General features: G+C 47.7%; 7 protein-coding genes, 50 non-coding genes and 3 pseudogenes across 59 annotated transcripts in view; 58 read left to right on the top strand and 2 right to left on the bottom strand.

The window, feature by feature from the left end:
* Positions 1-25,851, bottom strand: part of LOC146204163 ((Lyso)-N-acylphosphatidylethanolamine lipase-like) — a 42,254-nt gene extending 16,403 nt beyond the window's left edge. Inside the window, exons 1-2 of one of the 2 annotated variants that reach the window (XM_084589103.1) lie at positions 25,687-25,851; positions 70-221 (exon numbers count right to left, since the gene is read on the bottom strand). In XM_084589103.1, coding sequence (XP_084445229.1) covers positions 70-221; positions 25,687-25,706 — 172 coding nt within the window. In that variant the 5' untranslated portion in view covers positions 25,707-25,851. Of the gene's footprint in view, positions 1-69; positions 222-6,395; positions 6,473-25,686 lie in introns of those variants that run through there. The other variant, XM_084589102.1, reaches the window with a different exon arrangement.
* A 26,650-nt stretch (positions 25,852-52,501) lies between these two features.
* TRNAL-UAG (transfer RNA leucine (anticodon UAG)) lies at positions 52,502-52,583 on the top strand. Its single transcript has one exon. It is a non-coding gene; the product is annotated as a tRNA-Leu (tRNA).
* Positions 52,584-64,376: 11,793 nt separating this feature from the next.
* On the top strand, positions 64,377-64,457 carry TRNAL-UAG (transfer RNA leucine (anticodon UAG)). Its single transcript has one exon. It is a non-coding gene; the product is annotated as a tRNA-Leu (tRNA).
* A 204-nt stretch (positions 64,458-64,661) lies between these two features.
* Positions 64,662-64,742, top strand: TRNAL-UAG (transfer RNA leucine (anticodon UAG)). Its single transcript has one exon. It is a non-coding gene; the product is annotated as a tRNA-Leu (tRNA).
* A 204-nt stretch (positions 64,743-64,946) lies between these two features.
* On the top strand, positions 64,947-65,027 carry TRNAL-UAG (transfer RNA leucine (anticodon UAG)). The gene has a single exon. It is a non-coding gene; the product is annotated as a tRNA-Leu (tRNA).
* A 204-nt stretch (positions 65,028-65,231) lies between these two features.
* TRNAL-UAG (transfer RNA leucine (anticodon UAG)) lies at positions 65,232-65,312 on the top strand. Its single transcript has one exon. It is a non-coding gene; the product is annotated as a tRNA-Leu (tRNA).
* Positions 65,313-65,516: 204 nt separating this feature from the next.
* Positions 65,517-65,597, top strand: TRNAL-UAG (transfer RNA leucine (anticodon UAG)). The gene has a single exon. It is a non-coding gene; the product is annotated as a tRNA-Leu (tRNA).
* Positions 65,598-70,995: 5,398 nt separating this feature from the next.
* Positions 70,996-71,076, top strand: TRNAL-UAG (transfer RNA leucine (anticodon UAG)). The gene has a single exon. It is a non-coding gene; the product is annotated as a tRNA-Leu (tRNA).
* A 204-nt stretch (positions 71,077-71,280) lies between these two features.
* Positions 71,281-71,361, top strand: TRNAL-UAG (transfer RNA leucine (anticodon UAG)). Its single transcript has one exon. It is a non-coding gene; the product is annotated as a tRNA-Leu (tRNA).
* Positions 71,362-71,565: 204 nt separating this feature from the next.
* Positions 71,566-71,646, top strand: TRNAL-UAG (transfer RNA leucine (anticodon UAG)). Its single transcript has one exon. It is a non-coding gene; the product is annotated as a tRNA-Leu (tRNA).
* Positions 71,647-76,851: 5,205 nt separating this feature from the next.
* Positions 76,852-76,932, top strand: TRNAL-UAG (transfer RNA leucine (anticodon UAG)). Its single transcript has one exon. It is a non-coding gene; the product is annotated as a tRNA-Leu (tRNA).
* Positions 76,933-77,136: 204 nt separating this feature from the next.
* On the top strand, positions 77,137-77,217 carry TRNAL-UAG (transfer RNA leucine (anticodon UAG)). The gene has a single exon. It is a non-coding gene; the product is annotated as a tRNA-Leu (tRNA).
* Positions 77,218-77,421: 204 nt separating this feature from the next.
* On the top strand, positions 77,422-77,502 carry TRNAL-UAG (transfer RNA leucine (anticodon UAG)). The gene has a single exon. It is a non-coding gene; the product is annotated as a tRNA-Leu (tRNA).
* Positions 77,503-77,706: 204 nt separating this feature from the next.
* TRNAL-UAG (transfer RNA leucine (anticodon UAG)) lies at positions 77,707-77,787 on the top strand. The gene has a single exon. It is a non-coding gene; the product is annotated as a tRNA-Leu (tRNA).
* A 204-nt stretch (positions 77,788-77,991) lies between these two features.
* On the top strand, positions 77,992-78,072 carry TRNAL-UAG (transfer RNA leucine (anticodon UAG)). The gene has a single exon. It is a non-coding gene; the product is annotated as a tRNA-Leu (tRNA).
* Positions 78,073-83,501: 5,429 nt separating this feature from the next.
* On the top strand, positions 83,502-83,583 carry TRNAI-UAU (transfer RNA isoleucine (anticodon UAU)). The gene has a single exon. It is a non-coding gene; the product is annotated as a tRNA-Ile (tRNA).
* Positions 83,584-83,787: 204 nt separating this feature from the next.
* TRNAL-UAG (transfer RNA leucine (anticodon UAG)) lies at positions 83,788-83,868 on the top strand. The gene has a single exon. It is a non-coding gene; the product is annotated as a tRNA-Leu (tRNA).
* A 204-nt stretch (positions 83,869-84,072) lies between these two features.
* Positions 84,073-84,154, top strand: TRNAI-UAU (transfer RNA isoleucine (anticodon UAU)). Its single transcript has one exon. It is a non-coding gene; the product is annotated as a tRNA-Ile (tRNA).
* A 489-nt stretch (positions 84,155-84,643) lies between these two features.
* Positions 84,644-84,725, top strand: TRNAI-UAU (transfer RNA isoleucine (anticodon UAU)). The gene has a single exon. It is a non-coding gene; the product is annotated as a tRNA-Ile (tRNA).
* A 204-nt stretch (positions 84,726-84,929) lies between these two features.
* On the top strand, positions 84,930-85,011 carry TRNAI-UAU (transfer RNA isoleucine (anticodon UAU)). Its single transcript has one exon. It is a non-coding gene; the product is annotated as a tRNA-Ile (tRNA).
* A 204-nt stretch (positions 85,012-85,215) lies between these two features.
* TRNAI-UAU (transfer RNA isoleucine (anticodon UAU)) lies at positions 85,216-85,297 on the top strand. Its single transcript has one exon. It is a non-coding gene; the product is annotated as a tRNA-Ile (tRNA).
* Positions 85,298-85,539: 242 nt separating this feature from the next.
* LOC146204142 (uncharacterized) lies at positions 85,540-87,025 on the top strand. Its single transcript, XM_084586160.1, has one exon. It carries the CDS (start codon positions 85,558-85,560, stop codon positions 86,746-86,748), a length of 1,191 nt encoding a protein of 396 aa, XP_084442286.1. The 5' UTR covers positions 85,540-85,557; the 3' UTR covers positions 86,749-87,025.
* A 3,416-nt stretch (positions 87,026-90,441) lies between these two features.
* On the top strand, positions 90,442-90,523 carry TRNAI-UAU (transfer RNA isoleucine (anticodon UAU)). Its single transcript has one exon. It is a non-coding gene; the product is annotated as a tRNA-Ile (tRNA).
* A 204-nt stretch (positions 90,524-90,727) lies between these two features.
* On the top strand, positions 90,728-90,809 carry TRNAI-UAU (transfer RNA isoleucine (anticodon UAU)). The gene has a single exon. It is a non-coding gene; the product is annotated as a tRNA-Ile (tRNA).
* A 204-nt stretch (positions 90,810-91,013) lies between these two features.
* TRNAI-UAU (transfer RNA isoleucine (anticodon UAU)) lies at positions 91,014-91,095 on the top strand. Its single transcript has one exon. It is a non-coding gene; the product is annotated as a tRNA-Ile (tRNA).
* A 204-nt stretch (positions 91,096-91,299) lies between these two features.
* On the top strand, positions 91,300-91,381 carry TRNAI-UAU (transfer RNA isoleucine (anticodon UAU)). Its single transcript has one exon. It is a non-coding gene; the product is annotated as a tRNA-Ile (tRNA).
* Positions 91,382-96,868: 5,487 nt separating this feature from the next.
* On the top strand, positions 96,869-96,949 carry TRNAL-UAG (transfer RNA leucine (anticodon UAG)). The gene has a single exon. It is a non-coding gene; the product is annotated as a tRNA-Leu (tRNA).
* Positions 96,950-97,153: 204 nt separating this feature from the next.
* TRNAI-UAU (transfer RNA isoleucine (anticodon UAU)) lies at positions 97,154-97,235 on the top strand. The gene has a single exon. It is a non-coding gene; the product is annotated as a tRNA-Ile (tRNA).
* Positions 97,236-97,439: 204 nt separating this feature from the next.
* TRNAI-UAU (transfer RNA isoleucine (anticodon UAU)) lies at positions 97,440-97,521 on the top strand. Its single transcript has one exon. It is a non-coding gene; the product is annotated as a tRNA-Ile (tRNA).
* Positions 97,522-102,732: 5,211 nt separating this feature from the next.
* On the top strand, positions 102,733-102,814 carry TRNAI-UAU (transfer RNA isoleucine (anticodon UAU)). Its single transcript has one exon. It is a non-coding gene; the product is annotated as a tRNA-Ile (tRNA).
* Positions 102,815-107,557: 4,743 nt separating this feature from the next.
* On the top strand, positions 107,558-107,639 carry TRNAL-UAG (transfer RNA leucine (anticodon UAG)). Its single transcript has one exon. It is a non-coding gene; the product is annotated as a tRNA-Leu (tRNA).
* A 204-nt stretch (positions 107,640-107,843) lies between these two features.
* Positions 107,844-107,925, top strand: TRNAL-UAG (transfer RNA leucine (anticodon UAG)). The gene has a single exon. It is a non-coding gene; the product is annotated as a tRNA-Leu (tRNA).
* A 2,037-nt stretch (positions 107,926-109,962) lies between these two features.
* Positions 109,963-111,168, top strand: LOC146204131 (uncharacterized; annotated as a pseudogene).
* Positions 111,169-115,044: 3,876 nt separating this feature from the next.
* On the top strand, positions 115,045-115,125 carry TRNAL-UAG (transfer RNA leucine (anticodon UAG)). Its single transcript has one exon. It is a non-coding gene; the product is annotated as a tRNA-Leu (tRNA).
* A 4,964-nt stretch (positions 115,126-120,089) lies between these two features.
* Positions 120,090-121,245, top strand: LOC146204129 (uncharacterized). The gene has a single exon (XM_084604336.1). The coding sequence runs from the start codon at positions 120,169-120,171 to the stop codon at positions 121,243-121,245; it is 1,077 nt and encodes a 358-aa protein (XP_084460462.1). The 5' UTR covers positions 120,090-120,168.
* A 7-nt stretch (positions 121,246-121,252) lies between these two features.
* On the top strand, positions 121,253-150,383 carry LOC146204124 (uncharacterized). Its single transcript, XM_084604326.1, has 3 exons — positions 121,253-122,031; positions 122,752-123,146; positions 150,310-150,383. Exons 1-3 carry the CDS (start codon positions 121,253-121,255, stop codon positions 150,381-150,383), a joined length of 1,248 nt encoding a protein of 415 aa, XP_084460452.1.
* On the top strand, positions 126,621-126,701 carry TRNAL-UAG (transfer RNA leucine (anticodon UAG)). The gene has a single exon. It is a non-coding gene; the product is annotated as a tRNA-Leu (tRNA).
* TRNAL-UAG (transfer RNA leucine (anticodon UAG)) lies at positions 126,905-126,986 on the top strand. Its single transcript has one exon. It is a non-coding gene; the product is annotated as a tRNA-Leu (tRNA).
* On the top strand, positions 135,721-135,802 carry TRNAL-UAG (transfer RNA leucine (anticodon UAG)). Its single transcript has one exon. It is a non-coding gene; the product is annotated as a tRNA-Leu (tRNA).
* Positions 150,037-150,117, top strand: TRNAL-UAG (transfer RNA leucine (anticodon UAG)). The gene has a single exon. It is a non-coding gene; the product is annotated as a tRNA-Leu (tRNA).
* Positions 150,384-155,210: 4,827 nt separating the features above from the next.
* Positions 155,211-155,292, top strand: TRNAL-UAG (transfer RNA leucine (anticodon UAG)). The gene has a single exon. It is a non-coding gene; the product is annotated as a tRNA-Leu (tRNA).
* A 910-nt stretch (positions 155,293-156,202) lies between these two features.
* Positions 156,203-156,283, top strand: TRNAL-UAG (transfer RNA leucine (anticodon UAG)). The gene has a single exon. It is a non-coding gene; the product is annotated as a tRNA-Leu (tRNA).
* A 257-nt stretch (positions 156,284-156,540) lies between these two features.
* On the top strand, positions 156,541-157,894 carry LOC146204121 (uncharacterized; annotated as a pseudogene).
* Positions 157,895-167,459: 9,565 nt separating this feature from the next.
* TRNAL-UAG (transfer RNA leucine (anticodon UAG)) lies at positions 167,460-167,540 on the top strand. Its single transcript has one exon. It is a non-coding gene; the product is annotated as a tRNA-Leu (tRNA).
* A 204-nt stretch (positions 167,541-167,744) lies between these two features.
* On the top strand, positions 167,745-167,826 carry TRNAL-UAG (transfer RNA leucine (anticodon UAG)). Its single transcript has one exon. It is a non-coding gene; the product is annotated as a tRNA-Leu (tRNA).
* Positions 167,827-168,067: 241 nt separating this feature from the next.
* Positions 168,068-173,201, top strand: LOC146204117 (uncharacterized). The gene is made up of 2 exons (XM_084604291.1): positions 168,068-169,186; positions 173,155-173,201. Exons 1-2 carry the CDS (start codon positions 168,082-168,084, stop codon positions 173,199-173,201), a joined length of 1,152 nt encoding a protein of 383 aa, XP_084460417.1. The 5' UTR covers positions 168,068-168,081.
* Positions 173,032-173,119, top strand: TRNAL-UAG (transfer RNA leucine (anticodon UAG)). Its single transcript has one exon. It is a non-coding gene; the product is annotated as a tRNA-Leu (tRNA).
* Positions 173,202-173,317: 116 nt separating the features above from the next.
* TRNAL-UAG (transfer RNA leucine (anticodon UAG)) lies at positions 173,318-173,399 on the top strand. Its single transcript has one exon. It is a non-coding gene; the product is annotated as a tRNA-Leu (tRNA).
* Positions 173,400-173,603: 204 nt separating this feature from the next.
* TRNAL-UAG (transfer RNA leucine (anticodon UAG)) lies at positions 173,604-173,691 on the top strand. The gene has a single exon. It is a non-coding gene; the product is annotated as a tRNA-Leu (tRNA).
* Positions 173,692-173,889: 198 nt separating this feature from the next.
* Positions 173,890-173,971, top strand: TRNAL-UAG (transfer RNA leucine (anticodon UAG)). The gene has a single exon. It is a non-coding gene; the product is annotated as a tRNA-Leu (tRNA).
* Positions 173,972-174,175: 204 nt separating this feature from the next.
* On the top strand, positions 174,176-174,257 carry TRNAL-UAG (transfer RNA leucine (anticodon UAG)). The gene has a single exon. It is a non-coding gene; the product is annotated as a tRNA-Leu (tRNA).
* Positions 174,258-174,509: 252 nt separating this feature from the next.
* On the top strand, positions 174,510-175,725 carry LOC146204112 (uncharacterized). Its single transcript, XM_084589101.1, has one exon. The coding sequence runs from the start codon at positions 174,532-174,534 to the stop codon at positions 175,723-175,725; it is 1,194 nt and encodes a 397-aa protein (XP_084445227.1). The 5' UTR covers positions 174,510-174,531.
* A 4,019-nt stretch (positions 175,726-179,744) lies between these two features.
* Positions 179,745-179,826, top strand: TRNAL-UAG (transfer RNA leucine (anticodon UAG)). The gene has a single exon. It is a non-coding gene; the product is annotated as a tRNA-Leu (tRNA).
* A 204-nt stretch (positions 179,827-180,030) lies between these two features.
* Positions 180,031-180,112, top strand: TRNAL-UAG (transfer RNA leucine (anticodon UAG)). The gene has a single exon. It is a non-coding gene; the product is annotated as a tRNA-Leu (tRNA).
* Positions 180,113-180,316: 204 nt separating this feature from the next.
* TRNAL-UAG (transfer RNA leucine (anticodon UAG)) lies at positions 180,317-180,398 on the top strand. The gene has a single exon. It is a non-coding gene; the product is annotated as a tRNA-Leu (tRNA).
* A 24,794-nt stretch (positions 180,399-205,192) lies between these two features.
* Positions 205,193-205,274, top strand: TRNAL-UAG (transfer RNA leucine (anticodon UAG)). The gene has a single exon. It is a non-coding gene; the product is annotated as a tRNA-Leu (tRNA).
* Positions 205,275-209,957: 4,683 nt separating this feature from the next.
* LOC146204106 (uncharacterized) lies at positions 209,958-214,322 on the top strand (annotated as a pseudogene).
* On the top strand, positions 210,811-210,892 carry TRNAL-UAG (transfer RNA leucine (anticodon UAG)). The gene has a single exon. It is a non-coding gene; the product is annotated as a tRNA-Leu (tRNA).
* A 448-nt stretch (positions 214,323-214,770) lies between the features above and the next one.
* Positions 214,771-214,852, top strand: TRNAL-UAG (transfer RNA leucine (anticodon UAG)). The gene has a single exon. It is a non-coding gene; the product is annotated as a tRNA-Leu (tRNA).
* Positions 214,853-236,781: 21,929 nt separating this feature from the next.
* LOC146204104 ((Lyso)-N-acylphosphatidylethanolamine lipase-like) overlaps positions 236,782-282,929 on the bottom strand; it is a 73,808-nt gene continuing 27,660 nt past the window's right edge. The window contains exons 1-8 of one of the 2 annotated variants that reach the window (XM_084589100.1): positions 281,728-281,903; positions 271,717-271,887; positions 268,346-268,464; positions 250,175-250,349; positions 247,719-247,979; positions 245,876-245,990; positions 244,694-244,880; positions 236,782-239,164 (exon numbers count right to left, since the gene is read on the bottom strand). In XM_084589100.1, the coding sequence (XP_084445226.1) occupies positions 239,021-239,164; positions 244,694-244,880; positions 245,876-245,990; positions 247,719-247,979; positions 250,175-250,349; positions 268,346-268,464; positions 271,717-271,887; positions 281,728-281,743 (1,188 nt within the window). In that variant the 5' untranslated portion in view covers positions 281,744-281,903 and the 3' untranslated portion in view covers positions 236,782-239,020. Of the gene's footprint in view, positions 239,165-244,693; positions 244,881-245,875; positions 245,991-247,718; positions 247,980-250,174; positions 250,350-268,345; positions 268,465-271,716; positions 271,888-281,727; positions 281,904-282,929 lie in introns of those variants that run through there. The other variant, XM_084589099.1, reaches the window with a different exon arrangement.

Genomic DNA, 282,929 nt, shown 5'->3' with positions numbered 1-282,929 from the left:
GGGAAGCTATATACCGCAGTGCTTCTAACATGCGCTTTTTGCCAGAGTCGACCAAAGGCGTGTACTCACAGCCAAGGACCCGGCGCTCTGCATCATCCAGGCTCTGCCTCGACGAGGGACACCAGCAGAATAAAGAGCGCAGTCGCACAGTGAGCACAGTGAGGAAGTAGGTGAGGATGCGCAGCACCATGTCTAGCAGGGTCTCCTTGTAGTAGCGCAACCTACAACAGAAAGGAAGAAGAGCTTCGCGTCGCTGGTCGGGCCTCACCACCTTTTTCGATTTAACGAGTCATCTTGAGAAAACAGCCGCCCATGGAAAGGCTGCGCTCCCCGTTTGCTGAAAGGCGATGGGCCACAAAGGGGTGGAAGTACGTGCATCCGGCACCCGTAACATCTCGGGTAACTTTAAACGATCCCGAGGCGCCCTTCCGTCAGCTTCCGTCAAAATTTGGCGAACGCTTGAGCTCCGCCTAAAAGGGCGTGATGGTATAGCGTTAATGGTTCCCGCCTGCGGCTCTCTTTGCGGATCCTCGTTCCTGTGCATGCAGTTTATTGCTCGATTAATTACTAATTTTTCAATTTGTACCTCTAATACTGCACGAAAACTAGTCAGCATACAGTTTTAAGGTACCAGTTTATGATGAAGGCCACCACCCGACGTAGATATAAAGCTCCGCCTTGAACAATCCATCCGAAGAGTGGCCTAGGGGCAACGTGCCTTACTCGGAATTCAAGGGTCCCGATGGTTTAGTTACCTCCCATCTATCTCTCCCATCTCAAAGGAGAAGCCCTGTTTGACAACTCGTGCCATGCCGTGTGGATCTCCTGAAGGAACGCAGCCCGTCCAGCAATCAGTGGCCACCACCTGCCAGAGCCGTGCCCGTGAACTCGCAACGCTGACAATGCCGGATTTTCTCCAGAACAGGGCCTGTCGCGTTAAAAGGCACGCCCCTTGCGCCCACCTATGGAACCCTGAAGAAGGTGCCGAGTAAGCCCCGAAACTTCGGTCTTTCTCATTAAATTTTGGCCGGAGTGTTGGAATCTTTTCTCTCTAGCCTCTAATGTGCCCAGTTCTCCCTACTCCTCGGGGCCCACAGGTCCCTCTTCCACGAACTTGAATGGCTAGCGAACACGCCAGCGCTCTTCAGCCTGCTCCCGAGTCCCGTTCCTCGCCAGGAAAAGCGCAAAGCGGATAGCGGAACAGGAGTCAGCGCAGCGGGCATGGAGCTAGCTGTAATACACTGACAGTCGTTCGTCTCGGCCTCCTATTTCTCACTAGGGAGCTTAATGGCGTAGCAATTTCCCAAAGCCTCGTGCCTGCACTGACGAAACTCAGTTTCCACGTAGTTTAGAAACAGTGTGCGAACCAGTGGCTTGTCGCAGTAAACAAGTAAGGAAAAGAAGTATGGGGGAGAAGCGTAGGTGAGCGATATCAAAAGCTATAGGTAGAGGTTCGCCTTGAATCCTAGGCCATGAAGACTAAATGTAACATACTTGCGCTTAACTGCGAAAAAACAAAAAGGCGATACCTGCAGCAGTGAACATACGCGGAAGATTATACCCCTCGCAAAAGTGCAGACTCCTCTTATGCGGTGGGGCTTACCCTCCATATTGAAATTAGGCGTAACTAGTAGATAGATTAAAATGCATGCTTTCGATAGTGCGCCTGTAGTGAGGCGTTGCAATGCTCTTGTACAGAAACGATACAAGAGGGCATTCGCTGCCCTAGAGTGCACTGAATCGCAGAATACTAAGAGGAAGTGCTCGAATCAAATAATATTTTCGGTGCTTTTTTTTTTTTTCCTTTGACGAAATAACTTCGTTAATAACCAAGGACGGCTTTCGTGCAAGATGTCTGTCGCTCTCAATACGTAGGCTCAAAATTGATGCAACGTTGGGTTTAATCGCAAGCACAGTGTAGCAAAGAACATGGACACACGTACGCGAGCCCGACGCACAACGCTCGCTCCTGTCTACTTTTTACTCCGTGTTATACTGCTAGTATCCACAATTTGCGCCTTGATAAGCCCTGTGCTAACGTTTACGAGCCTGAAGGCATGCGTGTAGCGTAATGTAACGTGCTAGTATAGATTATTTCTCCTGAGTTGTGCCGGCAAACTCTTATTACCGTTCCGGAAGATATGCATAATGGCTTCTTGCTACATGGTAATTGACGCTGGCACATGAAAGCCGGCTTATGCATCACTTTCTCATGCACAATCCGAATGATCGTGCGTGACATGAAATGGTCGAAATGAAAACATCATTTTGTGTTTTTCAGCACAACACCTAAACAGGGTGCTAAGTGGGCCTTGCGGGAGTTATCAGCCTACAATAGGCTCAGTGAGCGATATCGCTGGGGTTGGAGTGAAGGGCTAGGCTCGGAAAGGGATGCTTCAATGAAACAAATTGGGATTAGAGCAAATAATTCGCCCATGTCATCTGTGTGTTTAAGAAAGAAGTGCTCGGCCATACGCGTCTGCCAAGGTATCGACAAAGCTTACTGCTATTATAATTACCAATGAAATGTGTAGAAGGGTTGTGCAGCGCAGCGTGCAGTCTTACACCGTAAAGTTGCAGAAGTGGTCCCGTAATAGCGATATCACACAGACTGCGGCAGGCTGTTGCACTCATTTTAAGTTGTTTTAAGGAAGGCCAGTAATTATAAGCGCCGCCCGCCGAATTAGAAAGTGATTAGTGTAAGCAATTATGCGGGAAGGCTAGAGTTAGATAAATAAACGGCTCCCCGTGATCCGCTACAATACTAGGAACGAGCTGCGAGTGGCTCTTCCAGCCTGTACTCACCTTCCATGTCACCTTTGAACCGAGTGACGGCGTCTAGCAGGCTCCCCGCTTCACACAGGTTCAGATACAAACGCATCGAAATAGCTGACTTCTTTCTTTGTTTTTGGATTGGAATGGATTGGTTGTGAGCTTTTCCTTTCTTAACGGGGGGAGAATAAAGTATTACCAAGTCCTGACTATGGCGGAGGTTTTCCAGCCGTGGAGTAAATACCGTCAACACTATCTATGGATAGCCTTTTCCAGTTCTCAAGGGGACGTTCTGATGTCTCTACAGCGTTTTCAAACCACTGTGACACCTCACTGTCGACCGCATCGCCCCCTTGCGACTGTCTGAAAGCGAAATCAGCTGATGTGTTCAGTGATAGCAATGACGACAGACATCACAAAATAATTAAAGACGAAGAGCCGTCATCTTCTTTGCCGAGGCACAATTATGCGCGCCAGTAGTGGATGTTGAAGATCAGGTTCGCGGTGCTAAGCTGATCGAATAGAATTAACAGAACTCTTTCTTTGCTATAGGCTAGCCTGTACACAGCAATATGCATATCAAAAAGTTCACTCAGATTTCCTTTCACACCAATCATCCCGGATTGTTTTTTTTATTGCGAAAGCAATACTACGCCAAGTCTAACCGCTCGTCGCTGTGTGCCGTGTCCGTGCTCCACCATAAAAAAATCAGCCTCTCATGACGTTTGAATCTACGTTACCCCTGTGCCACGGGCAGGGGCTGCCAACTCAGGTCACTCCTTTCATATGGGATAATGATATCAGAATCAGCCTGCCAGAACCGTTTGCATTCTCGTTACCCCTACGACACGCAGGCACGTATAGGGGAATAATGTAGCGGGCAAGAGAAGCTCCCGCCGTTGATTTTGCAATTCAACTAGGGTTAACCAGAGCTAAACCACTACGAATGTTTCGTTTCAGTTGATACCAATGAATGGTGGTCACAGATGTCATAATTTACTCATTCTTCCGTGCTGTGCTTGCAGGGTGTCTCACATAAGACCTGCAGTATCTTTTAGGATGATTTATATTTAGTTGAGAAACGGCTTTCTTCGGTGCAATAGTGGCATTGGTTGAACAATTTTCGAAGATTACCTTTTTTACACAAATAAATACAAAGAGATGACAGTTTATAAGGAGGTCCCAAAGTGGAACTGTCTGGGAGACCCCTCTTAACAAATGCACAAAGCAGTGTCAGCAGGGCAAATTAAAATTTCAAATGATTTCTACCCCGCAAAGCTATACGAACTATGATCGTCAACATTAATTATGGCATTTGGTAATGCAGCAATCCCGAAAGAGGCATATATCGTTGTATAATGCACAGAAAACCAAAAATGCATTTTTAATATACAGTAGTGAAGTGGGTAAGCAAGAATTGTTTATGAAGAAAAGTAAGGAACCTAGAATGCTGACTTTTGTTGCTCTTTCACTGACAGTAATTGGGTAGGATAACGAATGTTCAGTATTAACAAAACGCGTCCCATTTGTCAAGTAATTCCTGTTGACGGTCCGTGCTGGTTTGCAAAGTAGTAATAGTTAGCATTTTAAAAACAGTATCTTATGGACAATCCTGTAAAATGGTTCTGTGCAATCGATGTCGGCGAGTGTACGCCACTACGCCTGTGCACGTATGTTTACGCGCTCTCAGATGGCAGCACTGGCTGGATTGAACTCCTGTTAGGGTCCAAATTCTTTGCGCTGCGGCGGTGAAAAGAGGCACATTTTAGAAAATCTAAACATGGGCACGAATATATTGTCATCAACAAGGAAGCCCTTAGCAAGAGAGCCGTCTTTTGGGCGGGGCTCGTCGAACAGCAGCGTGCATGAGAGAGGAACGCGTTAGGCCACGCCATGAAGAATGGGCACGCGCGAAGTCGATTAGTTCGGTCGAAGGGTGGCGCCGCAGAACGTTAAAAGTTTGGGAACATTAACCAGTGGTAAGCTATATAACTGTAGAAATGCGCTTAACTGCTGGATATAAAACGGTAACAATTCGGTAATAATCAGCTAGCCTGCTAGTTAACACACTTAGCTGCATATACGAAGGAAACTGACAGTGCAGAGAAACCAATAAAACCATAGGTGGAAGCATCAGCTTGTTTTCATTTTGTGGCGCTGATAAAAAGTTATTACCTTGATCTTTTTATTGTTGAAGGATAATTAACCAGAAAGTAGGATAGTATCTAGAAAAGTTACAATAGATAACAATCTTAAGGATAGGTTTCATACCACACAAATACACAATAAATTTGGAGATTAAGTATCCGTCACAGTATAGCTCAGTCGGCAGAACAACGTATTCAGAACTCCGAGTTTTTCGGTTCGAATTGACCAAGCGACATGTGCTTTCCTTCTACTTTCACTTTTAGCTCAAGAAGCAATGATATGCACAGAATGAGAAATCAAAAATATTAGGCACGCATATCTGTGGTGTCACTCTTTCTCCCTCTTTCGTGCGCTGTGTTTTCAAGGTGCAGCATCAGTTATTGTCTGTCCATGTCAAGCAGCTGCACAGCACTTGAAAAAAAAAAAATAAAGTGACAGATGACATGAAATGAAAAAATAATTACAGGGAGCTGTTGCTTAGGTTTGGACAGGGACAATTATCGAATAAAGTTTTGAGCTGAAACCGCTTTTCCAGAAACCCAATGCTCACCATAAAAACCACCAAGGAACTACAAGGACCGCGAAGGCTTTTAAATGCCGCCATTTTGGGAGATAGAAGCTTTCGAATAGACAGCCGACCGCAGGGAAGCGAATAATGTCAACGTACTTAAATCGATGCGCAGAAAGCAGGAACGCAAAGAGGCGCGACTTGAGCAGGCATATACAAGTTCGCGCTCAACAGGAGAAACCGACTTTGTACGGGAGCGAGTCCGAAAACCTAGAATCTCGCCAACGTACGTGTGATATTTGTTGGCCACTGCAGGAAGTGAAGCACGAGTGGCTTTGAATGCCCCACAATTTTGAAGGACGACTAATGTACAAAGCGGCCACTGCAGTTGGACAAATAAACTTCAAATTTGTAGCATACTAGGCTAATTGCGTTTAATAGATTTGCATACGCAGACTGCAGTGCGATTTAGTGTTTTTTCCTGCTGGGGAGACGGAACATAACAATAAAACAGCAGGCCCACCTTGGTTTGCGATCGTCCATTTGCTGAGAATCTTGACGCGTAGTACAAGGTAATTAAAAATAAAAAGAAACAAAATATCACTGCAGGCAATTTGAGCACCTCTGCTCGAACAAGTAGTTGCGGTCAACATAGAGTCACAGCTACTTGCTGTCTCCCTGTGAAGGTAGTCATCACATAAGAGTAGTGCGAAGGATTGCCAAATACGAGTCAGGCTTGCAACATCGTAGAAATCGCACAAGGTATAATGGTTTATTGAGATGTGTTCTGGTTGCCGCCCTCGGCGACCCAATTTATGCAAGGTGCACTTGAGCCTACAGGAGTATCGAGCTACACTGCGTTCATCTTCCAATGGTCTTATTAGGACAAAGGAGAAAAAAAAATAAACAGCGTTGTGCGACTCCAGAACAGTACGGAACTGGAGGTAACGTCGAGACAGGAGCTCACCTGCTTGGTGCTTTTTTTCTGGACGTCTTTTTTTCTCTCCGCGGAATCGCGGCAGTCAAGCCGATGCCTTCGCACATTCTCGCCTCAACAGTGTCACTGGGTTCCCCTGACAGGCGCAGGCTTTTAAAGCGCAGATAAGGCGTCGCAGTTTATCAGCAGAGAGTGAATCACATCGTCAGCGGCGCGGTGCCGTCATCGTACGATGAAATTCCTCTTGAGAAGAGAGAACGAGGAACGCCCCTTCGGGCAGTCACCCCGGCGTACGTGCGAAAACATGGACGAACGAGGTGAGGGGTTCGCGAAGAATGACAAAACATGTTTGTGTACCCGTATGGGGAGCACCTCCACCTGCGCTACACCGCAGTGAACCCGCCTTTCTCTGCTATAGGATTCTAATTTCTTGAGCCTCCCGAAAGCAGTTTGGTATACCTTTCGGCCTTCAACTTCCCGACAGCGCCTGCCGAGTAGTTATAAAACGAAAATGCGCGTAAGAACCTATATGCATATGTGCAGTTGCTAGCAAAAGTTAACGGCATGCTAGAGCTTTGGAGCAAATGTAGTGTAACACTGCGTTCCGGCTCAGTTTCCTGGTATAGTTGCCAGCGGAGAAGTGATGAACGTCTCCTCCTATTCTCAGGCATTTCATGCGTGACTGCGAAAAAAGACGAAACTTTCTATGAATATTTCCCTGCTGTCAAATACAGAAATCTTCAGGGTGAGCGAGAAGCGATCAGGGCTCAAATGTCTGCCAACTATTATCTCATTTCGTTAACATTTGAGTCCGGCTTTCACCTGCCGAGGTGCAGTGTCGAGCCATAGACTACTAACGTAGCTATCAGCTTCGTTTGCCGTTTAAGACTCCTCAGTGCATATTTGCAAACCCGGATGAAGAGAGGCATTGTGAATCTCCATTTATACTATCATCGTGGCATATACCTGACTCTGAAATGCAAACTAGAAGAATGAAACCTCTTGCTTACTTTTTATTTTTTTATTTTACGGGTAGGCGCAGGCAAGCTCTGCCTGGGCAAAATGAGACACAGGGAAGCGCTAATTAGGTTTAGAAGCACCCATATATCGCTAAAAGGAAACGCGTACATTAGTGCGTCTTTACAATGAAGTAACCAGCATTAGCACACCTGATGCCTTTGTCATATTGATACCCGAGAAACGTTTCAAAACTTGGTCCTTTAATATGAAAGGTCTGTGACAGATGCTGTACTAAAGAACTGAAGCTCTCAATTCATCAGTACACCATCTCGTAACGGGCTTGCCAAACGATATAGCAAACCTTTCTTTTTCTAAGGAGCTTGGTGATGAACGCGGTCGTCCAAGGTCAGTTAATCTTCAGAGGGCAGATTTCTATGTGCCTAGAAAGGTTAAACAACTCGTGGCGCTGAAAAAATGTTCCGCATGTTTAGAAACAAAATTGCTTATTTTTACTAATTGGACAACTATAAGCTTACTGTTATTCCCTTGATATTTAACTTGCAAACATGAGCTTCGTGAGTAGCAGAGAAAACGACAAAAATGATACGCTGGAACTTACTGTAAGCGCTTCCTTGAAAAAAAAAAAAAAAAAAAGACGGATGAAAAGAAAGGCTTCCCGCATAAAAAATCAAAACAAAGAAACATAGAAAGATCACTTCATAAGCTAGGAGTTCTGACTATTTGATAAATATGCCCTGTCGCTCAGAGGCACCGCAGTTCCTTTCGGATTTAGCTCTATGCCTAAATGCCTTCTTTCGAATGATCTATGAAAGTTCCGTGCGATTGCGGAGTTGGTCAGTTAGCTGAAAGCGGCGCTCCTGCTTGCTACTCGCGACGCCGAGAAACCGCGGACCTTCGAAACTTGGTACCGAACAACACTGCTGAGTAGTCGGCGCATAATATAACACTTGTTGACCAGGTGATGTGAGCAGAAGGCGCTGGGAAGCGGCGAATACTGGCTCATTGCTGCAGGCCGCTAGCAAGGAAACAATGCGGCAACCGATGCAGTCGGGCGCAACCCAAAACAGACAGCAGTGACCTCCGTTCTCGAGTCTGTTTACTTCTCCTACGCCGCTTTTTGCGGCACATTTCCCCGGAGTCCGCGTTGCGCGGGTTGCAAAGGCTTCCGTGACAACAGTCACGATAAGATTTAAGGGCGCGAGGGCGGTGTGCACGAGAGCAGAGCTCCCCAATCTGGAAGGGCACGCGTACGCACTCGTGATTGCTCGGACGCCCCTCGAGAGATAACGATTTGCACGCTACGCTCGGACGGGCTTTCCCTTGTCAAACAGTGCGCTGCCAGTGCGCTGCCTTCAGATTGTTACAGGGCCGATGACGTCGTCTCCGTGGCGTGACCGGTTGATAGCAGCCAGGTCGATGGTCGTGCGGTGTTACTCGCAGTGTTGACAAGCCCTATCGCGATGGGTGCACTAAGCGTTTTCTTCCCATTTTGGTTACATGTCAACGCTGTGGCAAGCAGTGGCTATTACCGCATGGTGCGCAATGCGGTGCAGAAAATAAAAAAAAAACAAAGCAACGTCACATTCCTAAATTATTAACCTCTGCTAAAAGCTTCCTAATTACGTATCCGCATAGGATATCTAGGGAAACTTCCTTGCTCTGCGAAACCGAAGAGAGTGTTTAAACGGGCAGTTTGGATTCAAATAGTGAGTTCTGATCGAACCGGGACGGTAGGGTAATTAGCTTACGAATCAACTGAATCAGCTCGTCTTTTCGAAAGAGAGAAATGAATTGGCACGTCTGCATGAACAAAATTATCAGATTAAGAAAATCAAACAGATGTGTCGTAGAAAAAAAATTATAAATGATTAATGTCACGTGCTGAAACACAATTATCATGTTCCTTTTTTTTTTTTTCAATATTGTAAGCCTTGCCACTCGACATTAGTTCTTTTTATCGAAAGTACGCATATGTCAGCTTAAATAGTTTAGCTTATGGGGCTTAACGTCCCATAGGAACTCAGGCTATCAGGGTCTCCAGAAATTTCGACCAGCTGGGGTTCTTCAACATGCACTGACATCGCACAGTAGACGAGCACCTTGCTTGTTGGCTTCATCAAAATTCCGCTGTCCCGGCAGGAATTTAATCTGGCGTCCTTCGATTCAGCAGTCAAGCGCCCAAACCACTGGGCCACCGCGAGTTGTCAGACTAAATTTTATATTCAGACCTGAAGCAAGGCAGTTTATTACTTTTGCTGAGCAGAATATGGAGAATAATGCTCTGCATGAATGAACAAACATTTAGACAAAGTATCATAAAACTTCAACATCGAAATGCCTCGATTTATGAGGTAAAAACGCAAAGGATCGCGGAAATAATTTCTGCATGTAAGGAGAACATTTCGCTTAAAATTTTGAAAAAAAAAAAAAAAAAGATTGACCCTACGACTGGTGGCGAAATGTGTCAGTGCAAAAACACCTGGCCACGTGCTACCTCACACACTGTTTCGCGAATATTGTTTACTGCGTTGGCTGTACACCACGTAGCTCATTTGCGACATGGACGGTGCGAAATTCACCTGAAATAAAAGAATCACTGCTAGGTGCAACAGGCTTTTAAAGAAAGCGGCGACTTCGCTCCATAAGAAAATGTGCACTTTGCGTGCCGGAGTTAACCAGCAATAGGAATAGACGTTCTCAGCCCCCATTTTATCATCAAGGATGCCCAAGATTTCCCGTTTTTCGATGGAGGCGAAAAGCAAGGCGCCCCTGTGCTGTGCAATGTCAGTGCACGTTAAAGAACCCCAGGTGGTCGAAATTTCCGGAACCCTCCACTGCGGCATCTCTCATAGCCTGAGTCGCTTTAGGACGTTAACCACTGATAACCAAGCCAAACAAGGATTTCCAGCAAATGTTGTGAAGCGTTCCGCCAGACAGAAAATAGAGAAACTTCCGGATTGGTTTTGCTGTAGAAAACGAAATTTCTCTAATCGGCACAAAATCCACTAAAAGACAAACATCACACTGTAAGGTGTCTGTGGCTACTGCTTCGTGAAGTTTGGTGCATGCCATAATGGGCAGTTGCACACGTCAAGAATTCACATTCGCCTCAACACGTATGCTTGCTGGTTTTTATTTTATAAGGAGGCGGGGGGGGGGGGGGGGGGGGGGGGGGGGGGGGGGTGCTGGAAAAATAAAGTTGTAAGTAGCAAGATCTGCATAGAAATCCCTAAATCATCGGTCTGGCTCTGATACTTTGCCAATTCAACTTTTCCTAACTTTTCTAATTAAAATCCAGCTTGAAATAGTAAGCTGGGTTTTTTTAATAATGCGATAGCGTTATAGTTATTCTCGTCCTACCTGCAGCCCACAGTCGCCCCAGACGAAATACTTTGATTGTTCGAGAGAAGAAAGACGTCAGAGAGGTCAGTGACCCCCTAAGGACACAGCACGGAGGGTTCCTGACGTAGCAATAGCGTCAGCGCTCCCACAGGTTTCGTCTGGTTTAAAGGCGACCCCGTAGTTTTTTATATTAAAGGCAATATACGTTATTGGCCGATTATTTAAACTTAAAAAATATTAATACCTATGCGACGATTTTAGAATAACACGCACAGTGACAAAGAGAAAATTTTTAACAGCACACTGTATTGGGCGAGCTGGTTGACGTTCATCATGAGGACTAGCGCAAGTCTGTTTTGCCCTAGTCCTCAAGATTAGAGAGAAAAAAAAATATTGCTAGTTAAAATTTTGAAATCAGCAAGTGCCCACGAAGGTCAGGGACGGCAGTTTCTTCGCGGCACAGACATAAAGCCTGTTTCACGAGCAAGCGAAAACGCTATAGCGATTTCTGCTACGGCGACGTCAAAACATGTTCTCAGCTGTCGCGGCGGCTCGAGCTGCGACAACGATGCAGTTCCAACGCGTTGGAAAATCTTCGCTCTGTCTCTGTCGCTCGCCGCTGAGTTCGCTCAATGCGCTCAATCGCTTTCATGTGAAGCGGCCTCAAGGACAGATTACTTTTGAACAGCCCAACAAAAATAACGATACGAAAGAAAGCAGGAAAGGGCATCGCTCGCTTTCAACCGAATGTAGCTGGAATGCAGTTGGAAGTGCGCGTACTACGTAATCTGAAAACGAATGTAATAAATTGCACTCAAGCAAAGGTGGGCATTTGACTTCAAAAACTTCGACCTCACCTCGAACTCAAAAAAAATATTTGGCGATCTCATATAACCTTAACCTCAGCAATTGAGGTTGAGGTCCCCCAGGTGACCTCACCTCACTTTTCAGGTGACCATTGGCGACCTCACTCAACCTCACCTCAAACTCAAAACGTGAGGTTGAGATCCGGAGTTCGACCTCAAAAAAAAAAAAAAAAAAGGAATAATTAAATTAAACCACAACTTAAAGCAAATCTACATTTCTCGATAATCCTGGGATATCAGGCAAGCCAGAAATTTGTCGTATGAAGACTGCATTTAAGCAGAATGGAAAATTGGGCTAGTTGAAAGCTGCTCATGATGAATAACAGGGCGCAGACGGAACGTGGACACAGAGAAGAATACAACGGCGCTTGTCTTGTATTCTTCTCTGTGTCCACGTTCTGTCTGCGCCCTCTTATCCATCATGCACTGTATTTACATCTTAATTTGATACAATAAATAATATCCCGGATAAAAGCAGAAAAACTCCAGAGATTACATGTCCAACTTAGCACTAAAATGGCAATCTTTTGCCCCTCCTCGCCTATCCTTTTTTTGGTCGGTTTCATTCTAAGGCTACATGGGTACCACATTACTATGCATAGGCCCATAATTCAATACAAAGAGTTTATCCCATCCCACCTACGTGAATAAGATTCGTATTAGAAATAAAACAAGCCACTTCTATATACTGAAAAGACATATGCTGTTGGCCCTAGTGCTGATGACGACAATGAGGATATGCTCTTTTTCTTAATTAAAAAAAAATCATGATTGCCAAGCATTTTTTTAATTAACTGTACATTATCTTGCGACTGAATACAATAAATTAGGGAAAGATTGGAATATCTTTAGAAAATTTTGAAGAGGAATGTTGTTGAATATTCTGAGGTCCCAACCACCAATCCCTTCCCCCTTATACGCGGCTGCCTTTCAAGCGGTGGTGAAGATGACTTCAGTGTCCTATGTGTTTGTCGATAACTCTATGATCCCGTGACGTATTGCAATAATTGGCGAAATTACGTCTTCGAACACCACGCCTTTATTAAAAGCATACAGGGGTCGGAACAGCTAGGAAAGAGGCTTAAATGTGAACCACTTTGCTCCCTCGAACATCGACTTGCCTGACAAATTTCACCACAGCAAAATGTCCAACTCCTACCCGCGTCCAAAACAAAAACAAAACGATTTAAATACTTTTACGTCCGAACCGAATACTGGATACTATTTCACCAACAAGTCTGAGACGAGCTTCTTTGTGGTATTCACTTGTTTTCCTTTAAAGACTTAACTATACGAATTGCACAGTGGTGTCTCCGAAGCTGCTTCCCCTCATGCACCGCACGTGCATCCAGAGAAGCCGTTTCCTCGTTAGGGTCGTGTAGTTACCGCACATAAACGTACAATAAAGACAAGAACAACAGAAAGCAGGCAAGCACGCAGCCCGAAGGGACCGCGCTCCCTGTTGTGCACGCGCTCCTCCCTTCGCTGTCCGTCTCTAGGCATCTGGTTTTGCTCATGCGGTGAATGCCGAACTGTCAGCAATACACACCAATGGCAGATGCGTATGTGTGTGAACTCTACTTTCTGAGACTGCATCACGCTTTGCAATACTTGCAAAAAAAAAAAAAAAAAAAAAAAAAAAGCGAGAAACACTCAATGTCCGTGCCGGTAAGTGGAAAAAAGTGTTGTGCTATGAGCATCTGGAAAGATGCCAAAGAAAGAGCCAACTGCGAGGGGAGAAGTATTTCCTCGGTTGTCCAGCGCGCGAACGTAACTGATGACATACAAGAAGACATATAAAAAGAAATACCCTACTGACGAAAGTACTAACAAATGTCGCACATTACAAGCAGAAGAGACCATATATGGCAAAATTACTTTTGAAAAGGAAATAAATTACATTACTAAATACTTTGTTGAAAATTGCAGAAAAATGATTAAATTACATTGCTCATTACTGCTCCTAAAAAGTAATGAAATTACATTACAATTACTTCTACTCAGTAATTCAGTTACTCTTAATTTAATTTCTAGTTTTCATTCGTGCAAAAACTAAGTAAAGCTAGAAAACAAAACAACTACTTGTTCTCGATTCAGACGCGAAACACACACATTCTTTCGTCATGCTGCCAAATTCCGTCCCGGAAAGCTATTCCTTCCCTTTTTCCAACAGCACTTGCCATTGCAAAAATAATACAACCGCAACAAAACAACAAAAGCAGACTCATGATCCAACAATCGTAAAATAAGTTGCGAACTCAGCGTCGTGCTGGCCCGGAGCTGTCTCCGCCACTTGAAGGGCCCCGAAGAAGCTGGGTTATTTTTTGCTTCAGAAGTCCTAAGAATCGACTTCGGCACCTTGTGCTCAGTAATGTTCAAGCCACGGTCGGTCACGCCATAGACCCTGCCGCCTATCTCCCCCCCCCCCCCCCCCCCCTCCAGCCCTCCCTCGCCCCGTGGTGACGAGCGTAACCAGGCACCACTGTGCCCTAGCCGACGCAACAGGGAGTGCCACTGGCGCCGCGCTCCCAACTAGTTTTAAACTCCGGCCTTCTAGCACCATCTTCCCTTCGGCATTCCCTTGACGCCTTGTATCCTGCTGCTTGGAAAATGGTTGCCCATGGGATAGCCGCACTGAGTCACCCTGCTACGCACGAAGTCTCAGACGCACTGTTCTGCTCAATTGTCTCCTCTGGCTGGACCGTTACGCTGGCTTCGGCTTGTCGCACGTCGGTCCTGCTTTCGCGGCACTCTACTTTGTTGTATTTTGAAGGAGTAGTAGCGCACTTTAATAAAAGTAATTTCGAAAGGAATTAATTACTTTTGCTGTGAAATTACTACCAAAAAATTAATTCCTTACGCTACAAATTACCGAAAAAAGTAATTAAATTACAGTAATTTCATTACTGTGATTCAATTACTGTCATGGTCTTGAAGAGAAATTGAGACATCGTCTTAGTACCTCTGCATTCCTCAGTGCTAGCCATGTAATAGGTTTTATTCACGTATATCTCAATTGATTTTAAAAAAAAATACGCATGTCTGAATATGTTGCTCCGACGTCTGACAACAAAAATTTTCATCCCATTGATTTGTCCATCTCGAATAGATGGCAGCACAAAGGGGGACACGCTCAGTTTGCCACCCCAATTCGTTCGTCTATACCAAAATGTCGAGCCAAAAAACCATCTCAATACCTTTTAGCCCGTAAAAAACATGTACAAGACACATTTCTTTCTTTTTTTTTTTCGCCTAATTAAGAGATTTCAAGACAGATTTGATATTATGATGTTAGAATCCCTTACTCTCATCCGTCCTCCTGCATTTTTTGGGTTCACTCGAATTCGAGCGATGAACAAAGGGCCTTAGCGGAGCAAAAACTGTTTCATTTTTTTCATTGGGTTTTACTGTATTCTCTGTCTCTTCCATCTTGCATATTTTACCGCTAAATTGGCTTTGTAAGGAACGCTAGTACGTTCATCCCATGCTGCAATGATTCGGCGTTGCAGTTGTCCGGGGCCCCTTGCGAATCTATGAGAAGGAAGAAGGAGCAGAAGGCCAAAAAGAGGTTGTTCTGGAGAATATAAGAATATAAATTTACAGGACCGGAATATAGAAAGTTAGCTTACAATTCGAACGGACGGTCTTGTGCCGGTTTTCCTGGTGTGTTCGTGTTTTCCTTTTTTTTTTTTATCTGTCAGTATGACGTTCTCTAACAAATTCGCTGCAGCAGATTCTGTTAAGTTTCCGTGTAATGTACAGCCGGATCCTTCATCGAATGCAAGACAGCAGCCATGGCGTCAGCACCTGGAAACGGTCATGCACACGACAAACAGTACTGCACCGCGCCGTCAGCGTAAATACAATTTTATTCGCTGTTTTGTTTGCTTGTTTGTTTGCGGCATCCGACAAAGGCACCGCGTTCGTTCCGTAAAAAAAAAAAAAAAATAACTCTTTCCAAGAAGGCCAGAGTTGAGCGTACTCGAGCTTTGGACACTACGGTGGAATGCTGAAAGCTTTGAAGGGGCTCCGGTATCCGGTCTTCCGAACGGCCTTTCGAGGAGGACCGCGCGCGTGCGCCATAGTCCACGAGTACGGCCGCGGTCGGGGCGCCGGGGCATGCTGCGCACAATTCAGGGCTTTCCGCGGCGAAGCCCCTTCGAGTAGCCGAACACCAAGAGTCTCCGCGGGAACACCTCGGCGGTACGCTCGAACTCCGCGTCAGAAGGGGCGCTCTTCGGAGTAAGCCGCGGCAACAGCAAAAAGCCCGGACGTCATGATTTCGACCTCACACAATTACGACCTCACTCAACCTCAAACTAACGCGTCAGGTTGAGGTCCAAATCCGTGACCACACTAAAAAAATTGCGAGCTGTCGCCGACCTCACCTCAACCTCACCTCACTCCGCGAGGTTGAGGCCTTTTTGAAGATGAGGTCGACCTCATGAGGTCGAAACCTCATGAGGTTGCCCACGTCTCTGCAGTGCAGTGAGTTTGTACGCTGAAGTCCATAGTTGTACAACACCTACATAATTCGTACTCCATAGTGGATATTATGGGCCACACAGCTGTACCTCACTCACTTTGCCTGTTTTTTTTTTTCTATTATCGGTTTTATTTACTTTTTTATGATAATGATCGGATATTTCAAGCAAGTACAATCTTGAATACACTTGATAAAAATATTATAATATATTCATGAATATAGAAATACTCTACACACCCCCGCCGGGTAGGCATAAGCTCTTAAAGACCGCGCTCGTCGATGTGTATTTGGGGTCGAGAGCTGGTCACGCTTCTTGTGGCTTTTTCTGTCGACTTCTTTTCGTAACTGATATATGTGAAATAATAGAGCCTCTTTTTGAACATAGTCCTTATTATTAAAGTCAGAGCTGTCCATCCAGTCGTTCTTTCTTTCTTGTCGTCGTTGTAGGGCTGTTAGAAAGCAATCAAAACACACGCTCTCAAATGGCAGTTTTTATTCCTTGAACTTGGCAACACCAACTCTATAATGTTTTCGTTGTTTTAATTTGACGTAACGTTCGCTTGAACTTACACGCATCCGTCTCACACGTTTGTAGTGAGTACATTTTAACAAGATTTTCTTTTGAGTTAAGTGTTGCAAAATAATCAATGCAAAAGAAAAACAAACATTTGAGAATGCGTTGATAAATCCCAATAAAATGTACACGATAGAGTTCGGGGATCTATCTTTCGTCGTGAAACCCTTACTTGAGACTCCTTCACCGCACGTCCTTTTCCACGTTAACTCACCACTGGGAGCGGACGTGCGATTCATGGGCTCCGCTGACAATCTTCGATTGCGGCGGATTAGAATACTGGATCACCATATATTTAGCATCCACGGGTTGCCTTCAACACCTGACATCGCCTGATACCACCAGTGAGCCTGTGAGTGCCACATTTTCGGCTGTCTGACTTCTCGCTACCCCGTGAAGAGCGCTAACCCTAACGGCCAAGGGGTTGGGGTGCCTTACCGCCGCGGAGACGCCGGTGCGCCCGCGGATGCGCGGCATAGCGTTCGCGCAACGCGGGTCTAACGACGCTCGCCAGTGAGTGCTCCCGCTTCATTGATGACTACCACGACCACGATGAATTCTCTAAGAGGCTACGACCCGACGGAGATGGACTTCACTCTTGTACCAACATCCCAGCAGCAGCTGATGCCCCCGCAGGATCTCCCGAAGGAAGACAACAGCCATGGCTGGAACATATGGTCCCGGCGCAACAACGACAGAGCGGCGCAAGCTAAATCCACGCCTCCCAAGAAAGAGCAGGGGAACAAAGAACACCGAGAGCCTCCTGCACCGAGACCTCCGCGTCTACCGAGTCTCAGGAATTTTCCATACAAAGTCATCATCCGACCTAAAACCACGGTGGATCTGCAATCTGTGGCTCCACGCTCCTACGATCTCGAATTAGGGATCCAAGCTGCCCTCAACACCCCTCTACAAGAAAAGCCAACGCTGCGCGTTGTTAGCCAGCAGAACATTATAATGGTGTACACTCACTGTGAGGAAGACGCGTTCCGCCTCGCCAAGCTTAATTGTCTGCACCTCGACGGCAAGAGTATAACGGTCACCGCTTATGTTGCCTTGCCAGATGATGTCTGCAGGGGTGTCATACATAATATCAAGCCTGAAGTGAGTGATGACTCTATCTTCCAAGACGTGTCCTCACCCAGCCATTCCATCCTGGGAGCGCGCCGACTGGGCAAGACTACGTCGGCAGTCATCGTCTTCGCCGGGCAGAAGGTTCCCTTCACGGTCAACTACGGGTGGTCAGAGCGCCGCTGCTACATCTACCGGAAAACAAGGGCGGCTTGTATCAACTGTGGAACGCCAGGTCACCGAGCAGATGTCTGCCCGAAACCCAAGGGGGCTGCTTGCCAAACCTGTGGAACGCAGAGTCCAGATGAGACGCACGAGTGCACACCCGTTTGCGCGCTGTGCAAGGGCCCGCACAAGACTTATGCAAGAGACTGCAAGGAGAAATTCCAGAGACCGCTGAACAAGAACGCTAGTGCCGCGTCATCAAACGCGGCATCAACAACGAAACTTGAAGATGAAGAAGATAGGAGCAGGCCAAGGCAGAAGAAGCAGCCTGCACAGCGACACAGAGGAGCGTCGTCATCAGTCTCCCGCTCTCGTTCCGCCTCCCGCGGCCGTTCCAGCTCAAGACGCCGGGCAACAGGCTCCATCCAGAACGCTAGTCACGTGGAGGCGGGTAAAGAACAAGGGAAAGAGAACCTCATCAAGACCACCGGGGCGCCGAAGAAGACGTCCTCGGGTCAGCTTTCAGATTCGAAGGTGAGCTTTGCAGAGTGGCCTCCCCTCCCCTCGTCCTCCCCTCAGAATAACACGGAGTTGGCAGCACTCAAAAAAGAGATAGAAAGTCTGAAAAAACAAGTCAGTGCTTTAACAATCCAAAACCAAGAGCTTAATCGAGCTACTACTAGCGCAATAACCCCGGTAACTCAGCCGACTCCTCAAAACCAAAAACAGCAGGTAGTACCTAGCTCCCAGCCCGCCTTAGGCGAGGTCTATCAACAAATTATCCAAGAACTGAGGTCCTTCAAGGAGGAGTTTCAAGCTTTTCCAATTTACGTGAACGCCCAATTCCAAGAAATTCGAGAGCAGATTGCAAACAACCGACGATACACGGAGACGGCAATTTCTGCACTTCGAAAGGAACATGCGTATAAAAGACATAAGTCGAAATTCGCTCGTACAATGCAAGTGGACGAGCCATCCGATACGGATTCAACATGCCAGCCAAACCTAGAGTAAAGAAATGGCAGTGGAACTGCCGGGGATACAGGAGAAAGCAGGCTGCTCTAAATCTACTTATATCTCAGGAGTCTGACCCACCGGCAGCTATCCTAATTCAAGAACCCCACCTAATGCCTATTAAACTCCAAGACTATGTCACTTACCAGCACGACCAGTTAACTGCCACGTTAGTGCACAAATTATACACTGCCATATTGCACGACCCTTTCGAGCCGGATATTGCGCACTGCTATATAACTATTCTTCCTCTCCAAAGAGGAGCGGCAAGCACGCACGTATTGAATGTATACAGCCCTCCTAAAGACAGGCACGCAAAATTGGGTTCCCTCATAAAGAAATTTCTGACCTCAGTGGGCCATTCCCCCTGCGTGATTGGGGGCGACTTCAACGCACCACACCCTTCATGGGGCTACCCGGCAGCGACACCAAAAGGCAGAAAACTGGAAGAAGTAGTGACGCAAGAAGGGTTATCGACCCTCACCGATCCCACTTACCCTACGAGGCTGGGAAACAGTGTCAGTAGAGATACGTGTCCTGACCTGACGTTCACCAAAACATACAAAGCGCCATTTGGAAGAATACCGAACAGCACCTGGGAAGCGATCACTTCATACTCTCTCTGGAGATAAGCACAAATGCGTGCAAGCGCAAAATAGGTATCGCAAGAGTTACGAACTGGGACAGGTGGAGAAAGGCCCAGACATCTCCTGCAAACCCTATTACCGACCTAGAGGAATGGGTTAAAGATGAGGTGCACACTTTGAAAGCCTTTACAAAAGAGGTCTGCACGACAGAGGACTGCCCAGCGGTCGATACGCACCTTCTACATTTATGGGAAGCGAGGCACTCATTGACAAAAAGATGGCGCAGACAGCGGCTTAACTGCAAACTCAAGAAAAAAATAGAGGAGATAAACAAAAAGGCAGAATCCTATGCCATATCCTTAGCCAGACAGAACTGGAATTCGCTCTGTGATGGTATTCAGGGGAAGCTAGGGGTGTCAAAGACTTGGAAGCTCCTACGTGTCCTAATCGACCCCAGCAGCAGCAAGTCGGCCACTAAAGACAGGCTCACGAAGATCGTACACGCCACCCCGGGTACGGACACAGAGTTGATGGAAAAGCTCAAGACCAGGTATCTGTGCACTGACCAAGTCGTGGAACAGCCGGAGTATTCTGGGCTGCCGAATCCCGAGCTGGACATCCCACTCACGAAAGAAGAAATAAAAGCAGAAATCGCGGCCATGAGAAAAAATGCAGCTCCAGGTCCAGATCAGATAACAGCGAAGCTCTTATTTAACCTCAGCGATGACACCATCACCTCGCTGGTGGAATGCTTCAACGAGCAGCATTGGGCTACAGGAACGTTACCAATATCCTGGAAGACAGCCGAGGTTCGGTTCATTCCGAAGCCGAACAAACCCCTTAAACTGGATAATCTAAGACCGATATCGCTGACCTCGTGTTTGGGGAAACTCATAGAGAGGGTCATCAACACGAGACTGAGTAGATACTTAGAAGATAACAACCTCCTACCTAACACTCAATTCGGCTTTCGCCCACACCGATCAACACAGGACGCCCTGTTGTACTTGTACAAAGACCTCCTTGAGACACCTCCCAAGTCACAGACAAGGGCCATCCTGGCACTTGATTTGAAAGGAGCGTTCGATAACGTTCTACATAAAAATATCCTGCAAAGCCTCGCCGATACCAACTGTGGCGCAAGAACCTACAACTATATCAAAAACTTCTTATCAGCCAGGCAAGCCACTATAAACTTCGGTGGAATAAAATCAGATCTCATCACTCTAGGCCCGAGGGGAACTCCGCAAGGGGCGGTACTGTCACCCCTCTTGTTCAACTTAGCTATGAAAGATCTACCAGGCCTTCTTTCCGAAATTCCCGGCATCAAACACACATTGTATGCGGATGATATCACTGTCTGGTGCAACTCGGGGAGTGACGCCGAGATCGAGGAGCGTCTTCAAGCAGCAGCGGACACGGTGGCCCGGTACGCCAGGGAGAGAGGCCTCCAGTGTGCGCCGGAAAAGTCCGAGTTGCTAATTCTGAAGAACCCGAGGACACCCCTAGCACAGAACATCTCGGTGTATATAGAGAGCCACCCAGTACAGAAACCCACGGAGATCAAGATCCTAGGGCAGTATATCCCGCAGGGGCGACAGAACACCACCACAATGAAGAAGCTTACAACATCCACCGACCAAATCCTCCGGATGATACATCGTATCCGAAATAAACACCATGCCATGAAGGAAAGAGACACCATCCGCTTGGTGCAAGCTTTCGTGATCTCGCGGATAATGTACGGGACGGCATTCCTTAACCTCTCCAGGTCGGAAATTGAAAAGTTGGAGACACTCATCAGGAAAGCCTACAAGACGGCCCTGGGGCTACCGAACTCCACGCCAACGGCCAAGCTCATGGCTCTAGGAGTACATAATACCCTCGAAGAGATGTGGGAAGCACAATGGCTCTCACAACTCAATAGGCTCGCACTTACAACACCCGGCAGAGAACTGCTCGAGAAGATCCATGTTAATCAGCCCTATACAATTGACCAAAGGGAAGAGGTCCCACGCGATGTGAGAAGACGCATCAACGTGTACCCCATTCCGCGGAATATGCATCCCGCATATAACATCGAGAGGAGGATAGCAAGAGGGGAAGCCCTGCAGAAGAAATGGAACAAGCAGACTAACACCCTTTACGTGGACGCAGCAGGACCACACAATGGAGTCATGACTATCGTAGTCTCAACGCCTGCGGGGTCGATGGTGAACTGCGCCTCGGTGAAAACATCTAACCCCACTCACGCAGAGGAGGCAGCTATTGCATTAGCTGTAGCATCTAACCCCAACGCCGTTGTGCTCACTGATTCTCAAAACGCCTGTCGCAACTTCAATTACGGATTAATTCATAAGTCAGGGTTGTCATTGCTAACTAAGCACCCACCCAACCAAGCATCAATCATCTGGTTTCCCGGTCACCTGGAACTACCAGGAGGAAACGAAGCCGCTCACAGGCATGCCCGAGCTCTTCTATACCGGGCGTCTCCCCCTGATGACCATAAAGGGTGCCGTGACCTGATAGGTTTAGCAGTGTATGCTGACAATCTCGCGCCATACAGAACAGCCAGAAAGGAGTACCCAACACTACACAAATCCCTCAATAAGTTAGAAGAGAACATCCTTAGGAGACTACAAACCAACACATACCCAACACCAGCTAAATTACACCTGTGGTACCCTACACTATACTCTCCGCAGTGCCCACACTGTGGAGAGGTAGCTAACCTCTACCATATGGTGTGGGCATGCCAATTTAATCCCTTAGTTGACCCCATTCCCAACCCCTCGGAGGAGCAGTGGGAGGCTATTCTGCTCAGCGATGATCCTGACCGTCAGCACTGGCTGGTGGGGAGGGCCAGCGCAGCAGCAGCAGCCAATGGACTACCGGACTAGGCGGCCCACCCACATGTTCTGAGAATACTGAATAAATAAAGATGTTTTCAATCAATCAATCAATAGACGTCACTCATCCGCTCCTCTCGTATCGCGCAGCTGGCGCTGTGTAAAGCGCCAACCTGCTTCGCGTTCTCCGAGCGTATAATCTCTGCTACTTGGGGTGCAATTTCGGATTTCGCCTGTATGGGACCGAATGACCTTAACCTAATTAAGTGTAGGCGTGCACCGAAAAGTGAGGCAAATACTGCGCATTGCCTCCCCCTCCCCCCCCCCCCCCCCCTTCTAAAAAGCCACTTATACAAAATTATATGAGTAAAAGAAACATGGAATGAAGAGGTGTTAAAGGCGCTATCGCCTCTATTCTCAAGGCGAATCCTTGAAGGTCCCCCTAATTCAAACCGTCAAACCACCTAGAACCTTGCTAAATTATGCAAAACCAGGCTTAGCAGACCTTTCGCTCGTTTCACTAGGCTCAAGGCTTGCTTAAACCTCTCCCATTTTTTTCTTTCTTTTTCAAATTGGCAAAGCGCTGTTTTAGCTTTACTTATTAGACGTCCAAGTGTTCCCTTCTCCCACCTATATCCATCCGCTAGGCTGGGGCTGGTTGTTGAGAGGTTTCAATGGAAATTTCTTAAGAAGTTGCTGACATCTTGAAATATCTTACTGAGCGCTTTTCCTTAGCCTTACCAATGTAGCCTGTTCAGAAGGCAGGTGACTGAGGTTGTGCCGAGTCTTTGTTTGTCATTTTATGAGCATTCATGCTGCCGCAAACGTTCTTTTAAATCAAACTGTACAATATTGTATTTTTGCCTGATAAGCGAAACTGCGCGGTGACATGGAACATCTTCGTGTTGATAGGGTTACTAAATCCGTGTATGATCCATACGATCGACCTCAATGTTGAATTACCCCGATTATCGAAGTCAGTGTTCCGAGAGGAGTGCGCTTTAGTGCGCGGAATGTATGTTGCTCTGGAAGAGCTTTCTGACTGACTGCCCTATCTCGATGCAGGGTTGTGCTTCCCATAGTTACTAACTATATTTGTGATAATGGTGCCGTGTGGATGTACGGTTGAATTGCGCTGTGCAGCCCAGTGATTTTTTGAGATTTTCATTTCTAGGTCTATTCCCAAACACTAAAGGCGAAAACAAAAATGTGCCTCAGTTGTGCAGACGCTCGCTTCCATACGCAGGGGACCAAAGTTCGATCCCCACATTTCAATAATCAACCAATTTTCTTTATTGCATAATAAGTCTAATTCTTCACAAGTCCCTCGAACCTCTGGAGTGAATTCAGACCACATGAGCGACCACATGTGCCAGTGACTTGTAGGTGAATTCCAATTTGCTTTGATCAGCAAATCAGCATTCTTAGTGACATCGACAGTTTTTTTCGTGGAACAGAATATCTAACGCAATCTGCGAAACACAACACCCCTAAATGATGGCGACAAAGCTGTGCCTCTCCCTGTGTGAATGTCTTGTCAGCCTTGCCTTAGGCATTTAACCTTAAGATGAGAGACGAAACAACGGATTAAAGTCACAGGCCTTAAAGCATTTAAACAGAAATTTTTCGGCTCGACAATTAACGCCGAATGCTGCCGTAGTTTTTGTCATCATGTTTGGCTGCAAGCGTTGCAACAGCAATGAAAAAACGTAACAGCTGCGGGATGCCACGATGCGGCGAACTGACCATCAACGGCTCTACTTTACAAGTATTACGCTGCAGGCGGTAGACACTAGCGATAAATGCGCCAAAGAATGATTTGGGCAATAAATAAAAACGCTGTGGCAGCAGTGTTCACTCTGTTGGGGTCCATCATGTTTATAAGTGATTAAGGGAAAGAGCGCTCAATAATACTGAATTAGTAAAGCGTGCATCCACTGATATTTGAAAATCGTAAACTGCCTTTAACACTGATCTATCGCAACGTGATGAGCCAAAAAAAAAACAAAAAAAAAAAAAATAGCAAGGTGGGTTGCTGCATAACTCGATCGTTTCGCCGTTTGTTTCGACCAGTACTTTTTGTAGTCTCCCCAAGCGGTATTCACAAGCTGATTCCGCATGATGCTGGTTGTACAAACGTGCGCTTAAACTTAAACACGTATTAATCCATCGTTTATTTTTACTCTACAAATCAATGTGGCTAATGCGGCAGGAAGAGGACGCTCACTTAGCCATAAACGCAGGCCAGATGGTTGGCTGGGAGGAATAATTATGAGCACATCTCTAACAATAATTATGCACTTTCTTGGCATTGCCGTCCATTGTCACGTAATAAGTGGTAGTGTCGCTACCTGGGCCCCGCATTTTGTTATTTGAGGGAGGTTATATTGTTACAACATTCTGCGACAAATAGAGCTACGCTGTTGACGATGGGAGGGTTGGCGATGAAGCTACAGCCACGACAGAGAGAGAAAAAACAACAACAAAAAACACTGCTCTACTGGATAAACAATGTTCTACTGGATAAGGTGACCATGCATCCACAGCTGTCTTTCCTTGGTTATAGTATGAGTGGTGGTGTAGCTTCCTAGTCATCCTTGTTTACTACTGCCATTCCAATAAACTACAAAACAATCTTCACATGCGTCGATACATATTTCTTTTCCTACTTCTCGCAAAGTAAAGCTCTTAAGTGATCCCTGCGATGCAACGAGTTACCAATTGTCAATATTGTTACCGATGCGGATAGAATACACTCACTAATTTTCTAGCAAATTATTACTTTCAGATAAAAACAATAGTAATACGCGCTGGCATAATCTAAATTCAGGTGCAGCTGGCCCTGGTGACAACAACGCAGAGCACGCCTCTGCGATAAAATATTTTGTCACGCGCAACCAAGGAATATTATGAAGTACTACCTTGCACATACGTAAGCACATGTCACTAGTGCGCTCGCGTACGGATCAGAATAGCCTTCGTATCTTCTCTACGCAAGACATGAGAAAATTTCAAATACCGGAAGCGTTCTTCGTATTATTGTGGCTGCACCGGTACTATGAGAAACCACGCACATAAGATCACGAAGCATACAGAAGAAATCTGCTCGACATATGCTGATTTAGAATCGTTTTGTTGATACTGCGGTATGGTTACTCCCTACAGTCGTAGGCCGTAATGGTAAAAGATGCCATTGGTCCGTTCGAACCCCAAGCACTTTGTGCGCGCATAGTTTTCGAACGCAGCCAACGCTCGCCACGTTAAAGTGCATCGTAATTTCATTCATCTGTGCCCAGGAGCCGCAACCAGAATACAGGTTTAGTTCGCAAGTTGCAAGCACTAAAGCAAGGTGGGTAACCTGCAATTAAAGGAGTGAGCAAGGATACCTGAAAATGCTGGTCAGCATTGTGATTGAGACCTGCGGACTGGAGCTGGGGCCAGTTGCTACGGCTTTGTCCTTCCTGCCAGTGCCTCTGTCGGCGTTCACGCTTTTGAAACGGGACTCCGAAGTCGGACCATGCTCGTGTTTGCTCTTTTCTTCCAACGAAAGGCGGCACAGTTATGAGGCGACCTAGGGAAGAAAGCTCGTGCAGGCGCCAGATGCGTCGTCACGCGAACGATAAATAGAGTGGAGTACTCGGTGAGATAACAGAGGCAAACCCCATCTGCGGCGTGCCTTGAGATAGCCGCTAAACCCTTGGCTATCTGAAACCACTCGAGCGCGAAATGATGTGTCGTATGTCAGCGACACGTACGATCTGGCATGTTTTGGCGCGTTCCCATTTTGCTGGAGCGGGAACCTGCGCGGCACCCTTATACCGCCACAGGCGGCGTGTCATGTTCGCGAGAAACTCCAGTTATGCGAGCGACCATGCTTATGAGCTTAGGCGAGCCTCCTCGGCGCACTTTGTCCTTTCTCTCTAGGCGTCTTCTGCATACACAATGCCGCGCTTGTCAGCAGACACGCGCGAGCGACTCTTCCGCAGCCACGGCCGGTCTAGCACGCACTCCCCTCATACCAACGTGGCTGCTGACTCAGATGACTTTGTTTACGCAGAACGGTCTGCTGACCACATACACATAAAAGTCCACATAAGAGACTGCTTGAGGTACTGATTTAATGCAACAATGCATGTGCCGTAATTTAAATGAAGGCTTAGACGCGAATTTTCTAATTAGGTATTCGCGCGCAGTGTAGCAAGACAAACCCTGAACTTTCCACCTTCTCCGAGGTGAGGGTGAGGAAGTGGCAGGCATAGTTGTCTGCTCTCATTTTTAAACCTACCTGAACCACTTGACCACAGCAGCCTCTTGTGGCTGAGAACCACCTGGGCAACATTTTTTTTTTCTTTTTTTTTTTTTGGGGGGGGGGGGGGTGGAGGGGGGGAAACAATGAGAACGAACTAGGACGCCGTTTTGAGGAAGCGAGACATGCATACAATTGCTGGCGAACCTAAAGTGACGAGGGCTTTGACCGGCAGATACCGCGCAGGTAGAGCTTTCTCGACCTTGAAAAGCATTGCAGGTAAGCTCTCAGGTCATCATACTTTTGTTACTGCTGAAGCCTGGTGCTGAGTATGGGATAGTGCACAGCTATTTGCAGTGGCCTTTCCACCGCCAGCTGTACTAAATGCGTTACTTCAGTGCAAACGAAAGGGGCGCAGTAGTATATATCGTAAGTCACGCGTGCACCACCATGAAAATTTCGTCCAGGCGGAGGTGGGCTGTGTGAGGTAAGAGTATGGACTGTGCGTGATCACGTCATGCGGTTGGGGCTAGTCCACAAGACGAAAAGATATATTTCAGTTTTTCGACTTCAGTTCCTTTGCTGCACTAAAGATTGGGCATCAGCTCTATGAGAAGAGAATGTAAAAAAAAAGAAAAAATTCTAAGCATGATAAGCCGAAAACTTTCTCCACCGAATATTCATTCAAGAACTGCTTTCCGCGCTGCTTGATGGTAGCGGCGATATATTGGTTTATATTGCGGAATAGGGCACTGATTTGAAAAATAACATTTGAGAACAACGTAACGCCCTCAGTAACTTGCTCGCCAGCCTTTAGAACGACAACTCTGCTATTTCTGGTATAAACCGAGGACCACTTCGATATATCTCCGGGAGACCTTCAAGTTCTGCCAAGGACAAACTGGGACCTGGCCTGCCCCAGTATAGCGTGCTACGGTGAACCGGTGCATTACACACGACTTTGTGACAGTTTCTTTCCACATGACTACCCGAGCGCTTTTCTGATTACTCATCGTAATTATTTAAAATTAATAAATTGTGATTAAAATTTAACCTCACGCTGCAGCAACAAATACACATCGTTGGATAGCTTACGACTAGTATGATTTCACTGGGCTATTTGCAGATTTAATTAGTTATCCTTAATTAGATCATTGTGATTAAAAATTGTACTTTACGCTTCAGCATCGTCAATACCATTGTATAGCTTATCTCAAATATAACTGTACTGGATAACTGAGGTCCTAATTAATCACAGTTAATTAGGTAATAATGATTTAACTTCGAACTTTTCGCTATATCATCAAGTCATATATCGGCGGAAAACTTACGACAAGTAAAATGGTATTTGACTAATGTTAGGTAAAAATTAGTTACGATTAGTTAATTGTGATCAAAAATTGAACTTATGCTACCTCTAATTGAAAAGGATTCGACGAGTATAGAATCCGATAATATGTATAATTATATAGCTATCGCTCGATATTGAGCGCAACAAAAATCTACGATTTTTTCTTCTATCATTGTTTGATGACGCCGAGGCATGGCGTCCAAGATGCTGTCATTACATGTCTACTCTGTTTCCCCATCTTGTAGAAGCTGCATGGTGAACATTTCCCCGCACCGCTGCTGTTTTTTTGTCGCTCAGACGATGCGCGAAGCCTGCTGTGCAAAATTGTCCATTTAAAGAATCTCGTCATTAGGTGAACCCTGCTCCTCTTCTACTACTATCTCGTAAGCATACAAGACTGCTTTGTGTCATCGTTCTGCTTAAACTCACATCCAAAGCTAGGTACTTGCGTGCCTATATAACCATAATCTTTCCAACGACTTCTTTATAAACTTCTTTACTCAACATACATTTGGGGAAGGAGACCAACTATATGAAAGGGGAATCCAGCCGTAACGATCCCGTCTGTATAGTCTAACGTGGAAAGTTGGTAACGAGGTTCAATAAAATGTGCTTGAGGCAAAGTGTTCAACGAATCCTATCATTACCACGCGCGTCAAAAATTGAATTCCTGTAATGTAGCCAGTATTCCTATCCATAACAGGTGTTGATTTGTATATCATTCTGCAAGCCGGATTCTTTTCGCAAGTGTGCAGGTATTGAGCGGCACACCAGTCATTTAGCTAAGCACATGACACACGACGTTTCATTGGGCCACTTTTATTTTGATACCAGGATAATGTATCGTAAAAGTCTGTAACGAAGCGTTGAGGGTTTCTCGGCTTGCGCAATGTCTTTTTCGGCAACTTAAATTATAGATCTGGCTCGTTCCGGCGAAATTTCAGGCACTAAGCTTCTTCTGAATATATGTTTGTTCAAAACGTTATTCGTCGTTATTCTGAAAAAGCATTGAATGCTGATGAAGTTTAATCCGAGGGTTGTGGCCGCAGAGGATTTCCATTTGAGCAGTCGCGGTGACTCTTGTTCAGACCATGCTTATAAATATGCGCCATGATCCGTTATCTCATAGGACATGTTACTTGACAGTCAACAATAATTTATAACAAACAGAAGGTGAGCTCAACTTTCGGCCATTTGCCAGAAACCAGCACATGGCAGAAAGCAGTTTCCATGTACCTGCAAAACAACCTTACCCTTTTAGAGATTAACGACTCTTTTATCGTTAAGAAATCTGAAGAAATTTAGAGTTTGTACGAAAATGCTTTGGTGACAGTTGTGTTTTCTCAGCAGATATTGGGAATTTCTATTACTCATTGTCGAATGGCAAAGCATTTTGCTTTACAAAGCAGTGCATTGATGGGCTCGGATTGTGTTACTTTCCAGAACGCGGCTGGCGTTTCAGCGAGAAGTTTGTTATCACATTTAGCTGTGTACTTATGTTCAATTCCCGTTAACTGGAATGGACGACCCTACCTTCAAAGTTGTCTCTGCTCTGCAAAGTTGTCTCTCCTCGCATGTCCGACGAGGACAAGGTGGGCCACCTACTGAAAGGTTTTGCCGAAGATGTCTATACCTGCCTTATCAGCAAGGAAAACCTGGCATCGGTCTCGAACGTGATTGAACATTACCGCACGTTTGAGAACCTTAGGATGCGGCAAATTACGCCAAAATTTGGTCGCTTGCCTACTGTTCCAACAGTGCCAGCCATTGATTCCACTTCTGCCAGCGATCTTGGGACTACTGTTCGTCAGATTGTACGTGACCAGTTAACCCGATCGCATGATCTAACTTGCCGTCCCAGCCAGCAGCCATGCGCGTATCCGATAGCTTCACCTCAACCCTTGTCTGTCAACGCAGCACACTACGAGGGGTACTCGGTGCCGCAGCTGTCTCGACAGTCCCGACCGCACCACACCCTGTTGTGACCGCAGTTCCGGCCGAGGTATGCGCAGACTCCCGCCGCTGACAATGGAGGCGTACTTAGCGGACGCCGGCGAGCGACCGCCGCCAAAAGCAGCGAAGCGGCGGCGACGGCCGGTGTTTCCGGCTGCGACGACCAAACCTCCCCGCCCCCCCCCCCCCCCCCCCCCTTCCTTCTTCAGGATAGAGACCAGCTGCCCTTCGAGCCTTAATCCCCGTGGCGCCACTACGGCGACAACAGGGCACCTATTCTTGTGCTTAATGGGCACGAGGCGCGTCGTTGAGCAGCATTCACCCCGCTCGCCGAATTCTCGAGGCAAGCAGGTGACCCCCTTGGAATTTCACGGGGTGAATGACCACCGTCAAACGGCGACTTCTAGGACCATTTTGTCCTGGTACCGAAACTCCATCGCCCGCACAAAATCCTCATCGACATCAGAAGATTTGCCCTCGCCACCGGAAGATGTGCAAGGAGGTTCACCCTCGGCAGTGGGCGGCACCTCGAGTGATCCCTTGCCCCCACTGATTGGATAGTATCGTCGAACTTTGTTTCCCCAGCTAGGGAACTGGGGATAACAAACCATATTTAACTGACGGATTTTGTTTGGACAGATAGCTCCATTTTCCTTTCATGACTTGTACCTTCTTCAGTATGTAGAAAGTGTATATAAACGTTACTTTTTGCCTCTCCTCCCTGGCTGTCTTCCGCCTCGATGCATCGTCGCTTCCTGAGCCCCCTGCGGTGAAGCTCGCCCCCTGAATCCGACTCACTTCAACTGGTTGGCTGCGGTGGAATCGTGCACGCTTGGTCCTGGCATCGGAAATGGTGAGCGCTTGACTTTCTCTGAGAATTTGCCAGGTTTGATAACTCAGCGACTTTATCAAAACTAGTAGATTTCATTTTGTGCTTTTGAAGCAGCAGTGTTTTACGAAAGTCATCGTTCAGACGTGGCCATGGACATCAGCAAGTTAAAGAAACAGGAGTTGATTGGCAGCAGCGGCGGCTACTGGGACGTCCGCTGAAAAGTATTGCTGTTTTACGCAGGACCATGCTACTATCTGCTGACAAGCGAACTGCATATCAGCAACGACAATCACCGCTTCGTGCCGCACGGAACCACGGCTGCGACACCTGACGGCCAGCCTGCCCTACATAAGCCCTGAAGAGCAACCCTGCCTTCTTTGGCAGCAGCGGCGGCTACTGGGACGTCCGCTGAAAAGTATTGCTGTTTTACGCAGGTTAGATGTAATGCACTGTTAATACTGCGTGTAGAACTTTTACCTTCCGCTGCTGCTGCCGCCGAACTGCATTTGGAGTTTTGCTCTTATTTCTGCCTACCGTGATGATGGCGGACCTTGTTTGTCCTACCTGCCTTGAAACCTGCGTTTTAAATGACTTGTCAGTTGCGTGTAGCGCATGTGCTAGCGTCTTTCATTCTGGAACGTGTTGCGACGTAACTGACAGAACGCTACGATCTAAAACTGAGTCTGTTCGCAAAACCTGGAAGTGCGCATCATGCCGGGAAAAAGCAACAGCCAGCAATAAGGCTGAAAACCCGAAGCAAAACTTTTCGCCAGGCGATGTAGCACTCCAGCTTGCTCTGATAAATGAAAAACTAGAACTTCTGCCATTGAAAGATACGGTTCTTGATATAGAAACATCTGTGGAACACATGTCGCAAAAGTTCGATAATATCATCTGTCTGGACCAACAGGACAGGGAAATACATTCACTCAAAAAAAGACTAGATAAGGTTGATAACGGGCGGGTCTTGGAAACCCAGAGACAGCTCCTGGAAGATGTAAATGATCTAGAGTGGCGCAGTAGGCGTCTTAATCTAGAATTCCATGCTCTTCCTGTAACACCAGGTGAAGATCTGCTCCAAAAAGTTAACGACCTTGCACCAGTACTTGAGTTGCCTCCATTGCAACTTGGTGACGTCACTGCCATCCACCGTCTACCTGCTAAAAGAGGGAAAATCCCTGGAATCATTGTGAGGTATGCCCATCAGATGCAACGGGATATATGGCTTGAGAAACGAAAAAAACTGGCGGAAGCGAAAAAGGATGCATTTGTCATGGAAAATCTGACAAAACACAACCGAGAGCTACTGCGGAAAGCCAAAGATTGGGCCACAATAAACAGGTTTCGCTTTGCGTGGCATACAAATGGCAAAGTTCTCTTCAGGAAAGACGTTGGGGATACAGCGATCGTCGTAAGGTCAGAAATGACTCTTCAGGAACTCGAGGTGTAGACTAGATTATACAATTTAATCCAACGTGGTTGTTGTACCCTCGCTTTTTTCTCAGAGAAATAGAAAACATACACAACACCTTTCCTTTCTGAATGTTAACTGTCGCTCAGCGAAAAACAAAACTGAGAGTTTAGAAATATTTTTTGACACCCTCAATTTCACTTTTTCAGTTATCATATTGACTGAAACCTGGTACAATGATGGTTCAGAAATGTATACACCACAAGGCTACTCCCATTTTTTTGTGACTCGAAACAGGAAGCGAGGGGGTGGTGTGTCCGTACTCGTCAGAAAATCATTTCAGTGTTATGTTGAAAAGAACTTGACCACTGTAACCGATGACTACGAAACAGTAGCAGTTTACTGCAAGGATCAATTGTTCGTTGGTATATATAGACCACCTAAGGGAAGTTTTGACCAATTTTGTACCTTTTTTGAAACAATTTTGTGTTTTGCATCAGAAAAAAATCTGAAGCTTGTCGTTGGTGGTGATTTTAACGTTAATTTACTTGAATGTGCTTCAAGGCAGGCATTATTAAGTTGTGTCATTAGCATGTATGGCAGTGATGTTATTTACACAACTGCAACAAGAGTCACTGGTACGTCTTCGGCTCTGCTGGATTTCTTTGTAACTAACCACTTATCTTCACTGGTAATTGCAGATACCATAGCTGCTGATATAAGTGATCACTTGCCTGTTTATATGATTGTGAAAACAACTCCGTCGAAGAAGAAGAAAGATAAACGAACAATTCAAGACCTTTCGGAGAACAATTTAGAGCGCTTTAAAACATCCTTGCAGAACATTACATGGAAACATTTATACACAAAAACAGACGCTGAGGAAGCCTACGAAACATTTCTGGCAACAGTGAAGACTGCTTATACTGAAAGTTTTCCTCGTAAAACTGTCAAGCAGGCAAATCGAATCCGAAAGCCTTGGATAACGAGGGATATCCTAGAAAAGATTGATCGAAAAAATCGTCTTTTTCAACAGTTTCTTGAAACAAAAGATCAGAATATCCTTATTGAATTTAAATCTCTTCTAAATAAGCTTGTCAGTATTATCCGAAAATCTAAATCAGCCTACTACTCTAACTTATTTTTACATGATGCTCAGCGCTCCGATTTAACCTGGAAGAAATTAGATGCTGTGTTGTGTCGTACCCATGGCTCTAATGAAATCGAAGCGATCTCCCATGAGGGTAAAAATGTCTCAGAGTCTAGTCTAGCAAACCTTTTTAATGACTTCTTCATAAGCCAGTTTTCAACTTCAAGTATTTCTTTAGCAGAAACAGATCCTGCACTACCAGATATTTCACCAAGCAAAAGTACCATGTTTTTGTGTCCTACAGATGAAGACGAAGTCGCTTCCACAATGATGAATTTAAATAACAGCAACGTGTGCGACGCTGACAATTTAGAAGTAAAGCCCTTTAAGTACGTGGTTGGAATTATAAAAGCTCCCTTAACGCATGTTTTCAATTTAGTCCTGTCTACCGGTGTTTTTCCTAAGGCAATGCAAACTGCTAAAGTGACTCTGGTCTTTAAAGGTGGGGATAGAAACATAATGAAAAACTACAGGCCTATCTCTATTTTGCCTATCTTTTCCAAGGCATTGGAGAAGCTTATACACTCAAGATTATCTAGCTACTTCACTAAACATTCAGTGCTTCACGATTTCCAGCACGGTTTTCGCAAGTATCGCTCTACCGAGACAGCGCTACTGAAGCAAAAGGAAATAATATTAAACAGCTTTTTGGAAAATAATTTAACACTTGGAATATACATAGACCTCTCTAAAGCTTTCGATTCCTTGCGACATGAAAACCTCCTTCTTAAGCTAAGATCATACGGTGTTCGTGGTGTTTCGCATCAGTTACTATCATCTTACTTAAGTCAGCGTAAGCAGTTTGTATCAATTGGCAATTTTGCTTCAGACGTTAAAGACATAAAAACAGGAGTTCCTCAGGGAAGTATTCTAGGGCCACTTTTATTCTGCTTGTATGTCAATGATTTCTATTGCTTGTTTCCAAACTCACGGGTTTCTTTGATCTGTTATGCTGATGATACAAGTTTATTAATTACAGGAAAAACAACCCAGGACATAGAAACAGTCAGTAATGAGTCACTACGGCTGTTTGCAGCATGGACGAAGCATAATTCACTGTATGTAAATACAGAAAAAACTAAGGCAGTCCTATTCCGACCCAAAAACAAATGTGTTTCCACACCTAAAATAGCGCTTGATAACACTCCGATTGAAATTGTAGAGAGTATGAAGGTTCTGGGTGCTCATTTTTCCAGTAACCTAACTTGGGATCAACATGTTGATGGCACCCGCAAGAAAGTTTGCAGAGCTATTGGTACAATAAACAAATGTAGGCATGTGTTACCTCAGAAGATTAAGCTGTTGCTTTATAATTCTCTAATTCTGCTGCAAATGACGTATGCCCATTTGGTATGGGGAACGACTACCAAAACGAACTTAAACAAATTATTGTTGTTACAAAAGAAAGTAATAAGAATTATAGCTGACATAAAGTATGATTCCCACACAGAAGAACTTTTTAAACGATTTGCAGTTATTAAGGTTTGTGAATATTATAGCTACCGTCTTACCGTATCGTACACCACAGCTGTAAAAAAGAATAACCTTTTTTACAACAACATCGTCACACTGAAGCCAACTGTCCAGAAATACAACACACGTCGCCCAGATGTGTACTATATACCAACCCCGCCAAACAACTATGCCCAACAGTCATTAACCTTTACTCTGCCAGTTCTCCTCAACAGTTATGCTCATCAGTCCATCGATATAACTACAATGTCTAAAAGACGTTTGAAACATTTGTTCTTGGGGTATGATAATCCAACAATGTGAAATATGAACTCAGCGTGATTTTCCTCTTGATCCGTCATTCCCATGTTCCCTTCTTGTGAAACACTATATGTTGGCTTGTATGACAGTATATTTGTAACTTGTAACGCTCCGTTATTCTGATAGTGAGATTTTTTTCCTTATTATTTTTCCTTTTTTTGTGACACTGTATATATTGTCTCGTAATACAGTACATTTGTAACTCTGATTTTGTTATTTTGATAGTGGATTGTTCCATATTATGCCTCTGCTGCTGTCATGAGTGGGGGCAGTCGCCTCGTCAAGTAGCTTTTTGCGGCTGCTCCATCCTTGTACTTTGTGCAAAGGAAAATAAAATTTGATTTGATTTGATTTGATTTTGCTTTGCGAAGAGCTTGGTATTGAGGTGGGGAAAAGCCAGAGAAGGCCACAGCTTATCGAGGCCATTCAGGAGTGGGGCGGATGACAATGAAATTTCGGAGACTTGGGATTTCATTCAGAAGTCCAGGGAGGCTAAAGAAGAGGCCATCAGACTTGAGAAAGCAGAGGAGAGGAAAATTGCACTAAGGCAGTTAGATCTTCAATTTGCTGAGACAACGCGCGCCGGAAATAATTCTAACAATCAGGCTATTCCGACGGGCGGAACAATAAAAATGAAAGAGCTCCTGCAGCCCTACAAGACAAGCGAGGACATTGGGCTGTTCCTAGTAAATTTTGAAAGGATCTGTGAAAAGGAGGGAATTCAGCGGGACATCTGGCCCCAGAAAATATTAAACGTACTTTCTTGTGAAGCGGCTGAAGCATTTGCCAGATTGTCGAAAGAGGATGCCGAAAGGTACGATAAAGTTAAGGCAGCTCTCCTTAAAAAGTACCGGTTATCAGCTGATGCATTCCGGCGCCGCTTTCAAAAGGCAGCACGAAACCAAGGCGAGACGTTTCAGGACTTTTTGTACAAATTGAAAGCAGATCTGATCGAATGGCTGAAAGGTGAAGAGGCTTATGAGAGCCGCGATAGAGTCATTGAGGTAATCTGCCTTGAACAGTTTTACGGTAGCCTGGGAGATGAAATGCGTCAATGGATGCAGGACAGGCCCTGCAAAAAGACCTTGGAACGCGCGGCAGAATTAGCTGACGAGTTCGCGACCCGTCGAGAATCGGAGAAAGCACGCATCAAATCCAGTGCGAAAGTCGGTGAGGATAATCGGGCGCACTCTAACACACAGGGAAAAGTGGGAATTGCGTCGTCAAATATCCCTGTTGTGCAACAAAAAGGTGCAGTAAGCAGCTCGAAGGAAGACGCGAGGAAAGAAAAGGTTTTCGAATCTAAGAAGCCGGTCGTCTGCTTCCGTTGCCAGCAGCCTGGGCACGTAGCGGCCGGCTGCCGTAATCCAAAAGTGGTGTTTTCGTTTGTGGATAACGAGGACGACAACTTGCGATTGTTGCAGCCTTATCTTAGGAATCTGACTGTAAATGGCAAACCATGCAAAGTTCTCCGCGACTCCGCTGCTACAATGGACGTCATCCACCCTGAATATGTTAGGGCTGGAGAATTCACGGGTGAATGCGCCTGGATACGACAGGTGGTTGAGGAGAATAGCGTATGTCTGCCGATTGCCCGTGTCGAGATCGAGGGACCGTTCGGGGTGCTTCACACTGAGGCAGCTGTCTCTGAAAACCTACCCAAGCAGTATCCCTACATATTTTCCAATCGCTCGGACATGCTGCTCAGGGAAAAGGGGCTGAGTTTTGGAGACCATGCTGTCCAGGCTCTCACACGTGTGAAGGCGCGAGAAATCGCAGCGCTGACCAAGCTAGAGGAAAAGGGTAAGCATGAAATTATAAGCCAAGTGCAGGATCACGGTGGCGAGTAGCAACAGGATTTACTCACTAAGAGCGCTGATCTAGAAAGCACCGATAGCGGTGCTGGCTGCACTGACTGTCCCGAATTATGTGCAACTGCTCAATCTGAGGCAGGAGAGGAAGTCAGTGCGAAACTGGTGCTGCCGCATTCAGAGGGTTTTCTCGAGCTCCTTCGTGTGGACCGAGAAATGTTTGCCGCTGAGCAAGAGAGAGATCAGCCTCTGCAAAACTTGAGCAACCAAAGAGAAACGGGTGTGTCACGCAAAAACATCGCTTTCCAGCGCCGGTCTGGTCTATGGTATCGCCAGTATAAGGACAGGAAAGGAGTAGAACACGACCAGCTTGTTGTCTTGTCTAAGTATAGGGCTCAAGTTCTCGCCCTCTCGCATGGAAAAGGTTGGACCTGTCACTTGGGTATAAAAAAAAAAAAAAACTAAAGACAGGCTGCTGCGAGAATTCTACTGGCCCGGATGTTTTAAAGACGTCGAAAAATTTGTTCAGACATGCGACACTTGCCAGAGAATTGGCAAACAACACGAGACCAGAAAGGCACCTATGAAATTAGTGCCCATAATCACAGAGCCCTTTCGGCGTGTTGTTGTAGATGTAGCGGGACTGTTGCCTATAACTACGTCAGGCTACAGATATATTTTGACTATAATATGTCCGCCCACCAAATTCCCGGAAGCTGTCCCACTTAAGAAAGTAAGCTCGGTAGAGGTGGTCGAAGCGCTGCTTTCTGTGTTTTCTCGAGTGGGTTTTCCGGCCGAAGTGCAGAGTGATCAGGGCAGCGTCTTTACCAGCGCTCTGACAACTACCTTCCTTGAGAGATGCGGTATTCGCATTATACAGAGTGCCGTGCGGCACCCACACAGCAACAGTAGAGGCCTGACACTCCGTGTTGAAAAGAGTGCTAAGGGCTGTGTGCCATGAAAACAAAACAGATTGGGAGGCTTCCTTGCCAGCTACCATGTTTGCATTGAGGTCCGTGCATCATGAGGCCACCGGCTTCAGCCCAGCAAAACTAGTGTACGGCCGTTCTATGAGGTCCCCGCTTCAGATGCTCCGCGAAGCATGGGAAGGGCGCGGAGAGGACCCCACAGTGGTTGAGTATGTGTTGCAGCTACTAGAACGTCTTCAGTCATGTCGCGAGCTAGTGGAGGCTAACATGAAATCAGCTCAGGGCAAGGCGAAACTATATTACGACCGGAACGCTCGAAAACGAACTTTTGCTGTTGGAGACAAAGTGCTCTTACTGACTGCGTCGAGGAAGAACAAAGTAGATGTTTTATGAGAGGGTCCTGCAGAGGTTGTACAGCAGATTTCGGACACAAGTTATTAGAATGCCGGGAAGACGTAAAGAGGTGAGAATCTACCACACCAATTTAACGAAACCGTACAGACAGAGGGAAGCCGTTATGCAGCTCGCTCTAAATGTTCCTGAAGAGATGGAAAATGATTTTTTTCTCTCCAGAAGTACAACTAGGTTCCGCACTCGAAAAAATTTGCCAGAAAACTGAATGCGACGCCAAACAGAAAGATAAACAGAAAGAAGAGCTATAAACGCTTCTGCGAGAGTTCAGAGATTGCTTCGTTGACTGGCCTGGCAGGACTAACTTGATCGAACATGATATAGAGCTAATTTGCGACAAGCCCATCCGGTGCAGGCCTTACCGGGTTTCACCCCGGCAGAAGAAAATATTGGCAACTGAGATTCAGCGGATGTTAGACATGGGGCTGATTGTACCATCCGAGAGTGAATACACGTCCCCCATCATATTAGTTGAGGCGCCAGGTAAAGACCCTCGTCCATGTATCGACTACCGCCGTCTGAATGAGATCACACGTGATCAGAGCTACCCGATTCCGAACCTTGAGGAAAGGATTGAGGCCATAAGGTGCTCATTATATATCCACGCTGAACCTCACTAGGGGGTATTGGCAGGCGCCTCCGACCGAGAAAGCGAGCCGAATCGCCACTTTTATTTCCCCTCTAGGAACGTTTCGTCCTCTCGTCCTTACTTTTGGCCTCAAAAACGCGCCCTTTTGTTTTTCCCGTCTCATGGACCGTGTGCTGCAGGGTCTGGGGGACTATGCTCTTCCATATTTAGATGACATAGCTGTCTTTTCTAAGAGCGGGGAGGAACACCTCTGTCATTTGAGGGATGTACTGACACGGTTACGGGAGGCAGGCTTGACTGTGAGAGCGGAGTCATGTCAGTTGGTAAAAGCTCAAGTGACTTACTTGGGTCACATTGTCGGACGCGGTTATCGGCACCCGCTAGAACTAAAAGTAGCAGCAATATCAGAATTCCCCAGGTCAGTCACCAAGACATATATTCGGTCATTCCTCGGACTAACCGGATACTATCAACATTATATCCGCAATTTTTCCGAAATCGCCAGCCCCCTTACCGACAGTTTGCGAAAGAATGAACCTGTCAAAGTATATGGAATTCGGACAAAGAACGCTATTTTCTGGCCCTGAAAGCGGCCCTGGCCAGTCAGCCTGTTTTGAGAACTCCAGACTACACGCGTCTGTTTGTGCTACAATGCGACGCGAGTGACCGTGGTATGGGGGCCGTCCTCAGCCAGCAAGATGACAATGGGGAGGAGCTCCCTGTTGTATTTGTAAGTAGGAAGCTCACCCTACGCGAGCAGGCCTATAGTGCATCAGAAAAGAAATGCGCTTGTCTCGTGTGGGCGATTCAGACGCTGAAGTGTTATTTGGCAGGGTCTCCGTTTCTTGTAGAGACTGACCATTGTCCTTTGACTTAGCTTCGTAATATGTCGGCCAAAAATGGCAGGCTGCTTCGTTGGAGTCTAGTCTTGCAGGGGCACGCCTTTGACGTGCGTTATAGAAAGGGGCGCGATAATGCTAACGCTGATGGCCTCAGCCGAAGTTTCCCTGGGTAATGATTTCTGGTTGTGCTCCCAGACGTTAACTGGCTACGCATATCATATATTTTTCTTTTTTTTTGTTCGCGTAGTTGTTGTTTGTTGTTGTTGTTGTTGTTGTTGCTGCTGCTGCTGCTGCTGTTCTTACTATCATTTACCTACCGCTCCACCTTGGGATATGTTCTCACAGGAAGTGGCCTTCTATGGCATCTTTCATGTTACATGGATCAAAATTTTAGCTAGCATATTTGCTAAAAAAATCTTGTTTTTTTCCTTGTTTCTCAGACATGGTCTCTTTTGGAAGAGAACTTAAAATTCTCTGGACGAATTTTATTTTGTTTTCTTTACTTTGAAATGGCAATCGTTGTTATGAAGGCAGCCTGGCACTTCTCAGAGTTTGTTTTGCGCTCGCTGCTTGCTGTGTTTTGGGCTTTGAGTGGCTGAGTCTGCTAGCGCTGTTAAACAAGGAAGCAGGAACCAGATGGCCAGGTTTGACGTAGCCAGACCGACCAGGCTGAACCGACTCCAGGTCTCTACGGGGTGCAGCGTTGGCTGCTAACGCTACGAGACCTCTTCGGGCGGCGGATGGGCTGTTGTGACTGGAGTTCCGGCCGAGGTATGCGCAGACTCCAGCAGCTGACAATGGAAGCGTACTGTTGTGACCGGCGTTCCGGCCGAGGTATGCGCAGACTCCCGCAGCTGACAATGGAGGCGTGTTTCCGGCTGCGACGACCAACCCTTCCCGCCCCCCCCCCCCCCCCCTCGTTCAGGATAGAGACTAGCTGCCCTTCGAGCCTTAATCCCCGTGGCGCCACGACGGCAAGCAGGTGACCCCCTTGGAATTTCGCGGGGTGAATGACCACCGTCAAACGGAGACTTCTCGGACCATTTTGCCCTGGTACCGAAACTCCATCGACCGCACAAAATCGTCATCGACATCAGAAGATTTGCCCTCGCCACCGGAAGATGTGCAAGGAGGTTCACCCTCGGCGGTGGGTGGCACCTCGAGTGATCCCTTTCCCCCACTGATTCGATAGTATCGACGAACTTTGTTTCCCCAGCTAGGGAACTGGGGATAACAAACCATATTTAACTGACGGATTTTGTTTGGAAAGATAGCTCCGTTTTCCTCTCATGACTTGTACCTTCTTCAGTATGAAGAAAGTGTATATAAACGTTACTCTTTGCCTCACCTCCCTGGCTGTCTTCCGCCTTGATGCATCGTCGCCTCCTGAGCCCGCTGCGGTGAAGCTCGCCCCCTGAACCCGACTCGCTTCAACCCGTAAATAGCGGTGCGAACCACCTGTGCGCTCTAGTGAGCCGTCTCTGGTCATCTACGAGGCAGAAGTACGACGTGATGCCTTCCCTACAGGCCCCAACATCACCGATGTCTCCCCGGGGCCGCCTTCTGTTCGTCCGCCTTTGGTGTGCTACCGTTGTGTTAATTCAGGCCACATCGTGCGGTTTTGCCATCGCCGCCGCTCGCCTCGCTATGGCTCCTCGAAATACACTGCACGGCCCGTCCATCAGCCTCTTCCCAACGGGCAGCTTTTCAACCAAATCTCTGCACCGGTCCACTGGCACGCCAACTTGAGGAAGCCTTCTGCCTCAAATCGCAGCATGATCCCTCCTCCGCTATCCCGGACACGTCGATCGCCGTCCCTACACAGGCGCTCGTTATCACATCATAGAGGTGAGGTCGCTGGACGTCTACTGAGCACCGATCTACGTCCCTCTGTTTTAATGCTTAAGAACGAAGTTAACGTGTCCGACGATGGTGTTTCTACATCGGCTCTTGTCGATACTGGGACAACTGTTTAAGTTATGAGTTTAGGATTTAAATGGTTGCTAGGGCGCAAAGTGATGTTTTAGTGCGCCCCTAAATCGACGTTCTGTGGAGTGAGTAGTGAATCGTTACCGCCTTTGAGAGTCTGCAGTGTGGAAGTCAAAGTGGGTGAATCAGTGTTCCAAATGGAATCTATCTTTATTGTCTGCTCTACTCATGACATAATTTTAAGGTTGGATGTTTTGAAAATGTGTGACGGTACAGTTGACTGTTGTAGTGGGGTGGTTTAATAAGAGCACACCCCTATGCCTAGTCTCGTGGAAAGTTCGCGCGATGCGGAAATTGTGTTTAGCTTGTCCCAGGACACAGTCGTGCCATCCTGGACTGCACCAGCGACACGTTTGAGGCTGTAGTACAACCTATTCATTCAGCGTGTGTGTAGAAGAATGTCCTTGTACCTCATTGTTTGGTCTTTGTGCTGAACGGCCATGCCTGGTTGTGAACAATTAATTCTTCCCCGAACCCACCGTTCTGCCAGTTGGCTTGAAACTTGCCTCCTGTGGCCACGATATGCCGTCCGCGTTGGCATCGGTTGGAGCCGCTCCAACCGACCCTATTGGCTATGTCAGCAACATTCACAATTACTCGCATGGTCAACACCAGCCTCACCACTCAGCGCCAGGCCCTGGTGGACATTCTGCTACAATACGCATCTGTGTTCAACTTCGCCCATCCCACTCGAACGCCTTCTATCCCTGCAGCTCGCACTCGCCACGCCATAGACACCTGTTATTACTGCCCGATCCACCAGAAGCCCTATCGAGTGTCAGCATCCGAGTGCAAGGTGATCAATGAGCAAGTCCAAGAAATGCTTCACAAAGGAGTAATTCAGGAGTCTTCGAGTCCTTGGGCGGCCCCTATAATCATGGTGCGCAAGAAGGATGGTACCTGGAGGTTCTGTGTCGATTAGCGCCGTCTGAACGCCATCACTAAAAAGAACGTACACCCACTACCTCTTGTAGATGACGCCATTGACTGCCTTTTTGCTGCCTCTTAATTCTCGTGTGTCGATCTCAGATCAGGTTACTGGCAGATCCCTGTGCACCCTAATGACAAGGAAAAAACTTCATTTGCCACGCCGGATGGATCTTTTGAATTGAATGTTATGCAGTTCGGACTTAGCAACGCACCCGCAACCTTGGAAATATTTATGGACACGGTGTTCCGTGGTTTGAAGTGGGACCTCTGCATGTGTTACCTGGACGATGTTGTCTTATTTGGAAGGACCTTAAATGAACATAACGAGCGATTAGCTATAGTCGTGGACTGTTTGCATAACGCTGGCCTCGTCCTCAACTCAAAGAATTGCCGGTTTGGCAAGCGCCAGGCATTGGTGCTGGGACACCGTTTACAAACACGAGGTACGACCTGATCTTCAGACTACAGCGGCGGTCGAGACTTTAAAACCATCCAAGACTGTCAAAGAGCTCCGTAGGTTCCTTCGGTTATGTTCTTATTTCCGTCGTTTTACATACCGGTTTGCTGATATCGCCGCCCCGCTGGCTAGTCTGCTACACAAGGACGCTGCTTTCAAATGGACCACCGAGTGTGAAGCGTCTTTACGTCAGCTGAAGATTCTGTTACCATCGCATCCTATTCTACGCCACTTCGACCCTGCGGAACCCACAGAAGTCCACACGGACACAAGTGGTGTTGGCATTGAGGCTATTTTGGTTTAGCACTGCAACGGACGAGAACATGTTATCGCATATGCAAGCCCTTCTCTCAGCAAGCCTGAGCGGAACTAAACGGTCGCGGAGCAAGAGTGCCTTACAGTGGTCTTCGGCATCCAACGGTTCCGGTCATATTTACACGGACGGCCATTCATCATTGTCACTGACCACCACTATGTCTGCTGGCCTAAAAACCTTTCGGGATCCTTGTGGTCGTCTTGCGCGCTGTGCCCTTCGTCTCTAAGAGTATATGCTTTCGACGTTGTCCGCAAAAGCGGCCGGCGACACGCCGACGTAGACTGCCTTTCGCAGCTTCCCTTACCACCACCAAGTGCGATGCCAACAACTTCGAAAATTACATTTCTATCATGGTTGCAGAGTTTCCAGACCTTCGAGGTTTTAAATCGGAACAGGAAAAAGATCTTAGTCTCCAACCTCTCTTCAACTCCCCGCAGATCCGTCGGGTTACAGACCGTTTTTGTGTACGCGACGGTCTCCTGCGGAAGAATTATTCTCCAGTGGGCCCACGACTACTACTCGTAGTTCCTAAAAGCCTTCATCTGTTTTGCGCTTGTTGCATGACGACCCCAGGTCTGGTCATCTTGGATCGGCTCGCACGCTCCGCCGTGCTCAAGAACGATTTTATTGGCCCAAGATGCGATTGACCATTCAACGCTACTTGGTCATTTGCACGCAGTGCCAGCGTCACAGTAGTCCTACAGTTGCTCCTGCTGGTCTACTGCACCCTGTATCGCCTCCGAGCGCACCCTTCGAGCAAGTCGGCGTCGACCTGCTGAGGCCGTTTCCAAAGTCTTGCTTTGGTAATCTCAGGATTGTCGTTTGCGCCGATTATCTGACTCGGTACTACGAAACATCCACTATTCCATCAGCTACAGCATATCAGGTGTCTATGCTTCTGGCGCGGTCGGCCTTCTTACGCCACGGGCCATTACGGATTATTACAAGTGACCGCGGCCGTCAGTTCACTGCGGATGGCAACGAAGAACTCCTGCGTCTCTGCACAACAACTTTTCGCCATTCGACGCCCTATCACCCGCAAACAAACGGCTTGACTGAGCGCATAAACCGAACATTTACCAATATGCTGTCGATGTACGTCGCCGCGGATCACAAAAACTGGGACATCCTGCATTTTGTAACCTACGCTTTTAACACTGCGACCCATGAAACGACGGGTTTACAGCCCTTTCTTTCTTCTGTACGCCCGTTCATCGCGCTATAACCTGGATACAATCTTGCCATTCTCAGTCAGCGACGATCCCTGCATTGCAGAGACCCTGTGCCAGGCCGAAGAATCTCGGCAAATTGCCCGCTTGCGGACTGTAGCTTCTCAAGAACGCTTCCAGGCACGCTGCGATGAGCACCGTCGACATACCTACGCTCCGGGTGATGTGGTTTGGCTTTGGCGACCGCTTCACCGGCGTGGCCTTCACCAGAAACTGTTGGCGCAATACGATGGACCTAACGTCGTTGTTACCCCCATCAGTGACGTCACCTACGTGACGCGTCTCTGACACCCCGACAACCCGAGAGACGCCTTGTCAGCTACTCGTCTCTCAGGCTCTGCACGTGCGTCCTACCACCAAACATCGTTCTGCGCAACCGAAGCCCGCTGGACGAGTTACGCAGTCTCACGAGGGTTCTAGGGCTTCAAGCGCGCAACATGAGAAGTTCTGTGTTCTACGAATAGCGACCTGTCGCACTTACACGCGCAATCACGTAGGTGATGTCACCGATGGGGGTAACAACGACGTAATATATATATCTTTAGAGGTAATCGCATTAGTTGGGCCTACTAGCCGCGAAGGAATAACGAAGTAATAAGCTTTGCTGCCCTATCACTCCTCACACTCTGAACTTGTAAATAGATTCATCGTCGACCTTTGTTTCCAAAACACTCTCCAAAAATCATCCAAGCAAACCGAAAGTTTTCAAGAGCTGTCCAACGTGTTGATTAAAGCTGGTTATATCGCGCATGTACAAGTATCTGTTGCGGAAAAGCTTCCCAAGAAGCGGAAACGCGATCAATGTCACATTCGTCCAGGTATCGGTGAAAGGAGGCATCTTGCACTGTTCTATCTGCACAGGATTTCACACAACCTGAAAAGAATTGGTAAAAGGGCGAATACAATCGTAGTGTTCTCGGCTCCTAAAAGCCTTGTGCAAGCTGGGAAAAACTAACAGCAAGCTATGCGGATGCACAGCTAAGCACCAGAAACCGTACGGAGCGTACGATGAAAGAGTCGTGTATCTGAGTCCCTGATCATGCGGCAGCAATTGTATAGGGCAGAAAGGAAGACGCCTCAATGAGCGCCTAATGGATGATGCTCGCAACATCAAGAACAGAAAAGGAGGGAACCTCGTTGACCATATTCTTTCGTATAAGACAAAAAAAAAAAAAATCAAAGCTTTTTTGAATAAACGTGTTGTGATAGGAAAATAGGTTAACCCGTAAAATCATTAAAGCTGAGGAGATACATAGGTCGCACGTGTGTTAGCACGCCTCCCATCTTCCTCACTGATAAGGAGCTCGCATTTTTGCGAATGGGATAATGTTGTGCAAAACTAATCACTGTTTTGTTGTTGTTGGTTTTGCTGTGTATAAATGTGCTTCTTGATACGAATAAAGTTTATTGGACGCTAGCGGCTCGTGGTGTTTCTTTCTGTTTTTGTGTCCTCGCCTTTTGTTGCGCTATAGTGTCTTGAGGCCATAGCCCAACAAGCCCAAAAAGCCACCCTACTCAAGAGGAAGAGCTCATGAAAAGGCAAAGGTAATAAACTGAAACAATCCAGACAATTAAGCCATGACCAACTCGAAAATATATTCGGAGTTAGCATACTTACAGCCATTATTCGGAATCTTTTTACTTTTTACGAAATTAACGATATCACATCTTTTGTTCTCTACTGTGCGAGACCTTCAAGGGGGCAATGTGATGGAGTAGAAGGTGGAAACCTAGAAAGTTATCCTCGTTCGTGGGATGTCTATGTAGGTTAGAGAGAATGTTTATTTCGGGTGGGAAATAAATTAAGGAAAAGACGCACGGAATTTGCGCCCTGGCCGGAAGAACGAATGAAAGCGACTTTCGAAGTTTGCTCAAAGAAACATTTTCAGTCGACGTTTAGCGATTAACTCTTCGGCTTTGTGCCTTGCGTACCTGTGTACTTTTTTGCGCCGTTTGTTTCAACGTATGCGACCCGTGAGGCATCTATTGTTTCTCTCGTGCTCTCCGAAAAGCGGTAATTTTAGTAGCACATTAATCATTTGATCCTATGCGGCGAATGGCCGAGAGCGCTCACTGCGAGGCCATTTCCCTTATGACTTGCAATTGGGCTCATTCGGTCTTTCAGCCGGCAAGCGAACGCGGGGGTTTTCGGTTAGGGAAAGTTATGTGTACGTTCGTTTATTCCGCAGAAAGTTCCTCATGCAGTTGTCTCTGTGAGAAGATTGCAGCCTTTTCACCCTCTTCCGGAGCGAAGAAGTGGGAGCTATGGCTACGAAGCACCCTAACTGCCCGTGAAAGCCCGAATTTGCACGCACATGTGGATATATTCTTTTTGCTTACCAGGTGGAAGCAAAGGCTTTGGGTAACTAGATACTGTGACGACGCCAATACTGATGCGATGGTTTACTCGAGAGAGAAATTTATCCATACGAATATGCCAGCACAAGGTCGCGACGTTACTCACGAAGCTCACAAAGCTGACCAGGTAGTAACAGTAGAGCAGTAGAAGTGGCACTGGTAGTGGCAATGCTAGTGCCGAGTAGTAGCTGTAGTGGTAGTAGCAGTATAATGCTGCTTGTGATAGCATCAGTAGTAGGTTAGTTTTTGAGAATTCTGCAGCAACAGGTCGGTGCCCCCTTTACAGAAGCCTCAGCATTGCTAACGATAGTAGAGGTGTATCTATGGCCGCCAAGGATTGTCCGGCCATCCAGATGCATTTTCAGTATAGTAATTGGGACATATTTTTCAAACCCTGTCATTCGTGGCGCCTGTTCGAGATTTGATTTGTTTTCTGTTAGCGTTAGCTCTTTGTTAGCCCCATCTGCAGAGGAATGCGCGGTTGCTAAGCGTAATTGGACAAGACCTTTTTTTTTTCTCTCTCTCTCTCTGGCGAAATCTTTGCTCTTCGCATTAAGCATTGGAAGGTATGATGTTCGTCCAAAACTGCAGATGAGAAGATTCGCTTTTTTGTTAATGCGTAAGCATTGTATGGCTATGTAGGCGGGTTTCGAAAGAGGAACTAGTTGGTATATCGAAAAAAAAATGGTACCGTCAGATAGAGCGTCGAGCAAAGGTATGCAAATGACAAAAATGGCTGATGTCGGTTAATTAGTTAAATAATTAGAGCCAGTTAGGTCAATCAGACGTCGAAATAGCCGGGAAGGGCAATGTCGACGTCCAAAGGTGGCACGTCGCACTCGACTTCCGGTGACGTACGCCTAACTTCCAGTGGCGAGAAATTTGAAATGTTTGAACGCGAACGAACGGGAAAGGTCGTGATTTGCGTGCACAAATGGGGGGGAATGTTTAGAAAGTGTGTAAAGAGAGGCAATCTACAAACTTCAGTCTGAAAAAATTCGGGCAGCACTGTAGAATCTGTAGAACAGAAATGCGAAAACCTGAGCTTTGCTGCTGCACACTGTACAACGCTCGCCCCTTGTCGAACACAAGCAGCGTTCCGTTGAACGCATCAAAGTTCACCGGCGCTCTATAATTGGTGTACAGGCAGTATCTCTCACTCTCAGAATCCCGCTGACACATCTCGCGGACAAGACAGCAACGCTCAGGTTTACCCATTCCTCCAGTTGATCTGGAAAAATTTTTTCCAATGCGTAAAACTAACCAACAAACGCAGCGTTGTCAGCAGCATTGGCCTATCCAAAGAAAGGAATAAAAATATAACACAAGAAATACATTTGAAGGACGTGTTACCGAACCATGCACTGCAGAGCGCTGAAGTAAGTTAATCAGCAATCTCTGCAAACCCAGCCTTTCAAACCAACACCCATTTCTACAGTCGCGGAGTTGCTCGCATGGAATCATCACATCTAGCTGAATTCCGCGCATACGCATTGTTCGCCAGCGTCGCTTCCGTGCCAGGGTGTTCGCCACACGTCACCGTGTTTGGCTCCAAGCTTGTCGCGATTACTAGAAGGGGCAGCTTGAGCTTCAACCACGGGGAATAGTTTTTTTTTTTCATTTCATCATCATCATCAGCCTGACTATACCCACTGCATGGCGAAGGTCTCTCCCATATTTCTCCACTTAACCCGGTTCTGTGCTAGCTGCATCCACTTGACCCCTGCAAACTTCTTCACCTCATCCGCCCACCCAACTTTCTGCCGCCCCCTGCTACGCTTTCCTTCCCTTAGAATGCAGTTTGTTACCCTAAGCGACCATCGGTTATCCTCTCTTCGCACTACATGTTCTGCCCATGCCCATATCTTCTTCTTAATATCCACTAGAATATCGGTAACTTGAGTTATTTCTCTGACCCACTCTGCACGCTTTCTATCTCTTAATGTTACCCCTACCATTTTTCGTTCCATAGCCCTTTGGGTTGTCCTCAACTGAAGTAGAACTCTCTTGGTTAGCCTCCACGTTTCAGCCCCATAGGTGAGTACAGGTAAGATGCAACTGTTGTATACTTTCCTCTTGAGCGATACCGGTAAGCTGCTAGACATAATCTGCGAGTGCTTGCCAAATGCGCTCCATCCCAATCTCATTCTTCTTGTTATTTCCTTTTCATGGTCCTGGTCTGCGGTTTCTACCTGTCCTAAGTAGACATATTCGCCTACTACTTCCAGTACTTCGCTAACTAAAGTAAACTGCTGTTCCTTCTCGAGGTGTTGAACATTACCTTAGTCTTCTGGATATTGATTTTCAAGCCTACCTTTCTACTTTTCCTGTCGAGGTCATCAATCATTATTTGCAGTTCATCCCCCGAGTTGCTTAGCAAGACAATGTCATCACAAAATCGCAGATTACTGAGCTATACTCCATCTACCCTTATCCCTAACTGCTCCCATTCCAAGTTTCTGAATACTTCCTCTAAGCAAGCTGTGAACAGTACTGGGGAGATTGTGTCTCCTTGCCTAACACCTTTCTTTATGGGAATTTTGTTACTTTCTTTATGCAGAACTATGGTTGCTGTGCAGCCACTATATATATCTTTCAGCACTTTCACGAACAGCTCGTCCACCCCCTGATTTCGCAATGCCTGCATCACGGCAGAGGTTTCAACTGAGTCAAATGCTTTTCATTTACAGCTTCATATAACTTTTGAACCTAATTTTTTTATTTATGTTGACCTCATTTAAAAACTTATTCACTCCTGCGAAATTTCCTTTTCGTAAGTCTTCCATCCTTTCCTCTAGGCGGTGGCCAAAGGCACGTTAAGAACCCCAGGTCGTCAAAATTTCCGGACTCCTCCACTACGGCGTCTCTCATAGCCTGAGTTCCTTTGGGACGTTAAACCCCACAAACCAAACCAAACCAAGACTGAGGCTGGCTGTATATTGTAAATAAATAAAAAAAAGAAAAAAGAAAGAAAGAGAAGAGCGTTCAGCTGCACTGTATATCTGCTATCGTGAACAGAAACACGAGACTGTACATTCGAGAAAGTCTACGCATTTCATTGGCATTCGAATCCAGCAAGAGCGACTGCGTATACCTTCAGGCGATGACTCGCCACACGCAGCAACAGTCTTCGGTCCGGTCAGCAGGTACTCAGACCGCTTCTCACCAATACAAAGGGAGCCAACAGTTTAAGGAAAATGAGGCACTCGCTTTCCCTACGCTTGTCGCTGGGTCGTCTCTCATCAAACCAGTCTTCAATATCAACAGGGAACTCAGCATCTGTGCCCTCTGTGCATCTGCCTTTTATGTGACCTTCACTGAGCTCCCGACGACATCTTCCAGTAAATTATCGCTTTGCGCCACCCCACTTCTCTTCAAAACAGACGAGACATTTCGTCACACTGTCTAGTCACCAAGCATAAATTATCGCAAGAAGCGCCTGACATGGAAATCTAATCTGCCCTGAGGGCAACGGATCCTGCGTGCCAGGGGGAGCTGACGGCTTTGGTTGACGGCATAGCGTTTTCCGTTAGCGTGCATTCTTCATTGAAGACAGCTGACTCAACGTGGAGGTGAGAAGCGATCCCGCAATTAGCCCTCTCTAATAACCAGGGGCCGCATTCCATAAGCTGAAATTTTCCATTTCAGGTCCAGCTGGTGCTCTGGTATTGCTCAGTATTTATTGTTGGGCACCGAAGTCGTGCCTTTCAAGCGTCCGTGGGAAGTGACCAGACAACATGGTTCACATAATGACCATACTTCAGGATTGGCTGCATAACACTGCCAGGGGATGGGTGTCAGCGTGTGCCGCTCGCTGCTTCCTTTGATTCCACCGTCATGCTGACGTCCGACCAAACAAAATGTAAAATGGAAACTAATCGAATAGGATCGCATGATTCTGTCCTGCAGACAAATGGCTACACAAGAAGGCCCGAAGACAAAAGAGCCGTGGGGCTCCTGTTAGCTAGCGGTCGTCTGTTGCTGACACATTGTAAATGAACCACACAGGTTCCGACCCCCGATGAGAACAATCCTCCAACGCGCCTGATGTCCTTAGCCCACAGCCATCTCCGAAGATACTCGGCGCTCACGACAGTGCGCATAGCATACCAGATCTGTAAGGGAAGCTCACCGCTAATTTTCGAAAATCGGCTTTTTTTTTTAGCTGAGCACGGCTTCTGGGGCACAATATTACAAGTGTCGGCGGACATTAGAAAATGCATAAATTCAACGAGTGAGTTGGTTAAGTAATTTCCGATAATGAAGAATTCAACTACTAGTTGCGTGTCTGTCTGTCTCAAAGCTAAAAGCCGCCGTTAGTAATTACAATGTCAGTTTTAGAATTTCGAAAGCCTGATTTTCCTTGGTGCTGTGGCTCAAATAATTTTGCATATCTCGTGCTAAAAGACGCGGCCTTTCGAAAAGTCCGCGTTTTACATAGCGCCTTCAGCGCCGTCACTTCTAGGAGTGTGTCTCGCATCAGGCTCCATTATCGTGCCTCCACTAGAGTGTTCTCCGCGGCCGGTATTTACCGGCCAAGCGGGAAAAAGGTCATTTGCCTAGCGGGCGACATTTTAGTAAGTGCAAGTCTTTTAGAGCAAGACAGACAAAATTTGTTGACAGTGCTATGTCGAGCGTGAGCATGTTATCTAAACTATAAGAACTGATGTGACTTTTACGAATGACGGGCTAGTAACCCACAGCCAGACTTCTTAACTGTAACAGCATAAAAATTCGACTATCAAATATTAGTTAGCCAGCTAATTAGTTAGCATTTTCTCGTTTTTTGATGTCCGCCAACACTGGTAATACCATGCTTGAAAAGCCGTGTAGTTCCTCGGTCGCCTTGATATCCAGGGTATCCAGATAAATCTTTCAGTGTGTCGGGCTGGCCATGATTTTTCACTATATATATATATATATATATATATATATATATATATATATATATATATATATATATATATATATATATATATATATATATATATATATATATATATATATATATAGCGCATGTAACATGCATCGCGTTCAGAGTAATAGCCACCCCTTCCCCCTTTTCTATGTTGTCCTCGCAGACGGCAAGGCAACCTGGTGAGTCAGGGCCGCTGCCGTATCTCTCTAACCTCTCTAGCGGCCTCTGACTTTGCTGTGTCTACGTCCTAAGCCTCTGGGTCTTGCCCGCTTTTGCCACAGATGTATTTGGCCCGCACCTAACGGTGGCCTTGGCAGAGCAGTGCAAATATTTGTGGCGTGGCAGATTAGCTATGAGCGAGTCTGACCTTCCAGCTGTCATCTTATCACTTCAATCAAGTCGCTAACTCGCTAGGTGCACATGCCATATCTTCTGCGTCTTCTTAAAAGAAAAGCGGGACCAAAGTGATTTTTTTCATAAATTGTTTTTCAGTTGTAAGAAATAAGAACCATCCGAAATCGTTATCTATATATTTTGTACGGGTCACGCCTAACCACCAAGTTAACTGTTCACTCTGGCTGCATGACTGGAATTTTAAAGAGGTTGACGCCAGCCTAGCTTTTTTGTTTTTCAAGTTCTTCCGTGTTCATTTCGTTTGATGCTGATTTGTGGCTTGTGTTCACTTATTTTATGCCTAGTGCACGTGGGTAGCGTGGCCGGGTGCTCCAAGGCGCTGGTTTTAGGCACCAGTCTCTTCGGAGGCGTGGGTTCGAACCCCACCGCTGCCAATACCTTTTTATTTTCTCACCCAATGTCTCTTACACAACAGCGTATGTATGCAGCTCGTTCGGTCAAACAGCTGCACCCATACCCTAGGGTTCAGCACTCGACACGCATTGCCGCCGTTCTGCGCCACAGTACTTCTCTTATTGTTTTATCGTGTATTGTCGTCACGTAACTTGGATCCACCTGCTGTAGAAGCCATATTCGAAGGTAGCGTGGCCGAGTGTCATTTCGGCCACGCTACCTTCGAATAAGGCTTCTACAGCAGGTGGATCCAAGTTACGTGACGACAATACACAATAAAACGATAAAACAATAAGAGTGATTTTAAGCTGAGAGTATGCGAATTGAAAATATTGGCATACGCTGATGATGTGGCGCTTGTTTGTGAAGACCGCGAAAGCGTTTCGGAAGCTTTGAAAGTAACACAAAGGTATTGCAGGCAGACTGGTAGTGCTGTTAATTTAAAGAAAAGTCTCGGAGTCTGGCACGGGGAATGGGAAGAGGAACCGGAAATGTTCTGTGGAGTAAGATGGGCTACAAAGCCCGGAGTTTATTTGGGAGACCCATTGGACAAATACGGGGAAAATACGAATTACTGGAATGAAAAAGCGGAAGAAATACGGGAAAGGACGAAAGGATGGATGGGACGTAACCTCTCTACTTTCGCCCGTGCGACTGTATGCAATGCCTTTTTGGTGGCAAGAATAATGTATTTACTTCAAGTATTGTATTGTGCTCGAATCAGTATACAAAGGTTCCATTGTGCATTTGCGGTCTTCATTTGGTCGTCCAACTGGGAACGAATTAGCAGAGATAATCTCTTTCGGCGAATTAAAGACGGAGGGCTGTCTCTAATGCATCTATATGTGCGGCAGATGGTTTTAAGGTTTTGTTTCCTACGTGACCAAAAAGATGCATTCCTGAGAACCTTTATGCAAATCATGCTATCCAGTGCAATTCCAGAGTTTATAGTCTCTTCATGCTCTGCTCGGGGATACGCTGTGTCACGCTTCCTGCGAGAAGTGGTGTTGTCGTTCAGGTTTTTGCGCGTGCGGTACTCTGTAGAGTATTTAGCGACGGTACCACCTAAGTGGCTGTACAAGGATCTTATTTCACAATTGTTCCCAGCTCCATTGTACAGAACCTTATACTGTGAAGGCCCAGGGAAAGACGTGCTCAAGCAAGGTAAAAACATGACTGTTGCACCGGGCGTAAAAAGATTGTTTTTTAAATTGCATACAGGAACCCTCCCAGTCAAAACATGGATGGAGGAAAAAGGCCTTTTTGTACCTTGGGGCTCAAACTGTCTACTATGTAGGAAATCTGAAACAGTTGAGCCCGTGTTCCTGGATTGTTGGGATGCGGTGTTTTATTGGGATGTGTTACAAAGGACACTTAAAAAAGACCTGCCATTGACGCCACGTGGAATTCGGTACTTGACGACTGTTAATGATGATTTTCAGTATGACCTCATCATGCTATTGGGCCTTCACAGTATTTGGAGGAGTAGGATGGCTTATAGACACTGTGATGTCGATGCACGATCTGTATGTGATTATTTTATTGAACAAGTGTATAAACTAAAAGAAATTTTGAAGCAGCAAGACGCTTCGGAGGAGGTCTTGAGTCTGATGGGCGAACTTGTGGTAATGAAAGTCCATTAGACACGGTTGTCAGCCAAGGGACATGGCAACCACGATCTTGTACTGATGTATTTGTATCAATTCATTTATTAAAGAAAAACAAAAGCGTGGCCGAGTGGTCTAAGGTACTGGTTTTAGGCACCAGTCTCTTCGGAGGCGTGGGTTCGAACCCCACCGCTGCCAATACCTTTTTATTTTCTCACCCAATGTCTCTTACACGACAGCGTACGTATGCCGCTCGTTCGGTCAAACAGCTGCAGCCATACCCTAGGGTTCAGCACTCGGCACGCTTTGCAGCCGTTCGGCGCCACAGTACTTCTCTTATTGTTTTATCGTGTATTGTTGTCACGTAACTTGAATCCACCTGCTGTAGAAGCCATATTCGAAGGTAGCGTGGCCGATTGCCACTTCCGGCCAACAAACGTGATGGACGTGTTTATCATGGGCTCCTAAGGAGCGGATGCAGCGTCCCAGCTGGGCCGTGGTATCAGGAGTACGGAAAGGCCTGCCAAGGATTATGAACTGGTTCTACCGCATCTGCCTATAGGTTTGAGTGTTTTGCATACTGTTTTTTTGCATGGCGACATACAAGCCAGGCCGTACCGGGTGGTGCACTTTTGAGACTCCCTCGCTCGTCTTTCACTGCTGCCGGAAGTGGTTGCCCTCGGGGCATATCAAATGAATCACGTGTGGGCGGTAACGTTTAAAGGTGAAGAGGCGAAAGCGAAGATTCTGCAAGCCGAAGCTTTTGAAGTGAAGGAGCACCGATGCATGGTCATTGACCCCTGTAACCAAGGCATCAGGTTAAAACTTTTCTGGCTGCTTCACGGCGTGCACGACGATGATGTGCGAGCGGCGTTGGCGGCTTTTGGAAAAGTGACTGAAATATCAAGAGACAAGTGGAAAGTGCAAGGGTGTGTCGACAAGGCTTCAACGACTCGAACAGTCATGCTGAAGCTCAAAGTGGGCGTTACCATTGAGGACCTGCCGCATCAGCTTCGGGTCGCCGAGGACGTCGCACTCGTCCACGTCCCAGGCAGAGCCCCGCTTTGCCTCCGGTGCCGCGGGAAAGGTCATATACGTCGTGAGTGTCGTGTGCCGCGCTGCGGGCTGTGTCGTCGCTACGGCCATGACGAGTCCCAGTGTGTGCGCACGTATGCCAACGTTGCAGGCCCCGTGCCGAGGGAAGTGGCAGGCGAGCACTTGATGGACACAGTGGACGCCGAGGAAACTAGTAGTGGAATCACTGAGGATGCAGAACAGAAAGAACAATCCTCTGAGAAGACCCCTGCTCTGAAAGAACACTGTGAATCAGATTTGATAGTTCCGTTGTCAAATGTCACTGAGACCGAGACACCCACGAAAGAAGACGGTAATGCCAGTGCTTGCAAGCCCAGCTTCGACTACACAACACAGTGAGGAACAGGGAGACACGGAAGCTGAGATACCAGCTGCTTCTACCTTGCCTGTGAAGCATGTGCACGAAGACAGTTTCAACGAGGGATCAACGCAAGGAGGAGCAGGAAACGGTCAGCCTCCACTGAAAGCGGCCCCCCTTCGCCGGTCGGCCTTCAAGCCAAGGCCAAACGTGCCTCCAGACCGCAGAAAACTGTCACCTGTGCCTCCGTCATGGGGGGGGGGGGGGGGGGGGTACCCTTTCGGTCGAGACGTTACAAGCCCGGTCCATGATCGGGAGCAGCGCTTGGAACGATGGACGGACTCGCCAAAACGGAGGAATGGTCATCCCGTGCATCAGATCAACCGCAATGCTGTCTTTCTGCAGAAGAGATGTGAGTGAAATGTTTCGCGATTTATAATTTCTTGAAATGGCGACCAATTTATCCACTAGCTTGCGCGTAGCCACGCTAAATGTGAGAGGGCTGTCAACGCGTCGGAGACAACAGCAGCTGAACCGCCTTCTGCTGGAAAATGAAATTGATGTGCTAGCAGTTCCAGAGAGCAAAATGAAAAGCGTACAACAAACAGATAAAATGGCTGAAATATATCGTTCTAGATATAGTGTTTGCGTTTGTCATGCGGTTGGAAGATCGGGGGGATGTGTGATTTTCATCCGAAATTGCATAGAGTGTGTACAGTCTGTGTTCTCGTGTGAGAGTGGACGGCTATTGATATGCGATTTCAGTTTTTCTGGATTGGACTGGAGAGTGATCTGCGTTTATAAGCCGACTAGAACGTTTGAGCGCGAAGAGGTTTTTCACTATATGAAATCCTTCCTAATACATGAGAGGCGTGTTCTCCTTCTTGGCGACTTGAACTGTGTCTGTAGACCGGAAAATAAAACAACAAACCGTGTCCTTCGTGACAAGAGTGCAGAGTTACTTAATGTCATTGTTAATGAGGCAGAGCTTGAAGATGCTGGCTGTATACTGACGCATGAAAGCCAAGCAAAGTTCACGCACTTTCAAGGTAGCTGTCATCCAAGGTTGGACCGAATATATGTTTCCATTGATTGTGTGCCCTTGTGCTCGGAATATCAAACACTTGCCATGAGCTTTAGTGACCACTCCCTTGTAATGATTACTTTAGGCATGAAAAGTAAGGCAACAAACTTCAATTGGGAGGTATGGAAATTTAATGAAAAACTGCTGCTGGATGAAGAGTTTGTCACTAATGTGAAAGAATATATTACGCATATGTTACAAAGTGACGCTAATTTTATACAAGCATGGGAACAGTTTAAGTGCGATATAAAGATAGCTGCTATTGACCGAGCATGCACTCTTCGACGCAAAGAAAGAGAACAAGAAAAAGAGCTTCGTAGCACACTTGAATACATGCTTAATATGGAGAGCGTTACGCCTGGCTTGTTCGCCCAAGATATAAAAGAGATAAAAACCAAACTTGAGGTTATAGACGTAGAGAAGTATCGCGGTGCGGTGATAAGGGCACGCAGCGAAAAATTGTGGCTCGGAGAGATGCCCACAAAAAGGGCACTTAGTGATGAAAAAAGGTACGCAGTGTCAAAAGAGATAAAAGAAATCTGCTATCAGAACGTAGTTACCTCGAAAAAAAAAAAAACGATTGAACGGGCGTTTGTAGAATTTTACAGGGAATTGTTTAGCCTGAAAACACCTGACATTGAACGCTTCAGAAAAGACTTTCTGTCGCTGATGCCAAGATTGGAAGACGAAGTTGCGCAGACACTTGAAGCAAGTATTACTTCCGAGGAAATTGAGGCCGTTATCGGAGAATTAAATTCCAATACGTCACCTGGATAAGTCAGCCTCGGCATGCTGGACGAATTGGTCGGCACCGGCAATCAATGGGTGGGCAACATGTGGCAGTAGCATTGTGTCCAGCATGGTGACAGGTTCGCGACCGTACACCAAACGAAACGGTGTAAAGCGGGTCGTTTCCTGGACTGCGGTGTTATAAGGAAATGTTGCATGCGGTAGTATCTGGTCCCAGTTCTTATGATCTTCGTCGACGTACATAGCATATCGGCGATGGTCTTATTGAGTCTCTCAGTAAGGCCATTCGTCTGAGGGTGGTAAGCTGTTGTTCTGCGATGACAAGTGCCACTGAGCCGCATCACTTCCTGGGTTAGAGCTGAAGTAAATGCCGTGCCTCTGTCAGTTAAAACGATCGCAGGGGCACCGTGACGAAGGACTAGATTAAAGACGAAAAAGTTCGCAATATCAGTAGACGTGCCGCTGGGAAGAGCTTTCGTCTCACAATAGCGGGTTAGATAATCTGTGGCGACTATAATGTACCTGTTGCCCAATGATGACGTAGGAAATGGCCCGAGCAAGTCCATACCGACTTGGTGAAAAGGTACTCGCGGAGGAACAATAGGCTGCAGCAGGCCGGCCGGCTTGACAGGTGGTATCTTCCGACGTTGGCAATCACGGCACGTCCTAACGTAGCGCTGAACCATAGCGGCAAGCTTGGGCCAGTAGTACTTTTGTCGTACTCGTGCCAAGGTGCGCGAAAAACCGAGATGTCCGGCAGAAAGCTCGTCGTGGCATGCCTGCAAAACGTCGGTACGGAGCGGCGTTGGGACAACCAGCAGATACTGAATGTCTGTGGAAGCGTAGTTTTTCTTGTAGAGGACGCCGTCACGCAAGCAGAACGACGACAGGCCACGCGTGAAAAGGCGAGGCGGCGATGAGTCGGTTCCTTCGAGGTAATCGATGAGGGGCCGCAGTTCGGTGTCGTCTCGCTGCTGTTGAGCGAGATCTGGCGTCGAGAGAGCGCCGAAAAAGACGGAGTCGTCTGTTTCACTTGAAGAACACGGAATAGGGTCTCGGGATAGGCAGTCAGCGTCACTGTGTTTCTTGCCGGACTTGTACGCAATAGTGACATCGAACTCCTGTAAGCGGAGACTCCAGCGGGCTAACCTGCCTGAAGGATCTTTAAGGTTCGCTAACCAACAGAGTGAGTGGTGGTCGCTGACCACTCTAAACGGCCGACCATACAAATACGGCCGAAATTTTGTTACCGCCCACACAACAGCAAGGCACTCCTTTTCTGTAGTGGAATAATTCGCTTCGGAACGAGACAGGGTGCGGCTGGCGTAAGCAATCACCCGCTCAACGCCTTTTTGCCACTGAACGAGAACTGCACCGAGGCCAACGTTACTGGCGTCGGTATGCAATTCTGTGTCGGCCTCCTCGTCGAAGTGGCCAAGTACGGGCGTTGTTTGAAGGCGCTTGCGAAGCTCCTCGAAGGCCCTTTGCTGCTCGTCGGCCCAGATGAAAGGCTGGTCGTCCTTTGTTAGACGAGTCAATGGTTCCGCTATTCGGGAGAAGTCGTGTACAAATCTCCTGTAATATTCACAGAGGCCCAAAAACCGACGTACGGAACTTTTATCAGTGGGGGTCGGGAAAGCAGCTACGGCAGCCGTCTTCTTTAGATCAGGGCTAATTCCCTCAGCACTCACGACGTGACCCAGGAACTTCAGCTGTTGGAATGCAAAGTGGCATTTTTCTGGTTTTAATGAGAGTCCGGCCCCGCGGATGGCATTTAGCACGGCCGTCAATAGTTTGAGGTGCTCTTCGTAGGTCGCAGAGAAAATGAGAACGTCGGCAAGGTAGAGGAGGCACGTCTGCCATTTCAGGCCGGCTAGGACAGTGTCCATCATTCTTTGAAAGGTTGCGGGAGCGGAACACAAACCGAATGGAAGCACCTTAAATTCGTACAGTCCGTCAGGAGTAATGAATGCGGTCTTCTCTCTATCACGTTCGTCGACTTCGATCTGCCAGTACCCACTGCGTAGATCGAGCGATGAAAAGTATCGGGCGTGGCGAAGTCGGTCAAACGAGTCATCGATTCGAGGCAATGGTCCTTTTTCGTAATTTTGTTAAGCCTCCTATAGTCGACGCAGAATCTGAGTGCTCCGTCCTTTTTAGCGACCAGCACAACTGGTGATGCCCATGGGCTTGTGGACGGCTGGATCACATCATCGCGGAGTATTTCATCAACTTGCGCCCGAATAGCCTCTCGTTCTTTCGGCGATACTCGGTAGGGGTATTGGCGGATAGGGCGCTCGGTGGGATCAACTATAATTCGATGTTTGGTTACTGACGTCTGTTTCGCTTTGGAAGTGACGGCAAAGCAGTCACGGTAAGTGTCCAGAATTGCTTGAAGGCGGCGTTTCTGGATAAGAGACAAAGCTGGATTCACGTCAGTTTGAACAGTATGTCCATTGCTCTCGGGGGGGGGGGGGGGGGGGGGGGTTCTCGTTGGCCAGCGAAAGGGCGCAATGGGCGGATGGCGCACTGACTTCGTCAAAATAAGCGATAGCTGTACCTTGCGGTAAATGGCGGTATTCGGCACTAAAGTTCGTTAAAAGTAGTTCAGTTCGTTTACTTTTCAAGTCGAAGACACCCCGAGCGACGCAGACTTGTAGGCTCAACAATAAATTCACGTCCGTTTCCGCGAAGCCTTGAGGCCTTGAAAGGTTGTCGCACTGCACTGTAACAAACAAGTTGGTGCGTGGAGGTAGAGTGACATGGTCGTCGCACACTCGGAAAACTGGCCTTTCTGTGTAGTCGTCGCTGTGCTGTCTGTACTCGTCGGAAATTGCGCAGTGAGTGGAAAACATCACCATGAAGTCACGGAGGTCGATGATTTCGTCGTTTTCACTAAGAAAATCAAGGCCGAGAATCAGGTCCTTGGAGCACTCTGCTAGCACAACAAAGCAGCACGAGAAAGTTACGTGGTGAATCTCGACGCGAGCGGTGCACACTCCGAGCGGCGTTACCACGTGCCCTCCGGCTGTCCTTATCGGGGCTCCGTGCCAAGGAGTCAGGACTTTTCGCAGAATGGTAGCAAGGCCATAACTCATAACGCAAAACTCAGCGCCGGTATCTACAAGGGCAGTCGTGTTGTGGTTATCAACGACGATCGGTATCTCGGCGGAATGTAGCGCACCGTCGACAAAGTGCGGCGTGTCAGGGATCGTCGGGCTGACGGGTCGTTCGTTGCGTCGAATTACGACGTCGAAGGTAAGCTTCTGTGATCGTCGGGAGGCCGTCGGACTCGTTGGTCGTGCGGTGCGTCGATTGGGGGCGTCGGAGGAAAGCTTCGGCGATCGTTGAAAAGTGGTCGAATTGTTGATCGGAGCGAAGGGTCGGAGGTCGGTATGTGTGATCGAATCGGTGAGCTGAGGATGTTGGTCGTAGTGTCCATCGACGGCGGCCCTACCCCCGAGGGTCGCCGTCTTCAGTTTTCCCGGTGCGGACTTGGGGACTGCCTGAGGAAAGAACGGCGGCTAGTTGAAAACTGTCTCTGCGGTGGTGACCTGGACTGGCGTCGCTGGAGGGACGCAGGTGGGACGTGGTCGCTGTGGTATTGGTCGATGTCCCGAGGTCGTTCGCCATAGCGCGGCCGAGGGGAATCCGGGGAAAATCCGCGAAGCCCATCCGAACGGTACGGGCAGTGGCGCAGAATGTGACCGGCTTCGCCGCAGTGGAAGCACAAAGGCAGATTGTTCGGCGTGCGCCACGCGTGTGCTTTGCGAACGGGTGGTCGAGCTTCAGGCACACCAGTCGAAACTGGATATTGGGGTGGAGGGTGTGTGGGAGGAGCAGGGTTGCAGGGTGCCAATTGTTCAGGCGCAGGGGTACGCAACACGTCGCTGTACGTCATGATCTGTGGCGCAGGCGGCTGGGGTGACGGTACTGATGGCACTGCTTGGCGGAGCTCTTCGCGCACCATATCCGAGATGCCCCCAACACGTGGATGTTGTTCGAGAGAGGGCAGCTTTTGCAGCTCTTCGCGCACGATGCTTCGGATAAGTTCGCGAAGGGCTTCCCTGTCGTTCCCGGTCATTGGCAAGCGGAAGTCTACGGCAGCGATGTTCGCTGAGCGATCAAAATGTACAAATCGCTGATTGAAGGCACGCTCGATGCTTGTTGCTTCTTTCGTAAAATCAGCAACAGTACGTGGAGGGTCACGTACAAGGCCAAGGAACAACTGCTCCTTGACGCCTTGCATAAGGTAGGGCACCTTCTTTACCTCCGAAATGGAGGGATCCGCCCGGTTGAATAGGCGAGTCATTTCTTCCACAAACATGGCGATGGTCATGGTGCTGCCATATACAAGGCCTTTCAAACTGAAATGGCTGTTTTACTGGAAAGAGTTACAAGTGAATGCTACGAAAAGAACTTACCTCCTCAGTCTTTTCGAATGTCACACGTTGTACTAATCCTGAAAACAGATGACCCAGTTAAGCTTCAGTCTGTAGCATCTTACCGTCCTATAAGTCTAACGAATGTTGGCTATAAAATTTACATGAAAGTATTAGGGCGACGACTCCAATGTGTAATTACTTCTCTTGTAAGCCCACATCAGACATGCGGTATAAAAGGAAGGACCATTTTTACTAATATACACGCAGCAAGGAGTGTTCTCGAATGCTGTGACGCGATGCATGACCACGTAGCCATGATGCAATTAGACCTCCACAAAGCATTTGATAAAGTGGTACATGAAATATTGTCTTGGAAATCAAACTAGCGCACTTCAAAACAAAGACACAGGAAGAGAACGACAACACAGCGCTGACTTCAACTGGTTTTTATTAGAGAGTGACACAATATATATGTACGAAAAGTGGGCGTGAAAGAATTGATAACTGCTGAGTTTGCACGTGGCGTTTGTTTTGAAGTGCGCTAGTTTGATTTCCAAGATAATTTACCAACTAGCCCATTCTTCCACCCTTGCATGAAATATTGTTCTCTGTTTTAGAGTATGTCAATGCTGGTTCCGTGATTCCAAATGGCGTGAAAATGGTTTACAAGTGCTGTTCAGCGAGACTGGTCGTGAATAAGCATTTAACCGATTTTATACCTGTTCAGTCGTCAGTAAGGCAGGGCTGTCCTCTGTCTCCCCTTTTGTTTGCGCTTTGTCTGGAGCCTTTCTGTTTAAGATTGCTTACAAGGCCAAACATACGTGGTTATAGATTTCTTCAAAGTGAAGTTCGGGTTTTGGCATACGCGGACGACATTGCGGTTTGTTTTACGGACCATGAGAGCGTGCAAGAAGTTGTAAAAGAAGCCATTGCTTTTTGCAATGCAAGTGGAAGTGAAATTAGTTGGGCAAAGTGTTTAGGATTTTGGCATGGACACTGGCAATACGCGCCTGAACTGTTCTTCAGTATGCAATGGACAATAACGCCAGGCAATTACCTTGGCGTGCCACTAAAGCATTACCGTGAAAGCAAGGAATGTTGTTCCGGTGAAATTGAGCAAGTGAAAACCCAAACAAACAAATGGGGAGGACATAACTTTCTATGTTCGCAAGAGTTACCGTTTGCAATATGTTCCTAGTTGCAAAAATTTTTACATCCTGCAAGTGTTATCTATGTCAAGAAGTTCTGTTCAAAAACTGCATAGGGTATTTGCCACGTTTGTGTGGGCTTCAACATGGGAGCGTACCAGTCGATGCAATCTGTTTCATACGGTGCATAACGGTGGACTGGGATTGTCACATTTATACTTAAAGCAGATTGTAACCAGGCTCTTTTTTTTTGCGCGAACAAAGCGATGTTTTTCTTAGAACGGTAATCCAAGTGCGATTGCGTGATTCACGGCCGGAATATGTAGTTTCGACTATGTCTACAGGGCCAATGGCTCTAAGTGCTTTTCTTCGCGAAGTTGTCGCGTCTTTCCAAAGAGTGAAGGCGAGATTTTCAAATGAGTATATGTGTACTGTTACGCGAAAACGGCTTTACAAAGATTTGTTGGAAACCCTTTTACCTGTGCCTCTTTATCGCGCTGTATATGCTTTGGGTCCGGAGCGGGACGTCTTGAAAAGAGTGAAAAGAATGCGCTTCAGATCGTCCGCTAAATCTTTCTTTTTTCAATTGCATACCGGCACTCTTCCGGTGAAGCCATGGCTGGAAAGCAAAGCCCTTTTTGTGCCGTGGTCTGCTGACCGTTTAATTTGCAAAAAGCTGGAATCCATAGCGCATATTTTCCTTCATTGTCACGATGCGGTTTTTTTTTTGTGTATGGGACGTGCTACCGCGTACTATTAAAAAGGACTTACCAATAACGCCGTTTGGCATACGCTACCTTCCATGCGCCCAGCCAGGAGAAGTGCCCAGTGATTTATTACCTGTCTTGTGTATGCACAGCATATGGAGAACGCGAATGGATGTTCGCCAGGTGCATGTTGTCGTACACCCAGCCCATCAGTATTTTGTTGAAAGTACAATGTACACGCGTGATGTTTTCGGAGGGCAATCTGAACCCTCGAAATGGCTGCCAGTCTTGGACAAGCTCACGTCACTCAATCCATTCTATCACAAGAAAGCTGTCAGAAAGTGACTTGTGTGTATTTAATTCCATGCGACTTCACATCGTTCTTTGTAGTTGCCAAGTCGGTAATAAAGAAAAAAAAAATTGGCCGAGTGGTCTAAGGCGCTGGTTTTAGGCACCAGTCTCTTCGGAGGCGTGGGTTCGAACCCCACCGCTGCAAATACCTTTTTATTTTCTCACCCAATGTCTCTTACACGACAGCGTACGTATACAGCTCGTTCGGTCAAACAGCTGCAGCCATACCCTAGGGTTCAGCACTCGACACGCATTGCCGCCATTCGGAGCCACAGTACTTCTCTTATTGTTTTATCGTGTATTGTTGTCACGTAACTTCGATCCACCTGCTGTAGTAGCTGTAATCAAAGGTAGCGTGGCCGAGTGGTCTAAGGCGCTGGTTTTAGGCACCAGTCTCTTCGGAGGCGTGGGTTCGACCCCACCGCTACCAATACCTTTTTATTTTCTCACCCAATGTCTCTTACACGACAGCGTACGTATGCTGCTCGTTCGGTCAAACAGCTGCAGCCATACCCTAGGGTTCAGCACTCGACACGCATTGCCGCCATTCGGAGCCACAGTACTTCTCTTATTGTTTTATCGTGTATTGTTGTCACGTAACTTCGATCCACCTGCTGTAGTAGCTGTAATCAAAGGTAGCGTGGCCGAGTGGTCTAAGGCGCTGGTTTTAGGCACCAGTCTCTTCGGAGGCGTGGGTTCGACCCCACCGCTACCAATACCTTTTTATTTTCTCACCCAATGTCTCTTACACGACAGCGTACGTATGCAGCTCGTTCGGTCAAACAGCTGCACCCATACCCTAGGGTTCAGCACTCGACACGCATTGCCGCCGTTCGGAGCCACAGTACTTCTCTTATTGTTTTATCGTGTATTGTTGTCACGTAACTTCGATCCACCTGCTGTAGTAGCTGTAATCAAAGGTAGCGTGGCCGAGTGGTCTAAGGCGCTGGTTTTAGGCACCGGTCTCTTCGGAGGCGTGGGTTCGACCCCACCGCTACCAATACCTTTTTATTTTCTCACCCAATGTCTCTTACACGACAGCGTACGTATACAGCTCGTTCGGTCAAACAGCTGCAGCCATACCCTAGGGTTCAGCACTCGACACGCATTGCCGCCATTCGGAGCCACAGTACTTCTCTTATTGTTTTATCGTGTATTGTTGTCACGTAACTTCGATCCACCTGCTGTAGTAGCTGTAATCAAAGGTAGCGTGGCCGAGTGGTCTAAGGCGCTGGTTTTAGGCACCGGTCTCTTCGGAGGCGTGGGTTCGACCCCACCGCTACCAATACCTTTTTATTTTCTCACCCAATGTCTCTTACACGACAGCGTACGTATACAGCTCGTTCGGTCAAACAGCTGCAGCCATACCCTAGGGTTCAGCACTCGACACGCATTGCCGCCATTCGGAGCCACAGTACTTCTCTTATTGTTTTATCGTGTATTGTTGTCACGTAACTTCGATCCACCTGCTGTAGTAGCTGTAATCAAAGGTAGCGTGGCCGAGTGGTCTAAGGCGCTGGTTTTAGGCACCGGTCTCTTCGGAGGCGTGGGTTCGACCCCACCGCTACCAATACCTTTTTATTTTCTCACCCAATGTCTCTTACACGACAGCGTACGTATACAGCTCGTTCGGTCAAACAGCTGCAGCCATACCCTAGGGTTCAGCACTCGACACGCATTGCCGCCATTCGGAGCCACAGTACTTCTCTTATTGTTTTATCGTGTATTGTTGTCACGTAACTTCGATCCACCTGCTGTAGTAGCTGTAATCAAAGGTAGCGTGGCCGAGTGGTCTACGTTCTCTACTTCCGGCCACCTGCGTGTACGGACGGTGAATCATGAGCTCCGGCGGAGCGGCGATTGCGGCCCAGGCTGGCCGCGGTAACAGGCTTAACGCAAACGATGATAAGGAATATCAGCTCATTTTGCCGCATCTGCCCACCGGACGTGTTGTTTTCAACACAGTTTTTTTGCACGGCGACGTACGAGTGCGACCCTTCAGGGTTGAAGATTTCCGGGACGCCCTGGCCAAGACTGGTACGCTCCCAGACGTGGTGGCCTTGGGGGCCTACCAAATAAACCATGTCTGGGCGGTGACCTTGAGCAGCTCTGAAGCAACCAAGCGGCTGCTAGCCTTCAAAGAGCTTCTAGTGAAAGGCCGACGGTGTATCATCATTGACCCGGAGGATCAACAGGTGAAGCTTCGGCTCCACTGGATGTTGCATGGCGTGGCGGATGAGGATATCAGAACTGCTTTTGGGGCTTTCGGTGAGGTGACCGAAGTTACCCGTGAGCGGTGGCGCGTCCAGGGCGTTCACGAAAAGGGCTCAACAACGAGAGCCGTACTCCTGAAGTTGAAGCCAGGGATGAAGATAGACGACCTACCTCATCAGATAAGAGTTGCAGGGGAGTTGGCCCTTGTTGTGGTGCCTGGGCGGCCAATGCAGTGCCTGCGCTGCCGCGGGACCGGTCATGTGCGCCGGGAATGTAAAATTCCGCGGTGTTCGACATGTAAGCGTTTTGGCCACTCCGAGGAAGATTGCGTACGGACGTATGCAGTGGCCACTGCACCGACAGCGAGGGCGGACATGACGGAGCTCCAAATGGATGTCGCAGAGACAGAAGAGGCCGCAAAGGGGGTCGGAGAAGCTGAAAAGCTAACAGCAACTAAAGGCATGTTAGTGCCCCCGGGGGGCGGTGATGAGATAATCAGTAGGCCAGACAAGGAAGTCACGCTACCGAACAACGGACCGTCAGAGGAAGAAAGGGTGAGCGATGCCGAGAGCTCAAAAACTGAACTTCCGGAGTCTGCGGGCCGACAGGAAACCCTTGAAAAGAGCAGCGGCCGAGCGACCAACGTCCAAGGCCCTGCGAAGCGTGCCCACGACGAGAGCACAAGTGAGTTAAGCAAGGCAGAGGCAGCTAGCAACGACGAGCCGCCGATAAAAACGCCAATAGGGAGGAGGGCGACCTTCAAACCAAGACCAAATGTCTCGACGGACAGGAGAGCTGCCGAAAAGCCGCCCCTGTCACAAGGTCTGCCAGTCCAACCTCATGGCTCTGGTGTCAACGAAAGCGTCTAGCGCCATGCTAGACGTGAGAGGTAAGCACCATGCTCTTGGCCTCTTTTCACTCTAAGAAAATGGCTTATGAACTGTCACTAAAGATTGCGACCCTTAACGTGAGAGGTCTAGCAGCGAAAAGGAAGCAGAGCCAAGTCCTGCGCCTTTTAAATGAAAATGACATCGATATACTTGGAGTTCAAGAGACAAAAGTCGAGGGTGAACAAGAGACCGAGGGCATGGTGCAACGTTTCACGTCGCGGTTTTACGCAGTTGTCAGCCATGCAGTCGGTACTTCTGCTGGATGCGTCTTGTTTGTGAAGAAGTTGCCGGGTCTTGTAGTGCAGTCGCATGCTTCTTTTCAGTCGGGTCGGGGTGTGGTCCTCGATTTTAGTTTTTGCTCGGCTGAGTGGCGTGCTGTTTGTATATATGCACCTACGATAGTTGAGGAGAGGGCTGCTTTGTTTGATTTTGTTGAAGGGTATTTAAACACGGATAAGCAACTTGTCTTTCTGGGAGATTTCAATTGTGTACTGAGCTCCGGTGACAAAACTAGCCATCGTACATTTAGGGATCGTAGCACAGAGGTACTTTCGCGCTTGATTGACGAGTTTGCACTGGAAGACGTTGCAGAGTGTCTCACGAGCGAGCGACGGGTTCAGTATACTCATTTTCAGGGTGCTAGCCACGCCCGCCTTGACAGGATTTATGTGTCCGCAGAACTGGCCCCAAAATGCCAGGAGTATTATGTTTTGGCGGTAACGTACTCAGATCACTGCATGGTTCAGTGTACAATTGGAACAAGAAAGGGAGGTAGCGGTTTTAATTGGGAATTGTGGAAGTTAAATAATAAACTGCTGAATGACGAGCAATTCACGAGACTAGTAGAAGAAGAAATTGGTAAGATTTGTCAGGAGGACACCCACGAACTGGGTCAAGAATGGGAACTCTGTAAGCAACAAATTAAAATCAAAGCTATAGAAAAAGCCAGCTGCATACGGTTTCAAGAAAAACAAAATGAAATGCATTTAAGATCTTTGCTAGATAAATTGTTAGCCCTGGAGTGTAACACGCCAGGGTTATACATGGACGACGTTAGAAAAATAAAGCAAAGACTTCAACTGAATGACGAAGACCGTTATCGCGGAGCACTGGTGCGTGCGAGAGCGGAAAAATTGGCCATGGATGAGACGCCGACAAAAAGATCGTTGGGAATAGAAAAAGCAAATGCAAGGCGAAATCACGTGGCAGAGGTAGATTGGGCAGGACGCACAGAAACCGATAACGAAGGAATCGCGAAAGCTTTCCGGGAGTATTATGAAGAGCTATTTTCGTCCCGAGAGGTTAATTTGGACCGTTTTAAAGAATCCTTTCTTGACGCGATGCCAAAAATTGATGAAGAACAAAAAGAAAGACTGGAGCGGCCAATAAGCGAACAAGAAGTGCAGCAGGCAATAGAAAATTTAAACCCAGGGAAATCACCCGGGCCTGATGGCCTGAGTGCGGCTTTTTATAAAGCGTTCAAGGGACAGCTATCTCCTTTGTTGTGTGCCTTATTTAATGATGCGTATGAACTGAAGGCACTGCCTGCGTCTTTCGGATCGTCGCACACAGTACTTATTCCGAAAACTGACCAACCAGATAAGCTTAGGCAGTTGTCGTCTTACAGGCCCATAGCTCTGACAAACGTTGATTACAAGATTTATATGAAGGTACTTGCTGGCAGATTACAAACGGTTATATGCGAACTAGTGGGCCCTCACCAAACGTGCGGTATCAAAGGGCGATCTATCTTTCAGAACATTCACAAAGCGCGAAGTGTGCTTGAATGCTGCGATGCAACTCATGCATGTGTTGCGTTACTGCAGTTGGACTTGGAGAAAGCTTTTGATTGTGTGGCACATACTATTCTGTTCAGTATATTAGACTATGTTAATGTCGGCTCTGTTATTCGAGAGGGAGTGGCCTTGGCGTACCGTGACTGCACTACGAGATTAATTGTCAATAAGTCACTGGGGGCCCCCATCAACGTACGACGTTCGGTGCGCCAAGGTTGCCCCCTCAGCCCTCTTTTGTTCGGCCTTTATATTGAAACATTGTGTTTAAGCATCCTACAAAACAATGACATTGATGGTTTTCGACTGCAGGAGTCAGAAGTCAAATTGCTGGCTTACGCAGACGACGTTGCGGTTTTTTGTGTGAATAAGCAGAGTATAAAGAGGGCAGTGGATGTGGTAAAACATTTTAGCAAAGTCACAGGGAGTAAAGTTAACTGGGGTAAGTGCCTGGGATTTTGGCACGGAGAATGGCAGCTGACCCCCGACACTTTCGCTAATGTGTCGTGGGTTACAACGCCTGCAAAGTACTTGGGTGTGCCCTTGGAATTCTACAAGGAAAGCGAGCCATACTGGCTAGAGCAGGTCAGAGAAACCCGTGAAAAAGCGGAGAAATGGAAAAGCGCTCAATTATCAATATTTGCAAGAGCCGCAGTTTGCAACCTGTTTTTAATTAGTAAGTTATGGTATGTAATGCAAGTGTTGCATTGCTCCCGTGTAAATGTGCAAAAATTGCATCGAGTTTTTGCGGTGTTTGTTTGGGCCTCGAGTTGGGAGAGGTTCAGTCGGACAAATTTGTTCCGGCAGGTGAAGCATGGGGGGCTTGGTCTGGGTCATTTGTTTGTGCGACAGATTGTCAACCGGTTTATGTTTTTTAGGGATGCCAGTGATCCATTCCTGCGCACAGTGTGTCAACAAAGACTTGGTCGAGCGTTGCCTGATTTCGTAGTTTATACTCAATGTATGCCGGGCTCTGTTTTTGGATTCTTTAGGGAAATTGTTGTGAGCGTGAAATTCGTAAGCGCACGTTTTTCGAAAGAGTATTTAAGTAATGTTAACAGGAGAACGTTATACAAGGATGTCTGTGAAATGGTGTTCCCGGTGCCCTTGTACCGAGCTTTATACTATGGAGGCACAGGAAGTAATGTATTAAAACGCGTAAAGAAAATGCAAGTTGCTACGGGAGCTAAAACGTTTTTCTTTATGCTACATACCGGTACTTTGTGTGTAAAATCATTTATGGAGGAAAAGGGTATGTTCCTACCGTGGGGGGCCCAATGTCTCATCTGCAAACAGCCAGAGACAATAGATCACGTATTTTTGCATTGCTGGGAGGGGGTATATTTGTGGGATGTTCTGCAAAGGACAATAAAAAAGCAGTTGCCACTTGATTCCCATGGCATTAGGTATTTACCATTGGATAAACATGATGATATGCCGTTAGACCAGGTTATGTTAATGTGCCTCCACAGTATATGGCGCGCACGAATGGCTGGTTATCACTGCGATCCAGATGCACGGCCAGCCCGCATGTATTTCCGCGAAAGTGTGCAGCGATGGCTCGAAGTGATTAAATTGCAACCATGTGCTCCTGAGTGGCTGTCAAAGCTGGAACCTTTGACGGTGCTCAAGGAATTTTAACATGACAATGCCTGCCCCTCAGTGGGGGTTAGGCAACGCGAACTAGTTTGGTGTACATATATTATTCCTTTGTTCATGTTGTTCTGAGTTCCAGTGCGGTGTATTTGTGTCAAAGTCAGGCAATAAAGAAAAAAAAAAAAAAAAAAAAAAAGTGGCCGAGTGGTCTAAGGCGCTGGTTTTAGGCACCGGTCTCTTCGGAGGCGTGGGTTCGACCCCACCGCTACCAATACCTTTTTATTTTCTCACCCAATGTCTCTTACACGACAGCGTACGTATGCAGGTCGTTCGGTCAAACAGCTGCAGCCATACCCTAGGGTTCAGCACTCGACACGCATTGCCGCCATTCGGAGCCACAGTACTTCTCTTATTGTTTTATCGTGTATTGTTGTCACGTAACTTCGATCCACCTGCTGTAGTAGCTGTAATCAAAGGTAGCGTGGCCGAGTGGTCTAAGGCGCTGGTTTTAGGCACCGGTCTCTTCGGAGGCGTGGGTTCGACCCCACCGCTACCAATACCTTTTTATTTTCTCACCCAATGTCTCTTACACGACAGCGTACGTATACAGCTCGTTCGGTCAAACAGCTGCAGCCATACCCTAGGGTTCAGCACTCGACACGCATTGCCGCCATTCGGAGCCACAGTACTTCTCTTATTGTTTTATCGTGTATTGTTGTCACGTAACTTCGATCCACCTGCTGTAGTAGCTGTAATCAAAGGTAGCGTGGCCGAGTGGTCTAAGGCGCTGGTTTTAGGCACCGGTCTCTTCGGAGGCGTGGGTTCGACCCCACCGCTACCAATACCTTTTTATTTTCTCACCCAATGTCTCTTACACGACAGCGTACGTATACAGCTCGTTCGGTCAAACAGCTGCAGCCATACCCTAGGGTTCAGCACTCGACACGCATTGCCGCCATTCGGAGCCACAGTACTTCTCTTATTGTTTTATCGTGTATTGTTGTCACGTAACTTCGATCCACCTGCTGTAGTAGCTGTAATCAAAGGTAGCGTGGCCGAGTGGTCTAAGGCGCTGGTTTTAGGCACCAGTCTCTTCGGAGGCGTGGGTTCGACCCCACCGCTACCAATACCTTTTTATTTTCTCACCCAATGTCTCTTACACGACAGCGTACGTATGCAGCTCGTTCGGTCAAACAGCTGCACCCATACCCTAGGGTTCAGCACTCGACACGCATTGCCGCCATTCGGAGCCACAGTACTTCTCTTATTGTTTTATCGTGTATTGTTGTCACGTAACTTCGATCCACCTGCTGTAGTAGCTGTAATCAAAGGTAGCGTGGCCGAGGGGGATTCTGCTTCCGGCCACGCCAGTGAACGGACGCAGGATGCAGGGCTCCTCAGGAGCGGCTTCAGCGGCCATGTCAGGCCGCGGTAACAGGACTGCTGAACAGGACAACACTTACCAGGTCGTTTTGCCTGCACTTCCAACAGGTCGGTTTGTTTTGAATACCGTTTTTTTGCACGCCGATATCAGGGCCCGCCCGTACCGGGTGGAAGATTTCCGGGATGCTTTAGCACAACACTCGCTAATCCCCGATGTTATCGCTATGGGGGCGTATCGGATGAGCCACGTCTGGGCCGTCACTCTCAAGGATACTGAAGCCGTCAACAAGATTGTCAGTGTAGGTGAGCTGTCTGTGAAAAACGGTCGCTGCTTGGTGATTGACCCGGCGAACCAGGACGTGCGACTCAAGCTTCACTGGCTACTTCACAACGTGCCAGATGAAGATGTTCGTGCTGCATTTGCGCCGTACGGAAAGGTGTCAGACGTTTCCCGGGAGCGCTGGCGTGTTAAAGGTATGCTGGAAAAGGGCTCTACAACTAGACTCGTCACGCTGAAGCTGAAAGCTGGCATGAAGCTCGACGACCTGCCGCATCAGCTCAATGTTAGCGGTGAGCTCGCGCTCGTCATTGTGCCAGGCAGACCCCCGTTGTGCCTACGCTGCCGGAGTACGGGTCACATCCGCAAAGAGTGCCGGGTTCCTCGCTGCGGAACCTGCCGACGGTTCGGGCATGAAGACAACCAGTGTGCACGAACCTACGCTAGCATTGCCGGACCTGGGACCAGCGAAGACTCGTCCGAGTTAATTATGGACGAGGCGGATGCGGAGGAGGCTGCTGACATTAGAGGTCAGTCAACGAAACAGGACGCGCCTTCCATGACGGTTTTAACAAAGGATAAGGTGACGGTCTCAAATGAAAAGAATGAACCTCGGCATGTCTTGAACGTTCCATCCCAGGACCATGAAAGCGAGTCAAAGGAAGGGTCAGAAGACTTAACCAAATTTTCTGACGCTGAGGATCATCTCAGTACTGAGCCTTCCTGTACTGATGCCATGGAGGTTGGGCCGGAGACAGCAGCCTTAATTGCCGCGAAACGTCCGCATGAGGAAAGCGTCGAGGAGACTCAGCTGCCAGGCGGTGTTTGTGGTGAGCCGCCGCCGAAAACTTCTGGCATCCGAAGAGCCACGTTAAGACCGAAGCCGAACTTCTCGGCTGACACGCGGCAGGCGGGGAAACCGCCTCCGTAGTTTTTGTGGAGACCTGAACGATTTGTGGGTCGGCTGCCTACCGACCAGCGTCACGAACCTTCTACAACCAAGTGGTGCGTGTGTTAGCAAAAATGAAACAATGGGCTTGGACTTCGTTTGAATGCATCCCGACATTCTGCTGGCAGGACATTACATGCATGCATACGCCGCTGTTTGTCAGAAGCGGAGGCCACGCAACCATGAAGGTAGGCACCATGCCGGTACTGGCGTCTCTCTCTAGTACATGACTCTCAAGCTTAATTCGCCGTTACACGTAGCTACTTTGAATGTTAGAGGACTGGGAGCGAGAAGGCGACAATGCCAGCTCAGTCGCCTCCTTGTGGATAATGATATAGATATAGCAGCTGTGCAAGAGTCAAAGATTGAGAGCCAAGAAAGCACTGACCGTATGGTGGCTTCTTTTCAAACAAACTTTTATGTGTGTGTATGCCATTCTGTTGGTGTATCGGGTGGATGCCTTTTATTTATACGTAACACGCTGGGAGTAAGCGTAGAGTCCGTTTTTGCCTGTCCAAGTGGTCGGCTTTTGGTTACCGATTTTACCTACTCTAATTTATGCTGGCGTGTTGTGTGTGTGTATGCTCCCAATTCAGGGCGTGAGCGTGAATTGTTTTTTCAGTCTATTGAGTTGTGGTTGAAGGTCGACAAAATCTTGCTTGTACTTGGTGACTACAACTGTGTGTGCGCAGCTGTGGACCGAGCGGCCAAGTGTAAACCTCGAAGAGACAGAAGCTCCGAGCTGTTGGATGCACTTGTGCATGAGTATGGCCTTGAGGATGTTGGTAGTGTGTTCTCCACTGGAAACCAGCCAGAGTTCACGCACTTTCAGCGAGATAGCCATGCCAGATTGGACAGGGTGTATGCCTCGGTAGATCTTGTTTCCCTATGTACTGCATATGAGGTCAAACCTGTGTCTTTCAGCGATCATTGTCTCGTGAGTGCAGTGTTTGGTCGCAAAGGAAAGAAATCGCGCTTTAACTGGTACCTATGGAAACTGAATGCCAAACTTCTTGCCGATGAAGAGTTCCTTACTGAAGTTAAGACAGAGTTTGAAAATCGTCTTGCTATGCGACCAGTAAGTTTTGCAGCGGAATGGGACAGCTTCAAAGAGTGGGTCAAATTGAAAGCAATAGAAAAGAGTAGTAAGCTGCGATACAAAGAGAAAGAAAAAGAAAAAGAACTGAATGAACAACTTGCTCTTTTTTTGAGCATGGAAAGTACTGTGCCAGGGCATTTCGCCAGTAAAATACGAGAGCTTAAAAGTGAGCTGGAAACAATCGACAGCGAAAGATACACAGCGGCTGTCATACGTGCAAGGGCTGAAAAAATTTGGGCTGGAGAAGTGCCGACAAAACGAGCCCTAGCAGACGAGAAAAGATACGCCTGCCAGAAAGAAATTAGGAGTATAAGGTATGGCGGCCATATCACAGAAGATGCTAAAGATATTCAGCATGCGGTAGCAGAGCACTTCGAAGAACTGCTTAGCGCTAAGCTTGAGACTGTAGGCGGCTTTCAAACAGACTTTCTAAGACTGATGCCTGCACTGGATGACGAAAGTAAAGCGCGCCTAGAAACACCGATAACGTTACAGGAGATAGAATCTGCAATAGATGACCTGTCACCTGGGAAAGCCCCTGGACCCGATGGTCTAAGCGCTGTCTTCTTTAAAACGTTTCAGCACTATGCGGCTCAGTTTATATTCGATGTAATCACTGAAGCTTACGAACGTAATGCTGTTCCATTGTCTTTCTCTACATCGCACATTGTTCTAATACCCAAGACAGAGGATCCGGAGAAACGACTGTTGGTGGGGTCATATCGACCGATTAGCCTCACCAATGTTGACTACAAGGTGTACATGAAGGTTTTAGCAAAACGACTGCAAAGCGTAATAAAGAAATTGGTTGGGTCTCATCAAACGTGCGGCATCAAGGGTCGATCCATTGCCACGAATATACATGTCGCAAGAACCGTACTAGAATGTGTTGATGCACTCGGTGGTCAGATAGCCATGATGCAGTTAGATTTGGCGAAAGCCTTTGACCGTGTTTCTCACGAAATTCTGTTTTCCATTTTGGAGCATTCTAACCTTGGTGACGTCATAGTGGAGGGTGTTAAAATGGCGTATGCGAACTGCACGACCCGTATTATAGTGAATGGTGAACTGACTGACAGCATCGCAGTACGTTCATCGGTAAGGCAGGGCTGCCCACTCTCACCCCTGCTGTTTGCACTGTATTTAGAGCCACTTTGCTTGGCTATCATTGATAGCGATCGCATATTAGGGTTCAAGCTGCAATCAGCACACGTGAAAATGCTAGCATATGCCGATGACATAGCAGTGTTTTGTGCAACTAGAAAGAGCATTTGTGAAGCCACGAGTGTCGTCCAAACATTTTGTGATCAAACGGGATGTAAGATCAATTGGGAGAAAAGCTCTGGGTTTTGGCACGGTGATTGGGACGTGACACCTGATTTCTTCTGTAAGCTGCGATGGTCTGCTCTCCCAACACGATATCTAGGCGTGCCTTTAGAATGTTATCAAGATCCCAACGTGCACTGGATGGAAGAAACATTCAGAGCGAAAGAAAAAGCGGATGCGTGGCAAGGAAGGCAACTCTCAATGTTTTCGCGCGCTTCTATTTGCAATGTTTTTCTTATTTCGAGGCTGTGGTACCTCATGAATGTGTTGTGTGTCTCACGAACCTCAATTCAGAAAATGCACCGCGTTTTTGCTGTTTTTATTTGGGCATCCACGTGGGAAAAAACCGCCCGGACGAATTTGTTTATTTCTGTTAAAAGGGGCGGGCTTGGCCTTGTCCATTTGTTTTTGCGTCAAGTGGTTTCGCGATTTATATTCCTGCGTGATCAAAAAGATATCTTTCTAAGAACTGTGATGCAAGTGCGATTGCAGAGGTTGCTCCCTGAATGGATAGTGTCATGTGAAAGCATGCCTGGTACTGTGACTGGCTACCTGCGCGAGGTTGTTTTTTCGTGCAAGTTGCTTGAAGTGCGGTTTTCTTTTGATTACCTTTACAACGTTCCTAGAAAAAAACTGTATAAAGATCTCATTGACGTGATGCTGCCGGTGCCTTTTTATCGGGCATTACACTGTGGAGGCCCAGGGCAGGACGTTTTGAAAAGAGTTAAGAAGATGCCCGTGAGGCCATCAGCTAAAACATTCCTTTTCAAACTTCACTCTAATACGCTCCCTGTTAAAACCTGGCTGAATGAAAAAGGTATCTTCGTCCCATGGACAACAAATTGCCTGTTGTGCAAAAAACCGGAAACAATTGAACACGTTTTCTTACAGTGTTGGGATGCTGTCTTTCTATGGGACGTCCTCCAAAGGACAATTAAAAAGGAGCTTCCATTAACTCCTTACGGTATAAGATTTCTACCAGTGCAGAACGATGATGCACCTTATGATTTAATTATGCTTCTTGGCCTCCATAGTTTGTGGAAAACACGAATGCAGGTGCGTCATGCAGATATAGATACACGATCTTCGCGTGAAAACTTTATTGAAAGTGCTGTTTATATACGTGAAACTTTCATGAGGCAGCAGGATCCGCAACAATGGCATTGTCTCTTTGATGAGTTAGTGCACTTGAAAAGATTTTAGCCGCGTACGCGTTAGCTCAAGTGTAGTTGACGTGTTTTATCATGTGTATTTTGTTTTGTGTTTCACGGCAATAAAGAAAAAAAAAAAAAAAAAAGGTAGCGTGGCCGAGTGGTCTAAGGCGCTGGTTTTAGGCACCGGTCTCTTCGGAGGCGTGGGTTCGACCCCACCGCTACCAATACCTTTTTATTTTCTCACCCAATGTCTCTTACACGACAGCGTACGTATACAGCTCGTTCGGTCAAACAGCTGCAGCCATACCCTAGGGTTCAGCACTCGACACGCATTGCCGCCATTCGGAGCCACAGTACTTCTCTTATTGTTTTATCGTGTATTGTTGTCACGTAACTTCGATCCACCTGCTGTAGTAGCTGTAATCAAAGGTAGCGTGGCCGAGTGGTCTAAGGCGCTGGTTTTAGGCACCGGTCTCTTCGGAGGCGTGGGTTCGACCCCACCGCTACCAATACCTTTTTGTTTTCTCACCCAATGTCTCTTACACGACAGCGTACGTATACAGCTCGTTCGGTCAAACAGCTGCAGCCATACCCTAGGGTTCAGCACTCGACACGCATTGCCGCCATTCGGAGCCACAGTACTTCTCTTATTGTTTTATCGTGTATTGTTGTCACGTAACTTCGATCCACCTGCTGTAGTAGCTGTAATCAAAGGTAGCGTGGCCGAGTGGTCTAAGGCGCTGGTTTTAGGCACCAGTCTCTTCGGAGGCGTGGGTTCGACCCCACCGCTACCAATACCTTTTTATTTTCTCACCCAATGTCTCTTACACGACAGCGTACGTATGCAGCTCGTTCGGTCAAACAGCTGCACCCATACCCTAGGGTTCAGCACTCGACACGCATTGCCGCCGTTCGGAGCCACAGTACTTCTCTTATTGTTTTATCGTGTATTGTTGTCACGTAACTTCGATCCACCTGCTGTAGTAGCTGTAATCAAAGGTAGCGTGGCCGAGTGGTCTAAGGCGCTGGTTTTAGGCACCAGTCTCTTCGGAGGCGTGGGTTCGACCCCACCGCTACCAATACCTTTTTATTTTCTCACCCAATGTCTCTTACACGACAGCGTACGTATGCAGCTCGTTCGGTCAAACAGCTGCACCCATACCCTAGGGTTCAGCACTCGACACGCATTGCCGCCGTTCGGAGCCACAGTACTTCTCTTATTGTTTTATCGTGTATTGTTGTCACGTAACTTCGATCCACCTGCTGTAGTAGCTGTAATCAAAGGTAGCGTGGCCGAGTGGTCTAAGGCGCTGGTTTTAGGCACCGGTCTCTTCGGAGGCGTGGGTTCGACCCCACCGCTACCAATACCTTTTTATTTTCTCACCCAATGTCTCTTACACGACAGCGTACGTATACAGCTCGTTCGGTCAAACAGCTGCACCCATACCCTAGGGTTCAGCACTCGACACGCATTGCCGCCGTTCGGAGCCACAGTACTTCTCTTATTGTTTTATCGTGTATTGTTGTCACGTAACTTCGATCCACCTGCTGTAGTAGCTGTAATCAAAAGTAGCGTGGCCGAGTGGTCTCATTCCACTTCCGGCCACCGAGCGTGACGGACGTGATTATCATGGGCTCCCAAGGAGCGGATTCAGCGGCCCAGCTGGGCCGTGGTATCAGGAGCACGGAAAGGCCTACCAAGGATTATGAACTGGTTCTACCGCATCTGCCTACAGGTTCGAGTGTTTTACATACTGTTTTTTTGCATGGCGACATAAAAGCCAGGCCGTACCGGGTGGAGCACTTTCGAGACTCCCTCGCTCGTCTTTCACTGCTGCCGGAAGTGGTTGCCCTCGGGGCATACCAAATGAATCACGTGTGGGCGGTAACGTTTAAAGGTGAAGAGGCGAAAGCGAAGATTTTGGAAGCCCAAGCTATTGAAGTTAAGGAACACCGCTGCGTAGTAATTGACCCCTGTAACCAAGGCATCAGGTTGAAGCTTTTCTGGCTGCTTCACGGCGTGCAAGACGATGATGTGCGAGCGGCGTTGGCAGCCTTTGGAAAAGTGACTGAAATTTCAAGAGACAAGTGGAAGGTGCAAGGGTGTGTCGACAAGGCTTCAACGACACGAACGGTCACGCTGAAGCTAAAAGTGGGCGTTACCATTGAGGACCTGCCTCATCAGCTTCGGGTCGCCGAGGACGTCGCACTCGTCCACGTCCCAGGCAGAGCCCCGCTTTGCCTCCGGTGCCGCGGGAAAGGCCATTTACGGCGTGAGTGTCGTGTGCCGCGCTGCGGGCTGTGTCGTCGCTACGGCCATGACGAGTCCCAGTGTGTGCGCACGTATGCCAACGTTGCAGGCCCCGTGCCGAGTGATGTGGCAGGCGAGCACTTGATGGACGCAGTGGACGCCGAGGAAGCGAGCAGTGGAATCACTGAGGAGGCAGAACAGAACGAACAGTCCTCTGAGAAGACCCCTGCCCCTAAAGAACACTGTGAATCAGAGTTGATAGTTCCGTTGTCGAATGTCGCTGGGACCGAGACACCCTCGAAAGAAAACGGCAATGCCAGTGCAGCAAGCCCAGCGTCGGCTTCGCAACACAGTGAGGAACAGGGGGACACTGAAGCTGAGATGCCAGCTGCTTCTACCTTGCCTGTGAAGCGGGTGCACGAAGACAGTGTCAACGGGGAATCAACCCAAGGAGGAGCGGAAAACGGACAGCCTCCACTGAAGGCGGCCCCCCTTCGCCGGGCGTCCTTCAAGCCAAGGCCAAACGTGCCCCCAGACCGGAGAACTGTGTCACCTGTGCCTCCGCCATAGCGGGGGTACCCTTTCCGGTCGAGACTTTACAAGCCCGGTCCATGATCGGGAGCAGCGCTTGGAACGACGGACGGACTCGCCAAAAAGGAAGAATGGTCATCCCATGCAACAGTTGAACCGCAATGCTGTCTTTCTGCAGAAGAGATGTGAGTGAAATGTTTCGCGATTTATAATTTCTTGAGATGGCGACCAATTTATCCACTAGCTTGCGCGTAGCCACGCTAAATGTGAGAGGGCTGTCAACGCGTCGGAGACAACTGCAGCTGAACCGCATTCTGCTGGAAAATGAAATTGATGTGCTAGCAGTTCAAGAGAGCAAAATGGAAAGCGAACAACAAACAGATAAAATGGCTGAAATATATCGTTCTAGATATAATGTTTGCGTTTGTCATGCTGTTGGAAGATCGGGAGGATGTGTCATTTTCATCCGAAATTGCATAGAGTGTGTACAGTCTGTGTTCTCGTGTGAGAGTGGACGGCTATTGCTATGTGATTTCAGTTTTTCTGGATTGGACTGGAGAGTGATCTGCGTTTATGCGCCGACTAGAACGGTTGAGCGCGAAGAGTTTTTTCACTATATGAATTCCTTCCTAATACATGAGAGGCGTGTTCTCCTGCTTGGAGACTTCAACTGTGTCTGTAGACCGGAAGATAGAACAACAGACCGTATCCTTCGTGACAAGAGTGCAGAGGTACTTATTGACATTGTTAATAAGGCAGAGCTTGAAGATGCTGGCTGTATACTGACGCATGAAGGACAAGCAAAGTTCACGCACTTTCAAGGTAGCTGTCATGCAAGGTTGGACCGAATATATGTTCCCATTGATTGTGTGCCGTTGTGCTCAGAATATCAAACACTTCCCATGAGCTTTAGTGACCACTCCCTCGTAATGATTACGCTAGGCATGAAAAGTAAGGTAACAAAGTTCAATTGGGAGCTATGGAAATTTAATGAAAAACTGCTGCTGGATGAAGAATTTACCACTAAAGTTAAAGAATATATTAAGCATATGTTACAAAATGACTCTAATTTTATACAAGCATGGGAGCAGTTTAAGTGCGATATAAAGATAGCTGCTATTGACCGAGCATGCACTCTCCGACGTAAAGAAAGAGAACAAGAAAAAGAACTGCGTAGCACACTTGAATACATGCTTAGCATGGAGAGCGTTAAGCCTGGCTTGTTCGCCCAAGATATAAAAAAGATAAAAACCAAACTTGAGGTGATAGACGAAGAGAAGTATCGCGGTGCGGTGATAAGGGCACGCAGCGAAAAACTGTGGCTCGGAGAGACGCCCACGAAAAGGGCACTTAGTGACGAAAAAAGGTACGCAGTGTCAAAAGAGATAAAAGAAATCTGCTATCAGAACGTAGTTACCTCGGAAAAGAAAACGATTGAACGGGCGTTTGTAGAATTTTACAGCGAATTGTTTAGCCTGAAAACACCGGACATTGAACGCTTCAGAAAAGACTTTCTGTCGCTGATGCCAAGAGTAGAAGACGAAGTGGCGCAGACACTTGAAGCAAGTATTACTGCCGAGGAAATTGAGGCCGTTATCGGGGAATTAAATTCCAATAAGTCACCTGGACCAGACGGTCTTGGTGCTGCCATATACAAGGCCTTTCCAACTGAAATGGCTGTTTTACTGGAAAGAGTTATTAGTGAATGCTACGAAAAGAACGTACCTCCTCCGTCTTTTCGAATGTCACACGTTGTACTAATCCCGAAAACAGATGACCCAGTTAAGCTTCAGTCTGTAGCGTCTTACCGTCCTATAAGTCTAACGAATGTTGACTATAAACTTTACATGAAAGTATTAGGGCGACGACTCCAACGTGTAATTACTTCTCTTGTAGGCCCACATCAGACATGCGGTATAAAAGGAAGGACCATTTTTACTAATATACACGCAGCAAGGAGTGTACTCGAATGTAGTGACGCGATGCATGACCACGTAGCCATGATGCAATTAGACCTCCACAAAGCATTTGATAAGGTGGTACATGAAATTTTGTTCTCTGTTTTAGAGTATGTCAATGCTGGTTCCGTGATTACAAATGGCGTGAAAATGGTTTACGAGTGCTGTTCAGCGAGACTGGTCGTGAATAAGCATTTAACCGATCGTATACCTGTTCAGTCGTCAGTAAGGCAGGGCTGTCCTCTGTCTCCCCTTTTGTTTGCGCTTTATCTGGAGCCTTTCTGTTTAAGATTGCTTACAAGGCCAAACATACGCGGTTATAGATTTTTTCATAGTGAAGTTCGGGTTTTGGCATACGCGGACGATATTGCGGTTTTTTGTACTGACCATGAGAGCGTGCAAGAAGTTGTAAAAGAAGCCACTGCTTTTTGCACTGCAAGTGGAAGTGAAATTAGTTGGGCAAAGTGTTTAGGATTTTGGCACGGAAACTGGCAATACGCGCCTGAACTGTTCTCCAGTATGCAATGGACAATAACGCCAGGCAATTACCTTGGTGTGCCACTAAAGCATTACCGAGAAAGCAAGGAATGTTGGGCCGGTGAAGTTGAGAAAGTGAAAACCCAAACAAACAAATGGGGAGGACATAACTTTTCTATGTTCGCAAGAGCTACCGTTTGCAATATGTTCCTAGTTGCAAAAATTTTTTACATGCTGCAAGTGTTATCTATGTCAAGAATCTCTGTTCAAAAACTGCATAGGGTATTTGCCACGTTTGTGTGGGCTTCAACATGGGAGCGTACCAGTCGATGCAATCTGTTTCATACGGTGTATAATGGTGGACTGGGATTGTCCCATTTATACTTAAAGCAGATTGTAACCAGGTTCCTTTTTTTGCGCGAACAAAGCGATGTTTTTCTTAGAACGGTAATCCAAGTGCGATTGCGTGATTCACTGCCGGAATATGTAGTTTCGACTATGTCTACAGGGCCAATGGCTCTTAGTGCTTTTCTTCGCGAAGTTGTCGCGTCCTTCCAAATTGTGAAGGCGAGATTTTCAAATGAGTATATGTGTACTGTTACGCGAAAACGGCTGTACAAAGATTTATTGGAAACCTTTTTACCTGTGCCTCTTTATCGCGCTGTATATGCTTTGGGTCCGGAGCGGGACGTGTTGAAAAGGGTGAAAAGAATGCCCATCAGATCGTCCGCTAAATCTTTCTTTTTTCAATTGCATACGGGCACTCTTCCGGTGAAGCCATGGCTGGAAAGCAAAGGCCTTTTCGTGCCTTGGTCTGCTGACTGTTTAATTTGCAAAAAGCTGGAAACCATAGAGCATATTTTCCTTGATTGTCACGATGCGGTTTTTTTGTGGGACGTGCTACAGCGCACTATTAAAAAGGACTTACCAATAACGCCGTTTGGCATACGCTACCTTCCATGCGCCCAGCCAGGAGAAGTGCCCAGTGATTTGTTGATGGTCTTGTGTATGCACAGCATATGGAGAACGCGGATGGATGTTCGCCATGAGCATGTTGTCGTACACCCAGCCCATCAATACTTTGTTGAAAGTGTAATGTACACGCGTGATGTTTTCGGAGGGCAATCTGAACCCCCGGATTGGCTGCCAGTCTTGGACAAGCTCATGTCACCTTATCCATTCTATCACAAGAAACCTGTAAGAAAGTGACTTGTGTTTTTAATTCCATGCGACTTTTCATCGTCCTTTGTAGTTGCCAAGTCGGTAATAAAGAAAAAAAAAAAAAAAAAAAAAAAAAGTGGCCGAGTGGTCTAAGGTGCTGGTTTTAGGCACCGGTCTCTTCGGAGGCGTGGGTTCGACCCCACCGCTACCAATACCTTTTTATTTTCTCACCCAATGTCTCTTACACGACAGCGTACGTATACAGCTCGTTCGGTCAAACAGCTGCACCCATACCCTAGGGTTCAGCACTCGACACGCATTGCCGCCGTTCGGAGCCACAGTACTTCTCTTATTGTTTTATCGTGTATTGTTGTCACGTAACTTCGATCCACCTGCTGTAGTAGCTGTAATCAAAGGTAGCGTGGCCGAGTGGTCTAATGCGCTGGTTTTATGCCCCAGTCTCTTCGGAGGCGTGGGTTCGAACCCCACCGCTGCCAATACCTTTTTATTTTCTCACCCAATGTCTCTTACACGACAGCGTACGTATACAGCTCGTTCGGTCAAACAGCTGCACCCATACCCTAGGGTTCAGCACTCGACACGCATTGCCGCCGTTCGGAGCCACAGTACTTCTCTTATTGTTTTATCGTGTATTGTTGTCACGTAACTTCGATCCACCTGCTGTAGTAGCTGTAATCAAAGGTAGCGTGGCCGAGTGGTCTAAGGTGCTGGTTTTAGGCACCGGTCTCTTCGGAGGCGTGGGTTCGACCCCACCGCTACCAATACCTTTTTATTTTCTCACCCAATGTCTCTTACACGACAGCGTACGTATACAGCTCGTTCGGTCAAACAGCTGCACCCATACCCTAGGGTTCAGCACTCGACACGCATTGCCGCCGTTCGGAGCCACAGTACTTCTCTTATTGTTTTATCGTGTATTGTTGTCACGTAACTTCGATCCACCTGCTGTAGTAGCTGTAATCAAAGGTAGCGTGGCCGAGTGGTCTAATGCGCTGGTTTTATGCCCCAGTCTCTTCGGAGGCGTGGGTTCGAACCCCACCGCTGCCAATACCTTTTTATTTTCTCACCCAATGTCTCTTACACGACAGCGTACGTATACAGCTCGTTCGGTCAAACAGCTGCACCCATACCCTAGGGTTCAGCACTCGACACGCATTGCCGCCGTTCGGAGCCACAGTACTTCTCTTATTGTTTTATCGTGTATTGTTGTCACGTAACTTCGATCCACCTGCTGTAGTAGCTGTAATCAAAGGTAGCGTGGCCGAGTGGTCTAATGCGCTGGTTTTATGCCCCAGTCTCTTCGGAGGCGTGGGTTCGACCCCACCGCTACCAATACCTTTTTATTTTCTCACCCAATGTCTCTTACACGACAGCGTACGTATACAGCTCGTTCGGTCAAACAGCTGCACCCATACCCTAGGGTTCAGCACTCGACACGCATTGCCGCCGTTCGGAGCCACAGTACTTCTCTTATTGTTTTATCGTGTATTGTTGTCACGTAACTTCGATCCACCTGCTGTAGTAGCTGTAATCAAAGGTAGCGTGGCCGAGTGGTCTAATGCGCTGGTTTTATGCCCCAGTCTCTTCGGAGGCGTGGGTTCGAACCCCACCGCTGCCAATACCTTTTTATTTTCTCACCCAATGTCTCTTACACGACAGCGTACGTATACAGCTCGTTCGGTCAAACAGCTGCACCCATACCCTAGGGTTCAGCACTCGACACGCATTGCCGCCGTTCGGAGCCACAGTACTTCTCTTATTGTTTTATCGTGTATTGTTGTCACGTAACTTCGATCCACCTGCTGTAGTAGCTGCAATCAAAGGTAGCGTGGCCGAGTGGTCTAATGCGCTGGTTTTATGCCCCAGTCTCTTCGGAGGCGTGGGTTCGAACCCCACCGCTGCCAATACCTTTTTATTTTCTCACCCAATGTCTCTTACACGACAGCGTACGTATGCAGCTCGTTCGGTCAAACAGCTGCAGCCATACCCTAGGGTTCAGCACTCGACACGCATTGCCGCCATTCGGCGCCGCAGTACTTTTCTTATTGTTTTATCGTGTATTGTCTTCACGTAACTTGGATCCACCTGCTGTAGTAGCTGTAATCAAAGGTAGCGTGGCCGAGTGGTCTAATGCGCTGGTTTTATGCCCCAGTCTCTTCGGAGGCGTGGGTTCGAACCCCACCGCTGCCAATACCTTTTTATTTTCTCACCCAATGTCTCTTACACGACAGCGTACGTATGCAGCTCGTTCGGTCAAACAGCTGCAGCCATACCCTAGGGTTCAGCACTCGACACGCATTGCCGCCATTCGGCGCCGCAGTACTTTTCTTATTGTTTTATCGTGTATTGTCTTCACGTAACTTGGATCCACCTGCTGTAGTAGCTGTAATCAAAGGTAGCGTGGCCGAGGATTCCACTTCCGGCCACCGAGCGTGACGGACGTGATTATCATGGGCTCCCAAGGAGCGGATTCAGCGGCCCAGCTGGGCCGTGGTATCAGGAGCACGGAAAGGCCTACCAAGGATTATGAACTGGTTCTACCGCATCTGCCTACAGGTTCGAGTGTTTTACATACTGTTTTTTTGCATGGCGACATAAAAGCCAGGCCGTACCGGGTGGAGCACTTTCGAGACTCCCTCGCTCGTCTTTCACTGCTGCCGGAAGTGGTTGCCCTCGGGGCATACCAAATGAATCACGTGTGGGCGGTAACGTTTAAAGGTGAAGAGGCGAAAGCGAAGATTTTGGAAGCCCAAGCTATTGAAGTGAAGGAGCACCGCTGCGTGGTCATTGACCCCTGTAACCAAGGCATCAGGTTGAAGCTTTTCTGGCTGCTTCACGGCGTGCAAGACGATGACGTGCGAGCGGCGTTGGCAGCTTTTGGAAAAGTTACGGAAATTTCAAGAGACAAGTGGAGAGTGCAAGGTTGTGTCGACAAGGCTTCAACGACACGAACGGTCACGCTGAAGCTCAAAGTGGGAGTTACCATCGAGGACCTGCCGCATCAGCTTCGGGTCGCCGAGGACGTCGCACTCGTCCACGTCCCAGGCAGAGCCCCGCTTTGCCTCCGGTGCCGCGGGAAAGGCCATTTACGGCGTGAGTGTCGTGTGCCGCGCTGCGGGCTGTGTCGTCGCTACGGCCATGACGAGTCGCAGTGTGTGCGCACGTATGCCAACGTTGCAGGCCCCGTGCCGAGTGAAGTGGCAGGCGAGCACTTGATGGACGCAGTGGACGCCGAGGAAGCGAGCAGTGGAATCACTGAGGAGGCAGAACAGAACGGACAGTCCTCTGAGAAGACCCCTGCCCCTAAAGAACACTGTGAATCAGAGTTGATAGTTCCGTTGCCGAATGTCGCTGGGACCGAGACACCCACGAAAGAAAACGGCAATGCCAGTGCAGCAAGCCCAGCGTCGGCTACGCAACACAGTGAGGAACAGGGGGACACTGAAGCTGAGATGCCAGCTGCTTCTACCTTGCCTGTGAAGCGGGTGCACGAAGACAGTGTCAACGAGGAATCAACCCAAGGAGGAGCGGAAAGCGGACAGCCTCCACTGAAGGCAGCCCCCCTTCGCCGGGCGTCCTTCAAGCCAAGGCCAAACGTGCCCCCAGACCGGAGAACTGTGTCACCTGTGCCTCCGCCATAGCGGGGGTACCCTTTCCGGTCGAGACGTTACAAGCCCGGTCCATGATCGGGAGCAGCGCTTGGAACGACGGACGGACTCGCCAAAAAGGAAGAATGGTCATCCCGTGCAACAGATCAACCGCAATGCTGTCTTTCTGCAAAAGCGATGTGAGTGATATATGTTTCGCGATATATAATTTCTTGAGATGGCGACGAATTTAACCACTAGCTTGCGCGTAGCCACGCTAAATGTGAGAGGGCTGTCAACGCGTCGGAGACAACTGCAGCTTAACCGCATTCTGCTGGAAAATGAAATTCATGTGCTAGCAGTTCAAGAGAGCAAAATGGAAAGCGAACAACAAACAGAGAAAATGGCTGAAATATATCGTTCTAGATATAGTGTTTGCGTTTGTCATGCGGTTGGAAGATCGGGGGGATGTGTCATTTTCATTCGAAATTGCATAGAGTGTGTGCAGTCTGTGTTCTCGTGTGAGAGTGGGCGGCTATTGATATGTGATTTCACTTTTTCTGGATTGGACTGGAGAGTGATCTGCGTTTATGCGCCGACTAGAACGTTTGAGCGGGAAGAGTTTTTTCACTATATGAAATCCTTCCTAATACATGAGAGGCGTGTTCTCCTGCTTGGAGACTTCAACTGTGTCTGTAGACCGGAAGATAGAACAACAGACCGTGTCCTTCGTGACAAGAGTGCAGAGTTACTTACTGACATTGTTATTGAGGCAGAGCTTGAAGATGCTGGCTGTATAATGACGCATGAAGGCCAAGCAAAGTTCACGCACTTTCAAGGTAGCTGTCATGCAAGGTTGGACCGAATATATGTTCCCATTGATTGTGTGCCCTTGTGCTCGGAATATGAAACACTTCCCATGAGCTTTAGTGACCACTCCCTCGTAATGATTACTCTAGGCATGAAAAGTAAGGCAACAAAGTTCAATTGGGAGCTATGGAAATTTAATGAAAAACTGCTGCTGGATGAAGAGTTTACCACTAAAGTTAAAGAATATATTAGGCATATGTTACAAAATGACTCTAATTTTATACAAGCATGGGAGCAGTTTAAGTGCGAGATAAAGATAGCTGCTATTGACCGAGCATGCACTCTCCGACGTAAAGAAAGAGAACAAGAAAAAGAACTTCGTAGCACACTTGAATACATGCTTAGCATGGAGAGCGTTAAGCCTGGCTTGTTCGCCCAAGATATAAAAAAGATAAAAACCAAACTTGAGGTGATAGACGAAGAGAAGTATCGCGGTGCGGTGATAAGGGCACGCAGCGAAAAATTGTGGCTCGGAGAGACGCCCACGAAAAGGGCACTTAGTGACGAAAAAAGGTACGCAGTGTCAAAAGAGATAAAAGAAATCTGCTATCAGAACGTAGTTACCTCGGAAAAAAAAACGATTGAACGGGCGTTTGTAGAATTTTACAGCGAATTGTTTAGCCTGAAAACACCGGACATTGAACGCTTCAGAAAAGACTTTCTTTCGCTGATGCCAAGAGTAGAAGACGAAGTGGCGCAGACACTTGAAGCAAGTATTACTTCCGAGGAAATTGAGGCCGCTATCGGGGAATTAAATTCCAATAAGTCACCCGGACCAGATGGTCTTGGTGCTGCCATATACAAGGCCTTTCCAACTGAAATGGCTGTTTTACTGGAAAGAGTTATTAGTGAATGCTACGAAAAGAACGTACCTCCTCCGTCTTTTCGAATGTCACACATTGTACTAATCCCGAAAACAGATGACCATGTTAAGCTTCAGTCTGTAGCGTCTTACCGTCCTATAAGTCTAACGAATGTTGACTATAAAATTTACATGAAAGTATTAGGACGACGACTCCAAAGTGTAATTACTTCTCTTGTAGGCCCACATCAGACATGCGGTATAAAAGGAAGGACCATTTTTACTAACATACACGCAGCAAGGAGTGTACTCGAATGTTGTGACGCGATGCATGACCACGTAGCCATGATGCAATTAGACCTCCACAAAGCATTTGATAAAGTGGTACATGAAATTTTGTTCTCTGTTTTAGAGTATGTCAATGCTGGTTCCGTGATTACAAAGGGCGTGAAAATGGCTTACGAGTGCTGTTCAGCGAGACTGGTCGTGAATAAGCAGTTAACTGATCGTATACCTGTTCAGTCGTCAGTAAGGCAGGGCTGTCCTCTGTCTCCCCTTTTGTTTGCGCTTTATCTGGAGCCTTTCTGTCTAAGATTGCTTACAAGGCCAAACATACGCGGTTATAGATTTTTTCAAAGTGAAATTCGGGTTTTGGCATACGCGGACGATATTGCGGTTTTTTGTACTGACCATGAGAGCGTGCAAGAAGTTGTAAAAGAAGCCACTGCCTTTTGCACTGCAAGTGGAAGTGAAATTAGTTGGCCAAAGTGTTTAGGATTTTGGCACGGAAACTGGCAATACGCGCCTGAACTGTTCTCCAGTATGCAATGGACAATAACGCCAGGCAATTACCTTGGTGTGCCACTAAAGCACTACCGTGAAAGCAAGGAATGTTGGGCCGGTGAAGTTGAGCAAGTGAAAACCCAAACAAACAAATGGGGAGGACATAACTTTTCTATGTTCGCAAGAGCTACCGTTTGCAATATGTTCCTAGTTGCAAAAATTTTTTACATGCTGCAAGTGTTATCTATGTCAAGAATCTCTGTTCAAAAACTGCATAGGGTATTTGCCACGTTTGTGTGGGCTTCAACATGGGAGCGTACCAGTCGATGCAATCTTTTTCATACGGTGCATAACGGCGGACTGGGCTTGTCACATTTATACTTAAAGCAGATTGTAACAAGGTTCTTTTTTTTGCGCGAACAAAGCGATGTTTTTCTTAGAACGGTAATCCAAGTGCGATTGCGTGATTCACTGCCGGAATATGTAGTTTCGACTATGTCTACAGGGACAATGGCTCTAAGTGCTTTTCTTCGCGAAGTTGTCGCGTCCTTCCAAATAGTGAAGGCGAGATTTTCAAATGAGTATATGTGTACTGTTACGCGAAAAAGGCTGTACAAAGATTTATTGGAAACCTTTTTACCTGTGCCTCTTTATCGCGCTGTATATGCTTTGGGTCCGGAGCGGGACGTGTTGAAGAGAGTGAAAAGAATGCCCATCAGATCGTCCGCTAAATCTTTCTTTTTTCAATTGCATACCGGCACTCTTCCGGTGAAGCCATGGCTGGAAAGCAAAGGCCTTTTCGTGCCTTGGTCTGCTGACTGTTTAATTTGCAAAAAGCTGGAAACCATAGAGCATATTTTCCTTGATTGTCACGATGCGGTTTTTTTGTGGGACGTGCTGCAGCGCACTATTAAAAAGGACTTACCAATAACGCCGTTTGGCATACGCTACCTTCCATGCGGCCAGCCAGGAGAAGTGCCCAGTGATTTATTGATGGTCTTGTGTATGCACAGCATATGGAGAACGCGGATGGATGTTCGCCATGAGCATGTTGTCGTACACCCAGCCCATCAATACTTTGTTGAAAGTGTAATGTACACGCGTGATGTTTTCGGAGGGAAATCTGAACCCCCGGAATGGCTGCCAGTCTTGGACAAGCTCATGTCACCTTATCCATTCTATCACAAGAAACCTGTAAGAAAGTGACTTGTGTTTTTAATTCCATGCGACTTTTCATCGTTCTTTGTAGTTGCCAAGTCGGTAATAAAGAAAAAAAAAAAAAAAAAAAAAAAGGTAGCGTGGCCGAGTGGTCTAATGCGCTGGTTTTATGCCCCAGTCTCTTCGGAGGCGTGGGTTCGAACCCCACCGCTGCCAATACCTTTTTATTTTCTCACCCAATGTCTCTTACACGACAGCGTACGTATGCAGCTCGTTCGGTCAAACAGCTGCAGCCATACCCTAGGGTTCAGCACTCGACACGCATTGCCGCCATTCGGCGCCGCAGTACTTTTCTTATTGTTTTATCGTGTATTGTCTTCACGTAACTTGGATCCACCTGCTGTAGTAGCTGTAATCAAAGGTAGCGTGGCCGAGTGGTCTAATGCGCTGGTTTTATGCCCCAGTCTCTTCGGAGGCGTGGGTTCGAACCCCACCGCTGCCAATACCTTTTTATTTTCTCACCCAATGTCTCTTACACGACAGCGTACGTATGCAGCTCGTTCGGTCAAACAGCTGCAGCCATACCCTAGGGTTCAGCACTCGACACGCATTGCCGCCGTTCGGAGCCACAGTACTTCTCTTATTGTTTTATCGTGTATTGTTGTCACGTAACTTCGATCCACCTGCTGTAGTAGCTGTAATCAAAGGTAGCGTGGCCGAGTGGTCTAATGCGCTGGTTTTATGCCCCAGTCTCTTCGGAGGCGTGGGTTCGAACCCCACCGCTGCCAATACCTTTTTATTTTCTCACCCAATGTCTCTTACACGACAGCGTACGTATGCAGCTCGTTCGGTCAAACAGCTGCAGCCATACCCTAGGGTTCAGCACTCGACACGCATTGCCGCCGTTCGGAGCCACAGTACTTCTCTTATTGTTTTATCGTGTATTGTTGTCACGTAACTTCGATCCACCTGCTGTAGTAGCTGTAATCAAAGGTAGCGTGGCCGAGTGGTCTAATGCGCTGGTTTTATGCCCCAGTCTCTTCGGAGGCGTGGGTTCGAACCCCACCGCTACCAATACCTTTTTATTTTCTCACCCAATGTCTCTTACACGACAGCGTACGTATGCAGCTCGTTCGGTCAAACAGCTGCAGCCATACCCTAGGGTTCAGCACTCGACACGCATTGCCGCCATTCGGCGCCGCAGTACTTTTCTTATTGTTTTATCGTGTATTGTTGTCACGTAACTTCGATCCACCTGCTGTAGTAGCTGTAATCAAAGGTAGCGTGGCCGAGTAGGATTCTGCTTCCGGCCACGCCAGTGAACGGACGCAGGATGCAGGGCTCCTCAGGAGCGGCTTCAGCGGCCATGTCAGGCCGCGGTAACAGGACTGCTGAACAGGACAACACTTACCAGGTCGTTTTGCCTGCACTTCCAACAGGTCGGTTTGTTTTGAATACCGTTTTTTTGCACGCCGATATCAGGGCCCGCCCGTACCGGGTGGAAGATTTCCGGGATGCTTTAGCACAACACTCGCTAATCCCCGATGTTATCGCTATGGGGGCGTATCGGATGAGCCACGTCTGGGCCGTCACTCTCAAGGATACTGAAGCCGTCAACAAGATTGTCAGTGTAGGTGAGCTGTCTGTGAAAAACGGTCGCTGTTTGGTGATTGACCCGGCGAACCAGGACGTGCGACTCAAGCTTCACTGGCTACTACACAACGTGCCAGATGAAGATGTTCGTGCTGCATTTGCGCCTTACGGAAAGGTGTCGGAAGTTTCCCGGGAGCGTTGGCGTGTTAAAGGTATGCTAGAAAAGGGCTCTACAACTAGACTCGTAACGCTGAAGCTGAAAGCTGGCATGAAGCTCGACGACCTGCCGCATCAGTTGAATGTTAGCGGTGAGCTCGCGCTCGTCATTGTGCCAGGCAGACCCCCGTTGTGCCTACGCTGCCGGGGTACGGGTCACATCCGCAAAGAGTGCCGGGTTCCTCGCTGCGGAACCTGTCGACGGTTCGGGCATGAAGACAGCCAGTGTGCACGAACCTACGCTAGCATTGCCGGACCTGGGACCAGCGAAGACTCGTCCGAGTTAATTATGGATGAGGCGGATGCGGAGGAGGCTGCTGACATTAGAGGCCAGTCAACGAAACAGGACGCGCCTTCCATGACGGTTTTAACAAAGAATAAGGTGACGGTCTCAAATGAAAAGAATGAACCTCGGCATGTCTTGAACGAACCATCCCAGGACCATGAAAGCGCATCAAAGGAAGTGTCAGAAGACGTAGCCAAATTTTCCGACGCTGAGGACCATCTCAGTACTGAGCCTTCCTTTACTGATGCCATGGAGGTTGGGCCGGAGACAGCAGCCTTAATTGCCGCGAAACGTCCGCATGAGGAAAGCGTGGAGGAGACTCAGCTGCCAGGCGGTGTTTGTGGTGAGCCGCCGCCGAAAACTTCTGGCATCCGAAGAGCCACGTTAAGACCGAAGCCGAACTTCTCGGCCGACACGCGGCAGGCGGGGAAACCGCCTCCGTAGTTTTTGTGGTGCCCTGAACGATTTGTGGGTCGGCTGCCTACCGACCAGCGTCAGGAACCTTCTGCAACCAAGTGGTGCGTGGGTGAGCAAAAATGAAACAATGTGCTTGGACTTCGTTTGAATGCATCCCGACATTCTGCTGGGAGGACATTACATGCATACATACGCCGCTGTTCGTCAGAAGCAGAAGCCATGCAACCATGAAGGTAGGCACCATGCGGGTACGGGCGTCTCTCTCTAATACATGACTTTCAAGCTTAATTCGCCGTTACATGTAGCTACTTTGAATGTCAGAGGACTGGGAGCGAGAAGGCGACAATGCCAACTCAGCCGCCTCCTTTTGGATAATGATATAGATATAGCAGCTGTGCAAGAGTCAAAGATTGAGAGCCAAGAAAGCACTGACCGTATGGTGGCTTCTTTTCAAACAAACTTTTATGTGTGTGTATGCCATTCTGTTGGTGTATCGGGTGGATGCCTTTTATTTATACGCAACACGCTGGGAGTAAGCGTAGAGTCCGTTTTTGCCTGTCCAAGCGGTCGGCTTTTGGTTACCGATTTTACCTACTCTAATTTATGCTGGCGTGTTGTGTGTGTGTATGCTCCCAATTCAGGATGTGAGCGTGAATTGTTTTTTGAGTCTATTGAGGTGTGGCTGAAGACTGACAAAATCTTGCTTGTACTTGGTGACTACAACTGTGTGTGCGCAGCTGTGGACCGAGCGGCGAAGTGTAAACCTCGAAGAGACAGAAGCTCCGAGCTGTTGAATGCACTTGTGCATGAGTATGGCCTTGAGGATGTTGGTAGTGTGTTCTCCACTGGAAACCAGCCAGAGTTCACGCACTTTCAGCGTGACAGCCATGCTAGATTGGACAGGGTGTATGCCTCGGTAGATCTTGTTTCCCTATGTACTGCATATGAGGTCAAACCTGTGTCTTTCAGCGATCATTGTCTCGTGAGTGCAGTGTTTGGTCGCAAAGGAAAGAAATCGCGCTTTAACTGGTACCTATGGAAAATGAATGCCAAACTTCTTGCCGATGAAGAGTTCCTTACGGAAGTTAAGACCGAGTTTGAAAATCGTCTTGCTATGCGACCAGTAAGTTTTGCAGAGGAATGGGACAGCTTCAAAGAGTGGGTCAAATTGAAATCCATAGAAAAGAGCAGTAAGGTGCGGCATAAAGAGAAAGAAAAAGAAAAAGAACTGAATGAACAACTCCAGTTTTTTTTGAGCATGGAAAGTTCAGTGCCAGGGCATTTCGCCAGTAAAATACGAGAGATAAAAAGTGAGTTGGAAACAATCGACAGCGAAAGATACACAGCGGCTGTCATACGTGCAAGGGCTGAAAAACTTTGGGCTGGAGAAGTTCCGACAAAACGAGCGCTAGCAGACGAGAAAAGATACGCCTGCCAGAAAGAAATAAGGAGTATAAGGTGTGCCGGCCATATCACAGAAGATGCTAAAGATATTCAGCGTGCGGTAGCAGAGCACTTCGAAGAACTGCTTAGCGCTAAGCCTCAGACTGTAGGCGGCTTTCAAACAGATTTTCTGAGACTGATGCCTGCACTGGATGACGAAAGTAAAGCGCGCCTAGAAACACCGATAACGTTGCAGGAGATAGTATCTGCAATAGATGACCTGACAACTGGGAAGGCCCCTGGGCCGGATGGCCTAAGCGCTGCCTTCTTTAAAACGTTTCAGCAGTATGCGGCTCAGTTTTTGCTCTGTGTAATCACTGAAGCTTATGAACGTAATACTGTCCCATTGTCTTTCTCTACATCGCACATTGTTCTAATACCCAAGACAGATGATCCGGAGAAACGTCTGTTGGTGGGGTCATATCGACCGATTAGCCTCACCAATGTTGACTACAAGGTGTACATGAAGGTTTTAGCAAAACGACTGCAAAGCGTAATAAAGAAATTGGTTGGGTCTCATCAAACGTGCGGCATCAAGGGTCGATCCATTGCCACGAATATACATGTCGCAAGAACCGTACTAGAATGTGTTGATGCACTCGGTGGTCAGATAGCCATGATGCAGTTAGATTTGGCGAAAGCCTTTGACCGTGTTTCTCACGAAATTCTGTTTTCCATTTTGGAACATTCTAACCTTGGCGACGTCATAGTGGAGGGTGTTAAAATGGCGTATGCGAACTGCACGACCCGTATTATAGTGAATGGTGAACTGACTGACAGCATCGCAGTACGTTCATCGGTAAGGCAGGGCTGCCCACTCTCACCCCTGCTGTTTGCACTGTATTTAGAGCCACTTTGCTTGGCTATCATTGATAGCGATCGCATTTTAGGGTTCAAGCTGCAATCAGCACACGTGAAAATGCTAGCATATGCCGATGACATAGCAGTGTTTTGTGCAACTAGAAAGAGCATTTGTGAAGCCACGAGTGTCGTCCAAACATTTTGTGATCAAACGGGATGTAAGATCAATTGGGAGAAAAGCTCTGGGTTTTGGCACGGTGATTGGGACGTGACACCTGATTTCTTCTGTAAGCTGCGATGGTCTGCTCTCCCAACACGATATCTAGGCGTGCCTTTAGAATGTTATCAAGATCCCAACGTGCACTGGATGGAAGAAACATCCAGAGCGAAAGAAAAAGCGGATGCCTGGCAAGGAAGGCAACTCTCAATATTTTCGCGCGCTTCTATTTGCAATGTTTTTCTTATTTCGAGGCTGTGGTACCTCATGAATGTGTTGTGTGTCTCACGAACCTCAATTCAGAAAATGCACCGCGTTTTTGCTGTTTTTATTTGGGCATCCACATGGGAAAAAACCGCCCGGACGAATTTGTTTATTTCTGTAAAAAGGGGCGGGCTTGGCCTTGCACATCTGTTCTTGCGTCAGGTGGTTTCGCGATTTATATTCCTCCGTGATCAAAAAGATACCTTTTTAAGAACCGTGATGCAAGTGCGATTACAGAGGCTGCTCCCTGAATGGATTGTGTCATGTGAAAACATGCCTGGTACTGTGACTGGCTACCTGCGCGAGGTTGTTTTTTCGTGCAAGTTGCTTGAAGTGCGGTTTTCTTTTGATTACCTTTACAACGTTCCTAGAAAAAAACTGTATAAAGATCTCATTGACGTGATGCTGCCGGTGCCTTTTTACCGGGCATTACACTGTGGAGGCCCAGGGCAGGACGTTTTGAAAAGAGTTAAGAAGATGCCCGTGAGGCCATCAGCTAAAACATTCCTTTTCAAACTTCACTCTAATACGCTCCCTGTTAAAACCTGGCTGAATGAAAAAGGTATCTTCGTCCCATGGACAACAAATTGCCTGTTGTGCAAAAAACCGGAAACAATTGAACACGTTTTCTTACAGTGTTGGGATGCTGTCTTTCTATGGGACGTCCTCCAAAGGACAATTAAAAAGGAGCTTCCATTAACTCCTTACGGTATAAGATTTCTACCAGTGCAGAACGATGATGCACCTTATGATTTAATTATGCTTCTTGGCCTCCATAGTTTGTGGAAAACACGAATGCAGGTGCGTCATGCAGATATAGATACACGATCTTCGCGTGAAAACTTTATTGAAAGTGCTGTTTATACACGTGAAACTTTCATGAGGCAGCAGGATCCGCCACAATGGCATTGTCTCTTTGATGAGTTAGTGCACTTGAAAAGATTTTAGCCACTTACGCGTTAGCTCAAGTGTAGTTGACGTTTTTTATCATGTGTATTTTTGTTTTGTGTTTCACGGCAATAAAGAAAAAAAAAAAAAAGTAGCGTGGCCGAGTGGTCTAATGCGCTGGTTTTATGCCCCAGTCTCTTCGGAGGCGTGGGTTCGAACCCCACCGCTGCCAATACCTTTTTATTTTCTCACCCAATGTCTCTTACACGACAGCGTACGTATACAGCTCGTTCGGTCAAACAGCTGCACCCATACCCTAGGGTTCAGCACTCGACACGCATTGCCGCCGTTCGGAGCCACAGTACTTCTCTTATTGTTTTATCGTGTATTGTTGTCACGTAACTTCGATCCACCTGCTGTAGTAGCTGTAATCAAAGGTAGCGTGGCCGAGTGGTCTAAGGTGCTGGTTTTAGGCACCGGTCTCTTCGGAGGCGTGGGTTCGACCCCACCGCTACCAATACCTTTTTATTTTCTCACCCAATGTCTCTTACACGACAGCGTACGTATACAGCTCGTTCGGTCAAACAGCTGCACCCATACCCTAGGGTTCAGCACTCGACACGCATTGCCGCCGTTCGGAGCCACAGTACTTCTCTTATTGTTTTATCGTGTATTGTTGTCACGTAACTTCGATCCACCTGCTGTAGTAGCTGTAATCGAAGGTAGCGTGGCCGAGTGGTCTAATGCGCTGGTTTTATGCCCCAGTCTCTTCGGAGGCGTGGGTTCGAACCCCACCGCTGCCAATACCTTTTTATTTTCTCACCCAATGTCTCTTACACGACAGCGTACGTATGCAGCTCGTTCGGTCAAACAGCTGCAGCCATACCCTAGGGTTCAGCACTCGACACGCATTGCCGCCATTCGGCGCCGCAGTACTTTTCTTATTGTTTTATCGTGTATTGTCTTCACGTAACTTGGATCCACCTGCTGTAGTAGCTGTAATCAAAGGTAGCGTGGCCGAGTGGTCTAATGCGCTGGTTTTATGCCCCAGTCTCTTCGGAGGCGTGGGTTCGAACCCCACCGCTGCCAATACCTTTTTATTTTCTCACCCAATGTCTCTTACACGACAGCGTACGTATGCAGCTCGTTCGGTCAAACAGCTGCAGCCATACCCTAGGGTTCAGCACTCGACACGCATTGCCGCCATTCGGCGCCGCAGTACTTCTCTTATTGTTTTATCGTGTATTGTTGTCACGTAACTTCGACCCACCTGCTGTAGTAGCTGTAATCAAAGGTAGCGTGGCCGTGTGATTCTGCTTCCGGCCACGCCAGTGAACGGACGCAGGATGCAGGGCTCCTCAGGAGCGGCTTCAGCGGCCATGTCAGGCCGCGGTAACAGGACTGCTGATCAGGATAGTACTTATCAAGTTGTTTTGCCTGCACTGCCAACAGGTCGGTTTGTTTTGAATACGGTTTTTTTGCATGCCGATATCAGGGCCCGCCCGTACCGGGTGGAAGATTTCCGCGACGCTTTGGCACAGCATTCGCTGATCCCCGATGTTGTTGCGATGGGGGCGTATCGGATGAGCCATGTCTGGGCTGTCACTCTCAAGGATTCTGAAGCGGTGACCAAGCTTGTTAGTGTAGGCGAGTTGTGTGTGAAAAACGGTCGCTGCTTGGTAATTGACCCGGCGAACCAGGATGTGCGGCTGAAACTTCACTGGCTGCTACACAACGTGCCAGACGAGGATGTCCGTGCTGCCTTTGCGCCGTACGGAAAGGTATCCGAAGTTACACGGGAGCGCTGGCGAGTTAAAGGTATGTTAGAAAAGGGCTCAACTACTAGACACGTCACGCTGAAGCTGAAAGCTGGCATGAAGCTTGACGACCTGCCGCATCAGCTGAATGTTAGCGGTGAGCTGGCGCTCGTTATTGTGCCAGGCAGACCCCCGCTGTGCCTACGCTGCCGGAGTACGGGTCACATCCGCAAAGAGTGCCGGGTTCCTCGCTGCGGAACCTGTCGACGGTTCGGGCATGAAGAGAGCCAGTGTGCTCGTACCTACGCTAGCATTGCCGGACCTGGGACCAGCGAAGACTCGTCGGAGTTAATAATGGACGAGGTGGATGCGGAGGAGGCAGCTGACATTAGAGGTCAGTCAACAAAACAGGACGCGCCTTCCCTGACTGTTTTAACAAAGCATAAGGTGACGGTGCCCAGTGAAGAGAGTGAAACTCGGCAAGCCTTGCAAGATCCGTCACAGGACCATGAAGGCGAGTCAAAGGAAGCATCAGAAGATGTAATCAATTTTTCTGACGCTGAGGAGCATCTCAGCACTGAGCCTTCCTTTACTGATGCCATGGAGGTTGGGCCGGAGACAGCAGCCTTTATTGCCGCGAAACGTCCACACGAGGAAAGCGTCGAGGGGACTCAGCTGCCAGGTGGTGTTGGTGGTGAGCCGCCGCCGAAAACTTCGGGCATCCGAAGAGCAACGTTAAGACCGAAGCCGAACTTCTCGGCCGACACGCGGCAGGCGGGGAAACCGCCTCCGTAGGTTTTGTGGTGTCCTGAACGATTTGTGGGTCGGCTGCCTACCGACCAGCGTCAGGAACATTCTGCAACCAAGCGGGGCGTGTGTGAGCAAAAATGACAGACGGTGCTTGGACTTCGTTTGTATTCAGCCCGACGTTCCGCTGGGAGGACAATACATGCACACATATGCCACTGTTCTTCAGAAGCGGAGGCCACGCAATCATGAAGGTAGGCACCATGCGGGTACGGGCGTCTCTCGCTAATACATGACTCGCGAGCTTAATTCGCCGTTACACGTAGCTACTTTGAATGTCAGAGGGCTGGGAGCGAGAAGGCGACAATGCCAGCTCAATCGCCTCCTTTTAGATAATGATATAGATGTAGCAGCTGTGCAAGAGTCAAAGATTGAGAGCGAAGAAAGCACTGACCGTATGGTGGCTTCTTTTCAAACAAACTTTTATGTGTGTGTATGCCATTCTGTTGGTGTATCGGGTGGATGCCTTTTATTTATACGTAACACGCTGGGAGTACGCGTAGAGTCCGTTTTTGCCTGTCCAAGTGGTCGGCTTTTGGTTACTGATTTTACCTACTGTAATTTATGCTGGCGTGTGTTGTGTTTGTACGCTCCCAATTCAGAACGCGAACGTGAAGTGTTTTTTGAGTCTATTGAATCGTGGTTGAAGGTCGACAAAATCTTGCTTGTACTTGGTGACTACAACTGTGTGTGCTCAACTGTGGACCGAGCGGCGAAGTGTAAACCTCGAAGAGACAGAAGCTCCGAGCAGTTGAATGCACTTGTGCATGAATACGGCCTTGAGGATGTTGGTAGTGTGTTCTCCACTGGAAACCAACCAGAGTTCACGCACTTTCAGCGAGATAGCCATGCTCGATTGGACAGGGTGTATGCCTCGGTTGATCTTGTTTCTCTATGTACTGCATATGAGGTCAAACCTGTGTCTTTCAGCGATCATTGTCTCGTGAGTGCAGTGTTCGGTAGGGCAGGAAAGAAATCGCGCTTTAACTGGCACCTATGGAAACTGAATGCCAAACTTCTCGCCGATGAAGAGTTCCTTACGGAAGTTAAGACCGAGTTTGAAAGTCGTCTGACTATGCGACCAGTAAGTTTTGCAGCGGAATGGGACAGCTTCAAAGAGTGGGTCAAATTGAAATCCATAGAAAAGAGCAGTAAGGTGCGGCATAAAGAGAAAGAAAAAGAAAAAGAACTGAATGAACAACTCCAGTTTCTTTTGAGCATGGAAAGTTCAGTGCCAGGGCATTTCGCCAGTAAAATACGAGAGATAAAAAGTGAGTTGGAAACAATCGACAGTGAAAGATACACAGCGGCTGTTATACGTGCAAGGGCTGAAAAACTTTGGGCTGGAGAAGTACCGACAAAACGAGCGCTAGCAGACGAGAAAAGATACGCCTGCCAGAAAAAAATAAGGAGTATAAGATATGCCGGCCATATCACTGAAGATGCTAAAGATATTCAGCGTGCGGTAACAGAGCACTTCGAAGAACTGCTTAGCGCTAAGCTTGAGACTGTAGGCGGCTTTCGAACAGATTTTCTAAGACTGATGCCTGCACTGGATGACGAAAGTAAAGCGCGCCTAGAAACGCCGGTAACGTTGCAGGAGATACTATCTGCAATAGATGACCTGACACCTGGGAAGGCCCCTGGGCCGGATGGTCTAAGCGCTGCCTTCTTTAAAACTTTTCAGCAGTATGCGGCTCAGTTTATGCTCGATGTAATCACTGAAGCTTATGAACGTAATACTGTTCCATTGTCTTTCGCTACATCGCACATTGTGCTAATACCCAAGACAGATGATCCGGAGAAACGACTGTTGGTGGGGTCATATCGACCGATTAGCCTCACCAATGTTGACTACAAGGTGTATATGAAGGTTTTAGCAAAAAGACTGCAAAGCGTAATAAAAAGACTGGTTGGGTCTCATCAAACGTGCGGCATCAAGGGTCGATCCATTGCCACGAATATACATGTCGCAAGAACCGTACTAGAATGTGTTGATGCACTCGGTGGTCAGATAGCCATGATGCAGTTAGATTTGGCGAAAGCCTTTGACCGTGTTTCTCACGAAATTCTTTTTTCCATTTTGGAGCATTCAAACCTTGGAAAAGTCATAGTGGAGGGTGTTAAAATGGCTTACGCGAACTGCACGACCCGTATTATAGTGAATGGTGAACTGACTGACAGCATCGCAGTACGTTCATCGGTAAGGCAGGGCTGCCCGCTCTCACCCCTGCTTTTTGCACTGTATTTAGAGCCACTTTGCTTGGCTATCATTGATAGCGATCGCATTTTAGGGTTCAAGCTGCAATCAGCACACGTGAAAATGCTGGCATATGCTGATGACATAGCAGTGTTTTGTACAACTAGAAAGAGCATCTGTGAAGTTACGGGTGTCGTCCAAACATTTTGTGATCAAACCGGATGTAAGATCAATTGGGAGAAAAGCTCTGGGTTTTGGCACGGTGATTGGGACGTGACACCTGATTTCTTCTGTAAGCTGCGATGGTCTGCTCTCCCAACGCGATATCTAGGCGTGCCTTTAGATTGTTATCGAGATGCCAACATGCACTGGATGGAAGAAACATCCAGAGCGAAAGAAAAAGCGGATGCGTGGCAAGGAAGGCAACTCTCAATGTTTTCGCGCGCTTCCATTTGCAATGTTTTTCTTATTTCAAGGCTGTGGTACCTCATGAATGTGTTGTGTGTCTCACGAACCTCAATTCAGAAAATGCACCGCGTTTTTGCTGTTTTTATTTGGGCATCCACATGGGAAAAAACCGCCCGGACGAATTTGTTTATTTCTGTTAAAAGGGGCGGGCTTGGCCTTGCCCATTTGTTCTTGCGACAAGTGGTTTCGCGATTTATATTCCTGCGTGATCAAAAAGATACCTTTCTAAGAACTGTGATGCAAGTGCGATTGCAGAGGCTGCTCCCTGAATGGATTGTGTCATGTGAAAGCATGCCTGGTACTGTGACTGGCTACCTGCGCGAAGTTGTTTTTTTCGTGCAAGTTGCTGGAAGTGCGGTTTTCTTTTGATTACCTTTTCAATGTTCCCAGAAAAAAACTGTATAAAGATCTCATTGACGTGATGCTGCCGGTGCCTTTTTACAGGGCATTACACTGTGGAGGCCCAGGGCAGGATGTTTTGAAAAGAGTCAAGAAGATGCCCGTGAGGCCATCTGCTAAAACGTTCCTTTTCAAACTTCACTCTAATACGCTCCGTGTTAAAACCTGGCTGAATGAAAAAGGTATCTTCGTCCCATGGACAACAAATTGCCTGTTGTGCAAAAAACCGGAGACAATTGAACACGTCTTCTTACAGTGTTGGGATGCTGTTTTTCTGTGGGACGTCCTCCAAAGGACAATTAAAAAGGAACTTCCCCTAACTCCGTACGGAATCAGATTCCTACCAGTGCAGAACGATGATGCACCTTATGATTTAATTATGCTTCTTGGTCTCCATAGTTTGTGGAAAACACGAATGCAGGTGCGTCACGCAGATATAAATACACGATCTTCGCGTGAAAACTTTATTGAAAGTGCTGTTTATATACGTGAAACTTTCATGAGGCAGCAGGATCCGCCACAATGGCATTGTCTCTTTGATGAGTTAGTGAACTTGAAAAGATTTTAGCCACTTACGCGTTAGCTCAAGTGTAGTTGACGTTTTTTATCATGTGTATTTTTGTTTTGTGTTTCACGGCAATAAAGAAAAAAAAAAAAAAAAAAAAAAAAGGTAGCGTGGCCGAGTGGTCTAATGCGCTGGTTTTATGCCCCAGTCTCTTCGGAGGCGTGGGTTCGAACCCCACCGCTACCAATACCTTTTTATTTTCTCACCCAATGTCTCTTACACGACAGCGTACGTATGCAGCTCGTTCGGTCAAACAGCTGCAGCCATACCCTAGGGTTCAGCACTCGACACGCATTGCCGCCATTCGGCGCCGCAGTACTTTTCTTATTGTTTTATCGTGTATTGTCTTCACGTAACTTGGATCCACCTGCTGTAGTAGCTGTAATCAAAGGTAGCGTGGCCGAGTGATCTACGGCGCTGGTTAGGGTTCAGCACTCGACACGCATTGCCGCCGTTCGGCGCCACAGTACTTCTCTTATTGTTTTATCGTGTATTGTCGTCACGTAACTTGGATCCACCTGCTGTAGAAGCCATATTCGAAGGTAGCGTGGCCGAGGATTCTGCTTCCGGCCACGCCAGTGAACGGACGCAGGATGCAGGGCTCCTCAGGAGCGGCTTCAGCGGCCATGTCAGGCCGCGGTAACAGGACTGCTGAACGGGGCAATACTTACCGGGTTGTTTTGCCTGCACTGCCAACAGGTCGGTTTGTTTTGGATACCGTTTTTTTGCACGCCGATATCAGGGCCCGCCCGTACCGGGTGGAAGATTTCCGGGATGTTTTAGCACAACACTCGCTAATCCCCGATGTTATCGCAATGGGGACGTATCGGATGAGCCACGTCTGGGCAGTCACTCTCAAGGATACTGAAGCGGTGAACAAGATTGTAAGTGTAGGTGAGCTGTATGTGAAAAACGGTCGCTGCTTGGTGATTGATCCGGCGAACCAGGACGTGCGACTCAAACTTCACTGGCTGCTACACAACGTGCCAGACGAAGATGTTCGTGCTGCATTTGCGCCGTACGGAAAGGTGTCGGAAGTTTCCCGGGAGCGCTGGCGTGTTAAAGGTATGCTAGAAAAGGGCTTTACAACTAGACTCGTCACGCTGAAGCTGAAAGCTGGCATGAAGCTTGACGACCTCCCGCATCAGTTGAATGTTAGCGGTGAGCTGGCGCTCGTCATTGTGCCAGGCAGACCCCCGTTGTGCCTACGCTGCCGGAGTACGGGTCACATTCGCAAAGAGTGCCGGGTTCCTCGCTGCGGAACCTGTCGACGGTTCGGGCATGAAGACAGCCAGTGTGCACGTACCTACGCTAGCATTGCCGGACCTGGGACCAGCGAAGACTCGTCCGAGTTAATTATGGACGAGGCGGATGCGGAGGAGGCTGCTGACATTAGAGGTCAGTCAACAAAACAGGACTCTCATTCCATGACTGTTTTAACAAAGCATAAGGTGACGGTCCCCAGTCATGAGAATGAAACTCTGCAAGCCTTGCAAGTTCCGTCACAGGACCATGAAGGTGCGTCAAGATAAGCGGTACAAGGTGCGGTGCAAACAGAAAGAAACAGAAAAGGAACTTCATGGACAGCTTGAGTGCATGTTGTGCGTGAAAAGCTGTGCGCCAGGAAAGTTCACTAAGCAAATAAGAGATGTGAAATCTGATTTAGAAAGAATCGACGCTGAGAAGTACACAGCCGCGGTTATACGCGCAAGAAGCAATAAACTGTGGGCTGGCGAGGCGCCGACAAAGCGAGCGCTATCAGATGAAAAAAGGTACGCTTGCCAGAAGGAAATCAGGCAAATAAGACATGAAGGGCAGATTAAGAACGATGCTAAAGATATAAAGTGTGCGATTATGAAACATTTTGCTGAGCTTCCGAATAATACGCGCGAACATAGTGAAGGGTTTCCATTACAATATTTACGGCTAATGCCAACGCTCGAAAATCGTGTGAAAGAGAGCCTTGAAATGCCTATTACAGTGCAAGAGATCGAAAGCGCCATAGATGACCTCCCATGTGGGAAAGCCCCTGGACCAGATGGGCTGAGCGCCTCCTTTTACAGAGCATTTAAAAACTGTTTCCAGCCTTATGCTGAAAGTGATAACAGAAGCCTACGAACACAAACAAGTGCCATTATCATTTACTACGTCACACATCGTACTTATTCCAAAAAAGTGATGATCCAGAGAAACGCCTGTTGAAGTCCTATAGGCCAATAAGCCTGACAAATGTTGATTGCAAAGTCTTTATGAAGGTTTTAGAGAAAAGATTGCAGATTGGTAATAGCCAAATTAGTCGAACCGCACCAAACGTGCGGCATAAGAGGCCGCAGCATTGCCACAAATATACATGTGGCATGAACCGTACTGGAATGTGTAGACACGCTTGGAAGTCAGGTTGTCATGATTCAGCTGGATTTGGAAAAAGCGTTCGATCGCGTATCGCGCGACATCCTTTTCTCCATTCTAGAGCATTGTAACCTCGGCTCGGTAATTGTGGAAAGAGTGAAAATGGCATACGCAAACTGCTCGACGCGTATTATAGTGAATGTCGATCTCCCTGACACGTAGTGCGTTCTTCGGTGAGGCAAGGATGCCCACTCTGTTCTCTGCTTTTTGCAGCCTATCTCGAGCCATTATGCTTGGGCATTCTCAATAATGAATGCATCTCGGGTTTCAGGCTGCAGTCGGCGCAGGTGAAGCTACTTGCATACGCGGACAACATTGCAGTATTTTGTACAAACAGAGAGAGCATTTGTAAAGTGGTTGACGTTGTCGAAAATTTTGTGACCAGACAGGGAGTCGGGTAAACTGGGGAAAAAGCTCCTGATTTTGGCACGGCTTATGGGACGCTGAACCGGCTTCTTTCTCCCGATTGCAATGGTCTTGATTGCCAACGCAGAATCTGGGTGTGCCCCTACAATGTTATCGTGATCCTAGCTTACACTTGAAGGAAGAAACAAATAGAGAGCGAGAGAAAGCGGAAGCGTGGCAGGGAAGGCAACTGTCAATCTTTTCACGCGCTTTCATCTGCAATGTGTTTTTGATATCAAAGATATGGTATGTAATGAATGTTCTCTGTGCGTCACTAACTGCCATTCAAAAAATTCATCGTGTGTTTGCGGTTTTTCTTTGGACGTCGACTTGGGAAAAGACGAGGCGAACTAATTTATTTCTTTCTCTAAAAAGCGGAGGAGTGGGATTGATTCATTTGTTTCTGCGTCAAGTGGTATCGCACTTTTTTTTTTTCTTCGCGACCAAAATGACACCTTCTTAAGAACAGTCATACAAGTGCGGCTGCAAATGCTGTTACCCGGGTTTGTTGTCTCCTCACGTGAAAACATGTGTGGTGCTGTCACAGGATATTTGCGCGAGGTAGTTCTCTCATACAAGTTGTTAGAAGTGCGTTTTTCCCCTGAATATTTGTACAGTGTTGGCAAGAAAAAGTTGTATAAGGACCTAGTTGAAATCATGCTGCCGGCACCTTTGTATCGGCAGCCTTACCGTGGAGGCCCAGGGCAGGATATTTTAATACGAGTGAAGAGGATGCCAGTTCGACCGGCTGCCAAAACGTTCTTTTTTAAGTTGCACTCTAAAACTCTACACGTCAAAACCTGGCTTCACGAAAAAGGAATCTATGTCCCTTGAACGACAAACTGCCAGCTATGCAAGAAGCCAGAGACAATCGAACACATATTCTTGGACTGCTGGAATGCAGTACTTCATTGGGACGTGCTACAAAGACCAATTAAAAAAGAACTGCCACTAAACCCTTATGGCCTCCGGTTTTTACCAGTGGAGAAAGAAGCGTACCCTGTGATTTAATAAGGTTTCTAGGCCTCCACAGCTTGCGGAAAACACGAATGCAAGTAAGGCATGAAGATATTAACATTCGCAGTGTACGTGAAAATTTTGTTGAAAGTGCTGTTTATCTACGGGAATGTATCTGTGCGCTCCCTGACCCACCACAGTGGGCAGAAGTTCTGGATGACTTGGTAAAATTGAAGAAATTTTAACCTCACACGCGTCAGCTCAAGTGCAGCTGAAGGGTTTTATTAAGTGTGACCATTTGTTGTTCATGTATACTACAGACATAAAGAAAAAAAAAAGTAGCGTGGCCGAGTGGTGTTCGATTGTCTCTGGCTTCTTGCAAAGCTGGCAGTTTGTCGTCCAAGGGACATAGATTCCTTTTTCGTGAAGCCAGCTTTTGACGGGTAGAGTGTTCGAGTGCAAATTCTTAGACTGCTGGGATGCAGTATTTCATTGGGACGTGCTACAAACAACAATTAAAAAGAGCTGCCACTAAACCCTTATGGCATCCGGTTTTTACCGGTGGAGAACGAAGACGTACCCTATGATTTAATAATGCTTCTAGGCCTCCACAGCTTGTGGAAAACACGAATGCAAGTAATGCATGAAGATATTAACATTCGCAGTGTACGTGAAAATTTTGTTGAAAGTGCTGTTTATCTACGGCAATGTATCTGCGCGCTCCCTGACCCACCACAGTGGGCAGAAGTTCTGAATGACCTGGTAAAATTGAAGAAATTTTAACCTCACACGCGTCAGCTCGAGGGCAGCTGAAGTGTTTTATTAAGTGTGACCATTTGTTGTTCATGTATACTTCGGAAATAAAGAAAAAAAAAAGCGTGGCCGAGTGGTCTGAGGCGCTGGTTTTAGGCACCTGTCTCTTCGGATGCGTGGGTTCGAACCGCACCGCTGCCAATACCTTTTTGTTTTCTCACCCAATATCTCTTACACGACAGCGTACGTATGCAGCTCATTCGGTGAAACAGCTGCACCCATACCCTAGGGTTCAGCACTCGACACGCATTGCCGCCGTTCTGCGCCACAGTACTTCTCTTATTGTTTTATCGTGTATTGTCGTCACGTAACATGGATCCGCCTGCTGTAGAAACAACATTCGAAGGTAGCGTGGCCGAGTGGTCTAAGGCGCTGGTTTTAGGCACCAGTCTCTTCGGAGGCGTGGGTTCGAACCGCACCGCTGCCAATACCTTTTTGTTTTCTCACCCAATATCTCTTACACGACAGCGTACGTATGCAGCTCATTCGGTGAAACAGCTGCACCCATACCCTAGGGTTCAGCACTCGACATGCATTGCCGCCGTTCGGCGCCACAGTATTTCTCTTATTGTTTTATCGTGTATTGTCGTCACGTAACATGGATCCGCCTGCTGTAGAAACAACATTCGAAGGTAGCGTGGCCGAGTGGTCTAAGGCGCTGGTTTTAGGCACCAGTCTCTTCGGAGGCGTGGGTTCGAACCCCACCGCTGCCAATACCTTTTTGTTTTCTCACCCAATGTCTCTTACACGACAGCGTACGTATGCAGCTCGTTCGGTCAAACAGCTGCACCCATACCCTAGGGTTCAGCACTCGACACGCATTGCCGCCGTTCTGCGCCACAGTACTTCTCTTATTGTTTTATCGTGTATTGTCGTCACGTAACTTGGATCCAGCTGCTGTAGAAGCCATATACGAAGGTAGCGTGATGAAAGAGCATCTGTGCGGCAGGGATGTCCACTGTCTCCTCTCCTCTTTGCTATACATTTGGAACCATTGTGTAGAATGGTAACTGCTAACGAACACATCCGTGGTTTTAAGTTGGGAGTATGTGAAGTGAAAATATTGGCATACGCTGATGATGTGGCGTTTTTTTGTGAAGACCGCGAAAGCGTTTCGGAAGCTTTGAAAGTAACACAAAGGTATTGCAGGCAGACTGGTAGTGCTGTTAATTTAAAGAAAAGTCTCGGAGTCTGGCACGGGGAATGGGAACAGGAACCGGAAATTTTCTATGGAGTAAGATGGGCTACAAAGCCCGGAGTTTATTTGGGAGTCCCATTGGACAAATACGGGGAAAATACGAATTACTGGAATGAAAAAGCGGAAGAAATACGGGAAAGGGCGAAAGGATGGATGGGACGTAACCTCTCTATTTTCGCCCGTGCAACTGTATGCAATACCTTTTTGGTGGCAAGAATAATGTATTTACTTCAAGTATTGTATTGTGCTCGAATCAATATACAAAGGTTCCATCGTGTATTTGCGGTCTTCATTTGGTCGTCCAACTGGGAACGAATTAACAGAGATAATCTCTTTCGGCGAGTTAAAGACGGAGGGTTGTCTCTAATGCATCTATATGTGCGGCAGATGGTTTTAAGGTTTTGTTTCCTACGTGACCAAAAAGATGCATTCCTAGAACCTTTATGCAAATCATGCTATCCAGTGCAATTCCAGAGTTTGTAGTCTCTTCATGCTCTGCTCGGGGATACACTGCGTCACGCTTCCTGCGAGAAGTGGTGTGGTCGTTCAGGTTTTTGCGCGTGCGGTACTCTGTAGAGTATTTAGCGACGGTACCACCTAAGCGGCTGTACAAGGATCTTATTTCACAATTGTTCCCAGCTCCATTGTACAGAACATTATACTGTGAAGGCCCAGGGAAAGACGTGCTCAAGCGAGTTAAAAACATGACTGTTGCACCGGGCGTAAAAACATTCTTTTTTAAATTGCATACAGAAACCCTCCCAGTCAAAACATGGATCGAAGAAAAGCGCCTTTTTGTACCTTGGGGCTCGAACTGCCTACTATGTAGGAAACCTGAAACAGTTGAGCACGTGTTCCTGGATTGTTTAGATGCGGTGTTTTACTGGGATGTGTTACAAAGGAGACTTAAAAAAGACCTCCCATTGACGCCACGTGGAATTCGGTACTTGACAACTGCTAATGATGATTTTCAGTATGACCTCATCATGCTATTGGGCCTTCACAGTATTTGGAGGAGTAGGATGGCTTATAGACACTATGATGTCGATGCACGATCTGTATGTGATTATTTTGTTGAACAAGTGTATAAACTAAAATAAATTTTGAAGCAGCAAGACGCTGCAGAGGAGGTCTTGAGTCTGATGGGCGAACTTGTGGTAATGAAAGTCCATTAGACACGGCTGTCAGCCAAGGGGCATGGCAACTACGATCTTTTACTGATGTATTTGTACCAATTCATGCAATAAAGGAAAAAAAAATGTAGCGTGGCCGAGTGGTCTAAGGCGCTGGTTGTAGGCACCAGTCTCTTCGGAGGTAGTGGGTTCGAACCCAGCGTACGTATGCAGCTCGTTCGGTCAAACAGCTGCAGCCATACCCTAGGGTTCAGCACTAGACACGCATTGCCGCCGTTCGGAGCCACAGTACTTCTCTTATTGTTTTATCGTGTATTGTCGTCACGTAACTTTGATCCACCTGCTGTAGAAGCTATATTCGAAGGTAGCGTGGCCGAGGATTTCACTTCCGGCTTCCGAGCACAACGGACGGGTGTATCATGAGCTCCGTTGGAGCGGTCTCAGCGGGCCTTGAAGACCGCGGTACCAGGAAAGAAGTTAACCAGGATTATGTCGTCCTTCTGCCCCCCCCCCCCCCCCCCCCTCTGCCAACTGGGTATGTCGTTGAAAATACTGTTTTTCTGCGCGCTGACGTGAAAGCGCGCCCATATCGCGCCGAAGATTTCCGAGAGCCACTTTTTCAACGAGTGCCGCCCACCGAAGTTCTTGCGCTCGGCGCATATCAAATGAACCATGTGTGGGCAGTGACGTGCAAAAGTGCCGAAGGTGTTACGAAACTTTTAGCGAAGCCGGAATTAACCGTTGAGAAGAAAAAGTTCATGATTATTGACCCAAATCAACAGGACGTACGGCTAAAACTGCACTGGTTGCTCTTCCACGTACGTGAGGAAGACGTACGTGAGGCACTTGCACCGTATGGGCGGGTTATTGAAGTCTGAATGGACAAATGGCGTGTTGATGGTTATAGCCAGCAGAGCACCATGACTCGCACAGCCGTTCTTAGGATGAAGGCTGGTGTTACTCTGGATGATATACCCCACCAGATCCGTGTTGGTAGAGAGCTGGCTCTTGTTATTGTGCCAGGCCGGGCACCGCGATGCCTCCGGTGCCAACAACTTGGGCACATTCGACGTGCGTGTCGTGTCCCAAAGTGCGAACTGTGTAAGCGTTTCGGGCATGCAGCGGACCGTTGTACAAGGACCTATGCTGCAGCTGCCACTACAGCGCTCACTGAAAAGTTGGAGTTGACTATGGAAGAGGTGGAGGCGGAAGAAAGTCTCACCCCTGTGACAGCTGTTGACAATTCTTCAACAAGTCATGCCGACAGCGTCGGAGAAGCCTTGAAGGAACCCACGGTGCCAGTGCCTACTCCCGTTGAGGATACGCCAGAGGCGGCGAAGACGGAGGGGCAAAACGCTAGCTGTGCCCAGGACGCTGACGGACGAGAGGTATTGCAGGCGAGTGCCAACAGCTTGGATGCGGGCAACGACGAAGCTTCCATGGATTGCACGGGGCATAACGAGGGCGGCTCAGCAGGAAAGCGAACACGCGAAGCAGTCGATTCGGAGACGAGTGGCACGGATCCAGAACCGCCCCCAAAAACGCCATTCGTTAGAAGACCAAAACTTGAGGTGAGGCCTAATGTCGTCGAAGGCGTGAAGAGGGCGGACAACCCGCCTACCTGACAGTGAGTTTTTTGGACAGGCTGTAACCACGAACCAAGGGAATGCTGCGGGCTGACACTGCGGGAACAAGGACTGGTGAGCGCCTCATAGCCACTCTCTCTCAACTTCAGAATGACGCTACAAAGAGGGATACGTTTTGCCACTATAAACGTTCGTGGCCTCGCCTCTAGGCGTAGGCAGTATCAGATAAGCAGACTTTTCGAGGACTATGCTCTCGATTTTATTGCAGTGCAAGAGACAAATGTGGACAGTGAAGAAGGCACGGACCGCATGGTACTGCCTTTCCGTTCGTTGTTCAATGTGTGTGTGTCGCATTCTGTAGCTCTGTCCGGCGGTTGTGTGCTCTTTATTAGAAGGTCGTTGAGTGTTGCTGAAAGTGCAGTACCCAGTAGGGCGTCTGGGCGGTTTGTGGTGTGCGATTTCTCTTTATCGGGTGCGGAGTGGCGAATGATCTCTTTGTACGCGCCGAATCAAGTGAGTGAGCGGACAAGTTTTTTTAAAGAAATAGGTGGGTTGCTTGATTGCAACAAGCGGATTTTTTTGCTCGGCGATTTCAACTGTGTTTGTAGAGAAGATCGCAACAGTAGTGTCACGCGACGTGACCAAAGCGCTGTCTTGCTGAGCGAACTTGTCTCTGAAAAGGGCTTGGAAGATGCATTATGCATGTCAAATGCAAGAGTAATGTCTACGCATTTTCAGGAGCAGAGCCATGCACGATTAGACCGAGCCTACATATCGCTGGAGATGATGTTCTGTGTTGATTACTGTGTCTGTTCAGTGAGTTAAAGTGATCACAGCTTAGTGTTCTTCACACTTGATTCAAAGATGCGAAAGCCAAAGTTTATTTGGTCTCTGTGGAAATTCAATAGTAGCCTTCTCAGAGACGGAATATTTTTAGAAACTGTGACAGACCCTTTACGAGTACTCCACGACAGTACAGGAGCTGAGTGGTGCGAAAAATGGGAAGCTTTTAAGCAAAATGTAAAAATAAAAGCGATAGAGCGTGGTGGTGTGCTAAGCTTTGAAATAAAAGAAAAAGAGATGAAATTAAAAGGCCTGCTCCAGGCACTTCTGAAGGAAGAAAATGTGCAACCAGGCCTACTGACTCGGGAAATTAGGGGCGTGAAGAATAAGCTAGAACAAATTGACAAGGAAAGATACAGAGGAGCGGTTGTAAAAGCGCGAAGTGAAAAATTGTGGTTGGGCGAATCACCAACTAAGAGAGCGTTGGGCGAAGAAAAGAAGTACGCTCAAAAGAACGATATAAGAGAAATTGTATACAATGGCCACACGACGAATGACAGACAAAAAATAATGGATGCTTTTGTCGAACATTATCGCGGATTGCTCAGGCGAACTGTGCCAATGAGTGGCGATTTTGAGAATACTTTCCTTGCGGCGATGCCAAAACTTGACGAAACATTGCAAAAAAGGCTAGAAGCACCGATAAGCGTAAAAGAAATCGAGACGGCAGTAGAAGAATTAAGCGGTGGCAAGACACCTGATCCGGACGGCCTGGGAGCAGAGTTTTATAAGGCGTTCAAGCAGGACATTGCAGTTGCTCTGCAAGAAGTGATCGTAGAAGGGTATGGGAAAAACAAACTGCCACAATCGTGCACCTAAATCGGACGGCCCCATTAAGCTTTTGTCGGTAACATCTTATTGACCAATTAGTCTCCTGAATACCGATTACAAAATTTTTATGAAGGTTTTGGCAAAGAGGGTGCAAGCTGTCATTCAAGAACTGGTAGGAGCGCATCAGACATGCGGAATAAAGGGGCGTACAATAGCGACAAACATACACATTATAAGAAGCGTGCTAGAAATTTGTAATGTCTTCTCGGGCAGAGTCGCCATGTTACAGCTCGGCTTACAGAAGGCTTTTGACCGTGTCTCAAACGAAGTTTTGTTTAGAATTTTGGAACACGTGCAAATTGGTTGTGTTGTTTTGGATGGCCTCAAGATTGCTTACTCCAACTGCGTCACGCAGGTCATTGTTAATAAGGAAGTAAGTGCAGATATCCTGGTCCGGAGCTCTGTGCGACAGGGCTGTCCCCGGTCGCCCCTGCTGTTTAATATTTTTTTGGAACCTTTGTGCTTGGCAATAACTGCAAGCGAAAAAATAAACGGTTTTCGGCTGGAATCCTCTGAAGTTAAAATACTCGCCTACGCTGACGATGTGGCAGTACTTTGTAATGATCGTGAAAGTGTCAGCGAAGTAATCAGGCTAACAAAGTCCTTCTGTGCCCAGACAGGAAGTGCAATCAATTGGGAAAAAAGCGCTGGGTTTTGGCACGAAAACTGGGGCGCAACGCCAGAGGTGTTCTAAGGTGTGCAGTGGTCGCCTATACCTTGCAAATATTTAGGAGTGCCCCTAGAAGTCTACGAGGACACAAAAGGGTACTGGACAACGGAAGCGGAAAAGTTAAAAGAGAAAACCACCGCGTGGGGTGGCCGTGACCTGTCTGTGTTCGCGCGCGCAACAGCGTGCAACCTTTTCTTGGTGTCAAAAATATGGTATTTGCTACAAGTTCTCAGCATGGCGCGCGTGAACGTGCAGAAACTGCACAGGGTGTTCGCTGTTTTTGTGTGGAATTCCAGACGGGAAAAGTCTAGCCGCAAAAATTTATTTTGTTCTGTTTGAGCCGGGGGTGTCGGCTTAACACATCTGTTTATTAGACAACTCGTATCGCGTTTTTTTTCCTACATGATCTACATAGCGCTTTCCTACGTACAGTTATACAGTTATACTTGTGCAGCCATGTGCCAGGCTTTGTGGTGTCATCGAAAGAAATGATGGGCAGCCGCATTGCAGGTTACCTTCGTGAAGTCGCACAGACGTCTGAAATCTTGAGTGTACGGTTTTCGAAAGATTATCTCTCTTCTGTGACACAAAAGAAATTGTACAAAGATTTGGTTGACATAATGCTACCGATACCAATGTACAGATCGCTGTATATTTCGAGACCTGGACAGGACGTGCTATCGAGGGTGAAAAGAATGATCGTAAGGCCAGGAGTTAAGACTTTCTTTTTTAAGCTTCATAGCGGCACCCTCCCAGTGAAGCAGAGGATAGCAGATAAAGGCATATATGTCCCATGGACGACGAGTTGTTTGCTATGCAAACAACCCGAAACTGTGGAACATGTGTTTATAAACTGCTGGGACGCAGTGTTCCACTGGGACATTCTTCAGCGGACTTTGAAGAAAGACCTGCCCATTGCAAGTTACGGGATCCGATTTTTTCCAACAGAAAACGAAGATAGTGTCCCGTATGACATGTTCATGCTTCTAGCACTGCATAGTATATGGAAGACAAGAATGGCAGTTCGCCATGCAGACCTTGATGTACGTCCCTTCCGGGACAACTTTATTGCAAGTATCGATTACATACGAGAAGTTTTCAAAGTACAAACAGAACCTCCTAACTGGTTGCCTGTTCTAGATAATCTCTGCAACATGAAACAATTTTAATGACAGCAGCCGTGCAAGAGAACGGCTGGCGCGTAGATTTTACCCTTGATGTGTGTGTTTGTGTTTGTTAAATTGCCCTGTGAGTGCAAGAGAGGAAATAAAGAAAACAAAAAGAAGGCAGCGTGGCCGAGTGGTCTAATGCGCGGGTTTTAGGCACCAGTCTCTTAGGAGGCGTCGGTTCGAACCCCACCGCTGCCAATACCTTTTTATTTTCTCACCCAATGTCTCTTACACGACAGCGTACGTATGCAGCTCGTTCGGTCAAACAGCTGCAGCCATACCCTAGGGTTCAGCACTCGACACGCATTGCCGCCGTTCGGCGCCACAGTACTCATCTTATTGTTTTATCGTGTATTGTTGTCACGTAACTTCGATCCACCTGCTGTAGTAGCTGTAATCAAAGGTAGCGTGGCCGAGTGGTCTAAGGCGCTGGTTTTAGGCACCGGTCTCTTCGGAGGCGTGGGTTCGACCCCACCGCTGCCAATACCTTTTTATTTTCTCACCCAATGTCTCTTACACGACAGCGTACGTATGCAGCTCGTTCGGTCAAACAGCTGCAGCCATACCCTAGGGTTCAGCACTCGACACGCATTGCCGCCGTTCGGCGCCACAGTACTCATCTTATTGTTTCATCGTGTATTGTCGTCACGTAACTTGGATTCACCTGCTGTAGAAGCCATATTCGAAGATAGCGTGGCCGGAGTGGCGCGGAGATGGACGAAGACGCCGTACCGTGTGGTAGCGTTTCACGATGCTCTCCGCTACAAAGTTTCAATCGGCCTCTGGCCGAGGTACTGCTCAGGTTAATGCCAGCAGTAATGATTACCGTGTTGTCCTTCCCCGTTTCCCAACCGGTAAGCTTGTCGTCGACTCTGTTTTTCTGCATGCTGACCTCGCCGGTCGCCCCTACCGTAGATTTGGAAGAAATAAGCTCTATCGGACAATTTCAAATGTCGCGTGTCTGGATGGTTACATGTAAATCGGCACACTCTAAAGCAAAACTAGTCTCATGTGGAGATTTATTGGATAAGAACCGTCGCTGTGTTGTTGTAGATCCAGAACCGAAGGAGATAAAGGCGAAACTTCTCTGGCTGCCTGAACGCTTGGATGACTCCTTTATTTGTGAAGCTCTCCAAGCTTATGGCAAAGTCACCTCGAGATCGAGGGAAAACTGGAAATTTGCCGATATGGAACAGATGAAGACGCTCAGCCGAGATGTGACTTTGACTCTTGCCGAAGGGGTTAGCGTTGGTGACGTTCCACATCAGCTAACTGTGTGTGGCGTGCAGAGCCTCGTTTTCATACCTGGCCGACCACCTCTCTGTCTCCGCTGCAATCGTGTAGGACACATTCGTCGGCACTGCCGTACGCCGCGTTGCGAAGATTGCCGGCGCTTCGGCCACACAGCAGAAGAGTGTGTGGTTACATACGCGGACAAGCTTCGGCACCGAGTCCGGCCTCCTGACGAAGCATTACGGGAGCACATCATGGAGGCGTCTGAGATAATTGATGCGTCTGGCGACCTTCCTGTCGACGTTGTGGCTGAGTCCTCAAGTGCTGCTCCACAGGATACTGAGGAACAAAATACTGCTCATGCGTCCGAGGGTACCGGGAAAAACTCAGTAAAACACGTTGTTGGGCTAGTTGGTGCATTTGCATGAAGTAAGACTAACCGGCCAAGAAGACGCGCACAGGAAAAATCGACACAGAAAGAAAGAGGCTGGAGTAGCCTCTTTCTTTCTGTGTCGATTTTTCCTGTGTGCGTCTTCTTGGCCGGTTAGTCTTACTTCGGGAAAAACTCAGCGCTCAGGCCTTGGACGAGATGTCGTGTCAAGCTTCGGACAAGGAGCCAACCGCAGACGATCCACCAATCGTTCCCGAACACCCAGCGAGTGTCAACGCGGATATTGTGACCCCTGTGGCCGTTGCTGTGCAACAACGTACAGACCAGAGCCACGTTCCTGTGGCTGCAGCCGCGAGCCAGTCTTGAAACGCCGTGCATCATGTGCCTCCGAGTCCAGTGAAGGGGACGATCAAGCTGGCAACAAGCATCGTCGTCGCGGTCGAGCGTCGAAGCACAAAGGGAAGTGCCGGCGTTCGCGGTCGAGGAGGCCTGGCGGTGGTTCGGAGGCGGCTTCGCCGTCTTCCGAAAGGCAAATGGAATTGTAGGCAAAACTATGTGCTGTCACCATGGCAGTCTCTGAAGAGATAGTGCTAGCAACTCTGAATGTACCTTAGGTTTCGCCAGAGAACTGCCTTCGCCGACTTTTGCACAGGAGGCGTCTAGATATTGTGGCTGTCCAAGAGACGAAGATAGAGAGATAGGAGGAAACCGAGAGGGCGCTACAGCCCTTTTTGGCAGATTTTAATGTCATTGTTGCACATGCTGTGGGCTTGTCGGCAGGTTGTTTTCTGTTTCTGCGAAAGACGCTGCCTTGTACTGGCCTAACTTATAATATCGACGCCGAGGGTCGGTTGATATGTTGCAATCTTCTACTCTTTAGGAAGCCATGGTGGATAATAAATGTTTATGCTTTTAATACTGCATGTGACACAGCACATAAGTTTGTTTGAACACATAGCTAGCTTACTTGACTGTTACCGACATGTTGTGCTAATGGGCAACTTCAACTGTGTTTGCAACCCCATAGATCGTTCTAGTCCAGACGCACGCAGTGACAGGGAACTTTTGTTCCGTGTTACAGAAGATGCGGGACTGGTTGATACAGGGGCGTCCTGCCGTGCTTTTAGATCATTCACCCACATTCAGGGGCATTCTCACGCTCGTCTAGACCGGATCTATGCACCTTGTACATTAGTTTCCCGCTGGCTTGTTTGCGAAACTATACCGATTTCTTTTTCTGATCATAGCATGGTAGTAGCCCGGCTCGGTGGCAATGACCATTCAAAGTTTATGCCGCAGTGGGATCTTTGGAAGCTAGACTCATCGCTGGTAAATGACCAAGAATTTATCATTCGTGTGCGCTCACAGCTCCAATCATATTTTCCCAGAAACTACCATTGCTCGCCGCTTGGGAAATGTTCAAGCAGGAAGTACGTGCGTTAGCAATTGAACTTGGCTCAATTAAACTTTTTTACAGGAAACATCAGGAGGAGACACTTAACAAAAACTTGTGTAACCTTTATGAGCAAGAATGTGAATCCCCTGGATCATATACGGACGAAATTGCTAGTGTCAAAAGTGAGTTACAAAGGCATGATGCGGAACGATACAGGGGTGCCTTAATTCGATCTCGTGTCAAGCGTGCTTTGCAATGCGAACAGCCAACGCGGCAAGCTTTGCTTGATGAACGTCATCATGCGACTGCAAAGCTGATTCCGGGATTAATGCGTAATGGCACATTGGTTACGAGTACGAATGAGGTTACGTCCGCATTCATGGATTATTACTCAATGTTGTTTAGTGCCACTCCTCCCCAGTTGAAAAAAACTACAGAACTGTGTCAAAAATACGACAAAATATCCTGTAGTTCTGTCGTAATCATCAGATTTTTCTGTAGTTCTGTAGTACGTTTCTGTAGTTATGTAGTTTTTCTGTAGTAAATTTCTGTTGTCTGTAGTTCAGTAGCACTTTTCTGTTGTAAGTACAGAAAGTTCTGATGCTACTACAGAATATTCTGTTGTCACAACAGGTTTCCCGTCCAAAAACCGCACAGAAATTCTGTCGCAACATCAGAAAATTTTCTGTAGTTTTTTCCGACTGGGTCCTGTAAGAAATTCTGACATCTCGTGTTTCACATCCCTGGTGACCCCTTTATCAAAAGATGATTGTTCTGTAATTAGTAGCTCTTTCACGCAGCAAGAGGTAGAAGTGGCAATTGATCAATTACCTCTCTCAAAAACGTCTGATCCTGATGGCATTTCCTCTGAATTTTACAAAGCTTTTAAGACTGTTCTTGCTCCTATCCTGCTAGATGTCTTCGCGATAAGTTTTGATCTAGAAGCCCTTCTCGAGACTTTTACAAAATGCCACACAGTCCTAATTCCAAAGAGTACTGATGAAGAAAATTTACGCTCAGTGGAAGGTTATACACCAATCACACTGGCAAATGTGGATTACAAGATTTTCGCCAAAATTTTATCAAATCGCCTACAGTTCGCAATGTCGCTTCTCATTGGCCCTCACCAGACGTACGGCTTGAGGAGCCGAGCCATACAAAGTAATGTACATATTGCGCGCACAATCCTCGAATTGTGCTCCTGCTCTCATGATCAGGTTGCTTTACTTCAGGTCGACCTCAAAAAAGCATTTGATCGAGTTCGTCATTCTTTCCTGTTTTCTCTTCTGGAACGAGCGAACGTTGGTTCTGTAGTACTGAAGGGGTTGCAACTTTGCTATAGAAATTGTTCGACTCGCCTAATTGTAAATGGCCACATATCAAGCCCCATACCAATCACCTCTTCTGTGAAGCAAGGCTGTCCGATGTCTCCACTGCTTTTTGCTCTTTACTTGGAACCACTTTGTCAGAGTGTTTTACATAACAGTAGTATCCATGGTGTTGCGCTCATCAACGCGACATACCACACCGTGGGCTTCTGGACTGGCGCCTGCTCGTCGAGAGCGCAGCTGCAGGGCGTGCACTTGAGAGCCGGAGTGCGGTGCGTGACTTTTCGTTCATTTCCCGTGACCCTGGATCGCGGATCGCCTGGCTGGCGCGGATTTCAAGTCGCCGACGCAACCCCGCCCGCAAGACGACTCCGGATGTCCCGCGTCGGAAAGGCGATGCAGCACTATTCCGAACCAGAGATCATCCACGGTGTGTGGAGGTGTGTGTTTGTGTGTGTGCGAGCGCTGGGCTCTTGTGTAAAGGAGCCGCGGAGACCAGGAAGCTCATTCCCACGGGACTCGGGCTGTCCGGCAAGGACGTACGTGACCACGGCGGCGGATTTGAACTCTGGAATGTGCACGCGTGATGTTGTGCGTACAGGATGACGGGAGTGAGGAGGAACTGTGCTGGAGCCTATTGGCCCCGCCCAGAAAGTTTACTGCGTCCCTATTGGCGCAATGATAGGGGCTTTGTTTAGGGAGTCTATTTAACGAGCTGTCAGGGGTAATTTGAAAGAGAGGAGAGACCGGTTACAATAAAGTTGCTGTAAACCTGGTTCGACTCCGGGTAGTACTCCGAGGTGCCCAGCAGGTACAACTCAACAGACCGCCGGTCAGCGCAACCGAGCACGGCGGGTGAGAGGAGAACCCTTTCGAATGCCAGCAGCTGAACAGACCGTCGCCCTCTGGACGAGCACGGCGGGTGACAGCGTGGAGAGCGGCTTCGAAACATAACTGGCGCAGTCGACAGGATCTGCTGTGGCTGAACTGGAGTCTACGGGAACGACGACGGCGACACTACGAGCCTTGTCAACGACGACGCCTGACCGTGACAATCGCTTGGAAAGCCAATTCGTGAAGACGCTCCCAGCTTCTTGAATCCGGCGCAAGGGGACCCACCCCAAGGGACACCAGCGGCAGTCAGGCGAGTACCCCTTTGGCATCTGCGGGCGCATGCTATGTCAAAGCCCTGGGTTTTGAGGAGCGATTGCGCTAAGGAAGGAGGAAAAATGGCAGAGGGGTATCAGAGTGAAGAGTTGGCAGCCGCCGGCAAGGCAGGCGAAGATGAGGTAGACTCCGCACTGGAGGCTACGTCAGAGCAGTTGGCACTACTGCAATTGCAACTAAAAATTGTAGAGGCCCAGAAAGAGAATCAAAAATTGATTCTAGAAACAGAGCGATTGCGCTATGGACAGAGCGTGGAGCTTAGCGATAGCGGCAGCACCGTCGCGGCGAATGCTGGAACAGATGAAGATAGAAGGCTAAAATACGCGAGCCTATTGAAAGGCGTCCTGGCACCAATGCCGAATCAAGAGCAATTAGTGCCTGGATGGTTTGAGGAGGTGGAGGCGACCTTATGCTCGTACGACATCCCGACCGAGTGGTGGGCCGGACTGGTTTTACCTAGGCTGAGCGAAAGGGCGCGAGGGCTCCTCGTACGGTTATCAGCAGACGAGAGGAAAAACTTCGCTTCTTTGAAAGACAAAATTCTTCGCGGACTGCGACTGTCAGCCGCAGAATACAAGAGATTATTCTCGTCAAGCAGCAAAGAGGCAGGAGAAACCTGGGAACAGTTCTCCATACGACTGGAGAATAATCTCGACTACTACCTAGACAGCTGCAAAGTGCGCACCATTGAGGAGTTCAAACAGCTGACGGTGACAGACCGAATGAAGGAATGCTTAAGCGCCGATGCAAGAGCACACGTTGCCTTGAGTGAGAAAGAAGGTTTTCTCAAACCTAGTGACCTAGTAGAGCTCGCCGAGAACTTCGAAGAGAGTCGGAGGTGTAGGTCAGCGGTAGGACTAGCTGCGTCCGCAACGGCAAACCACCATGCCGAGAAGCGATCCGCTACATCATCTCAATTAGGAGGCAGCACGGCTGAGAGGCGTCCCGGGCGACAGTGCTATAAATGTCACGAGAGAGGCCACTTTGCAAGAGAATGCCCGAGAAAAGAAACGGCCTTAACAAAAGATGGAAGTAGCATGTCGCAGAGGCGAAAGGCAGGTTGGTGCTCGAGTGGAAATTCCAGTTAGCGAGGAGATGGTGACAGGGAGTGTCAGGCGACAGAACGAGGCAGGCGACAAACGTATTGTCACAATAGAGAGCACGGGTCAGCAGCTCAGAGCTTTGGTTGATTCGGGTGCCGATGTAACTGTCCTTCGTAAGTTACTTTGCCGCGAGTATGAAGGCGCGGGGTCAACACTGAAGCTGAGAGGAGCGCTTGGGAGTGAGGTAGTCGCCGAGCTGGCTTACGTGCCATTAAAGGCAACGGAGGGTGCTCCCCTAGTGTCGTTCAACCCGTCCGAACGAGGAGTGCTGTGTGCGCTTACCGATGAGCTAGTCGCAGGCGTAGATGCACTAATTACGCCAGATGACTACAATGAGATTCTCGGGGAGAGAGCACTAACACCAGCAGATGAGTTAGTAGCTCTGGAATCAGATAGAGACGGGCCAGATACGGGACACGCTGACGCTGTGGCGTGCGTCGTCGAGGCGGAGCCTGCTGCCAGCCAAACTGAAACGAACCAGACAGCAAGGCAGCTGTTCCGGAACGCTCAGCTTGCAGATGAATCGCTAAAAGAAGCATGGGCACAGGCTAAAGAGGGCTCGCACGGCATGCTTATACGAGACGAGCTGCTCTTCCATCGAGAGCCAGTTGCTGGACACGAGTGTTGTCAATTGGTACTACCTTCGGAACGGCGCGCGGAGGTTTTAAGGTTGGCGCATGATTCAGCGTGGGCAGGGCACCTGGGCGAACGTAAAACGCTTCAGAGAATAAAGGGGTCGTTTTACTGGCCAGGCTTAGCCAGAGATGTCAAGCAATACTGCCGTACGTGCCATTCATGCCAGGTAAAGGCCCCTGCGCGCACTCTCGATCGTGTGCCGATCACACCCCTCTCTAGACCAGACAGCCCGTTTCAAGTCATCAACGTCGATTGCATAGGGCCAATTGAACCACCGTCTGCGCGAGGGCACCGTTACGCGGTGTGCGTTGTGGATGTTAACACTCGGCGGCCAGAGGTCGTATGCTTGCGCGCGCTGACAGCGAAGGCTACGTGCGAGGCTATGCTACAGATCTTTGCACGCATGGGTATACCGGAAACGGTGTGCTGTGATCAAGGCACAAATTTCACGGCTCAGTTAACTAGAGAGATGCTGTCCAGGCTTGGAACATGCCCAAGGTTCTCCACGCCCGACCACCCGCAAAGCAATGGACTGGTTGAGCGCTGGAACGGTACCTTCAAATCCATGTTATTCGGTATTGTGGAGGAGCACGGCAGGGATTGGGACAAATTTGTTCCATTTTTGCTGTGGGCATACAGAGAGGTACCTAACGAAACGACGGGCCGCTCTCCGTTTGAGCTGATGTACGGGAGGGTGCCAGTGGGGCCTCTTTCCATCTTGCAGAAGTCGTGGAGTGGGGACTGGTCCGTCCCGGACTCTCTAACAATCCCAGCTGAGGAATATCTTTCGGAGCTGCGCGAACGGTTAGCTGAGGCACATGCAACAGCTGAAGGTAATTGCACAGATGCTCAGAGAAAGTACGCGAGTCGCTACAATTTCCGCGCGACGGATAAACAGTTCGCGGAAGGGGACGAAGTGTTGTGGCTGGAGAAGAAAGGCCAAGGCAAATTGATGGGAAAGTGGATAGGACCGGTCAAAGTTGTACAAAGGTTGCGGCCCTACAGTTACCTAATCGAGTTGGAAGGCGGCACACGTCGAGCTGTGCACGCCAACAAACTCCGAGCTTACCACGCACGCGTTAATGTTGTGGGCACAGGTTTCGAAGGGGACAGTGACTTCGGCGACGTGCCCACATTTCCAACACGGTCTGACGAAGGTAGTAGCGTGTCGGGCGAAGCTTTGAGCCACCTTACCCCATCGCAACGGGAGGAGCTGACCGCGGTGCTCGCTGAGCACGGACAAGTGTTTGGTAGTAAACCGGGCAAGTGCACCGCTGGCATGCACAGAATAAGGCTGAAGGCAGGATCTGAAGTGGTAGCCGGACATGCGTACGAGGTACCAATGGTGTTTCGGAAGGAAGTGGAAAGGCAGATTAACGAACTGTGTGAGTGGGGTCTGATTTTTCCGGTAGAGAGCGCCCATGCCCATCCCATAGTCTGTGTATCTAAGAAGGACGGCGGCATAAGGCTCTGCTGCGACTATCGCAGGCTCAACAGCGTTACGGAACCGGACGCATTCCCCATGAGCATACCTTCGGAGCTTTTGTTTCTGGTGGCAAAGGCACGTTACGTCACCCTCATTGACATGCTGAGGGGATATTGGCAAATACCTTTAGATGAGCAGTCTCAGGCATTGACGGCGTTCGTAACGCCGGTCGGGCAATACGCTTGGAAAGTGATGCCTTTCGGGCTTCGGAACGCTAGCTCCACGTTCCAGCGAATCATTAACGAGGTATTAGCACCACACAGAGAGTATTCCTGCGCTTACATTGATGATCTCGCCATATTCTCCGAGACGTGGGAGGATCATCTGAGGCACATCGACAATGTTCTAAGTTCCGTAGCAGCTGCGGGATTCACTGTGAATGCAGCTAAATGCCGATTCGCAAGAGGGGAGGTAGAGTTTCTTAGTCACATAGTAGGATTGGGTAAGCAAAGCGTGAATCCTGCAAAGGTCAGCGCTATTGAGGAGATTCCCCCGCCACAGACAAAGCGGCAGCTGAGGAGTTTTCTCGTGTTGGCAAACTACTACAGACAGTATGTCAATGACTACTCGCGTATTGTTCTCCCGTTGACTAACCTGACGAAAAGGAGGACCCCTCATCGGCTACCTTGGGACAGCGAGGCACAGAATGCGTTCGAGAGCATTAAAGAGTGTTTAGGGCGCGCGACATCGCTGTATGCACCAGATCCTAGTAAGGAGTTTATACTATCTACCTTACGCTTACCAGCCCGCATAGTGCCAAGATAACGCGCTGGGCTCTCGCTCTCCAAAGGTTCAATCTTACAATCGAACATAAAAGGGGCACTCAAAATGCCAACGCCGATGCTATGTCAAGGCTGGTAAATGGCCTAGGAATGTTTTGGGCTTTGTCATTGCGTGTGGGCGCGGATGGCGGGGGTATTGAACCTGACGCCAGCCGCGTCGCGTTGTTCGCTTGTGTGTTGTGTGTGGCTGCAGTATAAATACTTATGCAGCACACTTAGTGGGGAGGTGTTGCGCTCATCAACGCGACATACCACACCGTTGGCTTCTGGACTGGCGCCTGCTCGTCGAGAGCGCAGCTGCAGGGCGTGCACTTGAGAGCCGGAGCGCGGTTCGTGACTTTTCGTTCATTTCCCGTGACCCTGGATCGCGGATCGCCTGGCTGGCGCGGATTTCAAGTCGCCGACGCAACCCCGCCCGCAAGACGACTCCGGATGTCCCGCGTCGGCAAGGCGATGCAGCACTATTCCGAACCAGAGATCATCCACGGTGTGTGGAGGTGTGTGTTTGTGTGTGTGCGAGCGCTGAGCTCTTGTGTAAAGGAGCCGCGGAGACCAGGAAGCTCATTCCCACGGGACTTGGGCTGTCCGGCAAGGACGTACGTGACCACGGCGGCGGATTTGAACTCTGGAATGTGCACGCGTGATGTGCGTACAGGATGACGGGAGTGAGGAGGAACTGTGCTGGAGCCTATTGGCCCCGCCCAGAGAGTTTACTGCGTCCCTATTGGCGCAATGATAGGGGCTTTGTTTAGGGAGTCTATTTAACGAGCTGTCAGGGGTAATTTGAAAGAGAGGAGAGACCGGTTAAAATAAAGTTGCTGTAAACCTGGTTCGACTCCGGGTAGTACTCCAAGGTGCCCAGCAGGTACAACTCAACAGACCGCCGGTCAGCGCAACCGAGCACGGCGGGTGAGAGGAGAACCCTTTCGAATGCCAGCAGCTGAACAGACCGTCGCCCTCTGGACGAGCACGGCGGGTGACAGCGTGGAGAGCGGCTTCGAAACATAACTCATGGCTTCCCTCTCCTTGGAAATGAGGTTAAAGTGCTGGCATATGCGGATGATCTTGCGTTTTTCTGCACTGACAAACCAAGCATAGAAAAAGTTATATCCAGCGTAGAAGAATTTGGCGTTGTTTCTGGTGCTCAGATGAATCACTCCAAGAGTTCCAGGCTTTTGGTTTGGTTCGTGGGGCTCAACGCCACCCCTATATGCAGGAGTTGAATGGTCATGTTTGCTCCTTAAATATCTGGGCGTTCAACTACATGCCTTTAAGTCAAGTGCAAATTACTGGAAAGAGCGCGTTCCAGTCGTCCAGCGTTATGCTAATACATTTGTCCCCTATCGGCTTTCAATATTCGGTCGGGCTTAGGCCTGCAACATATTTTTGACGACAAAAATTTATTATGTGCTTCAGGTCCTCCACTGTGCTAGGCATTACATCCAGCGTTTTCACCGAATATTTGCGACGTTCATTTGGTCATCCAATTTTGAACCGATTCGACGTGATAACCTATTCAGACCTGTTTGTGCAGGGGGGCTCGGCTTAGTGCATCTGTATGTAAGGCAGTTAGTTGCCCGTTTCTTCTTTTTTCGTGATTGTTCACATCCGATTACTAGAGCATTCCTACAAGTTAATTTCGTGAATCTGCTCCCCGACTTAGTGGTTTCTTCAGATTTTACTGACCGCCCGCAGTTGCTAGGATTTATGCACGAAGTTTATGCTTCGGTGAGGTTTTTGACAGTACGATTCTCGAATGAGTACTTATATTCTGTTTCGCGCAAGATACTATACAAGGATTTGGTAGCAATGCTTTTTCCGCCACCACTGTATCGTTCTGTATACTTTAGTTTTAAGGGTCATGATGTGTTAAAAAGGGTGCACAAAATGCATATTTATCCTTGCACGAAAACATTTTTTTTTAAATTACACACCGAAGCTCTACCTGTTAACACATAGCAAAAATATTTTTGTATCTTCTGTAAACTGCCGTCTGTGTGATGTGCCAAAAACAATTGAGCACTGTTTCATTAATTGCAAAGACGCAATTCTTTTTTGGGATGTGCTGCAAAGAACTCTAAAGAAAGACTTTGTTCTAAATTCATACAGTGTGCGGTATCTTGCAGTTACACAACCTGATTACGAACCATATGACATGTTTTTCCTTATTGGACTTCATAGCTTGTGGAAGACGCGCATGTCGGATCGCAACGCTGAACCTGTTGTTCCACCTAGACTCCATTTTAGCGGAATGATGCTGCAACTGAAGGACACTTATGATAAAAATGACTTTCAACCTGATTGGTTTCCGCTGGTGACACGGTGCTTATTTTTGCCTGTCTTTTAAAACGTTGTGCCTTCTGTTGTGCATCTCAGCAATGCCTGAGGAAATTCTAAATAGTCTGTGTACATAACCCTTTCTGTATAATAAATACCATGTCAGAAAAAGAAAAAAAGGTAGCGTGGCCGAGTGGTCTAAGGCGCTGGTTTTAGGCACCAGTCTCTTCGGAGGCGTGGGTTCGACCCCACCGCTGCCAATACCTTTTTATTTTCTCACCCAATGTCTCTTACACGACAGCGTACGTGGCAGCTCGTTCGGTCAAAAAGCCGCAGCCGTACCCTAGGGTTCAGCACTCGACACGCGTTGCCGCCGTTCGGCTCCACAGTACTTCTCTTATTGTTTTATTGAGTATTGTCGTCACGTATCTTGGATCCACCTGCTGTAGTAGCCATAATCAAAGGTAGCGTGGCCGAGTGGTCTAAGGCGCTGGTTTTAGGCACCAGTCTCTTTGGAGGCGTGGGTTCAAACCCCACCGCTGCCAATATCGTCTTATTTTCTCACCCAATGTCTCTTACACGACAGCGTACGTATGCAGGTCGTTCGGTCAAACAGCTGCAGCCATACCCTAGGGTTCAGCGAGGAGACCTCAGCGGACGCGGAGAGCCTGCCGGCTCCCAAGGACGCAGAAGCAAAGGAAGTGAGCGAGGTTCACCGGCACAACTGCGGTGGTCGGACGACCACGGCCGCTACCCCCGGGAAACGCCCACATGCCGACACCAGCACCGGCGACGACAAGGAGGCAACGCCCACTTCCGAGGAACCACCAGCAAAGGCGCCTCAAACAAGGAGGCCCACGTTGAAGCTTCGCCCAAACCTTGCGAGCGAGAGGCGGGCCGGCGACACGGCGCCTCTCGAGCACGGCCAGAAGCTCGAGGAGGACGGCGCCAGCAGCGACGGAGGCGTCTAGCCTTGTGCTAGGCGCGGGAGGTAAGCACCGTGCTTTCGGACTCTTCTTCTTATTTAAAAAATGGCTCCTGCATCACCGTTGAAGGTCGCCACGCTAAATGTTAGAGGTCTGGCAGGAAAGAGAAAACAAGGCCAGGTGTACCGACTTTTAACGGAGCATGATATTGATGTATTAGCTGTGCAGGAGACGAAAGTTGACGGTGAGGAAGAGACCGAGAGCATGGTGCAACGTTTCACGCCTAGGTTTTTTGCTTTGGTTAGCCACGCTGTAGGCACATCGGCTGGCTGTGTTCTTTTTGTGAAGAAGTTGCCGGGGCTTGAAGTGCTTGGTCATTTTTCTTGTGAGTCGGGCCGGTGTGCACTTCTAGATTTTTCGCTGAATAGCACGGATTGTCTGTGTCGTGTTTGCGCGTCGTCGATGGAGAAAAGACATACGCGCTACTGTTAAACTGTTAACTTCGTTCATTCACTAGATAAGAGGGTGCGACCAGCGTCGGCCGAGGCGTAGGCCGAACTGCCGGGCGAAGAACGGAGGGAACGGAGGCCGGGGATGGGGCTTGCTTCCCAGAACCAGAGGAGGGCGAGGGAGCCCACCGTGGGGGGCGTCCCGCTGAGCGCAGGCAAGCGGCGAGTCCTCCCGGCGAAGCGCAAAGAGGGGTGCGGGCCTGTTCATTAGCGCGCACTGCTCCATTCACAACGGAACGGACGAGCACAGCACTTGGAACACAACACTTCCTTCCTCCTTAAAAAGTTGCCTGATAGCGTGCAGGGGGTCGGCGAGGACGCGTGGAGACACGCTGGCTCTGTGCGCACAGGGAAGGACCACTTGTAGGCTGAATGTTGCCCGCTGTGCTTTGTAGGTCTGCCCTGGGTGCAGTCTTTTCTTCTGTGGAAAGATGCCAGGCTATGTGGGAGGATGGTTCAGATGTCCTCGCTGCTGCCGGACTGCTCTCGGAAGGCGTCGTAAATCCACGCAGCTGGTTGAGGTGTCGGCGTGCCACCGTTCCATGTATGCTGACAAGCCAAGAGCGCAGGCCTATGCGTCGCACAACAGTAGCTTCCTCCCAGCGTGGTTTTCTGAGAAACTGACGGGCGAGGACGCGCTGCCCCTCAACAAGTGTCCCGCAGCGCGGAATCGGTTTTTCTTCCCGGATCGTCTCTGTTTCTGACTCGGGGAGAATAGCTGTGAGCTGCGTCCGCATTTCGCGCTCGAACATCATTTTCGCTGGGGTCTGGCCTGTCGTGTTTTGTACAGTTGTGTGCTGCTTGAAAAGAAAACGTGCAAGGCGGCGCTGCAGCGACCCTGTCTGGTCTCTCTCAAGGGCACGTTTTAGCTCGGCCACGTAGCGCTCGACTTGTCCGTTTGTCGCTGGGTGGTAGGGGGCCGATGTGACTGATGAGATCCCGTTGTCGCGATAAAACTTGAGAATCTCTGCAGATACAAACGGTGTTCCGTTGTCCGACACTACCTTGCGGGGAATTCCGAACGTTGCGAACAGTGATCGGAGGTTGTCAATGACTGCTGCCGAAGTGGTCTGTCGCATTTCCCTTATTTCAAGCCATTTGGTGTAAGCATCTACGAGCACAAGGAAAGTGCAGCCTTCAATTGAGCCTGCAAAATCAACGTGCAGGGTGTGCCAAGGTGTGTGTGGCTTTTCCCATTCCGGGAGAGGAGCTTTCGGCGGATTGCTCCGGCTGCTTTGGCAAGGCTTGCAGTTTCGGACTGTTGTTTCAATGTCGTGGTCAATGTTAGGCCACCACATATAGCTTCTGGCACACGCTTTCATGGCAACGATGCCCCTGTGTCCGGCGTGGATGAGAGAGATAGCTTGCGCGCGTAGCTCTCTCGGAATCACAACTCGGGATCCTAATAGGATGCAGTCGCGGTGGGTGCTCAACTCTGTAGCTCGCCTGCGGTAAGCGTCGAAGTTGTCCCTTTTGAGTTTGTGCACGTTGCCTTGTTGAACAGCTGTGTAAACTTGGCGTAGAGTTGCGCATTTCTGCGTAGATGCTGCAACTGTGCCTGCTGTAAGCGGAGGTTCTGGCAGTGCTTCGAACATAAGAACGTCTCCGGGCGGAGGCGGTTCGTCAACTGTTTCGTTCAGTGGCAGGCGGCTGAGCGCGTCGGCATTCTGATGTTTAGTCCCATTGCGGTAGACCAGATCGTAGTCGTACGCTGAGAGCTTGATGCACCAACGTGTCATTCGCGGAGACAATGTCGGTGGCATGGGCTTTTGTGGCCCCAGAATGCCCAGTAGCGGTCGGTGATCCGTTATAAATATCACCTTTCGGCCGGCAATATACTGGTGAAAATGTGTTGCCGCGTAGACGATGGCCAGCCCCTCTTTGTCCAGTTGCGCGTAGTTGCGTTCCGCTTGTGACAACGTACGTGAGGCGAAGGCAATCGGGGCCTCCCTTCCTTGGTCGTCAGTCTGCGAAAGAACCGCGCCGACTCCGTACGGAGATGCGTCGCAAGACAAAAGCAGTGGTTTCCTTTCGTCGTAGTGGCTGAGGACTGTACACCTTCGAAGCAGGTGTTTCAGGGCGTCGAATACCTGCTGATGGCGGGGCGACCATGTCCATTTCACATCTTTCCGGAGCAGCTGATATAAGTCGTTGGCCACAGTAGCTCTTTGTTCTAAGAAACGGTCGTAGAACTTTAAGAGTCCGAGAAACGCCTGTAGCTCCTGCTTGTTTGTTGGTGCCCGTGCTTCGGTGATCGCCCGCACTTTGTATTCGGTCGGGTGGATGCCTTCTGCATCAATTCGGTGTCCTAGAAATTGCACCTCTGACACCGCAAAACAGCATTTTTCTTTGCTTAAACGCAAATTTGCGTTCGCTAGCCTTTCAAGAACGTGCTCTAGGCGCGCTGCATGCTCTTCCGTGGAAGCGCCACTGATTATTACATCGTCCAGGTAGACACAAACTCCTGGGATTCCTTGAAGTACTGTCTCCATGAACTTCTGAAATATGGCCGGGGCTGCAGCTACGCCAAAGGGCAATCTCTTGACATTGTACAAGCCTTTCAGTGTGTTGATTGTCAGTAATTCTGACGTCGGTTCGCTCACCTTCAGTTGTTGATAGGCCTGGGTGAGGTCTAGAGTGCTGAAGACTCTTGCGCCGCGTAGTATACTGAACACTTCTCCAGGTGTAGGCAGAGGGTAAGACGACGCTTTAGTCGCAAGATTTACGGTGCTCCGGTAGTCTCCGCAGAGGCGTATGGTTCCGTTCTTCTTGCGAACTACAACCAGTGGTGTGGCCCATTGCGAATGTTGTGTCGGCTCGATGACACCTTGCTGCTCCAGTTTGTCTAACTCCCTTTCAACGGCAGCTTTGAGAGCAAAGGGTACTGGCCTGGCCTTCAAAAACTTCGGTTGCGCGCCGCTTAACAACTCCAGTGTGACTGGTGGCCCTTCATTTCCTGGAATCTCTTCAGAGAATACTCTTTCGTATTTCTCCTGCAATTGCTCAATGCCGTTGTGGCTCGGCGTTTGGTGTATGCCGCATATCGTCACCCCTAATGGAGAAAACCAGTTTCTCCCTAGAAGGCTTGATCCTGAGCCCTTCACAACAAGGAGAGGTAGCGTATGGGTCTGGCCGTTGTAACAAACCCGCACGTTGGCAGATCCCAATAGTGGCAAGTTCTGTCCTGACCACGTTCGCAGGTGCGTGTCGTCTTGTTGCAAGGGTGGTGCGTCTGATGGCCACGAAGTTCGGAATGTGGCCTCACTGATCAGAGTACAGGCTGCGCCTGAGTCCACCTCGAACTTAATCAGTTTGTGGTGTACTGTAACTTCGGTAAAAATCTTCGGACGCGTGCCTAGATTCACGGTGTTCAGGTCGTACAACACTGATGATACTGCTGATGTTGCTCCGTGGGCATCAGATGGCGGCCTATTCTCTGAGGCGTCTACGCTGTGGTTAGGCTGAGAAGGCGACTTTATCTTGGCAAGCTTCCGCTTCGTAATGCATGCTTTCTCAATATGCCCTTGCTTGTGGCAAAAATTACACGTGGCTGACTGGAATCGGCATCCCTGGGCGTTGTGTTGGCCGTCACACCGCCAGCAGCGTTGTACATTCTTGACCGATTTTGCAACAACAGAAGGTCTGCGTACCTGGTTGCTTGTCTGATGTACCGGCTCGGTGTTCCGGCGCATCGCTCTCTGCTGGTGACCGGCGCTCTCCGCTCGCACGGCGATGTCGTAAGCTTTGTTATACGTGAGGTGTCTCTCAGCGAATAGGCGCTGCTGTAGTGACTCGTCACTCAGTCCACACACAAATCTGTCACGTAACATGACGTCCAATGGAAGCATGGTGGTGTTAGCAGATGCTGTGTCTTCGTGCTGCCCGGTAGCTGTCCTGGCTGTGGTCAGCGTCCCACAATTGCAGTCAGCTGCAAGCTTCTTGAGCGCTGCTACGTAGGCGCTCACAGTTTCGCCTTCCAGCTGATCTCGTCGCTGGAAGCGGGCTCGGCTGTAAACTTCAGATGGCCTCGGGTCGTAGTGCTTTTGAAGGGCTGCAACGATTTCTTCGTAAGGCACTTCCGCTGGTGTGCTTGGCTGAATAAGGGCGCAGACAGTGTCGTAAGTCTGCTCCCCGCACAGCGTTAGCAGGTTGGCCCTCTTCAAGGCTGGGTCTGTGATGTTGTTAGCCTCGAAGTAGAACTGGAGGCGTCCAACCCACGATGACCAAGAGGAGCCGTTGAATTCTGGTATTAACCCTCGCGTAGCCATGGCTTGTCAATAGCGTTGCGTAGCGCGGGTCAAATCCCATCCTCGTCGCCACTGTCGTGTTTGCGCGTCGTCGATGGAGAAAAGCCATACGCGCTACTGTTAAACTGTTAACTTCGTTTATTACTAGATAAGAGGGTGCGACCAGCGTCGGCCGAGGCGTAGGCCGAACTGCCGGGCGAAGAACGGAGGGAACGGAGGCCGGGGATGGGGCTTGCTTCCCAGAACCAGAGGAGGGCGAGGGAGCCCACCGTGGGGGGCGTCCCGCTGAGCGCAGGCAAGCGGCGAGTCCTCCCGGCGAAGCGCAAAGAGGGGTGCGGGCCTGTTCATTAGCGCGCACTGCTCCATTCACAATGGAACGGACGAGCACAGCACTTGGAACACAACAGTCTGTCTCTACGCGCCTAATGTAGCAGATGAAAGGGCGCAGTTTTTTCAAGGCATCCAGCAGCGGCTCTGCACCGATAGACAACTGATCGTCCTAGGTGATTTTAATTGCGTCCTTAGTGCGCGAGACAAGACAAGCCGGCGGCCATACCGAGACGCAAGCACTGAAGTGCTATCGCGAATTGTTGAGGAGTGTAACCTCGAGGATGTGGCAGAGTGTCTCGAGGGAGCCCGCACCGTAAAGCTCACGCACTTCCAGGGTTCGAGCCATGCAAGGCTGGACCGCATTTATGCATCCCTCGACATCTTACCTGAATGCAATAGTTATGAAGTAGAGCCGGTATCGTTTTCAGACCATTGTTTAGTTAAATGTTCTTTTGGATGGGTAAAGAGAGGGAATTCTTTTTCGTGGGAAATGTGGAAATTCAATAATAAACTCTTGCAGGATGAACATTTTACCCGCATAGTAAAAGAAGAAATTGAAAAAATAAACCCAAGTAAAAATATGCACCTTTGGCAACAGTGGGAGCTGTGTAAAGAAACTATAAAAATTGAAGCAATAGAGAGGGCAACCTGTATACGGTTTGAGGAAAAACAGAAAGAGACGGAGTTAAGGACACTGCTCCGTACGTTGCTTAAACAGGAAGCTCGAGCGCCGGGGAAATGGATTGAAGATATACGGAAAACAAAGCAAAAACTAGAATTGATAGACGAAGATCGTTATCGAGGTGCGTTAGTGAGGGCAAGGGCAGAAGACACAGCTGCAGGGGAGGCGCCATCAAAACGAGCGCTGGGGTTCGAAAAAGCAAACGCTCAACGGAACCACATCGACCAAATAGATTGGGGCGGTATCTTGGCGGCGGACAACGACCACATCAAAGCAGCGTTCAACGCCCATTACCAAACCCTCTTCGCATCCCACACGGTAGACGCTATCACTTTTAAGAATAAGTTTCTGGCGACGATACCGCGTCTGGACGATGAAGTGAAAGAGAGATTAGAACTAAAGATAACTGAAACAGAAGTGGAGCACGCTATTGACAGTTTAAATGCCGGTAAATCGCCGGGACCGGATGGGTTCAGCGCGGGTTTTTACAAAGAATTTAAGTACGAAATCACACCTATTTTGAACGCAATTTATAACGATGCCTACACAGTAAATGCCCTGCCTCCGTCATATGGGTCATCCCACACCGTACTCATTCCTAAAACTGATGAAATAGACAAATTACGCCTGGTAACATCTTACAGACCCATAGCACTTACAAACGTTGAATATAAAATTTTTATGAAGGTTTTGGCCCGAAGGTTGCAAACGGTTATTAAGGATATAGTAGGACCACACCAAACGTGTGGGATAAAAGGGAGGTCAATAGTGACCAACATTCAAAAGGCGCGAAGTGTCCTTGAGTGTTGTGATGACTGGGATGGTCGGGTCGCCATGCTTCAGATCGACCTCGAAAAAGCATTCGACTGCGTCGATCACGAAATTTTGTTTTCCCTTTTAGAACATGTGAATGTTGGTTCAGTTATATGTAAGGGTGTGGCCCTGGCGTACCGTAACTGCACGACGAGAGTGATTATTAATAAGAGTCTGGGAGCCCCCATTCGACTGCAGCGTTCGGTGCGACAGGGCTGTCCCCTCAGCCCTCTTTTGTTTTGCATTTATATTGAAACATTGTGCATGAAACTTATGAATAATGTCAACATTAGTGCGTTTAGGTTACAAGCAGCCGAAGTGAAGCTGCTCGCGTATGCAGACGACATCGTTATTTTTACGGTTGACCAGGAGAGTGTCACCGAGGCTGTCAAATGTATCCGTGAGTTCTCTCAAGTTACCGGTAGCGGGGTGAACTAGGCCAAGTGCCTTGGGCTCTGGCATGGACAGTGGCCGTCGAAACCAGATCGCTTTGCCAATGTTACGTGGACAGACATACCGACCAAGTACTTGGGCGTCGAGCTGGATGCCTACCGCGAAAGCGAGCATTATTGGAAAGGGCAAATGACCGAACTACGGGAGAGAGCCGAGAAGTGGAAAGGCGCCAACATGTCGATTTTTGCCAGAGCTACTGTATGCAATCTTTTTTTTATCAGCAAACTCTGGTTCGCAATGCAAGTTTTGAGTTGTTCGCGCGTAAACGTACAGAAGTTACACAGGATTTTCGCCGTTTTTGTTTGGGCAGGTAAATGGGAATGCTGCAGCAGGACGAATTTGTTCCGTCGGGTAAAAGACGGCGGTTTGGGACTCGGCCATCTGTTTTTACGGCAGGTGGTCAACCGGTTTTTGTTTTTTCGGGATGCTTCGGACCCTTTCTTACGCACCGTCTGCCAAGTTAGGCTACGGCGCCTACTGCCGGAGTTTGTTGTCTCCACCGAAGAAGCTACGGGTGGGATTTTTGGTTATTACAGGGAGGTCGTCGCTATAGTGTAAGATTTCTTTCAGTGCGTTTTTCTAATGAATATTTGTCCACTGTAAAACGAAAAAAGCTGTATCGCGATTTATGTGACATTGTTTTGCCACAACCCTTGTACAGAACCTTATACAGTGGAGGTCCGGGCAGAGATGTCTTGAAGAGAGTAAAGAAAATGCAGGTGTCGCCAGGAGCTAAGACATTTTTCTTTAAATTACACACCGGAACATTATCAGTAAAGAAGTTTTTGGAGGAAAGGGATTTTTTTTTACCGTGGGGTGCGCACTGTTTAATCTGCAAGCAGCCGGAAACAATAGACCATGTGTTTTTGCATTGTTGGGAAGGGGTTTATTTCTGGGATGTTTTGCAACGTACGATAAAGAAAGAATTTCCACTAGACTCCCACGGCATCCGGTATTTAAGCATTGATAATGAAGATGGCGTTCCGTATGATTTAATCATGCTCATGGGCCTCCACTCTATATGGCGCTCCAGAATGGCGGGCTATCACTGCGACAGGGATGCTCGACCCGCTAGAATATACTTTCGAGAAAGTGTGAATTGGTTTATTGCCATACAGAAAGTGGCTGCTGAACCTCCCGAATGGCTCTCAAGGGTAGAGCCTTTGCTGTCGTTGCGGGAGTTTTAATGTACTGAGACGAAGCCAGCCTGACAATGGCTGATGATGACCTTCCAATATGTACTTTGTTTTGTGTTATTCGTGTTGTGTTCTTGTGAAATGGTATGAACCAAAGCCAGGAAATAAAGAAAAAAAAAAAAAGGTAGCGTGGCCGAGTGGTCTAAGGCGCTGGTTTTAGGCACCAGTCTCTTCGGAGGCGTGGGTTCGAACCCCACCGCTGCCAATACCTTTTTATTTTCTCACCCAATGTCTCTTACACAACAGCGTATGTATGCAGCTCGTTCGGTCAAACAGCTGCAGCCATACCCTAGGGTTCAGCACTCGGCACGCTTTGCAGCCGTTCGGCGCCACAGTACTTATTGTTTTATCGTGTATTGTCGTCACGTAACTTGGATCCACCTGCTGTAGAAGCCATATTCGAAGGTAGCGTGGCGATGGCTTCGTTTGAAAGGAGCATTCTAGTAGCAACGCTCAATATCAGGGGTCTGTCCTCAATGAGCAGGCAAAACCAACTGTTGCGACTAGTTACAGAGCAGGAACTAGATATTGTAGCGGTGCGGGAGACCAAAATTGAGAGTCAAGACCGGACCGACAGTATGGTGCGCCCTTTCAGCAGTCGATATGATGTTTGCGTGTGTCATGCGGTAGGGACTTCGGCAGCTTGTATGCTTTTGATTCGCCAATCGTTGGGTGCGGTTGTGGAAAGCGTTGTGACCACTAATAGCGGTCGTTGGATTATTTGTGACATCACATTAGCTTGTTTGAAGTGGCGCATTATATGTAGTTACGCGCACACTAATTCAGATGAGAGGCGAAAACATTTTTGAGAATATCGGCTATTACTGTGACACAGAACGTATGGTCGTTTTAATTGGTGATTTCAACTGCGTATGCACGGCCCGAGACAAGACTAGTACTACGCCTTTCCGAGATGCGAGTACTGCCTGTCTGAGTGACATAATTGAGCAATGTCATCTTGATGATGTGGGCGATTGCATCGGAAACGCTACTGGAGCGCTTTTCGCTCATTTTCCGGGAAGAAGCCACGCACGTTTGGATAGGGCATACTTATCTATCGAACTAATACCATACTGCTGTGAATACCGCGTACAACCAGTGCCGTTTAGTGACCACTGTCTTGTTGTCTTTGGGATTGGAAAAAGAAATGGAAAAGGAAACAAATTTGTATGGGAAAATTGGAAACTTAATGAGAGGCTTCTGAAAGACGATAGTTTTGTGGGACAAGTAGTGTCAGCTTTAAAGGAGATACAATCTGCCAGTAATGAATCTCAAAGGGAAAAATGGGAAAGATTTAAACAAGAAATAAAGATGAATGCGATTGAACGATCGTGTACTATAAAACAGAAAGAAAAGGTAAAAAAAAAGGCGCTTAGAAACGACCTCACGTTTCTACTGACGCATGAGTGCAAGCAGCCGGGCTCGTGCATGGAAGAAATCCGCTCCGTCAAGCAGAATTATTGGAGGCAATAGATACGGAGAGGTATCAAGGTGCGATGGTGAGGGCGAGGGCCCAGCGCCTGTTAGCGGGCGAAATGACCACAAAACGTGCTCTTGGATTAGAAAAGAAGCACGCCAGCAAGAATCACATATCAAAAATAGAATGGAAAGGTGTACTCTATTCAGATAAATCGAATATAGAGAGGGCCTTTTATGAATACTACAGCGGACTTTTTAGTCACACAGAAGGTAAAATCGAACAATTCAAGTCCACAAACGAAACAAAAAAAAAACGTTTAGAGCTGCCAATCTCCTAAGGAGAAGTAAATAAAGCCATAGAAGACCTTAACCCTGAAAAATATCCAGGACCAGACGGGCTTGCAGCCGCCCTTTATAAAGAATTCAGACTATTTCGCCCCACTTTTGACTACATTATTTATTGAGGTCTATGACAAAGATATGCTTCCACCGTCTTTTCTAACAGCCCATACAATTTTAATACCAAAAAAAACGTTGACGAAGCCAAGCTTCAACAAGTTACCGCTTACAGACCAATATCCCTGACGAACACAGATTATAAGATCTTCATGAAAATTCTTGCTAAAAGACTTCAAACTGTAATGGAAGAATTAGTAGGACCGCATCAGACCTGCGGCATTAAAGGCCGAACCATATATACTAATATCCACAAGGCACGGTCTGTGCTGGAGTGTTGCGATGCCTTGCATGAGTGTTGCCATGCTCCAGCTTGACCTAGAGAAAGCTTTCGACAAGGTGCCGCATGATGTCTTGTTATCAATTTTAGAGCATGCAAAAGGTGGGCTCAGTTATTTGCAAAGGAGTCGCAAAGGCGTACAGAGGGTGCACGACGCGCCTGATAGTAAATAAGAAGATGGGTGAGCGCACCAAAGTGCAAGGCTCTGTGCGTCAAGGCTGCCCCCTGTCGCCATTGCTTTTCTGCTTGTATATTGAACCATTTTGTCTGAGCATTATCGAGAGCAGCAGTATCCGAGGTTTTCGTTTGCATGCAGCAGAGGTCCGCATACTTGCGTATGCCGATGACTTTGCCGTCTTCTGTACCGACTACGAAAGCATTCGCAGTGTTATCAAATTGGTGAAGGACTTTTGTTCTTTTAGTGGTAGTGCGGTGAACTGGAATAAGTGTCTGGGTTTCTGTCATGGAGAGTGGCACACAACCCTGCGAATTTTGTGAACATGCCTTGGGTAACAACCCCAGTGAAGTATTTAGGAGTGCCACTGGAAAACTACCAATACAGTGAGTCAAACTGGAACCAGCAGGTTTTAGAAGTACGTGAGAAGGCCGACAGACTAAAAGGATTCGGTTGGTCTATGTTTGCACGTGCAACGATTTGTAATTTATTTCTTGTTACCAAGATATGGTACGTGTTACAAGTACTGCATTGTTCTCGTGTGAATGTGCAGAGATTTCACCGTGTGTTCGCCATGTTTGTGTGGGGAAGTACTTGGGAGCGCACCCGCCAAACCAGCTTGTTTCATCGCGTCCGCTCGGGAGGAGTTGGTTTGGCGCATTTGTATTTGCGCCAAGTGGTTAATCGTTTTATGTTCTTTCGTGATACAAAGGACCCATTTTTACGAACTGTGTGTCAGGTTAGATTGAACAGAGTGCTACCAAATTTTGTTGTAAGTTTGGCGAGCATGCAAGGGAGGATTTTCGGAATCCTTAAAGAAGTGTACATGTCATGTCGTGTATGGCAAGCCCGTTTTTCGTTTGAATATTTATCAACTGTGACGCAAAAGAAACTTTACAAGGACTTGTGCGATGTCTTTCTCCCGATCCCATTGTACAGATCGTTGTACTGTGCAAGTCCATGGAAGTCAGTCCTTAAACGAGTAAAAAATATGGCTGTACCAGGGGGAACAAAAACTTTCTTTTTCAAACTCCATACCAATACACTAGAAGATAAGACTTATTTAGAAAAAGGATTTTTTGTACCTTGGGGAAATCACTGCTTCATATGCCGCAAACCGGAAACTATCGAACACGTTTTCTTATACTGTTGGGAAGCCTTTTTCTTCTGGGACATTCTACAACGAACAATTAAAAAAGACCTACCCGTGGATCCTTCCGGAATTCGATTTTTACCTATTGAAGATGATGATGGGCTACCGCTGGACATGATCATGTTATTGGGCCTGCACAGTACCTGGCGATCCAGAATGGCTTTCAGGCATGCAGACGTTGATGCGAGGAAAATACGGCAGTATTTTCTCGAAGCCGTTGCGAGTGTTATTGAAGTTCTCAAGACACAAGACGAAGTGCCTGAGTGGCTTCCGAGAATGGAAGTGTTGCTGCAAATGACTGATTTGTAATGGATCACGCAGCCCAAATCGCGTGGTTTTAACCCATGTAGTGTATTTGTCGCGTAATATTCACTCTCTCTCTGTGTGTGTGTGTGTGTGTGTGTGTGTGTGTGTGTGTGTGTGTGTGTGTGTGTGTGTGTGTGTGTGTGTGTGTGTGTGTGTGTGTGTGTGTGTGTGTGTGTGTGTGTGTGTGTGTGTGTGTGTGTGTGTGTGTGTGTGTGTGTGTGTGTGTGTGTGTGTGTGTGTGTGTGTGTGTGTGTGTGTGTGTGTGTGTGTGTGTGTGTGTGTGTGTGTGTGTGTGTGTGTGTGTGTGTGTGTGTGTGTGTGTGTGTGTGTGTGTGTGTGTGTGTGTGTGTGTGTGGGATATTCTATATGTGAAATATCTGATAATAAATTCGGCAATAAAGAAAAAAAAATGAAGCGTGGCCGAGGATTCTGCTTCCGGCCACGCTAGTGAACGGACGCAGGATGCAGGGCTCCACAGGAGCGGCTTCAGCGGTCCAGCAGGGCCGCGCAAACAAGAATACTGCCTCGGACAACGAGTACCAAGTTGTTTTGCCTAGTTTGGCAACAGGGCGTTTAGTTGTATTGTGTATCGTGTATTGTCGTCAAGTAACTTGGATCCACCTGCTGTAGAAGCCATATTCGAAGGTAGCGTGGCCGAGGATTCTCCTTCCGGCCACGTCAGCGAACGGACGCAGGATGCAGGGCTCCTCAGGAGTGGATTCGGCGGCCATGTCAAGCCGCGGTAACAGGACTGCTGAACAGGACAATATTTACCAGGTTGTTTTGCCTGCACTGCCAACAGGTCGGTTTGTTTTGAGCACCATTTTTTTTTTTTCACGCCGATATCAGGGCCGGCCCGTACCGGGTGGAAGATTTCCGGGATGTTTTAGCACAACACTCGCTAATCCCCGATGTTATCGCAATGGGGACGTATCGGATGAGCCACGTCTGGGCCGTCACTCTCAAGGATACTGAAGCGGTGAACAAGATTGTAAGTGTAGGTGAGCTGTGTGTGAAAAACGGTCGCTGCTTGGTGATTGACCCGGCGAACCAGGACGTGCGACTCAAACTTCACTGGCTGCTACACAACATGCCAGACGAAGATGTTCGTGCTGCATTTGCGCCGTACAGAAAGGTGTCGGAAGTTTCCCGAGAGCGCTGGCGTGTTAAAGGTGTGCTAGTAAAGGGCTCTACAACTAGACTCGTCACGCTGAAGCTGAAAGCTGGCATGAAGCTTGACGACCTGCGGCATCAGGTGAATGTTAGCGGTGAGCTGGCGCTCGTCATTGTGCCAGGCAGACCCCCGTTGTGCCTACCCTGCCGGAGTACGGGCCACATCCGCAAAGAGTGCCGGGTTCCTCGCTGCGGAACCTGTCGACGGTTCTGGCATGAAGACAGCCAGTGTGCATCGTACCTACGCTAGCATTGCCGGACCTGGGACCAGCGAAGACTCGTCCGAGTTAATTAGTTAATTATGGACGAGGCGGATGCGGAGGAGGCTGCTGACATTAGAGGTCAGTCAACAAAACAGGACTCGCATTCCATGACTGTTTTAACAAAACATAAGGTGACGGTCCCGAGTCATGAGAATGAAATTCGGCAAGCCTTGCAAGTTCCGTCACAGGACCATGAAGCTGCGTCAAAAGAAGCGTCACAAGTTGTAAACGATTTTTCTGACGCTCAGGAGCATCTCGGTACTGAGCCTCCCTGTACTGATGTCATAGAGGTTGGGCCGGAGACAGCAGCCTTAATTGCCGCGAAGCGTCCGCACGAACAAAGCGTCGAGGAGACTCAGCTGCCAGGCGGTGTTTGTGGAGAGCCGCCGCCGAAAACTTCGGGCATTCGAAGAGCAACGTTAAGACCGAAGCCGAACTTCTCGGTCGACACGCGGCAGGTGGGGAAACCGTATATTTTGTGGTGTCCTGAACGATTTGTGGGACGGCTGCCTACCGACCAGCGTCAAGAACCTTCTGCAACCAAGCGGTGCTTGTGTGAGCAAAAATGAAACAAAGTGCTTGGACTTCGTTTGAATGCATCCCGACGTTCTGCTGGGAGGACATTACATGCATACATACGCCGCTGTCCGTCAGAAGCGGGGGCCACGCAACCATGAAGGTAGGCACCATGCGGATACGGGCGTCTCTGCGTCTCTTTGTAATACATGACTCTCAAGCTTAATTCGCCGTTACACGTAGCTACTTTGAATGTCAGAGGGCTGGGAGCGAGAAGGCGACAATGCCAGCTCAGTCGCCTCCTTTTAGATAATGATATAGATATAGCAGCTGTGCAAGAAACAAAGCTTGAGAGCCAAGAAAGCACTGACCATATGGTGGGTTCTTTTCAAACAAACGTTTATTTGTGCGTATACTATTCTGTTGGTGTATCAGGTGGATGCCTTTTATTTATACGTAACACGCTGGGAGTAAGAGAGTCCGTTTTTGCCTGTCCAAACGGTCGGCTTTTGGTTAGTGATTTTACCTACTCTAATTATTCTGGCGTGTTGTGTGTGTGTATGCTCCCAATTCAGAATGTGAGCGTGAATTGTTTTTTAAGGCTATTGAGTTGTGGTTGAAGGTCGACAAAATCTTGCTTGTACTTGGTGACTACAACTATGTGTGCGCAGCTGTGGACCGAGCGGCGAAGTGTAAACCTCGAAGAGACAGAAGCTCCGAGCTGTTGAATGCTCTTGTGCATGAGTATGGCCTTGAGGATGTTGGTAGTGTGTTCTCCACTGGAAACCAGCCAGAGTTCACGCACTTTCAGCGAGATAGCCATGCTAGATTGGACAGGGTGTATGCCTCGGTTGATCTTGTTTCCCTATGTACTGCATATGAAGTCAAACCTGTGTCTTTCAGCGATCACTGTCTCGTGAGTGCAGTGTTTAGTAGGAAAGGAATGAAATCGCGCTTTAACTGGTACCTATGGAAACTGAATGCCAAACTTCTCGCCGATGCAGAGTTCCTTACGGAAGTTAAGACCGAGTTTGAAAATCGTCTTGCTATGCGACCAGTACGTTTTGTAGCGGAATGGGACAGCTTCAAAGAGTGGGTCAAATTGAAAACCATAGAAAAGACTAGTAAAGTGCGGTATAAAGAGAAAGAAAAAGAAAACGAACTGAATGAACAACTAGATTTTTCTTTTTTGAGCATGGAAAGTACTGTGCCAGGGAATTTCGCCAGTAAAATACGAGAGCTTAAAAGTGAGCTGGAAACAATCGACAGCGAAAGATACACAGCGGCTGTCATACGTGCAAGGGCTGAAAAACTTTGGGCTGGAGAAGTGCCGACAGAACGAGCGCTAGCAGACGAGAAAAGATACACCTGCCAGAAGGAAATTAGGAGTATAAGGTATGCCGGCCATATCACAGAAGATACTAAAGATATTCAGCGCGCGGTAGCAGAGCACTTCGAAGAACTGCTTAGCGCTAAGCTTAAGACTGTAGGCGGCTTTCAAACAGCCTTTCTAAGACTGATGCTTGCACTGGATGACGGAAGTAAAGCGCGCCTAGAAACACCGATAACGTAGCAGGAGATAGAATCTGCAATAGATGACCTGACACCCGGGAAAGCCTCTGGGCCGGATGGTCTAAGCGTTGCCTTCTTTAAAACTTTTCAGCAGTATGCGGATGCTCGATGTAATCGCTGAAGCTTATGAACGTAATACTGTTCCATTGTCTTTTACTACATCGCACATTGTGCTAATACCGAAGACAGATGATCCGGAGAAACGACTGTTGGTGGGGTCATATCGACCGATAAGCCTCACCAATGTTGACTACAAGGTGTACATGAAGGTTTTAGCAAACAGACTGCAAAGCGTAATAAAAAAAAACTGGTTGGGTCTCATCAAACGTGTGGCGTCAAGGGTCGATCCATTGCCACGAATATACATGTCGCAAGAACCGTATTAGAATGTGTTGATGCACTCGGTGGTCAGATAGCCAGGATGCAATTAGATTTGGCGGAAGCCTTTGACCGTGTTTCTCACGAAATTCTTTTTTCCATTTTGGAGTATTCTAACCTTGAAGTCATAGTGGAGGGTGTTAAAATGGCTTATGCGAACTGCACGACCCGTATTATAGTGTATGGTGAACTGACTGACAACATCGCAGTACGGTCATCAGTAAGGCAGGGCTGCCCGCTCTCACCCCTGCTTTTTGCACTGTATTTAGAGCCACTTTGCTTGGCTATCATTGATAGCGATCGCATTTTAGGATTGAAGCTGCAATCAGCACATGTGAAAATGCTAGCATACGCTGATGACATGGCAGTCTTTTGTGCAACCAGAAAGAGCATCTGTGAAGTCACGAGTGTCGTTCAAACATTTTGTGATCAAACCGGATGTAAGATCAATTGGGAGAAAAGCTCTGGGTTTTGGCACGGTGATTGGGACGTGGCACCTGATTTCTTCTGTAAGCTGCGATGGTCTGCTCTCCTAACGCGATATCTCGCGTGCCTTTAGATTGCTATCGAGATCCCAACGTGCACTGGTTGAAAGAAACATCCAGAGCGAAGGAAAAGGGAATGCGTGGCAAGGAAGGCAACTCTTAATGTTTTCGCGCGCTTCTATTTGCAATGTTTTTATTATTTCGAGGCTGTGGTACCTCATAAATGTGTTGTGTGTCTCACGAACCTCAATTCAGAAAATGCACCGCGTTTTTGCTGTTTTTATTTGGACATCCACACGGAAAAAAGCCGCCCGAACGAATATGTTTATTTCTGTTAAAAAGGGTGGGCTTGGCCTTGCACATTTGTTCTTGCGTCAAGTGGTTTCAAGATTTATATTCCTCCGTGATCAAAAAGGTATACCTTTCTAAGAACTATGATGCAAGTGCGATTGCAGAGACTGCTAACTGAATGGATTGTGTCATGTGAAAACATGCCTGGTACCGTGACTGGCTACCTGCGCGAGGTTGTTTTTTCGTGCAAGTTGCTTGAAGTGCGGTTTTCTTTTGATTACCTTTACGATGTTATCAGAAAAAAAAAACTATATAAAGATCTCATTGACTTGATGCTACCGGTGCCTTTTTACCGGGCATTACACTGTGGAGGCCCAGGCAGGACGTTTTGAAAAGAATTAAGAAGATGGCCGTGAGGCCATCTGCTGAAGCGTTCCTTTTCAAACTTCACTCTAATACTTTTTTTTTCCTTTATTGCCGTGAAACACAAAACAAAATACACATGATAAAACACGTCAACTACACTTGAGCTAACGCGTACGCGGCTAAAATCTTTTCAGGTGCACCAACTCATCAAACAGACATTGCCATTGTGGTGGATCCTGCTGCATCCTGAAAGTGTCTCGTATATACACCGCACTTTCAATAAAGTTGTCACGCGCAGATCGTGTCTCTATATCTGCATGTCGCACCTGCATTCGTGTTTTCCACAAACTATGGAGGCCAAGAAGCATAATTAAATCATAAGGTATATCATCGTTCGGCACTGGTAGGAATCTGATACCGTACGGAGTTAAGGGTAGTTCCTTTTTAATTGTCCTTTGGAGGACGTCCCATTGAAAGACAGCATCCCAACACTGTAAGAAAACGTGTTCAATTGTCTCCGGTTTTTTGCACAACAGGCAATTTGTTGTCCATGGGACGAAGATACCTTTTTCATTCAGCCAGGTTTTAACAGGGAGCGTATTAGAGTGAAGTTTGAAAAGGAACGTTTTAGCAGATGGCCTCACGGGCATCTTCTTAACTCTTTTCAAAACGTCCTGCCCTGGGCCTCCATAGTGTAATGCCCGGTAAAAAGGCACCGGCAGCATCACGTCAATGAGACCTTTATACAGTTTTTTCCTGGGAACATTGAAAAGGTAATCAAAAGAAAACCGTACTTCCAGCAACTTGCACGAAAAAACAACCTCGCGCAGGTAGCCAGTCACAGTACCAGGCATGCTTTCACATGACACAATCCATTCAGGGAGCAGTCTCTGCAATCGCACTTGCATCACAGTTCTTAGAAAGGTATCTTTTTGATCACGGAGGAATATAAATCGCGAAACCACCTGACGCAAGAACAGACGTGCAAGGCCAAGCCCGCCCCTTTTAACAGAAATAAACAAATTCGTCCGGGCGGTTTTTTCCCATGTGGATGCCCAAATAAAAACAGCAAAAACGCGGTGCATTTTCTGAATTGAGGTTCGTGAGACACACATCACATTTATGAGGTACCACAGCCTCGAAATAAGAAAAACATTGCAAATAGAAGCGCGCGAAAACATTGAAAGTTGCCTTCCTTGCCACGCATCCGCTTTTTCTTTCGCTCTGGATGTTTCTTCCATCCAGTGCACGTTGGCATCTCGATAACAATCTAAAGACACGCCAAGATATCGCGTTGGGATAACAGACCATCGCAGCTTACAGAAGAAATCAGGTGCCACGTCCCAATCACCGTGCCAAAACCCAGAGCTCTTCTTCCAATTGATTTTACATCCGGTTTGATCACAAAATGTTTGGACGACACCCGTGACTTCACAGATGCTCTTTCTGGTTGCACAAAAGACTGCAATGTCATCAGCGTATGCTAGCATTTTCACGTGCGCTGATTGCAGCTTGAATCCTAAAATGCGATCGCTATCAATGATAGCCAAGCAAAGTGGCTCTAAATACAATGCAAAAAGCAGGGGTGAGAGCGGGCAGCCCTGCCTTACCGATGACCGTACTGCGATGCTGTCAGTCAGTTCACCATTCACTATAATACGGGTCGTGCAGTTCGCATAAGCCATTTTAACACCCTCCACTATGACGTCACCAAGGTTAGAATGCTCCAAAATGGAAAAAAGAATTTCGTGAAAAACACGGTCAAAGGCTTTCGCCAAATCTAATTGCTTCATGGCTATCTGACCACCGAGTGCATCAACACATTCTAATACGGTTCTTGCGACATGTATATTCGTGGCAAATGTATCGACCCTTGATGCCGCACGTTTGATGAGGCCCAACCAATTTTTTTATTACGCTCTGCAGTCTTTTCGCTAAAACCTTCATGTACACCTTGTAGTCAACATTGGTGAGGCTAATCGGTCGATATGACCCCACCAACAGTCGTTTCTCCGGATCATCTGTCTTGGGTATTAGAACAATGTGCGATGTAGAGAATGACTGTGGGACAGTATTACGTTCATTAGCTTCAGTGATTACACAGAGCATAAACTGAGCCGCATACTGCTGAAAAGTTTTAAAGAAGGCAGCGCTTAGACCATCCGGCCCAGGGGCCTTCCCAGTTGTCAGGTCATCTATTGCAGATTCTATCTCCTGCAACGTTATCGGTGTTTCTAGGCGCGCTTTACTTTCGTCATCCATTGCAGGCATCAGTCTTAGAAAATCTGTTTGAAAGCCGCCTACAGTCTCAAGCTTAGCGCTAAGCAGTTCTTCAAAGTGCTCTGCTACCGCACGCTGAATATCTTTAGCGTTTTCAGTGATATGGCCGGCATACCTTATACGCCTTATTTCTTTCTGGCAGGCGTATCTTTTTTCGTCTGCTAGCGCTCGTTTTGTCGGCACTTCTCCAGCCCAAAGTTTTTCAGCCATTGCACGTATGACAGCCGCTGTGTATCTTTCGCTGTCGATTGTTTCCAGCTCCCTTTTAATCTCTCGTATTTTTCTGGCGAAATGCCCTGGCACAGTACTTTCCATGCTTAAAAAAAACTGAAGTTGTTCATTCAGTTCTTTTTCTTTTTCTTTCTCTTTATGCCGCACCTTACTGCTCTTTTCTATGGATTTCAATTTGACCCACTCTTTGAAGCTGTCCCATTCCGCTGCAAAACTTACTGGTCGCATAGCCAGACGATTTTCAAACTCGGTCTTAACTTCCGTAAGGAACTCTTCATCGGCGAGAAGTTGGGCATTCAGTTTCCATAGGTGCCAGTTAAAGCGCGATATCTTTCCTGCCCTACCGAACACTGCACTCACGAGACAATGATCACTGAAAGACACAGGCTTGACCTCATATGCAGTACATAGGGAAACCAGATCAACCGAGGCATACACCCTGTCCAATCTAGCATGGCTATCTCGCTGAAAGTGCGTGAACTCTGGCTGCTTTCCAGTGGAGAACACACTACCAACATCCTCAAGGCCGTATTCATGCACAAGTGCATTCAACAGCTCAGAGCTTCTGTCTCTTCGAGGTTTACACTTCGCCGCTCGGTCCACAGCTGCGCACACACAGTTGTAATCGCCAAGAACAAGCAAGGTTTTGTCGACCTTCAACCACAATTTAATAGACTCAAAAAACGATTCACGTTCACATTCTGAATTGGGAGCATACACACACACAACACGCCAGCATAAATTACAGTAGGTAAAATCAGTAACCAAAAGCCGACCACTTGGACAGGCAAAAACGAACTCTACACTTACTCCCAGCGTGTTACGTATAAATAAAAGGCATCCACCCGATACACCAACAGAATGGCATACACACACATAAAAGTTTGTTTGAAAAGAAGCCACCATACGGTCAGTGCTTTCTTGGCTCTCAATCTTTGACTCTTGCACAGCTGCTATATCTATATCATTATCCATAAGGAGGCGACTGAGCTGGCATTGTCGCCTTCTCGCTCCTAGCCCTCTGACATTCAAGGTAGCTACGTGTAACGCCGAATTAAGCTTGAGAGTCATGTGTTAGAAAGGGACGCCCGTACCCGCATGGTGCTTACCTTCATGTTTGCGTGGCCTCCGTTTCTGAAGAACAGCGGCATATGTGTGCATGTGTTGTCCTCCCAGCAGAACGTCGGGCTGCATTCAAACGAAGTCCAAGACCGTCTTTCATTTTTTTTTCCACACACGCCCCGCTTGGTTGCTGAATGTTCCTGACGCTGGTCGGGACTCGGTAGGCAGCCGACCCACAAATCGTTCAGGACACCACAAAACCTACGGAGGCGGTTTCCCCGCCTGCCGCGTGTCAGCCGAGAAGTTCGGCTTCGGTCTCAAAGTTGCTCTTCGGATGCCCGCAGTTTTCGGCGGCGACTCACCACAAACACCGCCTGGCAGCTGAGTCTCCTCGAAGCTTTCCTCGTGTGGACGTTTCGCGGCAATTAAGGCCGCTGTCTCCGGCCCAACTTCCATGGCATCAGTACAAGGAGGCTCAGTACTGAGATGCTCCTCAGCGTCAGAAAATTTGATTACGTCTTCTGACGCTTCCTTTGACGCGCTTTCGTAGTCCTGCTGGTCCTGCGATTGAACGTGCAAGGCGTGCCGAGTTTCATTCTTTTCACTTGAGACAGTCACCTTATGCTTAGTTAGAACCGTCATGGATGGCGCGTCCTGTTTCGTTGACTGTCCTCTAATGTCGGCCGCCTCCTCCGCATCCACCTCATCCATTATCAACTCGGACGAGTCTTCGCTGGTCCCAGGTCCAGCAATGCTTGCGTAGGTACGTGAACACTGGCTCTCTTCATGCCCGAACCGTCGACAGGTTCCGCAGCGAGGAACCCGGCACTCCTTGCGGATGTGTCCCGTACTCCGACAGCGTAGGCACAAGGGAGGTCTGCCTGGCACAACAACGAGCGCTAGCTCACCGCTAACGTTTAGCTGATGTGGCAGGTCGTCCAGCTTCACGCCAGCTTTCAACTTAAGCGTGACAAGTCTGGTAGTTGAGCCCTTTTCTACCATACCTTTCACACACCAGCGCTCCCTTGTAACTTCCAACACCTTTCCATAAGGCGTAAAGGCAGCACGCACATCCTCGTCTGGCACGTTGTGTAAAAGCCAGTGAAGTTTCAGTCGCACGTCCTGGTTGGCCGGGTCAATTACCAAGCAGCGACCGTTTTTCACACACAACTCACCGACACTAACAAGCTTGGTCACCGCTTCAGGAGCCTTGAGAGTGACAGCCCAGACATGGCTCATCCGATACGCCCCCATCGCAACAACATCGGGGATCAGCGAATGCTGTGCCAACGCGTCGCGGAAATCTTCCACCCGGTACGGGCCGGCCCTGATATCGGCGTGCAAAAAAACAGTATTCAAAACAAACCGACCTGTTGGCAGTGCAGGCAAAACAACTTGATAAGTATTATCCTGTTCAGCAGTCCTGTTACCGCGGCCTGACATGGCCGCTGAAGCCGCTCCCGAGGAGCCCTGCATCCTGCGTCCGTTCACTGGCGTGGCCGGAAGCAGAATCCAACTTCACTCTAATACGCTCCCTGTTAAAACCTGGCTGAATGACAAAGGTATCTTCGTCCCATGGACAACAAATTGCCTGTTGTGCAAAAAAAAACGGAAACAATTGAGCACGTTTTCTTACAGTGTTGGGATGCTGCCTTTCTATGGGACGTCCTCCAAAGGACAATTAAAAAGGAACTTTCCTTAACTCCGTACTGTATCAGATTCCTACCAGTGCAGAACGATGATGCACCTTATGATTTAATTATGCTTCTTGGCCTCCATAGTTTGTGGAAAACACGAATGCAGGTGCGTCATGCAGATATAGATGCACGATCTGCGCGTGAAAACTTTATTGAAAGTGCTGTGTATATACGCGAAACTTTCAGGAGGCAGCAGGATCCACCACAATGGCATTGTGTCTTTGATGAGTTAGTGCACTTAAGATTTTAGCCACGTACGCGTTAGCTCAAGTGTAGTTGACGTGTTTTATCATGTGTATTTTTGTTTTGTGTTTCACGGTAATAAATAAAAAAAAAGGTAGCGTGGCCGAGTGGTCTAAGGCGCTGGTTTTAGGCACCAGTCTCTTCGGAGGCGTGGGTTCGACCCCACCGCTGCCAGTATCTTTTTATTTTCTCACCCAATGTCTCTTACACGACAGCGTACGTATGCAGCTCGTTCGGTAAAACAGCTGCAGCCATACCCTAGGGTTCAGCACTCGACACGCATTGCCGCCATTCGGAGCCACAGTACTTCTCTTATTGTTTTATCGTGTATTGTCGTCACGTAACTTGCATCCACCTGCGGCGTAGAAGCACTATTCAACGGTAGCGTGGCCGAGTCATTCTACTTCCGGCTACCGTTCGGTGCGGACGCAGGATCATGAGCTCCACCGGAGCGGCGATAGCGGCCCAGGCTGGCCGCGGAAACAGGTCCGACGCAAGTACTGATAGCGAGTATCAGATCATTTTGCCTCAGCTGCATACAGGACGTGTTGCGTTAAACACGCTTTTTTTTTTTTGCACGGAGATGTTAAAGCTAGACCCTTTCGAGTCGAGGATTTCCGCGATGCGCTCGCCGAGACGGACGCGCTACCCGAGGTTGTCGCCTTGGGAGCGTATCAGGTAAATCACGTATGGGCTGTCACTTTCAAGACCGCTGAAGCCACAAAACGCATCTGTGCTTTGAAAGAGCTTAACGTTAAGGGGCGACGATGCATTATTTTCGACCCTCAAGACCAGCAAGTCCGCCTCCGACTTCACTGGATGCTCCACGGTGTCGCTGACGAAGATATTCGGACGGCTTTCGCCCCATTCGGCAACGTAACCGAAGTCACCCGTGAACGATGGCGCGTCTCGGGTGTAAACGAAAAAGGCTCCACAACACGGTCCGTACTCCTGAAGCTGAAGACAGGGAGGAAATGGATGACCTTCCCCATCAACTCAGGGTAGCAGGCGAGTTGGCCCTCCTCGTAGTGCCCGGAAGGCCTATGCAATGTCTACGTTGCCACGGCTCCGGACACGTGCGACGCGAGTGTAAAGTGCCTCTCGCTGCCGGCGCTTCGGACACGCGGAAGTGGAGTGTGTGCGCACGTACGCGGCGGCAACGGTACCAGCTATGAGAGAGGAGACGCCCGAGGACGTGATGGACGTTGCCGAGGCTGAAGAAGCAGCGAAGGGAACCCAAGACAACACGGGAGGTTCCGCAGTGCCAGATAATGTGGCGACATCGCATGGCACGGATAAGGAGGTGTGCGTGGACACCAGCACTCAAGAGCCAGCGTCGGCTGTATCGGAGTTGTCCGTGAAAGAGGACGTGTTCAGTCAAGGCGCCGCACAACAGGGACCAGCAATGAGTGTGAGTGCTCTCACGGAAGTCGGAGCTCGGCCAACGGGCACCGCTTGTGCGCCAAAGCGTCCGCATGCCGAGGCCGGCAACTGTGCTGACAAAGGGAACCCTAGCAACAACGAGGAGCCACCAGCGAAAGCGACACAGAGCCGACGACCACCGTTCAGGCCCAAACCTAATACCTCGGCAGACAGGAAAACCGCTGAAAAGCCTTCCCCACAGCAAGTCGGGCCCACCACAAGTGATGGCGGTGGGACCTCTGGAACTGTCTAGCGGCACGCTAGACGTGAAAGGTAAGCCCCTTGCTCCCGGTGTCCTCCTTATGCATGAAAATGGCGATGAAACAGGCCCTGAGCGTAGCAACGCTTAACGTCCGTGGGTTGGCAGGGAGGAGACGAAAACAAATCCAAGTACATCGCCTTTTGACAGAGCTAGACATAGATGTGCTAGCGGTTCAAGAAACCAAAGTGGAAGGGGAGGAGGCGACTGGGAGCATGGTGCAGCGTTTCACGTCAAGGTATGATGTGGCTGTTAGTCACGCGGTGGGTTCCTTCTGCTTGTTAGGCGGTTGCCAGGACTGACAGTGCAGGCCGTGACCTCATCCGCATGTGGAAGGCTCATTGTCTGCGACGTCGTTTTTCACAATAGCGAATGGCGCGTTCTGTGTGTGTATGCACCCATTACTGTTGAAGAAAGGTTGAACTTCTTCACAAGCATGCAACGATATTTAAGTTCAGAGAGGAAACTCGTGGTGATGGGGGATTTTAACTGCGTGTTAAGCGCTAGAGATAAGACCTCAAACCGTGCCTACAAAGACGCAAGCACTGACTGTTTGTCCAAGATGATTGGTGAATTTTCGCTGGAAGACGTTGCGGAGTGTTTGGATGGTGCGCGCAGTGTGCTTTACACTCATTTCCAGGGATCCAGTCATGCGCGACTCGATCGGATTTATGTATCGTTGGATGCGATACCAAACTGTCAAAATTATGCCGTTATCGCGATTTCGTTTTCCGATCACCGTCTTGTGAAGTGCAGTATTGGACCTAGAAATCAATGCAAACACTTTCTCTGGGAGCTCTGGAAGTTAAATTCTAAACTCTTAGATGACCAGATTTTACGTGATACTATATTAGAGAAGATAAAAGAAATAGAGAAGCGACCTAACAGTAACATTGGGGAGCAGTGGGAGCTATTTAAACAAGAAATAAAGATGAAAGCGATAGAAAGAGGTAGTTGCATTCGTCATAATGAAAAGCGAGAAGAGGCAGGACTAAGGTCAACACTAAACATGTTAGTTGCTCAGGAAAGCAAACAGCCGGGGGTGTATAAAGATGACATCAAAAATATTAAACAGAAAATAGAGTTAATGGATGAGGAACGATATCGTGGAGCGATCGTTCGTGCAAGGTTTGAAAGATTGACAGCTGGCGAGGCCCCTACTAAGCGGGCCCTCAGTCTCGAAAAAGCACACGCTCGTCGAAACGAAATACTAGAAATAGAATGGAACGGCAGCCGTATGACGGATAAGGATGACATAGCACGTGCGTTCTATGATTACTATCAGCAGCTATTCGCAATAAGGGACATTGAGTTGGAGAAGTTTAAGGGGGTGTTTGTTTCTTCATTACCCCGACTGGACAACTGCACAAAAGAAAGACTACAGCAGGTAATTTCCGAGCAAGAAGTAGCACGAGCAATAGAAAACCTAAACCCAGGGAAGTCGCCAGGGCCTGACGGTTTGAGCGCAGCTTTCTACAAAGCATTTAAGGAAGAGCTATCCCGGCTGTTGGCAGAAGTGTTTAACGAAGGTTTCCACCTTAAAGTGTTGCCGCCTTCGTTTGCCACGTCACACACTGTGTTAATACCTAAAGCTAATGAAACGGAGAAATTAAGATTTGTGACATCATACAGGCCTATATCACTAACAAATGTTGATTACAAAATTCTATTGAAAGTTCTTGCGGCCAGGCTGCAGACAGTAATTCAAGAGATAGTCGGCACCCATCAGACTTGTGGCATCAAAGGACGGTCCATAACTACTAATATACATAAGGCGAGGTGCGTGCTGGAGTGCTGCGACGCTGTTTGCGCTAGGGTCGCGGTTCTCCAGCTCGACTTGGAAAAGGCTTTTGATTGTGTTTCTTATGATGCTTTGTTTTCTATTTTGGACTATATCAACGTGGGTTCTGTTATCAGAGAGGGTGTGGCCCTGGCGTACCGAAACTGCACCACGAGATTGATTGTCAACAAGGAACTAGGCGATCCAATAAATGTGCAACGCTCGGTGCGCCAGGGCTGCCCCCTCAGCCCTCTTCTGTTCTGTATTTATATAGAAACTTTGTGCTTGTCTATTATACGAAGCGAATTTGTCCAGGGCTTCCAACTGCATATGTACGAGGTGAAACTCTTGACGTACGCAGATGACGTAGCAGTTTTCTGCTTGGACAAAGAAAGTGTACTCAAGGCTGTTGAGATAGTGAAAGAATTCAGTGCGATCTCAGGAAGCCCAGTAAACTGGGGAAAGTGCTTAGGGTTCTGGCATGGGGAGTGGTCATCGACACCCAATGTTTTTGCCAACGTAACCTGGGTCACAACACCGGTGAAGTATTTTGGCGTACCTTTGGAATGCTATGAAGACAGTGATTCATTCTGGCGTGCCCAAGCTCAAGAAATAAGCGAGAAGGTCGACAAGTGGAAAGGGGCGCCGCTATCTATCTTTGCACGAGCCACTGTGTGCAATCTGTTTTTTGTGGCAAAGTTGTGGTATGTCATGCAGGTACTTCATTGTTCCAGGTTAAATGTACAAAAGCTTCATCGAGTTTTTTTCAGTTTTTATTTGGGCATCCAAATGGGAAAGGTGTAGCCGAGATAACTTGTTTCGCCGGGTTCGAGAAGGTGGACTTGGGCTTGCTCATCTATTTGTACGCCAACTGGTTAATCGTTTTATTTTCCTCCGTGACGTCTCAGACCCTTTCTTACGTACTGCGTGCCAAGTAAGGCTCGTGCGGGCAGTGCCCAATTTTGTTGTCTCTACGAGAAGTATTCCAGGGCGAATTTCCAAGTTTTTTCAAGAAATAGTAAGCAGTGTCCGAATTTTAACTGCTCGTTTTTCAGTAGAATACGTGAGTACAGTTAAAAAGAAGAAACTGTACAATGATATTTGTGACAACCTTTTTCCTCTTCCTATGTACAGAGCCTTGTACAGCGAGAGTCTAGGTCAAGATGTATTAAAACGCGTGAAAAGAATGCAAGTTTCTCCGGGGGTAAAGACGTTTTTCTTTAAGCTACATACAGGTACATTATCGGTGAAAACATTTTTCGAAGACAAGGGTTTTTATCTGCCTTGCGGTTCACGATGCTAATATGTAAACAACCAGAGACAATAGACCATGTTTTTCTGCACTGCTGGGAGGGGGTTTATTTTTGGGACGGATTACAAAGAACACTTAAAAAAGAATTACCTTTAGATCCACACGGAATCAGGTTCCTGCCGACAGATAATGAAGATGATGTACCCCTAGACACCGTACTGTTGCTAGGATTACACAGTCTTTGGCGGTCCCGAATGGCGGGCTTCCACGTTGACCCTGAAGCTCGCCCTGCAAGGCTCTACTTTCGCGAGTGTATGTACACCTTTGTTGAAATGCACAAAGCGATGAGTGCAGTCCCAGCATGGGTGGTGAAAGTTGAACCATTGGTAGAGTTGAAAAAATTTTAACTCGACAACGTCAACACCAATAGGGTCAACGGCTTTTTTTTTTACCTGTGTCATATTTATGTGAACATCACGAGCAGGAGTGTTCAGTTCAATTTGTGTGTCAACCTTGGTTATGTGTATGACAGCCGGCAATAGAGAAAAAAAAAAGGTAGCGTGGCCGAGTGGTCTAAGGCGCTGGTTTTAGGCACCAGTCTCTTCGGAGGCGTGGGTTCGAACCCCACCGCTGCCAATACCTTTTTATTTTCTCACCCAATGTCTCTTACACAACAGCGTATGTATGCAGCTCGTTCAGTAAAACAGCTGCACCCATACCCTAGTGTTCAGCACTCGGCATGCTTTGCAGCCGTTCGGGGCCACAGTACTTCTCTTATTGTTTTATCGTGTATTGTCGTCACGTAACTTGGATCCACCTGCTGTAGAAGCCATATTCAAAAGCTGTATCGCGATTTATGTGACATTGTTTTGCCATAACCTTTGTACAGAACCTTATACAGTGGAGGTCCGGGCAGAGATGTCTTGAAGAGAGTAAAGAAAATGCAGGTGTCGCCAGGAGCTAAGACATTTTTCTTTAAATTACACACCGGAACGTTATCAGTAAAGAAGTTTTTGGAGGAAAGGGATTTTTTTTTACCGTGGGGGGCGCACTGTTTAATCTGCAAGCAGCCGGAAACAATAGACCATGTTTTTTTGCATTGTTGGGAAGGGGTTTATTTCTGGGATGTTTTGCAACGTACGATAAAGAAAGAATTTCCACTAGACTCCCACGGCATCCGGTATTTAAGCATTGATAATGAAGATGGCGTTCCGTATGATTTAATCATGCTCATGGGCCTCCACTCTATATGGCGCTCCAGAATGGCGGGCTATCACTGCGACAGGGATGCTCGACCCGCTAGAATATACTTTCGAGAAAGTGTGAATTGGTTTATTGCCATACAGAAAGTGGCTGCTGAACCTCCCGAATGGCTCTCAAGGGTAGAGCCTTTGCTGTCGTTGCGGGAGTTTTAATGTACTGAGACGAAGCCAGCCTGACAATGGCTGATGATGACCTTCCAATATGTACTTTGTTTTGTGTTATTCGTGTTGTATTCTTGTGAAATGGTATGAACCAAAGCCAGGAAATAAAGAAAAAAAAAAAAGGTAGCGTGGCCGAGTGGTCTAAGGCGCTGGTTTTAGGCACCAGTCTCTTCGGAGGCGTGGGTTCGACCCCACCGCTACCAATACCTTTTTATTTTCTCACCCAATGTCTCTTACACGACAGCGTACGTATGCCGCTCGTTCGGTCAAACAGCTGCAGCCATACCCTAGGGTTCAGCACTCGGCACGCTTTGCAGTCGTTCGGCGCCACAGTACTTCTCTTATTGTTTTATCGTGTATTGTCGTCACGTAACTTGGATCCACCTGCTGTAGAAGCCATATTCAAATGTAGCGTGGCCGGATTCCACTTCCGGCCACCGAGCGTGACGGACTTGCTATCATGTGCTCCGCCGGAGCGGTGTTAGCGGCTCAGCCAAGCCGCGGAAACAGGATTGATGTTCATGATAACGAGGAATACGAAGTGATGCTGCCCCACCTACCTACAAGTTGTATCGTTTTGAACACAGTATTTTTGCACGGCGACGTTCGGGCGCGGCCGTATAGGGTCGAGGACTACAGGGATGCCCTTGCCCGTTTGGATTTGCTCCCTGAGGTTGTAGCCCTGGGAGCATTCCAAATGAATCACGTATGGGCGGTTACGTTTAGGAGTTTAGAGGCCATGCAGAAAGTGCTCGCGGCGGAAAGCATTACCGTCAAGAAACGTCGGTGCATCGTTATCGACCCCAACAAGCAGGAAGTCCGAGTCAAGGTGCACTGGGTTCTCCACAATGTGACTGACGAAGATGTGCGGGTGGCCTTCCGACCATATGGTGAAGTGACGGAAACGTCGAAAGAGATAAAAGACTTGCGCAAAAAGTAGAAGAAGAAAGAGACGTGACAACAAGACAGAGCTCTGTCTTGTTGTCACGTCTCTTTCTTCTTCTACTTTTTGCGCAAGTCTTTTACCTTTTTGCTAATATGAACCAACTCGCCCAAAAGAAAGTACTTATTGAGTCGAAAGAGAGGTGGCGTGTTCAAGGCGTCACCGAAAAAGGATCCACCACTAGAATGTTGAGCCTAAAACTGAAAACAGGTGTCACAGCTGAAGACATTCCCCACCAAATTCGTATTGCAGGTGAGCCAGCTCTTTTAGTAGTCGCAGGGAGGCCCCCCCTATGCCTGCGATGTCAAGGGAAAGGCCACATTCGTCGCGACTGTCGGGTGCCTAGGTGCTCGCGTTGTCGGCGATTTGGGCATGATGAGAGCCAGTGTGTTCCCACGTACGCCAGCATGACGGGCCCGGCAAGGAACAGTGAGCTGCGGAACATGTCATGGATGAGGTGGAGGCTGAGGAAGCGTCAAATGAAGCAGGGGTTTTACCATCTGCTGCTGCAAAAGACCTGCAACCTTCAAGCGGTGAGCACACAGTGGCGACGACGGCCTCGCAGCATGAACATCCTCAACTCGAACAGGAGCAGAAGAAAAATAAGGAGAAGACTCCTACTGTCGAAATGGAGGATACCTCAAGGAACGCACCAAGCACCCTACAAAATGTCAAAGATGCAACTATGGAAGACACCGCTGTTTCGGCCACAAAACGCTCTCATCTTCAAGCGGTACAAGGCGACCAGCTAAGTGACGGTGCAGCAGTGGAGGAGACGCCCACCAAAGCGACACCGACGCGGCGAGCGCCATTTAAACCAAGGCCAACTATTCCGCCTGATAGAAGAACAGCAGGAGCGATGCCGAAATAGCGCTGCTTCTGTGGTAACTTTGTCCCTTTCGGATGCCGGAGCAACGTGCGCGACACACTTGACTACCGTGCGCGACACACTTGACTACGCATGGAGGACGACCCAGAAGAAGCGCATCGAGCCTCGAGTAAAAGCTGGCATAGCGTGGACACAAGTGTTAATCCGCTGAGCACGGAAACCGCTGCAGCGACATGGTGCCCTGAGGTGAGCACTGCACGATTTGTGTGTTCCTCCAGAGATAAGGGAATATTATTTCATATGTCATTGCGCATAGCGACGTTGAATGTCAGGGAGCTGGCAGCGATCAAGCGTCAGCGTCAAGTCAGCCGAATTTTCCTAGAAAATGATTTGGACATTATCGCTTTGCAAGAAATCAAAATTGAGAGTGAGGAACATACAGATCGAATGGTTGCCAATTTTCGGTCGCGATACAATGTGTGTATATGTCATGCTGTTGGAAGGTCGGGTGGTCGCGCCTTATTTTTGAGAAACAGTCTGGGCATTGTGGAGGAAAATGTCGTAGCATCCGAAGAAGGCCGGTTACTGGTTGTTGACATTGTACTGTCTGGTAGTGCTTGGCGTGTTATATGTGTGTACGCACCTAACAATCAGACTGAGCGTGTTGCTTTTTTTGAGAAGGTTGAAATGTTCCTAAATTGTGCGAAAAGTGTTATTCTTATGGGTGACTTCAACTGTGTCTGCTTAACAGAAGATCGAGTACCCAAGTCCCCGATTCGCGATCAGAGCGCTCGGTTGCTGAACTCACTAATTCGAGACTATAATATGGAAGATCTTGGCAGTGTATTGTCCCAAGGCTCACATCCCGGTTTTACGCATTTCCAACGCGGCAGTAATGCGAGACTAGACAGAGTGTACGCCAGCTTGCAACTTGTCACACCATGTGAAAAATACGATCTAAAGCACCTCTCGTTCAGCGATCATAGTCTTGTGATGGTTACGTTTGGTAACAAGCCCAAAAAGTCACGGTTTAGTTGGGACCTCTGGAAGCTTAACGTAAAACTTCTAGAGGATGAAGAATTCATTGAGCGAATTAAAGAAGAGATAGCTAAAATGTCCTCGACTAGCTCATGGAGCTACGCAGCAAAGTGGGAGACATTTAAGAACGACGTCAAGGTGATCGCAATAGAACGAGGAACAATAGTTCATCAAAGATGTCGAAAAATGGAGAAAGAATTGAAGCGCAATTTGGATTTCATAGTGTGTATGGAAACAGCAGCGCCTGACATGTACATAAACAAAATCCGAGAATTAAAGAACCAGCTAGAAGCTCTGGAGACAGACAAGTACAGAGCGGCAGTGATAAGAGCGCGGGCCGAAAAGTTGTGGGCAGGTGAAGCACCGAACAAACGTGCGTTGTGCGATGAAAGGCGGTATGCAACGCAGAAAGAAATCCGGCAGATTCGGTACCACAATGAGATTACCAGCGACAAGAAGGAAATTGAGCAGGCCTTTGTGGAATACTATACAGAACTGATAGGGAACAAAAGAACGAGGTGCGAACTGCATGATGAATTTTTATCGCTAGTGCCCAGATTAGATGAGCACACTGTTGCTCGCCTATAACAACCTATCAGCATTGGTGAAGTTGAAAGCGCAATTGACGAGCTAGTCCTTGGGAAGACGCCAGGGCCCGACGGCCTCGAGGCCGCTTTTTATAAGACTTTTCGAGATGAAATTAGCCCAGCTTTACATGCGGTGATCACGGAAGCGTACAAAGAAAAACAAATGCCGTTGTCTTTTCGTACTGGGCACGTAGTGCTAATCCCCAAAACGGATGACCAAAGGAAACTGCAGTCTGAAGGGTCTTATCGCCCGATTACGCTGGCCAATACCGACTACAAGATATTCATGAAGGTTCTGGCCAAGCGCCTGCAAAGTGTGATCATGCAACTCGTTGGACCGCACCAAACGTGCGGAGTAAAAGGGCGCAGTATATGCACAAATGTTCATGTTGCGCGTAGTATTCTGGAATGTTGTGATGACTTTGCTGGTCGAGTAGCAATGATCGAATTGTACCTGGCAAAGGCATTCGATCGGGTATCGCATGAAGTTCTGTACAGCGTGCTCGAACATGCAAATGTAGGATGTGTTATTTTTGATGGTCTAAAAATGGTTTATGACAATTGCACCTTTCGAATCATTGTTAACAAAAGTTTAAGCGAAACTGTCCCCGTGCGGTCTTCAGTAAGACAAGGTTGCCCACCCTCTCCTTTACTTTTCGCTCTGTACCTGGAGCCATTTTGTCTTAAACTGGTCAACTCCGAACTAATTAACGGTTTTCGTATTGAGTCGTCCCAGGTGAAAGTTCTTGCCTATGCGGATGATATTGCGGTGTTTTGTAGCGACCGAAAAAGTGTTCAAGAAGCAGTTTTCGTTGCCAAAAAATTTTGTGAACAGACAGGCGCTGGGGTTAACTGGGACAAAAGTGTCGGCTTCTGGCACGGAAATTAGGAAATTGCGCCGAGGTCTTTTGCGAACCTCCAGTGTACAACCGTTCCATCGAAGTACTTGGGAGTGCCACTGCAATATAAGAGGAGCGCCGATTACTGGAATGACGTGATGCCCGAAGTGAAGGAGAAGGCAGGGGCATTTCAAGGTAGAGAATTATCCATGTTTGCGTGGGCATCCGTATGCAATATTTTTCTTATCTCCAAATTGTGGTATGTTTTGCAGTTTCTTTCTATGTCACGCGTATATGTGCAAAAAATGCACAGAGTGTTTGCTGTATTCTTTTGGGCGTCCAACTGGGAAAGGACAAAACGAACCAATTTATTTCGATCAGTTCGAGATGGTGGTGTCGGTCTCTCACATTTGTTTGTTCGCCCCGCAGGGGGCACCTGTTAAAGCAGGTGTTTGCGTGTACTGTGCGACACCACGGACCCCAGCACCCATGCTTAGCCGTGCGGGGCATCGCCGTGTCTGGGGAAAAGGTGATCCTGGTGGTTGAGCCGATGCCGAGTGTTTGGACCTTTATGGCCCCTCGGCGGAGGCAACACACCACTTTGGCCCACGCTTCCCATAGACGGTACCCCAGGGCTGACCCACCCGGGGGAAATCGGCAGTCGCCTTTTCCTGTCCTCCACTTCATCTTTCACTTTCCTATCTCTTTTCTCAGCACTGTCCTGTCTCCTCCTCATTTCTTGTTTTTCCTGTTTTTCTTGGCGGCGAGGGTTAACCTTGTGTAGAGTAGCTACCCTGAGTTGCCCATATTTGGTTATAGTAGCGGTGTACTGCTGGCGTGGGCAGGGCTTCTTGCAAGTTCCTGTCCCGTCCCCTCGTTGGGCTCCATGGTGGGTGGCAGGCACAACTACCGAAAACACAAACTCTTTCATGGATTCTTTCTCCCAAACAAATGATCACCCTCCAAACAAACGAGGGCGGACCGATGCTACAAGCCATTTCTTTGTGAAAACAAAAGAGACTTTTCCAAAGTTCCATGTCATACATAGCGAGGAGCTAGAAAAACCCGCTCGAAAAATCTCCCCTTTCATAGTGTCAAAGTGTCTCACTAAAGACCTGGGCCCTGGATACAAAGTATCAAAACTTGCAAATGGTGACCTCTTGCTAGAAGTACAAACCAAGTGCCAGTCCTCCAACCTGAAAAACATTGTGTCGCTTGGGGACATCCCCGTCGTCATCACTCCCCACCGATCCTTGAACATTGTAAAAGGAGTAATATCTGAGATAGACTTCATTGCTCTCACTGAAGATGAAATGGCAGAAGGACTAGCAGACCAAATCGTCATAGCGGTTCACAGAATAAAAATCCGAAAGGATAACAAGTAGATCCCTACAAAATATCTGGTTCTGACTTTCAATAGCTGCACCCTCCCAGAGTCAATTGAAGTCGGATACATCAAAATAAACGTCCGACCGTACATCCCAAATCCGAGAAGATGCTTCAACTGCCAGAAATACGGCCATGGTTCGCAAAGTTGCCGTGGCCGCAGAACTTGTGCGAAATGTGCTGCGAACGACCACAACTCTGATAACTGCACCGCAGACCCACGCTGTGCAAACTGTGAGGGGGATCACCCCGCATACTCTCGATTCTGCCACAAATGGAAAGAAGAAAAGCATATCATAACACTAAAAACAACAAAGAACATCACATACAAAGAGGCACGTACCCAGTACAACAAAACCAAGAACACATTTCAGTTCACATCGAAACCAAATCTCGCCGATGTGGTGCGACAGGTCGGGGCACCACAACGGCCTTCGGCACCTACCTGACCTCAAACGAGGCTGAGGTAGTGCCATCCCCTGCCCCGGTGGAAGCAGCTCCCGCTCCTCCACCACCCCCAAAACAGGCTACGCGTCCTTCAGGGTCGGTGGGCCACAAGACCTCCGCCCACGAGGCAAGGTCTAAAAAGAAGGAACACGTGCCTCTGGCACGTTCGTCCAGCACCTCAGACGAGGTAATGGACATAGGCCAGGACAGCTCTTTGCCGTCTTCGTCACAGAGACGGCGGAGCTCCTTGGAACGAACCAAAACAGACAAGGCCCGAATCACGGGCCCTGAAAAAAACCTAACTTAATTTCCAAGCTTTCAACAAAATAAGATGGCATTCCTGGTACAGTGGAACTGTAGAGGACTTATAAAGAATATTATTGACATAAAAGACATTCTAGATACAGTCTCGCCAGTTGCACTGTGCGTACAGGAAACAAATTTAGGTTGCATGCACTCGAATATACTGAAAAAATATCAAGTCTTCCGCCGAGATCGAGAGAAAGCAAGCAGACTTTCGGGTGGTGCGGCCATCATATTGCAAAGTGGAGTTCCAGCTCAAGAACTGAAATTAAACACTCCCTTAGAAGCTGTAGCAGCCACAATAATTGCCTTTAAAACTCTTACTGTGTGTTCTGTCTATCTTGAACCAAATCTTAAAATAACACTCCATGATCTAGAAAACCTTTTTTTGCCAACTACCAGAGCCCTACCTAGTAGTAGGAGATTTTAATGCACACTCTCCTTTGTGGGGAAGTGAAAAAAGGAATACACGTGGACAGCTTATCGAGGATTTTATTCTTAATTCAGACATTTGCTTATTGAACTCCTGTAAGCCCACGTACTGTTCACCAAGGTCAGGAAAAATGAGTTTTTTAGATTTGGCTTTTAGTTCACCTTCCCTTTTTAATGATTTTAAATGGGATGTTCTGAACAACCCGTATAGTAGCGACCACCTGCCAGCAATAATAAGCTTATCATCCTCACCATCAGTCATGCCGACCAAACCGAAACGGTGGAAACTTCACTTAGCAGATTGGGAGCTTTTTAAAGTAAAGGCGAATCTAGAAGCAGTTTTCTCAGATGCCCTTAATGTCGACAGACTAAATGAGTTGTTCACAACTTGCATTATCACTGCCGCTCACCTCGCCATTCCACAGTCCTTAGGTGTGGTGCGACAAAAACACAAGACGTGGTGGTCTCGGGAATGTAAGGAGGCCAAAAAGCGACAAAATAAAGCATGGGGTGTTTTCCGAAGGTACCCTACACACGAAAATCTTACAGCTTTTAAAAAGGCCAAAGCTAAAGCTCGATACCTCCGTCGCAACTCTGAAAAAGAATCCTGGCAGAAGTATGTGACGTCAATAAATAGCTCAATGACGTCTAAGAAAATGTGGGAACAAGTTCGTAAACTCAGTGGAAACTTTTCCCCGTTTACAATTCCCATCCTCACAGCCCCTGGTGTTCAGACTAGCATAGAAGAACAGGCCAATATACTAGGCGAACATTTCACACACGTTTCAAGTTCGTCACACTACACAGAAACATTCTTAAAATACAAAAACATAGCTGAGAAACAAAAACTCCCAACAAGTGGTGGCAGAAATGAATCATATAATAGTTTTATTACACTCCAAGAAGTAAAGAACGTCCTTGCTGCTGGAAAACAGACTGCGCCTGGCCCTGACGAAATTCATTACGAAATGCTGGCTCATTTATCCGAATCCTCTGTAGAGGCACTTGTGAAATTCTTTAACAAAATTTGGACTCTGGGTAAACTCCCAGAGGCTTGGAAACAAGCCGTTATTGTTCCGTTTCTGAAACCAGGAAAGCCGCCGACCTCAGCGGGCAGTTACAGACCCATAGCTCTGACCAGCTGTTTAGCAAAATGTTTTGAAAATGTTTTAAACATCAGACTAACTTTCATCTTAGAATCTCATAAACTTCTTAATGTTCATCAGTGTGGTTTTAAAAAGGGGTGCGCAACGATCGACCACTTAGTGCGTCTTGAAAATACTGTCAGGGAAGCGTTCATGCATAAACAAAATTGCCTGGCCGTTTTCTTTGACATGGAAAAGGCATACGACACGACTTGGAGGTTCGGGATCCTACGCGATATAGCAGATTTGGGCATCCGAGGCCGGATGCTAAATGTTCTGAAGGACTTTCTATCAGGTCGTTCATTTCAAGTACGTCTCGGTACCACCTTCTCGAGGAACTTTATTCAAGAGAATGGGTTACCTCAGGGGTGCATTTTAAGTACAACTTTGTTTATTGTAAAAATGAATTCTATTAGCAAGGTAATCCCAAAATCCATTATGTTCTCGCTGTATGTCGACGACCTTCAAATAGCCTGCACATCCTCAAACATATCAATTTGTGAAAGACAAGTACAATTAACACTAAATAAACTAGACTCATGGGCTTTTAAAAATGGGTTAAATTTTCCCCACAGAAAACAGTGGCAATAATGTTCTCGCTGAAACGAGGTATACAGATCAATCCCAAGCTACACCTAAATGGGATTGAGTTGCCAGTAAAGAGCGAACATAAATTTTTGGGTGTAACGTTCGGCAGAAAACTAACATTCCTGCCTCACATAAACATCCTAAAGAGGAAAGCCATAAAATCTCTAAACATACTGAAGGTTCTCTCTCGGAAACGCTGGGGGTCTGATAGGGCGTGTCTTCTACATATATATCGATCTGTTGTGCGGTCTAGCTTGGACTACGGGTCCATAGTCTACGGGTCAGCTAGACTATCATATCTAAGGAAATTGGACCCGGTACGTAACCTAGGTTTACGCCTTTCTTGTGGCGCTTACAGAACATCCCCTGTTGATAGTCTGTATGCAGAGACGAATGAGCCTCCGCTGAAAGATAGAAGGGCTTCACTCACATGTGCTTATGTCCTTAGAATAAGGTCACAGAAAAAACACCTCTGCTATCCAATAGTCTCAACATGCCGCTCACGAGTAATTTTCACAAATAAACCACAAGCAACGAGGCCACTGATAATGCGTTTCGAAGACATTTGCAGTGAGCTAGAAATTCTGGACACCTTGCCGACACTGCACCAAAAAACAGCCCCCTACCCCCATGGTACAAACTTCCAAATGTCTGTGATCTCACTCTAACACACTTCAACAAAAGCCAAACTCCGAAAGAGCATATAATACAAGAATTTCGCACAATAACAGAAAAGTACAGTAATTATACAGAGTTTTATACAGATGGATCAAAAACTTCTACTTATGTTGGCTGTGCCGTAGTTGAAGATAACTGGGAACAAATAATTAGGCTTCCTCAGTGCGCATCAATCTTTACAGCTGAATCCTATGCTATCCTGACAGCTGTAGAAAAAATAGTGAATGAAGGCATTGGGAACAGTGTCATCTACACCGATTCGTTCAGTGTACTGATGGCTTTAAATCACAGAAAGGCTGCCATGCCTCTAATCGGTGACATAATACATAATGTAAAAATGATCACGACACAAGGACATAACATAGTGTTCTGTTGGGTCCCTAGTCACGTAAGCATTGACGGCAATGAAAGAGCAGACAAATGTGCTGCACTTGCCCACAACAAATTGATTCAGATAGTAAGCATACCACATAGTGATTGCTTGAAATTAATAAAACATAAACAGATGAATAAATGGCAGTCCAGATGGAACAACCGAGAAAATAATAAGTTGCGTCTCATAAAGCCTGTACTAGGAGAATGGAAATCGAGCACACATCAACAACGTTTTATGGAAGTGATAGTATGTTGTCTTCGTATTGGACATACACATCTTACACATAACTTTCTGCTAATGAAACATAACAAACCGACCTATGAAGAATGTGACGAGATACTCACTGTAAACCACATTCTAATTACATGCTCAAAACTTGAGGCACTACGGACAAAACATTTTACTATATTTTACAATCATACCATCCCATTTCATCCCACCTTGCTTTTAGGAGAAAGAGCACTTGTAAACCTAGCATCTGTTCTCAGTTTCCTAGAAGAAGGAAACTTTTTAAATAAACTATAGATTTAGCATTAACCTTGCTCTTGGCGCATGATAGCCTTAGTTGCTTATGCGCCATAAAACCCAACACAACACACACATTTGTTTGTTCGACAACTCGTCTCCCGTTTTATGTTTTTCAGGGATCAAAGTGAGCCCTTCTTACGTTCAATGATGCAAGTGCGCCTAGCAAATGCCCTTCCAGATCTTATTGTGTCTACGGCAGGGTGGCCAATATGCGGGTTGAAGGGATAATTAAAGGAGATTGTTGACTCTACCTATATACTCAAGATTCGATTCTCGATAGAATATCTAAGTCTGGTGAACAAGAAAAAATTGTATAGTGACTTAATAGATGTCATGATGCCAGTCCCCTTGTACCGAATGATAAACAATGGAGGCCGAGGGCAAGATGTTTTACAAAGAGTTAAAAAGATGCCGATCAAAGCAAGTACGAAGTCGTTCTTTTTCAAACTGCTCACTAGTACACTTCCCGTTAAGACCTGGCTAGCTGACAAATATTTGTACCCTGGACCACAAACTGTTTATTATGTAAAAAGCCTGAGAACATCGAGCACGTGTTCATTGAATGCTGGGACCCGGTATTTTATTGGGATATTCTCCAACGTACCATACAGAAGGATTTGCCCATAACACCTATAGGAATACGCTATCTATCAACAGACAATGATCACACAGGTATTCCCTACGACATGATAATGCTGCTCGGCCTCCATAGTTTATGGAAGACACGAATGGCAGTCAGGAATGCAGACGTCAATATGCTGTCGGTGAGAGAAAACTTTGTTGAAAGTCTGTGCTATGTACGTGAAGTCTATCGGGCGCAGGTTGAGCCACCTTCATGGCTGAATGTATTGGATGAACTGATCCAGTTCAGGAAAGTTTAATGTATCACTTCAGCCAAAGTAGGCTGAAGTTCTTTTTTTTTTTATTACAATGTATTTCATTTGTCTCAATAAACAGGTAAAAAAAAAAAAAAAAAGTAGCGTGGCCGAGTGGTCTACGGCGCTGGTTTTAGGCACCAGTCTCTTCGGAGGCGTGGGTTCGACCCCACCGCTACCAATACCTTTTTATTTTCTCACCCAATGTCTCTTACACGACAGCGTACGTATGCCGCTCGTTCGGTCAAACAGCTGCAGCCATACCCTAGGGTTCAGCACTCGGCACGCTTTGCAGCCGTTCGGCGCCACAGTACTTCTCTTATTGTTTTATCGTGTATTGTCGTCACGTAACTTGGATCCACCTGCTGTAGAAGCCGTATTCAAAGGTAGCGTGGCCGAGTGGTCTAAGGCGCTGGTTTTAGGCACCAGTCTCTTCGGAGGCGTGGGTTCGACCCCACCGCTACCAATACCTTTTTATTTTCTCACCCAATGTCTCTTACACGACAGCGTACGTATGCTGCTCGTTCGGTCAAACAGCTGCAGCCATACCCTAGGGTTCAGCACTCGGCACGCTTTGCAGCCGTTCGGCGCCACAGTACTTCTCTTATTGTTTTATCGTGTATTGTCGTCACGTAACTTGGATCCACCTGCTGTAGAAGCCGTATTCAAAGGTAGCGTGGCCGAGTGGTCTAAGGCGCTGGTTTTAGGCACCAGTCTCTTCGGAGGCGTGGGTTCGAACCCCACCGCTGCCAATACCTTTTTATTTTCTCACCCAATGTCTCTTACACAACAGCGTATGTATGCAGCTCGTTCGGTAAAACAGCTGCAGCCATACCCTAGGGTTCAGCACTCGGCACGCTTTGCAGCCATTCAGCGCCACAGTACTTCTGTTATTGTTTTATCGTGTATTGTCGTCACGTAACTTGGATCCACATGCTGTAGAAGCCGTATTCAAAGGTAGCGTGGTCGAGTTTCTGCTTCCGGCCACGCCAGTGAACGGACGCAGGATGCAGGGCTCCTCAGGAGCGGCTTCAGCGGCCATGTCAGGCCGCGGTAACAGGACTGCTGATCAGGATAGTACTTATCAAGTTGTTTTGCCTGCACTGCCAACAGGTCGGTTTGTTTTGAATACGGTTTTTTTGCATGCCGATATCAGGGCCCGCCCGTACCGGGTGGAAGATTTCCGCGACGCTTTGGCACAGCATTCGCTGATCCCCGATGTTGTTGCGATGGGGGCGTATCGGATGAGCCATGTCTGGGCTGTCACTCTCAAGGATTCTGAAGCGGTGACCAAGCTTGTTAGTGTAGGCGAGTTGTGTGTGAAAAACGGTCGCTGCTTGGTAATTGACCCGGCGAACCAGGATGTGCGGCTGAAACTTCACTGGCTGCTACACAACGTCCCAGACGAGGATGTCCGTGCTGCCTTTGCGCCGTACGGAAAGGTATCCGAAGTTACACGGGAGCGCTGGCGAGTTAAAGGTATGTTAGAAAAGGGCTCAACTACTAGACACGTCACGCTGAAGCTGAAAGCTGGCATGAAGCTCGACGACCTGCCGCATCAGCTGAATGTTAGCGGTGAGCTGGCGCTCGTTATTGTGCCAGGCAGACCCCCGCTGTGCCTACGCTGCCGGAGTACGGGTCACATCCGCAAAGAGTGCCGGGTTCCTCGCTGCGGAACCTGTCGACGGTTCGGGCATGAAGAGAGCCAGTGTGCTCGTACCTACGCTAGCATTGCCGGACCTGGGACCAGCGAAGACTCGTCGGAGTTAATAATGGACGAGGTGGATGCGGAGGAGGCTGCTGACATTAGAGGTCAGTCAACAAAACAGGACGCGCCTTCCCTGACTGTTTTAACAAAGCATAAGGTGACGGTGCCCAGTGAAGAGAGTGAAACTCGGCAAGCCTTGCAAGATCCGTCACAGGACCATGAAGGCGAGTCAAAGGAAGCATCAGAAGATGTAATCAATTTTTCTGACGCTGAGGAGCATCTCAGCACTGAGCCTTCCTTTACTGATGCCATGGAGGTTGGGCCGGAGACAGCAGCCTTTATTGCCGCGAAACGTCCACACGAGGAAAGCGTCGAGGGGACTCAGCTGCCAGGTGGTGTTGGTGGTGAGCCGCCGCCGAAAACTTCGGGCATCCGAAGAGCAACGTTAAGACCGAAGCCGAACTTCTCGGCCGACACGCGGCAGGCGGGGAAACCGCCTCCGTAGGTTTTGTGGTGTCCTGAACGATTTGTGGGTCGGCTGCCTACCGACCAGCGTCAGGAACATTCTGCAACCAAGCGGGGCGTGTGTGAGCAAAAATGACAGACGGTGCTTGGACTTCGTTTGTATTCAGCCCGACGTTCCGCTGGGAGGACAATACATGCACACATATGCCACTGTTCTTCAGAAGCGGAGGCCACGCAATCATGAAGGTAGGCACCATGAGGGTATGGGCGTCTCTCGCTAATACATGACTCGCGAGCTTAATTCGCCGTTACACGTAGCTACTTTGAATGTCAGAGGGCTGGGAGCGAGAAGGCGACAATGCCAGCTCAATCGCCTCCTTTTAGATAATGATATAGATGTAGCAGCTGTGCAAGAGTCAAAGATTGAGAGCGAAGAAAGCACTGACCGTATGGTGGCTTCTTTTCAAACAAACTTTTATGTGTGTGTATGCCATTCTGTTGGTGTATCGGGTGGATGTCTTTTATTTATACGTAACACGCTGGGAGTACGCGTAGAGTCCGTTTTTGCCTGTCCAAGTGGTCGGCTTTTGGTTACTGATTTTACCTACTGTAATTTATGCTGGCGTGTGTTGTGTTTGTACGCTCCCAATTCAGAACGCGAACGTGAAGTGTTTTTTGAGTCTATTGAATCGTGGTTGAAGGTCGACAAAATCTTGCTTGTACTTGGTGACTACAACTGTGTGTGCTCAACTGTGGACCGAGCGGCGAAGTGTAAACCTCGAAGAGACAGAAGCTCCGAGCAGTTGAATGCACTTGTGCATGAATACGGCCTTGAGGATGTTGGTAGTGTGTTCTCCACTGGAAACCAACCAGAGTTCACGCACTTTCAGCGAGATAGCCATGCTCGATTGGACAGGGTGTATGCCTCGGTTGATCTTGTTTCTCTATGTACTGCATATGAGGTCAAACCTGTGTCTTTCAGCGATCATTGTCTCGTGAGTGCAGTGTTCGGTAGGGCAGGAAAGAAATCGCGCTTTAACTGGCACCTATGGAAACTGAATGCCAAACTTCTCGCCGATGAAGAGTTCCTTACGGAAGTTAAGACCGAGTTTGAAAGTCGTCTGACTATGCGACCAGTAAGTTTTGCAGCGGAATGGGACAGCTTCAAAGAGTGGGTCAAATTGAAATCCATAGAAAAGAGCAGTAAGGTGCGGCATAAAGAGAAAGAAAAAGAAAAAGAACTGAATGAACAACTCCAGTTTCTTTTGAGCATGGAAAGTTCAGTGCCAGGGCATTTCGCCAGTAAAATACGAGAGATAAAAAGTGAGTTGGAAACAATCGACAGTGAAAGATACACAGCGGCTGTTACACGTGCAAGGGCTGAAAAACTTTGGGCTGGAGAAGTACCGACAAAACGAGCGCTAGCAGACGAGAAAAGATACGCCTGCCAGAAAGAAATAAGGAGTATAAGATATGCCGGCCATATCACTGAAGATTCTAAAGATATTCAGCGTGCGGTAACAGAGCACTTCGAAGAACTGCTTAGCGCTAAGCTTGAGACTGTAGGCGGCTTTCGAACAGATTTTCTAAGACTGATGCCTGCACTGGATGACGAAAGTAAAGCGCGCCTAGAAACACCGGTAACGTTGCAGGAGATACTATCTGCAATAGATGACCTGACACCTGGGAAGGCCCCTGGGCCGGATGGTCTAAGCGCTGCCTTCTTTAAAACTTTTCAGCAGTATGCGGCTCAGTTTATGCTCGATGTAATCACTGAAGCTTATGAACGTAATATTGTTCCATTGTCTTTCGCTACATCGCACATTGTGCTAATACCCAAGACAGATGATCCGGAGAAACGACTGTTGGTGGGGTCATATCGACCGATTAGCCTCACCAATGTTGACTACAAGGTGTATATGAAGGTTTTAGCAAAAAGACTGCAAAGCGTAATAAAAAGACTGGTTGGGTCTCATCAAACGTGCGGCATCAAGGGTCGATCCATTGCCACGAATATACATGTCGCAAGAACCGTACTAGAATGTGTTGATGCACTCGGTGGTCAGATAGCCATGATGCAGTTAGATTTGGCGAAAGCCTTTGACCGTGTTTCTCACGAAATTCTTTTTTCCATTTTGGAGCATTCAAACCTTGGAAAAGTCATAGTGGAGGGTGTTAAAATGGCTTACGCGAACTGCACGACCCGTATTATAGTGAATGGTGAACTGACTGACAGCATCGCAGTACGTTCATCGGTAAGGCAGGGCTGCCCGCTCTCACCCCTGCTTTTTGCACTGTATTTAGAGCCACTTTGCTTGGCTATCATTGATAGCGATCGCATTTTAGGGTTCAAGCTGCAATCAGCACACGTGAAAATGCTGGCATATGCTGATGACATAGCAGTGTTTTGTGCAACTAGAAAGAGCATCTGTGAAGTTACGGGTGTCGTCCAAACATTTTGTGATCAAACCGGATGTAAGATCAATTGGGAGAAAAGCTCTGGGTTTTGGCACGGTGATTGGGACGTGACACCTGATTTCTTCTGTAAGCTGCGATGGTCTGCTCTCCCAACGCGATATCTAGGCGTGCCTTTAGATTGTTATCGAGATGCCAACATGCACTGGATGGAAGAAACATCCAGAGCGAAAGAAAAAGCGGATGCGTGGCAAGGAAGGCAACTCTCAATGTTTTCGCGCGCTTCCATTTGCAATGTTTTTCTTATTTCAAGGCTGTGGTACCTCATGAATGTGTTGTGTGTCTCACGAACCTCAATTCAGAAAATGCACCGCGTTTTTGCTGTTTTTATTTGGGCATCCACATGGGAAAAAACCGCCCGGACGAATTTGTTTATTTCTGTTAAAAGGGGCGGGCTTGGCCTTGCCCATTTGTTCTTGCGACAAGTGGTTTCGCGATTTATATTCCTGCGTGATCAAAAAGATACCTTTCTAAGAACTGTGATGCAAGTGCGATTGCAGAGGCTGCTCCCTGAATGGATTGTGTCATGTGAAAGCATGCCTGGTACTGTGACTGGCTACCTGCGCGAAGTTGTTTTTTCGTGCAAGTTGCTGGAAGTGCGGTTTTCTTTTGATTACCTTTTCAATGTTCCCAGAAAAAAACTGTATAAAGATCTCATTGACGTGATGCTGCCGGTGCCTTTTTACAGGGCATTACACTGTGGAGGCCCAGGGCAGGATGTTTTGAAAAGAGTCAAGAAGATGCCCGTGAGGCCATCTGCTAAAACGTTCCTTTTCAAACTTCACTCTAATACGCTCCCTGTTAAAACCTGGCTGAATGAAAAAGGTATCTTCGTCCCATGGACAACAAATTGCCTGTTGTGCAAAAAACCGGAGACAATTGAACACGTCTTCTTACAGTGTTGGGATGCTGTTTTTCTGTGGGACGTCCTCCAAAGGACAATTAAAAAGGAACTTCCCCTAACTCCGTACGGAATCAGATTCCTACCAGTGCAGAACGATGATGCACCTTATGATTTAATTATGCTTCTTGGTCTCCATAGTTTGTGGAAAACACGAATGCAGGTGCGTCACGCAGATATAAATACACGATCTTCGCGTGAAAACTTTATTGAAAGTGCTGTTTATATACGTGAAACTTTCATGAGGCAGCAGGATCCACCACAATGGCATTGTCTCTTTGATGAGTTAGTGAACTTGAAAAGATTTTAGCCACTTACGCGTTAGCTCAAGTGTAGTTGACGTTTTTTATCATGTGTATTTTTGTTTTGTGTTTCACGGCAATAAAGAAAAAAAAAAAAAAAAAAAAAGGTAGCGTGGCCGAGTGGTCTAAGGCGCTGGTTTTAGGCACCAGTCTCTTCGGAGGCGTGGGTTCGAACCCCACCGCTGCAAATACCTTTTTATTTTCTCACCCAATGTCTCTTACACGACAGCGTACGTATGCCGCTCGTTCGGTCAAACAGCTGCAGCCATACCCTAGGGTTCAGCACTCGGCACGCTTTGCAGCCGTTCGGCGCCACAGTACTTCTCTTATTGTTTTATCGTGTATTGTCGTCACGTAACTTGGATCCACATGCTGTAGAAGCCGTATTCAAAGGTAGCGTGGCCGAGTGGTCTAAGGCGCTGGTTTTAGGCACCAGTCTCTTCGGAGGCGTGGGTTCGAACCCCACCGCTGCCAATACCTTTTTATTTTCTCACCCAATGTCTCTTACACGACAGCGTACGTATGCCGCTCGTTCGGTCAAACAGCTGCAGCCATACCCTAGGGTTCAGCACTCGGCACGCTTTGCAGCCGTTCGGCGCCACAGTACTTCTCTTATTGTTTTATCGTGTATTGTCGTCACGTAACTTGGATCCACCTGCTGTAGAAGCCGTATTCAAAGGTAGCGTGGCCGAGTGGTCTAAGGCGCTGGTTTTAGGCACCAGTCTCTTCGGAGGCGTGGGTTCGAACCCCACCGCTGCAAATACCTTTTTATTTTCTCACCCAATGTCTCTTACACGACAGCGTACGTATGCCGCTCGTTCGGTCAAACAGCTGCAGCCATACCCTAGGGTTCAGCACTCGGCACGCTTTGCAGCCGTTCGGCGCCACAGTACTTCTCTTATTGTTTTATCGTGTATTGTCGTCACGTAACTTGGATCCACATGCTGTAGAAGCCGTATTCAAAGGTAGCGTGGCCGAGTGGTCTAAGGCGCTGGTTTTAGGCACCAGTCTCTTCGGAGGCGTGGGTTCGAACCCCACCGCTGCCAATACCTTTTTATTTTCTCACCCAATGTCTCTTACACGACAGCGTACGTATGCCGCTCGTTCGGTCAAACAGCTGCAGCCATACCCTAGGGTTCAGCACTCGGCACGCTTTGCAGCCGTTCGGCGCCACAGTACTTCTCTTATTGTTTTATCGTGTATTGTCGTCACGTAACTTGGATCCACATGCTGTAGAAGCCGTATTCAAAGGTAGCGTGGCCGAGTGGTCTAAGGCGCTGGTTTTAGGCACCAGTCTCTTCGGAGGCGTGGGTTCGAACCCCACCGCTGCCAATACCTTTTTATTTTCTCACCCAATGTCTCTTACACAACAGCGTATGTATGCAGCTCGTTCGGTAAAACAGCTGCAGCCATACCCTAGGGTTCAGCACTCGGCACGCTTTGCAGCCGTTCGGCGCCACAGTACTTCTCTTATTGTTTTATCGTGTATTGTCGTCACGTAACTTGGATCCACCTGCTGTAGAAGCCGTATTCAAAGGTAGCGTGGCCGAGTGGTCTAAGGCGCGGGATTCCACTTCCGGCCACCACTGTGAACGGACGTGTTATCATGAGCTCCGTCGGAGCGGTGTTAGCGGCTCAGCCGAGCCGCGGAAACAGGTTTGCTGCTGAAGATAACGATACAGGCTACGAAGTTATGCTGCCCCACCTCCCAACAGGTCGTATTGTTTTTAATACCGTATTTTTGCACGGCGACGTTCGAGCGCGGCCGTATAGGGTCGAGGACTACAGGGATGCCCTTGCCCGTTTGGAATTGCTTCCCGAGGTTGTGGCCTTGGGAGCATTCCAAATGAATCATGTGTGGGCAGTCACGTTTAAGAACACGGAAGCCGTTAAGAAAGTGCTTGCTGCCGGGAGCATGACTGTGAAGGAGCACCGGTGTCTTGTGATTGACCCCAACAAGCAAGAGGTTCGCATTAAAGTGCACTGGGTCCTTCACAACGTGACTGATGAAGAAGTGCGTGCGGCCTTCCTTCCGTACGGCGAGGTTACCGAGTGTTCGAAGGAGCGCTGGCGTGTGCACGGCGTCACAGAAAAAGGGTCAACGACCCGTGTACTAAGCCTGAAGCTGAAATCCAACTTGACAGTTGAAGACATACCTCATCAACTGCGAATAGCCGGTGAACCTGCACTTTTGGTTGTAGCTGGGAGGCCTCCGCTCTGCCTCCGCTGCCAAGGGAAAGGCCACATTCGCCGCGACTGTCGGGTACCTCGGTGCTCGCGCTGTCGCCGGTTTGGTCACGACGAAAGCGAGTGTGTACCTACGTACGCAAGCAAGACCGGACCAGGAAGGAACGCCGATGTGACTGAACACGTTATGGACGAGGTGGAGGCTGAGGAAGCATCAAGGGCAGCTGGAGGCAAAACAGCAACCGTCGAGAAGAGCACGCAGCCTTCAAGTGTTGGGCCTAGCGGCACAAGTCCGGCCGAGGCACCTCCAGTACCGCAACGCGTCTCGGAGGAAAAGACGAGCCAAGAAAAGCAGCCGCCTACTCTCAGAGCCCCTGCTAGAACACTTGACGAACCGCACGTCGAACACCCCCATAATGAGGTCTCATTGGAGGAAGCTGCTGTCACGGCCACAAAACGCGCTTACCTCGAAACTGTGAAAGATGACCGACAAACTGATGGAGCACCCGCGGAGGAGCCGCCCACCAAGGCGGTAATGACGCGACGGTCTCCCTACAGGCCAAGACCAAATATTCCACCAGACATACGACCTGCGGTAGAGGCGCCTGAATAGCGCTTCTACAGCTGTAATGTGCTGCCGTCGGTTTCCGGATCAGCGTGCCATGGTGGAGACGATATACCATGGAAGGGAACTGTGAGCTTGACCGTCAAACTTTGGCCATGGACTGTGAAAGTGCGTGTGATCGTTGCGAGGCGGTGCACTTTGTGGAGCTCCAGCACGCGGAATCCCCTTCAGCGCCACGGTACCCTGAGGTGAGCACTGCGCGAGCAGTGGGTGCCTTTAAGAATGAACGAAAGATTGAACTGCCACTACGCGTAGCCACACTGAACGTGCGTGGACTGGCGGCGAGGAAGCGCCAGTGTCAGGTCAACCGCCTCTTTTTAGAAAATGAATTGGATATAATCGCAGTGCAAGAAACTAAGATTGAGAGCGAGGAGCACACAGATCGCATGGTTGAAATTTTTCGGTCCCGATACAATGTCTGCGTATGTCACGCGGTTGGAAAGTCCGGAGGTTGCGCGTTATTTTTGAGAAATAATCTTGGAATTGGGAATGAAACCGTTGTCACATCCGAAGAGGGTCGGTTACTGGTTGTCGATTTCACCCTTCCTGGATGCTCATGGAGAGTGATTTGTGTGTATGCCCCTAACAATTACAAGGAACGTGTTAGTTTTTTTGAAAAGGTCAAAGTGTTTTTGAACTGCGAGAGAAGCGTCGTTTTGATGGGTGATTTTAACTGTGTCTGCATGCCAGAGGATCGAGTGCCGATCACCCCTGTGCGTGATCAGAGTGCGCAGTATCTCGATGCAATAATTCAAGAACACGACATGGAAGATCTGGGCTGGGTGTTGCTTCAAGGCTCGCAGCCATGTTTTACGCACTTCCAACGCGGTAGCAATGCAAGACTAGACAGAGTATACGCAAGCATAGGATTTGTGACAATGTGTTCCAGCCATGAAGTGAAACATGTTTCTTTCAGCGATCACAGCCTTGTTATTGTAAGCTTTGGGAAGAAACATAGTAGGACTCGTTTCAACTGGAAACTTTGGAAATTTAATGTTAAACTGCTGGAGGATGAAACTTTTGTTAAACAAATTATAGACTTAATCAAAATGCCTTGCGTCAAATCAGCAAGCTGCGCAGATAAGTGGGAAAATTTTAAGAACACAGTCAAGATGAAAGCGATAGAACGAGGAACTATCCTTCATCAAAGCGAAAAGAAACGAATCAAAGAATTGGAGTGCAAATTAGACTTTTTGACAAGTATGGAAACAGCAGTGCCCGGTTTGTACATAAAAGAAATCCGAGAAGTCAAAAGCCAGCTAGAAGCTCTGGAGGCAGATAAGTACCGAGCGGCTGTGATAAGGGCGCGCGCCGAAAAGTTGTGGGCTGGTGAAGTGCCGAATAAGCGTGCATTGTGTGATGAAAGAAGATATGCAGCACAAAATGAAATTCAACAGATCCGCTACCGCAACAGAATAACGACCGACCGCGAAGAAATCGAGCGAGTGTTTGTTGAGCATTACAAAGGACTGATAGGGAATGACAGAAACGCAAAGGGCAGTCTGTGGGACGAATTTTTGCACCTCATGCCTCGATTAGACGAAGAGAAACGTGCGCACTTAGAACAGCCTATTAGCTTAGAGGAAGTTCAGAAGGCTATTGAGGACCTGCCACTTGGGAAAACACCAGGACCTGATGGGTTAGGCGCTGCTTTCTATAAAACATTCAGAGAAGTAGTCAGCCCGCTGCTATACGATATGATTGCAGAAGCATACAATGTTAAACAAATGCCACCTTCCTTCTCTACTGCCCACATTGTGCTTATCCCCAAAACATGCGACCGAGAAAAAATGCTATCTGTGGGGGCTTATCGCCCGATAACCCTCACAAATGTCGACTACAAGATCTATATGAAGATTCTTGGCAAACGTTTACAGAGTGTCATCACGGACCTAGTTGGACCGCACCAAACGTGCGGAGTGAAAGGGCGTACCATCTGCACAAATGTGCACATCGCTCGAAGTATCCTTGAGTGCTGTGATGTGTTCGGTGGCCGAGTTGCAATGGTACAGCTAGACCTGTCGAAGGCGTTTGATCGCGTGGCGCACGATGTCTTGCACTCAGTTTTGGAACATGTAAATGTGGGCAGCATAATACAAGACGGGCTTAAAATGGTTTACAGCAGCTGTACAGTTCAAATAATTGTCAATAAGAACCTGTGTGAACCCATCCCTCTGCGGTCCTCCGTACGGCAGGGATGCCCACTTTCACCACTGCTTTTTGCACTTTACCTTGAGCCCTTCTGTTTAAGTCTTATTAACAACGACCGAATAAATGGCTTCAGGTTTCAGTCATCTAATGTTAAAATTCTTGCGTATGCGGACGACATTGCTGTATTCTGCAGTGACCGCGAGAGTGTACAAGAAAGTGTTGACGTCGCCAAGCGGTTTTGCCAGCAAACTGGGGCTGAGATCAATTGGGAAAAGAGTGTGGGCTTTTGGCACGGAAGCTGGGGAATTACACCACCGTTGTTCGCGAATCTGCAGTGGACAAACATGCCGTTGAACTACTTGGGTGTGCCTCTTGAGCACTATAACAAGAGCGCAGATTACTGGAACGAGGCGACGTCAAAAGTGAGCGAGAAAGCAAGGGCATGGCAAGGACGAGACTTGTCGATGTTTGCGAGAGCAACAGTATGCAACATTTTTTTAATTGCCAAAGTGTGGTATGTTTTGCAGTTTCTGGCTATGTCGCGTGTAAATGTGCAAAAAATGCATAGGGTATTTGCTGTGTTTATCTGGAATTCAAGTTGGGAGAGGGTCAGAAGAACCAATTTGTTTCGAACAGTTCAAGATGGTGGTCTGGGTCTCGCACATTTGTTTGTTCGCCAGGTTGTGTCTCGTTTTATGTTTATGAGGGATCAGAAAGACCCCTTCCTGCGCTCAATGATGCAGGTGCGTCTGAGCAGAGCTCTTCCTGATTTTATAGTGTCCACTGTGAGATTGTCAACTTGTGGCGCTAGAGGTTATTTGAAAGAAGTTGTTGACTCTGTGCAATTTCTCAAGGTTCGGTTTTCACAAGAGTATCTCAGCACTGTAAATAGGAAAAGACTGTACAAAGATCTTATAGATCTAATCATGCCAGTGCCTCTGTATCGTATAATAAACTCTGGAGGCCTAGGACAAGATGTTCTTAAAAGAATTAAAAGGATGCCAGTTAAAGCAAGTACAAAAACATTCTTTTTCAAACTGCACACGGGAACCTTGCCGGTTAAGACATGGCTATCTGACAAAGGCATTTTTGTACCATGGACAACGAACTGCTTGCTGTGCAAAAAGCCTGAAACCGTTGAACATGTGTTCATTGAATGTTGGGACGCGATCTTCTATTGGGATGTCCTGCAACGTACACTAAAAAAGGAACTACCTTTAACACCGATTGGAATCCGCTACTTACCAACAGACACAGATGACAGAGGTGTCCCTTACGACATGATTATGCTCCTCGGCCTCCATAGTTTATGGAAAACTCGAATGGCGGTACGCAATGCAGATGTAAACGTCCGAACTACAAAGGAAAACTTTGTGGAAAGTGTATGTTATATACGTGATGTATACCGAGTGCAGAGAGACCCACCAGCGTGGATGTGTGTGCTTGACGATTTAGTTCAAATCAAGTCATTTTAACTTTTGACCGGCTGAAGCAGCCGGGGTGCTTTTAACAATGTATCGTGCTTGTCTCAATAAAAAGGCTTTAAAAAAAAAAAAAAAAAAAAAAAAAAAAAAAAAAAAAAGAGTGGTCTAAGGCGCTGGTTTTAGGCACCAGTCTCTTCGGAGGCGTGGGTTCGAACCCCACCGCTGCAAATACCTTTTTATTTTCTCACCCAATGTCTCTTACACGACAGCGTACGTATGCCGCTCGTTCGGTCAAACAGCTGCAGCCATACCCTAGGGTTCAGCACTCGGCACGCTTTGCAGCCGTTCGGCGCCACAGTACTTCTCTTATTGTTTTATCGTGTATTGTCGTCACGTAACTTGGATCCACCTGCTGTAGAAGCCGTATTCAAAGGTAGCGTGGCCGAGTGGTCTAAGGCGCTGGTTTTAGGCACCAGTCTCTTCGGAGGCGTGGGTTCGAACCCCACCGCTGCCAATACCTTTTTATTTTCTCACCCAATGTCTCTTACACAACAGCGTATGTATGCAGCTCGTTCGGTAAAACAGCTGCAGCCATACCCTAGGGTTCAGCACTCGGCACGCTTTGCAGCCATTCGGCGCCACAGTACTTCTGTTATTGTTTTATCGTGTATTGTCGTCACGTAACTTGGATCCACATGCTGTAGAAGCCGTATTCAAAGGTAGCGTGGCCGAGTGGTCTAAGGCGCTGGTTTTAGGCACCAGTCTCTTCGGAGGCGTGGGTTCGAACCCCACCGCTGCCAATACCTTTTTATTTTCTCACCCAATGTCTCTTACACAACAGCGTATGTATGCAGCTCGTTCGGTAAAACAGCTGCAGCCATACCCTAGGGTTCAGCACTCGGCACGCTTTGCAGCCATTCGGCGCCACAGTACTTCTGTTATTGTTTTATCGTGTATTGTCGTCACGTAACTTGGATCCACATGCTGTAGAAGCCATATTCAAAGGTAGCGTGGCCGAGTGGTCTAAGGCGCTGGTTTTAGGCACCAGTCTCTTCGGAGGCGTGGGTTCGAACCCCACCGCTGCCAATACCTTTTTATTTTCTCACCCAATGTCTCTTACACAACAGCGTATGTATGCAGCTCGTTCGGTAAAACAGCTGCAGCCTTACCCTAGGGTTCAGCACTCGGCACGCTTTGCAGCCATTCGGCGCCACAGTACTTCTGTTATTGTTTTATCGTGTATTGTCGTCACGTAACTTGGATCCACCTGCTGTAGAAGCCATATTCGAAGGTAGCGTTTCACGGTGCTCTCCGCTGACAAGGTTCAATCGGCCTCTGGCCGATTGAACCTTTGCAGTAATGATTACCGTGTTGTCCTTCCCCGTTTCCCAACTGGTAATCTTGTCATCGACTCAGTTTTTCTGCATGCTTACCTCGCAGGTCGCCCCTACCGTGCCCAAGACTTCAGAGACGCCCTTCGGAACGCGGTGGATTTGGAAGAAATAAGCTCTATCGGACAATTTCAAATGTCGCATGTCTGGATGGTTACATGTAAATTTGGGCGCATAAAGCAAAACTAGTCTCATGTGGATATTCATTGCTTAAGACCCGTCGCTGCGTTGTTGTGGATCTAGAACCGAAAAAGACAAAGGCGAAACTTCTCTGGCTGCCTGAACGCTTGAATGACTCCTTTATTTGTGAAGCTCTACAAGCTACAAGGTAGCAGCGGTGAGGTAGCATAGAACATCCGCCTCGCATGCAAGAGGACCGGGGTTCAAATCCCGGTGCCGCACAATTCTCCATCAGATTCAAAAAAAAAAAATTCCGCGTGTCAATGGAATTGCATAAACAGGTTTGGGGCGCGACCTGATGCCGGTGAACACCTCCGGCAACGCACTCCCTCACCAGAACAGGAGTTGGCCACCCTGGTGCAGTAATTGGCCGCAACCTCTCATGATAAGCTCCACAAAACCCCGGCCCTCAGTCACCAGCGGCTGCGGAACAACTGACCAAGGCGGCGGTGAGACCTGTGACGCAGCAGGGGGTGCTAAGAATGCCTGGCTACGCTGGACATGTCGCCATTGGAAACTGACCCTGGCAACGTTTAATGCTAGAACCCTAGCTAGTGAAGCTAGTTTAGCAGTGCTCTTACAGGAACTAGAGGGTATGAAATAGCATGTCATAGGGCTTAGTGAGGTTAGGAGGCCGAATGAGGCATATACTGCACTGAAGGATGGGCATGTACTGTGTTATCGAGGTTTACCAGAGAGGCGACAACTAGGAGTAGGTTTCCTTGTGAATAAGTATATAGCGGGCAATATAGATGAATTCTATAGTATTAATGAGAGGGTGACAGGCATCGTAATTATGTTTAATAAGCGGTATAAACTGAAGGTTGTACAGGCCTATGCACCTACATGTAGTTATGATGACCAGGCAGTTGAAAGCTTCTACGAAGATGTAGAATCGGCAATGCGAAAAGTAAAGACGGAGTACACTGTACTAATGGGCGACTTCAATGCCAAGGTAGGGAAAAAGCAGGCAGGAGATAAGGCAGTAGGTGACTATGGCATTGGTTCTAGGAATAGCAGGGGGGAGTTACTAGTTGAGTTTGCAGAGCGCAATAACTTACGAATCATGAATACCTTCTTCAGCATACGGAAGAACTTGAAATGGGCATGGCAACGTCCTAACGGGGCGACTAAAAATGAAATCGACTTCACAATGTGTTCAACCCCCGCCATAATGCAAGATGTAGAGGTAATCGGGAAAGTGCGATGCAGTGACCACAGGATGGTGAGGTCCCGAATTAGCCTAAATCTGAAGAAGGAACGCAACAGATTAGTAAGAAAGAAACCCATCAACGAATTAGCGGTAAGGGGGAGGGCAGAAGAGTTCAGGATCTCACTACAGAATAGGTATCCAGCTCTAACCGAGGATGGCGACATTACCCTAGAAGCAAGAACAATAATTTCAAAGATATCATTACTGAGTGCGCGGTAGAAGTAGGCGGTAGGATAGTTAGAGAGGATACCGGTAAGCTGTCTAAGGAGACGAAAGATTTGATTAAGAAACGCCAGAGTATGAAAGCTTCCAATCCAACAGACCGGATCGAATTGGCCGAGATATCAAAGCTAATCAATAAGCGCAAGGTGGCCGATATAAGGAAGTATAACATGGAGAAAATTGAGCAGGCTGTAAAGAACGGGGGAAGCCTTAAAGCGGTAAAGAAGAAATTGGGAATAGGCGAAAACCAGATGCATGTGATAAGGGACAAGGCGGGCAACGTCATCACGAATATGGATAAGATAGTCAAAGTAGCCGAGGAGTTCTATACAGATCTCTACAGTAGCCAAAGCAGTCAGTACCGTACTGAAATTGGCGGTAGGGAAAAGCAGTCAGACGTTCCACCAGTGACGAAAGACGAGGTGAAGAAAGCATTAGAAACTATGAAAAGGGGGAAGTCAGCTGGAGAGGATCAGATAACTACAGATTTGCTCAAGGACGGGGGGGATATCGTGCTAGAAAAACTGGCCATCCTGTATACGCAGTGCCTGGTGTCATCGACGGTACCGGAACCATGGAAGAATGCAAACATTATCCTCATTCATAAGAAAGGGGACTCTAAGTACCTTAAAAATTACAGACCAATCAGCTTACTGTCTGTTACCTATAAGGTATTTACTTAGGTAATCGCTAATAGAATCAGGACAACCTTAGACTTGAATCAAGCAAAGGATCAAGCAGGGTTTCGAAAACGGTACTCTACTATCGATCATATCCATACCATCAATCAGATGATAGAAAAATGCTCGGAATATAACCAGCCCTTATACATAGCATTCATTGATTACGAAAATGCATTTGACTCAGTTGAAACTTTGGCGGTGATGGGGGCATTGCGAAATCAGGGGGTAGACGAGCCGTACGTGAAAGTGCTGGAAGATATATATAGCGGCTGCACAGCAACCATATCTTTGCATAAAGAAACAAAATTCCCATAAAGAAAGATGTTAGGCAAGGAGACACAATCTCCCCAGTACTATTCACAGCTTGCTTAGAGGAAGTATTCAGAGACTTGGAATGGGAGCAGTTAGGGATAAGGGTAGATGGAGAATACCTCAGTAATCTGCGATTTGCTGTTGACATTGCCTTGCTAAGCAACTCGGGTGATGAACTGCAAATAATGATTGATGACCTAAACAGGAAAAGTAGAAAGGTAGGCTTGAAAATCAATATGCAGAAGACTAAGGTAATGTTCAACAGCCACGGGAAGGAACAGCAGTTTACATTAGGTAGCGAAGTACTGGAAGTAGTAGGCGAATATGTTTACTTAGGACAGGTAGTAACCGCAGATCCGGACCATGAAAAGGAAATAACAAGAATAATAAGACTGGGATGGAGCGCATTTTGCAAGCACTCGCAGATTATGACTAGCAGCTTACCGGTATCGCTAAAAAGTAAAGTAAATAACAGTTGCATCTTACCTGTACTCACCTATGGCGCGGAAGCGTGGAGGCTAACCAAGAGAGTTCTACTTAAGTTGAGGTTAACCCAGAGGGCTATGGAACGAAAAATGGTGGGGGGGGGGGGGGGGGGGTGTTAAGAGAGGAAGCGTGCAGAGCGGGTCAGAGAAACAACTCAAGTTACCGACATTCTAGTGGAAATTAAGAAGAAGAAATGGACATGGGCAGGACATGTAGTGCGAAGAGATGATAACCGATGGTCGCTTAGAGTAACGAACTGGATTCCAAGGGAAGGAAAGCGTAGCGGGGGGCGGCAGAAAGTTAGGTGGGTGGATGAAACTAAGAAGTTCGCAGGGGTCAAGTGGATGTAGCTAGCACAGAGCCAGGTTAAGTGGAGAAATATTGGAGAGGCCTTCGCCCTGCAGTGGGTATAGTCAGGCTGATGATGATGATGATGATGACTGAGCCTATGTCTCACACTGGAAGCTCTTATCGTGCTCCTAAATTATGATATTAAAGTATTTTAAACCCTTACTTGTTAGTACAAGGATACCCACAAATTGAATCTATGGCATCATGCTCACATGAAAGGCTTCTGATAGCCACTGGACACATGATGTGGGCTACAGCAGAGTCCTGTACCTGGCCTTCCTACAAGCAGTTGTGCAATATGTACTTTTAGTGCTTTTCTCATTGAAGACTAATATGTGGCTTCATTAAATTGTTTGAGATGCCATGTTCAGTAGCCGACTTCGTAGGCCAACATGAAGCAGTACTGTGAACATGTGGGCAAACGTTCCGTTGGCTGAACAGTTATGCATGGGGAAAAATAAAAAGCAGCATCCCTTTGCATTCTCATTTCTTTGGCATCACTAAAGGTGAGTGTTGCATCATTATCTATATTATTAATATTCCCGCGAATCATTCGAACCTTTGTTCTTTCTAGACAGCCGATTGCATGCGGCTTTATCACTGTGAATCTAGATCGCGGATCAATTCTGTATTGTTTGTTTATTCATGCCTGTTGTCCCGAGACGATGCTGTATCATTTTCTTTGTCGTGCAAGATGCAAGAGAAGATTCTAGCCAGTATCTTGCGTGTCTACAATGTTCTAGGATATGCTAATTACTGGCTGTGGTTTTATCTCGATCTTTCGTCGCAGCCTTTAAATCGAGCGCTGGCGCGTGTAACGGGCATTCTTTGTTCGACGACCGCTGATCATGATTGTTGCTATCACTGCCGCCGAATCAATTTGTTCTTTAGCGGGAGCAAGTCAGCTCAATAAAGAGTTTCTTAGTGCACTCCCAGACTCTTCATTTGTATCATCAGCCTTGTCACCACCACGTGACATCTGGCGGTGTTGAATCCCTGTCAACGTGACCATGCCACTGAATACGGAACCTGCCGGGCAGGCACAGCTTCTTGCTTTCGCCCAGCCCCGTGAGCCCCCAGCTTCAAAGGCCGACCGGATGAGGACTGGAGCGCTTTTTGCAAGCACTCGCAGATTATGACTAGCAGCTTACCGGTATCGCTAAAAAGTAAAGTAAATAACAGTTGCATCTTACCTGTACTCACCTATGGCGCGGAAGCATGGAGGCTAACCAAGAGAGTTCTACTTAAGTTGAGGATAACCCAGAGGGCTATGGAACGAAAAATGGTGTGGGGGGGGGGGGGGGGGGGGGGGTTAAGAGAGGAAGCGTGCAGAGCGGGTCAGAGAAACAACTCAAGTTACCGACATTCTAGTGGAAATTAAGAAGAATAAATGGACATGGGCAGGACATGTAGTGCGAAGAGATGATAACCGATGGTCGCTTAGAGTAACGAACTGGATTCCAAGGGAAGGAAAGCGTAGCGGGGGGCGGCAGAAAGTTAGGTGGGCGGATGAAACTAAGAAGTTCTCAGGGGTCAAGTGGATGCAGCTAGCACAGAACCTGGTTAAGTGGGGAAATATGGGAGAGGCCTTCGCCCTGCAGTGGGTATAGTCAGGCTGCTGCTGCTGCTGCTGCTGATGATGATGATGATGATGATGATGATGACAAGCTTATGGCAAAGTCACCTCGATTTCCAGGGAAAACTGGAAAGTTTTGAAACAGATGAAGACGCTCAGCCGAGGTGTGACTTTGACTCTTGCCGAAGGGAATAGCGTTGGTGACGTTCCACATCAGCTAACTGTGTGTGGCGTGCAGAGCCTCGTTTTGATACCTGGCCGACCACGTCTCTGTCTCCGCTTCAGCCGTGTAGAACACATTCATTGGCACTGCCGTACGCCGCGTTGCGAAGATTGCCGGCGTTTCGTCCACACAGCAGAGGAGTGTGTGGTTACATACGCGGACAAGCTTCGGCACCGAGTCCGGCCTCCTGACGAAGCATTACGGGAGCACATCATGGACGCGTCTGAGATAATTGATGCGTCTGGCGACCTTCCTGTCGGCGTTGTGGCCGAGTCCTCAAGTGCTACTCCACGGGATACTGAGGAACAAAATACTGCTCATGCGTCCGAGGGTAATGGGAACAAATCAGCGTCTCAGGCCTTGGACGAGATGTCGTGTCAAGTTTCGGACAAGGAGCCAACCGCAGACGATCCACCAATCGTTCCCGAACACCCAGCGAGTGTCACCGTGGATATTGTGACCCCTGTGGCCGTTGCTGTGCAACAACGTCCAGACCAGGGCCAAGTTCCTGTGGCTGACGGGCTCGCGGCTGCCGACGAGCCAGTCTTGAAACACCTCTTTACTGATGTATTTTTACCAGTTCATGCAATAAAGAAAAGAAAAGGTAGCCTGGCCGAGTGGTCTAAGGCGCTGGTTTTAGGCACCACTCTGTTCGGAGGCGTGGGTTCGAACCCCACCGCTGCCAATAATTTCTTTATGGCATTCATGATTGACTACAACTTAAACAAAAAGCAATTCAAAAATGTGCGGAATGAAAAGTTGGTACTATCGTGTTTTCTCTTAAGGCGATGTTTGAATGTCGTTCTAATTTTCTGTAAATTGACATTTCAGCTCGAGTAGCTTTGAGTAGCCTATGTTAACATTTTCCTTCGGGGAGCCGAGGCGTCATTTTAAGGCGATGAATAGTGTAGAACTGTATATAGACAGATTGCGTATTCTTTTGTTCTCTTTTTTTTTCTGGTAACTTGTGCCAATTTCTTTCACAGCCAGTGAGCGAAGTAGTTGACCATTTGTTTTCCTTTAGGAATGTTACAGATTCCTTTTTACGGGCTGTTATTAAGGTGAAACTGAGCAGAGCTTTGCCCTGAAGTTGTTGTTACATCCAGTTGTATCCAAGGAACTATTCGTGGTTATTTGAAACTTCTACAAGCTTGTCGTTTTCTTCATACACTGTTTTCATAGAATTACCTCAGTCATGTCAGAGGGGAAAAGCTTAGCAGCGATACATGTGAGTCACTGCTCCCTCCCCCATTGTATACGACCAGGAACACTGCAGGCACAGATCAAGATGTTCTACAACCGGTCCTAAAAAAATGGACATTGCTCCTGCAGCGAAAAAAATTCTTTTTCAGGCTACACGGGGAGAATTGGGGGTTGCGCCATGGATAGTCCACTACCTACTATACAGAAAGCATGAAACATTTGAGCATGTTTTCTTGGAGCGGTGGGATCCAGCTTTCTTCTGGGAAGTCTTTCAAAGGACTCCGAAGAGAGATTTTGCGCTAAACATTCACGGTATCAGGTATCTTCCGAAGGAAAACGAGGACGGTGTTGCTTATTATCTTGTAATGGTGTTGGGCCTGCATAGTATATGGAAAAGTAAGATAGGGGTGCATCACGCAGAAATTGCCACACGACCAGTGAGAGGATATTTCAAGGAAGCCATTGTAAGGTATTGTAAAGTTATAAAACTTGTAGATCCAGCACTTGATTGGCTCCCGCATACTGAAACATTACAGTTATTGAAAGAACTTTAGGCATATGTTACCTCAGTCAGGTAAGGCTGGGGTTTCTTCTCTAAATATTGTATATATTGCCAACTGGTCTACCAGCTGGCAGAGAGAGAAGAAAGATCTCGCGCAATGGGGAGCTACGAGCGCTGACCACATGGCTGTCTCTGCCAATTGAGCTGTGTCTATTTTAGATATTTGCAACATATTTGGTGGAGGTGCTAAGTGGCGGCTCAGAACTTATGTCCTGCCCTCCTCCTACCTGGACTCTACATCTGCTCTTGCTGAGACACCAATCCGTCGTGTTAGCCGAACGAACATTGGCCTGCCACCCGAACACGGACCTTTGGAATCAATCTCAGAGCCTGCCCTCCGAGCAGCCATGCAAGGTGCCGCGCCGCAGCAACCCGAGCCAGCCGCTGCATCTGCCCCTCAACACCCTGCGCAAGGTACTCTACTTTACACTTTGCACACCCCGCGAGTACCGAAATCATTCTACGGTAAACCGGAGGAAGACATAGAAGACTGGCTCTCGCAGCTCGAGCGAGTCTCTTAATCACTGGGATCACACCAAGAAGCTAATATACGTGTTCTTCAGCCTCGAAGACGGCACTCGCACGTGGTGCGAGAACCGCGACCGCGAAGCGATTTTGTCTTCCTGGTGTGAATTTCGCCGCAGAATTCTCGACGACTACATTGGTCCAGATCGCCGAGAACGAGATGAGCGGGCAATCCAGTGTCGTTTCTAAATGCCAAATGAGACCGTCACAATGTATGTTGAAGATATGACGTGACTGTTCCGCCGTGCCGATCCAGCCATGTCGGAAGACAAGAAACTGTTCCACTTAATGCGCGGCGTAAGACAACTGTTTGCTGGCCTCGTGCGCAGTCCTCCGGCTACAGTGGCCGATTTCCTGTCAAGTCATCGACAATGAAGAAGATCCTTCAGCAGCGGGCCAACGCTTACAATAGACCATATTTACTGAGTCGCTTCTGACATATGAAGTCACTGTGAATCGTTCCGCGAACTCATTCGTTCTGTGGTGCGATACGAACTGCAAAAGCTTTGCAGTATGCCTCAACCGCAGGGTGCCTTATTGCTGATATCGTTCGCAACGAGGTATATCAAGCCATCAAGCCTCAGTTACTGGGTGATGACCTACAGTCTTACCCAGTAGAGTGCAGAGGTCCAACATATGCGGATATTTTGGCACGTTCTGCCCCATCGTCAGCGCCATTTGTTCCTGTACGACAAGCTCCAGCGCCACCTTTGTCTACTACATCAGCTCAGGCGCCAATTCTCCTATAGCTCAAGATTCTCTGCTATGCGTGCAGCCGGCCTAGTACACTTCATCAACGATCGACTCGGCGAAGATCAGACATCTGGCGCGCTCCCGATTGAAGGTCCCTCTGTTATCACTGTGGCGAGCCTGGCCATCTCTTTTGACAGTGACCCTATCGTGAATTAGGCCTGCAGGGTTTTGCCCCCCCCCCCCTCCGCGCGACGACCACCCTACGGACAACGACCTAGGGAAATCGAAGAGTATGTCGCTGAACAGCGTCTATATTCTCAGCGGCGCCTGTCATGATCTCCTTCTCCTCGCCGCCTCTCCGCATCAACCCAGGCTTTCTCACGTGGGGAACCTGGACGATCCCCTAGTCCCCGCCGGGGAAACTAAAGACGGTGACCTCCGGTGGCAGGGTCGCTAGAAGTCATCGCGATGAAGTCCCCCCGATGACGCTGATGTCAACTGCCACGGGCCCTACGAAAACGACAACACCGGAAATGCATAACCGCCCGTCACTTGACATAATTGTAGTTTGGGATAGACACAAGTTAAGTGCATTAATGGACACCGGAGAAGACTTATGTGCTCTAAGCGGCAGACTGGCCAAGCTTCTTCGAAAAGTTGTGACTTAATGGTCTGGCACACCGATTATCACCGCTGGTGGACACGTAGTCTCCCCGATAGGACAGTGCATGGTTCGGGTGTAAATTCACGACACCACGTTTGTTGTTAGGGGCCTTGTGCTCCAGGAATGTTCGAGCGACTTTATACTTGGTGTGCATTTTCTGCGGGAGAATGAAGCTGTTATTGACCTTAGGCAACGCACCTTCACGTTTTGTTTAGCGCTTAGAATTTCCTGGCACAATGTTACGATTCCCCCCCCCCCCCCGGGCCAGTGTTTTTGTGCGTGTCGCCTGCGAACGCCCACGTGATGGGACAGTGCTCGCCGAGGGCAGTCATTCACTTTTGTTTACACACGGCATCTGTGAAGTCCGACGCCTGATCCACCTACGTCAAGGACAGTCAGCGCTCCTACTCTCTAACGTCTCGAATGAACACCGACACCTATTTGATTCTACTGCGATCACCTTTGCTAGCCCATTCGAAGAACATTCAGCCTGCTCTGCATCTGACACCTTGAGCCCTTCGCCCGGCCCCTTCGATTGCATCGATATTAGTTCGGAGATCTCCGCAGATCAGTATCATGATTTACGAGCTCTGCTGCAAGAGTATGCACCCTGCTTTGCATCCTTATCCAAGGCGCGTCAAACGACCGTTACCAAACACCGTATTATTACGACCGACGATGCCCGACCCATCCGGCAGCAACTTTACCGCATCTCCCCCAAGGAACGCGAGGCCATCCAAACACAAGTCAAGAAGATGCTTACGGATTGTTGCATTCAACCATCTCACAGCCCATGGTCGTCGCCTGTCGCCCTAGTGAAGAAAAAAAGACGGAACTCTACGGTTTTGTGTTGATTATCGTATGTTGAATAGTGTCACAACAAAGATGTCTACCCGCTGCCTTGCATTGACGACTCCCTCGACAGACTTCGCCGGGCTCATATTTTTCATCCATCGACTTGAAAAGCGGCTACTGGCAGATAGAAGTTGACGAACGGGACCGTGAGAAGACGGCATGTGTTACCCCCGATGGGCTTTACGAGTTTAAAGTATTGCCTTTTTGGCCTATGTTCAGCCCCGGCGACTTTTCAGCGAATGATGGACTCGGTTCGCGCTGGCATCAAATGACAGATTTGCTTAGTTTAATTGGATAACTTCGTTGTGTTCTCCAAAACGTTTGACCAGCACCTTGGACATCTGAGAAGTGTGCTGGATGCCCTTAGATTGGTTAATTTGACACTAAAGCATGAGAAATGTCCCTTCGGTTACACAGAGCTGAAATTTCTTGGCCATGTGGTTGGTGCAGACGGCGTCAAGTCTGATCCCGATAAAATTGTCGTCATAGCAAGATTTCCTGTTTCCACGAACAAGAAATGTGTAAAACGTTTCCTGAGTACCTGCGCCTGCTACCGCCGCTTCATACTTGACTTCTCCACGATTGCTGATCTGCTGACACGTCTGACACGTGCCGACACACCGTTTTTCTGGTCCTACGAGGACAAGAAGCTTTCGACGAGTTGCGCAGACGACTACAGACACCTCCTATACTTGCGCACTTCAACGAGACAGCTGACGCCGAGGTGTACACTGATGCCAGCGGCGCTGGACTTGGTGCTTTGCTCGTTCACTATCAGGCTGGCATCGAAAGAGTGATAGCGTACGCGAGCCGCACTCTTTCTCATGCTGAGCGGAACTATTCTACATCAGAAAACGATTGTCTGGCCGTTGTGTGGGCCACTATGAAATTCCGGCCGTACCTCTACGGTCGCCCTTTCACGGTGACAAACGATCAGCATTCCCTGTGCTGGCTGGCGAGTCCTCGAGACCCATCTGGCCGTCTGGCACGGTGGAGTCTGCGGCTGCAGGATTTCGATTACGCAATTGCCTATAAATATGGGAGAAAACATGAAGACGCAAACACGTTGTCATGTGCTCTTATAGAGAAATGTGATGACGGGATGTGCGGGGATACAGATGAAAGTCGTTTCTTTGGTGTGGTCAGTGATACACAATTGATGGTACGACAGCGAGCAGACGACGACCTCCGACCCATTATTGACCACCCGGAGGGTCGTATTGCTGACGGGCCCCGTCATCTTTCCAGATATCTTTTTCGTTTCATTTACGCAGCGGTGTTCTTTTCGAACGTAACTTAAGTACCGGAACTCGGCCCAATCTCCTCGTTGTTCCTTCAGATCTGTGTGATGGCATTGTTCTCGCTTTTCACGACGAACCAGCCGCCGGACATTTAGGTCTCGCCCGCACTCTTGCTCGAGTTCGTCAAGCATACTACTGGCCAAAACTTGATGCCACTGTTCACCAGTACGTCAGGGGCTGCCGCCAGTGCCAACGCCGTAATGCACCACAGCTTAAGCCTGCAGGTTTACTGCAGCCTATTACACCCCCTGCTACTCATTTCGACCAAGTCGGTATCGATCTTCTGGACCCTTTCCCTAGGTCTGCAGCCGGTAACAAATGGGTGATAGTCGCAACCGACTATTTAACGAGGTATGCGGAAACGAAGGTGGTGGAGCGGCGCACTTCTTCCGAGATGGCCAATTTTTTTTATGCACCAAATTGTCTTGAGGCATGGCGCCCCCATTATATTTGATTACTGACAGGGGCACAGCGTTCACGGTGCAGCTTATTCAAGACGAGTTCGAACTCAGCGACACAAGCCACCGCAAGACTACGGCATATCACCCTCAAAGCAATATGCTGGCGGAAAGGTTAAATAGGACCATCGCCGATATGATCTCGATGTATGTGGATGCGCAACACAAGTACTGGGATGAGATCCTTCCTTATGTGACATACGCTTATAAAACCGCCATGCAAGAAACGACTCGGTTCACTCCGCTTCGTCTCATCTATACGGAAGAGATCCGCACGATGTTGGACGCCATGATACCGTTCACTTCTGAAGACATGCCGTTGGCGCTGGAAGCTGAGTTATTAGAGAGATTTAGCTTACCGTGATCCGCGATCCGCCACCGCGACCCTCTACCGCGCGTGGGCGGGGCGCACAAGCTGATTGGTCCCGTCACGGCAGGTCTATGTGCCGACATCAAGTATGTGGCGCCATCTATCGGCGTCAAGGGGATCTGGGCATGCGCAGTGGAACGCGCGGTGGCGGATCACCGTAGCGGATCGCGGATCACGGTAAGCTAAATCTCTCTATTCTCTCAACGCGCTAGCACGCCAACTTGTACGCCTCAACATTCAAAATCAGCAGTCTATGGATGCGCACCGGTACAACCTTCGACACCGGCACGTCAGTTATGCACCTGGGGAACAAGTTTAGGTTTGGACCCCAGTGAGACGCCAGAGACTGCCGAAAAAATTGATGTGCCGTTACTTCGGTCCCTACACAATGCTTCACCGTGTAACGGACGTCACGTATGAAGTGGTTCCCAATCGTATTAACCCACCTAGCCGTCGCCAACCTCGATCCGATGTTGTCCCCATCGCCCGACTGAAATTGTACTTTACTCAGTGATGTGTGCTGTAATGTCGAGGCAATGTGGCGATGTGTGATGCCGTGGTGCGACTCCGTGCGTTGATTACCTTGTACTACCACACATCACGCTTCCGTGATTTTGTTCTTTTTGGAGGGAAGGAAATAATGCCACCTGCTTTACCAGCTGGCAGAGAAAGAAGAAAGAGCTCGCGCAGTTGGGAGCTACGAGCGCGGATCACAGGGCTGTCCCTGTCAACTAAGCTGTGTTGTCGATTTTAAATATTTGTGACAATATTTTCAGCGGAGCAAAAAAAAAAGAAGAATTCAGCGTGGTTGACTGTGCTTTTGTCTGGTTTGTGGTGTTTTGCTTTTGTTTTGTCTTGAAAATCAGGCAATAAAGAAAAAAAGCAGCATGCCTGAGTGGACTAAAGCTCTAGTTTCACGCGCCAGTCTCTTCGGAGGCTTGGGTTCGAACCTCTGCTCGCAGTTGATTTGATCTTGAAATTCACTTTTGTCTTGGAAAAGTTCTGGAAACCTGGTGCTGCTAACCTTTCTCTTTTGCAGCGGAGGCAAATTTTGAAGCGGTTGTTGTAATGATGGCCAGACTACCTATTCTGATAGAGCGGAATCTCTACTTTCCGGGCTGCGATTCCCGAGTTCGCCGGGTGTCGGCGAATGACCTTGAGCTCTTCACAAGGCTTCCTTTCGTCGGGTTCTCCTTAAGAACATTTTATTCAAGAAATGCCATTTCGTTTTCTTCACCTTAAGAATACTTTGTTCGCGAAGTCCCACCTCGTCTTCTCCTCTAATACCAAGTTCGCCGGGTGTACCAGTACGGCCTTCAACTAGAATTTAGTTGTTTTCGCGGTGATTTAGATTATTATCTGCGAGTACTGGTTTCGTGCTAAAAAAAAGCATCGGAGCGGAACATATTCGAATCAATTCGGTTCGAATCCGAGTACGCGAGTTCCGTAACTGAGTGTCTTTATCACTGACTCACCGCGGCGGGTGGTTTTGCTCGTTATAACCAGGCTTAAGTAGGTTTAATATTCTGCCATTTTCTTATTTATTGTGCTCTTGTAACTTGGGTCCACTTGCTTAAGGGTACGAAAGCGGAAGTAGCGTAAGAAAAAGAAAGGTAGCGTGGCCTAGTGGTTCTCACTACCCATTTATACCATGCCATGCGCCAACACTTTTCTCCCAGCTTATCTCAGACCCAGTGAGTTTACAATAAACCTTGGCAAGGTTAACAGCTTCGATCACACTTTTTCGATCTTTACAAAAGACGGCTAAGTCAACGGCGTATGCCAGTAGCTTTACTTCGGGAGAATGCAATTTAAATCCTATTTTGTTGTTTGATGAATCACACTGACACCAAAAGGTTCCACATAAATTGAAAATAGCAGGGTAGACAAAGGACACCCTTGTCTTACAGATGACTGCACTGGTACTCTTTTTGTGAGGGATTTATTAATTACAAGCTGGTGTAGTGCGATCTCGATAGGCCATCATTACTCCAACTACTGTGCTTCCAAAGTTCTTATGTTTTAGTGTGCTGGATAAGACTTCGTGCGACACCTTATCGAAGGCTCTTGCCAAGTCGAGTTGGAGCATGGAAACTTGACTTTCCATATCATCCCAGCACTATAAAACGTTTCTGGCTATTGTGCGTGTTGGCAAAAATGGTTCGGCCTTTGGTACCACACGTTTGATGCGGCCCAACAAATCTTAATAACAGTTTGCATCCTTTTCGCGAGTACCTTCATATTTATATTTTGTAGTCTATTGTATGACTGATAGGCCTGTAAGATCTTACTGAAAGCAGCTTGTCTCGACCATCCGTTTTATTAATCAGTACCACGTGAGCGGTTTTAAAAGACGGTGGTAATGGTCTATGACTGTGTGCCTCATTGAGCACTCGGTATAAAATATTAGCAAGCTCATTGGAAAAGGCCTTGTAAAACATGGCGCCTAGACCATCGGGTCCTGGCGACTTGCCTGCCGGCATTACCTCGATAGCGGATTCAATTTCACGTATGCTTATCTCTCCCTCAGTTCGGTCTCTGATTCTTGGCATGTCAGCCATAAATTCTGTGACAAACTCTTTGCTCACACCAGTAACATTGTGACAGTGCTCGATAATACTGTCACGTGGTGGTGACAAGGCCCATGACAACAAATGAAGAGTCTGGGAGTGCACTGAAGATACTCTTGACCTGCGCCCGCAAAAGAACTAAGCAATCGGCGGCGGCGATAGCCACAATCGAGCTCGGCGGTCGTGGAACTAAGAATGCAGTTTCACTCGTCAACGCTCAATTTAAAGGTGTCGAAGAAAGATCTAGATAAAGCCGCGAACAGTGACCAGCACACCCTGGAACATTGTGGAACCACATTTGTGCGGCTGGAATCTTTCAAGATAAATCTGGAATCATCTACCTTAACAAAGGAACTGATAAAGCCGCGTCTTGCGACAAAGAACATGAACAATCAAAGATTACAGAATTGATCTGCGCGTTCAAACATATTGATAGGCCGCATGCTCGCGGCTACCGAAAAAGAACAAGTAGATATTTGAATTACTCCCCTCTTAAAAAAAACATCGCCTCGATGTCCCAAAATAAACAAAGGTAAATGTAAACAGAAAGTTTAAACATCGGGGATTCTTTAACACGCGTAACACGGTTTCACACGTACAACATGCACTGTACGATTTCTGGGCGTGCGCGTCATCGTTGTGATGCTGTAGTATCGTCGGGAATGATTTCATAGTCCAGTTTTCCGATGCCGCGAAGGATTTTGTACGGCCTAAAGTATCGGTGTAACTTTTCACTTAGTCCGCGACAGCGAATCGGTGTCCATATCCAGACTTGGTCTCCCGGCTTGTACTCTGCGTCGCGTCGTCGCAAGTTGTATCGTCGGGCGTCGGTGCGTTGTTGGTCTGTAATGCGCAGCCGGGCCAGTAGTCGGGCTTCCTCTTAATGCTGCATGTAGGCGGTAACGTCGAGGTTGTCTTCTGTAACGTGTGGCCGCATCGAATCAAGCGTTGTCGTGGGCCTCCTGCCGTACACAAGCTTGAACGGGGTTGCTCTGGTCGTCTCCTGGACTGCCGTATTATACACAAAGATCACCTACGGAGGATGGCGTCCCAGGTCTTGTGTTCAGCGTCGACATACATGGCGATCACGTCCGCGATTTTTTTGTTCAGGCGCTCCGTAAGGCCATTGATCTGGGGATGGTATGCAGTTGTTCGTCGATGGCTTGTATGACTGTATTCCAGGATGACTTGCGTCAACTCTACCGCAAACGCTGTTCCCCTGTCCGTGATGAGCACTTCTGTGGCGCCGTGTCGCAAGAGAATTTGCTCGACAAAAAATTTAGCAACTTATGCCACGGTACCACTGGGTAGTGCTTTTGCTTCGGCGTAACGAGTAAGGTAGTCAGTGTCCACGATGATCCACTTGTTACCCATAGACGAAGCTAGAAAGGGGCCGAGGAGATTCATCCCAATTTGTTGAAAGGGCATGTCTGGGGGCCGAATCGGGTTTAGTAGTCCTGCTGGACTGATCGGCGGCGTCTTGCGTCGTTGGCACTCACGACACGTCTTCACAGTGGGCAACTTCGGCAGGCAGTCGCGGCCAGTAGTATTTCTCCTGGATTTGACGCAACGTGCGTGCAAATCCGAGATGGCCTGCTGTGGGCTCATCGTGCAACACCTGCAGAATTTCCAGCCGGAAGTTTTTAGGCACAAGAAGCTGCGCGGTCCTGTTGGGTGCGAAGTTCTTCTTGACGAGGAGGCCATTGCTTAACGCGAACGATGATAAATGTCGCCTGAACACAGCAGGAGGGGAAGCGGTCTTTTCTTCTAAGTAATCGGCTAGCGCTTTCAGCTCAGGGTCTGGTCGCTGTTCTGCGAAACTGCTGGCGCTTCTTCTTCTTCTTCTTCTTCTTCTTCCTTGATATTTGGCACTTACCGGTCCCAAAAAGGCGTCTTCGTCGTCTTCTTTCGCCGGCCCATCAACGGGGTCTCGTGACAAGCAGTTTGCATCGGAGTGCTAGCGGCCTAACTTGTAGATGACTGTGATGTCGAATTCTTGAAGACGTAGGCTCTATCGGGCAAGGCGGCCGGAGGGGTCCTTCAAATTTGCCAGCCAGCAGAGCGCGTGGTGATCGCTTACAAACTGGAATGGTGAGCCGTATATGTACGGGCGGAACTTTGAAGTGGCCCAGATAATTGCGAGGCACTCCTTCTCGGTGGTCGAGTAATTTGCTTCGGCTTTCGAGAGGGACCTGCTAGCGTAGACGATTACTTTCTCCTGTCTGGCATTCTTCTGAATGAGAACGGCGTCTAGGCCTAGACTGCTCGCGTCGGTATGTATCTCAGTCTCGGCGTTCTCATCGAAGTGGCCTAGCACAGGAGGAGACTGTAGGCGGCGCTTAAGTTCCTCGAAGGCTTCCGCTTGCGGTGCTTCACATTGAAATCGCTCTTCTGCCTTTGTAAGGTGCGTCAAAGGTTCGGCGAGGCGCGAAACGTTATTGACGAATCATCGGTAGTATGCGCACAGTCCGAGGAATTGGCGCACAGCTTTCTTGTCACCTGGCTGTGGAAACTGTGCGATCTTATCTGTTTTCTGTGGGTCGGGCCGAACTCCTTCCTTGCTGACAATATGACTAAGAAACAACATCTCGTTGTAGGCGAAGTGACATTTCTCTGCTTTCAACGTGAAACCTGAGGACTTGATTGCGTCAAGCCTTCTCAGAGGGTCTTCAAAGTTTGACGAGAACACAACGACGTCGTCCAAGTACACCAAACAAATATGCCACTTTAAGCCAGCCAGGACAGCGTCCATTACCCGTTGAAATGTGGCTGGTGCGGAGCACAAGCCAAATGGCATTATCTTGAATTCGAAGAAGCCGTCCGGTGTTATGAATGCCGTCTTCTCGCGCTCTCTTTCGTCGACCTCAATTTGCCAGTACCCGCTTTTCAGGTCCATCAACGAGAAGTACTTAGTGTTACAGAGCCGGTCCAGAGTGTCGTCGATGCGGGGAAGCGGGTAGACATCCTTCTTAGTTATGCTATTCAAGAGGCGGTAATCAACGCAGAAGCGAAGTGTGCCATCTTTCTTCTTCACCAAAACGACTGGTGCCGCCCAGGGGCTGTTGGATGGCTGGATCACGTCATCACGCAACATTTCCTCAACTTGATCGTGTATGGCCTGGCGTTCTCGAGGCGATACACGGTAGGGGCTTTTACGTAGCGGTTGAGCGTTTTCGTACGTGATGCTTTGCCAACGTATTTTGCCGCAGCTTCGCCACTGAAAAAAAGCACTCGCTGTAGTTTTCAAAAAGAGTGCTAATCCTGTCTTGCCTGTCTCGGGGGAGCGTTGGGTTAATATCGAAAATGGGCTGTTTGGCTCGGTTGGGTGTATCGTCTTCAAGTTGGCTGAAAGGGGAGGAGGGGGCGAATACTTCTCGGGTGTCCGCTAGCTCGTCAAGGAAAGCAATCGTCATGCCCTGGTTCAGGTGCCGGTATTCGTCAGTGACGTTCGTGACGCGCACATTAGCTTGTTCATGACGGAAACGGACGATGCCTCTTGCGACAACAAGTCCTCTATCCAGTAAAAACTGAGTGTTTCCTTCGACAATCCTATCCGTGATTTCGACTTCTGTTGTAACCACAGGGACGATGACGCTTGATCGGGGCGGTATGGTCAATTCTCCGCCGAGGACGTTGAGAGCGATGTGATGCGTGGGTTCGAACCCTACCGCGGCCAGTAACTTTTTAATTTTCTCACCCAGTGTCTCTTACACTGTCTGTTATGCTTAATCGTTCGTCAAATACGTTGTCATTAGCAATAAAGCAAACGAATAAACAACAACTGAGTTTACTTGCTAATAAAAAGGGGAGCACTTTCAAACGCGTCCATTTGGCACCAAGTTCGTTTAGCGGCTCGTTCCCAACGGGTCCAACTGCCGCCTTCTTCATTGTCCCCGCTCCCCCCTTCCTCGCCCCGAAGACCCTTCTTTTCTCCCCACTCGAGGCTCCGATGTTGAGGGGGCGCCTTCCAGGAACGTCGAGCGCCTGGAGCGACCCATGGGATCGAGTGGCGTCCTCCTCGGAGGGGGCAGGAGGTCATAAATTAGACCACCCGAGTGTCCGAAAACGCGGGGGCGGTAGTCCAAGCATTCCCCTCGCGGACAACCATTCTTTCGCGAATAACGTTCGCAACACATTCCCGTCCGATATAGCAAAGGCATTTCACAGCTAGCACACGCACTCACTGCACTTGTAGGGAACGACGCAGGGTTGTTCATCCGGGAAGCCGCGCGGTCCACGGTCGAATTGGCCCGTCACGGCCAGGGAAGGTCGTGTTGACTATTGCCATCTTCCGGAGTTATATGGGTTGTAGAGTATTTTTGCTCACCACAATAATCGCCTTCCTGTAGATTCCGGGTTGGGTTCTTTTGATGCAGCTGCGTGGTTTGCAACTGTTTCGAACACTCGTTCATTCATTGCCGCCAGAATCTGCGCAGGAATCGTGCTCTGTTCGTGAACATTCGCCGTAGGGTCGCCACAGTAATAGCACTCAGTTCGACAAGCGGAACATCTGGCAGTGCGGTGAGCCTCCTACCGATAAGAAACGAGGCCGGGCAAAGAAGATGAGGCTTATTCGCTTCGGTGTGCACGTGCGTTAGCGGACGCGAATTGAGGATGGTTTCCACTTCCGCTAGCGTCGTGGTGAGCTGTTCAAAACTGAGACTGCTCCTTCCGAGCCCCTTTTTCAAGGTTTGTTTGGTCAAGCCGACAAGTCGTTCGTAAAGCCCCCCCCCCCCCCCCCCCCCCACCCTCCCCACACCCCCACCACGGCGCGCGCTCCACTATGAATTTCCACTCCACTCGGGTGTTCGAGAAGTAGTTTTTGACTTCATCGCTTCTGATAATGCTCCAAAGGGTAGCCAGGTCCTTGCTGGTCTTTTTTAAAGTGAGTGAAAATCGGCGGAAAGCCAAAAGAAAAGACGTTGTTGACATGTCACTGCCCAATTCAAGGTGGAGCGCTCGGGTGACACCACAAGTGAACAAAGCGAGGTAACACTTGCAACCCTTTGACGCACCATTCTCTTTGATAAGCAAAGGACCGGCGAAGTCAACCTCAGTGACTTGGAACGGATGGGCCTCGGTTATTCTTTCGCGTGGAAGTGGCGCGCACACCTCGTTAGCTGGCTGTGCGTGGTAGCGCTGACATATAACGCACTCCTTGACTACCTTCTTCACCAGCTGTCTTACACTAATCACCCAGAATTTCTCTCTGAGTTGAGTCAGAGTATCGCGGATGCCTCCATGCAGCACTTGTCGGTGGCACTGCTTGGCACTGCTTGGCGCTTCTGTCCTTTTGTGTCTTTCTTCCTGTGGTGTTTCTTCAGCGCTATAAAAATCAAGATCATGTACCGACTAACCCGTCAAAAAGTCTTGCTGCTTGGCAATGAGCTTGGGCAAATCGCTGTGCTTGGGCGGAATAAGGGGGTTCTTGCCGTCGTAATTCAGTTGGCTCTGTTGAAGCCTTCCGTGCACCCTAAGAATACCGTGGCTGTCGAGCTGCAAGGACACATTATTTAGCGGCGAGTGTGATGCGATTCTCCGGCTGTTCCGTACGCACTCCACTTCATTGGAAAATCTAGCGCCCTGCTCATGCAGAACCCAGTATTCCTCTTCCTGTTCAATTCTTCTGATGTTAAAGGACCGGATTCGCTTTTCTGGCGTCTTGCTTTAGCGACAAATCGCAGCACCCAGGCGGTCACTCTATTCAAGCGTGAGAAGGAACTGAAACGCTGTATTTTTGTCCAGGCATCCGTAGTCGGTGCAACTGCGGCTGCAGCGAGTGCCTTCGTTTCCTTTTTTGTTCCAGCTCCGCCATATCAAGCGCGCTGTACGGCCTTATAACCACGTCATAATCATAGAATAGCTCTAGGATTTTTTTGGAGACGTCATGTAGCTGATGTAGGCGCTTTAGGGTAACCTCTTTGCTATCTTCCAAAGCCGTCACAGGTTTCCATGGAAGGGCTACTTCATAACGACCTTTCTTCGTCTGTACGGTGTCCTCAAAAATCTCTACAGCAGCATTTATGACAGGCTTTTGTTCATTTTCATTTATCGCAATCGATTCCAAGGTCCAGAATTTCGTTAGTATGTCAGTTGCGCTTCTTTCTGTGACCGATGTTCTCGGGGCAACAATACCCGAAGGACCCTATAGGTCCTTCGTCCATGCCCTGAACTGGTCCTTGAATGGTCCAACCTACAACCGTTTCCACTGCTCTCAGTTTATCGCCAATCTTCGTGGATCGGCCATTCGTTAGCTCCCAAATGTGGTCGGATCCTATGAGAAGCCCAACGGAAATCGGCGGTATCATAACCGAGAGTTCTCAGCCTGTCCATCAATGCCACAGGTGGTTTTGGGATATGCTGGTCGCAAATGACATCTGTCTCCAGAACCTCTAGTTTGCATGTTTTTGCTTTTTTTTCGTTTTAACTTCGACCAATACTTTCCTGAACACTCTTCTTGGAGACCGCCAAAGACTCAACGGTGAGCATTTCTTCACCAAGAAATTTGCATGCCAGTCTTTCTGATACTTCATATGTCAGGTACGAGCGTTGGCTTCCGCCGTCGGAAAGGACTCGCAGTTGCGCCCAGGCTTTTAGGCCACCGCAATTAGCTGATGCCGTTTGAAGCAAGACGGTTTTCGCGGGAGCGGATTCTGTTCCTGCTGCAACTTCAAGGCTAACTTGTGCGGTGGTGACTCTGCTAGTGGCTTCCCTCTTGCGCGCTACCGCATAGGACGGATCACAAATGGCAGACGCGTCTTTCTTCCCGCACTTTATGCATTTTAGGTGCACATTGCAATGCCTTGATCAATGCCCTCTTCGCGTGCATTTGAAACATCTCCCTGCCGCTTGTAGAAGCCGTTTCTTTTCCCTTATTATAAGTTAAAGGCGCCTAAACAACAAGCACACACACAAGAAAAGAGGAACGGATGGTTAGACACCAACTAGTCCAACAAGAAGTTCTCTTTTCCTCCATGCTTTGTTTGGCATCGCATTCCTGTGTCGGATGCTCCTCGGCATTACAAAAGAAACAACTTTCCTTTATTGCGTTTTGATACAGGGTTGCTGCGGTTGGCAAGGGCTTATGCGATTTCCAAGGTGGTTTCGGCTGATTTTTTTTTTTTTTCTTTAGAGTTTTCGGTCAAATCCATGCTTTTTAAGGCAACCAAATTTTCTCGACTTCGATTTTGAGGAAAGAAATAAGTCGTGAAAAGGACATAACCGTACCTTTGATAGCTTCTTCATGTGCTCTTGGATTAGGAACTCTTCGTTTCCAAAGCGTTTCCGTCGATGGAAGTCCGGCGAGTGGAGCGGCGGCGTCTCCGGTGACAGATGCCTTTACTTCAGGTAGTGAAACTTGTCGAAAGATGAGAGTTCTTCGTTTTTGTCGACAACTTCCCAAAAGGACTGCCAGTCATGTCATGTCCCCGTCCGGTGCAGTTTGTCAGTTCCAGCTTTAGCAGCTTGACCCTAATCTTCGAGGTGGTCGTTGGCAGCGCGGCGTTATTCTCCCGCTGAGTCGATGGGCTTCCAGTCGGGTTTGAAATACGCTGTTGCAGCTTGGCCAAAACGGTTACGATTCGATCGTTGTATTCAAAAACTTGTTCGTACTCAGTCTCGGCCTGCTCATCATCCAGTGACTTCTCGAGCTGACTGTTCACAGCGTTTAGCTCAGCATGAAGAGACGTTAGTCGAGCGTGCACGACATTAGCATCGCTCTGCGTTAGCTCATCGAGTCGCTCAAGGCATTCCTTGATACCTTTGGTGACTTGAGTGCGCAGTACCTTTCGTTTTTTTTTTTTTTTTTTTTTTTTTTTTTTAAGACATTGTTGAACCAGCGTTGCTGAGGATCAAAGAAATTCAGATAACCAGGAAATGAGGCGACTTTGTGCTGCAGCGTTGGGTAGACTTCTTGTCCATTGCGATGAAAGACCGCAATGAGGCGAATATCCGCGGTTCGTTGATCTAAATTTCTTCTCTTCGCTTTCTTTCCGGGTTTCGGCCCCAACTATGTCTGTTATGTCTAATCGTTTGTCGTTAGGAATAAAACAAACGAATGAACAAACAACAACTGAGTTTACTGGTTAATAAAAAAGGCAGCACTTTCAAACGCGTCCATTTGGCCTGTTGTTCTACCTAGACTCCATTTTAGCAGTATGATGCTGCAACTGAAGGACATTTATGATGAAAATGGCTTTCAACTTTTAGCTTAAGAGAACTTCTTGTTGGGCTAGTTGGTGTCTATTCATTATAAGGTAAAGGCGTCAAAACAACACGCGTACACACAAGAAAAAAAGAAAAGGACAGAGCGCGCTCTGTCCCGTTCTTCTTTTCTTGTGTGCGCGCGTGTTGTTTTGGCGCCTTTAACTTATACTTTCAATTTGATTGGACTCCGCTGGCGACACGGTGCTTATATTTGCCCTCCTTTTTAGTTGTGTTTTCTGTTGTGCATCTCAGCAACGTCTGAGTGCATTGTAAATAGTCTCTGTACATGACCCTGTCTGTGCATAACCACGTGTAATAAATACCATGTCAGAAAAAAGAATACGTGGCCGAGTGGTTTATACACTTTTAAACTAAAAAAAAAAAATTTTGAAGCAGCAAGACGCTGCGGAGGAGGTCTTGAGTCTGATGGGCGAACTTGTGGTAATGAAAGTCCATTAGACACTGTTGTCAGCCAAGGGGCATGGCAACCACGATGTTTCACTGATGGATTTGTACCAATTCATGCACTAAACAAAATAGAAAGGTAGCGTGGCCGTCGAAACCAGATCGCTTTGCCAATGTTACGTGGACAGACATACCGACCAAGTACTTGGGCGTCGAGCTGGATGCCTACCGCGAAAGCGAGCATTATTGGAAAGGGCAAATGACCGAACTACGGGAGAGAGCCGAGAAGTGGAAAGGCGCCAACATGTCGATTTTCGCCAGAGCTACTGTATGCAATCTTTTTTTTATCACCAAACTTTGGTTCGCAATGCAAGTTTTGAGTTGTTCGCGCGTAAACGTACAGAAGTTACACAGGATTTTCGCCGTTTTTGTTTGGGCAGGTAAATGGGAACGCTGCAGCAGGACGAATTTGTTCCGTCGGGTAAAAGACGGCGGTTTGGGACTCGGCCATCTGTTTTTACGGCAGGTGGTCAACCGGTTTTTGTTTTTTCGGGATGCTTCGGACCCTTTCTTACGCACCGTCTGCCAAGTTAGTTTGTTGTCTCCACCGAAGAAGCTACGGGTGGGATTTTTGGTTATTACAGGGAGGTCGTCGCTAGTGTAAGATTTCTTTCAGTGCGTTTTTCTAATGAATATTTGTCCACTGTAAAACGAAAAAAAGCTGTATCGCGATTTATGTGACATTGTTTTGCCACAACCCTTGTACAGAACCTTATACAGTGGAGGTCCGGGCAGAGATGTCTTGAAGAGAGTAAAGAAAATGCAGGTGGCGCCAGGAGCTAAGACATTTTTCTTTAAATTACACACCGGAACATTATCAGTAAAGAAGTTTTTGGAGGAAAGGGATTTTTTTTTTACCGTGGGGGGCGCACTGTTTAATCTGCAAGCAGCCGGAAACAATAGACCATCTTTTTTTGCATTGTTGGGAAGGGGTTTATTTCTGGGATGTTTTGCAACGTACGATAAAGAAAGAATTTCCACTACACTCCCACGGCATCCGGTATTTAAGCATTGATAATGAGGATGGCGTTCCGTATGATTTAATCATGCTCATGGGCCTCCACTCTATATGGCGCTCCAGAATGGCGGGCTATCACTGCGACAGGGATGCTCGACCCGCTAGAATATACTTTCGAGAAAGTGTGAATTGGTTTATTGCCATACAGAAAGTGGCTGCTGAACCTCCCGAATGGCTCTCAAGGGTAGAGCCTTTGCTGTCGTTGCGGGAGTTTTAATGTACTGAGACGAAGCCAGCCTGACATTGGCTGATGATGACCTTCCAATATGTACTTTGTTTTGTGTTATTCGTGTTGTGTTCTTGTGAAATGGTATGAACCAAAGCCAGGAAATAAAGGAAAAGAATAAAAAAAAAGGTAGCGTGGCCGAGTGGTCTAAGGCGCTGGTTTTAGGCACCAGTCTCTTCGGAGGCGTGGGTTCGAATCCCACCGCTGCCAATAACTTTCTTTTATTTTTCTTACCTAGTGTCTCTTACACAACAGCGTACGTATACATCTCGTTCGGTCAAAAAGCCGCAGCCGTACCTCATGGGGTCCTACTCTCGACACGCATTGCCGCCACTCGGCGCCACAGTACTTCTCTTATTGTTTTATCGTGTATTCTCGTCTCGTAACTTGGATCCACCTGTTGTGCAACCCATAAGCGAAGGTAGCGTGGCCGAGTGTATTAGACTTCTGGCCACCGAGCGTGACGTATGGGCGTATCATGAGCTTCTAAGAAGCGGTTTCAGCGGCCCGAGTTACATAGGATTATGTTGTTCTTTTGCCTCCCCTGCTAACTGGGTGCGCTGTCGAGAATACTGTTTTCTTGCATGCTGATGTTTCCGGGCGCCCATATCGCGTCGAAGATTTTAGAGAGCTGCTTTTCCAGCGGGTAGCGCCCACCTAAGTACTTGAGCTCGGCGCGTGTGGGCAGTAACCAAAGGCGTTAAGTGCTACATGCAAAACCGACGTTGACAGTCAAGGGGCGTAAATGTTTAATAATCGATCCAAACGAACAAGATGTGAGAGTCAAGCTGCATTGGCTACTGTTTCATGTGCGTGAAGATGACGTGCGGGAAGCACTATAGTGCCTTATGGACGGGTGGTTGAAATGGGAAAGGACAAGTGGCGAATTTACGGCTACAGTCAGCAAAACATTGACTCGTACCGTGGTGCTTAGCATGAAAGTGGGAGTATCCCGTGATGGCATCCCTCACCCAATACGAGTAGGGAGTGAGCAAGCGCTTTTTGTGGTTCCTGGTCGAGCACATTGCGTCGGTGTCTTCGGTTTCAACAACTCGGCCATATTAGACGTGAGTGCCACGCCCCAAAGTGTGATGTGTGAAAACGTTTGGGACATGGGACTGAACGCTGCACCAAAAATTATGCTGGTGTTGCAACAATTGCAAGTTAAAAAACTGAACTAACCATGGACGAGGAAGATGCGGAGGAAAGCATAGAACCAGCGAGAAATGCGGAATGTTCAGCCGGAGACATCAACGCAAGGGCTGAAGAGGCTCCAACAGTGGGAACAGCATCACTCGCGGCGCTGACTGAGAGTACAAGTGCACTAAAGGCGACTACTGGACCGCTTGAAGTCAGCTTCCCTGACGTTGCAAAACAAGCCCGACAAGAAGAAACATGCAGAAACAGCAGCGATGAAGCAAACGAAGGAGATTTCATGGACGTCGTGAGAGCTGGCGAGAACGGTACGTATCGCAAAGAAAGACCGCACGGCGATGTCGGGCTGGAGCCAAGAGCCTCCTTCAAAAACACAACACGCCAGAAGAGGAAGACTCGCCGGGACGCCTAAGCTTGGGGAGGGTGTAAAGAGGGCGGGTAATCCGCCCACTTGACACCTCCAGCAGGAACCGGCTTTTGCCCCTGGATTGCGAAAGGCTACGCACCGACAGCACCGTTAACGACACGTCTTGGTGAGATCAGCAGACTGTTATTCACGGTTTAAAATGACTCAACAAACAGCAATCCGCTTTGCCGCGATTAATGTGCGCGACCTTGCCTCCAGGCAAAGGAAGTAGCAGCTAAACAGACTGTTCGATGAGCAAGAGTTGGATATTATTGCTGTTCAGGAAACCAAAGTAGAAAGTGAGGAAGGCACTGACAGCATGGTGTTTCCTTTTTGCTCATTGTTTAATGCGTGTGTATCACATTCAGTTGGTAATTGTCAGGTGGTTGTGCGCTCTTTATCAGAAAGGCATTGAACGCGGTTGAACAGCCTCCCACCTTTTTAACCTGAACGCACGAGCACCGACCACCGGGTCGATAAGCGCCGTACGACGGAACACAGCGGCGAAATGAGCGAGAATACACGCGGGCGCGCAATGAACACTCCGGTGCAGCTGTCCTCTGCCAGGCTGTTACGGGAACCGGATCCAACCCCACCTGCTTTCAAAATTTTGCGTTATCCATTTCCTTCTGTGTTCTGCATGCCGCTGGGAAACGATTAAAAATGGCTACGCGATGCCGCCTGCTTTCCCCTGTGAGAGAAAGGTGTGAGTTGATAATCAAAAAGAAAGAAAATGCTGATACGCATGCAGTATAATCAGCGGGCGTATATCGCATTCCACCAAGCGCTACCACCTGACCGCTTATTTATAACTTGATGGATGCATTCAGAAAAGAAAGTGACGATGACGATAACGGTTCTCAAAAGAAGCAGGGGTGACGTCCCGTTCCCAGAACAGCCTGGCAGAGCACAGCTGCACCGGAGTGCTCATTGCGCGCACGCGCGTATTCTCGCTCATTTCGCCGCTGTGTTCCGTCGTACAGCGCTTATCGACACCACGGTCGACGCTCGTGCGTTCAGGTTAAAAACGCGGGAGGGTGTACATGAAGTGAGCAGTAGTCCTTCTGGTCAATTTGTGGCGTGTGATATGTCGCTCATGAATACTGAATGGCGGATAATTAACTTATATGCTTCGAACCGTGAAATGGAACGGAAAACGCTATTCGAAGAAATAGGCACTCTTGTCAAATGTACCAAACTTATCGTTTTACTGGGCGATTTCAACTGTATGTGCGCCGCGGAAGATCGTGTAGGTTACTATCGATATGACCAAAGTACTGCATGTTTTAGTGAAGTTGGCATAAAACGGGTTGGAAGATGTTGCCGTCAATGTGTCAAATATAAGCGTGCAGTTCGCGCACTTTCAGGGACACAGTCATGCGTGACTGGATAGCGCTTATATTTCTTTGGAAATGCTCGCGTCTTGTGTCGATTACTGCGTACATCCAGTTAGTTTCAGTGATCATCGCCTGGCCACGTTTACACTCGGTACAAAGAAAAGAAAACCGAAACTTAACTGGTATCTGTGGAAACTAAACAGCGGTCTCCTTAAAGATGAAAACATGGTAGAGTCAGTGAGGGACGCCTTATCCAAGCTTTACGAGAGTACAAATCTTGACTGGTGCGAGAAATAGGTAAGTTTTAAACAAACAATTAAAATGAAAGCCATAGAACGAAGTAGCATAGTTAATTACGAAAAAAGAAGACATCAGACGTGTAAGGAGTAAGTTGGAAATAATTGACAAAGAAAGATTAAGAGGAGCTATAGTAAGAGCGCGTAGTGAAAAGCTTTGCGTGGACCAACGCCGACTAAACGAGCGTTAAGTGAGAAAATATTGTATGAAAAAAGGAACGAAATCGAAAATTTTATACAGAGGCGCAGTGACGAGTGATAAATATAAGATAATGAACACATTTACCGAGCGCTATTGCGATTTGCTCGGCCGAAGCATAGCTATGGCAGACGACTTCAAGAACAACTTTCTTATGGCGATGCCAATGCTAGACAAGACTTTGCAAAAAAAAAAAAAAAAAAGACTACAAGCGCCCATAACCCTGGCAGAAATCGAAAATACTATTGATGAGTTAAGTGGCGGAAAAGCGCCTGGCCCGGATGGTTTAGGAGCCGAGTTATAAAATCTTCAAGGATGACATTGCAGGTGTTTTGCATGAGGTGATTGCGGAAGCGTATGAAAAGAAGAGACTGCCGCGCTCGTTTACAGAAGTACACACGGTCCTGATCCCGAAATCAGACGACCCCACTAAACATTCGTCCGTGGCATCTTACCGGCCAATCAGCTTAACGAACACGGACTATATGATCTTTATGAAGGTTTTGGCGAAGAGGATGCAATCTGTGATTCAGGTACTGGTAGGGCCGCATCAAACCTGTAGCATAAAAGGGCGCACAATCCTGACAAACATTCATGTGGTGTGAAGTGTACTAGAAATCTGCGATCCCTTTTCAGAACGTGTTGCTATGCAGCAGCTTGACTTGCAAAAGGCCTTTGATCATGTCTCACACGAAGTCCTGTTTACCATACTGGAACATGTGAAAATTTGCTCAGTTATATTAGAGGAACTAAAGATGGCATATGCTTCTTGCACCACGCAAATAATAGTTAATAAAACTGTCGGTGCAGATATACCGGTTAAAAGCTCCGTGCGGCAGGGCTGTCCGCTATTACCACTACTATTTGCCTTATACCTTGAGCCATTATGTTTGGCTGTAATAATGAATGAAAGAATAGATGGTTTTCGGCTTGAATCCTCCGAAGTAAAAGTGCTGGCCTACGCAGAAGATGTGGCAGTGCTTTGCCGCAACCTGGAAAGCGTGCGTGGTCTTAAGAGTAGTGAAAGAATTCTGTACCCAAACTGGAAGTGCGATAAACTGGGAAAAGAGCGCCGGTTTCTGGCATGGACACTGGGACGTCATGTTATACGCATTTGAAGGTGTTCGATGGGCGCCTTTGCCATCAAGGTACCTGGGAGTTCTGTTAGATATATATAATGACACTAAAGAATACTGGTCAATAGAAACGGAAAAAATAAAGGAAAAAACCACAGCTTGGGGTGCCCGTGACCTGTCAGTTTTTTCGCGAGCAACAGTGCACGTGTACCCTTTTTTTTTTTGTATCAAAAATTTGGTACAAGTGCTCTACATGAAACGTTTGAATATACAGAAATTGCCCAGATTGTTCGCAGTGTTCATTTAAAATCCACGTGGGAAAAAACCAGTCGCACGAATTTATTCCGTTCGGTGAAAGCCGGAGGAATCGGCTTATCTCATTTGTTTATAAGAGTGGCACGTTTTCTTTTCCTGCATGACCATAAGAATAAAGTTTTACACACAGTCATCCAGCCGTGTTTATGTAACCACGTTCCGGGCTTTGTGGTAAATTTGTCCAAAAATTACATGTGCAATCGCATTACCGGATTCCTGCGAGAAGTTATCCTGGAAATGGAAATTTTGAATGTGCGGTTTCCAACAAAATATCTTGCGACAATGACACGAAAAAGTTGTATAAGGGTTTGATAAACACAATGTTACCGATACCGATGTACAGATCAATGTTTCCGTGGGGCCCTGGACAGGACGTACTATCAAGAGTTAAAAAATGAATATGAAATCCGGTGTTAAGACTTTCTTCTTCCAGCTACACACCGGTACACTGCCGGTTAAACAGTGGCTTGCTGATAGAGGTACTTATGTCCCATGGACAACAAGTTGTCTACTATGCAAGTGCGCGGAAACAGTGGGCCACGTGTTCATTGACTGCTGGGATGCTGGGTTCCATTGGGACATACTCCAACGCACTTTAAAAAAAGATTCCCAATTAGCAGTTACGGTATCAGGTTCCTGCCAGCAGAAAACGATGACGGTATTCGGTACGACATGTTTATGCTTGTAGTCTTGCAGAGCATCTGGAAAACGCGAATGGCGGTCCGCCATGCCGATCTTGATGTACGCCCTGTCCGGGACAATTTTATTGCAAGTGTTGACTACATTCTAGAAGTATGCAGATCATTTCCTGAACCTCCTCTATGATTGCCTGCCTTGGATAGCCTACGTGCCATGAAAAAGTTTTAATGCAAATACGCTGCGTTAAGCAGCAGAGTGCTTTTTTTACCTTTGCTTTTTTGTTAAATGACCTGTATGAGCCAAAGGATATAAAGAAAAATAAGAGTAGCGTGGCCGAGTGGTCTAAGGCGCTGGTTTTAGGCACCAGTCTCTTCAGAGGCGTGGGTTGGAACCCCACCGCTGCCAATACCTTTTTATTTTCTCACCCAATGTCTCTTACACGACAGCGTACGTATGCAGCTCGTTCGGTAAAACAGCTGCAGCCATACCCTAGGGTTCAGCACTCGACACGCATTGCCGCCGTTCGGAGCCACAGTACTTCTCTTATTGCTTTATCGTCTATTGTCGTCTCGTAACTTGGATCCACCTGTTGTACAATCGCAATCAATATGAAGATGATCGCTCGAGCCGCAACCGAGACAAGGAGCAGCGCCACATTTTGTCATCACCTTCCGTTGCGAGAGAAATACCTTGGTAGCCCCTCTCTCTCTTTTCGCTGTTCCTGTAACAGCGAAAAGATAAGTTCCTCATAAGTGGTAGAGATTAATGAGTGGTTTCAATTGATAGAAAGTGACATAATGTTGTGTCCGAAAAATAGTTAGGCCAATAAGTTAATTAGGTAATTGATTAGAGGCAAAAAATGTAAAAGTAGAGGCGAAAAGTGTCTGATTAGCCAATGGCTTGGCGCCACATTTGAATGTATCAAACACAAAAATAGGTTCATTAAGTCAGTAAATTAGGGTGAAGTCAAGGATGCGACGTCACTCAAGCGGAAATACAGCCGAAAAAGGACATAGGATGGGATTGGCGCGCAGTTTGAAAGTACCAAAGACTAAAATGGGCACACAAGAAGGTAATTAAGCAACTAGACGCAAACAGAAGCAACCAGCAGCAGCATCCGTGCTTTCGCATTACTCCAATGCAGATTCTGCAGTGCTCTTTATTTTTTTTCTAGAAATCACCAGTCGGGCATATATGTAGTTGTAAAAAAGTGACTGCGTTAACAAATATGGGAAGGCCAACATGGCCCTGTTATGCCAATAACAATGAAAAAGAAAGGGTATGCAATAAAGATAAAGCAAAGTGCAGAATATGTGTTGTGAAACGACAGTAGTAGTTCTTTGAACAGCTAAAGGGAGAGGGAAGCTGTCACATTTATGCCTTTTACATGATAAAATAACGCTATGCAACGGTGCTGTCTTAAGTATCCGTCAGCTTTCGCTAAATTAGAACGTTAAAATGTGTTCTGTTCATCTTATCAGCTTGCGCACAGAGGCTTCATTGTTAGCCAATTTATGAGGCAACAACAGACACACAAGATTGTTATGATAGCAAAGAAAACACAGAAAAAAAAAGCTGGCTAGTTAGTTTGGGGGTGATGCTTGTAGCCCGGAAGAGCGTATGAGGGCAAGAAGGCAGCGCAATCATTATCTTCGCAGTTCCAAACTCAGCCGCTGTGTAGCTTGAAAGGCCCTCCGGTCGAAGCTCCGGTGATCACCTTCATACTGATTGCGACTGTACAATCCGTAAGCGAAGTTAACGTGGCCGAGGTTCGTGGGGCTCAACACCGCCCCTATATGCCGGAGTTGAATGGTCATGTGTGCTCCCTAAATATCTGGGCGTTCAACTACATGCCTTTAAGTCAAGTGCAAATTACTGGAAAGAGCGCGTTCCAGTCTTCCAGCGTTATGCTAATACATTTGTCCCCTATCGGCTTTCAATATTCGGTCGGGCTTAGGCCTGCAAGATGTTTATGACGACAAAAATTTATTATGTGCTTCAGGTCCTCCACTGTGCTAGGCATTACATGCAGCGTTTTCACCGAATATTTGCGACGTTCATTTGGTCATCCAATTTTGAACCGATTCGACGTGATAACCTATTCACACCTGTTTGTGCAGGGGGGGCTCGGCTTAGTGCATCTGTATGTAAGGCAGTTAGTTGCCCATTTCTTCTTTTTTCGTGATTGTTCACATCCGATTATTAGAGCATTCCTACAAGTTAATTTCATGAATTTGATTCCTTGCTTAGTGGTTTCTTCAGATTTTACTGACCGCCCACAGTTACTACGATTTATGCAGGAAGTTTATGCTTCGGTGAGGTTTTTGACAGCACGATTCTCGAAGGAGTGTTTATATTCTGTTTCGCGCAAGAGACTATACAAGGAATTGATAGCAATGCTTTTTCCGCCACCACTGTATCGTTCTTTATACTGATGTGTAGGGTCATGATGTGTTAAAGAGGGTGCGCAAAATGCAGATTTCTCCTTGCACGAAAACATTTTTCTTTAAATTAGACACCGAAGCTTTACCTGTTAACACATGGCTCCATAAGAAAAATATTTTTGTATCTTCTGTAAACTGCCATCTGTGTGATGTGTCTGAAACAAATGAGCACTGTTTCATTAATTGTAAAGAGGCCATTCTTTTTAGGATGTGCTGCAAAGAACACTGAAGAAAGACTTTGTTCTAAACTCGTACAGTTTGCGGTATCTTGTGTTACAGGTGTTAATACACTTTTATTATTATTTTATTATTTTTATTAATAAAGTAACACTGTAAACATTAAGCAGACCCAGGAAGCTCTGCAACTCACGCGTTCCAGTCGGTGCCGGTGCTCGAACAATGGCTTCAATTTTCTCTGGTGCTGGATGCAGACCATCCTTGCCGATGACATATCCCCGGTACGCTACGCTTGCTGCGGCGAATACACATTTTCTGGACTTTCAGCTTTAACCCTGCATCACTCAGTCGTTTCAACACTTCCTCCACATTCTTACGATGGTCCTCTGCTTTCATCCCAGCAACTAGTATGTCATCGAAGTACACGAGCGTCTTTCGCCAACCGCGAAGCAAATTCTCCATTTCGCGTTGGAAAATTGCCGGTGCTGATGCCACTCCACATGGCAGTCGGTTGCACTGAAACAGTGCCTGCTGGGTATTGATAGTCACATACTTCTTAGAATCCTCGTCCAGCTCCACTTGCTGGCATGCGTATTGAAGGTCCAACTTCAAAAACAACACGCCTCCTGCCAGGTGCGCCTAGATTTCCTCGATCAGTGGCACTGGATATGTCTCAATATCGGCTGCTCGGTTCACTGTGACCTTGAAGTCTCCGCACAGCCTAACTTTCCCGTCCTTCTTCAAAACAGGCACCAGCGGTGCCGCCCATTCTGATGTCGGCACTGGTTTGATATGTTCTCTCTACAGCCTTTGTAGCTCCCGGGTCACCATATCTTGCAAAGCAAAGGGTACTGGCCGTGGCGTGAAGAACCGGGGCTGCGCATCCTCGGGTACTCTTATCTTGGCTTTCACTCCTGAAAACTGTCCGAGACCTTCGGCGAACACATTAGGGAACCGATCTATCCAGTCCTGTATATCGGCGACTGCGTTAACGTTGAGCAGGTTCTCAAGCGGCATGCCAAAAGCCTTTGCCCAGTTTCTGCCTAATAGGGCCCGTGAACCACCTGACCGATCGCCACGCAAAGCCACCGCGTTTATCGAAGTCTCTCTTCAGAGAACAATGTGCTATGGTGCGGGGGGTATATGCTGCGCAGGATCGACCTCCTACCTGGTTACATTTACTTGATGCATGTATATGTCTCCCGGAATTTTGACGTGTGATCAAAGTGAGAGCTCGATGCTGGTGTAACTGTGTATTGACAGGTTGCGGAAGGCGACCTGGTCAAATTGCTCGAAATACTTCCATGCAATAAAGAAATGTTTCCATGCAATAAATAAATAAGGAAAAACATGTTTTTTTTTTCTTATTGGACTTCATATCTTGTGGACAACACGCATGTTGGATCGCAACGCTGAACCTATTGTTCTACCCAAACTCCATTTTAGCAGAATGATGCTGCAACTGAAGGACATTTATGATGAAAATGACTTTCAACCTGATTGGTTTTCGCTGGTGACACGGTGCTCATCTTTGCCTGCCTTTTAGTTGTGTTTTCTGCTGTGCATCTCAGCAACGGCTGAGTGCATCGTGAATAGTATGTGTACATGACCCTTTCTGTATATAACCACATGTAATAAATACCATGTCAGGAAAGAGAATAAGGTAGCGTGGCCGAGTGGTCTAAGGCGCTGGTTTTAGGCACCAGTCTCTTCGGAGGCGTGGGTTCGAATCCCACCGCTGCCAACAACTTTTTATTTTTCTCTGTTGACACCTGTGTAGCTAGTGCTCACTTGTTTCATGGCCTGCAAGCTTAGGTACCGTGGCTGATTCAGGTGGAGGACATTAGCTTCAGGCGCCAACATCTTCAGTTTCGTATGTTCGAAGCTCAGCACTTTTTACATATTTTATAGCTGTAACATTGGTGTCGCTAGGGTCACCCAAATCCGGTGCGGAGGCGCGACCTCTCCACGTTTTAAGCACCGGATCGCAACTTCTTTCTACCTCCTCTGTCATCATGGCTTGCTTTGAAGTCACGTTCGCTATTGCACCTGACCATGCAGTGCAAATGAAGTAGCATTTTGTTTCTTTTTAACACTTAGACGCAGCGATCATGCCCCACGACTGATATTAAGTAAAACATCACATCAAAAGCCCATATTTCGAAAAAGGCAGAAACACTAGCACGTTGCGAGGAAATTCACTCAGCAAGCGGCTTAAGACAAGTGATTGCCCAGTATGAGACCACGCGTTGTAGTTAGGTCCCAAGCACAGCCTTTCACATGCCACACGCATAGGTGAAAGCCTTTTACTTTGCATTCTGTACATTTAACTTTTTCCTCTTCTTTCCTCCAAAAGGTGCAAGTTGACCTCCACATCCAGACTACAAAGTTACCAGCGCGCATTGATGCCATACCAACAGGAAATATTAAGTGCGAAACGGCTTTTTGTAGCTGGGAGACGGTGGGCGTCTCCAGGCTCGTTTTTTTTTTTTTTTTTTTTTTAGCGCTTTCAGTTGAGTTTCTCATTTTCACAATAACTTTGCCTTTTTCAAAGAGAAAAAGGTCAGAACTGCATAATGCAGTACGTGAGCCACCTTGGGTACATTCACTCTGAATTCCCCTTTTAAAGCACCTGGCTTTGCTAAAGGTGCCCTACTTCTCATTATAATTGTTTATTCTATATATACTTTTTTTTTTTCTATAGGACCGTCGACACGCTCCCGCGAAGGCGCACGTACACAGACCCGGTCCAACGTTAAAATGATTGAAGTCGCTGGCATAAACTAAGGCAACTGTTTTCAAACCCTCCTCACAACAGAATAATTTATTTCTTCCCCCGCCCCTTCCTCCCCTTTCACTGCCCAGCAGCACCCCCCCCCCCCCCCCCTGTGCGACCGCACCCCTCGCACCCCCCTCGCGACACCATTGAGCTGTAGTAACTTAATACACGACATATGAAGGATAACACTGCAGCCGTGTAAGCGTTAAGACCTGAATTAAGAACTTTATGCAGTCTGCATATATACAGTTCTCCTCAGCAAGTTGTGACTACCTGATGCGAGCCTTCTCTGTTGCAAACTGTGAGAAATATTAAAGTGAATAATCGTCTATTTGGCCAGACAGCCTATTCAGTTATCGTATAGTTTCATGATCTTAATGTTGAGACAGCGTGGCCGAGTGAGATTCCAATTCTATAGCGACCGTTCGGTGTGGACGTGTCATGACGGGCTCCGCTACAGCAGCTAGAGTGGCCATGTCTGACTGTGGAGAGAAGATGTCTGCATCGGAAGAGCATCAGGTGATTTTACCTGATTTGCCAACCGGTCGTTTAGCTACAAATACGCTGTTTTTACACGGTGATATACAGTCTCACCCTTACCGGGTAGAAGATTTTAGTGATATGCATGTTCGCGGGTTGCGGGTCAGTCGATGCTTGCTGACGTTTTGGCGTTTGGTGCGTATCGGAGCAGTCGAGTAGGGGCGTTGACCTACAGGAATGCTGAAGCGACAGAAAAAAAAAAGTGACCTTTAAGGAAGTTCGTGTGATGGAATGCAGATGTGTTGTGATCGACCCGCAAACCAACTAGTGAGCATGAGGTTGAATTTACGCATTCACGCGGACCCAGACGAAGACGTGAGGGTGGCTTTTGCTCCGTATGGAAATGTCACCGAAGTAAGCAAGGGACTGTTGCATGTACAAGAAATTGACGACAAGGGGTCAACGGCACGCTTGGTCACACTGACTTTGAGTCAAGCTGGATGATCTTGTGCCTCAAATAAGCATTGCTGGCTGGTGAACCGGTTCTGGTCGTCATGGCGGGCAGACCACCGCTGTGCCTCCGTTTCCGCAGTCATGACTGCCGTGCACAGCAGTCCAACGTCTGCCGCCGCTTAGCGTACAGTGAGGACCAGTGCGTACACAGGTACAGGGTTATCCATTTCTAGCTATACCACGGTCGCTCTATTCAAACCAACATTGCGTCCGAGGAAGGCGCATATCGAAGCAAAGCGATACAATCACCTAGGGCCCAAAGGTGGTGCTTGGCATGGGCTGCCGCTTAGCTTTATTACGTGGCCGAGCCGGACGCAAAGGAGCATTGAAAGCAATCATCGTGTTATAGGTAGAAGTGGACGACCATGTACGTTAGTACAACATGCACTGTGGGCAGCTAGGATTCTTTCGATGTCATGGATGAAGAGGATGCTGAAGACGTGTTGCAAGGCTGCAGGGAATGAGGTCGTACAATAGCCGACGCGAACCTCGCTTTTCGCTCCTACCGAATGTCTGCCAGAGTTACAATGAGGCATTGCAGCCTTATTGTAGCCTGAGGCAGATTATGGAGTCGATAGTGATACGAAGGTTATCGTGCGAACGTCGACCGAGAGCAGGAACAGCGCCATGACCCGGAATCCTCTGCTGTGTGCGAAGGAGGTATCAGGACAGCTTTTATCACTCTATTTCCTGTTCCTTATAAGCAGCGGCCACTCCCTTCTGTGCATGTAAGTTTTTAGTTCATTTCTTTTTGCTTTAGCGAACAGGCAATGATCGTAATAGTCGTCATCTATATATATATATAGTCACGGACAACTCCATATATATATAATTCCACTAAGACTATTATGTTAAAACCGTTTATTACAGTATTTGTGAGCTCTTGTTGAGATCTAAACCTGGCGGTCTAGAGCTCCGCATGTTGTCTGAAACTACGAATATAACCTCCATAACGAAGAGAAAAAGTCTGTGACAACAGCGTACCTCATTGTGTCAGAATGTTGAATTCAAACGGAAATAACTAGAAGAATAAGATTGGAATGAAGCGCATTTGGCAAGTACTCAAATATATTAACTAGCAGCTTACCGGTATCGCTTAAGAAGAAGGTCTATAACAGTTGCACCTTACCGGTACTGTGGTTTCTACGTGGGCATAGGCCAACAACCACCGCGGGTTCGAGCGTCGCGCGAGCCGAAGCCCCGATCAGCCGTCACCGCGCGCGCACTGAAACACTGCAGCGCGCACTCAACCTCCACCGGGAGGAGAGCACTTCGCTGCAAGGACACCAACCTCCAAGTTCACAAAGGAGACGTTTATTGAAACGCCATCCTCCAGCGGCACACACACACACACACACACGCACACACATACACATATTTACAAACACACATACGCACACACATATTTACAAACGCACATACACGCACGTACGCACACACATACACATATATACAAAACGCACATACACACACATATGCAGTCACCGTGTCAAGGGAGCGCGCGAGGAGCTAGGCTCCCCTGCGCGCACGAAGTGACACGGAGTGCGCGCCGCAAGCACGCAAGGGCGTGCTGTGATCTCTCTCTCGCAGTAACCAAAGGGTTCCTTTGAGAGAGATTGGGCAACCACCGCAAGGTACGCCTGTCACGGATCGTTGGATCATGATCGACAGGCTCGAGCTTCGCTCTCAGGTAAGACCCGGAGCAGACGAACTCGAGTACACACTGGTCTGCGCGGACGACAAAGGCCGGCAGACAAGAACAGTTGCGTACGCACCTTGCGATGTCTCGGAGGAGTCTCTCTCTGAGCTCCGCTCGGACAGTCGCGCGAGCGCGGCTGTCGAAGCGGTGCCCTGTTCCCGCCAAAAGGCGCCAATGGGAACAGCCACTGGGACGCCAGGGCGGAGCTGTGGCCCGAACGACAGTGACAAGTCGTCCGAGCCTCTCTCCGCCGCCTCAGGCGGGAGAAAGGGAACGAGGAGAACAACTGGGAAGCGGGCGGCGGCCGCGCAAATGGCAGCCGCAGCAAGCCCGAATCCCACATCCTCCTCTCCTTAATTGCCCTCCTACCCATCAGTGAAAGCACGCGGCAGGTCCCCAGCATGAAGAAAAGAATGCTATCCTCACGCAACAAGTCAACTACACTTCAGTTCCAGCAAGAAAGATCTCGAAAAGACAGACAGTCAAGAAAGACAAACATTAGCAAGGCGCACAAAAAAAAAATAAAAAAAATGAACAAGATGACATGAAGAATAATGTACAGAGTTCCGGAGGTTAAGTAACAACGGCTATGTACAGAACACAATCATGTACAGAACACCACTATGTACAGAATAACTATGTACAAACACAACTTTGTACAGAAGTTCCAAAGTTCGTAGGTGCAGCTCAGGGAGCCTGCGGTAACTCACCGCTCGTTGACTTCTGGGTGGCCAACGTTCATCCTTGGCTGCAAACGATCTCGGTCGGTGGTGGTACAGGTTAGGTGCAGGGACAGCGAACACGCCGAAGGGGCCCCGGGTGTGGAAAGTCCGTGACTCCGTGGCGATCCAAGACGCACATGGGAAGACCGCGCGGGGCTTCCTTTCCACCGCGCTCCGCACACGCCGGCAAACACACATGGCGCGACGTCGTCGCCTCTACGCCCAGGCACGCACACGCACAGCCACTCATACACCAAACAAAGGGTGATGCCGACCTTCAGCGGCGAACCTGTCCCGAGCACCTTCGCAACCGCGGCGGCCTTGGGTGAAAGGGGCATCGTCATGCTCCCCGTCCCCAAACGGCCCCAACTTCATTTCCACACACACAGAAAAAAAAACCGCGCGTCGGGGCTGCCTAATGAGCAACCCTCGCAATTTCAAGAAGAAAGAGGAGAGAAGACGCGCTGTACAAAAGAAGGCACTCACTGTACAATATTTACAAGATAAGAAGCAAGAATGGAAACAGAAGAAAGCGAAAAATGGGAACAGAGGCACACAAAACAAAACAAAAAAATAATAAAGCACACAGGCTGGAACTGAGCGAGCCAGAAAAGGGGGAGACCAACCTTGCTTCCGGGTAGGGTTGAACGAGCAAGCTCGCTCGGTGAAGCGGTATGCCTTCGGTTGCGGAAAAGGCCCGCCGTCCGGCATCAATCACACAGGTGAACGTCGCCTCACCTTGTACCGGTGCGGGGCACGGCTGCGTTCCACCGCATCGGGTGTGCCTTGGCACTTGCCTGTGGTGACAATGGGCACCAGCGCAAGCTCGTCAGACCGTTACGCATAGGCCTTCAGGTCTGCAACGTAGGCACGGCTGGCTTTCCCCATAGGGGGATTCTCCAGCAATGAGCCCCTGCTTGTTACTGGGGAAATGCCCCATGAAATCGCAGGTGGCCATCTGCCACGGACGCACACTGTCAGTTGGTTTCGTCATGCCCGGTGGCTTGCCACCCCTTGACTTCTCCATTTGACAGACATGGCAGGAACGGCAAAAGCGGAAAATGTCGCGCTTCATGCCGGCTGCAGTCACCGATTGACTCAGTTTCTTTAAACCTTGGAGCCACTCAGATGACCAGCCAATGGTTTGTCGTGAGAGAACGCAACAGAGCGCCGCTCAGACATTGGGGAATAGCCACTTCAAATGGTTCATGGACTCATCATCTGTGGCTATGTATTTCAGCGCGAGCCCGTCATGGCCCAGCAAACATGAATCCCCGGGGCACGCCGCGACACACGCTGGCTCGTGCCCCCCTGCGCCCGCTCAATACAAGTAGCGTAACGGCGCTGCGCCCGCTGCAATACAAGCAGCGTAACGGCGCTTCGTCTCCCAGAGACCGTCGCTGACATCGCGACAAAACGGGTCATTTTGCTGGACCGTCGTAGCTCTTCGTGGCTGAAAACGATCCCAGACATCCCAAAGGAGAGCCTGGTTTCGCCCCCCCCCCCCCCCCCGCAGGTTCGCAGCAAAACTTCCGCTGGCATCGGCGTTTCAGATGTGCTCACAAAGAGCTTTCACCCTCGCCTGCTTTGCGAAGCGCTGCTTACCCGGATAGCGGAATGGGGAACCCGTATGCGGGCGTCCCCTCCGTGCCGCTCTGCGGCTCGTCCGCTGTTTCGCCCCCTTCGCCCGCCGTCCGTAAAGACGCCGCCGCGGGCGAGTGGGGCACGGGATAGCGCGTCAGCTACCACGTTCGTTCTCCCGTGTAGATACTGCACCGAAAAGTAGAAATGCTGTACCAAGAGAGAATGGCGCGCCAGCCGGCTCGCAAGTTCAAGGAGCCGCATCAGCCAACTGAGCGCGCTGTCGGTGCGGTTTCCAGAGGGAAACCGGCCGACGCCTCGCCGTTCCCCGAACAGAAATGTCTGCAAGCGGGGTACGGGTGCTGTTGTGCGGGGATGCCGGCAGCGGCGGCGTCGCGCACATTGCTTCCGCAACGGCGTAAAGCTGAAACAGCAGAGGCATATGGTCAACGGTCGCACCGCAGGGTGGTCCGAAGAACCATGTAGCGTGTTTCAGTGCCTTTGCCGAGTGCCGCGCAGGGGGCGGCAGGCATGGCGCATGAGCTTGATCGTCAAGGCGACCGGCTCGGCCGATGTGCTGTCCAACGACTCATGGAGCCAAGGACAATTCACGTTGGGCGCCAGTTGTAGTTTCTACGTGGACATAGGCCACCAACCACCGCGGGTTCGAGCGTCGCGCGAGCCGAAGCTCCGATCAGCCGTCACCGCGCGCGCACTGAAACACGGCAGCGCGCACTCAACCTCCACCGGGAGGATAGCACTTCGCTGCAAGGACACAAACCTCCAAGTTCACAAAGGAGACGTTTATTGAAACGCCATCCTCCAGCGGCACACACACACACACACACACACGCACACACATACACATATTTACAAACGCACACACATATTTACAAACGCACATACACGCACGTACGCACACACATACGCATATATACAAAACGCACATACACACACATACGCAGTCACCGTGTCAAGGGAGCGCGCGAGGAGCTAGGCTCCCCTGCGCGCACGAAGTGACACGGAGTGCGCGCCGCAAGCACGCAAGGGCGTGCTGTGATCTCTCTCTCGCAGTAACCAAAGGGTTCCTTTGAGAGAGATTGGGCAACCACCGCAAGGTACGCCTGTCGCGGATCGTTGGATCATGATCGACAGGCTCGAGCTTCGCTCTCAGGTAAGACCCGGAGCAGACGAACTCGAGTACACACTGGTCTGCGCGGACAAAGGCCGGCAGACAAGAACAGTTGCGTACGCACCTTGCGATGTCTCGGAGGAGTCTCTCACTGAGCTCCGCTCGGACAGTCGCACGAGCGCGGCTGTCGAAGCGGTGCCCTGTTCCCGCCAAAAGGCGCCAATGGGAACAGCCACTGGGACGCCAGGGCGGAGCTGTGGCCCGAACGACAGTGACAAGTCGTCCGAGCCTCTCTCCGCCGCCTCAGGCGGGAGAAAGGGAACGAGGAGAACAACTGGGAAGCGGGCGGCGGCCGCGCAAATGGCAGCCGCAGCAAGCCCGAATCCCACAGTACTCACCCATGGGGCTAAAACATGGAGGCTAACCAAAAGGGTATTACTGAAGTTGAGGACAACGCAGAGGGCTATGGGACGAGAAATGGTAGATGTAACATTAATAGATAGGAAACGTGCGGAGTGGGTCAGAGAAATAACTCGAGGTAATGACGTTCTAGCGGAAATCACGAAGAGGAAATGGGCATGGGCAGGGCATGCAGTGCGAACAGGGAATAACTGATGGTCGCTTAGGGTAACAAATTAGATTCCAATGGAAGGAATGCTTAGCAAGGACGTCAGAAAGTTAGGTGGGCGGATGAGGCTAAGAAGTTCGCCGGGGTCAATTGTGGACGCAGATAGCACAGGCCCGGGTTAATTGGAGGAATATGGGAGAGGTCTAGCTTCGCCTTGCCGTGGGTATGTGAGATGACTCAAGTTATTTAAAGTGGTCCTGGGGCCACACTTGGCATGAGGAGATGGAGGCACAGACTCGGGATATAATTTTAAACATATTTAAATAAAAAGACTGGCTCAGTTTCGCTTACGGCTGGCCGTCACTGCGGTGCGTCGCTGCGTTGTCGGTGTGCTGCACGGGCCCCGAAGAAGGGCTCGGTGTTCGTCCCGGCCATGTAGTGGAATGCTGAGGGCTGCCGCTGCTTCCTTGTTTCCAGTTGGCGGGGGGGAGGGGATAAGTTGCGAGGCGAGGAGGCAGGATGACAGGGGCCGAACTTTGAACGGCGGCTAGACCCCGGGCTCGCAAGTCGTGGCGCAGCCCCAGTCTTCTGCCCTGCTCGTCTTCTGTCCGACCGTCTCGTCCGCTGCCTGCGATCCTCTCCGCGTTCTCTCGTTCGCTTCCTCTTTTTAAGCCCTTTCGGATCTTTCACAGGTGGGGAGCAGTCGGTGGCTTTCCATAAGTCACTGACTGGCGCCCGCGGCCTTGCGCACGTGCACGAGCCGTCACAGGTTGACCAGTTTCCGCGGCCACCGGCGGCCTTTGTTAGCTCCCCCGCGGCTTTTGCCCTTTCGCCCTTTCACAGGTGGGGAGCAGTCGGTGGCGGTCCATAAGTCACTGACCGGCGTCTCGCGCACGCGCACCAAATATGGCCATGTCCAGAGTTTGGCCACTCGACGCATGTGGGGCGCGGTCAGCAGTGTCATGAGTCACTGACCGGCGTCCACACCTCGCGCACGTTCACGAGCCGTCACATCCACTCCTTCTAAGAATGTTCGCTGAACATTAAGAGTTCACCGTCACACACACGCACACTTGCAATGTTTCGGGTATGATTTCACGAATATCACTGTTTTCTTCGTCACGAGCACTGAGCCAGGGCGTGATTTCAAAAGTATTTTTCACTGTAAATATCCTTCGAGTGCACAATTAGGTAACTATGAACTTTAAGTATGTACATAAAGTTCGAAAACGAACAAGCAAAAATGCGACTAAAATCAATACGGGCATTAGGTACAAACCAAAAGAATTTTTTTTTTCTAGAGACAGCTTAGTTGTTTCATCCTTTGTAGCTGTTAGCTAGGGACTTTCGCGTCAACCAGTCGGCTACGAAGATGGTACCTAGCAGCTGGAAAGAGAGAGGGAGCGAGAGCCGGGTCAGCTGGCATTGCTAGTTGCAATGTTATTTGCGTTAGAGTTTCGGCCGATTGCAAGCCTCCTCCTCGAGAAGGGCGCCACCAAACTGCGACTGCAGAAAGTTTTCCAGTTCATCACAGGAACTAAAGTTTTCTCGCCGGCTACTCCTTCCCCTGTGCAGGGTTGTTATAAATGGCAGTGACTGTGCGCTGGTCGCTCTCCCCCTCTTGTTCCCGTGAGGCAACCATGTTTGCAAGAGACGAGTAGGCTGGTGCTTGCTTTAGTCGGTTAGCGTGAACCGCAGCCGTCGATGCCCCTGCGATCTCCCGAATCCTGAAATTGACTGCTGAGAGCTGCTCTACTATAGGCATGGTCCTTTCCATTTAGAGGTCAGTTTACAGGTGAGTCCTGCCTTTAAATGCACGCACTCTAGGTATACGCGGTCTCACACCCTGAATGGAACCGCCCTAGCCCTGGTGTCATACTGCCTTTCCCTCCTGCCGGCTGCTTCCTGTAATGCTTCCGCTGTCACGTCATGAACTACTTGAAATCTAGATGTCAGTTCTGCTCGATAATCCTCCAGCGGGCCGTATGGCATCCGTCAATCTACGTCAACTACCGCATTTGGCGTGTCTGGGTCGCGGACAAATAAAAGTTAGAAAGGCGAGTCACCGGAGCTCTCAAGTACCGCCGTGTTGTACGCCAAGACAGCAAACGGTATCCCTAAATCCCAATCACGTTGATCTCGCGAAAAGTAGTGGGATAATAGTTTGCTTGCGGTTTGATTAAGCCTCTCCACAGCGCCGTTACAAGCCGGGTAGTTAGGGGTTGTTTGCCTTTTGTCAATCCCAAGAAGCCGATAGCCATCTTTCATCAATCCCGATAGAAATTTTGACTCTTGATCTGTTTACAGCTGCCTTGGAACTCCGTGCTGCAAAACGACCGCTTCTACAAAGGTGACCGCCACGGCTTCTGCTTTTTGGTCAGGCAGTGCCGTTATTTCAGCGTATTTATTCGTCAAGTGATGCACACACAGACCAGTACATATTTGTTTCCTGTCGTCGTTGTTGGAAGTGGGCCCATGATATCCATTCCCACCCTTAAATTCCCGAAGAGGAGCTGGCCTGCGGTTTTTCGGAGTCTTTCTTTCTAGGCAAGATTGGCGGTTATCGCAGTAGTCTCGCGCGTCAAAACGCATGCCTTGCCAATTGTAGTAGGGCTCCAATCTTCTCCGTATCTTTGCTACTCCACAGTGGCCCGCGTACGGAGCATCATGAAAAACCCTCAATGTGCGTGATACTATGACCTTGGCACCACAACTCTTTCCCATACCTGGCCAGCCTTTCTTTCCGATCGAGTAGGCCGTGTGCGCTTACGCAGTGTTCCTTGATTGTCCACCAAATAAGCAATGTCCGGGTCCTGGGTGATCCCCTCCGAAGCAGCACGAAAGAATTTCTCCAGTGCTTTGTCATTTCGCTGTTCAGTGCGGGGATTTTTCATGTCTATGCCCGGACAAAACTCATTGATGGTACGAACAAAATTTCTACTTAATGCGTCCGCGTTAGTATGCGCCTTGCCTGGTTTGTGTTCTATCTCAAAATTGTATTCCCGAAGCTGCAGGTTCCACCGCGTGAGGCGCGAGCTTGCGTCTTTCACATTTCGCAGCCACTTAAGGGGCTGGCAGTCGGTCACTAACGTGAACCTGCGGCCGTAGTGATAGCACCGAAAGTGCCGCACGGCCCAAACTACCGCAAGACACTCGCACTGCTGGTACCATGTTTTCAGCAATGACTTTTTCACCATAGGCCGCTACTTGCAGTAATTAGGAAAAGGGTGCGATATGTGACCCTGGGGCGATAATAGATATGGAAATATATGCAGGCACACACGCATCACAATCTTGCGAGAGTCAAGGCCATCGTGACGGGGAATCGCCCGCATTCTCTGTAGAGCTTTCCAACCCCTCACCAAGCGTCAACAAGTAAGTCCTCACAGATTGGCCTGCTGTCGAAACTGTCGCATCTAGGCACATCTAAGCACTGGCATATCTATACTCTTCATATATCGAGCCGGTAAACCATTTTACGCAAACGGGTTCTTAATTCAATTCAGAGTACAAGCAAGATATTGTATAGAGAAAATTTATTCAAATTTCAAGTTTATTTTAAGACCTACATGTGTTCTCATTAAAATTCGGAATGTGACCCGCAATAAAAAAATCCCGAGAAACAATTTGCTTTCTTTACAGCAACAGCGTTTATAGCAGTGGCACCTGGCCTGCGACTATCGTCGTGCTGGTAATTTCTGTGGATTGCTATTCCCATAGGCGCCACGTAGTTTTGTTCACTTTTGATTCGAACAGCATTTTGTTAGGGAATGGGAAATTGCAGTTAGAAAACAACTGCGTAGAATTGCATATGTGGTGATTTAGAACTACATGGGTCGAACTGCTTGCTCCTCGAAAAGGAATTGCCAACAGATCCATATCCCACCTTACTTTCTTTTCCTAGTCTGTTGGTATTCACGAGATTTTTCGCTGTTGCTGGTACCGTTTGTAGAACGATGGGAAATGCGTAGTGATCCATTTCTAGACCACTGTCGTCACGCTTACCATGAAAAAAAAAAAAGAAAACAGCGCGCTTCTGAGCTTGTTTCGGTCACCAATCTTGGCAACAAAACCGCCAAAACCAGCATGTCTCATAACTGATCAGCAGGCAGGGTCTTAAAACAAACGTTGTTCGCAGCTCAGCTATCGTTTAGTTTGAAACAATGATAAAACAAAACACACAAAAACGTGAGCGTTAAAACCTTATCCTTTTGCTTGTTCGGACATCAATCATTTATATTCACAGAAAGGCAAGTCACATGTGTTATAAGTTAGTGCGACTTCATATCCACTTCCACTTCAACAGTAATTTTCCCTCTATAGACTCTAAATATGGGTATTGTTAAGGAATAAAAGAAAACGGGGACACGTTTTATACTGTGGACCACTTTCATCTCTCATCTCATTCTGTTTCGCTCTCTTTGCCTTCTTGCCTCTTTTGAGGTATACAACAGGGCAATTTGGCTTGTCATCGCTTGCCTTTCCATCTTTTCTCCCTCTCTGTGACTTATGGTGGCCGTAGAAGTCAAGAATGTTTGGACGTAGTGTATGTTCACTCTCTGTAATTGGTGCCCTGTCGGTTGCGGTGTCCTGTAGGCCATAAACTTCAAAAACCTCAAGATGAACAAATTCCAAATAGCGGACAGAGGTATCCTGCAAGATTAATTATTTCGCTTTCGCCCCACTTGTTTAATATCGTTATGACGAATCTCCAGAAAGCTCCAGATAAAATCAATGGCATACGGCACGTCCTATAGTAGCCTTGCGCTGGAGTTTTGAAGGCATCGTAGTGCCGCATAGTGGTGGCAAAAAAAAAATAATAATAATAAGCTGACTGGCTAGTAGAGCGCCGGCCCTACGTATGGCTGCAGCACTTATCTTGCAGGCTTTCTACGTCGACTAAAGCATTTGTCTGCCTCTTTGTGTGTGAAAAGACTCTCCCTGTCTCACGGACATCATTGTGAGCCATCAGTAGCCTAAAATTAAAAAAATGCAAAGAAGCTCTGCGCGCGCCTTGAGGCGAAATGTTAAAGGAGTATAGACACGTACATTCTCTGCTTCAGTATTTTTACTTCAATCGATCCGCAACGATTCTGAACAGAGGGACAGCAAGCCACAAAACCCAGCACAGATCAATTAACTTTCAGGGCAAGTTTCGAATTCGATCTCAGCGAGCACGAGCGCACGATGACATCAAGATGCGGGCGGACGGACGGACAGACGGGCGTATGTATGTATGTATGTATGTATGTATGTATGTATGTATGTATGTATGTATGTATGTATGTATGTATGTATGTATGTATGTATGTATGTATGTATGTATGTATGTATGTATGTATGTATGTATGTATGTATGTATGTATGTATGTATGTATGTATGTATGTATGTATGTATGTATGTATGTATGTATGCGTACGTATGCATGTATGTATGTACGTATGTATGTATGTAGGTTAGGAGCGTCCCCTTTGAAAAGGGGTGATGACAGTCCCCACCATACTTCCTTTCTTTTTTATGTTTTTAACTATGTATGTATGTATGTATGTATGTATGTATGTATGTATGTATGTATGTATGTATGTATGTATGTATGTATGTATGTATGTATGTATGTATGTATGTATGTATGTATGTATGTATGTATGTATGTATGTATGTATGTATGTATGTATGTATGTATGTATGTATGTATGTATGTATGTATGTATGTATGTATGTATGTATGTATGTATGTATGTTAGGAGCGTCCCCGTTGAAAAGGGGTGATGACAGTCACCACTGTGCTTAACCTTTCTTTTTTATGTTTTCAACTTGGATAACCCTTCAGCTTTAACTACCTTGCTTTTAGGCCCGGGTTATCATGTCACCCGGGTTAGAATGCCAAACGAACGCCCCCTACTGGCAAGACTGGTGATCACGAGGGCATGGAATCTAATGACGCATACTTGTAGCGTTTTAAGTGTGCTTGCGATCGCACGTGCAAGAAAAAATCGTCGTCGAGCAGCGCTTCAGCTTGATAACGCGGACGGTGCCGACATTTCCAGACGCTTTGATCTCGACCCGCTGGCCAACGACTCAATGGAAGAAGCAGGAAGCAGCAGTAACGAAAGCATGTAGCGGCGCCGGCAAAGTCATCTGGGTTTGCAAAGCCATAGCCTCCACAGCCTCCGCTATTGTATAATGTAAGGCGGATCGTTGTGTATTCGCGTAATAAATTCGGATGATTACTTTGCCAATACTGGGGTAGAAGTTTTCACAGCGATAAAAGCGAGCTAATTTTCCACAGAGCTAATACAAAAACTCTAGAGGGAAAGCTGCTCGTTCAGCCAATGCATTCGAGCGGTGACCTCGTGATTGCCGCCATCATCAAACTGTTTCATTGTTGCCAGATGACTTTTGCTTGCTAAACCTGGCGGATGAACAAGGTTTGAAACTGGCAACATAGATCGTTGGAAGATGGCGGCGCGCAGTTATCTGACATCAACGGCTGCTGTAGAGTAGCTGCTGCAAACAACGTCAAAATCTTCGCGTCCGGAACTTTTGTGATGGTATGTTGCGTCGCGTATCTATTGTGAGGTCTTATAGGAGTCAAGATTGTTTTATGTTGTTATCTTAAGGCCAGCTAGCCCTGTGATTGTTACGCGTGCATTTCGTCCGTCGAGCACACATGCATCTCACCCTCTTCTTGGCTTATTCTGGATGGCCAGAGCTTCGCACAGCAAACGTCAAAGAGTGATCGCTTGTGTGTTTACTATTCACTTTAGCTGCGCTGTGTTCTTTTATAAATGACGGTTGAGAATGCTGTGAGCAGAGCAGCGTGTTCTAAATGAGACGGGGGTAAACCCGCAGCGTTGAACCAGTCCGGCTGTTCTCGCAAGAAAATCGGCGAATAAAAATAAAACGTTCAGTTCGCTTGCTGTCATTTCTCTCGAGATGTTTTCGTTCGCACGCCTTGCTCTGGTATAGCTCTCGTAGGGGAAAGAAAAACCTGCCATTAAATTTCCAAATGCAAGTTTAATGCGGCGCGTTCGCTCACATGTGCATGAGGCGATATGACGAATCTTTTTGGAGCTTTTGCATTGCACACAACGCATGAAGGTTCCATAACGATGCATGAGAGCGCCAGCGCCTCTTTGTTACGAGCAGCTTCTTATTTTGAATGCTTTGATCTTGCAACTTGAAGCTGAAGCGGCAGTCGAAGTCCGAACTTTCAAACCGAAACTCGCAGCCTCTTCTCGGGAACATGATCCACAGTTGTCCTACATCAACTCCTTAAGCCCCAAACATTGTCTAAAAAGTGTTTCAAAACTTGCAAAAGCGCGTGAAAATTTTGTAAAGCTGCGTTATCTGCCACAGGTTTTAAATCTCCAATCCAAACTTCACTCAATTCTGACATCGCGGGGAAAAACTATGCTGGCCACAGTGATCAGTTTGATAATGGCGGCACTACATGTGGGAACTTCTTTTTTGTCTCAGCTTTACCCCCTGTCTTTTTCCCACAGCCACTTCGATTGCTGCTGCTATAGTGCTCTAGAATTACTGCTGCTTCCCGGTGCGACTCGTATGGCATCTGCTAGCTTCGCTGCTGAAGGCTTCGCGCAAATCAAAAATATAGTTTCTTATGAGATTGGCTTCCTAGTAAAGCGGTGCGAAAGTTCCGAAGCATGTTCCAAAGCGTCGTCCGCTGCCGCTTCGATGCGAAACCGGCTATGCTTAGCGACGTCTAGGGGTGCGTTCCAACTTTTAGACGTCTAGCAAGACTGCTTCGTAGACGTCTACGTAGACGTCTACAGGTTCGCCTATTGGAACGCGTCTATATAGCGTCTACCTGTCTACGCCTGGCGTCACCTCGCGGCATATAGGTTGAACTAAAACGTTTGAATAACTATTACAACGCTGTTTTCTTTAAAGATTTACGGACAATACAGGTGAAAATCACGTTTTTAACGGTTTGCCGATTTTTTGCAGCAACAATATTACATGTGTAATCGCCACAACGTAGACAGACTATTAATATGTTAAATTGTAGCAGACCGACTTCTCACGCAATGAGCCCGCTCTCGAATCGACGGAAGAGAACGTTAGTCCGTTTTTCCTTTTTTATTACTGATGCTTAAGTGTACATGCTTCTCAGATGTCTCATTTACACAGCTGTAAGAATGAAAACATGCAAAATACTGTAAACTTGAGAGGATTACGGACGAAAGGTGATAACCGGCTACAGCAAACGAAAAACTTTGTGTCGTTACACCTGTTGTCTGTAGTCACTAGACGAGGAAATCAAAGACAACAACTCGTTTTATTAATGTACAAGCACAAAAAAAATCAATGCGCAACAAGTCGGCATCGTCAGGCGAGTTCGTTCTTCCGAGATTAACTGAAAATCCGCGGAAGAGTTTGCCACGGCTACTACAGCTAGAAGCACACACGTGCGCCGTACAGCAGCCGTCCTCACTCCCGGCGAGGTGCCCAGAAAGCGACGAGTTCGTCGATAACATCAAGACTGAAGAAACTCGTCGTCAAGTTAAAAAAGAAGAAGACCAACAGCATCCAACGCACGCTTTCCTCTCAGAGTGCGGTAAAAGAATCTGCAGTGCTATGAATCTCACGACCATAAAGACAGCTAAATTAGCCTCTAGCTAGCGCATACATTGATATAACAACTCACGTTTGAAAGATCGTTCATATGCATACATACCCCGGCGTTCGCAAAGACCACGACCACCGTACAGCTACTGCAACCACCGCACGCACGACTCGCTCAGCGCGAACCGCGCTCTGTCCGCCATGTTTAGACAGCAAAGTAGTCTGCATCGATGTTGACTTCGGCGAAACCGTCTTCGCGAGACTGCTTCGCGAGAATTAGAACGCGTCCCAAGATGGCGGCTGCCACGTAGCCGTCTAAGTAGACGTCTACGAGGGGGTATTGGAACGCACCCTAGGGCAGTTAGGGCGCAGCGCACTTCGACTTCCGGTGTGCCCGCGGGAGGCACCGTTCCTGATAGCTCCGCACTTGTACAGGTCTGCTCTTGGTGCCCGAGTATAGCAGGCAGTCACCATGTACACCAGGTTCAAATTGTACGAGTTTGATGTAAAATAAAAACGTGTAAAATCTGCTTCCCCTTTTCGGAGTCCGCTATCTCTGCGTACTTGCACGCGCACAAAGTATTCGCAACTTTCATGTACAGTGCCGCCGCCACGCGGCCGCTTCCGGTACCACCCTCGAGGGAATACCTGGTGAACGACTCGTGCTTCATCAGCTTTATGCTTAGTCTTCCGCCCAATATCTTTATGTGTAGTTCGGTCGAGCAGCGCTTGCAGTGTTTAATTTGTTGTTGTTGTTTTTTTGTTGTTTTTTTAGTTGGCTTTGGCTCGCAGCACGCAGCACGCAGTACGAGGAGATAACATAAAAGCAGTCGAACCTTCTACACCCCGCTGTGTTTTGACCACGACCGGCTTTGTGGTTTTGAATGTGCAGTTAAGAGCAGGATAAACTTGCACATGTTACCTTTAGATTATATTCCCAGGAACGAGAGAATAATCAAGTTAATTAATAACTCGGTAAGATCAAGTCGGTTACTTTACCACGAAAAGAATCGTGATAAATCCTGATCGATGAAGAAACACCCCCTTAATGACAGTACGAGCGGAATAGCTGTCTTATTTCTGTGGTTACGCATGGGTCTCGTTTTTCCTTGCAGCTCTAAACTCTTAACGGAACCAAGATTCGCATTCAAAAGACTGCGACCAAACCTATGATGGTTTTCAGTGCGCATTTCTGCTGTGAGAAGTTTAACTAACGTAAGTTGCGACTCATACGTGATGGTAGCATGTTTGATTGCCGACCACTTCTCGGCATCCACAACTTTAGAGAAATTAGGAACGTTTCTTTTCTGCCTGGTTCAGTGAATGCAATGCTTGCGATCAGCAGCTGCCAGATGAACGCTAGATTTGGAACTTGTATTGAACTTTGCGAAGCATGCGCTCGCAGTCCATATGCGGCATCGAAAAAATTTGGAGGACGCTTAAGCTTCGCCTTCAAGAGTGGAACGCGATAGCGTTATTGCACCTCGTCGAGAAAACTTATTAAACGCAAGGGTATTGGGGCATCCTCGCTCCGGTACCCGCGCGGCCCGAAGGGGAGAAGCGGGTGAGCGAAGATAGTGATCTAAAGAAGGAAAGACGCTTGATTCTACAACCCGCAAGGGTGCACGGCGAAACGTCAGGGGCGAGTGGCGCGCCACGTGTCGGGGCAGCGCCGCACATTGCGAGGAGGGGTTCTTCTGTGTTTGCCGCAAGATGGCTCTGCATGTGCGCAGAAGAAATGTAGGGGAAACGTACTTCGCTACTCGTGTAACTGCGACTTCTGTAAGTAACATGCTCATAATTACCGATATACACCGCAGTATAACGTTCTACGGCACGTTTATAAGGCAACACCGCATTCACTAGAAGCGCTTTTGTACCACGTTCAAGCATCGGACTCGTGGCTGAGTGGTAGCGTCTCCGTCTCACACTCCGGAGACCCTAGTTCGATTCCCACCCAGCCCATCTTGGAAGTTGTTTTTTATTTATGAAGTGCATGCAGGGATTTATCGCTCACGGCCAACGCCGCCGATGACACCGGCTTTTCTGCGACACGAGCTCCTTAACGCTGCCGCGTTAAAATAGCTATCGCTTCTTCTCAAAGCCGGCGCTCTAGCTGTCTTGCTTGCCAAAAATATTTGTGTCAGCGCTGGGTCATCACTTGCGAAATTCAAAATCGTTGCCTATCAAAGGGCCAGCAACGAAAAGTGCGGTTGCATGGTTAAAATTATCATAGTAGACTATCATGATTACCTCGTAGAGATGTTCTCTTGTGCCTAAGTAGGCAGTAGGTACTTCGATGCGAAAGCGTATGTATGTTGAAGCGAAGGAAAAAAAGAGGCCACACGGAATGCGCGGTTGGCCTCTCGGCATGTACTGCGCGCGTGAATGCATAGTGGGACATCCTGAAATACTGCAGTTCGCGAGTGCCGTAATCCCTGGATAAAAGTTGAATTTGTATTCGTGTGTATTCTATCTGCGTCCAACGTTTCGTGGCGCGATTAGAGTTGCCTGGAAATCTGTCGTGCTTGCCGCACAACGCCGTCAGCAGCAAAATGTTTCACATGCAGACCAGCCACTCGAGGGGTCCTTTGTATCGCACCCCCACAACACCTGCAGCCTGCTCTCAAAGGGCTCATATGCTGACAATGCCGTGCATACCTTCGCACCTTAGAACACTGGCAGAGATATTTTAATGTAGCTTCAGGAAACGCAGCCCAGCACAACGCACATGAAGCGTGACTGCCGAATCCATTCATCCGGATCACCTAAAGGCAGCAATATTGGATTTCCAGTGGCGTCGCCTATAGCCCGTGAACGTTGAGAATACCTAAGCTTTGCGTTCGCAAAACACGTCGGCCACGGAATCAAGGTCAGCTGAAGTAATTGTACCATGCACCGAAGCAGACAGCGCCAAAGGCAATCTAGTTAAGTTAGTAGAAGCGCACAACTATCAAAACTTTCCAGAGGTGCGCAATCGACACAGACGCGGCGAGCTGTCCGGCGTTGTCACTGCTTTTTTTGCTCTGATGACTCTACGTCGCTGTTGTTTGATGACGTCATAGCATTTACGTGTGTACACGTTTTCGTTAGAGATGTCAGTGTCGATAGGTTCTGAAAAACGATGTTTTTGCTCGGCTTGTAAATAAAATCAAATTAAGATATCTTTGCGGCAACATAGGAAGTTGAGATTTCTTGCAGAACATCTCTATATAACCCCGAAGGCAATCGTATTCCTTCTGGCGCTTCGAAAATTGGTGTCTATACTCATTTAAAAGCACGCGATAACGACTTTGCCGTATACCTTCCCATGAGGAAACATCGTCACCGTCGCTTTTGCTACTTGCGTCGTGGGGTGCCAGGAACAAGCTAATAAATCTAGTGTTCGGCTATACCGCTGTCTTTCATAACCGCGCGAAGCGAAGTGATCGGTACGGGAAATCCGGTACACTAGTTCGAAAGAAATGTATTCGCGCTACGCTGGCTGCTCCGCCGGCAAAGTTGAAATTCTAGGTATATTTGAACTAGTATTTCATCGAGTCATCCTTATTCTCTGGCTCACGTTGCGCGGTTCTTCTGTCTTAGCGTACCTATCATTTTTCTTTCCATAGCTCTCTGCGTTATCCTCAAGCCAGGTTGAACCCTTTTCGTTGTCTCCGCGTTTTTCCCCCATCAGGGAGTACTGGTAAAGTACAACTGTTATATCAAATTGTCACCTCAATACTTAACCGACTTCTTGAAGAATATTGCTGGACTTACGTAAAACCCTTTCAAACCAGAAGTAAACAAATATGGGACGTTCCTCGAAAGATGACGTTATGCGGTAACCAGAGTCTTCGTTTTAGCTTACCGTACATACTAAATTATTACGGCAGACAGAACCCAAACATTTTTATCGCCTCAATTAAGGACTTTAAACTGTATTCCATCAATTCTGCACTGTCTTTCTGCACTTTCCGTTCCTTGCCTTCAACATTACGAAAATAATAGTCACTTTATTTTCATTACGTTTTGACATGTTGCGTGCATACCATTAGATGATTGTTGGCCGTTAATTTACTGTGCTAGTTGTTAATTTGCTGTTCCATTTGTATATTTGTGCTCTTTCTATCTTTCTGTGTTTCACAATTTTTCTGTTATATATGTATATGTTCGCCTTGTTTTCACACGTCTTGTTGCTCTGCCTTTGCTGGGCCTCGCGCATCTCTCAAGCTATCGTTGTAGCTTTTCGCCTGAGGCCCATTTCCTATATATTACTGGAAATAACTTTTTTTTTTCAATTTCAATTCCAATTTCAATTTTCTCTTCAGGGGTAAACTGCCAACCGTGACCTGAGAGTTCTTCATTTTGAACGTAGCGCGCAAAACGAGGACCAAGAGTAGAAGTTCTTTCTAAATGCATTCCATGCTATTTCAATTCTACTTATTTCGCTTTTGGTCACCGACGTGTCAGATTTTGGGGAACCCAGCGGGCCAAGACGACGGCCACTTATCGCAGTGCACTGCGCCGAGTAGTAACGGGAAGGATGCGTCGTAACGACAACGCCAAATTAGCATTGACAACCATGGGGTTGAAGTGACCAGGTGCGATCTCGACACGTAGGCGACATGGGGCGAAAGAAAAGGTTGCGTACTCGTGTTTGTTTGTTTCCCTCCCTCAGTAAGAGAGGGACCCACGTACACGTTGAGGTTGTGGGGAAAGGTCCAGGATCTGGCAGACAAATTGTGGACGCTTGGATTACTGTCGTTTGCATGTTTTTACTTTTTTTTTCATGCTCCTTTTACTTGCACATATGTATCGGGAGAGAGCTATTAGTACTAGTAAAGTCAAAAGGGGTGCGGTAGGCAACAAGTAACCTATCATACTGATGGTTGCTACAACTGGCCACGAATCAAGTGTCGGTTGGGCCCTGAGGCATTAAAACTGAGCCCGAGGGTCCAGTCGAGAGGTCTGAGCTATGGCTTAACGCGTCATATTCGGCTAGGCCGAGGTAGCCAGATCCATGCTTTCCCCACCCTTGCTGTAGGTGCTGTAAATACTGTAAATTTTTGTGTATCAGGTCACCTCTTTGCTGCTCTTCAGTGTCGTCGTCTTCCGTATTTCATCGCCATCCCACACCACCGTCCCGGAAGAACCAGATCTGCAAAATTCATTATGAGGGGTGCCGCAGTGGAGGGCTCCGAAAATTTCGGCCACCTGGGGTTCTTTAAAAAGCACTGACATCACACAGCAGACAGGAGCCTTGTTTTTCGCCTCCATCTAAAAGCGGCCGCCGCGGCTGGAATCGATCCCGCATCCTTCGGTAATGACAACAAAGTTCTATCGGCGATCATATCGCTGTTTTTTTCTTATATATCCCGTCATCTAAACACCAAGTTGACATCGCAACCAGCATTAAAAAGAAAGTCAAATCATTTAGCGCTTGTAGAAGAAACCCGCGTGAAGTAACCCATGCATACTAATATCTAGTACATCAATCCTTTCATAGAAAACATGCAAGCGAAAATTTAATGTCAATACTTCTTCAAAATCCCGTTAAAAGATTCACTGAGTTGTAGGTCAGCGTAACAGCCAGTATCACAACTGTCAAAACAATGAAGGAGACTGTGAAAACTTTCGGCATTAATTTTATTTCATGCAATTTTTTTCTGGTACATCGTACAGTCTATTAGGCTTATACAACTTGACATGCGAGTAGCCACGCTCACCCTTCAATATCACGCATGACGAAAAACGCAACAAAAATACAAGCATTAACATGAAAAACATCATAAAAGCAACAACTCTGCAAAAAAGCAGCCAGCAACAAGGATACAAAATGACTGTCACACGTGCACACGCACGTTAAAGAGCGGAAAGTGCGCACAGCGCATTTTCCGCGCATATCGCAGCCGCGAGGAGAATAACATTAGTTTTGCGAGCACTGAATAGATAAATGGGATGCAACACTGGCAACAGAGGAAAGCAGCTTTCATTCAACAACCATAGCTGGTTTTTACCCAGAAAAAAAAACAAAAAACAAAAAAAAACGCGCTTTTGTTGCATTTGGCGGGTAATGTTTCAAATTCACAGTTAAAACCAGGTTACGGTTCCTGAGCACAATAAATAAGTACAAACTGATGCGAACTTATACATAAAGAAGGATTACACCCAGTTTGCAAGAGTTAAAATACCCAGCCTCAAACCTCACTGATGTCGTCAGTCAACGCCTTCATTGCTATGTCAATGTCGGGCCCTTCCGGTGTGAACATATTCCAAGAGAAAAAAAAAAAAACCATGCTGAACATCAACAAGTCTCTGCTGAGAGAAACCTTAGATATATACAGTTTTTCAATGTACCAAAGCACGTGAGCATGCGGAAGCAGCTGAATGTTCTCTTTCCGGATAAGAAGGTTTCTCCTGTACTTCGGGCATACAGCGACCATGGAAACATGGCGCTTAGTCTCTGACCGTGCGAACAAAACTATGCTCACATATCTCTGAGCTTATTTCTTAATTAAGAAAGCTGGAAAAGTGGAACCGGCATTCGCACTTCAGGGGCGAATGCCGGTGCCACTTTTCCAGCACTTTTCCAGCACTTTTCCAGCACTTTTCCAGTATCTGAGGCGCAGATGCCCTGTTCCTGAAGGAAGAATGGCAATCCTTAGCTATTGTAGATTTCTTTGCACAGCAATAATAACTCGCAGCTGACGTATTTTGCAGAAGGCAACTCCCAAAGGCTGTCCTTTTCGCTAGGAGATGAAGCACAGATGGAGTATAACATTCGCCCTTCGATCTCCTGCCTCGTCAAATTAGACTAGCTAGAAAGAAAGGCTCTTCCCGCCAACAAGCCCCAAATGTCTTCTTGTTCTGCCCTCCGGCATAGGGTGGCACTAGGAAAGAAGCGAGCGGAAGCACACAGCGAAACCACCGGTACACCTTCGTGACTATTGCGAGTGTATGCGCTAAGAGGAAGAAGCACAACAGCTACACACGCCTTTTGCGATTACAGTCGAATTTTAACAAAATATCCGCGTTGTCTGTCATATTCGACTCTCGAGTTTTACAGTTGTATGTAAGCAGAAGCGTCATTGATTGGTGAGGGTCATCAGCGCATTTTCTGTACAACTATGCATGGCGAAAACGAGGTGAAAGCTGAGCATGCAGTAGTAATTACGCACCTGTTAAGAGTAAGTGCAAAGTTGCTGGCGAAATCATCCAAATTTTCGCCGCACGTGCAGCAGCATCCGTAACTTCCATTAAAAAAAAGATATCGATAAGTGCATTTATTACCTTAAATAACAATTAGGGAGACCCTCAGCATAATATGTTTCCGATACCTATAACGTTCTTGCGTTGGGGCAAACTGTTTCTTTTTTTCTTTACGTAATTATAGCGTGGTAATATGACTTTTCTGTTCTGTCTTACAAGGCACTTCATAGTGGTGCAGTAGAGATTTCCCTTAGGACCTAAAGTAAATTTACCCCGCTGCATATCTTGCTGCAAAACGTATACATTGCTTAAATGTAAAACTGTAGATCAGTGCTGCCGCTATATGGTTCACGAAAAATAATGTGGGCGGGAGAGTTCGGCGTAGGATTACACATGTCGAGCCGCACTGTTTTTGTCGGTTCAATTTTTTTTTTTTTTTACACCTTACAGAGATCACGTTTTGGTCAACATCATTTCAGGCTGTTTTGAGTCTGTACCCGTCATTGCTGATGCACTGGCCTTTCGATCTTGTCGCAAATGAAATTACGGGCCCTTAATTCCATGCGTATCATGATGTGGCCCGAGGTTGTTGCAGAGTTGGAGGCCAGTGCTAAAAAAAAAAAAGAAAAAAAAGCATATTTGGCACTGAACACGAAACTACTCTTCTGCTGGACGATCGGCATCCAAAAGCCCCGATGTCAGTTTCGTGTCGCTGTTGGCAAGGTCGCACACCTTGTTGACAAGTTCGTTGAATTTATCGGGCTGGTCCATGTGCACGTTGTGGCCGCAGTCATCAAACACCTGCGTTGTATTGAGAAAACAATTATGTTAACCGAAACTGCCAGTTGAAATTTCTGCCGCAGCTGCAATTAAATCACAATAAAAGCCGAGCATTACACTAGTTCCTCCTTCAAAAGAACACGGGACAACATTGCAACCCCAAACATCTTGATTTTAGTAAGGAACACCGCCGCCGCACGATCACTCCCTATCCCAACGTGTGGCGAAAACAGGATGCCTCAGTAAAAGTGTACAACTCCGTGACTGAATTGTACATTTCGTTACGTTCACTGAAACTTGATGTATCGTAAGTTCATTCTCAAATATTATGAGGCATGATACTCTAGCAAATACAAGTAGGAATTATCGAAGGATATTAGAAGCGCAGTATTCCGTTCACGTGGCTGTCCATCGCTAACAAGTATGGGACGTCACCGTAGCAGAGGCGACCAAAACGCAGTAGGCGATGCTAACAGAATCTGCGGAAATGAAACGTCAAAAAGGCAGTGTAGAGATATGAAGTACTACAGCTGGAAATAACCTTAAACCCGGCGTCTATAACCCGCACAATATTTCATCGCTTGCTTTCTGAGCCAGCCTCTGTTCAACAAGATAAGTTGCGAGGCACGACGAATAAATCTAAGATTCGACACAATTTGAACAAAGTACCTTCCTCCTCCAATTAGCCCGGCCCTGTACCAGCTCCATTCATTTGACCCCTGCGAACTTCTTAATCTCATCCGCCCACCTAACTTCTGCGGTCTCCTGCGGCGCTTTCCTTCCCTCGGAATCCAATTTGTCACCCTAAGCGACCATCGGTTATCCTCTCTTTGCACTACATCTCCTGCCCATGCCCACTTCTTAATTTCGACTAGAATGTCAGGAAGTTGAGGTTTTTCTCTGACCCACTCTGCACGCTTCCTATTTCTTAACGTTACACGTACCACTTTTCGTTCCATAGCCCTTTGCTTTGTCCTCTACTTAAGTAGAGCCCTTTTCATTAGCCCCCCAAGGCAGTTTTCTAGATTCCCTGCATTAAACGTGCGAGAAACGTTAAAGCGCCTGCAACATATCAAACAGCCAGCACCGATACGTCACAGCATTATCACGTGGTGAGTGATCCGTACCGAAATCTTAAATACCAGAATAACAGTTTTTGCGCGACACTACCCCCTCGACAACGTGGGCCACTGTCGTCGTGAGAGTTATTTTTCGGTAACTGTGCTTCTTTTTTTTTATTATTACCGGAATGGTTTGGTCTGTGGGGTTTAACGTCCCAAAGCGACTCAGGCTATGAGAGACACCGTAGTGGAGGACTCCGGAAATTTCGACCACTTGGGGTTCTTTAACGTAATGTTCATACGAATACAAGCAGGGTCATAAAGAAACAGTACAAAGTCACAAACACAAAAGGTACTAAATACATCAGCCTGTCTTCGGCTGACGTCGTCGGTCACTACGCCTGAAGCCGAAGACGAATGCAAGGCTCGCTACAGCCCATTTCATGGCCAACGTTATTGGCGCCCTCATGTTCGACGTCTGTCGCTGCAGCGCTGCGCATACCGAAATTTTATTTATACTTGCTTCTTCTCACATAGCTCTGCCTTCCTCCTCAATACATCGATCATTCTTGTTCCCAACAGTTTCGCGTGAATTAGCTTCTGTAACGAACTTTTCTTTCTTGTCCTTGATAGATTTTTGAGCACGCAAACTGATTTCATTTGCTTCCTAGTGCACGCGTGTCCGCAATTAGCGGCCTTTTTTTCTAATGCGAAAGCATTTTGTGCCTCATGAGTAGCGCGGACGGGATGTGTCCTTACGGGAAAGAAAATAAGTGAATCGTTCCAACGCCATGACTCGAACCACCTTCTTTCCATGCCCCCCCCCGAGTGCTGCGCTAACCACAACTCCACACCGACAATTTTTTTCCTACATGGTATTTACTGCATGCTTGGCGCTCAATTTCTTATTCCTTCCCTATTTTCCCGCGTCATGCCTTTCTTCCTTCATATATACAAGGTTTATCATTAACGGCGTAGTTTCGAATTCCGCGCTCGTTATCGTTCTTCTGGTCCCTAGTCTTTTGTGCGCTTTTTTTTTTATTTTTTTCAACCATGAACATATACCAACTCGCCCAACTCAACGTTCTACTAATATAGAGAGAACTGAGGGGGTCGAACATAACATAGAAAAGTCAACAGCCATTGAAACCGAGGAAAGCGCAGAGGTGCTTGCCTTTCTTTAATTTGAGCTGCGGATCAATGTGAAATAATTAGAGCAATCATTTTAGGCGCGAAAGATAACTGATTAGAACGTATATGAAAAAGAGCCACATGTCATAAGTGAAATCAAAACCCACGATCTTTCAACCATAAAATGATTATAGCATTAATTTTACATTCACCAAGATCAAAAATTAAGAAACAAAATTTCCCTATGCTGCCATTGGTTTGGGTGGCTGTCGGCTTCATTCGCAAAAGGGGTCCACAAGCATTTTATGCGTGGTAACACCGCAGAGTCTTTGGGAGGTTTCACTTCGTAGCCCGAGATTCATGCCCCAACTGTAACGCGTGTACCACTGAAGTACTCAGCCGTATCGGTATCGTCAGAGCCCTTCAACACCGCTTTATTAGTCAGTACCGCTTAGGAGTATTGAAAGGCTCTGGTGTCACTGAGAAATTCAGCGTACTGCAGTGACCGCATAAATTAAAAAAAATGGTATGAAAACGCTTCGCTCTGTGTCGATTAGAACACAGCCGACTCTGCAGCCCGCCAATAAAAGTTGCCACCAAGGGCAGCTAGACAAGCCCCAATCCTTCATATGCTTGACAGCAACACAGAGGCACGGCTATTACTAACTGATTCCACGCACAGGAGGTTAACTGGCGCTCAAATGACAGTCGCACAAGTAGCAAAACACTTCCCTGCGCTTGCAGTGTAAGCCGTAACCAGATTTCCCGCCCTGATCAGTTTAAATATTTGGATGAAATTATTCATTATATTAAGCTAGAACCGTCTCATTATATAGTCTCAGCAGAATCAAAACGACCTTGGCTGCTGAGGCATTGTTCGAAAAACTACACCAGCAAAACAAAACTAGTTGCACACACATCCAGCGCCCGCCTGCTCATCAAATACGCTGGTGTACTTTCTTTATAATGCGTACAGTGGGCAGGTGACTGCATAAGGTCTTTACAAGCGAAGAAACGCCGCAGCCATTTTAGTACCTTATTGCTGAACAAATTCATGCATGGGTACCCCTTCCTCCCCCCCCCCCCCTTTTTTTTTTCCAGAAAACTGCTGAGTGGAACGGGCTGCCAGGATGCGATGAGCCTGTCATCTGAATCCTTTTTGTCAGCCATTGTTCCGTGCTTGCGACTGCTGCGGTTTCTGTGATAAATTTAGCGAATGCTAATATTCTAATAACTGTCGTTTGTTTACTGTGCTGTTTTTGCAGGTGTTTGCACATTCCGCTATTTTGTCGCCTCAGTACGACCACGTTTTGTAACAGTTGTAACTTGCAACTCATTGTAACAACTCCCACCTTGGTAGCCAAAAGGTTGCCGGCAGCAATGAATAAAATACAAATGAACGATTATCGAGAAAATTACATGAATATAGTAAAATAATTCGCAACCGAAAAATTCATGGCCGTCTCGTATAAATAACAAGAAATCCTTAGCAATAACTGCACAGTCAAATACCTTATACGAGAACGCATACTCTGCCATTTCAATACAATATAGGCGTAATCATCATCATCAGCCTGACTATACCCACTGCAGAGCGAAGGCCTCTCCCATATTCTTCCAAATAACCCGGTCCTATAGCTGCATCCATTGACCCCTACGAACTTCTTAACCTCATCTGCCCACATAACTTTTTGCCGCCCCCTGGTACGCTTTCCTTCCCTTGGAATCCAGTTTGTTACCCTAAGCGACCATCGGTTATCCTCTCTTCGCACTACATGTCCTGCCCATGCCCATTTATTCTTCTTGATTTCCACGAGAATGTCAGTAACTTGAGTTACTTATCTGACCCACTCTGCCCGCTTCCTATCTCTTAATGTTATTCTTACCATTTTTCGTTCCATCGTCCTCTGCCTTGCCCTCAACATAAGTAGAACCCTATACGTTAGCCTCCACGTTTCAGCCCCATAAGTGAGTACAGGTAAGATGCAACTGCTGTATGCTTTCCTCTTGACCGATACCGGTAAGCTGGCAGTCATAATCTGCGAGTTCTTGCCAAATGCGCTCCATCCCAATCTTACTCTCCTTGTTATTTCCTTTCCATGGTCCGGATCTGCGGTTACTACTTGTCTTAAGTAGACATATTCGCCTACTGCTTCCAGTGTTTCGCTACCTATTGTGAACTGCTGTTCCTTCCCGAGGCTATTGAACATTACCTTAGTCTTCTGCATATTCAAGCTTACGTTTCTACTTTTCCTGTCTAGGTCATCAATCATTCTTTGCAGTTCATCTCTTGAGTTACTTAGCAAAGCAATGTCATCAGCAAATCGCAGATTACTGGGGTATTCTCCATCTACCCTGATCGCAAACTGCTCCCATTCCAAGTCTCTGAATACTTCCTCAAAGCAAGCTGTGACTAGTACTGGGGAGATCGTGTCTCCTTGCCTAACAACTTTCTTTATATGAATTTTGTTACTTTCTCTATACAGAGCTATGGTTGCTGTGCAGCCACTCTATATATCTTCCAGCAATTTCACGTACGGCTCGTCTACACGCTGATTTCGCAATGCCTGTATGACCACTGAGGTTTCAACTGAGCCAAATGCTTTTTCGTAAACAATGAATGCTATGTGTAAGGGCTGGTTATATTTCGAGCATTTTTCTATCCCCTGGTTGATTGTATGGATATGGTTGATAGTAGAGTACCGCTTCCGAAAACTTGCTTGATCTTTTGCTTGATTGCAGTCTAAGGTTGTAATATTTCTATTAGCCATTACCTTAGTAAATACCTTATACATAACAGAATCTGAAAAGAAAAACAACAATCCTACACACTTTTAGATAGAAAGTTATGCTACCTTTATTGCTTGAAAATGAACGTCAGTTATTTGGGGTGTTTATTAATCGCGGAAGTTCGTTGCAACATTTCGTGCTTTTATGTTGTAGCGTTTTCTTTTTATTATTATTGCGCCCCCTCCTTCCATACTCCCCTTCAAGCTCTGCTTCCATTTCTGTGATCACTTCAGCTCGGTTCCTTGTGTGTCTTAATCCAATAATTAACACAAATAGACGTCACGCTCACACTCGCTGTACTTGAGAGTACGCTGAAGGCATTTATTCTGCGTTGGCACCAATTAACCATGCTTAACAAACTAAACATACTCGCTGAAATCCATATTTACCACAAGAATGTAATATTAATTTTCTCCTCAGGGGCACAATCATTCTAGCTTTAAATGCGGGCACCCCGTTATGAATCACAGGCTGAGAGATTCCTCTGTCCCTCAGTGCCCCATTTTCTTGCCATCTTTGATCAGCTTCTGGCAGCGTGGCTCGCTGAGATAGCTTTATGTGGGCTTACCTGAAGGTCCACGTAGCCGTTGGTCCTGTTCTTCTTGATGTACTCGCCCGGGCTTCGCGTGATGAAAGTTGTCTTCCCGTAGACAAACGTGACGGGGACGTCAGGGTCCAATTCCAAGAAACGCATGACCATAGGATTCTTCGTCCACCCAAAGTAGATGCTCATGTTCCGGAACGCCTCTTCCCCTCTGCACGTGGCACAGTTCCGAAATAAAGCGAAAGTAGACCACAGGTAGTGCAACGAAGTGCCAGCCTCTATTAGAGGAGACACGATCAGGACTTGGACGACAGCCACCGAGTCCTGGCAATTCCTGACTCATTTTTCGGTGCGGGATTTATAGCCATGTTTGTTTGTTTTCTCTCACTCTCTATCTCTCTCTCATTTGTGTGTGTGTGTGTGTGTGTGTGTGTGTGTGTGTGTGTGTGTGTGTGTGTGTGTGTGTGTGTGTGTGTGTGTGTGTGTGTGTGTGTGTGTGTGTGTGTGTGTGTGTGTGTGTGTGTGTGTGTGTGTGTGTGTGTGTGTGTGTGTGTGTGTGTGTGTGTGTGTGTGTGTGTGTGTGTGTGCGTGCGTGCGTGCGTGCGTGCGTGCGTGTGTGTGTGTGTGTGTGTGTGTGTGTGTGTGTGTGTGTGTGTGTGTGTGTGTGTGTGTGTGTGTGTGTGTGTTTGTAATAGCAGTAGATCAGATAACATCATGAAAAACCAATACCTAAATTGTTGATTCTTCATAATTTCACGATGTTACACAAGCACTATTTCTCCCTTGTCTCTGTGCCTAAATAAAGGTTCCTCTTCCTGCAACTGCAACACTACTAGTTCAAGAATCAAAGTCCAGTTTGGAAACAAAAATAAATAAAATGCATGAACACACAAAAGGAACACACTCAAAAAACGGGAGAAAATCTGTTGTGAAATAAAGGCACGTCTTGTCGAAAATTCAGTAGTATGTCCGCGCATCACTATGAAGGTAGAAAAATCAACGCGTAAATATTTTTTTACATGCAGTGTGCACATGTATAGTGGGTTCAATAAGGCTTAATGCCCAGTAGACATCACAAATTATTCCGCCAACTAGAAAGGTAGGCTTCGTGCGAAGTCAGCTAATTAGCTGACTTCGGTTGCATCTTCGCCCACTCATTACTGTGCACCAAAATCTGTATATTTGTTTTTTCGTTTTTGCTCTTACGTTGGTCTTCGGACGTTGCAGTGATACACGTAATTCGGAATAGCAGTGGGGTCTGTGACAACACGGCCGAAGAGGCTGTGAGAGCCGCTTAGGGCTGCCTGCATTATGAACGGCCCTGCGAAGAGAGAAAAAAAGAAACACAAGATACATGCAACATCCGAGTAAACACAAACTAGAGTTTGCGACCAGTTCGAGCTTATTGCTTAGCGATAACAGAACATCATGGTTGAGATATTGTTACAGGCCAAAAAATAATTGTGATGTAGCATTTCCAAGGTAGTGAATAGTATCTCTGAAATTACGCTATCGTTGTCGTATTTTCCTCTTCCACGTTACTAAAGTGGATGTTAATTCACGAAAACTCAGTCAGGTCCTGCCGGACTCAAGGGCTACGTGAACACACTTAGGGCTAGCTGAAGCGCTTCCAGAGGGTGTCTAGATTCAACCACCGGAACAACAAAGACGGGATGCACCTTTACCCGCCATTTTTGTTCTACCAAACCAGTGCTTCGAGAACTAAGATAATTTGATGCTTTCCTGGGACAACTTCGAGACGCCGAAGCACGACACCTCCTCTGCAGTCCAGCGAAAAACGTACCAAAGTCATCCCATAGCGACTAGACAATTGAGACTGTTATAGTATTCGCTGAAGAAATGCAGCAGATGTTTTGGTACTATGACCCAAACCAGACCGAAGAGGCAGCATTATACCAGACTCAAGGAAAAAAAAAAAGAGATTTTTTTTTTTTTAAAGGTATATATCGGCAATCTTAACGCTCTTAGAATGCACTCCCGGTATATAACCGCCACCTGAATATGTTGCCATGTACGACAGACATGGAGACAGGGCTAAGGCACTTAAGAAGTCATAAGTGAGATTATTCGCAAAAAAATGCCAAATGATGTTTCCCACGGCCCAACTTCGGGTCCGTAACTAACGCTACCAGGGAGCAGGGGATGAAAGACAGCAGCCGCCAGAGTTGTACAAGAAGCGATAAGATTCGCAGCCGCATTGAGCTGCCGAACGCGCTCGGTCGCAAGCTCGCGTGATTGCCAAACGTGGCTTTTGCGGCGCCATGCTTAGCAGCTTTATGTGCAGCAGTAGCGCAAATGTCTCTCAGACATTCGCAGTAAAAATCGTGTAACATTCTCAGCTGTGCTTTTGAGATGAAAAGTTTTGCAATTTGAAAATTTCAAGGAGCTATGACGTCACCTACCATCAGTTTTCGGCAAGTGTACGCGTTGCGATGGAACATGTTTCGGCCTCGGTGCACCGTACATATTTGCTCAGAACAAGGGCAAAGGAAGCCATCACCGAGCTCGCTGTTCTTCGCCGAAGGCAGAGGACAAATATTTCGCGACGCACGGCTGACCTGCAACCACTTCAGCTTGATTTGCATTCCACATTTACCTCTGCTGTAGGCTGTTCGAGGTGGTTAACGGCAACCACGCTTTTGACTGTCTTGCCTTGCTCTTTGGACTTGCAAATTTTCTCCTCACCACGTTTTTCATGCCTCGATAAACGCCCTATAACGAATACATAACACTTGCCACAAGTTCTGGTTGGCCGCGGAACAGCGATAATAACGACAATACCTTGTTTTCATACTAAAGAACGAAGCTTTATTGAAAACTTTGAAAGACAAGATGAAAGCGCAGTGCAAGTTGACTAATTGCGACGCACATTTCTCTTTCGTCACCCGCCACGCAGAATATGCAAAAATAGGCAGTCATTACACAGGCACGGTCGTTTCGCCTGTACAAACCGGCAACAGCAGTGTTAGGGGCTGTTACCAAGCATGGACATGATTGCTTGCCGGTGGATAGGCGGAGTATTACTCACCGAGTAGCCCTGATGCTCGCAATCCGGACAGCACGTTGAAGCGGTTGCAGTAGAGCTGGAGGGGTGCTAGCCAGGGTCCCATCCTCTTGCCACGCGGCCGCGCCGGGTCGTACACCGGAAATCCCCATGGGTCCTCGAGCACTAGGTGTGCCACACGGTGAGGGTACCGCAACGCGTACGAAGCGGACAGGAAACCACCCAGGCTGTGGCCCAGCAACACAATGCGCTCCAACTGCATTTTGCTCCTCCACGCCTCGATACCTGTGCAGGCCACGCCATCAGTGCACTATTTCCGACCACGCTAGACGCATTGGAACTGGCTGACAAAACATTGTTTTTGGGCTAACTGGTACATCACCGGCGGTTGACAGACATAGTGAAAATCAGCCACAGAACACTGGCCAAAATATGTCACGAGATTATGGTGGAGATGAAAAGACATTGCCTCATATAGTACAGACCGAGCACTACAATATAAAAAAAGGCTTTACAATTTTAATTTTTCATTGAAAATTGCATAAAAACAACCGAGGTGCTATCTAGCGGAGAAACAATAGTACTTTCAGTGTAGCCCCCCACGTGACTACATGTCAGCAAAATATCGCTTGATTTTCGTAACTGCACACTGTTCTTTTTTCTTCTAGGAGTGCTTGCCATAATTTACTGTATTTTGCGCTCTCTCCAGTGCGTCCTTAAATAAAACCCACCCCTGCTTTCGCACCGCGAGAGGTGTGCTTTCAGGTTTTGCCACTAGATGGCGCCACAGTGCAATTTCGTGAATGAAGCAATGACAGTGCCCACTAAACCTTTCGTCGACGAATGCGTGTATTATTGCGCCGTAACAGCATTGAATGTGAAACTGAAAAGGACGTTACTGTACGCAAAAAATGTCTGATTACTGCCTGGCGAATGAAAGTTGTATTTGTTTTCGGTACGTCTTTTTTTGTCGACCACCAGTCGTCATCGCGGTCGCTACTCATGGTTTCCAGCATCGGACTACATAAAAACGGGCACACGCATTGATCGAAAAATTCTCGGTAAAAACTTTCTACAGCGTTTCTAACTAAACCGATATGGAATCGAACATTTTGGACATCAATCTTTCCACTGCAGCGAAAAAAAAATCGAGACCTAAATTCCAGTGCTCTGTCCCTTTAACTCGCACACCGCTTATTGGTTCAGAGCATCTCACAACCAGAGCAGCGGGGATCTCATTCGATAGCTGCTACTCGTCACCACCCAAAGATTAGGTCCCCTGCAGGAAGCGATTGCGTCTAAAGGAGTGACAATATTTTTGGTAAAGGACACTAAGATGCTCTTCATTACGGCCCAAGTTGCAGATAAAGCTGTCCAAGGCATCAGTGGAACATATCCACTCGAGCTCAGCTTTTCTGTTATTCCATTATTATTATTATTATTATTATTATTATTATTATTATTATTATTATTATTATTATTATTATTATTATTATTATTATTATTATTATTATTATTATTATTATTATTATTATTATTATTATTATTATTATTATTAGGTGCCAAAATGCTATCTCCGACATGATACCATCAGTATTTGGCTTTGCAGCATGCATGTCCCTTTGTTAACCCAACACCTATAGAACTACATCATCTAGAGCAACTATGCTTTGGTGCTTGATGCGCTTCTACTGATTCATTTATATCGCCAAAAATGGATTAAACTGTCCGGAGGCGTAGTGCACGCCACGAAGCAAACTAACTCACAGTGGAGTGGTGCTACAATACTGAGATAAATAAGGTAATCGCCAAACAAAACTGAGCCCATGAAACGGAAGTGGAGTAAAAACTTAATTCTGCGCCAGTGCTAAAATCAGCTAAAACGAGCGCTCATTCCGTCGAGTTCCATTTTCACCTGAGGGAACCCTGGCATTCGACAAGGGCGAAGAGTAAGAGAAAGGAAGGAAAGCAATCCAGCATTACGTAATTATATAATGTGCTCTTTAACGCAACAGTTTCGTCCAATACACTTTCCCCAAGGATTCCACTTGCATAAAAGTAGAGCACTAAGCCGGGAAAAGCATGTACCTATCGGAAAACCTATGGATACCTGGCGTCACGGGTGATCGAACCCAGCAGCTTCCCGCTTGCAAAGCGGATGCGCGTGATCTCCTTCTGTGTAACTTTGGCTTCGGCTCTCGTGTGCAGCAAGTAGAACGCTTCTCCACCACATGACTATATGCATCACCTCGCTCTTTTACTGAGCTGTCTTCATGCTTGAAACTAATAAAAACCCTCGTGAACATCCCTTATTCACACAACAATAAAGCAAAGGCACCTAAGCTCATTTGCGTTGCCTCTAGTATCACCACATCCAGTGCTTTCCCGAACACCAGAGTCTCAAGGGTGGCTTAAAACAGGAACCATCTAACAAGGCGAGAGTGAGGGCAGTTGGTTGTTCTGGAAAAGAACTCTCTTACTCTCAACCATCTGCTCCTCGATGCGATTGGCGTCGGTCCCAAGCGACGGCCTGGAACTGCGCCCGAAGCCCAGCAGATCCACGGTGTGGACCACCCTGTTCTTGGACAACTCCTCGATGTTCAACACCCACAGCGCGGAGCCGCAGCCTAGGCCATGGATTAGCACCAGCGGCATCTGCGCAAGGCGCCCGTCTCTAGGTCAATCAATCAATCAGGTCATATTTCACATCAAAGGCGAGGTTGAGAAGAGGAATGTGGTGAAGATAAAGCCCTTGGTAAGGTGTGACGCAGGGCTCGCGCTTCATGGAGCAGCTTCATGTACTGCCAACAACAAATGAAATGCGAGAAGGAAGACTGAAGCACTCAACGCAGAATGTGGTCTTACGCACAGCAAGCTGAGTACCAGCCAGTATTTTGCCCGTTACAAAAAATAAGTAGCCGATTACAATTACTATTGCTCAATTCGAAATTTCAGCTGATTACAATGGACATTACGATCCCAGAAAACTGGCTGAATAATTACAGAACAGTAATCGATTACTATTGAGTTCCTTTCATTTCCAGTTTATTTTCATGACACAAATTCGCTCGAACTACATGAACTAGTGCGGCTTGCTTGAAATGCTTTTACACATTGTTAATTTTCAACAGGAAATGTTTTCCAAGTCATTGCTGATTCTGAAAAATTCCTCGTGAAGACATGGCAACATTGAGGCGGCAGCATCGACTGTGGCTACAAACGATGGCTAATGCTGGTGAAACGTGGTTCAAGGATAGTTGAACCTCTAAAAATATTTAGTTGAGGACACTAGATGAAAGCAGCAAATATTCGAAATTACTGAGCGATTAATCTTTTTCTGGTTTCACGGTTTAGAGCGCGAAAATCCGTAATAACTTCAGCGGACCAATCTCTAAATTGCCTGAATTGCTGTGAACAAACTTATCTGCAGTTTGTAACACAAGTAAAGCAGCTGTAAGACGACCGTGTGCCCCTGTATATAGCAACAGTTCCTGGGGCGTGAACATTAGTAGTAAATGCTGTCATTTACCCATGAGGCACAATTATGTGTATCGTCATACCAGTATAGAGTCGCCCAGTTGCCCCACTTGTTTTCTGAAAAATAACTGTGACTGGTGCAATTAACTGGTCTGTAGGTCCCAAAATAATGTCTAATTTTAACGTCACTGGACGCTCCTACATGTGCACGTAAGTAGACTTTATTTATAACGTGTTTTTTTTTTCTATATTTTGTTCGCGGTTCGTTATTTCGGAAGACTAGATTTATGGACAGCTCTGCTCAGGAACCAAAAGATTCATGTTAATGAAGTAAAAATTTACTATACCGTCCCACCCTGTCGGAAATAAAGTACATATTTTGCCCTACTCGCTGCTATTTAAAGAAGTCCCTTAAATATCTACTCCGACAGCATAATTCAGTGTTAATTACTGTCTCTAGCTACACGGCGCTCCTGCGCATTCTATTCTACATGGGCATTTCACTCAACACTGCTCTTCACTTTCATGTAGGTGTCGACTAAATCCATATATCTGTGTATCCCCAAGCAAAATTGTCTTTTTATTAGGTGGCAAGAGCAAAAACAGATCCCACCCACCATCCTTTTCTTTCGCTCCCGCAGCGAAATACGCCAGTAACTTAACTGCCAGCCTTGCGGGCAGCGATCCTGCGTGAGCATGCATAAACGTGCATGTGATATTCTTGTCTCGCTTCGAGTTTTTTATAGCCCAGCTGTCAGGCGCCCGTTACTGTATTGGGCGTCGGTGGCTATGCCGCAACCGCAAAACTGCGAAAGGAAGTGAAAGGATTGAAGATAATAATGGATGGTAAGGCGAAAACGTGGAGGTATACATGATTGCAAGAGCGTTCCTGTTCCTCCTCTCATGTACTACATAAAATTGTTACCCTGCAGCAGCCTGCATGCATGGTAAGCGCCGGCCAAGTAGTGCCGAAGACGAAGCGCAACCGAGCAGGTGATCAATATTATTACTTAAACACAGACCTGCCGGTGTTCCTCACTTGCCCGAGTTATGACCTTTTTCTGTTCTCTCGCGTTTCATCTTTTCTGTCTTGTTTTTAATTATGTTAGGAACTCTCAAAAATAATGGACCAATTACCGCACCCCTGTATAAACATAAAAGGCTAAATTTACAAAAGAAAAAAAAATATTTACACGGCGAAACCCATACACTCTATCACATCTCTTGGGAATGCCAGGACAAACCTGACCCAACGTTAATAGTGCCATGCCCGACACACGAGCAGTGGGAGGCGGCCCTGACCAGCGACAACCTGGACCAGCAAGCCTGGATTATCCAGCTAGTCCGCAAGTCAGCTGCTGCCAGCGGAGCCCTGGACTAGGGGCACCGACCACCCAGCTCCTGCGAATTTTTACTGATTATTATGCTCATTAAAAGTTTTCTCTCTCTCTCTCTCTCTCCCTTGCACACAAACTTCTTGATCGCCGCTCTCTCGCCCACACTCGAATTGTGTATGCTTCTTTAAGTCAGCCATGTCAAGAGCTCAGCGATGAATGTACACAGCCTTTCCGATTTTTAAGGCGACGCTGCGAGTGAGCAGCGTCGTTGTGGGAAACACAGTCGTCATTTGCCTTCTTGTTTGAAAGATGACTCATTCGAAATTACTAAACCACCCTTCCAAAAATCTAAAAAATAATTTATAGTTTGATGTCAATGTCACTTTTTAGTACTCCTATAACTATTTTGTAATAGTGGAGACTGTCCGCACCTGAATGCCGTATTTTGTAGCTGTGTTGTAGATTTTTGTTCTAGCTAAAAAATTACGATATTGCAACAGCTATTTCTGTTTTCAGTTCTTCTTCATGGCCAAAAACTGCACTTGAACTCTGTTTTGATGAGAGAGATTCCTCTTTTTCGATAGGGACAGCCTACAGCTTTCTATCACTACATTGCTCTTGGGCGCAAATAGCAATAAGTTAGCCCACATTTCTGCTTATAGCGCTAATAGAGGCTTATAGAGGCTCATCAGTGTTAGCAGGATCTGTGCGCTCCCGAGATGTATCCGCAAGATTCCGCGTAAAAACGGCGGCGCGCCCCTGGATAAACACAAAAGGCTAAATTTACAAAGAAAAATATTTACGGGGTCAAAAATGTAGAAGGTATGCACGTGGCATTATCCGCTAGGGGCGCTAGCGGCCGGCGCAGCATAGAGTCACTGGAAACGAATGCGGTACTCTGAAATTTTTCCAGTGACTCTAGCGCAGCATTCGCCATATGCGTGGTCGTGTGTGCGGGCGCCGCACCCAGCCGCAGTATTTAACTCGTTATGATCAGTGGGGTACGCCTATCGCGTCTTGACGGAATTTCTGCGTGCGCCAGCGAAAACCATGCGAGCGAGTGGATACACCCGTGGACTTCGTGGAACAACAAAAAAAAAAAACGGTCTCGACAAAATGTTTGACTGTGGAAACATCGGCTCGTACGACCGCGGTAACATTGTCGAGGTGTGCCGCGTACTACAACACCACTGCTTCGCGCTGAATTCCCTGACATCGGTGCCTTCCTTGTGAAGTGCGGTCTTAAGTTTTGCTATAGGTGAAGAAATTAAAACGTACTAAGCCATGAAAGTGTTTTAATTTTTGGCAAGCAAGTGAGGCCAAGAGCCACACGTGCGTGAGGGTGTCGATGACCGGCATGCCCCCGTTTTTAGAGGTGAGCAAATTGCGACGTGTCTGTTCGCTTCTAACTAACGCTGTCACCTCCTTCGACTTGCAAGTGACATATATTACAACTTTATCAAGCGCTATCGCTGCACATCGCGTTGTTGCGAACCTAGGTTCCATGGGTTATGTGCATTTCAATCAGAGCTACGTTGCCGATACTAAATTTGTAAAACATGCTCTCTGGGTGTTCCGTTTATGCTGCGAGCACGTGACAGTATGTTTTTTCTTTGCTCGACCTTCTGTCACCAAAATTAAGCAACCGCATTGATTCGCTTTACTGCTGGAACAGCGCCTGTGCAAGCTTCCATCGACAGTTTGCTGACTACCGCCACTAGAAATGTGCGTTTCGCGGCCATGCAGCTATGGAATGGGGCATTTAATATGCTCTCTCTCTTTTCAAGATGTGCTCTGCCTCAGTGGCCACTAACAACGGGTTTAACGAGCTGCAAGTCATTTTGCGCGCAATGGACAGCCGGCACTTTTGCTGTCGAGCTGTTGCACGGGTGAATGCCTGCAATGAATGCACGGGTGAACAGGTTGAGTTATGTCACGGAGCATTAAATATTCGCTGCAGACTCCATGCGCATAAAGGGCTCCACAAAGAAAAGTGGATGCGGACGTATTTAACAGCGTGATAAAATTTTCTGGATCACTTCCCATATAGGGTGGGCACCTGACAGCGAACCTGATACTGCACGAGCCGACGCGCGCCGATGCCACCGGCACCTTTGACATGGCGGACGAGGCGGAACGATGCTCGCGCCATTTGGTAGTGCGGCCTCAGTGAATACTTCCCCCTGGCAACGCAGACAAATTCGTACATATCCGTCGCGCATCGCACACAAACTTCTTGTTCGCCGCTCTCTCCTTACACTCGAATTGTGCGTGCTTATTTGTCAGCCATTTCTGGGTTTCAGCGATGGTAGTGTACATTCTTCCCAATTTTTAAGACGAAAGCCTTTTGAGTCGATCTTTGCGTTCGCGAGATGTGCCCTCGAAATTCTGCGGAATATCAACGGGTTCTTTTTACGTTTAATAAAGAGTTGTCCCCCAAAGGAATCGAACTTCTACCCCATCGATCCTCAGACGAGTGCTTTAACCAACTATGCCACGCCGGGCACGTGAGAAGTCTGCCTTGGCTCCCCTTGTCTCGCGCTCCTGCCGTCTCCACGCAACGTAGGGGCGCAACGACGACGCCTTCAGCCAGGTCTCCAGGAGGGCTAGGGGGAGGGCTAGGGTGCCTCGATGTAGCGCGCCGCCGTACAGGGTGGAGACACCGCCTTCGACGGCGCCATGTTGGGGCAAGCTCAGATGCGGCGGGCTATGGAGCGTCGGTCCGATTTCTTGTTCAGCACGCGCTTGCGCTAGCAGCCTCAACTGTGTACCGTTTTTACACACATACTCGCAATCCTGGGCGCTTTTTTGCTCGAAAAAAAAATGTGAAAGCAACTACTGCTTGCTAGCATGCGTAGTTCTAAGAGGAAATTATCAAATTGCAGATGGTAAGCATTTACTCTTTCGCCGTCACGGATATTCAAATGCGGTTATTTTAATGACTGGCTGTTTTATAAAGCAATGCATTTTGCACTGCCGGACATGAATGAGTTTATGAGGTGCATAAAATTCAATTGCGTCTATTGCTATAGATCAAAAACCATGTGTACGTTTCAAGGAGCCGTATATCGAAAATAATTTGTATCGCAATGGCCCATCGTAAACCGTAGAAAAGACATAGCAAAAAAACGATGCGTAAATCAACCTTTGACACGTGTCGCATGCTGATGCACACGGCATTTTATTCCAAAACAATCCTCATTAAGACTTTGAAGCTGATTTTAGATGCACGCCTAGGAGACATCTTTTAATAAAAGTTGGCGCCAGCTACAGTTTTGCTGCCGTACCCATTATTCGATTTTTCTGGCTGACTTAGAGCGGTTTGGGACGATGCGCTTGCGCATTTACTTCAGTTGGCTAACAGTCTGTTCATAAGCTTTGGGTATCCCGCGCAAAAATTTTTACACGCAATCAAACAATGTCGGGACAGCTGTTGATTTGAGGAGGCACCGTCCTTACATTGTGTTTGCCCTCGAACTGGCGCTGAAATGAGATAAGCGACGAAACAGTCATTTTGCGCATTTTGTAGTGTGCACGCAAATGAATTAAATAATAAAAACATTATGGAAGCAATGCGATATTTACATGTACGATCGCAAAATTTTTCCATGGATGCCAAACCAGCGACTGCACTAATTCGGGTGTCAGGCGGTCAAATTTAGCTTCACCTAAATTTGGCTTAACCTCCGACGAGTACTTGCGGTGACAACAGGGTGTGAATATCGCCTCGCGATGCGTAATTATAATAAAGGGAAGGAAAAGGTGCATTCGGGATGAACTGTTGTACTGCGCAAGAACCTTGCTTGCTCACGACCGCTTTCACAAGATGATGCCGCTACACCTTCCAGCTCACGAGAGCAGTTTCTTTGAGACTTGTCGAGCTGCCGATCATATTCTTAAAACGACCTAATTTTCGTGAGAACCCAACTTTTTATATTATTGCGAATCTCAAAAACCTCGCGTAAAACTGCTCATGTGTATAATTAAAAAAGAACGGCTTCAGGGGACCTGTTATCTCGGTTTCGCGAAATATTGTACTAACGATAAGCCCACTTGCCAAATTCCAGCGCGGCCAACTCACGGGGTGTTTTTTTTTCGACCAAAATAATTGTTACAAACTGCGTCTCACTTCCTACTCTGTCGCGAGATGACATGCCATCCGTCGCTTGCCAATGTATTATTTCCCGAGATGAACAGAGGAAATGTAATCTATGTGAATCTGAAGCCTCGGCGATTGCCGCCAGCTTTCAAGATCGGGTGTAAAGGGGAGCGATCGAAAGGGCACAATAGTGCATTCCTTTGGCAAATACCGGGCTCGACCTTTTCCACATGTTCTTGGTGCGGCTATGAACACAGAAAGGCAGATCCTCAACAACAAATATTATTGTGTGACACTACGCGTATGATACTAAAGTCGAGTGTCACTCACTGAAAGTTACACTAAATTTCCCCGAGTGACTACAACATAAGCAGACGCAATTACAATATATTTAGTTTATAAGCCCTCACGTACGCTGAAAATTCAAAATTTACACTTAAAAACACAGCGCGCTACTCGCGATGCCAGGCAATGCGATGCTTCGACCTGCTTCAACGTTGAAGAAGGCAGACCAAAATCTGTTGCGCACAATGCTAGATGCATGGGAAAGCCAAAAACCGCACAAAGCTCGTGATTACAAGCAGATGGGTGAAGCGGCGTGAGATAACGTCATTCCAAACAGAAGTGCGTAACTGCTTTGGGCGAGCACAAAAATATCTTTTAAAACGATTTCGTATAAACAGATACAGACCGCAAGAAAGACGACACGCGCACATACGCAAGCACTTGTGTGTGTTTGTCATCTTTGTAGTGGTCTGTGTCTGCGCTAGACCTTTTTACACGATTGAAATGCTCCTATTCGCTCAAAAAAAATTATGAATGCATAAAAGAAGCACAGGTATTGTGGCTTACTTCGCAGTCTTCACGCTTCACTTTCGCGTCCCATCCATTTCTCCGTCTCTTTTCCCATGAAGAACGAAAACATCTGGCTCCTTTTTTTTTTCTTTTTTGCTGAGCCAGCACACAATGGAACACAACAGCCTGGCATGCTAGTTTTCGCGACTGAACACAGTTCAATCGCCCAGCACCGAGCGCACAGCGCAACCGCTTCGGACACTCCGCAGCAACGGCCCGAAGCGACTTGCCCCAAGATGGCGAGCGCGGCGGCACGAGGCATGCCAAAGGGAGTCACCACCCTGTACGGCGGCGCTGTTATCGAGGCACCCTAGGGAGGGCGCGTGGCACGCGCCATCTGCCGCCGACTATGAAGACCAAGCGCCCCAAGGAGCAAGAGCTATCGCCGCTGAGTGGAGCTACTCGCCTCGAATCCGGTACAGAAGAAGCACTGCGTGAACGGCGGGATTCTGGCAAATAAATACTACAGTAGAATCAGCCCCACAGGCTTCCACCTTATCTGTATTATGGGGTCTTAACTGCCTCAACAATACGAGCATCGTATGCTGACCGCTGCTGCACCGGAAGACGGAGAGGAAAAAAAGTAATTCTAGTTTGTGGAATGTTGTGTGTTGTGCGAAGTGTGTGTCGTCGGGTTGCGGACGTCACCAGACCACAATATGTTATGGCCGAATAGGTAGACGCAGCCAACAAAGGCTTCGCGTTGAAGATGGCAGGGTGAAGTCGGAATCCAGCCTTCCAGGACTCTTGGATGCCGAGCCAGACAAGCTGCCCATTGTCACGATTCTGTTCCGTGTGCGGGTGTTAAGGCTCCAGGCCCACACGGTGAAGTGAACGAAAGGTGATTTTATACAATGTTTACAATCATGGTACAGGGCACAACAATACCGGCACGGGGGGCCGAAAGTTACTGGCTTCACGCGACTGTCTTCGTGCAGCGACGGCCAGGGAGACTCGCCACGTCCGCTCCAGGCGCGCAGCACGGCACGCGACGACTCTCACGACTGTTTCAACGGGTCTCTCCGACCACCGGCCGAGCGCCTTCGTTTATAGGGGCCAAAAAGTCGTTGCTCTTAAACTGTCCAATCCGGACGCTGTAGTTGGCCGCGGGCCAAGATGCACAATAATGACCGAACTGGGTTCCCGCTGCGGGGCGAGGAGGTAGGAGAGGAGGGCGCGCCGTCGGGGCGCCAAAATGTCTGGCCGGTCTGACCTTCTGACAAGCTCAGAAACGCCCACCGCCGAGGCTTCTCCTAAGTGCGCCGGTGTCTTGCGGTGCAGCACCGGGCTTGTAAGCGGGCGTCAGGCGCTCGCCAGCACCAGCTCGTCTGCAGGAACCGCTAGCTGCAGTGGCCGCGGGTACCGCGGCTAGAAGCCCGATCACAACACCCTATAGTCCACGCAGGTACAGTCATGAGCAAAAGTGGAGAGACCACGGTAACTGCTACGATTGCGTTTTTGATGTATAAAAAGATGTGCCAGAGAAAATTGCTTAGGCAAAAAGGCAAGTATATTATGCATGGCACCTAATGCACTTCTCAGAAATAACTGTTTCACAGTCAGAAGACGCTGGCGGGCAGTTTCCTCAAAGCGCATGGACTCTCCACTTTTGCTCACGACTGTACGTCTTTGTCAAAAGTGTAGAGCCCAGGGGTCTGCTTCTGAGGCACTTCGTGCGGCTTGTAGTGCATTTCCAGTGTTCCAAATCTCTTGATGGTAAAAAGATTTTTTGTCCTACCCTCTTCAATTGGAAGGAACTCCACTAATGCTAAATCAGCGCAACTACATGGCTCAGAAGCAGACCCCCTGGGCTGTACACTTTTGACAAAGGCTGTACATTCTTACAGCTTGGAATGGTTAAAGCGGTGCATTATATCCCTGTATGACGCTCGGGGAGCACTCGACCGCGTTGCTTCTCTTACGTTCTCACCAGGCTAGCGCCTCATAGGGGCCGTGTACGCAACTGCATCGTTCTGCATTTCACTACCACCATCGTCAGCTGCTTAAGCCAAGCAGACTAGCCTGATGAAAGGAGAGGTTGGATGCGCCTTGCAGAACGCGATCGCTTTTTGTTATACGCCACGTCAAAACACTGATTGCCCCTGCCAACAGCGCCATGATTACGCGGCCGCTCACGAAGGTGAAAAAGCCGCCACAGACCGCAGCTTACTACCTAAGGCCCCACAACTGCAGGAGATCGCGTCGACGAGACAAGAAAAACCTGCGAGACGCTGAGTGCGCTGCCCTGTCACTAACAGAAAATGGCTACGTCCGTGATGACTGTGGTGAATCCGATAGACGCCACAGCTAGCGAAAAGTAGTCGACCGGCTACCGGAAAAGTGGCCGGCTCATAAAAGAAAAAAAAATCAGTCGGCAATGAGACTCCAAGCGGTCCGTCTCGTCCCCGCGTTCCTCGACATGCCAACAAGACCAGTGCACAGCATAATGTGGTGTGGTGTTTTGTGCTCTAGACCCCCTTCAATACTATAGTGCATGCTAGTGCCATATACAAGCAATGTGCTATGCCCGTAACCATTTCATGCTTACATCTACTCTGGATTATAGGAGAAGCAGTAATTTTTTAGTCATGTTTTTACTCACGATTTACTATTACTGATTAGTTATCAATGTACACGTTTTCTTCTGCTTGGCTCCAGTATATCACGAGTGATTTCTTATTTCGTAAGCACACACGTACGCTACGCTTGATCAGATTGGGAGTTTGGTCACATAATGTTGGCATTTTAGAGCGAGAAGTTATATCTTCTTGTAGTGACCGATTGAAGGAGGGGGTAATTTCAATTCTACTTTGCTCTGTTGATAACACCGCGGCATTAGTGTTCGGTTACAAGCACCCAATAAAGGAATTATACAAAGAACCCGAACCGCTTAATTTATTCCCATGATGTCAGAATCTTCTATTCCTCCGACCCAGCAGTGGATAAATGTAATTTGGAGCCTCTTTCACATTGTTGTGCCGTCGCTTTCCATAATTCAGCGAATAGCTGAATTCATCGCAATTGGCTTTCGTGTGCCCACTCTGCGCTAAACCGGCAGCCAGGGACTATTATTGGTGCTTTTCTGTCACACTTGTTCTTTCTCAAGATAAGCTTTATGAAAACTTCGTTAAGCATCTCGTTCTCGTCTCAAATTTGTCCTTTCGAAGTTCATTGCCTATGCTAGGATAAAATCACAGATCTGCTACGTCACGCATTATTCACTGTATATAGCAGCTAAATTGGATTCTGCGTTTATTATTTTTTACAAGATGAGTAATGCCCGCATACTATTCATTTCTTCTTGAATTCGTTTATTCAATCCACCTCATTGATGAACAAGTCTCTTAGAAATGTTCTAGATTTTCAAAAAAGACTCCGGTTATCATACTGTAAGCCCACCGCAGTAAACAACAGCCGTACTTCCAACAGCAGCACATATACTATAGCCATGTGCTTCCTCATCTCTATGTACCGGCTGTGGTGAACGAGACGTGTTCCGAAGGCACGGCCGTACTATATTCTAGGCACTATAGCCGTACTGTGGTGAGTGATAGGCCGCTTAGTGTGACCAGACGCGGCTGCCGTCGCCAGGGGCAGCACGTGTTCAGGGTGCCGTCCTTCCCGCTGAATCTGATGGCGCAGCTATAACTTCAGCGACACGGGCGCTGAATTTTGCAACCACAGTCGCCATTCAAACACCCCAATTTTGATGTATGCCTTTTTTTTTTTCGCTCTTGAAACACCTAATTCCGAGCAAGTAAACGCTTTCGTACTGCTTTCTGCGCAAGTATACTTTCCGACCGCAGAGAACCGCGTCGTCTGCTCGACGCGGTAGAAGACGCGTGGCGCTCGCCGCCGCGGAGCGTGCACCTGAGTGGCATCCAGTGCTATATCGCTTCGCCTGATCCGTCGCCTCGTGATATCGTGCCGCAAACAACAGTCCCCAATTACGTGATTGGTAGCCCAATTGACCGGTGTGGCTACGTGCGGCACCACCTCGCGCGTTCACTTTGGCTGCAACTGGAGCTGTCTTGAAAATGCTGTGCATTTGGTTACTGCCAGAAATGCATCATTATGCACCAAATGAGGAAAAGGTGGTTTATACATCGCTAAGATCGCTGTGCGTCCTGCAAGGAGCAGGCATCTTTATTCGGCGCTCGCGAGGACGGAATCGGCGAGGAAGAACAGCGAAAAGTCATCATATTACCTGTATCGACCGCGTTACCCACTCAATTTAATTCATGTGTGCCGTGCATTCGTCAGCCGTTACATCAGCGGAAGCAATTTTACAAAAATATTTTGCAGAACCTGATGCGTAAAACCTCGCCCCAATAAAATGCTTGGCCCCGCAGCTATGGTGCTGTAGTTAGGACGCTCCGACTACTGTACCCAAGCATGCGGGATCGAATCGCGGCTGCGGCGGCCGCTTTTTGATGGAGGCGAAATTTCCAGAGCCCTCCACTACGGCGTCTCTCACTGCCCGACGAGTAGCTTTGGGACGTTGAACTCCATAAACAAATCAACCAACAAAATGCTTGTAAGCATCGCGTTACACTTCAATGCGTTGAAGAAAAAAAGGGTATATAACAGAGCACATTTCAAATTATGCTGCACTGGCGGTGCAAACAGAAAAGATCTGACAGCTGCAAAACGTACAACTAAGGAAATCCCGCGAAGCGACTCTTCTTGCAGAGGCTTCTAATCTGAAAGGTGATAAATTCAAACAGCTGACCATTAAGCAATCAAGTGAAGCCCGGATCTCGCTCTTGCTGCTAGGCTTCAAATTTCCAGCAGCGCGCTCGCGGCAAAGAAAACCGACCAGCTATGGTGCAGCTTACCAACGGCGTGTGCTCGCTAACAGTTGATACGACCGAAGCTGGAACACCGAGAACACGCGGTCTGGTTGTGTGTCTGCGTTTCGCTTGTAGCGTTTTTGTATTTTAGGCTGTGTTTTAAGTACTGTGGTGAAAGCCACTTTCCAGAAATGAGATCTTAGGCATGCTTATAAGGTTGGACACTGTATTTCTTAATGAAATAAGAAATACAGTACACATATCTTCCTCAGAAATCAATTCTTACACCTTTCAACTTGTGCCGTAACACGATACACTTGAGAGCTATAGAGTAAAGCAGGTCCTCTAAACATTTTCAGCTCTCAATGCTTATTTCGGGCTATAGTGCATATTGCACGGCACTCCATTGAATGATTTACATAAATGTTGTTTATAAACCGTGTTTCTCTTGAATCTCTAACATACATTCAAACGCAGCGAAGAGCTGAGAAGACCGTCATCAATTAGGTGGTCACCAGTGCGTCCTCAAGTCGAATGTTAGAGTGGAATGTGGGCATGCGATAAAGGGACGCTCCCCCCCCCCCCCCCCCTCTTCCAACGAGAAAAAAGAAAAGCAGGCGAACATCATATATTCGATGAAGCAAACCGCCACGCCCATAAACGCGCCAGCAGAACGAGCAACGAGAACGGCCCCCAGCACCGGCTCTCCGCTCTTCGCCGCGCCGTCGGACAACATCTCATTCTTTCATTGGTACCGCCGTTTTCTTAGAAACATCCTGATTAGTTATAGACAAGCGTCAGCCCGTGACGTCAGTGGAGATGCGGCGGCGCTGGCGACAGCAGTGACTTTCGTGGTGTAGGCAAAAGCATGGGCCGTCTGCATTGGATGCGCGGCGCTTGCTGCGTTTTCGAGCATTATTCCCGATATTCCTGCAATGTGTGGTGCGGTTGATTGCGCCACAAGGCACAAAAAAGAAAGTGGTACCTGTTTTCACTTGTTTCTTGCGGTCGGATGAAGATGAGAGCGAATGACAGAGGCATTGAGCGCGACAATTGTAGACCCTTCGGCGACGGATTGCCTTGTCAGCTAACGTGCGCTGCAGTTCTGCTCTGAAACGTGATTAGTTCGTTTGCAACTCTTAATTGCCGTGATTGTTTTTCGGCCACATGACGAATAGCGCAATAACAAACGCCTGCAGCTCGTTCACGTTTTGGTGTATATACATATATACTACCAGGCCCTAAGAAGTTTAGACGTGATATCCCGTGCGCAGCTAGGAAACCGCGCTGTGAGTTCCATTCATCTGCGGTACTACCCGTGCACATTTTCGTACAGAAAAGGACACAAAAGCTGCTGCGAAGGCAACTGCAGTTACCTTAATTTAGCGGTCACTCCAGCGCGATCATTGCCGAAACAGGCCAAGAGAATAGCAATTAGTAGCTTTTCTCTGTTTTCGCTTTCCGGAATTTCAACGAGTGACGCACTCTTCAACGGTCCTAGAAATCGAGTGAACATCGTTAGGAACTGGACAAAGTCAAGCAGCGCTATTTCTCAGAGTATTAAATTTTATTTTTGAAGGTCATTAAGATTATAATGAATTCAAATTAACCATACAACCAGTTCTGATTGAGTTAGATAGTTAATTGTGGTATATACGGTACATATTACGTTTAATGTACCAAAGCGGAATTGGCTAGGGGTGAAAAATAAGCACAATAATATGACGCGCATTTGAATAAAATTTTTCCCAATATATTAAAAATGCTCAGCATATCTCGCAAATTGCACTGCAAGTGATCGCGGACATCGTAGAGAAAATTACAATTGCGCTCACAGCAAAAAAAAAAAAAATGCAAGAAAATGCAGCATTATTACGAGCTTTTTATTTATATAGTAACCTGTGAATGACCCTGACTACGTCTGCGCGATTCAACAGACGTGGAACGTCTTTTTATCGCGCAGGATAAAACAAGTTGGCAGCGCGCCCACTACGCGAATGTTACGAAAATATATATAGAAGATTGAGTTCTTATTCAGTGAAATTCTACGACTTAAGTTGCTGGTACAGCGACCTACAAATATGATTTCTAGTTCAGTATAGTTGCCGGTAATATTATTATTTAGAGTGAAGGTGCTTGGAGCAGCAGAAAAAGTACCCATCAAAATAGTCGTCACATGAAAAACGCCCTTCCAATCATTCATATTATCGTCCTTGTATGCGCTAACAATAGGCCCGGAGTTCACTATATATTAGTTTTTCTTTTACATTCTGATGCCTGGTTTTCATTTAATTTAATCAGTCACTACAGTCCCACGTTGCTACAGTCGCCCACCGTAGCCGCGCGCTGTTGAGGCCACGGAGAAAGAAGCTAATTCAACGCTCTTCTCCAGGTAATTCCAGCAGTAATCGGCTAGTAAAGGGCTGAACTATTCTCCAGGCATAGACCAAACTATTTCTACGTATCGCTTTAGAATATTCGCACGCGCGAACTGGTTTCGAAGGCAGCGTCGCTTGGCGCTGTGTAGGAACGCTGCGTTTTTGCCTACACCCCTGTCGCTGCCGATCGCAGCGCCACCTTTGTTGACAAACATGACGCTTGCCTATACCGAGTCTGCTAAGCTGCTTCTCGCATTTCACCGAATAACATCTCTACTTATCCCGCTTCGCCAATTATCAAACGTATATGGCGAATCGAATTAATTGGTGTACAATTTCAAATTCAGTGCGACAAAGTATTGTGCCGCCTTCGCTTAGAGGTAACCGAAGAAGACGATGCGGCGCGCTATGCTGTTGCGCGTTACCAAGCGACCACAATGCAGTTCTGCGCACAGCTGAGCCGATCTACACCATCCAGTGATCCCGCGAATGTGCTGACCAGGAGCAGTACTCTCCAGTCCTCAAGCGGTCACTGGCGGACACCAGGCTCACGCGCCGGCAGCAGCACCCACTGCTCTTCGGGCAGCCCTGCTCAGCTCCGAACAAGCCATTCTCTAGCTGCTACAAGACGTCCTTGCTGCTGGTCGTACCTTCAGCTGGCATCGAACGGCGTTTTTCCCTCGTCAAGCAAGAGTTCGCAGCCCACTCTGCTGGCCCAAAGCTATCCGGATGTTTCCCCATTTCTCCCAGTCTCCAAGTCGAAGTCATCGCCGAGGCGGGCCCCGGCAACCACACTCAGTCATCGTTTTCCGATCGCCTAGACCTGAATACAAAGGACCAGGCCTCCTCCTAGGGTGCTGCGCTCTTCGGTCTCAAGCCCGAGGTCTTGCTCCTTCAGGAATTCTGCCTTGGAAACAAAAACGAGCTCAGACTGTTGGTGGAGCCCACATCTTGGCCTGGAAGTCCATTGCGTCATGGTGTCGAAGATTAAGCACCAGAGACAATCGACTTTGTGATGCATAGGATACTTGCTTCTGGGCATGGGAGCCCGATGTTTTGCGGCAACCTGAGTTATCCTTGAGAGCATTCTCGGGGTGGCAGTGGGAGGGGACCAGCACGGAGCACGATGTCTCCCGCTATTTGTCTGCTGCTCAGTCAGCGAAGCAGAGCCTTATCCTGGAACTCCTGATGAAAGCGGCAATTAAGTTAACGAGACCACGGCATCGCTCCAGGCGTGCATGATGCAACTGCGCGCTGTTCTTGTGGCAGCCATGGATGTCGGTCCGCGCAATTATCCGCTCGCGTTCGAGTGTAAACCATATTAAAGAAGTTCATAAAACGCAAGATATGAAATAGAGGACTGCAGCCTGTACTGCTCAGGATCACATCCGATTGCCGCATATAATGTTTTGTTCCCCGATCATACCATTTCCTGTACTTAGCTAAATGTATGCATTAAAATATGTGATCAAAACTCGAGTGTATTCTTAATTGAGATAACGCTCTAACTGTCATTGCCTTGACTCGCAACCGAAGGTTTGTTTTGGCGACGTTGCAGCGATTCGCATGGGGACATCAGTGAAATATATGCGAACCATTTTCTTCGTGGTGAATCGCATCCTTTAGCCACTGGGATGGATCAATGGTTAGAGCACCCGCTTCGCATGCGGGAAATGCGAAGTTCGATCCGCCTTTGCCGCCGCGTATACAACCAGTGACACAATACCTACAAATGTTTCCCAGAAATGGTGCTCGGCTTCCCTAGGGTGAAATGATTTGGAAAATTTGTCTTAGGCATCACCTCAAGCTGACAAATAGTTTTAGCCATGTCGCTTTTTCGTAATGGTGCTTTTGCATCATTGCAGCAAAATCATAACTATAGCACTCGTCAGTCATGGGAGAGTTTAGTGTATGACGGCTATTTGAAGGAAGCCAAACTCTGTAATGTACGGAGCACAACAAAACGATCGCTAATGATTAGCTGATATCATTCAACACCTGAAATTAACCAGCCTGATTTCAGATAGTTTCTTGTAAAGCAAGACGTCTAGCACTTTCTCGATGGAAGAAACAAAGCGATCTTTTTCTACTGTAGATTTTAGCAATACAAAACAAAAACGAAATGCCGAGCATGCATGGATAGCATATACTATCCATGCTCACGCCCCTTCGTATTCATATGATTACGATATAATTGCATGGAACTTTACCGTACAAGAATCCGCAAGCCTACTTAGCCTTTGCCGGCTGGTCAGCATTACTCGAGGCGGCGGTCTAGTACTAGCGGTAGCAAATAACAGCTTGAAAACATTGAAGAATACCAGGAACATTGGTAAACAATGTTTCCATCAGTTACAACAGAAGCGAATATATATATATATATATATATATATATATATATATATATATATATATGTGGTTTGTTCTGTGGGGTTTATCGTCCCAAAGTCGTCCCAAAGCGACTCAGGCTATGAGACGCCGTAGTGGAGGACTCCGGAAATTTCGACCGCCTGGGGATCTTTAACGTGCACGGACATCGCACAGCAATGTGTGTGTGTGTGTGTGTGTGTGTGTGTGTGTGTGTGTGTGTGTGTGTGTGTGTGTGTGTGTGTGTGTGTGTGTGTGTGTGTGTGTGTGTGTGTGTGTGTGTGTGTGTGTGTGTGTGTGTGTGTGTGTGTGTGTGTGTGTGTGTGTGTGTGTGTGTGTGTGTGTGTGTGTGTGTGTGTGTGTGTGTGTGTGTGTGTGTGTGTGTGTGTGTGTGTGTGTGTGTGTGTGTGTGTGTGAGTGAGTGAGTGAGTGAGTGAGTGAGTGAGTGAGTGAGTGAGTGAGTGAGTGAGTGAGTGAGTGAGTGAGTGAGTGAGTGAGTGAGTGAGTGAGTGAGTCAGCGAGTGAGTGAGCGAGCGAGCGAGCGAGCGAGCGAGCTTCACCCTCGGAATGTAACGAAAAAAGTACAGTAAATCATAGGAATGGCAAGCGAGCATTTATTTTTTAAATCCCTTATTGTCACTTCTTATCAACCCTAGTAATCGTTGTTGCAAACAAGACAGGCTAAGTAGTTGGCAAGCTCTCGACTATCGTTTCTGTGTAAAAAAAGATTGCAACGAAAACGCGCCAAATAATTCGTAACTCTAGTGGTTTTTATCTGCTGTACAGTGACAACAGGGCCATGAGATAGGCTATATTTGAAGACTCAGGGTTAATTTCGGCCATCTGTAAACTATAATGCGCACCCATGTTTTGATACACAGGGTTTATTTAGTTTTTTCTTTCATTTGGGCTCCATCGTAATGCAGTTTTCAAAGGCCAGTATTGAATAGCCGATTAATACGGCCCCTGAGCTAGAACTGCCGAGACGCCATGAATTTACTAATGAGAAATAAAAATACGAAAGCACATATCTGCTCATTACGAAGTGAACAGCTGATCATAAACTTATAGGATGATGACCTGTTGACCATTTCTCACAAGCGCTCATATTTAAGCGGCAGTAAGGTTTCTTTCCAAGATGATGCAAATTTGGCAAAGAGTTTTGGACTGGGCAGCAAGCTTGAATATTGGCAACGTCCGTGTGAGCAGAAAAACATGTTAACAGCAGCCAATAGTTACGAGGTCATCTTGCTTTAACAAGAAGAAAACCTAGCTCTGTTTTTACTATGGCACGAAGAACATTGTTACTTAGTTTGCGCCTCTATTCGCTATAAGCTTAGCTTACCTGTGTAATTGAGTCCTCTGATTCGGGCTTCATGGTTATGGTCCACAGGCGGCACGGAGAGGTGGCGTCTCCAAAGTTACCTACTTCAACATAGTGGCCCGTATAGCTTTTCTTCATATCTGAAATAGTGAAATAGCTTAGACATAAGAAATATATATATATATATATATATATATATATATATATATATATATATATATATATATATATATATATATATATATATATAGGTTGCGAGAACATAACGTACTAGACTGCTAAAAGAGGATATAGCGAAGTATACGCTTCATTAAAGGAAACATTTTTTATTTTTCATTTCACTTGACGTTTCGGTCGGAAACCGAAACGTCGAGTGAAATGAAAAATAAAAAATGTTTCCTTTAATGAAGCGTATACTTCGCTATATATATATATATATATATATATATATATATATATATATATATATATATATATATATATATATATATATATATATATAAGTAGTTTCCGCTGGCTTCCGTAATTAAAATTTGGAAGAGTAGACACTTCTAGAGACACATTTATTTGCTGTCGACGTTTCGGTCGGAACCCGACCTTTATCAAGACTGTGTTACAGCTCTTGGGACTACCTTTTTAAGCAGTCACCGCTACAAAACAAACAAAGCAATAAAGTTGACACGAGTAAGGACAGTTCTTAACAAATTGAAAAAAAAAGAAAAAGGGGAGGGAGAATATCTGGAAGGATGGTGGGGTTGACTCGGGGACGCTCGAGACAAGAATAGACAAGAGAGAATTGACAAACGCAGTGCGGGGTGCGTTCCCTGGTCGGTGTAAGGTCAAACAGGTGTTGTAGGGAATGTGGCGTGTGCGGGCGCGGGTATTCGAGAGGGAAGGCTTTAGAAGGTCAGACTTCTTCGCACTCAGATTTAATGTATAGCTTACGCAGTTGTGCGTGCGATTAGCGCCGGTAGCACGTTATGGTCAAGCTGTAACCGTCATCACGTTCGTGCGCTCTGAAAAGCGGCATCAAGAGGCTAAAAAGCGCACGGTGACATTCGCCCGTGGCCGAAGAAAGATTTTAGCCGTATCATCTGCACGATTCGAGGCAAAACATAAGAGACAATACAGCGATAGCCTACAGACGTCTCAGGAAACTAATATTTGCACACCACAGAGCAGCACGGCACAGGCGAACGTACAGTCATTTAGAGCCCAGGGGGCCTACTGGTAAGTGGCGCTCCTTCAACGGTAAGGGAAGTCCTTCCCGTTGAAAAGGGTAAAAAAATCGTCTTACTTTCCACAGATATAGAACACCAGGAATGCATCACGAGCAGCATTGTGTTGCTCAGAAGGAAACCCCTGGGCTCTAAATTTTTGACAAAGACTGTACGCACATCCTGATGTGCGTAGATTTGTCATTGCTTTCAATTGACAGAATTATTAAACTATTCAATTGTTATGGACGCGCGCATGCCCAGGCGCACATGCGGGGTGCGTGCCAACACACACACACACACACACACACACACACACACACACACACACACACACACACACACACACACACACACACACACACACACACACACACACACACACACACACACACACACACACACACACATCTTTTCCTGTCCAAAGTATCGTTTTTATGCGTTAGCTCTACTGTGTTCATTTGCGATTTTCGCGTTTAGACCACTAGTACCTCATGCGTTCCACAGATGGTGCCACGTGCTCCGCATGTTGTTTCATCTCTCGCGGCGCAAGAAACATCGTACGTCTTTATCGTCGTGCCCAGGCACGAGAACACTATGCTATCGCCGCTGCCAATCGCGCCAATTGTGTAAAGTTGCAACAAACTCTCGCACTGTGCAGCAAATATCGCCATCTGCATCAAATTCCAACCGTAAAACTGTTCCAGGGACGTCGTCGTCTTCATGAAGTTCCATCAGAGCCGCTCCTTCATTTAATATAGGTATACGCCATACACATACTCCATCTCACTAAAGACACATGCCGTATGGACGTGCCAGACGTGCCAGACATGCAGGATACCGTGGCCATCGAACAACAAAAGCGGAAGCGAGCCAATAGAGTGTAGCACTGCCGCTTACCGCGGCCGTCTACCGCGCACCATCAGCACAGCACGCGCTGATTGGTCCCCGCGTGCGGCATCCGCCGACATTTAATGGGAACGTGGCGCCATCTGTCGCCATCGGGGTGATCCGCGCATGCGTACTGACGTTCGCGCGGTAGCGGTAGGCGGTAGCGGTAGCGGTAAGCGATAGCGGTAAGCGGTAGCGCTAAACTAAAAGTCTCTAAGATTGGAGCGCCAGCAACGACTGCGGCCCATGGCTAACGCTTGTGAAACTTGGTTCAATGACAGTTGAGGCTGTACAATTTTTCTTCCTCCACATTTTCGCATTGCAACTTTTGCGAATCATTTCGAGGTATCGACACAATCTAAGTCACATGACCACATAGTTTACAGGATTTCCGGGCAGCTTCTTCAGAACGTTCGTGCTGCATTTTGCTGTCATTGTGCTAATTTATCGCTAAAATGTTATGCAGCTACGCCGCTCCATCACTGTTGTCTTTTACAGCACGCCAGTTTGACGTGCTTGTGTTTTGATGTGCTGCTTTGTCGCCCTGCATTTTCCCAGCCACGCTGTTCTGTCATTGAGCCATTTTCTTTTCTGCGCTATTGTAAAGCGTATGAGATTATTATTTGACTTCTCATCGTGTCTTTATTCAGGCTTTTATAAAAAAAAAAAAAAAAAAAAACGTCCCGAAGGCATGAAACAAAAGTAGTGCGGGGGGTAATAAAAGTAAGAAAACTAAATTGTAATCATGATAACAAGTAGACAAAGGATCAGTTACTCGCGCGCTGCCGTTGGCTGCTCAAGAGCAGAACCTGTGACCTGGGGGAATTTTGTAGTACATACATCAGCTGCCCTTAAATTACAACATGTTACACTAAACCATTTTTATGCTATTTTTTACGTGCGATATTACTACCGTAGTGGCCCCACCGCGGTGGCGCTGTAGTTATGGGCGCTCGACTGACGTACCCAAGGATTCAGGATCGCATCCCGGCCGCGGCGGCCGCTTTTCGATGGAGGTGAAAAGTAAGCCTTTCGTGTGCTGTCGATGTCAGTGCACGTTAAAGAACCCCATGTGGTTGAAATTTCCATAGCCCTTCACTACCGCCTTTCTCATAGCCTGGGTCGCTTTGGGACGTTAAACCCCACAAACCAAACTACCGTAGTTAGGGCTATCGGTGGCATCTAGGGAAGCGTTATCGTGTGCGCTCTCGCACAGATGGACAGGAAAGGGTTCGTGGTCAGCTAAGGGATTCGCCGCAGGCTTTTCATAGGGAAATGACTTACAAGAGAAGACCTTCTCTTCTGCCTCTTGGAGCCGCTCCCGCGAGGAGGGAATCCAGCGGGCCAGCTTCATGTTTCCGCCGACAGCTGCGGGCGCGGACGACGAGCCTCTGGTAGTCGAGACACCGGCCCCCTTCGAAGCCGGCCCCCGGGCGTCGCTGCCGGGCCCTATTGCTGCCGGTAGAGAGAGGAGACAGAAAAGTGTGAACAAATGGATAAGGAAGATGGACGCTTTACGGGCCGCTGTCACGAATGCGCACCTGTCGCTGCATTTGTACGAATATGTTCGGCTGCTCGCTGCATTTGTACGAATATGTTCGGCTGCACGCTATTCGAGGGCTGTCACGCAGCACAAAAAGAGAGAGAGAGAGAGAGACAGATTTCCCTGCTGCCGAAGAATATAACTTGCGCGGGGAAATTTTCCACGAATAGGCCTCAAGGCCTGAATATGAACAAAGTTAACGTTCATGAAGATTTGGGCTGTGCAGGCATCGAGAGCCGCCTGCATGGAAACAGTATTCAGGGACGCAAAGTGGCGAATGACAGAGACTAGAACATCAGTGCTGACGCTCGTCTCGTCCCTGCGTCCCCTAGCCACGTCTCACCAACATACCGACCAGAACAGTTGGCTGGTTGGTTTGTGGGGTTTAACGTCCCAAAGCTACTCAGGCTATGAGAGACGCCGTAGTGGAGGACTCCGGAAATTTCCACCACCTGAGGTTCTTTAACGTGCACTGACATCGCACAGCACACGGGCGCCACCCGTTTCGCCTCCATCGAAACGCAGCCGCCGAGACCGGGATTCGATCCCGCTACCTTGGGCACAGTAGTCAAGCGCCGTAACCACTGCGCCACCCCGGCGGGGCACCGACCAGAACAGTGTCACGCATTGTCGATGCGTTGAACTAAACGTGCCAGAGAGTTTTGAGCATGTCACTGCCAAGTACTCTTTTGGTCTGTCCAGCATCGGTCGTCGTGCCAAATGTAAACGTGGCTTATGGTCCGTACGTTTGAAACGTCTTATACCGCTGTCACACGGGCATTTCGAAGGCCCTCGAAGCGACTGCCTGTCGACTCGAAGGCCTTCGAAAGCTGCCACACGGGCGTTTTCAATGACCATTGAGTCGATAGTCTATCGAGTCAGCGGAGCAGCCCAGAACTCTATCGAGATCTCGAAGATCCTCGAACGTGCGCAAGGTTGCTAGCGCTGAATCGAGGAGCGTCACGCACACACGTGCACAGCGCGTTTACGATACAAAAATGTGAACAAGCGTTATTTTATATCTTTAAATTACGCGGTAAAATATTAATATCTGTAATAATTTAAAAAAAAACATAGCTCTTTTTAAAGCAAATAATTTATGCACACTCTACCCCTGTAACATGCGCCGCCGAGAAATGCAAACGCAATGAAAATCCCAGCCGTATAAACGCCAGCGAGTTAAAAAAAAAAAAAAAACAAAAACTTGTCTTTTGATAACAACTAAACACCTGCAGTTACTAAAAAAAGGTAACAGCTACATCTTATTTTGCATTTATAGAGAGATTTTAGTTCTTTAAGCAAAACCGAAAGCAACGATACTGGCGCCACAAAAGTTTGGCGCCAAACACCATAACTATTTCAATAGACTTCGAGTTTTGCCGTGTAGCAGCGGCACAACTTCTTCGAGTTCGATCGCGATTGAAAATCTCGAAGACTATCGACTCAATCGCCTTTGAAAATGACCGTGTGACTAGGGTATTACAGGCCGTGAGTTGCAGTAGTTCTATAAGCATGGTGTAAATATTGCTGAAAAAGTTCGCCTGCCCGTCTTACTCTACATGTTCAGCTTTGCAGCGGCATTCGGCCAACTTCATAGGCCCCGATACATGACCAGTCTTTGATACTGTCTAACACAACCACAGGCATACTCAGGTGCGTGGCACGGAGAGTAGGAGAAATCGACAGTGACAGAAAGGTATGCAATGGGTTATGGTGCGCACTTCACAATGGGCTAAGGACAGAGGCAGGGTCAGGCGGCGGAAGTTTTCAGCTGACGACGCAGTCAACACAATGGGCTCGCACACACAATGCATGAGTCAGTGAGACTGAAAGACCACCTGTTGTTTTGACGTGCAATAGGAATCCAGCTGACAAAGTTGTTGATGGTCTTAGGTGCTCAGTGCTTAATCTGCACCCAAAGTTACAAGGAGAAAAAAACATATTTGTACGTGGGGCTCAGATGCGGCTCGAAATTGAGATGCTCAACAGCGTACTGTTGCTCACATGTGCACGCACACTACGCACGTCCTAAGTAATACGCACATGCAATAACTGACAGTATACAAGCAGAGCCACTACGTACGAATTGTATGCATACCCCGCTGAATACGTGGACATTTATATACGCTTCAGTACACATTAAAACCTGAATGTCCAGACAAGTCTGAAACAACAACGGCGAAACTAATCGTGAGGCGCCAAAACCATCCCATAAAAAAAGTGGATAGAGCAGGAAGAGGGAACCCATGGCGAGCAGCATACGCACATACGCACGCCCGCCCGCTTGCACACGCACGCACGCGCACGCATGAAGCACGGCAAGAATGTGGTCACAGAAACCGACGGAGAAATATGTTCGGGTCGACAGCTTGCTTTGCCTGTCGGTGACCGTTGTACATGGCTACCTACACCAACCATAGTTGAGAAGATATCTTCGCCAAACGTTGCAGGGACCAAGACTCAGAGTCAACGGTAGCTGATGATTTCATTTAGCCTGGTACAGTTAAATGATGCGGTCCGCTCGGCAAATTGTTTGTCGTGTTATGTAGGGAGCAATTCACGTCAACGCGGCTGCCGTGCCAGCTGCTTGACTCTACATGCGTGCCTTGTCATGGAAACCGCCGCTAACAACGTTGACAATTTTGAATGAGTGAACGAGTTAGCCTACGCTCATATAGGCCACAGCTTTAGAAAACGGCTACGCAGCGCCTACTCCGCGTCATTGTTAGCGCCTCCGTTTTCTAGCGCTGCTACCGATCAATAAACTTTGCGCGATCATTGCTCCGTTCAGTCGGCTGCAACTTCGGATGCAAGGGGTCACGATGTGCAGCTGAGGGCAGTGGTTCCGTACACATCATCTGATAGGGTGTAACCCATTTTGCTTGCTTTCTTTTTTTGAGGCCACTACTTTATTTACATTGATAAATATAAAAAAATGGCGGACGATTATGATATTCACTACTCCGAAACTTGAGCGCAGCTCTTCAGGTATTTTGGTTTTGCGATATACCGAGGCAAATAATTTTGAGATAGACAAGGCAATCGTATATATACAGCTGAAGACTGGTCTTCATTTTCCCACTCATAATCATCCTTGAACTGACGCTCCTTTGTCAGTTCCCGGTTGTTTAAAAGAAGCCTTGTGACTTAACAAGCCGCAGGCGATGCTTTTCAGGTGCTGGACCAACGACTTGTTCTTTAAGACGAAGTGTATTGCATATGTGGGGTCGTCTCTGCAGCGGGAGGCGTACTCTTCTGCATGCTCATATTCCACCACGGCCCATTGAGCGTTGTATTGTGCAGTGTTTCGTTGCGTTGCTTTGCGTTCTGTTGTGTTGTGTTCTGGGCAACTAAAGCCACCATGCGGTAAATGTCTGGTAAACGTTTTGTGTAAATACTATAGCTGGTTTAAAAGCTTTGCGTGTTTTAAGAACGAAAATACACAGGAAATTTCAACGAGCGAGTTTTTCCCTATGATTAAGCTAGAATATAATGGGATGTGTCCGCTATAATGTAGTTGGAAACACTTCTGTTTTTTTTTTTTCAGTTTCTCCAATTTTGTATGTGTGATTAAGATGTGATTTGTTTAGACAGCCTCTCCGCAGAGTTCTCAAGTAGCTTCCTTTCATTTTGCAAGAATGGAGTTGTGTGTTAAATGAATGCGACCGTTGCGAAGGTGGCGTTCTTGATTACATGATTTCCGTGCCTTGATCACTGGCTTCACTGAGTGTAGTTCGCTGTTTAGTTTGTTACCTCATCAAGACTACCATTACCTTCTCAGTTTTCTTTGCGCAAATTTTACGGTAACCTTCGCAACAATATTTACTTTTTTTTTTCTATTTTAGCATTTTGTACCGCCATGGCACACGCATCAGCCCTCTTGTTGTTACTGCTGATTGCAACCTGGATTGGTAGACAGCAAAGTTTAATTATAACGCATTGTGTTCCGGCTAATATTGCGTTATGGGTTTTGCTCCTACTAAGTCCGTTGTTGCATTTCTGGAGTGTAATGCTGTGATTACCCTGAGGGAGTCTGTGTAAATTATACTGTTTACAATGTTGTTTACTACTCTTTCTACGGCTATGAAACGGGGTAACAATCGTCTGTGAAAACTGATGCCTAGGCAACCTTACTGTATTTTTTTTTTCGTTTGCCTTCTGCTACAGTGCTACCGACATGAGAAACCGTTTTAGAACTGCGCGCATAAAATGCTCTAAATTTCTGCTTTCTTTTTTTTTTTTTTTTTTTTTTTTTTTTTTTTTTTTTTTTTTTTTTTTAGGGGCAAAGAAGCCTTGTAACATGTGTTCGTGTGCTGTTTGCTCTTTGTGAAATTGCGTTATTATGAAGTAGCATGGAGAGGGGAAACGTTACCAAGGTGCACATTACGCATCACCCGGTAAAAACTGAACGCGACGCCTCTTGCGTGGCCCCGCCGTACCCTCCTCCTACACTTCCCACCTTACTCTCGCGCCTTTCTCTCTTCCGCCAGTGCTTTCCTCCTTCTCCAGTCCCGCCACCCGCCTCCACCTTTCATTCTTGTCCACATGCGGTGCCATTCCCCCGTTAACAACATAAACTCGTGCTTTCAAGGGGGTCACCCTTCGGCTTCTCGTAGCATCACCCACGGGTTGGCATTACTCGGCAGTCGTGATAGCACCTCCTCCCTCGGTAGCCACCCTCCGGCTTCTTTCCGTGGCAGCCACCTTCCGCACGCTCTCGCCATATCCCCAACGTTTTCGCTCTGCCCACAAGCCACTGAGCCACCCTGTGCCCCTCAAACTTTGTCACCTTCTGGCCATGGCAGATGACGCTCCTCTCTGCGACTTCACACGGCTGCGGGTGACCGGTAACGCCGACGACATGCTATCCAGAACCGGCCACTTAAGAGCTGCTCTCTAAAATGACTACTGCTCCACCTCTATCCTTAACGCCTTCCCCCACTGCGACCTTTAGAAAGTTAGAAAATCCAATAATTTTTAATTTGGTTGAGAGGCAGGTGAAAAGAAAAAAAAGCGAGAAGAAAGCATTCATGTGGCGCGAGTGTTGGCGAAAAATGGCGCAGGCCTGGCCAATTTTTAGAACCGGTCAGAACGAATGGACGTCATTTTTTTCCGTCTATGTGCGTCAGTTCCTTAGTGTGGCGGCAGGTGGAAATAAACACGTATACCGTCCATGAACTACGAGATCGCGGGATTCCTTTTAACCATTCTTGCCTTCGTGAGTTGTTTTCGGTTTGTTCCTTGTACTAGCATGAATAGCCCCCAACCCTAAAGTAATAGTCAAGTTCTGCACCGCTCTACAAAGGCGACGCGCGTAGCGTGCGACAAAGGGGCACATGGCATAGCAGTTCTAGACACAACCGTTTTGTATGCGCTCGCAGATGCATTCATAGGAAACGGTATAAAATGACCGGATCGTTCATATTGTAATCGAACTGCTTTCGGCTTTGCGCGATTGTAGCCCGATCACAAGAGACCGGATCGTTCATATTGTAATCGAACTGCTTTCGGCTTTGCGCGATTGTAGCCCGATCACAAGAATTACAGCAATATAAGAAGTGAAAGAAAGAAATGGAACTGAACGATTATTCATTCGCCGCGTGTCGCGGCCACTCACTAGCCTGCATTTATTGTGAGCGCCAGTTTTCTGCACGCGAGCAAGGACGCTGCGATCCTCAGGGCCTAAGAAAAACCTAGATCACCCGCAGACTTCAAGGCCAGCGACAACAGCAGCTGCTGATAACTGCTTTCTCGCGCTCAGTATTCCATTGTGATGGCAAGGTGCGCCATTGCCGAGAAGCCGTGCAGTGGCGTAATTGGCCGGCACGCACAAACCTTGTCCTACGAATAGCTAGCAAGCTGCCCGGGAGCGTTGCTAGACAGCTGCGCGCCGCTCTTGCGCAGTCGGAGTCTCTCACATGACCGTGGTGCAAAATCGAGACTCAAGGACGCTTGCTCGCCGCGTCACCAACCGCTTCCCTTTAACGGCACTCGCACGCACCGCCCTCGCTGCGTGCTCGATCGACTGAACAGTCGCTCTGCCTTCCGCGCTACGCTGTACTCGGGGCTGGTGGTTGCACTGCACCAGTGTACAGTCGTGAGCAAAAGTGGTATACAACACTCAGTCAGTGACAGAGCTCGAGAAAATTGAGTAAAAGTGCCATCTAGTGGCACATGCATGTGGATAAAATAGGGCACTGCCACTATTGTCTCGATCTTAGATAGCTGTAGCAAGATGAAGTTGGCGTGCAGTTTTCGTTTCGACCTCCGCCAGCGACTAAGTGTTGTATACCACTTTTGCTCACGACTGTACGTCCGTGCGCAAAATAACTAGCAGTTTCCGCCACGCCTCAGGCCCCAAACCATGTACTATATGCAATATTTCTTTCCGCGTCCAGTCAGCAAGAAGACTGAGCCATCCCTGTTGCCAAATACATCACAAGGACGATCCAGCCGATAAAAAATTTGTTCTTACGGAACGATTTTCCTGATGGCTTTAAAACCACGAACGCAAAAGTGAATCGACACACTGGGCAACACTCGCGACTGTTCGGAAGTGTGTACATCGACATATGTCACAGTTTCTTAATTAACACGCTCATGTATACGCAGTCGTGCTCTGATTAAGTCTATGTGCACGCATGTATATCTTTCACAGTTGGATAGCACCAGCCAATCAAGGACCGAAACGCCAAGGCATGTGCGCGCGTTTTGGAACTGCACGAGTGGCTGGTGATCTTGTGTGCACATCAGGTTGGAGCGAACCAGTTCCGAACCACTCCACAGTGCAAGGTGATCTGGTAATTCGGCCACAGATTCACTGGCTCGAGCTGCTGCTTCAAAATTTCGTACAATGCATAGCCGCAACGTGCAGTTAATCGCTGCTGTGCGTTTCCGCTGTTGGACCCGAATGAAAAAAAAAAAAAAAACACACACACAGTTCTCCCAATTATATGTCAAGAAGCAAATTCTGAGTCACCTCTTGGTTTTTGGAGCAGATGAAAATCGCGAAACGCACACTTTAGAGTGTGAATATCGCGAAAAATACTGCTATGCACGCAGGCAATGTTAATCAATTTGCTGGCAGCGAAAAGAAAGCGATTAAGATTTAGTGTTTGCACATTAATATCCACGGGTTCAATTACCGCCTTATTAAAATTTAACTCACTTCTGGAGATTCCCCGTCAATAAACTGGACTGAAACGGAAGCGACATTTCGCGCCTAAGATGCAGGATCCCAATTGTCAGAGCAAGTCGTGTTTATATAACGGTATGTGACTGGCTCAAACTGGTCACACGGCAGTCATGATAGCCCAGCATACGATGTATCGAAGGCGGCGACCAGTCTCACGCTATTTTCGCGTAACGCGTGCAGCTTTCACAGTTCGGTAGAACGTTAAGTTACCGCTTATAGTGTCAAGAAATTGCGATACAGTGCGAGCACGCATCCACATGGTGCGACGTTTTGACAAACAAACAAAAAAAAGCGGTCTAATCCGCGCCGCCCTCGGATTAACCCACTGCAGCTATGCGCGCGCGTTGTTTTTGAAGTTCGACCTCCGTGCATGTGTCAGAAACCGCACAAAGAAGGCTGTTACTGTAGAATCCTTTGTGCTCGTGTTAATTACGCCACTTGTAAGCACCACCATGGCAGGAGCGGTGACGCAGCGCGTACGACATAGTATCCGCGCCTGTTATAAACATCTCAGAGCAAGCATTTCTTTTTTGTTTCTTTTGCAGTCCAACTGCGTCAACTGTTCCGGGTGAGGTAAGTCTGGCGGATGCAAGCAACGAAGACGATATAGCGTTGGACAGAAATACTTATAGGCATTTAGTGAACAGTGCGAGCCAACCAGACGCACAAAAGAAATCACATGCGAAGAAAACAAACGTGGCTACTGTAAGCCCGCGAGAACGCGTACAAATATAACATTCGCGAGGGAGGCTGTACAAGCGCGTGTGCGTACACGAACGCAACGGAGAACGCACCATAAATACAACCTGCGCGTTCTATAATGCTAAAAGTTTCCAAGGAGTCTACTTTTCGGTAACCTCGCGCGAAGATATTGTACATTTATGAAAGGATGAAAATTATCGCTCGTATGAAGGCCTTTGTGCAAATGTTTGCTCTTGAGTTGAAGGCGATGCGTCTTCGGGTCTCTCCCGCTTGCATTGTGCATTCACTTGGTTCACCTTTATTCCGTTCGACAGAATGCGCCTTCGGGTATCTTACCCGTCTCGCAAACTGAAGGTCCTCGGTTCGATGTCAACCTCATACAATGTCACAGAATTTTCGTCTCAGTTCATCTCTTTTTTGAGCAACTTCGCAGAGAAATTTAATGTCAGTCCGGATACTTGTGACTTGTTTCTGAATTTATATCGCCCAGTTATCGCCTAGACAGTCGTTAAATGCATAGCTGCGGTAAAAAAAAAAAAAAAAAAAAAAAAAAAATGTGACATAGTACAGCTGCAATACAGTGCAGTTCTCTTAGCACAGGTTGTTTCGATTTCAAATGTGGAAACCAGGCCGTTTCCGGGTTTCTACTGCTTGCCGCACTCCTGTCGTGCTATAGCTTAGGCGTGTAGTGCGAGAAATTTTGTATTTTAGGTGCTAAAGCCGAGAATTTAGACTGCGAGGGAGGCTGGTGAACTCCTGGCTAAATATGACAACTCTACTGTCATGTGTACAGTGCACAGCCCCTTGCTGAACAGCAGCGCGAAAAAGCAGCCGAGCTAGAACTACGTACAGCATTTTTTTTTTTTGCATCTTTGGTTAGTTACATGGGGTTTTATGGCGCACAAGGTATATGGAATTTATTGGTGCTATCTGATAAGCATGCTAGCAAATTGAAACAAACTACCTCATTTGCAATCTCAGCAACAGAGCTCCTGAAAAACGACTTACCACTGTTCTCACTAGATAAACATTTCATTTGCTAGAAACGCATGTAATTACGCACAACAGCAGAACAAATCGAATCCGCATTACGTGAAACGCGAGTTAGATGACACGCCGAGGGAGAGATAATAACGGCGCACGCTTAACCAGTGGTCAGCTGCTTAAGCGTGAATCGTTTGTCATTCTGTCTGCTGTAACGGTGGCGACGGGAAACTTCCATGCTCACTTGCGCGCGGCGTACCGAGCGAAGTCGTTCAATCTGCAGGCAGTGGTGCCATCATGAAAAAATTACTTCTCCATAGTATGATCTGAAATCAGGTATGAGACAAGTAGCAGTCATTTAATATGCGGCCGTTAGATGCCACTTCATTAGGAGGTTTCATGGGCAATCCTAAGTTGACGGGATCGTAAAAAGATGGTATGCACAGACTGGGCATCGGAAAGAGTGACTGTCCGGTCTAGTTCTGTACAAAATTGTCGTCCGGTAGCAGAGAGCAGCAGTAAGCCCGAGTTTGTCTATGAGCTCTTTTTCACTAAGTACAGCATCGCGGTGTTGAGCCTATAAGCGCCTGTAGAAACAACTGATGGTAACCGCTTAAACAAGCCCTGCGGCCGAGAAAAAATTGCGGATGGCAGACTAGCACGTAGTTTTCTCGATGATGCATGAGCAACCAGAAGCCACTGTCGATTCCAACCTATGCAACCTTAACGAGAAAAAAAAAAACAAATACACGTATGATCACGCAGAAATCAGTAACTATAGGTGAAACACCTCAAAGACACGCGCAGTGTCACAACACAGAGATTTCGCAAGGTGCAGCGATATCATGGACAATGAGAAACGTGTACGAACCGAAAGTCAGAGCCATCGACCAGTTATCTATGAGCAGCCGATGGTCGTTTGGCACAGACGGGGATCGCCGGCCCGCGACACTATGCGTCACACGTAGCGGGTATCCATTGAGTACCTGCGCTGCACAAACACACCAACACCACGCCGCCGCTCTCTCCGTTCCATTGGGCAACGGCACGTGCGCAGCCGACAGCGCCGCCGCACTTTCCTCGTACGCGCCGCGGGCTGAGCAGTTGCCAAGGTTGAAACATGACGTCGGCCGCCCGACAAGAGCTCGCCGGAAGGGTCATTGCGCACGCCCGGCAGATAGGAGGCACCTGTGGCCGCGCGTGCTGTGTACTGTCAGCGCCTGACATCGGGCCGCCGCGCAGCGAACGGAGGGGCTCGCGCTGCGGGCGAAACCGAACCGTGGGCAACAAGATGTAGTACACCGCGTGGACATTGCTCGAGAGGATAACGTTGAAGTAGGCGACGTGCTTATCGTCACTGTCGAATCCCTTTCGCATTGTGAGAAACACAGCTGCGCGAGCTCGTTCTTCGCTCTACTGGTTGGTCTTATTGCAGGCCAAAGAGAAACTATTGTGCAGAGTACAACATGAAACGCAGACCAAAGACCGGTGGAGTGATGCATAACGGAGTAACACAAGGTCAATGTCATTGGTACGGCCAGCAACGCGTTTCGAGGAACCGCATCGGCGCGTCGTCTTTGAATCCAGGGCCGGGCCTACGGTTCGGTGACAGAATTATTTTCGAGACGTCAGTTATGACATCGTAACAAAAGCCTTATAAGGGATCAGACAGGCTTTCGCAAAAGGCTACTCTACTATTACTCGTATCCACACTACCCACCATGCACGTGATAGAAAAATGCTCGGAATATAACCAATTCCTGTATATAACATTCATTGATTACGAGAAACCATTTTACTGAATCCAAACCTAGGCAGTCATGCAGGCATTGCGTAGGGTGTAGATGACCGCTAGAATGTAAGGGCCTTAACATGGCTCACAAAGAGGAGCTCGTCTACGACCACAGCGTCCCGAAAACCGAGGGGCCGCGCAGGCGTGAATGAACCCGGTTGACGCACGGGATTTAAGCAGGTGCCGCTTCATCTCCGGGAAAAAAAAAAAAAAGCGCAGTCAACCGTGTCGCCACCTATCGAGCAGCTACCTTTACTACAAACGCGATTAGTGTTGCTCTT

This window comes from Amblyomma maculatum, chromosome 1 (genome assembly GCF_055883805.1).
Source record: "Amblyomma maculatum isolate TAMU_Amacu chromosome 1, ASM5588380v1, whole genome shotgun sequence".
Classification (NCBI taxonomy): Eukaryota; Metazoa; Arthropoda; class Arachnida; order Ixodida; family Ixodidae; genus Amblyomma; species Amblyomma maculatum.
Note: the sequence above shows the minus strand (reverse complement) of the source record. Positions and strands in the feature narration are given on the sequence as shown.

Bases quoted from the DNA above. Each gene is read 5' to 3' on its own strand.
- LOC146204142 (XM_084586160.1), top strand. From the start codon at position 85,558: ATGGGCTCCCAAGGAGCGGATTCAGCGGCCCAGCTGGGCCGTGGTATC.
- LOC146204129 (XM_084604336.1), top strand. From the start codon at position 120,169: ATGTCAAAGCCCTGGGTTTTGAGGAGCGATTGCGCTAAGGAAGGAGGA.
- LOC146204124 (XM_084604326.1), top strand. From the start codon at position 121,253: ATGGTGACAGGGAGTGTCAGGCGACAGAACGAGGCAGGCGACAAACGT. The intron at 122,032-122,751 runs GCAATACTGCCG...AGATGCTCAGAG, and splicing joins GGCTTAGCCAGAGATGTCAA to AAAGTACGCGAGTCGCTACA. The intron at 123,147-150,309 runs GTAGTAAACCGG...CCTGCGGCGTAG, and splicing joins TGAGCACGGACAAGTGTTTG to AAGCACTATTCAACGGTAGC.
- LOC146204117 (XM_084604291.1), top strand. From the start codon at position 168,082: ATGCAGGGCTCCTCAGGAGCGGCTTCAGCGGCCATGTCAGGCCGCGGT. The intron at 169,187-173,154 runs GTGAGCCGCCGC...CTTACACGACAG, and splicing joins GCTGCCAGGTGGTGTTGGTG to CGTACGTATGCCGCTCGTTC.
- LOC146204112 (XM_084589101.1), top strand. From the start codon at position 174,532: ATGAGCTCCGTCGGAGCGGTGTTAGCGGCTCAGCCGAGCCGCGGAAAC.